The 258,561-nt window shown below is 40.2% G+C and overlaps 29 protein-coding genes, 6 long non-coding RNA genes and 21 other non-coding genes across 104 annotated transcripts; 35 read left to right on the forward strand and 21 right to left on the reverse strand.

Moving 5' to 3' along the window:
* The first annotated feature begins 7,958 nt into the window (after nucleotides 1-7,958).
* On the forward strand, nucleotides 7,959-19,258 carry LOC130700171 (calcium-activated chloride channel regulator 1-like). The gene is made up of 13 exons (XM_057522184.2): nucleotides 7,959-8,527; nucleotides 13,070-13,563; nucleotides 13,629-13,698; nucleotides 13,982-14,100; nucleotides 14,264-14,369; nucleotides 14,734-15,006; nucleotides 15,130-15,471; nucleotides 16,323-16,556; nucleotides 16,626-16,808; nucleotides 16,879-17,011; nucleotides 17,082-17,231; nucleotides 17,309-17,593; nucleotides 17,663-19,258. The coding sequence occupies exons 1-13, from the start codon at nucleotides 8,366-8,368 to the stop codon at nucleotides 18,742-18,744; spliced, it is 3,633 nt and encodes a 1,210-aa protein (XP_057378167.1). The 5' UTR covers nucleotides 7,959-8,365; the 3' UTR covers nucleotides 18,745-19,258.
* Nucleotides 19,259-19,921: 663 nt separating this feature from the next.
* On the forward strand, nucleotides 19,922-21,253 carry LOC132087717 (uncharacterized). The gene is made up of 3 exons (XM_057522237.2): nucleotides 19,922-20,051; nucleotides 20,131-20,197; nucleotides 20,380-21,253. The coding sequence occupies exons 1-3, from the start codon at nucleotides 20,031-20,033 to the stop codon at nucleotides 21,156-21,158; spliced, it is 867 nt and encodes a 288-aa protein (XP_057378220.2). The 5' UTR covers nucleotides 19,922-20,030; the 3' UTR covers nucleotides 21,159-21,253.
* Nucleotides 21,254-22,329: 1,076 nt separating this feature from the next.
* LOC130700198 (uncharacterized) lies at nucleotides 22,330-23,865 on the forward strand. Its single transcript, XM_057522235.2, has 3 exons — nucleotides 22,330-22,464; nucleotides 22,554-22,620; nucleotides 22,845-23,865. The coding sequence occupies exons 1-3, from the start codon at nucleotides 22,444-22,446 to the stop codon at nucleotides 23,723-23,725; spliced, it is 969 nt and encodes a 322-aa protein (XP_057378218.1). The 5' UTR covers nucleotides 22,330-22,443; the 3' UTR covers nucleotides 23,726-23,865.
* Nucleotides 23,866-24,108: 243 nt separating this feature from the next.
* LOC130700172 (uncharacterized) lies at nucleotides 24,109-28,394 on the forward strand. Of its 2 annotated transcripts, XM_059496513.1 has the most exons (16): nucleotides 24,151-24,205; nucleotides 24,629-24,929; nucleotides 25,022-25,150; nucleotides 25,216-25,404; nucleotides 25,470-25,721; nucleotides 25,789-25,974; nucleotides 26,050-26,220; nucleotides 26,287-26,526; nucleotides 26,583-26,774; nucleotides 27,023-27,139; nucleotides 27,198-27,257; nucleotides 27,316-27,465; nucleotides 27,522-27,581; nucleotides 27,645-27,767; nucleotides 27,830-28,010; nucleotides 28,084-28,394. In XM_059496513.1, exons 2-16 carry the CDS (start codon nucleotides 24,869-24,871, stop codon nucleotides 28,298-28,300), a joined length of 2,328 nt encoding a protein of 775 aa, XP_059352496.1. In that variant the 5' UTR covers nucleotides 24,151-24,205; nucleotides 24,629-24,868; the 3' UTR covers nucleotides 28,301-28,394. The 2 variants fall into 2 exon arrangements, with proteins under 2 accessions (XP_057378169.2, XP_059352496.1); XM_057522186.2 differs by lacking the exon at nucleotides 24,629-24,929 and having other exon boundaries at nucleotides 24,109-24,205.
* Nucleotides 24,405-24,477, forward strand: Trnat-agu (transfer RNA threonine (anticodon AGU)). The gene has a single exon. It is a non-coding gene; the product is annotated as a tRNA-Thr (tRNA).
* A 250-nt stretch (nucleotides 28,395-28,644) lies between the features above and the next one.
* Nucleotides 28,645-28,716, forward strand: Trnap-ugg (transfer RNA proline (anticodon UGG)). The gene has a single exon. It is a non-coding gene; the product is annotated as a tRNA-Pro (tRNA).
* An 89-nt stretch (nucleotides 28,717-28,805) lies between these two features.
* Nucleotides 28,806-28,877, forward strand: Trnap-ugg (transfer RNA proline (anticodon UGG)). The gene has a single exon. It is a non-coding gene; the product is annotated as a tRNA-Pro (tRNA).
* Nucleotides 28,878-28,971: 94 nt separating this feature from the next.
* Trnap-agg (transfer RNA proline (anticodon AGG)) lies at nucleotides 28,972-29,043 on the forward strand. The gene has a single exon. It is a non-coding gene; the product is annotated as a tRNA-Pro (tRNA).
* A 132-nt stretch (nucleotides 29,044-29,175) lies between these two features.
* Nucleotides 29,176-29,247, forward strand: Trnap-ugg (transfer RNA proline (anticodon UGG)). Its single transcript has one exon. It is a non-coding gene; the product is annotated as a tRNA-Pro (tRNA).
* A 70-nt stretch (nucleotides 29,248-29,317) lies between these two features.
* Trnap-agg (transfer RNA proline (anticodon AGG)) lies at nucleotides 29,318-29,389 on the forward strand. Its single transcript has one exon. It is a non-coding gene; the product is annotated as a tRNA-Pro (tRNA).
* Nucleotides 29,390-29,472: 83 nt separating this feature from the next.
* On the forward strand, nucleotides 29,473-29,544 carry Trnap-ugg (transfer RNA proline (anticodon UGG)). The gene has a single exon. It is a non-coding gene; the product is annotated as a tRNA-Pro (tRNA).
* A 69-nt stretch (nucleotides 29,545-29,613) lies between these two features.
* Trnap-agg (transfer RNA proline (anticodon AGG)) lies at nucleotides 29,614-29,685 on the forward strand. Its single transcript has one exon. It is a non-coding gene; the product is annotated as a tRNA-Pro (tRNA).
* Nucleotides 29,686-29,769: 84 nt separating this feature from the next.
* Nucleotides 29,770-29,841, forward strand: Trnap-ugg (transfer RNA proline (anticodon UGG)). The gene has a single exon. It is a non-coding gene; the product is annotated as a tRNA-Pro (tRNA).
* Nucleotides 29,842-29,934: 93 nt separating this feature from the next.
* Nucleotides 29,935-30,006, forward strand: Trnap-agg (transfer RNA proline (anticodon AGG)). Its single transcript has one exon. It is a non-coding gene; the product is annotated as a tRNA-Pro (tRNA).
* A 98-nt stretch (nucleotides 30,007-30,104) lies between these two features.
* Nucleotides 30,105-30,176, forward strand: Trnap-ugg (transfer RNA proline (anticodon UGG)). The gene has a single exon. It is a non-coding gene; the product is annotated as a tRNA-Pro (tRNA).
* Nucleotides 30,177-30,245: 69 nt separating this feature from the next.
* Trnap-ugg (transfer RNA proline (anticodon UGG)) lies at nucleotides 30,246-30,317 on the forward strand. The gene has a single exon. It is a non-coding gene; the product is annotated as a tRNA-Pro (tRNA).
* Nucleotides 30,318-30,401: 84 nt separating this feature from the next.
* On the forward strand, nucleotides 30,402-30,473 carry Trnap-ugg (transfer RNA proline (anticodon UGG)). Its single transcript has one exon. It is a non-coding gene; the product is annotated as a tRNA-Pro (tRNA).
* Nucleotides 30,474-30,741: 268 nt separating this feature from the next.
* Trnap-agg (transfer RNA proline (anticodon AGG)) lies at nucleotides 30,742-30,813 on the forward strand. Its single transcript has one exon. It is a non-coding gene; the product is annotated as a tRNA-Pro (tRNA).
* A 92-nt stretch (nucleotides 30,814-30,905) lies between these two features.
* Nucleotides 30,906-30,977, forward strand: Trnap-cgg (transfer RNA proline (anticodon CGG)). The gene has a single exon. It is a non-coding gene; the product is annotated as a tRNA-Pro (tRNA).
* A 268-nt stretch (nucleotides 30,978-31,245) lies between these two features.
* On the reverse strand, nucleotides 31,246-33,045 carry LOC130700184 (uncharacterized). The gene is made up of 5 exons (XM_057522203.2): nucleotides 32,939-33,045; nucleotides 32,685-32,857; nucleotides 32,430-32,620; nucleotides 31,769-32,359; nucleotides 31,246-31,705 (listed from the first exon to the last, which is right to left on the reverse strand). The coding sequence occupies exons 1-5, from the start codon at nucleotides 33,011-33,013 to the stop codon at nucleotides 31,356-31,358; spliced, it is 1,380 nt and encodes a 459-aa protein (XP_057378186.1). The 5' UTR covers nucleotides 33,014-33,045; the 3' UTR covers nucleotides 31,246-31,355.
* Nucleotides 33,046-33,295: 250 nt separating this feature from the next.
* Nucleotides 33,296-36,838, forward strand: LOC130700190 (uncharacterized). 3 transcript variants are annotated; one of them, XR_009003667.2, is made up of 7 exons: nucleotides 33,296-33,435; nucleotides 33,512-33,921; nucleotides 34,654-34,766; nucleotides 34,852-34,991; nucleotides 35,063-35,226; nucleotides 35,304-35,455; nucleotides 35,507-36,838. XR_009003667.2 is itself a non-coding variant. In XM_057522211.2 (6 exons), exons 3-6 carry the CDS (start codon nucleotides 34,917-34,919, stop codon nucleotides 36,281-36,283), a joined length of 1,158 nt encoding a protein of 385 aa, XP_057378194.1. In that variant the 5' UTR covers nucleotides 33,765-33,921; nucleotides 34,654-34,766; nucleotides 34,852-34,916; the 3' UTR covers nucleotides 36,284-36,838. The 3 variants fall into 3 exon arrangements, 2 of the variants coding, with proteins under 2 accessions (XP_057378194.1, XP_057378193.1); XM_057522211.2 differs by lacking the exon at nucleotides 33,296-33,435 and having other exon boundaries at nucleotides 33,765-33,921; nucleotides 35,517-36,838; XM_057522210.2 differs by lacking the exons at nucleotides 33,296-33,435; nucleotides 34,654-34,766 and having other exon boundaries at nucleotides 33,765-33,921; nucleotides 35,517-36,838.
* A 1,039-nt stretch (nucleotides 36,839-37,877) lies between these two features.
* LOC130700185 (uncharacterized) lies at nucleotides 37,878-39,836 on the forward strand. The gene is made up of 6 exons (XM_057522204.1): nucleotides 37,878-38,006; nucleotides 38,132-38,236; nucleotides 38,301-38,464; nucleotides 38,520-38,677; nucleotides 38,730-39,287; nucleotides 39,354-39,836. The coding sequence occupies exons 2-6, from the start codon at nucleotides 38,165-38,167 to the stop codon at nucleotides 39,722-39,724; spliced, it is 1,323 nt and encodes a 440-aa protein (XP_057378187.1). The 5' UTR covers nucleotides 37,878-38,006; nucleotides 38,132-38,164; the 3' UTR covers nucleotides 39,725-39,836.
* Nucleotides 39,837-42,649: 2,813 nt separating this feature from the next.
* Nucleotides 42,650-60,683, reverse strand: LOC130700201 (uncharacterized). 2 transcript variants are annotated; one of them, XM_059496514.1, is made up of 3 exons: nucleotides 60,599-60,683; nucleotides 60,010-60,544; nucleotides 42,650-42,664 (listed from the first exon to the last, which is right to left on the reverse strand). In XM_059496514.1, the coding sequence occupies exons 1-2, from the start codon at nucleotides 60,611-60,613 to the stop codon at nucleotides 60,029-60,031; spliced, it is 531 nt and encodes a 176-aa protein (XP_059352497.1). In that variant the 5' UTR covers nucleotides 60,614-60,683; the 3' UTR covers nucleotides 42,650-42,664; nucleotides 60,010-60,028. The 2 variants fall into 2 exon arrangements, with proteins under 2 accessions (XP_059352497.1, XP_057378223.1); XM_057522240.1 differs by lacking the exon at nucleotides 42,650-42,664 and having other exon boundaries at nucleotides 59,909-60,544.
* LOC130700206 (uncharacterized) lies at nucleotides 44,464-52,934 on the reverse strand. 22 transcript variants are annotated; one of them, XR_009003674.2, is made up of 21 exons: nucleotides 52,827-52,934; nucleotides 52,626-52,719; nucleotides 52,422-52,538; nucleotides 52,232-52,340; nucleotides 50,841-51,011; nucleotides 50,598-50,693; nucleotides 50,422-50,528; nucleotides 50,193-50,362; nucleotides 49,984-50,123; nucleotides 49,186-49,915; nucleotides 49,007-49,087; nucleotides 48,809-48,937; nucleotides 48,592-48,739; nucleotides 48,206-48,311; nucleotides 47,956-48,067; nucleotides 47,732-47,883; nucleotides 47,508-47,613; nucleotides 45,666-45,805; nucleotides 45,546-45,608; nucleotides 45,143-45,318; nucleotides 44,464-45,075 (listed from the first exon to the last, which is right to left on the reverse strand). It is a non-coding gene; the product is annotated as an uncharacterized LOC130700206 (long non-coding RNA). The 22 variants fall into 22 exon arrangements; XR_009421589.1 differs by having other exon boundaries at nucleotides 49,186-49,288; nucleotides 49,569-49,653; nucleotides 49,733-49,915; nucleotides 52,422-52,925; XR_009421590.1 differs by having other exon boundaries at nucleotides 49,186-49,288; nucleotides 49,560-49,653; nucleotides 49,733-49,915; nucleotides 52,422-52,925.
* Trnaa-ugc (transfer RNA alanine (anticodon UGC)) lies at nucleotides 53,354-53,425 on the reverse strand. Its single transcript has one exon. It is a non-coding gene; the product is annotated as a tRNA-Ala (tRNA).
* On the reverse strand, nucleotides 53,607-53,678 carry Trnaa-ugc (transfer RNA alanine (anticodon UGC)). Its single transcript has one exon. It is a non-coding gene; the product is annotated as a tRNA-Ala (tRNA).
* Nucleotides 53,823-55,535, forward strand: LOC130700197 (uncharacterized). Its single transcript, XM_057522234.1, has 5 exons — nucleotides 53,823-53,964; nucleotides 54,094-54,217; nucleotides 54,292-54,446; nucleotides 54,518-54,702; nucleotides 54,774-55,535. The coding sequence occupies exons 2-5, from the start codon at nucleotides 54,140-54,142 to the stop codon at nucleotides 55,337-55,339; spliced, it is 984 nt and encodes a 327-aa protein (XP_057378217.1). The 5' UTR covers nucleotides 53,823-53,964; nucleotides 54,094-54,139; the 3' UTR covers nucleotides 55,340-55,535.
* On the reverse strand, nucleotides 56,079-56,150 carry Trnaa-ugc (transfer RNA alanine (anticodon UGC)). Its single transcript has one exon. It is a non-coding gene; the product is annotated as a tRNA-Ala (tRNA).
* LOC130700175 (uncharacterized) lies at nucleotides 56,511-58,517 on the reverse strand. Its single transcript, XM_057522189.2, has 2 exons — nucleotides 58,460-58,517; nucleotides 56,511-58,396 (listed from the first exon to the last, which is right to left on the reverse strand). Exons 1-2 carry the CDS (start codon nucleotides 58,472-58,474, stop codon nucleotides 56,783-56,785), a joined length of 1,629 nt encoding a protein of 542 aa, XP_057378172.1. The 5' UTR covers nucleotides 58,475-58,517; the 3' UTR covers nucleotides 56,511-56,782.
* A 2,828-nt stretch (nucleotides 60,684-63,511) lies between the features above and the next one.
* LOC130700524 (collagen alpha-1(I) chain-like) lies at nucleotides 63,512-65,609 on the reverse strand. Its single transcript, XM_057522572.2, has 4 exons — nucleotides 65,579-65,609; nucleotides 65,069-65,291; nucleotides 64,185-65,008; nucleotides 63,512-64,111 (listed from the first exon to the last, which is right to left on the reverse strand). Exons 1-4 carry the CDS (start codon nucleotides 65,607-65,609, stop codon nucleotides 63,549-63,551), a joined length of 1,641 nt encoding a protein of 546 aa, XP_057378555.1. The 3' UTR covers nucleotides 63,512-63,548.
* Nucleotides 65,610-66,024: 415 nt separating this feature from the next.
* Nucleotides 66,025-66,104, reverse strand: Trnal-uag (transfer RNA leucine (anticodon UAG)). Its single transcript has one exon. It is a non-coding gene; the product is annotated as a tRNA-Leu (tRNA).
* A 1,021-nt stretch (nucleotides 66,105-67,125) lies between these two features.
* On the reverse strand, nucleotides 67,126-67,207 carry Trnal-aag (transfer RNA leucine (anticodon AAG)). Its single transcript has one exon. It is a non-coding gene; the product is annotated as a tRNA-Leu (tRNA).
* Nucleotides 67,208-67,606: 399 nt separating this feature from the next.
* On the reverse strand, nucleotides 67,607-67,688 carry Trnal-aag (transfer RNA leucine (anticodon AAG)). Its single transcript has one exon. It is a non-coding gene; the product is annotated as a tRNA-Leu (tRNA).
* Nucleotides 67,689-67,780: 92 nt separating this feature from the next.
* Nucleotides 67,781-68,607, reverse strand: LOC130700203 (histidine-rich protein PFHRP-II-like). The gene is made up of 2 exons (XM_057522241.2): nucleotides 68,466-68,607; nucleotides 67,781-68,401 (listed from the first exon to the last, which is right to left on the reverse strand). The coding sequence occupies exons 1-2, from the start codon at nucleotides 68,481-68,483 to the stop codon at nucleotides 68,075-68,077; spliced, it is 345 nt and encodes a 114-aa protein (XP_057378224.1). The 5' UTR covers nucleotides 68,484-68,607; the 3' UTR covers nucleotides 67,781-68,074.
* Nucleotides 68,608-69,490: 883 nt separating this feature from the next.
* Nucleotides 69,491-70,964, forward strand: LOC132088251 (uncharacterized). 2 transcript variants are annotated; one of them, XM_059496695.1, is made up of 2 exons: nucleotides 69,491-69,542; nucleotides 70,638-70,964. In XM_059496695.1, the coding sequence occupies exons 1-2, from the start codon at nucleotides 69,516-69,518 to the stop codon at nucleotides 70,920-70,922; spliced, it is 312 nt and encodes a 103-aa protein (XP_059352678.1). In that variant the 5' UTR covers nucleotides 69,491-69,515; the 3' UTR covers nucleotides 70,923-70,964. The 2 variants fall into 2 exon arrangements, 1 of the variants encoding a protein (XP_059352678.1); XR_009421638.1 differs by lacking the exon at nucleotides 69,491-69,542 and adding an exon at nucleotides 69,983-70,540.
* A 24-nt stretch (nucleotides 70,965-70,988) lies between these two features.
* Nucleotides 70,989-71,814, forward strand: LOC130700209 (uncharacterized). The gene is made up of 3 exons (XM_059496680.1): nucleotides 70,989-71,154; nucleotides 71,255-71,377; nucleotides 71,500-71,814. The coding sequence occupies exons 2-3, from the start codon at nucleotides 71,279-71,281 to the stop codon at nucleotides 71,812-71,814; spliced, it is 414 nt and encodes a 137-aa protein (XP_059352663.1). The 5' UTR covers nucleotides 70,989-71,154; nucleotides 71,255-71,278.
* Nucleotides 71,815-73,235: 1,421 nt separating this feature from the next.
* Nucleotides 73,236-81,078, forward strand: LOC130700523 (protein alan shepard-like). 4 transcript variants are annotated; one of them, XM_059496691.1, is made up of 7 exons: nucleotides 73,242-74,430; nucleotides 75,925-76,163; nucleotides 76,691-76,929; nucleotides 76,992-77,142; nucleotides 77,316-77,813; nucleotides 77,881-78,178; nucleotides 78,252-81,078. In XM_059496691.1, exons 2-7 carry the CDS (start codon nucleotides 76,032-76,034, stop codon nucleotides 78,257-78,259), a joined length of 1,326 nt encoding a protein of 441 aa, XP_059352674.1. In that variant the 5' UTR covers nucleotides 73,242-74,430; nucleotides 75,925-76,031; the 3' UTR covers nucleotides 78,260-81,078. The 4 variants fall into 4 exon arrangements, with proteins under 4 accessions (XP_059352675.1, XP_059352674.1, XP_059352673.1 ...); XM_059496690.1 differs by having other exon boundaries at nucleotides 73,243-74,430; nucleotides 78,249-81,078; XM_059496692.1 differs by lacking the exon at nucleotides 75,925-76,163 and having other exon boundaries at nucleotides 73,236-74,417; nucleotides 77,881-78,186; nucleotides 78,261-81,078.
* A 222-nt stretch (nucleotides 81,079-81,300) lies between these two features.
* Nucleotides 81,301-84,420, reverse strand: LOC130700173 (paraplegin-like). The gene is made up of 8 exons (XM_057522187.2): nucleotides 84,213-84,420; nucleotides 83,864-84,141; nucleotides 83,445-83,808; nucleotides 83,219-83,383; nucleotides 82,995-83,146; nucleotides 82,122-82,938; nucleotides 81,863-82,057; nucleotides 81,301-81,796 (listed from the first exon to the last, which is right to left on the reverse strand). The coding sequence occupies exons 1-8, from the start codon at nucleotides 84,375-84,377 to the stop codon at nucleotides 81,614-81,616; spliced, it is 2,319 nt and encodes a 772-aa protein (XP_057378170.1). The 5' UTR covers nucleotides 84,378-84,420; the 3' UTR covers nucleotides 81,301-81,613.
* Nucleotides 84,421-85,493: 1,073 nt separating this feature from the next.
* Nucleotides 85,494-87,803, forward strand: LOC130700183 (collagen alpha-1(I) chain-like). Its single transcript, XM_057522202.2, has 5 exons — nucleotides 85,494-85,648; nucleotides 85,797-86,009; nucleotides 86,073-86,245; nucleotides 86,307-87,106; nucleotides 87,168-87,803. The coding sequence occupies exons 2-5, from the start codon at nucleotides 85,995-85,997 to the stop codon at nucleotides 87,584-87,586; spliced, it is 1,407 nt and encodes a 468-aa protein (XP_057378185.1). The 5' UTR covers nucleotides 85,494-85,648; nucleotides 85,797-85,994; the 3' UTR covers nucleotides 87,587-87,803.
* A 331-nt stretch (nucleotides 87,804-88,134) lies between these two features.
* On the forward strand, nucleotides 88,135-90,753 carry LOC130700182 (collagen alpha-1(X) chain-like). Of its 2 annotated transcripts, none has more exons than XM_059496689.1 (7): nucleotides 88,135-88,233; nucleotides 88,307-88,400; nucleotides 88,460-88,800; nucleotides 88,956-89,011; nucleotides 89,070-89,236; nucleotides 89,309-90,099; nucleotides 90,158-90,753. In XM_059496689.1, the coding sequence occupies exons 4-7, from the start codon at nucleotides 89,000-89,002 to the stop codon at nucleotides 90,598-90,600; spliced, it is 1,413 nt and encodes a 470-aa protein (XP_059352672.1). In that variant the 5' UTR covers nucleotides 88,135-88,233; nucleotides 88,307-88,400; nucleotides 88,460-88,800; nucleotides 88,956-88,999; the 3' UTR covers nucleotides 90,601-90,753. The 2 variants fall into 2 exon arrangements, with proteins under 2 accessions (XP_059352672.1, XP_057378184.1); XM_057522201.2 differs by having other exon boundaries at nucleotides 88,624-88,800.
* Nucleotides 90,754-91,335: 582 nt separating this feature from the next.
* Nucleotides 91,336-94,855, forward strand: LOC130700174 (iron-sulfur clusters transporter ABCB7, mitochondrial-like). The gene is made up of 15 exons (XM_057522188.2): nucleotides 91,336-91,642; nucleotides 91,702-91,824; nucleotides 91,891-92,083; nucleotides 92,141-92,307; nucleotides 92,379-92,480; nucleotides 92,572-92,730; nucleotides 92,806-92,823; nucleotides 92,901-93,075; nucleotides 93,135-93,253; nucleotides 93,327-93,365; nucleotides 93,443-93,609; nucleotides 93,825-93,954; nucleotides 94,021-94,164; nucleotides 94,227-94,358; nucleotides 94,424-94,855. Exons 1-15 carry the CDS (start codon nucleotides 91,415-91,417, stop codon nucleotides 94,628-94,630), a joined length of 2,103 nt encoding a protein of 700 aa, XP_057378171.1. The 5' UTR covers nucleotides 91,336-91,414; the 3' UTR covers nucleotides 94,631-94,855.
* Nucleotides 94,856-95,878: 1,023 nt separating this feature from the next.
* Nucleotides 95,879-137,500, forward strand: LOC130700192 (band 7 protein AGAP004871-like). 10 transcript variants are annotated; one of them, XM_057522218.2, is made up of 9 exons: nucleotides 95,879-95,937; nucleotides 102,392-102,418; nucleotides 111,321-111,533; nucleotides 130,102-130,202; nucleotides 131,639-131,794; nucleotides 134,009-134,106; nucleotides 135,888-136,049; nucleotides 136,132-136,297; nucleotides 136,372-137,500. In XM_057522218.2, exons 3-9 carry the CDS (start codon nucleotides 111,338-111,340, stop codon nucleotides 136,498-136,500), a joined length of 1,008 nt encoding a protein of 335 aa, XP_057378201.1. In that variant the 5' UTR covers nucleotides 95,879-95,937; nucleotides 102,392-102,418; nucleotides 111,321-111,337; the 3' UTR covers nucleotides 136,501-137,500. The 10 variants fall into 10 exon arrangements, with proteins under 10 accessions (XP_057378201.1, XP_057378197.1, XP_057378196.1 ...); XM_057522214.1 differs by lacking the exons at nucleotides 95,879-95,937; nucleotides 134,009-134,106 and adding exons at nucleotides 99,929-100,010; nucleotides 132,778-132,875; XM_057522213.1 differs by lacking the exon at nucleotides 95,879-95,937 and adding an exon at nucleotides 99,929-100,010.
* A 4,062-nt stretch (nucleotides 137,501-141,562) lies between these two features.
* Nucleotides 141,563-142,186, reverse strand: LOC130700199 (uncharacterized). The gene is made up of 3 exons (XM_057522238.2): nucleotides 141,976-142,186; nucleotides 141,699-141,919; nucleotides 141,563-141,637 (listed from the first exon to the last, which is right to left on the reverse strand). Exons 1-3 carry the CDS (start codon nucleotides 142,067-142,069, stop codon nucleotides 141,563-141,565), a joined length of 390 nt encoding a protein of 129 aa, XP_057378221.2. The 5' UTR covers nucleotides 142,070-142,186.
* A 208-nt stretch (nucleotides 142,187-142,394) lies between these two features.
* On the reverse strand, nucleotides 142,395-143,939 carry LOC130700215 (uncharacterized). The gene is made up of 3 exons (XR_009003703.2): nucleotides 143,802-143,939; nucleotides 143,678-143,744; nucleotides 142,395-143,457 (listed from the first exon to the last, which is right to left on the reverse strand). It is a non-coding gene; the product is annotated as an uncharacterized LOC130700215 (long non-coding RNA).
* A 1,365-nt stretch (nucleotides 143,940-145,304) lies between these two features.
* LOC130700214 (uncharacterized) lies at nucleotides 145,305-146,866 on the reverse strand. 2 transcript variants are annotated; one of them, XR_009003700.2, is made up of 4 exons: nucleotides 146,637-146,866; nucleotides 146,312-146,532; nucleotides 146,149-146,240; nucleotides 145,305-146,081 (listed from the first exon to the last, which is right to left on the reverse strand). It is a non-coding gene; the product is annotated as an uncharacterized LOC130700214 (long non-coding RNA). The 2 variants fall into 2 exon arrangements; XR_009003699.2 differs by having other exon boundaries at nucleotides 145,305-146,240; nucleotides 146,637-146,853.
* Nucleotides 146,867-147,041: 175 nt separating this feature from the next.
* Nucleotides 147,042-148,935, reverse strand: LOC130700213 (uncharacterized). 2 transcript variants are annotated; one of them, XR_009003696.1, is made up of 6 exons: nucleotides 148,833-148,935; nucleotides 148,211-148,320; nucleotides 147,905-148,136; nucleotides 147,700-147,828; nucleotides 147,546-147,634; nucleotides 147,042-147,290 (listed from the first exon to the last, which is right to left on the reverse strand). It is a non-coding gene; the product is annotated as an uncharacterized LOC130700213 (long non-coding RNA). The 2 variants fall into 2 exon arrangements; XR_009003695.2 differs by lacking the exon at nucleotides 148,833-148,935 and adding an exon at nucleotides 148,392-148,486.
* A 5,804-nt stretch (nucleotides 148,936-154,739) lies between these two features.
* On the forward strand, nucleotides 154,740-184,799 carry LOC130700194 (mechanosensory protein 2-like). 8 transcript variants are annotated; one of them, XM_057522229.2, is made up of 8 exons: nucleotides 154,740-154,875; nucleotides 157,146-157,172; nucleotides 178,354-178,454; nucleotides 179,541-179,696; nucleotides 181,589-181,686; nucleotides 183,187-183,348; nucleotides 183,442-183,607; nucleotides 183,682-184,799. In XM_057522229.2, the coding sequence occupies exons 1-8, from the start codon at nucleotides 154,809-154,811 to the stop codon at nucleotides 183,805-183,807; spliced, it is 903 nt and encodes a 300-aa protein (XP_057378212.1). In that variant the 5' UTR covers nucleotides 154,740-154,808; the 3' UTR covers nucleotides 183,808-184,799. The 8 variants fall into 8 exon arrangements, with proteins under 8 accessions (XP_057378212.1, XP_057378213.1, XP_057378210.1 ...); XM_057522230.2 differs by having other exon boundaries at nucleotides 154,787-154,875; nucleotides 178,357-178,454; XM_057522227.2 differs by lacking the exons at nucleotides 154,740-154,875; nucleotides 157,146-157,172 and adding exons at nucleotides 158,283-158,413; nucleotides 164,479-164,667.
* Nucleotides 184,800-198,250: 13,451 nt separating this feature from the next.
* Nucleotides 198,251-236,043, forward strand: LOC130700521 (ras GTPase-activating protein raskol-like; the record flags this gene model as incomplete). Its single annotated transcript, XM_059496681.1, is given in 12 exon segments — nucleotides 198,251-199,298; nucleotides 203,973-204,121; nucleotides 205,014-205,058; nucleotides 205,443-205,677; nucleotides 227,491-227,642; nucleotides 228,685-228,782; nucleotides 231,436-231,690; nucleotides 231,827-232,078; nucleotides 232,081-232,245; nucleotides 232,337-232,485; nucleotides 232,559-234,402; nucleotides 234,486-236,043. Coding segments are annotated over 12 exon segments (4,950 nt in total), but the record flags the coding sequence as incomplete, so codon positions are not given.
* On the forward strand, nucleotides 213,945-217,925 carry LOC132088252 (uncharacterized). Its single transcript, XR_009421643.1, has 2 exons — nucleotides 213,945-214,278; nucleotides 217,887-217,925. It is a non-coding gene; the product is annotated as an uncharacterized LOC132088252 (long non-coding RNA).
* Nucleotides 236,044-236,243: 200 nt separating the features above from the next.
* LOC130700179 (b(0,+)-type amino acid transporter 1-like) lies at nucleotides 236,244-239,428 on the reverse strand. Its single transcript, XM_057522195.2, has 13 exons — nucleotides 239,324-239,428; nucleotides 238,870-238,955; nucleotides 238,657-238,718; nucleotides 238,055-238,102; nucleotides 237,747-237,980; nucleotides 237,564-237,689; nucleotides 237,400-237,499; nucleotides 237,289-237,333; nucleotides 237,112-237,235; nucleotides 236,945-237,048; nucleotides 236,775-236,871; nucleotides 236,560-236,709; nucleotides 236,244-236,484 (listed from the first exon to the last, which is right to left on the reverse strand). The coding sequence occupies exons 1-13, from the start codon at nucleotides 239,339-239,341 to the stop codon at nucleotides 236,251-236,253; spliced, it is 1,428 nt and encodes a 475-aa protein (XP_057378178.2). The 5' UTR covers nucleotides 239,342-239,428; the 3' UTR covers nucleotides 236,244-236,250.
* A 502-nt stretch (nucleotides 239,429-239,930) lies between these two features.
* LOC132087712 (b(0,+)-type amino acid transporter 1-like) lies at nucleotides 239,931-243,464 on the reverse strand. The gene is made up of 15 exons (XM_059496688.1): nucleotides 243,312-243,464; nucleotides 243,113-243,235; nucleotides 242,661-242,742; nucleotides 242,500-242,561; nucleotides 241,878-241,925; nucleotides 241,555-241,788; nucleotides 241,367-241,492; nucleotides 241,210-241,309; nucleotides 241,106-241,150; nucleotides 240,917-241,040; nucleotides 240,752-240,855; nucleotides 240,583-240,679; nucleotides 240,370-240,519; nucleotides 240,139-240,307; nucleotides 239,931-240,056 (listed from the first exon to the last, which is right to left on the reverse strand). The coding sequence occupies exons 1-15, from the start codon at nucleotides 243,364-243,366 to the stop codon at nucleotides 240,004-240,006; spliced, it is 1,572 nt and encodes a 523-aa protein (XP_059352671.1). The 5' UTR covers nucleotides 243,367-243,464; the 3' UTR covers nucleotides 239,931-240,003.
* A 39-nt stretch (nucleotides 243,465-243,503) lies between these two features.
* LOC130700208 (uncharacterized) lies at nucleotides 243,504-247,360 on the forward strand. The gene is made up of 8 exons (XR_009421639.1): nucleotides 243,504-243,623; nucleotides 244,616-245,521; nucleotides 245,640-245,844; nucleotides 245,935-246,071; nucleotides 246,191-246,319; nucleotides 246,436-246,571; nucleotides 246,660-246,989; nucleotides 247,289-247,360. It is a non-coding gene; the product is annotated as an uncharacterized LOC130700208 (long non-coding RNA).
* LOC130700177 (b(0,+)-type amino acid transporter 1-like) lies at nucleotides 243,725-247,998 on the reverse strand. Its single transcript, XM_059496687.1, has 15 exons — nucleotides 247,588-247,998; nucleotides 247,394-247,518; nucleotides 246,885-246,970; nucleotides 246,471-246,532; nucleotides 245,923-245,970; nucleotides 245,593-245,826; nucleotides 245,406-245,531; nucleotides 245,241-245,340; nucleotides 245,138-245,182; nucleotides 244,799-244,922; nucleotides 244,635-244,738; nucleotides 244,471-244,567; nucleotides 244,224-244,373; nucleotides 243,981-244,149; nucleotides 243,725-243,913 (listed from the first exon to the last, which is right to left on the reverse strand). The coding sequence occupies exons 1-15, from the start codon at nucleotides 247,631-247,633 to the stop codon at nucleotides 243,855-243,857; spliced, it is 1,575 nt and encodes a 524-aa protein (XP_059352670.1). The 5' UTR covers nucleotides 247,634-247,998; the 3' UTR covers nucleotides 243,725-243,854.
* Nucleotides 247,999-248,492: 494 nt separating this feature from the next.
* On the forward strand, nucleotides 248,493-250,469 carry LOC130700188 (PCI domain-containing protein 2-like). Its single transcript, XM_057522207.2, has 9 exons — nucleotides 248,493-248,650; nucleotides 248,731-248,772; nucleotides 248,851-248,972; nucleotides 249,032-249,298; nucleotides 249,361-249,578; nucleotides 249,644-249,744; nucleotides 249,819-250,018; nucleotides 250,083-250,180; nucleotides 250,253-250,469. The coding sequence occupies exons 1-9, from the start codon at nucleotides 248,615-248,617 to the stop codon at nucleotides 250,366-250,368; spliced, it is 1,200 nt and encodes a 399-aa protein (XP_057378190.1). The 5' UTR covers nucleotides 248,493-248,614; the 3' UTR covers nucleotides 250,369-250,469.
* A 103-nt stretch (nucleotides 250,470-250,572) lies between these two features.
* Nucleotides 250,573-252,785, reverse strand: LOC130700181 (threonine synthase-like 2). Its single transcript, XM_057522199.2, has 8 exons — nucleotides 252,581-252,785; nucleotides 252,326-252,484; nucleotides 252,092-252,264; nucleotides 251,851-252,034; nucleotides 251,568-251,786; nucleotides 251,322-251,470; nucleotides 250,995-251,263; nucleotides 250,573-250,908 (listed from the first exon to the last, which is right to left on the reverse strand). Exons 1-8 carry the CDS (start codon nucleotides 252,654-252,656, stop codon nucleotides 250,707-250,709), a joined length of 1,431 nt encoding a protein of 476 aa, XP_057378182.1. The 5' UTR covers nucleotides 252,657-252,785; the 3' UTR covers nucleotides 250,573-250,706.
* A 1,803-nt stretch (nucleotides 252,786-254,588) lies between these two features.
* Nucleotides 254,589-258,349, forward strand: LOC130700205 (wee1-like protein kinase). Its single transcript, XM_057522243.2, has 8 exons — nucleotides 254,589-255,290; nucleotides 255,380-255,491; nucleotides 256,192-256,306; nucleotides 256,425-256,552; nucleotides 256,628-256,835; nucleotides 256,902-257,216; nucleotides 257,282-257,549; nucleotides 257,617-258,349. Exons 1-8 carry the CDS (start codon nucleotides 254,888-254,890, stop codon nucleotides 257,778-257,780), a joined length of 1,713 nt encoding a protein of 570 aa, XP_057378226.1. The 5' UTR covers nucleotides 254,589-254,887; the 3' UTR covers nucleotides 257,781-258,349.
* Nucleotides 258,350-258,561: the final 212 nt, after the last annotated feature.

A 258,561-nucleotide genomic window follows, 5' to 3' on the forward strand; every position in this document is an offset into this window, starting at 1 on the left:
GCCGCAAAGATATACGCGATGATGTTTCAATCATCTGCGCAACACACCTGTGAAAGCAATCCACCCAATCACGGAAACTATGAAGCCATTCATGCAATAACTAATAATAACGAAATCATGATTTCTTTTCTTTTTTGTCGATATATGCAAATGAGCCATTCCAGAGCACGTCATCGCAAAAAGGAAAAAAAAATATATATTTTCTGAATAGATGCCGATCTAAAAATTCTTTCTTAGACAGTATAAAAACAGTTTGATGGAATTTCCAACATCATAATCTACACATTTTTTTTTTTTTAGAAATCTCCGAAAAGGATTTTGTAATGTTTGAATTGTTTCGAGTTTTATCTCCGTCCACGACATACGCAAAAGAAACATATTTCGTGGCCTCCTCAACATTTCCCAGCTAAAAGTCCTTAATGGACGCATTTCTTTTTTTTTTTTTCTTTTTTTGTGTGTATCGAAAACTCTTTTCCCTTTAATGATAATCTCCCGTTATATTTATACAATTTTCCAAAAAACATCGAATTCATTTCCAACTTTAAGTTGAAACGAATACATTTTAAATCATTGGTATATAGGGAGGGGGGGGGGAGAGAGATATTCATGAATCGAAATGAAGATGGATATCATTTTTTGTTTTGTTTTTAAACGTTTTTTCTCTTTTAAACGTTCAAACAGCAAAGAGGCGTGTTCATATAAATGCCCCTTTTTTTTTTTTTTTTTTGCTAGTCGGTATGTGTGTTCGGCCAGCTCCTGGCTCTTTAGACGAATTTCGGTGAGTGTCTGTGTGTGAGTGTGTGCACAGGTAAAAATAACAACACGGGCAGCTTAGAATAGGGACCCCCATTTTTTTTTTCGAGCTATTAGCATAAAATTTCTTTTCAGCTCACTTGTTTTCTTCTTCTTCTTTATTCAACTTCATTTTCTATTCAAAAACGAAAAAGACTCTCACTGAATTCTTGTTGACGTGGCGCGCGCGCTGCCCATCATCTCAATTGATCATTTTGTGCTGCCTCCATTTTTTTTTTTTTCCTCACCAACGCGATGAGGGACTGGCCCTGGAGCGAAGAGAAAACGTCTGAATTCTTTTTGGATTTTCAAAAAAATGTGCTCAATCAAGTAAAATCAGTTTTAAAAAATATTGCGATTGTTAACAATAAATATAAAGCTATTCATCAAATGGGGAAGTTTAATGACCTTTTTTTCTTTTTAACGATCACTGCGGATGCGGTGCGGATTAAATGCTCCAGGAATTTGAAGGGCAGTTTCAGGAAATTCATTTTCATGAAATTGGAGAACTCGTTTTTTTTTTTTTTTTCTTTTGTGGAGCTGCTTAACACACACAGAGCCTTTTACTAACGCGTATATCCATTGCACATACGTGAAAATCAACACCATCCGCACTGGCGCCCACCGGTCGCCCTCCCCCCTCTCCTTTGAGGTGTCGATTGAAATATTCCAGATTTTAAGGTTGTTTTTTTTTTTTCCTTTTTGAAACTTAAGATCAGGAAAAATGCCAATCATTTGCGGCCCTTCTTTTATTTCTATTTTAAAATTTTTTGGAAAGAATTTTTTATGTTTTTTTTTTCTTTTTTAGTATGGCGGATTGCGATTGGGAAATGGCGCCACATCTGCCGTGGATTTCAAAAAAGAAATGTTTGAAATCACGAGACGGACCTAAAAAAAAAAAATGTGTACTTTAACCGGTTTATTTATTCTCGTCATTATCGAACAAAAAAGTTCGTTGCCTTAAGAAACAAATAAAATTTGAATATCTCGGAGACGATTAGAAAACGCAAACGACACGCGCTCTGATGGAGGCATACACATTAACTTGCGCTAAATAGCTATCCGGTTATTCCATCCATTAATTCTTTCTTTTTTTTTTTTTTTTTTTGAAATTTAAAATACGAGTGTTTCACCATCATCTCACGACGACATCCTCGAATGTCTCCACAGCGATCCCAGCATTTCAAGGCAAGCCCAGTAGTGGGGGACGGTTTGCTATTGTTACAGTCACGAAGTCTTGTGTGTGTCTATTTAGCAACGTGCGCATGTGTAACACGCACGTCACCACAACGAGCCCTCAGCTGTGTGTGTGTGTGTGTCAATACTATATTTATATACGTTGGAAGAAGATGGGCCGTCATTTGTTATGTTTCTAAGTAGCTCCATCACCACCTGACCACGTACACGTACAGCCACTTGTCCTGTTCGACTTCATCAACGCCTCGGGTTAAATATGCGCACACCCCTCCGCGCAAAAGAAACAGGCTTTTGTGTGTGTGGGTTTTTCCTTTTCGAAATCTGTTGACTGACGATGGATAAATTCCGGCCGTCGTTAAAAATGAAACACGAAACCTTTGGGGTTTTTAAACAAAAAAAAAAAAAAAAAAAAAAAAATGCATATGGATTGTATTATTTTCACGTCGAAAACAAAAACCATGTGACATATTCGTTATGTGCGCGTTAATGTTCATTTCGGCTGTGTGTATAGGGGAAAGATAATAACGAGCCAGAGGAAATGACAATTGCCAGTCGAACGCATCGACTGCGTGAGAACTCGTCAGCATCTGATTTCCCGTTATTTTAGTTCACAATCATCTTAGGCATTCACGGGTGAGCAATCAAACGGGTGAAACAGTTTTCTTTTGATGTCTATAATTTCTTTAAAATAAAAAAAAAAAAAAAAAAAAGAAGCGTTTTATGTCACAGCTCGTTAAATAGACTCAGATATGTACCGTTCACAGATCGCAATAACAGTACGCACTGCATTGCAAGGAGACAAACTGTTATTCATTTAAATTGTCTTTTATTCCTCTAATATATATATTTTTTTAAAAACTGTGTCTCATTAGAAATACTGTATAATTCGCTCCAATTTCAGGACATTTAAAAAGAAAAAAAAGGCTGGTCATTATTGCGCCTTTTTGTGATGCAGTTCCAGACGCGCACACATGTAAATAACGTTCGTTTGGGACGGTCGTTAAAATGTGTAAAGAGAACCGTAATGAGCCTTTGGTCTCTTGTTTTTCCGTTTTCTTTTTATATACACATACGCACCATCGATTAAACGACTCGTTAAGGCTAATGACTCAACCGTAAAAAAAAAAAAAAAAAAAGACGTAAATGAAACGTTTTGGAAGTGAAAGGCTGTCGTCTTTCGAATGAAAAGCAATCAAAAAGACGATCGTTAAAAAAATATTCCCGCATTATATCGATGATTGAACGACAGCTGGTATATAACGTGTTAAACGATGTCCAATACGTCGGAAGTTGGACGGATGAAACGACAAATGCCATAAATATGAATAAGGAGGAGGTTTCTATTCAAGTTATTACAAAGTCATCAGACGTCAGTGGGTGATAAAGATATATATATATATTTTATATATTTTAGAAAAATAGCAGATTATTATTGTTAGTATTATTACTAAATTTCCAAATGTCTTTCTATACACGATTCGCGGCAATAAATTTTCAGAGTCGCTGCTCGCGTGACAGGATCCCCGAAAGGCTTTTGGAACTGTTCGAAAACTTTTCCAACAATCAAAACGTGTCCATCAAGAAATAGGCTCTAAACACCGCAATAATCCGATAGATTAGAGAAAGAGAGGGAGAGAGAGAGAGAGAATATATTTATACACATATAAAGAAAGAAGAGCCTCAAATCTGGTCGTAAATAACTTTGCTCTCTCTCTCCCCTCTAATATTACACACACAGACACACACACGTATAAATGTATAAGTTTAGCATATGTCTTGAAAAGAAATGCTGGCTGTTGTGGTAGACTTTCTAGCGCGCGCGTGAGCTCAATGAATTAAACATTTTCACAATGTATTAATAATGTACACACACACAGGGCGCACCGCGCTCGCCAAACGTGCGGAATGATGATTTCTCTCTTTCAAGACATTTCAACAGCCATTTTCTTTTATTTTTTTTTTTTTTCTCCTCGGATGTGTTTTATTTCTTTTTTTTTATATATTATTCAAAACCTTCTATTTTTTTTTTTCTATGTGTGTGCCGCTGTTTTTTTTTCTTTTCTTTTCTTTTGGGAGATGCCAAATGGGGCCTAATCATCTGGTAATTTGAATAATTTTCCCAACTGCTGCCGGGGGCTTTTCACCAAATGTGAGAAGAATTATCTCTTCATCATCGTCTTATATGGGGCTGGATGTTTCAAACTTGCTCTGCTATATAACCTAGAAAAAAAATAAAATATATGCGAAGGAATATACGTATATGTTGTGGATTATAAAGAAATCAAACCCGCCCAATGGCCACATTTCAATGACGTTGAAATCAGAAGGTCAATGTAATACATTAACAATCGTACTAAAAAAATTTCCAGTTTTTTTTTCTTATCATTTTTTTTTTCGAAAAATGATAATTATTTGAAATTTAAGCTTTCTTGTTTTTTTTAGGGGGCTAATTACAATCCATCAGAGTGATTCGATTCGCACAGTTAACTTGTTTACTCGCTGCGTTACGTGTTACTAATATATATATATATATATATATATATATATAGATCATCATTTTTCTAGTCGATTATATAAATGAAGAGCACCTTTAATGATATGCAATTTTTTATTCTATTTTTTTTTGTTTGCTGGGTATCATTTATGAAATTAAACTTTAATATGCACATTAAGATTACTTGTTTTTTTGTTTTAACTCTGGATGGACATCCGGGTGTTCAAACCACACGACACACACACACAAAGAAAAATACATTTAATTGTATTTTAACTAACCGATAGTTGATACGTTCCAGATGTCGGTATATACCGTACAGCCGACTACACGTGAACTTGATGAGAATGAAATGTGATATTTTTTTTTTTTTCTAAAGTAATGCGAAACTCTTTTTCTCAAACGCCCAGCAGTTCGTTCGACAGACGGCCTCAAATGTGGCGTGTCCGTACATTAACGAGCATAAATTGAACTAACTTCAGTTTCGTGTTGAAAAATAGAATGTTAAGCTTTTTAAAATAAAATCCTTACATTGGATGTGTGTTTAGCTTTTCTTTACATCCCGAAATTCAAATCACTCACAGCTTAGAGAGGTTAAAGAAATGCGGAACGTGCTCAACGTCCATCTGTGTCGGATTTGAAACTGCAATCCATTGCAATTCATCTTCACTTGTCCTCAATCAGTCTACGTACCTACGCCCATTTCCCAAGCTGCACATTATATGAAAACGTATTTGAAAAAAAAAACATTCCAAAGTTCAAAGGTCTTTATCATCGAATGGTTGTTTTTCTTTTCTAATTTAAATGGTGGATGTGTACATGGCGTGCGAAAACCTCATTCAATTCCCCGCATTCTCAATTTCTTATTTTTGATGGGAGGGAACGATGAAAAGGATGTTGAAGTTTTATGTCTATCACACACAACAAAAGCAGTCAGACCTTCCATGGACAATTTTTTTTTTTTTTTGGAACTCTTTTTGTTTTTGAATTCCGCAGGAAGTCGGATGACAGTGAAGGAAAGGACGTTTTTGTTTCATACTTTTCATTTCCGATCGGCTATTTTTCAGGGAGTGTCTCATTAAATTAATGGGAAATAAAAAAATAAAAATGCTGGAACACTTTTTTTTGTGAAGAGTCACTGAGTCGGAGAGAATGAGAAAAGTGATGACGTCATTGTAGAAAACATCGGCCAGGCCAATAGGATCTAATATTCCCAACACGTTACTATCTTTACTCCCCTAACGCCATTCTTATATATTTTTCTTACTTACAAAAAAAAACTATTGAAGGAAAAAAAAAAAAACATGGCGGATGTTAACAGAGCGCATCCGTGATGGTGCGCAAACGTAAAGCCTCTTTTATTGTTATCATTTTTTTTTTTTGTTTAGTTCATCCTTTGTCCGTGACTACTGGACCTGTAAGTTTCCAAGCGCATCCCTGAGTCTCGAAGAAAAAAAAAAAATGCAGGTAGACACACACACACATACACACACACCCGGTGTTCAAGTGCAACACTCTTTAGTTTGCCTACCAGTTGATATAATAGAACGAAGAGTCCCCACAGCATCGTATATCACGTGCAAAAGTCCCTTTTTTTTTTGCTTTGACTCTCAAAAGAACGTGGCCCTCTTTTGTGTTTTGAGAAAAATGGACGCTGGAAAAGAAATAAGTCCAGGTGGCTTCTTCTTCTCCCCAATAGGGCCATGCCCTTCCCTTTGTGGTGTGTGTGTGTGTGTGTGGGAAGGTCAAACGGAATATACATTTTGGCGATCCGTGCCCGCAAAAGGATCTCATTCTTAACGGTGTGCCTTTTGTTTAATTGACTTGTGTGTTCAAACAAAAAATTTTTTCTGGCTGTTTTGAATGGAAGACGGACCTCACAGCATCGATAATAAAACCATTGAAGGATATCGGTCAAAGACTTTCAACAGGGAATCGATATACCTGCACATCCCTATCCGTGAAATGTACACACACACAAGAGTTTTGGGTGGGCCAAAACTCTCAGAGAAATCAGGTAAGATTTGGCTTTTTCTTTTATGGTTTGGGCTGTGTGTGTGTGTACACACAAATGAAAAAAAAAAAAAAAAAAACGGCCAATAATCAAGTACAATGGACGTGTATAGAATTGGCCAGGTCAAAACATCCGTTCTTCCCAAACGTTTTCGAACCGACTTTGAGAAATTACAAGAGCGCAATGTTTTGGGTTTACTGGCGGTTTCAAAATACTTTGAATTTCGAACCTAGGCGTTAAAAAAAAATTAAAATTAAAAAAAAAAAATTGAATTAAAAAATACTTTACTGGAACACAACGGTAGGTGTTATATCTTACACAGTCGGATGTGCGCGATAATTCAATTAACTTTCGGGTGTCACCAACAATTTTTTGTTTTCTTCTCAACTGGATCCCCCGTCGATTGCGGATGAAATAACACGCAGGCGCGATATGGTAATCATAAAGAAGAAGAAGAGACACCTTGACTAATGATGACGCAACGTCGGCCCATCGACACCTTTTTGTACAATGTACCGAAACGAATGAAAGAAAAAAGAAACAGTTACCATGGCAACGTGAACGCCGTTGGGTCAATACGTTCCACGATTTATTTGGTAATATAAACAGTTGTCCAGCAGCCGTTTTTTTATTATTATATTCGTCAATTTTTTTTAAAAAAAAAATTGGACATTCGAATGATCAGCTGGAAGAATAAAGAAATCAAAGAATGGACGTGTATTTTTCGTGACAAATCAGCCAGCACGCGTGAAGTGTGGCGTGAATAACGGACTACCTACAAAAGCACAACAAACATAAGCGAAAGAATCGGTTGTTTTTTTTAGGACGTTGGGATAAAAGAAAACAAATAAAAGGGGGAAGGGCTTCGTCTGTTGAAAAAAATACAAAAAAAACGATTTGACCCGCGGTTGAACTCGGGAAATTATGAGGCAACTACCGCATCTCAACAAAACCCGCAATCATTAAAGACTGCGTGGAATGTCGTTTAACCGCAAAACGCGTATCTCGTTTCCAATCGTTGATTTCCAAAAAACGAAATGACCTTTACGTGTTTTGATCCGTTGACCAATTAAAAATCGGCAGGTGGTACCGTGTGCCTTTTACTTCCTTTTGTTCGCTGTTTGTTGCGGAAGTGACCGGAACTTGCACTCTCTCAGCTCAAGCGGAAATAATAACATTCTTCCTGGAACGCGTGTAGTGGTATGCAATAAGTCCTGGAACTATACGAGACAGGGGGGAAAGAGTACATAATATATTACATCTGAAAAAAAAAGAAAAAAAAATCCTCCCTCCCCCCCCCCCCCCCCCCCCAATTGCACTTTTTACGCTTGGGTTGTAGTATACGGCACGAATTTCGCTTGACGCCAGGAATACCAAAAATGGACACTAGGGTACGCTTACGTAGAACCAGACGGCAAGCGGGTGTTCTACAGTGTTCAGTGCCACGCTGCCGCCGTTTGAGTGAAGACGTATGACCACGTTGCCCTTTCTTTTCTCCAGTAACTCTCCACACGTCCAGTTTTTTTTTTTTTTTACCTGGAACCCCTCAGCTACTAGTGTTCTTATTTATTTTTTGAACTTGTTGTTTTTTTTTTGGTTGGTATAGTTACACGAGTGTATAAAATTACCCCCCAAAAAAGGAGGGAGAAAGGAATCGATTGGAAGTCCATCAAGTGCCCTGTTTAATACTCTGAAAAAAGAAAAGAACTACTTAACCTCTTTTGTTGAATGTCGTTATTTCGACTATTGCCAATCACTCGTTTTTTTTGCCACGTGTGAAAACTATAAATCGCGTGCAAAGTGCAAGTGCAAAGAGGCTTAAAGAAAAGGATTCGGTTTCTTAAAGTAAGAGATCGACACGTTTCGCAATGGCGTCCATCACGTGGTGCATCTTTAGTCTTTTGGGCGCGCTGACGACCACGTCGGCCATGCTGACTTTCCATCAAGGTGGATACAATCAACTGCAAGTGGCGCTCAATCCCCACACCCCTGCACCGGCCAATTGCTCTCAAATGTTCCACCATCTCGAGGTGAGTTTTTCTTTAAAAAAAAAAACAAAAACAAATTATTATTCCCACACACAAGTTTGAGTAGGATTTAAAAAAAAAAAAAAAAAGATTTCCATGTGGTTGACACAAAGCCCAAGTTTTTTGAGCCTTTCATCCACGAGATCGAAATCTTTTTTTTTTTTTTCTTGTGTCTTTTCCACACGAATTGATTGGGTTCTTAATCTTCAAAGAGATTATTCTTGCTAAAAAAATACTTCCTTCTCCGAGTGAAGAAATTATTTCCACCTGTCCGAATTTTGATGTTATCCCTCCCCATCTCCATCTCGTTTTTTTTTTTTTGCTGGGGCCCCCCCGTCAGTGCAAAACCGTAAGAGGAAAAAAAAAGAAAAGGTCCGGCGGTATGACCCCCTGCTGGAACGCACAACAACAAGTTTTTTTTTTTTTCTTTCTCTTTTGGCCGCTTGTGTTTTCGAACCGTTTTCCTCATTCGTTTTCTCTGCGTGCGCCAACAGAACAAAAAAAAACTACGCACCTTTTTGTTTTTCTCGATTCCCAAATATGCATGAAAAGCCTTATGATGCGAGATAACCGATATATATTTTTATATACATCTAGAAAAAAAAGAAAAGAAAATGCCAATTAGTTTTGATTTTCTCCCGATTTTGTTTTCCCCCCACTTGAACAATGTGGGTGTGTCGCTCGTAAGAAACAGGTCCACTCCATCATTTCCTTATTCCGCATTCGGACACTTGTAATCGTATATTCAAATTTCTGTATTTCCCTCTGTCGTCTGAGGAAGGGGGGGGGGGGAAATGTCGTAGGCTTTTAGATTAACATCTCACTAGAGAAAGGCTCGTTTGTATTCTGTAACGTTAACATTTTCATGTTTTTTTTTTTTTTCTTCAACATTCTTTTGTCGATGTATTTGATATCTCGGTTATGTTTGCCCCGAAAAAGGCCGCCCAATTACTAGAAATCTTCTATGCCCATCGAGTTTCTCTCAATTCTCTGAGACGTGGACTAATCGCGGCCCTCGAACTCCAGATGGGCCATCATCACGCCAAAACACTTTCAACGTTTTAATTTTTTAAAATGAGTTTGCGGCAGACGCTCTTGGAATAGAGCACCGCTCGTATGACATTTTGAGACCGTGAACTCATTTTGAATCCAATTCTGATTTATTTTCTTTAAAAAAAAAAAAGAAATAGTAGAAACATTGTTCTTGATTTATTTCGTTGCAGGCCCCCGAAGCAGAGCAACATCACGAAATCCCCCTATATATTTTTTATATGACCGTGAATTTCGGCGGGCATTATTCAAATTTCACTCGCGTTTCAAACACAAAATCCTTTAGGCCCTTTTTTTTTTTTTTTTTTTTTTTTTTTTGTTTGTTTTCTCTCTTTCCACATTGCCTTGCGAGCCCTTGGAAGATTACGTTCTCCCCCCTTTAGCTTCTTTTTAATACCTACCCTCATAACGCGCTTACCTTTCCTGAATAGGGAAATTCTTTGAACTCCTCCTGGGCACAGCAAAAGATGAAGCCTTTCTTAGGAACAAAGTTTTAAGTTTTATTTTTGAGGGATGATGATGATGATGATAGAATCTTGACCTCAAAGAGGCGGGGTAATTGGATGGCTATTTATTCTGGCACCCGTCTTATATATGCTATTTCTATGCCTCTTCGGTATAATGAGGCTGTAAGAGGGGGGGGGGCTTTTCTTTTTTTTTTTTTTTGTTACACCGCCTTTTTATTTTTGAAACATTCACGTTACACGACCGTGTCGTGGGGTCGTGTTCTATCAATGGCGTTCCATCATCGGGACTATTTTTTTTATTATTCTGTTTTGTTTCAGACGTAATGATTCAATTGTTGCGAGCCATCGATATTTTCTGAGGCTCCGTGTTGTATAATGCCTCGCAGCGATTATGATCCATACCCTTTTCTCTTTTTTTTTCCTTAAAAAAAAAAACATTATTTCGTGTTAATAACGTTGGTGAGAACGCGTAGACACGCCTCTTTGTGCTCTTTTTCAAGCCTATACAATTTTTTTGAAAAGAGATCATTATTTTTGCGATGGGTAATTAAACTCTTGAAAGGCTACCTGTTTGCTCCGGCTCTTGCATACCGCCAATTTTGATTTTTTTTTTTTTTCAAAGAAGAATAGCTAAAAATGTATTCTTTCTTGACGCCGTAAGAGGTAAAAATGGCCGTCTATTTATTTTACCTTTCTTTTGTGTTGGCTTTTAAATTCTTGTGTTTCTCGAGGAAAGAAAAGACGCGATGAAGAACGGCTTAATGCATTCTCTTTTATCTTAACTATCGATCATGACTTTTTTTTTTTTGTTCTTTACAGCCTGGCGTGTACGTACACTGTCCAGAGTAATATCCAGTACGTCTATCTTCTTTTTTTGAATAGAAAAAGAGAGGCTTTTCTTTTTACGACAGTGGCGCCTATTTTGAATGAGACGCCATGGAAAATGTATTTTATTAAAAGAAAACCCTTGTCTGCTTTGGGGTCGAGAGTTCCAGGATTTTTTAAAAAAGGGAATTAGACCGGAATATTAGCGCAGACTCTGAAAGGCAAAAAAAAACGGAGGTGGATAACAAAAAAAAAAATGAGAGGAAGTTCTATTTCACATCCGGCATTTTTGGGTGGGGTGAATTGATACAAAAGAGAAAATGTTTTCTACTATCAGACCGTTACGAACCCAAAAAAACATTGTTGTGGTGACATTTTCTCTCTTTATGTAGGCCTCTATCATCGAACGATTAAAAAAAAAGAAATTGTGTTTTAAATTTAAAAAAAAAAAAAAAAAAGAATTTTCGATGGAAAAAAAGACGGTCAAGTGTAACGAACCGAATGCGTTTTCCTTTTATATCGCCCCTCGAAGCCATCCTTATTTTTTTCCGATCTGCTCCACTGCATGTTGTGGGTAAAAGAAAACAAACAGCTCAAGACGGTCACGCTGATGCGTCCAACAGCTTTTTTTTTTTTCGTTCAATATCACCAGATGGTAATATCCAACAGTAGCAATCGTCTAAGAAAAGAAAACATGGTTCAAATCACGCGACTTCCTTGTTTAATATTTTTAAATAATAAACAAAGAATCTGATTACGAAAGAAATCACGTACGGAATTGTGTTTAATTCATATTTTCGAATGTGTGGACATGAACGCGGGGAGACGTTGGCGGGAATTTGATTTTAAAAAGCGCGTGAGCGCTGCACGATTCGTGTAACAACTGAATTTAAAACTCTGTAATTTTCATACAACACAATAAATCTAATCACCGACTACACAATATCATTAGATTTTTTTTTTTTATGAACCAGTCGCGCCGTGTTCTTTTCATTCGTTTCCGGCTGGCTGCATCAAATTCATATGGAAAGCCGTTAGGTTATTACAATAGGGCACACCGTTCGTGTGTTCCCTCATCCGAGTTTAATTTGCAATCTCCCCCGAACACAAGAGTTCCATACGACCGCAATTCGTGAAATCAACATGTCGAGGTGAATAGTCGATCTGCTTGGCTTGGCTCCTATAGGGCGTTGCCATAGCGATTGTAAAATATAAAAAAAATAAAATGCGTACTTCTATTATCCACCCCTCTCTCACGCTCACGTCAATAATAGACGACAGGTGCTGCCGGACAGCGTCGAATTTTTTTTTTTTTTTTCATTTTTATTTCCCTGTATTCAAACATGACTGGCCAAGCACATACGAGTTGTGGGCAACCGGAATTGCGCTTGACTCGTCACGTGACCAAGAAAAAAACAATGCGCGTCTCCAATAGCAACGCAAAACGAAGAGTTTCTGATGCCCAGTCATGTTTCTATGCGCTTGACTATGGCCTTCTAACGTATGGAAAATCAATTGAACTGCTAAAAATGCCCTTTTTCTTTTCTCTAATGGTTCCCCCCTTCTTTTTGTGCGGCCGAAAAACAGACGAGAGTTCATTAGCGTTTTTAACGAGAACAAGATGGAAGATGCTCCATCAACGCGGTCCGCCCTTAAGACCTAAAGCCCATATACCTGGGGTCTATTTGTACTGCGCGATGTTGATGCACAATTTCCCCCTTTTTCTTTAAAACACCTACCCCTCATCTGTTTTTTTTTTTTTTTTGCGAGATTTTTCCAACGGTCTGGACACAGGTAGCAACGAAGCCCGTCAGTCGGTTTTGGGTCTTGGAATATTAGCAGCCTTCACTCACTTTATGGTTTTGATGATTACTTAGCTTCTTTCTTTAAAACGTATAAAAACACATCAAAGGAAAAAAATGGTGGGTCTTTGTTTTTTAAAGGCCGTTTCGGCCATTGGTTGGGAAGAATTCGTCAGCTGGACTAAGTCCGTCTCTCGCCAGAGGACTAATTGGCCGACTGCAAATGGAGGCCATAAAAATGCGTTTGATTGCGCCCTTTTTTTTCGGGCCCGTTGATGAGTCGACATTTTCTCTCTTTTTCTAGGACATTACCGCCATTTTGATGTCTATAAAAAAATATAAAATAGCTCTTAAATATTTTCATCTAAAATAAAAATAAATGCTTTCTTCTTTTTTTAAAGATGGTCATCAGAGAATCATCGCGGCTGTTGCATCAAGCGACGGACGGACGTGCGTTCATCCGCACCGTTAGCGTCGTCGTGCCGACGGGGTGGGGCGTCGACGTCAGTTCGATGTGCGGCCGCAATGTCAGCCGCACCCGGTTGGAATCTTACGACGAGGCCGACGTCCGCGTCTCGGCTCTACCTCATCCGCTCTTCACAGGTGGCGCTGACGTCCTGTGGACTCAACAGTCGCGCGATTGCGGCCAACCTGGCGACTACATTTCAGCCGGACCGGATTTCTTTTTCAAACCGACGCCAACATTCGGCACTAACGTCTCCGACGTCTGGATCAGAGGGCGTCGCTTTCTGCGTGAATTCGCTAAATATCGATACGGAGTCTTTGATTTGAACGAACGCGTCGCTACGCAACACGACGGCCTCTTCCCCGATTTCTTCTGTCCGTCGGCCTCGTCGGCCAGCAACGCGACCGGCCGATCCATCCAAGCCAATCGGTAAATGAATGAAAATCCAATTCAATTTTTTAAATTGGAAAATTAATGAATTGAAAATCCAATAGATGGGGTTGCGATAATTCATCGAACGAGAATTGCATCAACGGCACTACCCAATCGCCTTCTTTCATGACGGTAAGTTCGTTAATGCAATGGCCGTCCCTTTCTTTCGTTTATGCCCGGCTGAATTTTTGTCGTTCAAAATAAAAGACAAGTTACATTTCCTCGTGATGAAAGAAGTGAATCAGCAACATTTCATGTTTTCTGTTCCGTAACGTTTTCTTTTTTCGAGGAAGAAACAAAAGAAGCGTCAGGCCGTTGCCCAAGTTCTTTACTGATTGTGTGGCGGGATATTTAAAAAGATGTAACCTTGAAATAATTTTTTTTTTTTTTTTTTTGTATTTTGTGTGGTTCACAGGCGACCGCTTTTTGCGACGCTTCGTCGCACGACGATATGGCGCCCACGCAGCACAACCTCCTCTGCCTCGGCCAGAGCGTCCGCGACGTCGTTTTCGCCCACCAGGACCTGAAAACAATGTAAGTAACTCGTTTTGCGCAAATGGTTATTGACTCAGACGTTTTTTTTTTTTTTTGGGGGGGGGGGGGATCATCGACATTTGAAATGTCAATCAGTGAAAATGTATTTTTTTTTTCGTGAAAATCGGATGATAATTACCGGGACTATTTGAATATCTTTCAGGAACGCTCCGATGTTTAACCGGCTCGAGACGATTTTCAACTATAAACAAGCTGCTCTGCCACGTTACGTTTTGGCCTTGGATAAAAGCTCCCCTATGGACGAACGAGTAAGTAGATAACAAAATGAAAACAAGTTCCTCTTTTTTCGATAATTTTTTGTTGTTTGTTGTTTTACACGTAAATCGTGTCTCTGTAAAAAAAAATTCATTTCCTGGGTTGCGTATTCCTTTGTGTGCGGGATGGCCAATTTTAATTCAAATCATTTTCGATCAGAAAACAAAAGATTGTTAACATTCTTTTATTGGTTCGTAGTACACACTGTTGCCAACTTTATGTATCAATGACTCATTTTCGGAGCCCAAAACCGGACACGTTTCCTTGTTGCTAGCCCCCCCCCCCCCCACAAAAAATCGTGAATTCTCTTTTGTTTCTTTATGTAAATGAGTTTTTCTTTCTTCACGAAATTTATAGGATCATTGGAAATATGTGAGGAGCGCCACGAGACGCCTGGTGCTGCACGATCTTGCAGACGAAACGGAATTGGGCATTTTGAGTTTCGCTGAGTCGGTCCAGATCCACACGGATGGCCAAAATGGGCCAATGGTTCGGCTCGGCAGTCCCGGAAGTCGTGAACAAGTGGCTTCGGCCATCCCCGTTTTCATCACGATGCCGTCGAGCGGCGCAACTGGAACTGGTTCCGTCCAGGAATCCTGTCTGACTTGCGCCTTGGCCGAAGCGATTGCTGTACGTAATCGAATTTCAATCGTCTTCATTAGAAAAATACAAACGAAACATGTCGTGACTTGCTGCGGCACAAATGGACACGTCATTCATGGAACGTTTTGCCATTTTTATTTTAAAATCCAGATGTTGGAACGCGGTGGCGCTTCTTCTGCTGGTGACGTCATCGTTCTGATTACGACTGGTTCGTCCAGTGCAGACCAGGTGCAAAGCGCTTTGGCCCTGGCCAGCCGCAAACAAGTCCGCGTGTCTGTTGTGGCTTTCGCTTACGTCCCGACACCTGGAACTCACCGGGCTGGAGCTTTGCGCAACCTCCAATCACTCGCCGAGGCTACCGGTGGACGTATGACGGCCGTGGCCAGCAAGGGAGTCGGTACCATGTCGCACATTTCCATGCTGATCGAGCTGGGCGATGCTCTCCTCACTACTCTCGAGTTCCATCAAGGCAGCGACAATGTTCCAACTCTGGTGAGTCTTCTCTTTTTCCATTGTTCATCCCTTTTATTTTATTTTATTTTTTTTATTATTCTTTCCCCCCTTTTTCTTTTCTTTTTTAAAGTTTGAAATTTACGATCGTTGATTGGCCATCGACGCCATCTACCGATGGCCCATCAGATAGTAATGCACGTCAGCACATTTTAGTGGGCGATAACTAGACGCAGTAAAATTCCAACAATTCGTCGCGTTTCTTTTTTTTTTATTAGAAATCTCCTTTAGAATAGACGGGAATCTAATTTGAATAAAAAAAGGGGGGCTGGGAAAGAAGCGGATGGCCATAGGGTCATAAAAAAAAGGAAAAGACTGGGCATTTGGAGAATTGTATTAGTTGAAGGGTTCGACAGATAACAACAAGATATATACGAGGGGATGAGTTTTTTTTTTTTTTTTGTATCTGTAGACCATTATTGAGTTCCCATTGTCTGGCGGTGAACCCGTTTGGTTCAAAAGAATGCGGTTTTTTTTGTGTGTGGAAAAAATACCAATCGAATAAAAAAAAATGGCTTGATTGAAAATGAAATAGTTTGGATAGAGATGTTACTTTCTACTCGCATTTGTGATGCGTGTTCACTTCCGTTTGGCAGATAACAATTGAAAAAATATTGCCCTTCGTGCTGCACGGAATGTCCGCTAAAATTCCCTTTCTTTTTTACAACGTTGCTTTAACTTTAATCCATTCCAAAAACACGCAATCTTCTCGTTGAAAAAAAAAAAAAAAATGGTCGATAACCATCTATGGAAATATTCAAAAGAAAAATCAATACGAATTTGATGTAGGCTGTTTTAATAAATATTTTCTTTTTTTAATCCGTGAAAAACAGGTGCACGAGCAAGAATTTGGCAGCGAATCGGCCAGCGGCTGGGTAAATGGAACGTTTTACATGGACCCGTCATTAGGCCGGGACACAGTCATGGCGGTCTACTTTTACTCCCGCGACTTTAACACGCACGTCGGAGATATCCGACTCGTCTCTCCGGATGGCGTCGAACACCGAGGTATCTCTGAAACGGCCATGGCCAGCTTGTACGTCACGCCATTGGAACCCATCGAAAAGGTAACGTTGCACATATTTTTTTTTAATTCTTTCAATTTTTAATTTTGACAATTGTTTTATCTTTAATAGTCTGGAGTGTGGCGCTATTCGTTCGATCGGCGATCGCAAAGTCATCAATCGCATTTTGTTAAAGTGACGTCCAAGCAAAAAATGAGGTCCAGCGCACAGCCGCAACTGCGCGGACCTTTGACAGCCAAACTCCGCATCATTCCACCGGCTGTCGGCGATGCTCCTTTCATCCTATTGGCCACGGTAGCCTTTTCCATCTTCCTCGAAAAAAATGGACATGTCGCTAATTTAATTATGTTTTTACAAATAAAAGGTTAAATCGGGTGAGTTTCCAGTATTGGACGCCAGAGTGCGAGCTATTATTCAATTTACTGGAACGCCTTCCAATCTCGATTCGACCAGCAATAACACCATGGTTGTTGATTTATTTGACAACGGCAACGCCGGTAAAATTTTAAAAACATGCTCAATTCATCTTAGGTCATTAAGATTTAATTAAAAATGATTTATACCCAGATCCTGATATTACCCGAGGCGATGGAGTGTATTCGCGCTATTTCGGCAAATACTTCCGCGGGGCGGGTACTTATTCCGTCACGTTATCCGTCGATGCCATGGACGGAAGAGCTTACACTATCCGCACGTCTCCGAGTTCCAAACAAATCGGTAATTTTTCGATTCATCACATTTTTACGTTTTCGCATATCTTTATTTTTAAACATTTTTCGTTTGATTCAAAATAGATGCCGTTGAATGCTGCGGAAGTGTCATTCGTGTTCCTCTGGAACGCCGTGAATTGACTGGAGCTTTCAGCCGGTTAGTTCCAGGTGGAATTATCAGTGCCGGAAGTAGCCAATTTGGAAGTTCTCCTTCTGCGACAACTAACGCCACCTTGGGGCAGATTGCGGAAGCGCTTGATATTCTCCCACCTTCGCGAGTCACTGATCTTCGAGTTCATGTTGAACCGACAACACAACGAATTACCTTCCAATGGACGGCCGTCGGTGATGATTTCGACATTGGCACCGGTAAATAATCCACATCTCAAACTCATTTAAATATAACTGAATAATTCATTTTGAAATTCTCCCTAATAGCCTACACGTACGAACTTCGTATGGCATCGAACAAAACTTGGCTGAAATCACAATCGACGTTCCAGCAAGCCGAAACTTTACCTGCGCCTACCCCTCGTTCCAGCGGAGACGCAATGGACCTGACTTTGATGGATTTCGATCGTTACGACCGCTGGTTCTACGCCGCCATCCGAGCTGTCGATCGTCGTGGTAACCGTGGCCGAATCTCCAACTTGGTCCAGCTTTGGATGCCAAGTCCGCCTACCACCACTACGACTCCCGCACCAGTTTGGCCTGCCACTTCCTTGTCTGTCAACGATGTTCCACCCCAGTGGTTCAATGGTGGCGGTTTGAGCACCGTTCACTGGGCTGCCATCGTCGCCGGTATTTGCGTTGCTTTGCTCATCCTCGTCTTGGCCGTCTACTTTGTCGTAGCGGCCAAGAGACGCAAGGACAAAGAACAAAACAGCAAATCAGGACCGCCCAAATTTGCCTATGTCCCAACGACCGTCAGCAGCACTTTGTACCCAACTCCAGAGACCAAGAGCGCCTCAACAACCGATTTGGCCATCCAGGACCAGAACAAAGAGATCCTTAGCCAATACCAGTCTGGAGCTGTCACCATCTACGATGGTCGAACTGTTCCAGTACATTGGAGTGCTTCTCAGCTGTTGCAAGAACACGAACGTCGTCACAGTCCGTGCGGACAGAACGAGCCTTCTGACCACTTTTCAGCGCCCAATGACTCTGCATTCATCAGTGGAAGCTATCACCTGAACTCTGGGAGTGCCATCTACGGTGGAATGATTCATCCTGACCAGCAGAACATCTACACGCAATCCTCCTCCTCGGCCACACCACCTTCGGCAGACTACCGACCTTATTCAGTAGATTACGAAGGTTCCTCATCCGTGGAGCAGGATGGCGGCTACGGCTATCCAACCGCTCACAATAACAACACCAAATCGCGTCCGCCCACGTTCCCAAAACCGACGTCGGTCATCGGCAACGGTACTGGTCGGCTGATGTCTCATCTGCCTCTTCACGGCTCTTTCACATCGTTGGCTTCCGAACGCAAGAAGCGCAACGTCACCCAAGTCTGAAATTTGTCTTTAAAAAAATAAAAACATGCCGATAAGCAAAAAAAAAGTTTCCGTTTATTGAACGGAAAGCTCTTTCTAGTCTACGGTCGTAACTTGACGTGACCACATTTTTTTTTTATGAACGACACGCGGATCTAATTATTAAACGTACGACAATATTTGGTGCTCCTTCAGGTGTTCTCGTGTAACTTGATCGCCTTTTTTCTTTAATTGAAAGATTTTTTGTGTACGTGTTTTTTTTTTACGATTCTCTTTTTTTTTTCAAATGTTGGAATTTGACGGTACCGACTATTGTACAGGACGTATTTGAAATGATTTTTTAAAGAAATGATTGATAACATTTGACTCTTTTCGATTTTGCCTCGTTTCAGATACGTGTATATCTGATGAGCAGTTTATTAAGTGCTATGTGAACATTGTCAAGTCACTGCTATTATGTATTATTCGTTATTTTTATGTAACGAACACAACTGTTTGCTTTTGTACGTTCAATACATTTTTTTTAGAAATGTTACATGGGGGTTTTTAGTCTATTCATTAACCTCCCCCCCCCCCTCGAAGAAAGGTAAATAAGCAAAGAAATCATTTACGTTTCATTGCAATTAACTTAAGTTGTTCTTTCTGTTTAGCCAACATTAAGGTTCTTTCCAGTAGAATAAAGGCCAATAAAGAAGCTAACATCTATAGTTTGAGGATCCCTTTAAGAAGCTACCAAGTCTATAACCACAAACCATAACGGAATTTTATTTCGTACGTTTTTTAAAGCGGAATAAGCGATACTGACGTACGTGCTTTCACGAAACAAAATGTCAGTCATGTAAATCGATAACAAAAAGAACATCGTACGTATGTGGTGCAATATGTGTTTTAAAAAACAGAAACGGAAAAGGAAAGCTTGAAGGCACAACTGCTGGACGAATTAGGCCGGCTAACAAGTGGCTTTCTCCTGGAAAATGGATAACTTTGAATGGGTCTGGAGGGCATTCCAGCGTAACAAGGGAAAGGGAGAAAATAGGGTGATTGCTCCGTCAGCTGGTGGGGTTCACAACGTTGATGTGGTCAGCTGACGCTAATGTATGGTCGATGGTTTTTATTTTCTTGTTCGACCACTGTCGGACAGATTCAGGTATCCTACTTATTGCAATGAAGATGTTGTCTTACTTTATTTTCTTTCTGTTCAGGTCTGTGCAAACCGATACCGCAACAGTTGGCAGAAACGGGTATAAAAACATCGATGCCGATGCTCCAGAAGACAGTTCACTTCCAGCTTTGCAAGAACAACAGTCATGGATACTAAAGCGCGATCTGTAAGTCAAAACATTTTGTATTTCTTCATTCTAACTTTAGATTTTGATGGAATTAACTCGACTTCTATCTTTATTTCAGGTTCTTTTCCTAGTGTGCCTCGTATTGGCCACTGTACAGGCAGAAACCAGCCGCGAAAAACGATCACGTGAGTATTGCATCTTATCTTTGAATTTCAAATTCATTCAAACTTGAAAAGTTCATTTAACTCGAAGAATTCCGTCATAGTCTGTGTTTAACCAAACTTAAACGTAATTCTGATGGAAGTTCTTGTGGTTTGAAATGAGTTGACTTTTAAAACTAATTCTACGACGCCATCTTCATTTACAGCGGATGGACACGGACATCACGATCATCACGACCACGATCACAGTCAGCCATCATCTTTGTACAACCCTCAACCGGCTGTTCCTTCCTTTGACTTTCCTAAGGGTCCCCCTGAATACGAAGCCCAAGCAGCACCCTACTTCAACTTTCCAGCTTCTGAATATAGCCCTCCTGCATACAGTCCTCCTGCATATAGTCCTCCTGCATATAGTCCTCCTGCTCCTGAATACAATCCACCTGCTCCCCAATACTCTCCACCTGCTCCTCAAACATATCCTGTTCAAACTTCACCGTCTTACGATCCTCCTGCGCCTCAGTATCCAGCTCCTGCTTACAGCGCTCCAGCTCCTTATACTCCATCTTATGAAGCCCCTCAACAGTCGTACGAAGCTCCTCAACAATCGTATGAAGCTCCACAAGAGGTGTATGAAGCCCCTCAACATTCCTATGGAGCCCCTAAAGCCAAGAAACCAAAGGGCAGTTATGGTGCTCCAAAAGCCACCAAAGCCCCAAAGGTGAAAGGACCTAAGGCTGGATATGGTGCCCCAAAGGCTACTAAGAAGCCCAAGTCCAGCTATGGACCTCCTCAGAAAGCTTACGGTGCCCCTCAACAGTCGTATGCAGCCCCAGCACCGTCTTACCAAGCTCCTGCCTACCAAGCCCCGGCTCCTGCCTACCAAGCCCCGGCTCCTGCCTACCAAGCTCCAGCTCCTGCTCCTGTGTACAGCCAACCGGCCTATTCTCCACATGCCCGCGTCCATCAAGAACTGTATGGTTACTAACTAAAATGTGATTTCACTGGCTGATTCACATACTATTATTGCTTTTTAACCCTTGAAGTCTTTTCCTACTCTATAGTATATCAAACATTGTCGTATATTGTTGTTATCCTTTTATTCGTTGAATACTTTCTTTGTGAAATCTATTGTAGTTATAAAGGAAAATCAATAAACAGGTTTTTGGTTCAATCTTTTTTTCAATTTTACAACGTTTTTATTTGTCTTTCTTGTAAACTTATACCTAAAGTAGATTTTCTGTTAAAGAATGCACGTCGTTTTGACAACGATTGCAAGATCACTGTCAAAGAGAAAGGCAGAACGGAAATGCCTGAAAATGATATACTCACAGGTATTTAGAAGTTAGATATTTTTATATTCATATAAAAAAATAAAGCAGACGAACAAACCTCAACCTGCAGGTGTACACGTGTAGCTTTTTCATCTGTGCCTCTATATTTAATTAAAGGAAAAAACGAACATGCTGGTCAACAACCAACTGAATAAAACGATAGGTTTATACCAACAGACTCATCATGACTAAATGGTGAGGCATTCAAAATAGATCCAAATAACAAGTAACCAGACGTTTCTTCTGTCCTTCACGATGTCTCTTTATCGTATAGTTCAATGGCTGTTCATCTCTACACTAGCTGATACATTACTGGTTGGGTAGTTATCAAACCCAATGATGACACTGTAATTGCTGGGTGAAGCCATGCTCGTCAATTAAATAGGTAAAAACAATTATATGAGTGTACATTTTGTAATCGTCTTTGGTACTAGAAAATAATGTAGGGCAGGTGGATGAATCAGGCCAGAGAAGAAGACAAACTTTTCCCTGCTGATGGGCATAAGTTTTAATGAGATGGGAACATTCTTGGCTTCCGATTGTAGAAACTAGGAGGAAAAAGAGAAATTTTGAATGAAAAATGTTTAAATTAGTAACCATATTGGGAAAATTAAAAAGGAAGGAGATTGATACAGGAACTTAATGATGCTGTAGCCCTTAATTGAATTTTTATAACCGACTAATTTATGCGTTAATGTGGTTGATGGTTTAATTCTCGCTTTTTCTCGACCGCTATCCAATATCTGACGGTGGACCTATTTTACTTATATGTGTAGTAGTGAAGATATTATGTTTCTTTTTCTGTTCCGGTTTCGTCCACCACAGCTACCGCTATACCGCAAAAGACGAGCTCTAGTATCGGGTATAAAAGCATCTACTTCGCCGTTCCAGAAGACACATCACTTCCTCGCTGTATTGAAAGAGCATCTTAGCTTCAGTATGGAATTCAAAGCCCGATCTGTGAGTAACAGTTGCATTGCAATTTCCATATGTCTATAATGGTTTAAAGAAATTAATTTAATATTTTATTTGCTGTCTTCCACATTCAGATTCTTCTGTTATTGTCTCTTATATTAGCAACTACCCTAGCTGAAACCAACCGCGAAAAACGATCACGTTAGTTTGACTTTTATTTTCTTTATAAAAAAAAACGAACAATATCACAAAATCAATTTTAAATGGTCAAACTAAGACAAAAGGTAAAACGAAACAGCGATAGCTTCAGTTTCTTGGCAGAAAACTAAAGCTTGTTTTAGGGAAATGCGTTACAGTAATTGAAACTCAGGCTTTCCCTAAAAACTAGCCTTCATATGTCACTAATTTCTTTATTTGATTTGTAGCCGATGGACATGGACACCACGGTCATCATGACCACAGTCACGATCACGGACACGACCACGGGCATGGCGCCCCAGTTCACAGTCCTGATGCAGGTGCAGGCTATGTCAGTCCAGTAGCGATTCCGTCTTACGATGCCAAACCAGAACCACAGTATTACGAACAGCCGTCTGCTCCATCTTACGATGCCCCTAAAGGCCCTCCAGAATACGAAGCCCAAGCCGCGCCTTACTTCAGTCCTTCAGCTTCTTCATACAGCCCTCCTGCCCCGCAACCTTATCAGGTTCATAGTTCACCTTCATACAATCCTCCTGCCCCCCAATATCCATCCCCGGCTCCATCTTACAGCCCCCCAGCTTACAGTGCCCCAGATCCTTATTACGAAACCCCTGCTCCGCAGTACACTCCTTCGGCTCCGCAATACAGTCCGTCTTACGAAGCCCCTCAACAGTCATACGAAGCCCCTCAACAGTCATACGAAGCCCCTCAACCATCGTACGAAGCCCCTCAACATTCTTACGGAGCCCCTAAAGCCAAGAAACCTAAGGGCAGCTATGGTGCTCCAAAAGCCACCAAAGCCCCAAAAGCTAAAGCACCCAAGGGTAGCTATGGTGCTCCAAAGGCCACGAAGAAACCCAAGTCCAGCTATGGACCTCCACAGAAAGCGTATGGTGCCCCCCAACAGTCATATGCAACCCCAACACCTTCTTACCAAGCTCCTGCTTACCAAGCCCCTACTTATCAAGCCCCTGCCTACCAGGCTCCTGCCTATCAAACCCCTGCCTACCAAGCCCCTGCTCCTGCTTATCAAGCCCCAGCTTATTCAGCTCCTGCTCCTGTGTACAGCCCACCGGCTTACTCTCCCCCGGTCTATGGCCGCTAACTATTTCGTGATTTCGCTGGCTGATTCACGTGTTTATTGTCTCCTTTTGGGCTTCTGCCACTTGATAGTATATTCATATCTTTTTCCTCCACTCAGTTAACTGAACGTGCACATTTTATAATTGTTCCGGATTCTGAAGTCTGAACTTTACTTCATGCGATGTACAATTACAACAATAAATTTCACAACACTAATTCACAAAAAAAGCGAAGATGAAAAGAGATGCTGTTTAGCAGAATCAGGAAGTACGCGTTTTGGCGGGCTTTTAGTCATAGTTCACAAACGTTCTTGATCGAGGCGAGTCGCAAGAGAGGTAGTGTTCCTGCAGCTTCTTTGCGATTCTCAATGCGGCATTGAGGTTCACGACGAATTTTCGAAATGCAAGAATGGAAGAGAATGTTTAATCAACAGATCACCTCCCGTAATGCTCCACACAGTTCGTCAAGATGGCTCAAAGCTGGTGCATGACCCATGCTTTAGGTAAAGTAAATTAAAGAAAGAGGTTGTCTGTTAATCATAAGCTATTATTGCTATATTTTTTCGTGTTAAGTTACGGCTAATTATGCTAGAAAATACTTAACTAAACAAGCTAGAAAACGTACTCAAAGCCGTTGGTTTTATGCTACATTCTTCATTTACATGAGCAGTATTAATAACAAAAAATCGTTTCAACCGTCAAGGTCTTATGGCTTAGATGGCAAAGCGCCTGCCTAGTAAGCAGGAGATCACGAGTTCGAGTCTCGTTGGGACCTTCGTTTTTATTTTTTTAAATAGTTTTTCCACATTTTTTTCTATTAAAGACATTTTTGAACAAAGGAAACGTGATACCATCTTTTATATTGAAAGAACACAGTGTAAATAGTATTACTGTAATCGAGGGCATTAAAATATTTGTATTTAGAGATAACGTGAGTCGTCGCTGCGGATAATAAATATCCTGAACGACTACAGTTACTTTCTTATCGTGAGTTCGTGAGGATGAGTGGATGATAAGTTTTCCACCCAATATCACCTTCACCTCAGGAGGTAGTTCAAAAATACAGCAGTTGCATATTGGATGCATTTTTCAAATTTCTCGTAGCGCTTAAAAACACTTGTTTCCGATCGTTTCTGGTGCTAAACAATTTTGTCAAATTAGGCCAGATGGTATTTATCCATTGTTTTATTTGGCTGATTCTTCTCTTCACATTAAATCAAGTGCAAAGTAAAACTATCCTATCTGTCATTGCATTACATATGTAATTGTGTACTTCATTACGGAGACTTGCACTATATTGTTAATTTTCTATTTTCTAGGTTACAATGTAGCGGCAATGGAGTGTCATGAAACGTCAATGAAACTTAAGACACATTGTCACCATTCTCAAGTGTCCGTCCCTTTTCCATTTACATGTGGCAATATACCAGTGAGCTACTGTCACGATGGTAGCGACATTTTTTTATTGATGTATAGGATCTAATGTTCATGTATATTCATTATTTAATTGCAGTGGAAAACTTGTTGGAACCCAACATTTCAACTAAAGTTTACCTGGATGGCCATCGAATTTTCGACAAACGTTTAAACGACGATTGTTGGAATGTCACCACAACTTACTTAAAGTCTGGACATTGGCAGATCGAATTGGGGAGAATAGAAAACGTTTATGCCGTTCTGATCCGATCGCTTGGCATATATAGTAAATGTTGTTCTACAACAAATATTTTTTTTATTGTTTCCTAATTAGTAATGGTTTATGATTAGGAAATGAATCCAATGGGTTTCAAGTTACCGTATCACGACGCTTGTCAACTAACCGATCAGAATCCATCAAATGCCACGATTTTGAGTACTTTGATGGATATCACACCTATCTCTGTTACCAATCCGAAGAGAAAGCTTTAACATCAAATTATCGACCAGGTTACGACGCAAAATTTGTGGATATCTTTGGTGACGTTTACATTGATGATTCATGCGATTTTTCAAACATCGTTAAAGTCTACTCTTACCCAAGTGATTTTTCAAACAAGTTTTGCTATAATTGCTATAAAATTTAATTTCCTGAATCTTTATATTAAAGTCAGAGTGTGTGGTATTCCAGAAACCCATCATAATCAATCCATTATGCAAAAAGCACACTATTACCTTGTAGGTCAAGAAGTGACCTACAAATGTTCTGATGATGCTCACATACTTATCGGAGATCCAATTCGAATTTGTCAGCATAATGGTTTATGGAGTGGGAAAACTCCTATCTGTGTCCAAGGTATATGCTGAACTCTTTTTTTTAAAATCTGTATTTGTTATTTGCATTAAACCAAAATCCTTGACTTGCAATTAGTTCACAATGTCCAACCACAGACTCGGTTCTTCCGCTTCATGGAAAACGCTGAATTTTATTGGCCGGCTAGAAGTCTTGCAAAAGCAACGCGCATCGACGAAAATGAAATGATCACCTATAGTTTCGAAACGGAATATTGCTTAAAATATATTCTATTGGAATATCATTCAGGTAAATTATTAGACACTGAAAACAATTCATGTGGGATTCAGGATTTACAGTCACTTACCGATTTAGAATTGTCCGAAAGAACAAACATATCACTTCATACGACTTCAATGGACGGATATCGGCACGTCTGGACAGCCAATGACACATTTGGTGTTTACGCCAATAAACAATATTTTCTACCTGGAAATAATCAATCTTTCATATGTTGCCTTAACGTGACATTTCAAAGACACCAAGATAAACCGTCACAAGGCATTTTAAAAAGATCTGAATTCGTGTATCACATTGAAGCAGCTGGTTACCACCGTAAGTAATTTAATTTACATAATCAGTATAAATAATGAATTGTTTGGAATTATTAGGTCGTAACGGTGATTGCCTGAAGCCCCATCTCTTTCCCAACGTGAAGTTTTCCATCGATCAAAACCACACAGTTGAGAATGGAGTGACTGTAAAACTGGAATGTAACAAAGGCTTTCGTCAAAGAAACGATGATCCGCCTGAAATTCAGTGCGATAATGGCTCATGGAAAGGGAACATTCCCATTTGTGACAGTAGGTTTCTATCTTATTGGTTTATAGTATATTGACATGGCTTTAGTTTATGAGATTTTACCTCTCCCGTCCTCCAACTTAGAAAAATTTCGTAAGCATATGCACAATTTGAACCCTTCCTCCGGGAAAAGGTATTAGAAACAAGACACCTTTTTTAAGTAGTATTCTCTAAGGGGAGTGGGTAGAAAAAGTCGCAGTATAAAATGACTGCTTGCCTGAATACGACATTTGCGTGTCTGTGCTCGTAGTTGAAAATTGTCCGCAACCCAATAGCCGTCGTCATTCTTCCTGGAAGTATATGGAAAACCAACATTTAAAGTATCATCGCGTAGAATATGAGTGCCACCCGGGATTTGAATTGCAAGGTAAGTCTATATTTATTTGAATACATGTGATGGATTGAATTGTCATCATTCGAAACAGGCCATAACATGTCTACGTGTAATAATGGCAGATGGACCACTCCACCACCGAAATGCAAAGGTATTTTCTCTTTTAACATGCAAAATTAAGTATAATTAAAATTCTTTTACTTTGTTAGTTACATTCTGCACGAATTTTGTGATCCCGTCCAACATGTTCTGCATGCAAAATCGTAGAAACGAGTTTTATGACGTAACAGGCAATGGGACATCGTTTCATCATGGTATAAGCCTCGTGTGTTATTGCCAACCTGGATTTCGCATCATAGGTAACCTTGGTTTCTTCACTTGTACAAAATTAGAGACTAAGGATTAATTTTCATAGGCAATCGTACGATTCATTGTAGCAACAAACAGTGGACAGCAGAACTTCCAAAATGCCAAGGTAAAAGCAAAGTCACTTTTATTATCCCAAGACATTTCGACTGCATAGAATCGTAAATTTTAGAAATATTATGCGAGAATCCACCATTTTCCATTAGAAGTGGTAGTAACCAGTCCTTCGTCAAGCAGCGTTATTGGAAAACTGGATCACACAACTTTTCTTGTCCCGAAAAAATGATCATAAAAGGTATTCACGAAGAGCAATGCATTACACTTGTGTGTTCTTTCTTCTGTACTTTTAAACATCAGGACAGCACAAAAGTACTTCAGCAGAGCTGACATGTCGAGATAATGGCGAATGGGAGGAAACTGAACTGTTTGAATGTGTTGAAGGTAATAATACCCTTGGCAATGCAGAAATTGCAGGTGTCGTTGTTGGAGTCGTTCTAGCAGTGGTACTAACTTCTGTCGCTTACGTGATTATCAAGAGGTAAGTTTCTTTAAAGATATTTTTCACAAACTTTGAACAATGTCATCTACCTCGTAACGATTTTCTTCCTTAGGTTCCGTAGAAAGGTGGAGGAAATAAGGAAGGTCAACGAGAGTAAACGAAATTTAACAATTGTTGAAGATGGTAACAACGCAAGTTACATTTCTTTTTCATGTGAGATGGATGATAACGTCAGTTTAGCTGGTGAGGAGGTTTCCAAGTTTCTCTATCCAACGTATGATTCACAATGCCCCGAATCAAGTGAAAGCGAAATAGATGTGATAACTTAATGGGAGGCCATTAAAGGAGTATTTTCGTACACCCTTAACTGTCTACCTCGTTTCAGTTGCAAAGTTATTACATTTACCAACATGTGTAATAGAACTTGTTTCGTTGTTTAGCGAGTAATTGGTTCGATTAGTGGCTTTTACATTAAATCTTTTTATTGGTTTTCAGGAAAGTGTAAAAACTAGCGGAAGTTGAAGAGAGATTGTCTTTGAAAACATGAGGGTACGAAAAAGGAATTTGTACCTGATCGTCGGTCAGGTGATCGTCTCCAAGTTGAAATTTCCGACGTGGGAAGTTTTGCGATACCATTTATGTTATAAAGGTAAAAAATAGAAATTATTTTAGCGGCTCGTTGGTCTAGGGGTATGATTCTCGCTTTGGGTGCGAGAGGTCCCGGGTTCAAATCCCGGACGAGCCCGTTGGTACAACTTCTATTTTAATTTTTTTTTGTACCGCAAAACCACCTGTTATCATCATCCTGTAACAGACTAATAGCTTAAAGGTATCGGCTCGTTGGTCTAGGGGTATGATTCTCGCTTTGGGTGCGAGAGGTCCCGGGTTCAAATCCCGGACGAGCCCAACTATAGGTAATTTATTCGATTTTTAAAATATTTTTACCTTGCCAATCCACTGTTATCCCGATCGTGTAATTTACTTCCAGCGGAAAAGTATCGGCTCGTTGGTCTAGGGGTATGATTCTCGCTTAGGGTGCGAGAGGTCCCGGGTTCAAATCCCGGACGAGCCCCGATGGTAATTTCTTTGTGTGAAAAACTTTTTTTTTTTTTTTTTTGGCGAATGCACCTGCCGTCCGTATTACTTGATTAACTACCTAAGAAATTCTATCGGCTCGTTGGTCTAGGGGTATGATTCTCGCTTTGGCTCGTTGGTCTAGGGGTATGATTCTCGCTTTGGGTGCGAGAGGTCCCGGGTTCAAATCCCGGACGAGCCCTTTTTATTGCTTTTCTGCCAATGTACCTGTAATCCAAATTCGTTGATTAACTACCTGAATATTTTCAACTGGCTCGTTGGTCTAGGGGTATGATTCTCGCTTAGGGTGCGAGAGGTCCCGGGTTCAAATCCCGGACGAGCCCGTCAAGTTAAGTCGTTTATTTTTAAAAATTTGTAAACCACCTGTTATCCGGTTTGTGTGGCTTATAACATGTAACTTTTCATCGGCTCGTTGGTCTAGGGGTATGATTCTCGCTTTGGGTGCGAGAGGTCCCGGGTTCAAATCCCGGACGAGCCCTTTTATTGCATTCCTGCCAATGTACCTGTAATCCAAATTCGTTGATTAACTACCTGAATATTTCCAACTGGCTCGTTGGTCTAGGGGTATGATTCTCGCTTAGGGTGCGAGAGGTCCCGGGTTCAAATCCCGGACGAGCCCTTCAAATTTAAGTCGTTTGTTTTTAAAAATTTGTAAACCACCTGTTATCCGGTTTGTGTGGTTTATAACATGTAACTTTTCATCGGCTCGTTGGTCTAGGGGTATGATTCTCGCTTTGGGTGCGAGAGGTCCCGGGTTCAAATCCCGGACGAGCCCTGATATATTAAATCCTTTTCTTATTCTGAATTTTTTACTTGCAAATCCACCTGTTACCCTCATCGTCTAACTTAAGCCCAAGAATATAACATCGGCTCGTTGGTCTAGGGGTATGATTCTCGCTTAGGGTGCGAGAGGTCCCGGGTTCAAATCCCGGACGAGCCCCGATGGTAATTTCTTTGTGTGAAAAACTTTTTTTTTTTTTTTTTGGCGAATGCACCTGCCGTCCGTATTACTTGATTAACTACCTGAGAAATTCTATCGGCTCGTTGGTCTAGGGGTATGATTCTCGCTTTGGGTGCGAGAGGTCCCGGGTTCAAATCCCGGACGAGCCCTTATACATCTTTTTTGCTAACCCATCTTTAATCCAATTTCGTTGATTAACTACCTGAGGCATGTTAACTGGCTCGTTGGTCTAGGGGTATGATTCTCGCTTTGGGTGCGAGAGGTCCCGGGTTCAATTCCCGGACGAGCCCGTGTTGTACAGAAATATTTTTTATTTAATTTGTAAATCCACCTGTTATGTGGCTCGCTCGATGGATTACCTGTAGCTTAATATGGGTTCGTTGGTCTAGGGGTAGGATTCTCGCTTTGGGTGCGAGAGGTCCCGGGTTCAAATCCCGGACGAGCCCTGTATTTCATATTTTGTCTTTCAAAGTTGTTTTTTTTTTTGTTTTGTTTTGTTCAAAACTACCTGTTTGTCTGCATTCGTTTATAATTACCTGACGAAATGCATCTGGTTCGTTTGTCTAGGGATAGGATCCCGCTTAGGGTTCGAGAAGTCCCGAATTCAAATCACAGACCATCCCCTATGTTCCTTTATTTGAGTAAAAAAATTCCTTCTTCAGCGAATTCACCTGCTAACCGTATTCCTTGATTAACTACCTGCAACATTTCATCGGCTCGTTGGTCTAGGGGTATGATTCTCGCTTAGGGTGCGAGAGGTCCCGGGTTCAAATCCCGGACGAGCCCTGAATTTATTTTTGTGTCTGAAAAATTTTGTTGTTTTAGGAAATCCACTTGCTATACGCGTTGGATGGATGACTACCTGGATTTTAACATCCGGCTCGTTGGTCTAGGGGTATGATTCTCGCTTCGGGTGCGAGAGGTCCCGCGTTCAAATCCCGGACGAGCCCTTCTTAATGGATAAGAATTTTTGCAACTAAACAGCATTTTTTTTTCGTCTTGCAAACGCTAAGTCGTTATCTACCAAGTTATATTGTAACGCCCAAACACACCAAGAAAAACAGAAGAGTAGCAGTTGTAAAGAGATCGTTCGCAACGTTTTTATTCACTGTGAATGACAATCAAAAACATCTATTTAGGAAGACACGATTTCCTTATTGATTCTCATTCAGTATAAACAAAAAAAAAAGACCTTAATAAATCAACAAGGTGAGTAGTCGGAACAAGTTACATGGTCTGAAAAAAATGCACTTATTTTTACAATACTATCTATGGCTTAACAATCCATCTAGGTACTTATACGTAACAAGACGTGAACAACGCAAAATTCATTCAAACTCACGCGGTCGTTTTACAAATAAGGCAACCCCGAAGCTGAATTCATCGTCTGCTGGACGTCTTCGCGATCGGTCAAAGAAACCGGAATCTTGAGATCCTCGACCAGTTTCACTTGAGGTAGGTGTCGATGACGAAATTTGGTGACCAAAAAGAGATCCGGTGAATGAGAGTATTGATGAATGAAGACCATTTTCGTATGAAATGCCGGAATTAGAAATTTGAGAATCATCGAAAAGGAAAGCCTGCGGTTCATTTGGTTCGCAGTCTTCTTGGCACTGGTCGGTTGAGCCGGAACAAGATGGCAAACTTGCAGATGTGTCAACAGGTACGTTTTCATTGGCTAAAAAAGTTAAAAATAATTAATCAATAGCTCAAAATGACTTATTAACAATCCAGGACATACCAAGCGACGCAACAGGTGCGACTGGAAGACGGTGCATTGAGAGTCGCACGTGACGATGAGCGTAGCTTTCACTTCCACTGGAATGTCTTCTCCTAGACTGAGTTGGTAGCATAGGGTCACTTCTACTCAGAGTCAATGGCCTATGAGATGCTGGATGACGAGCTATTAATTCCAGTGATTGACTTCTGACTAGTCCATTTTGAGTTTCCATTCGGGAGGTTAGTTCGGATGCATCTATCCGAAGGTCCAAAGTGGAATTGGGTTCCCAAAGTGAGGGAATGGTCTCAGTCGATTCGTTTCCATCATGGGATACCGGCTGAGATTCGAGCCTTTCAGGTCCACTAAGAATTTCGTTTTCTTCATCCATATCCGATGGATCCATCCGCAGGGGACGATGATAATGATTGATTGGCGTGGCTTGATTGGGGATATCTGACTCTACTATCACTACAGTGTGTATTTGTTCGGATGTACGGGCAATTCCGCAAACCTCTTCTGGTTCTTCATAAGGCGGTGGAAGGCGATCAACGAGTTTTCGGTTTTCGTCTTGTGTATTTCCATTGGTGGAATCAGTCGTCACTGTACGATGACCTGCAATCAGTTAGAACATTTTTATTATTGAATCTTGCTTGAAGAACAAAAAAATAAGTTGTTAACATACGTTTGCTGTAAACAAAACAACTGCCAGTAACGAAAATAATAGTGGAAATCACGATGAGTATCAATATGGCACCGGTAGATGTCTCTGGAGAGCCAGAAAGCACATCAACAGGTTCTTGATATTCCCGTTCTGTGGTTACAGGGTAACACTTGATAGAGTATCTTTGGCCCGTCAAATCTTCCGATTGATAACTGTTGTGCAAACAAAAGTTTAGTTAGTGCAAGTTTAAAGGGTTCTATTGTGTTAATTTCTTACCCAGGAAGGCACACGCCACAGTCAACTTCCATTTTGGCACAACCAGGCCGGCCGCTAGCAGTCAATGGCGGGCGACGATTGAACATTTGCTCACATGGAATGCAAGTTTCACACATTGAAAAGAGACAGTAAGAAGACTCTCCTGCATCTTGGCAGTCTGAATCTCTTTCACACTAAGTTATTAAATCAACAACAAACAATTAGAGAATCGAACAAGAAAAAGAAAAAGCAAGTCTGGTCTAGTAAATAACTACCTGCATGGCTGGGATCTCCATAGTCATGGCAACTGATATAAAAAAAAGAAGTGGAAATCCCTGTTTCACCATCATTCTACACGGCCAGGATGTACTGAAAGATTGGAACCGTATCACCTGGGAACAAAAGATAGCAACATTGGATTGAAGATTTAATTTAGTTCCACTTAAACATCTCCAACAAAAAAAGGAAACACTTTTGTTGGCGCGACTGAAGGTGATTGGCCCCCTTGCTGACCTCCAATCCGGAAGGGAAAAAGGGAAAGGTACGGGAAAACAAGTGAGTCATCGCTCAAAAATGTTTTGAGGACCCATTTTTCTACCTTTACGGTGGAAACGGATTGGCCTTCAGCCTCGAGGCATTTCAAATTCAGATGGTGCAATCATTTTCTCGTCTTCTATCCTCCATTCCAAAACACTCGAAATGACTTTGAGAGATAACGTCTAACGTTATCCGTCAACGAAATCCCTACGCAGGCAGCTTTATCAGAAAGAAGGTACAAATAACACTTTGCCTACCGATATTATGTTTGTGAATTTTAATCCTTTTTGAATTGGTAAAAATTATTCCAGGGGAGCGATGAGCAAGGCACTTGTGAACGGGAACAGGTTACTAGGCAAACTAACTGAGCAATCACAGGACGGTGGTCTGATATTTTGTTAAAAATACGTAGACACGTCCAGACACGTTGAGGTTCTCTCCTTTGAGGATGTAGACTCTTCCTCTCGGTTGCCGCTCCCTGTTTTTGATTATGCCCCGCCCTTTTCTACCAGTCGGACCATATGCATATAGAAGGAGGTCGCCGTCTTTACTTTTCTTTTCGGACTTGACCTGCAGTGTTGTGCAATGGAAAAACAAGACCAACCCTCTGCGGATGCACGTGGTTTTGTAGGGATATCCTACTGTCATCTCTGCATAGGAAACCGCCTGAAGGAATGGACGGCCTCCCTATAGAAAGTTCAATTGGAGATCACATATACAGGTATACAATTCAAAATATACCAGTAATGTAGAGGCCTAGTAGCCAGCGATGAGTCAGGGCAAGGATTTTCAGTAGCTCCTATTTTCACAAGAATCGTCGTGTTTATTCGAGAAATCTACTTACTGTTCTTTTAATCTTCTTAAGTGCAAATGGATGGAACAAATTTATTTTCAATAGTTGGCAGGCTTACGATCTTTCCTTTATCAATCAAAGGGGTTTTAAACGTCGCCTACAATTTCACAGATTTTTTTTCCCTCCAATTTTTTTGTTCAAAATAAAATAGATTATTGTATTTTATTTAAGGGTTAGCTGATAAGATAGCATATCCGTTCTTTTTTTTTTTTTTTTGGAAACGTAATGGGCACTACGCGTCTGTTGACACAATTTTGTTTTCGTAAGTTTTTTTGCAAGCTGTTGTTAATATTGTTTCGTTTGAAAAATGAAGATCAAGCACAACTTGTTAATCATTTTATTATGGTCCGTAACAACAGACCCATTGGACGCCTTCCGTTAGGTATTGCAAAGCAAAGTTTTTTGCGAATTTTGACTTGATAAAATCTTGTGAAATCTACTAGAAGAAACGGGAGCAGGTTAAGGTTAAAGAAGTTCTGTGTTTCGTTCTTTATTCATTAAAAATAGAATTGAAAAAACAGAACAAAAAAAATTATAATAATAAGCTGGGCTCTTGCCTAGACTTGCCCGTGTTGATATCATATTTTTCATTGTTATCAGTCTTATCAGTCCCTTTTGGAAATGGTGAAAAAAACGGAAATGGTGGGGCACATTCTTTTTTAAACGTTAATCGCAACAAGCGTCGAATCTGCTCGACGCAATTTAATTGGCAGGTACTATTAATTCTTTTTCGTCGCCATTCGTTTACTAGCCTTCTTTTTTGTAAGTTGTTGTTTATTATTTTTTCTTTATGAACAGGCTCGAAAAGTCTTCCTCGTCTGACTGCCCAGTTATTTTTTGGGGCTTATACTACATTGGAAAAAATGAAGATCAATCACGAGTTTTTAATCGTTTTGTTATGGTCCTTGGCAACAGACCGTTCGGACGCTTTCCGTCAGGTACTGCAAAGCGAAGTTTGTTGAGCGTTTTGTTTTGAAAGCATAACATTTTAATATTTGTTGGCGAACAGTGCGACAGTTATGGCGATTGCGGAGCCATTCACTATTGCCTACATTCGTACTGCGAACCATGTATTCCATGCAAAGATATGTTCAATCGTCAGCCAGCGCAATCAATAACTGGTAAGACTATTTGTGCTAAGCATGAAGATGATTGCGGACCTTGCCTACCGGGGTAAGTAACTGGATTCTCAATTATTATGTTATTATTGGACCATCGACGTCGCAAGTAGGCTGACACCTTTGTTACAGCTATCAAGCTGAAGATTTAGCTCAACAACGGCGAACGATGCGTTGCTTTCGTTTGCCCGAAACAGGCGATCCACTGCCGGGTTTAGTCCCATGTTTAGCTGTTATAATGACTATCCTGTTAGCAACGGTGATACTACGCTTCTGCGGCGCATGTATATCATTTTCTGATTAGTTTAACCTTCCAACTCAATAGCTGAAGACAGTTGCTTGTAGATATCAAAAGGAAATTTGCTGGTCGAAAGAAGATACCATCGGACGTCCACGATTCACTTCCAGCCACTGGAGCCGACGCGGAAGCATTGATTACAGATGGCCTACCTACGTACGAGGAAGCGGTTAACAATCTTCCGCAAGATTCGAATACTAATGTAAATAAAGATGTTTCCGTTACGGATGGCCAAGATAGGGATTGTGAGTTGAATGCCGAATCGGATTCAACAATAACAAATTCGTCTGTGGTAGAACCAGACATATCAACGCCTGTCATGTCCACCGATTCTGTTTCGAATCAACTGATGGGAATGGTTTTTCCGACTATTCGAATCTGCGACGAACACCCTCCCGTTGAAAGTGCAGCTTCGTCTAATGAAGCCCAAGTGAAGGACGCCGAAGTTTTACAACCGCGTCGTTCATCTTGTAACACTATTACCCATAAAGTGATTGTTAATCATCAAATACCTTCGTTGTCAGAGTCTGAGCTCAGTGTAGGAAACCAAGCGACCTGTGTTACGCCTCAGTCGTCATTTACAAGTTCACTGGGACCTGGGAGGATCGGAAATAAGATAGAAATAGCACCGCCAGCAACAAGTTTGACATTGGAAAGTTATCAACATCGCCATGGATCTACTGAAGATATCGAAGAGAAGACTCGACTGACGAGAGCAAAAAAGTATGTTTTACGTGCGATTAGCAAATTTAAACGGACGCATGTCAAATGGTTAGTAATCCGGTTTGCTGCGTGGAAATCCTACATCAACTAAAAACGAAGTGGGTAGTAGTTTGCCACAGTTATCCAGATAAATCTAGTTGAATTATAATAGCTGCCAATTTCAAATAGTTGAGATAATTAGCAAATTACGTTATCTAATATTCGCACGATGGATAGCAATGTGGCGTAGTATTCAAATGGAAATTATGACAAACAAGTTTAGATTTTTTAAAAATATCGCATTTTTTATAAATGGAAGTATGCTTTTTAGCTTGCCATTACAGTAAATACGATAATTTTTCTCCTTCCATATCTTCCTCACAGTTGGCTGTGTTCTCTTTCTACCATCATGTTGTACAGCAAAAGGCAACACCTCTTTACTCATGCAATTAACTCACGATGTAGCTTAATTCGAAACCCATCCCTTGAAGCTGCTGATGATTTGTTGTCCCTACAGTCTATGTACCATGCAAGTAAAAACACCTGGAGGCTGTATCCCTTTCCGATATTTGAAGTCACCTTTACAGGTATACTTACACTATATGCATTGGTCTGATTGCTGTAAGCAATGAGTCACGTGAAAATATATCCAATAGGGAAACAGTGAGTCATGTTTATTTAAGAAAGTTATTCCCTGCTAACTTTTAATCTTCTTTTTTCAGTAGAATGGAACTCCCAATAAACACCTTTGCAGCGCTAGGGTAGGGGATACAATGTCAAACGATATCTTACGACTAAGAACGTAAAAAAAGGAAAGCTTAAAAGAAATGAAAAAAAAAATGGACAAGTTTGGACTCGCCCTCTGCCCTTGCCATTGAATGTTAGGAGTTAATTAAGGTCTGCAGCTTATAAAAACGACGGGCAGTCGTTCTGGTCTCCTTAACAATCCGAGTCTTGAAGTGTGGGCGAAATCTGATACTTTGTAATCGTTTCATGTTTATAAACCCGTTACGAGTACGGATATTTGACTCTGCGTTCAAAACGGGATGGCATTTTTGGAATGCAAAAGAGAAAGTATGGATTGAAAGCTGATGGCGGAAATAGAGAAGGAAAGACATCGACAAGAAAAACAAAGTAGGGTTGCATCATCTGTCTGCAAGAGGATCGCTTCTTGTTGCATAACATTTCGTAAAACCGCGTTTACTAGTCAACAACTACGTTTTCAAGCTCATAATTGTGTTGTTTAGTAAAAACAAAAATTCTTTCAATCACAATCATCTCTGACAGGTAATATCAGCAAACGCGTAGGGTGATCTCACTTTATTCTGACGCATTTTTATTTTGTTTTATAACGCCACATTAATGCTGGTGATTCATAAGGTATGCTATACAAAGATTAAGCTATAACTAATTTTAGAAAAATTACCACTGTTTGTAAAAAACGAAATAGTTCAGCTTATCGTTGGCAAAGAAATTAGTTCCACAGAAAATTCTAGAAAAACGACTGCACAAATTGTCACAGTTCACTGACGTGTTCTTTAAAACAATACAAAAGTCAATAACCTTTTACCAAGAGAAAAAGACATTTGGATGATGAAATGTTAAAGAAAAGAAGAAAAAAAAAATATATTTCGTTATCTGTCGCGGAAGATGGCGTTAGCGTTCCATATATTTGCCACTTCGCTGGTTGGTGACCGACAGTCGTTCTCGAGCTTTGACAGAAAGTGGGCGTTTGTTCAGAGTTCTCTTCGTGAAAACTCAATTCCCAGTGACTTTCTCGTTAGGCAAAATAGTCCTAATTATTTTCATTTTTGTGATCTAAATGAACTCAAGAGGTGAGAATCACCAAATAAAAGCTATTCAACCCGCTTTTCTTTCTACGGCTGATTGCATCATCCGACCCTGTTAAGGGATTGCGTCACCGGCGTAACACGGGCATTTCTTTTTTCTTTACAATTAGGCACTTATCACGAAGTCTGTACGTCGTCTGAACATGGTGATCCAAATAGCTTGCCTCCTTCTTTTCTTTGTGTCCCTATTGAATTCTGCAGAGATCCTACGTGAGGTAAGAACTTTTCAAGATGATTTTGTTTTCTCTTCTGTAAGTGATTCTTTCCTTCTTCTTGCAGTGTGATACGGATATCGACTGTGGGTCAGGTTATTATTGTTTCCTGTCGTATTGTGAACGATGCATTCCCTGCCATACCCAATTCAATCGCCAGCCGGCGCGATCGTTGACCGGCCAACCTATTTGTGCCAAATACGAAGATGATTGTGGAGTTTGCCTACCAGGGTAAGAAACATAAAGAACTCTTTCTGAACTGAAAATTATAGTTGAGTAAATACAGATATCAAGCTAACGATTTAACTCATCAACGGCGATCGATGACATGCTTCCCACTAAACGAAACGGTCTCGACATCTACCGATTTTTGGTGGACGGGAATCGTATGGATAGCTTCTGTTCTTTTTTTGACAGTGGCTTTCATCGTCTGCTTCGTAAAATGTAAATGTTCCTTTTCTAGCTTATATTTCAAACTAATTGTAATGTATTATAGGTCGTCGTGTACCAGCTGTTTCCAACAACAAGGATCCCGGATTGCTGCCGTCTGCTCCGCCCCTCTACTCCCTATACGATGCAAAATTCACTGACGAAACGGATGGCCTAGTTGTGTCGGAACCTGTTAGATCCCCCGATCGGGTAGTTATACAAGAAAACCAAGGACTTTGCAATGAAGCTATCCCAGCCGGTTACTACGACATTTTCAACAATCGTCTACATGATTCGGATGTAGAACCGGAAGAAGGGGCTCCTGTTCCAATTCACGTAGCCGTTGATTCTGAAGTCGATGACGAATCTAATCAATCAACTGAGACTATTCCGTCACCTTGGGAACCGACATCTTCGATGTCGGACAATTCCAACAATTTCTTTAGAAGTCAATCGTTGGAAAGAGTGCCTCGACCGGCATCTACAAGTCAACTAGTCCGTTTGCCAAGCGATCCGGAGATCCTTTTGAGCAGAAGAAGAATAGCTTCTGCTGGTGAAAGCTATAGTCATCGTCACGTCCGCCTCAGCCAGTACCGATCGGAATCACAAACATTAAATCAAACAGGTACTTCAAATTTTGAATAGCATTTGTTGTACGATAGACCTATTCACTTTGTTCCCTTTGTTCCAGAACCGCCGAAGTCTATGGTAGACTGTGAATCCGAAGATGATTTAGGTCGTCGGGACTCTAGTTCGTCTGAAAGCTTTGAAGACGATCAAGAGCCAGATGCGCCGGAATCTTTCCTTGTGGTAAGCGACCATCCCAGTTTTCCATCCGTCATTCTGGATGTATCATGGCCTCGTCAGTCAAGAGCTCTGCAGAATGCCTCCCGTTTCCTTGGATCTGTTTTGAGTGAGCCTTCCAGTGATCAAGGTTCGCAGGATTCCGGATTTCAAGATCAATCTCGAAGACGTTCGAGAACTAAAGAAGATTTATTAGAAGACAACCGCATTGACCTTAGTGCAAAAAAACGGCGTAGAAACTGCTCAGAGAATGAATAACTTGAAATTTCTTGAAGTGCCATACACCTGTTAACTTTAACCGACGCCATAGTGAATCGTTTTCGTCCTCATATTTAAATATGGTGACAATCAACAGTTGCGGTCTTACGCTTTTAATTATGTTTGTCCTTTTATGAGAAAATATATTGATAAAGTGACAAAGGTGAAGGTAAAAGTGACGAGATCCTGATTGACTGATAACTGATTAAGATCATCGTGGCGTACTGCCAGAGCGCGATGCACAACCCCGCACATTTTGGAGTCCGGAACGCCAAGACGACTGATATTTACGAACTGGGGGAAACTTAACATTCGTGAATCGAATTGGGTGGTCAGGAGGTAATACCTAAATTATTAGAATTCTGTTATCAGATTGCGGTACAGGTTCTCTATGACCTACCTAAATAAATGATTAATTGTCAATGAAAGAATAGGTCGTCAAATGGCGTTACATATTTACCGTTTAATGTTACCGCGCGAAGAATGGACAATGAATTTTTATGGAATATGGACCTTCAAACTGTATAGCCATCTAGCGGTAAAATAGTACTTCTAATATTTGGTACAAAGGTGGCGCGCCAGTACGGTACAGCGCGATGCGTACAAACTTGTAAATGTCAAATGGTGTTATATAGTTAGACTGTACTGCGCGAGCAATGCACAATGTATTTCTAAGAAATATGGTCCGCCAAACAGTATAGCCGTCTAGCGGTATAAAAGTACTACCGAATAATTGACGCAATACTAGCGCGCCAGTACGCTACAGCGCTATCGCAGTGCAGCAGACAGTCGGGCTTTCTGCTGTATCGCAGGTAGGTTGAGAGAAGTCGGGCCTATTTTGTCGGGCTTATTTTTAAGCTAAACTTCTTGAATACCGGGAACTGTTGAGTGAAGTATTTGATTCCTTACCAATAGATGGCTACACTGTTTGGTGAGTCGTCTGCGGTATAAATTCTAGGTTTACCAGATGTAAGCTTGCAGGCAGCCTAGTTGTTATGCTGGTGTGTAATTGTATGGCAATCCGTTTTACCCCCCCCCCCCCCCCGCTCCCAAAAAAATGCGAGAAACAAAGAAGGTTTTTTGTCTATCGAAAAAGTATTTTTAATGCTATTATTGTGCATTCACAGAATTTTAGTGGGGGATCAAGTCAAGTCTGGAAGTGTTACAGGATGGAAGAGTGAGCCTACAGCTGAGAAAACACTGAAGGTGCATTACCATTAAGGTATGAGGTAAGATATAGAGTATGCAATAGCCATAGAGTATGCAAATTGTCTAATGAAAAGTACCATCTTGTGTGAATGAATCCTGTGTAACAGCAATCCCTTATAGTTCTGTCACAGCTAGAAGCCTCAAATAATTCTGCTTCTCTTGCTAAAGAACAACTTGTCCTTTACGTTCAGAGTGTTGGTGAAGCTGGGTACTTAAATGGCCCTAAAGATGTTTCACTTCGCTGGCGTTGCAGCGATGAACATCATACATGGACTCTTTAGGCATGAAAGGAATTTTCTTGAAAAATTTTTGAATATATGACGAAGTATTTCTCCTCCTTTTTGCCAACCATGTCTAATCTACAAAAAAAAATTTATCCAATAGGAAAGGATTTTCAGCATACTGGGAACACAACTATCAACAATGCAACATTCTACGGGTGTTATTTTATCATTCAAGAGCCTTATACAATGATTTTCATCTGCAATTTGTATGGCCTTTCCGAAGCTTCTGCCAGAAGTTGAATCTATGAGTCATGTAAGTCACATGAGCAACAATTGAGATGTTTAATGGTGTTGTTTTTCTTTTCTCAGTATAGGTTAATAGTAACATTGGATCTGAAAAGATTCTTGGTTGGGGCAAGACACTGAATAAATTGTAATGATTGGATGGATGACATGACATTTCTATACTTCATTCGGATTCCCGAGACGGTATTTTATATTTAAAAAATTGAAGTGCATATCTGGGCTCCCTTCCTTTCCGTAGCCCCGTTTCCCCTTGACTCGTAATAAGCCCGTAGGGGGTCATGCCCCTACTGTACGGTATATATAAAAACAACATATACCGAGGTTTGGAGGGCTCTGGCCGGAAAGGGGACGTGGGGTGCCGCTTCGTCCGATGATGTGTTCACGGAGGGTGACGTGGCTGCCCACAAATCCGAACTAAAGGTTAATCGCTCCTGTAAAAATGTTCCAAATCTTCAGCTCTTCTTCCGGCTTCTCTTAGCCAATCACCGGGTAATCTCCCCGGTGGGTCAACAAGGCAGTGTCTCCCCCTGCCTGGGTTGACGGCAACTTTTGAAAGGGCTATTGTGCCTTTTTAAAGTTGCAAAAATAATTCTAGTGTGCAGAGAATTGTCAATACATTTTTTTTTATAAAATATTTTTTGCAAAAATTTGTTTCTTTCTTTGTCTGTGTTTGCTATGTTCACACATTACATTTATCAATTTTTTTTTTATTTAGCTTGCTCACTTCACCTTTAATGTTTTTGCTACTATTGATGGTAATTATTGTTTCCATTGATTTATCGTATACTTGCATTAATATACTGGGATTCGAACTTCAGACATCTGACATAACAGACCAGCGCTCTTCCACTGAGCCATAAGGTACTATATATGTAATAATTCACATATGAAAGCATATGTACGTATGCAGTTTAAACAAGGTCTTTTAGGAAGAAATTAATAAGTTGTTAGCGTTGTAGTTGGCTTGGATGTAAAGCATTGGACTGGTGTGCCGATGGTCTAGGGTTCGATTCCCAAAACAGTTGACATATATGGAGATAAAAGTAAAAACAAAAATCAAGTGAAAATAAAGCATTTTATTGTCCCTCCATCCACCCTCAAATCCACCACTAACATTTACATTTTAAAATACAATACAAGACATACATACATACATAACTAACTAACAGGCTGGCTGCCACGCCACTAACAACTACACTATCTACGTCGCTATCAGAAAGATAGCGACCAAGGGGGACTGTCCGCTGACAAGTCCGGGCTGATGAAATGGTGGAGACCGTTGTGGAAACGCACATCCCGGGTCTCCACCACACATCGAGAAAAGGGAGTCCCTAAGGTGCGTTGCCTAATAAGCCTTACGGCCAATCTTGGGCAGAGGCAACTGCCCCACCTCATGGCAGATAGGCCATGAGGCAGAACAGCGCGGCCCGTCCCTATACAGCTTTAAAAAAATAGGGGATCAATATGGCGTGGCAGCCAGCATGTTAATTAGCACAACAAATTAAACACTACAAAATACAAAGATACCATAAAAAACAGGCGATGACGTGGCGACCAGGAGGCGACGGGCGGGGCGATGATGGCGCGATGGGCGAAGAGAAGACGTGGCGACGGGAGAGGCGAAGACGGGGCGACGGGCGAGGCGAAGACGGGGCGACGGGCGAGGCGAAGACGGGGCGACGGGCGAGGCGAAGACGGGGCGACGGGCGAGGCGAAGACGGGGCGACGGGCGAGGCGAAGACGGGGCGAGGCGAATACGGGGCGACGGGCGAGGCGAAGACGGGGCGAGGCGAAGACGGGGTGACGGGGAGGCAAAGATGGGGCGACGGGTGAGGCGAAGACGGACGGGGCGAAAAGCCTGGTGAAGAGGGCTGAATAATGTAAATGACAAATATGAAAAAAAAAATGTGTCACTACATGTGGAATATAAAATTATTGGTGTCATTATAACAGAGACAGTATTTTACCTACACCTGTTGTCTGAATACTGCAAAACCTGTAGTGCTCCTAATTTTGCTGTAGAAGGTAAAGGCTTGGCAGACCTGCGATAGGATATGAAATTTAAAGAAAGGCAACACTAGACAAGCCTCAAACTTAAGATACCAAAAGGGATTGGTTTTGATGTCCATGTCTACCTGTGTTGGTTAAGCGTTGGAAACCAAACAAAGAGGTACACAATCCATTTATCAGATTAAAATTGATTCTGATGGCTAGGCAAAGGGGTAGTTGAATTGGACAGTAGTGTGCTGATTCAAGGAATGCACATCGCTGGTGATCTTCTTCCAGGTTAGCATTCTTTCCATTATAAGTTTCACAAGCTAGATCTTGAAGTCAGAATCATGCCAAATGGTATACTAATTGCCACGTACAAGTTAAATACCTCTAAATTGAGCAACAGAGTAGCACGATGGAATGCTAACACCATAGTTTTTTAACAGAGCAATCTGTGACTGTTTGGAATTGGCATCTTGCATAGCTTACAAGATTGCCTGTTATGAAAAAAAAGATAACTATTTGGTGTGCTTCACTTCCTAAAACTAACACAGGGAGTAAAACACTTGATGTTAGTTTTATATAACTATCCACTCGATTATAACATTTTTAACAAAAAATTTCAAACACAGGTTTCAATGCTCACACCACTGTCACAGGTAAGCAAGACACCATTTTAGAAGCGCGCCAGCGACATCTAGTTTTTTTTGTTTACAACCAACATAAAAGCGAAACAAAAAGGATTTATGGAACAATTGTTTATTCAAAAACCAATATATTCCCATGAAAATACATGATTTGGAACGGAAATTTCAAAGAGCGTCAACTGCGCGTTTTTACAACCGAACTTGATCAACATCAAACTGTAGTTTTAGGATAAACTGATTTTACATGTTTTTGTTTAAAATGGTACTTTCCATCTCTTGGCAGCTGTTTGTCGTATGAATAGCCACACGCACGCACCAAATTGTTTTTGTGCCTCGCCGGTTAAAAAATGAAAATACGAAATTACAAGGTTAAAGAACGAAACGTATTACTAGGGAATCCAATGGTGGCCATATAATATGATTAAAAATCGCGAAACAGTAAATTTCAAATAAAAAATAACGATTCGGTATTGCGTATCCCTGTGTGCCCTTTGCGCTAATACCCATTTAACGACAAACATGACAAGAAAAGAAAAGAACGACATTAGTTTTTTGCGCCAGTCCCCACAATCAAACGGTTGAATGTAAGAAGTATGAAACACGCTGAAAATAGCACATAGAAAACAGCGGATTATCTATTTTCGCTGTAAAAGCTTTCCATGCGACATGCTGCCCAAAAGCGATTTTGAGAAATAAATGACGAGTGAGAAACAACACATTGCCTAATGACGAATGGTAATCAGCTAACAAGCGTTAGTTTTACCATTAACATGAATCATCGGCACCATCGAAATGACACGTTACATCGAATAAACACATTGTCTAAAGAAGAACGGTAATCGAGTAAATCCATCATTCAGTCTTACCATGAATGAGAATCATCGGCGCAACCAACCTTGATGCAGCGAAGACGCTTTGACAAATGTGAAAATACAACGGCAGTAGATGCAATGCAGATCAATATCTGGGATTGCTAGGGGAAGAAATTTCTGAAATGCTGATGAAGATCTTTTAAATGTGGTGCCCATTAAACGTATTACCTTTTGACAATCAATTTCCTTAGATCTAGGGCAAAATCAAAACATCTTCCAGCCCTTGTGAACCCACTACTTTGTGGCTGCTGGTGCATTTTTCACGGAAACTTCAACTTTGTTCATGTGTTGTAACTGCTGCAAGTACTAGCTGTAATTGTTCTGCTGTAATGGAAGTCCATCACCTGGACAGAAAAATTCAAATCAGAACAAAACAGTCTATTACTTATATTATAGAGGCCAAAACAAAGACAGATGTTTAATATGAAGACTACAATCTTAGTCTTTCGAAGACAACATAATTTATCCTTCTTAAAATTAATCAAATATTAGTATCATCAATTTAATCACAAGTCAGTAAGCACAGACTACTGTGGACAATTGGAAATTGAAAAACATAATACATGCCTACCAAGGTGAATCGAAATTCCGATTACATTCCTGACCCATGTACTAAACGACACTTATTGTTTTTCTGATAAAATTAAATCATGTCAAAACGTTAAATTGTTGTGCGTATTGTTTATATTACCTCTCATTAGCGTATCTTGAATAGCGCTGAAGTATGAGTAAATTTAATGCTGAAAATCGCCAAAACCACGATATCAAGAAGTGTAATCTACCGAGGAAGGCAGACAGCACCCTTCTCACTTTTAACTAATCTAGAAATGTCTGACAAAAATAAAAATTAAACGGATTGCCATATTGCCATACTAACTCACAAATTATTTCGGTAATTTGATACTGCCATCTAGTGTCAAAGATTTCGTCGAATTCCAAGCCAAGGAAATAATCACTAAATTTTGGTCTTCCGCCATCTAGGTGTCGAAAAAACAAACAAACTTGACAAAGCAGTCGGGCTCTGTTGCAACTTTCACTTCTAATAATTCAAATGCCATAAGGTTCACGTGTAAAAAATAGCAATTTTCGTAATCCTTGCCTCACTTAGTTAAAAATACATTATTTCGATTTGGAATCGAACGCTGATCACGAATATCAGCTTTGTTTTGACATTGGACTTAACAAAATGAAGAAAAACGAAAAAAATGACCGTGGGAAAATTGCCTCAAAAACCGTCAAAAATTGACCATCGTTGGAATTGCTTGAAAATGACTGAATATACTCAGAATCAAATGCTGATTCCGAGAAAATTAGTATTTTTTTCATAACATGAACCGTTTTGGAAATACATTGAATTGAAAAGCTTTGATGTGTCATGCTAGCGCTGTAGCGTACTGGCGCGCCAGTCATTACGTCGTATACTGAAATACGAATGCTGATTCCGAGAAAATTGCTATTTTTTTCATAACATCAACCGTATTGGGAATACACCGAATTGAAAAACGACCGGCGCGCCAGTACGCTACAGCGCTAGCATGACACATCAAAGCTTTTCAATTCGATGTATTTCCAAAACGGTTAACGTTAGGAAAGAAATAACATTTTGCTCAGAATCAACATTCAATTTTGAGTATATTCTGTCATTGTCAAGCAATTCCAACGATGATCAATTTTTGACGGTTTTTGAGGCAATTTTCCTACGGTCATTTTCTTCGAATTCTCCATTTTGTTAAGTCCAATGTCAAAACAAAGCCGATATTCGTGATCAGCGTTCAATATCGAATCGGATTAATGTAGTTTTAACTAAATTAAGCAAGGATTACGAAAATTGATATCTTTTACACGTGAACCTTATGGCATTTGAATGATTAGAAGTGAAAGTTGCTACAGACCTTACTCTAGCCTCGGACGGTCGCTGAAACCCAATGTAGAAAATCGAATATCGTACCAATAGGTGGCTATAGTGTTTGGGGGACCGTCTGCGGTAGAAATTCCTGATACAAAGTTGTACTCATTTTTTATTCGACGCTTGATACTGTTAAATAATAGTATTTGGTGCTAACATACTATTTGACGTAAAAGTGTTGGGGTTATGTTTTAGGGCATTTTTTCGCTATTACAGTCAGCACTTGAAACACCTGAAATAATTTGATAAAATTTTATATGTTAAACAGGAATAAACCCGTTAATACCTTAGTATTGAATAAAAACATCAGGAAAATAGTTATGTTAGTCGATTAGTTAAGATTGGCTATACGTTTATTATTGACAATGACGGCAAATAGGGGAAATCAACACAGATGCTGACAAAGAAAGAAAAACAACACACTTCTACATATTCATTATAACTGCGTTGCAGCAGATAGCGGAATTTTCGAGAAACGAAACTTCACTACAATCTAACGCAATTTCTCGCCTACATTCAAGCTTACTTGCAAAATGTAAAAAAAAAATTTAATAATGGATCATCCACTAAGCAAGCTTACCATCAAACTGAAATATTGTTTTTTTTATTAACGCCAATTAACGATACCTGTGCTTTTTGTAGTTGGAATAAATCTGTTCAACCAAAAACGTCAAGAATCCAAGTCCAGTACCGCCAGTGACGCAGATTGCCAAACTCAAACAAGTCCATTAAACTGCTTACATTTTGTCGGTGATAAACCAATTGGAAAAGAAATGAGAAAAAAACAAACAAAAAAGCTTATTTAAAATCAACATTTAACACTTTGGTTTGTTCTTTCAAGAATTACATACGCTGTGCTCATCGCCGATGTGTGAGAACTTCCTTTCTTGAAGAGGAATGAATAATATCCAGTTGATGCAGAAAGCGTTTTCGATGTCTTGAATCGGCATTTCTTTTCTTTTATATATTGTGAACCGACGAACGAATAGCCAAATGTTGAAAGCTAATGAAAAAGAAAATATAAACTCTTTAATGGATTCACGAGACATTGAAAGTGGATTATCAGTTTTCTTACAAACGGATACGCATATCGGCCAGTTTCCAACATCGCATTTAACTTCAAAGGATCGCCAATAATACGACCAGGCTTGCTCTCCAAGAATCTTATAAACACCAGAGGTCAAATCCTGTTAACAATCAAGGGAAACACAAAGCCTTGAATTTTCTTTTCACACAATTGTCCTTCATGAGACATATTAATTTGCAAGTCGATCCATGCACGCTCAAGGATTGTAATAATAGCAACATTTAAAAAATTATTTTACCAATATCTGTTCTCCCATCGACGTGTCATGCCTAAAAACTATTGAAATTCCTCTTCTTGCGGCCGAATCTTCGAGCAAGTTGATGGTCGGTTTCATTCAGCGTTTCCTAAGCAACAAAGTGACCATTTCAATATCAGAATTAACCAACGCCGTAGCTTAAAAACAGAACTTTCAGTCATGGTTCGAAACGACACGTAACTGAAAGCTTCACCATTGCACCCTACTGTTTGTTGAGAAAGTAAGCTTCAAGTGGCATTTGGCTTCAATAAAAAAAAATTTAAGAGCAAAAAACATGAATATCACCTTAATTTGTCATGATATTCACCATACAGATCATATGAAATCCAAATGAAGTAAAGATTTCTTTGCTGTGAAATATTGCTTACTTCTTTGTCTACATTGGGTTTGTTGTTTCATTCTGTATCTATTGTAGATGGGCTCGAAGCGTCCTTTACATTCCGTTGCGACATCCAACTAAAAAGAGTCATCACACTCACTACGACGAAAAACGCTTATAAGGATCAATAATCAAACCTGAAACAGATATAAATTCAGAAATACAATGAACGAAAAATTTATATGAAAAAAGGCATTCAATATCACCATTGGTTGAAATAGACAAACAAAAGCAAACAATTGGGTTTTGTTCTCCTGGTGTTGTCTAGCCTTCGGTCCATTGTTAAGTAGGAAGACTTTGCCAAGCCTTGCAAGATCCGAACCTTGCAAGATACCCTTACAGAATAAAAAAAATTTACACTTAGCATATTGGCTAAAAACTAATTCATAATACACTTCTCTTACTTTTTCATTATAAGTTGGCAAAACCAAACATTCCTGCCATATTTATCAGCAATGGTTTGATTAATTAGCACACAGGAGTACCTATGGAATAGGAAAGGTAGTTTTTGTGATTAAAAAAACCACAATTAATAAACAAACTACGATTAATCTATCAAATTAACAAATTAAGTTCAACCTACGAAAGTTCAATTTTGCTGCTAGCCATTCGATCAAGTAACAGTTTGATGCAGTTCAACTGTACATACCATTTGGTACTCGATGTAAAGTGTCACAAGATGAGTGCTAAATCGAAATAAATTACAATAATTAAAAAATTGTTCGCCTAAACAGAGGCTAAGGCCAAATCGCCGGTATGCTCAGGTATCTGGCACGTTTACCAGTGCCAATTTATTAAGACAATATCAATTACGTGAGCATTCAATTCGACACCTCTTGAATGCAAATTAAGTATTATATTGAACTACTGGCAAACCAAATTGTCAAATACCAGAGCATACTGGCGATGGGTGAGCGCCATTTCTGGATCAAGTTGTTTTGCAGCCGTTTCTATTACTGGGTATACTTTCATGGTTTTATAAGGAACGCTGACAAATCTTGATGTGGTCGTGGGCCAATCGATTTTCGGAACTTCGAACATCGGTGGATGCCTAACCTTTAACATGCGAATCTCCATAAGTTTGTGCCATCACCAGGCCTAAATTCAACTTTAAGTGTCACCTACAGCACCTAAGCTGTAGAATGTGTGAAATCTTTGCAGAATTTCAACCAATAAATCAACTGATGATGCTAGGCCTAGGCTTATCCTTTTCTGAGGGGGAACACACCACAGTTATGCTTCATTTTTGCAAAGGCCGCGAGTGTAGCAAGAATTCTTCAGTAATGCAGTCTCCTTCCACCTGATGAATAAACCTGTCAGGTAAATTAATAAATACATTAGCTTCTGTTGCTAATAAATTAGAAAATTTTTCCAGTTTTACAAATTCAAGCAGTAAAAGATGGCCAGAAGAAATACTAGTAGCTGGGTTATGAACCGACCAATCTTCATTGTATTTGAGCTGTGATCGAATCGGCACAGCCTTACTGCAATACCCTCTCCTGGCAGTCTTGGAACCCACTTCTGAAATTGAATTTTCTTAATGTAAATGAATGTTTCTATAATTCTGTATAACCTAATAAAATAAATTACGAATTTAGGTCCAGGTAAAAACTCCTTTAAATGCACATGGCGTTGGATGCAACTAAGTTTGTGGAATATCAGTTAACATTTTTCCAATATAGCATGCATGGACTGTCAGGGGAGGATCAGGTTCGTTTATTCTTTGAGTTTCCGAAAAAATTTTCTCAGCTCAATAGAACCTGACAACGAGATATGCATTACTTTAAGTATAAATGTTTTTCCATTTCAACAGAAGTACCCTCAAAACATACAATGAGAGTTGACTCATATAAACGTTTTCCACAGAACAGTCTAATGAATCGCCGCGATATTAGTCGCTCTGCCTTTTTTTCCTTTTAAATGGAGCTATAATAAGCAAAATTTAGTTTCTCAACCACGTGCTACTCACTTAGAGGCCGGCAAAGACAGACACACCTACTACTTTTTTTTTCCTATCGGGTTGTAGCTAAACAGCAAGCCAGAAAATTCTAAAAAACCTGCCAACTTAGCATATCAGGCGGCCTGATAGCGCTGTCCGATAGAAAATAGTTAGTTAGCAAACATACTTTTTTGACAATCAATTTCTAGTCACAAAACCTTTGAAACTTTGTATGGGTTAACTTCATAACGAAAACCTATCGTAAGACATTAAACGGTAAGCATGGATTAAAAACATACCTCAAGAAACAGAATCGGTAGACAATTTTGATGCTGGATCGTCCATTTTGACCACCATCCTCCATGTAAGGAAGACGACAGTGAATGATATGCCAAAGGAGTTGCTGATTTCTCCCCTAGATGTCAGCAGGATTTGGCGGACAACAGCGCTCTCTCGCGTTTTTTTCTGCTCTACGAATTCATATTAACAAAGTGCACATGAACATATAACAATAATAAAATGTAGAACAAGGGTCATACTGGGTATAAGTAAACTGATGTCGCTCGGTAGTTGATATCCAAGTGACAAAACGGTTTTTTCGTGAGCCACAACGAATTTTGTGTAAGAAAAATCGTTGCAATTACGTACCGGGGTGGATTTCGATCAAATTTATTTGATCAGTAAATAAAAAAAGATGGGTAGTGGCATATTGGGTCAAGAAGTTGGAGAAATCTGCGTTCACGCTAGAATTGCTGCTTCCACTTTTTACATGGGTGGTGGAACGTGAGGGTCAATGCGTGGGGAGCGAAAAAAATTGGCGTTAATAGAATTGATTGAAAGAAAGACGACGGCGGCGGAGATAGAAAATCAAAAGGGTCGGCAGTTGACGACCTATTCAGCGAATGAAGAATAAATTTTTTTTTTTTTAAGAAAAAGATAAAGTTTTTTTTTACTAGAGTGAAACGTTTCTTTTCGTTGCCAAAGAAAATGGAGTTAACTCTCTGGGCTGGTAACCAAACAAAACAAACAAGGAATTTAAAAAATGATGAAAACTCAAAAGGAAATAGTCTCTTATCAGACAAGATTTAGGGAATGAAAGGGAACTTGATTTTAATGAAAGACTTTTGACAAAGAACGTCGTCTATTTCTATGTACAGTTAGGAAAAAAAAAAGTAGAAGAAAAAGGATGTTTGCATAGAGCTGCAATGGGCAAAAATGTAAAGTTTTTGATTGTTTAATATGTGGCTTTGAGATCTTGCCTGCGCCAGCCTTTCTTTCCCTCCATTGTCTACATTTTGGTTTATACATTTGTCATTTTTGGAGTCTGAGAAAGACTCAATGGATCTCCGAATATCCGCGAGGTACAAATATTAGGTAAACGTGTAGTACGATCGTCAACGACATTGGCACTACAAAGGATATAAAAAAGAACTTGTGGCTGACGCGATTTCATAAAAACAAGTACCATTCTAGGTGCTTTATAGTAAAATAATAAATTTGAGGCAAATAATGAATAAAAAAGGATAAATATATAAAAATTTCGAGGAGAAAACAAGGGTTCCTACTTAGAAGTAAAAAAATTACAGAAAGGCTTGCTTACTGGATGAACATGCAAAAATTCCTAATTGGAACTCAATTGTTTCAGGGATTTCTAATCAGAAATGACTACTGGATTTCTAACAATACTTACTATTTCAGATATGTGCACTGGCAGTAATCCCTCTTCGATAGTTTCCCTTTGAGATGGGTGCATCTGTTTAAGAGGCTTCAGTTCTTAACAAAAGGAATTAAGAAGAAAGCTGGTGAGAATAGAACAAAAAAAAATACAATTGCCGAACTTTACATCAGATAATAATAGTGTGCACAGTAATATACATTACCTTTAAACTATAAATTATACTAGAAAATCTTTCAGGATCCAATAGGTGCTCATGTTCCCCATGTGGTTATTTCCAGTACTCACTTATTAAGTTTAAACATTTAGCTCATTCGTGGATCTCCAAATGAACCGGTATTAATTGTTTGATTAATTTTTCAAGATAAATTTCATTTATCTATATCATGGTTTAATAAGATACATTTACATTTTCAGACTGAAGATGATGCCACTTCTCTGCATCTACCAAAATTCCTTTCTAACTTGGCTTCCTTGGGTTTAACTTTTTTTTACCCGTCATTCTAATAAAACCAAGAATCAAGGGGTTAAACCAAAGATGGAAGACTTGGTTACAAAATTAAGTAACACTAAGTGAATAATGGAACAATTATGGTAGTATGGCCCTTACTTTGGCAGCCCAGCTTTATTGCAAGCAAAATTTAATGACCAGTGACCATGTAGTTTTTTTTGTAAGTCTTTCATATTAATTTCACACAATACGCATTACATACTGTACAATAAGTGTGCAATAGAACAAGGAAGATTTACAGATAATAACCAAGAAGCCTCTTCTTGCTGAATTTGTGCTACGCATCGCAGGAAATCACATTTGGGAAGAAGGATCATGGTGTACAACCACGCTTGTACACCATGCTAGGATGAGTCTATTAAATTCATTCGGAAAACTGTTATCTAATGTTAGATACCTGATAAACTAAAAAGTTGATGAAGCATGACTTCTTGAAATAAATAACCGATCGATAAGCAACTTTGAAAAAAGATGACGTAACACAACTAGCAGAATCAATTACTTAAAGTGGTGTGTGAGAAAATAACAAACAAACAGAAAATCGGGTGAAAAATTGCACCACAAGTTGTACAAGTAAACATATTTGTATAATTCAATTGTTCAATTGTATAATCAAACATACAAAATGGAGTGGCAGAGGATTGAACTCTGGGCTTCTCACATGCAAAGCGAGCACTCTACCACTGAGTTACCACCCCCACGATAAACGTCTCCCAGGAAAGACCCGGGTATTTTGTAATAAAAGCATATTGTGAATGTGGCTGTAGTAAAATTTAAATATAAATTACACTAGATAGTTTGAATACCAATACATGTTTTTGATATTTACACTAACTGATATTTCGATAGAATTAAGTCATGATGCAAAAAACCAAATTATGGAGTAGCAGAGGATTGAACTCTGGGCTTCTCACATGCAAAGCGAGCACTCTACCACTGAGTTACCACCCCCCATCAATTCTTCTTAATAATAATAACCGTCGGAAATAATAATAGCAGCCGATTTTGTTCGACAATTTGTCTCTTTATCTTATCAGTTTTCTCAAATGACTTAAATTAAAACGCTTATCGCTCATACAGCAGAAGTCAGTCACAGAAAAGCAACCTTGGCAAGCGAACGTGACTTTCATAGCTTTCTTGAAAAATTCGATAGAATTTCAGGAAAATCGGAGTTAATTGACTTGACTGACTATGTTCTATAATCCAAATATTTCACTAACAAGCTTCTTATTCAACGGTAAGCTATTTGATTCACATTAATGTTTGTCTCGATGGAGGGATGCGTCAAGCGACTCATCACAATTGCATCATTCGGCTCATTGCAATTGCATCAGCTTTAATTACGGTTTTTGCCTTTCTTCTTTAGCACCAATCATAATTGACTGCCAAAAATATTGTACAACTACTAAAGAATGATGAAGGCCATCCTATCGTTCCTTTTTGTTGCCTTCATGGCAACTGTATCTGGCTCTGCATACATCCATACCCGGGTAAGTTGTTGATCAAATTATTTATTATTTTTGTGTTTCTTTAAATGACTGCATTCAAATGCTATACCCTCCAGTGCAATACCGACTCGGATTGCTCGGAACAGTCTTATTGCTCTTCGGATATGTACTGCGACCCATGCATTAATTGCGAAGCAACGTTCAAACGTCAACCACTGGAATTGGCCAGCTGCGCCAGAGTCGATGAGGATTGTGGTAACTGCTTGACTGGGTAAATTCAATAATCCGTATAACGCTATAACATCAATTTCAGTTGATATATTTTATTAATTGGATTATCAGGTATCAAGCTGAAGAGTTGCATGGTCAGCGTCACAGCATGAAATGTTACAAACCTTCGGCCAAACCCATTTCGTCAGAGGAGCCCAGTTCAAATTTAGACAGTACCAACATTTTGACTATTTTCGGAGTTTCACTGTTAATAAGTTGCTTCTTGGCCATGGCACTGTTTGCTTACTTCTCCAAAAGTAAGAAACCCTTTGTTTTTAAATAGATTCTTCTACTGTGCCTATTTAAAAAGGGATAATTATTACGATAGGCATTAGACATCTGTTTGCGGGATCAAGAACAACCAGGACGGGAATCGAATTGGACAACAGAAATCTTCCGGCACCAGATTTGCCACAAGATCAAGCTAGAAGCCACGATGGTATTAACGAGACTGATCAACTGATTGATTCGATTCAGGCACCTAACGAATTGAACGTACAAGTTGAGGAAAATCATCTCAGCGGCGCCATTCCCATCGGCCCATTTCACACAGATGATGACACACTATCAGAAGCTATTCAACACACCGTTTCACTTATAGAAAACATTAATTATGGAAGCAATCAAGAAGCGAATGACGGTCCAAGAGAAATGCTAACTGCAATGAGTGAACTCAGCCCTCCGAACAATACATCGCAAACGCAGCCATTACCTGTAAATGACGAGCACATTATGGTGGTACCTATACCTGCTGAGACACCTGATTCTCGAGATCCAAATGATGAGCAACCCAGGGGAAGGCAACGGAATGAAACGGGCGAATCACTGGAATTCGTTTTGGCCGTGGGTATAAAACTCAATCGTCAAACAGAGTGCTGGACAAAGAACAGTTAATCGATTAGAAACAAATGTTAGGCCTATCTTGATTTCCAATCATGTTTTGTATTAATTGATTAATCATGTTCTTCTATCAAATGGAAACTAATTATTTTAATCCGCATTTACGTCTTTATTTTTTAGCAATTGCATTTAAGGGTCCTAGAAATAGAGAGCATTGCGTGTACGATACAAATGATTCAAACGTGTTAAATAAACGGAATGACGTTAAAGTTGCTGATAAGCCAGCAAGCTTGCCGTCTCATTCGTTATAGATAAAATTGTTTCGAAAGACTTATTAAGACGCATGTTGCAGCAGACACGACAAATTCATATTTCGTCACGAATATTTCACAAATTTCTTGCGCGACGTGTTTCGACATTTCGGAAGTCGGTTCGTTTCCGAGGTGTTAGGGCTTGTTCTAATCGTTTCAGAAGCAAAGGGCAGTGCCACTTTCTGTTTGTTAAGTTGGAAAAATTCAGTGCATCCGAACACAACCAAGATAACGTTCACCTTTCAAACAACAGGATGTCCAGTGCTACCTGCGAATGAATCTTCCTGTTTTAGGTGTCAACAAATAATCGTTTATCTTACATATTCCATAAAATATTTCTATCCTTCAACGGAAAAAGCATGGCGTGGTAAAAAATTTAATGTACGTTCAAGAAAAATGAGTCGCAAACATAAACCCATTGTCCATATGCCAATTGATTTTAATCACATAATAACAAAAAATAATTTTTTTCGAAGCCAAAATGGAGTGGCAGAGGATTGAACTCTGGGCTTCTCACATGCAAAGCGAGCACTCTACCACTGAGTTACCACCCCCGAAACGTATTTCAACAGGTAAGTTTCTAATCCAGGTGTTTGAGGCCGTGAGTAACAACTGACCTGTTGTTTTTAACAGAATCCTTTTTACGGTTTTTTATCACATGCTAGAAACACGGAACGTCTCGTCACATCTAAAATAGATATAATAATCGATCAACATACTTAAATCACAGTGTTGTTTTCTACACAATAATAATATATTTACGTATTTTTCGAAAAGAAATTTAAATGTCATAATATTGATTACTTGCTGCTGTATTGTTTTATTTTGTGAATTTTTTGCAGTCGCAATCTTGTTTCTTTCATTTGTCACTGAAAACCACTTCAGATTTGAATGTAATACGAAATACTGTTCGGTAAATGTTTGCTGATGTATATTTCTTTCTTATAACTATACAAGTACGACGAGAGCTCAGCGGTCGTCACTTTAGACGGAACGTTTCCCTTCATCCGATTGTCTACATTCGAAACGCTACACACGTACAATCTGTACAACACATGGTGGGTTGTCATGGTCATCTTTCAGAAAATGTTGGGATACGTAGTAAGTATAAAGCAAATATAAATTTTAGAACATGGAAAAGAAACGTAAGAATATCGTTGTAAAAATCTCATTTTCAGAACCAAATTTATGTTGAGCGATAAGGACGGCCAACATTGGCTGCCCAGTTGACTTGAAGAAGCACATTATCTCGAGTGTTGGATACCGGAGGAAAGCCCAGTTGTCTCGGTTTAGGTGAAGAGCCGAATGGGCGTGTAGGGAATCTGTTGTTTCCATACGAAGTGGCAAGAGTGGCACGAGGAGGTCCAGACGCCGGTGTAGGAGATGTCACCTGATATTTGGGCTGATTGATTTGAGCCTGTGCATTGGGGTAAGCACTTGAAATCGGGTTTGATTGGGCCTTAATTTTACCATAAACCGGGGATTGTTTAGGTGATTGTTGCTTCAATTGCTGGCCAGCAGGATAGGATTTCAATTGGGTTTTTGCTGGAACGTTCATATTGGCCATCACAGGTACCTGTGGTTCCACAGACGGCGGATGGTTAACTGAATAACTGGCTACTGGTTTTTTCGGAGACGTTACAGAATACGGGCTGACAGGATCCTGTGCCTTAACGGGAGCAACTGTAATGGGTGACGGTGGGAAAACAGTTGAAATAAACACTGCTTGAGGAGGCACATCAATTTCTGAAGATGCAGCAGGTGGCGATTGAGGTTCTTCTTGAGTGGGATGATTCGCTACAATGTTCGTAACAGGTTCTGCAACGATTTTGGTATCAACCTCAGGTTCATCCTCAACTGGAACAACTTCTACTGGATTTACAGAGGGATCTTCTAAATTCTGAATAGAGTGAGCTTCGTTTGAAATGGGGGCATCAGATGAAGGAACATCTACTGAATGATCTTCTGAAATCAGGGATGAATCAATAGAAGGATCTACCACGCTCTGATTGGGTGTATCTTCGTGCAAAACTGGTGCAATCACGTCTAACGGCTCGCTAAAAGGAACTTCGTTTGAGATTGGAACATCTTCATGCACAACTGGGGCAATGATGTTCAACGGTTCGCTAGAAGGAGTCTCGTCGTTGTGAATCAATTCAGGTTCGTTCGAGACTGGAACTGCTGTGGGATCGAATGGTAGATCTTCCAGCTTTTGAATGGGTTCAACTTCGCTTGAGAATACAACCAAGGGATCGAAAGAAGGCTCTTCTACCTTTTGGATAGGTTCTACCTCTTCAGAAATGGGTAGAAACAGAGAATGGATAGCGATCGGTAAATCTGTTGGAATCGCTGGAACATCATTCGAGTCTGAAGGTGCAGCTGGTGGCCACTGGCCTTCAAACGGAATGAAAGGATCGACTGCTATTTCGGGATTGGCAGAAGGATCCTCCAACTTCTCCACAGGCTCAACGTCTGACACTAAAACGGGGCCATTTTGATTATCTAAAAATGAAGGGGTTACGATTTCAAACGATTCCGGCCCACTGGAAATGAAAGGATTGATCTCTTCCTGAATGAAAGATGATTCAGTGGGACTCGTTTCCTGTTCCATTACTGCATCTTCGCTAAAAGATGTCCCAGTAGGTTCCACTTCCGTTTGATCTCCAAACTGCTGGTAGCCTCGTTCGGGATCGTTACGAGCAACACGTTGAATTGTTCCAGACGAACGTACTGGATGTGCTCTAGTCATCGACAGTTGAAGAATAACCAGGCATGCGATGATACCTTTGCTTTTTTTCAACTAATACAAATACGTGTTACGATGAAAGAATTTTAGAATAAAAAAATATAAATATTAACTTACATTCAGAAGACTCATGATGGTGAAGTGAAGGCACTGCTCAGTTAACAGACTAAAAGATGACTGACTTATTTGAGAAGATGGCCGAGGCTTATATAGTCCAGCAGTCTTCCTCCTTTTTCTAACTTTCCCATTAGGTGAAGAGCAGACATTTGGAGATGCCATTAAAGAAATGTAGCGATATAGTTTTGCGCTGGTAACATCGTTGGACGTCTAGCTGAACGACATGCCGCCAACGAAAGGGAAAACTCGAGTGATGCAATCGTTTCGCCCTGCAGCGGAAGTGCAAGCTGCGTCTTTTATTTTTGCGAATGCGATTTCTATTCTTCACCAGCTGACACAACTCATTTCTCTCCCCCAGTTTTACGAGAATAAAATATGAGGCTCGGAATTAGGTTTCTTCTCTTTGTACCATTTAAACTTAGCGCTTAAGGGAGAACTGTAACATAATAGCGGACTATATTGGTTCTTCCTCTAGGCTTCCATTTCTCCTCCCCCCCCTGGACGAAAGAAGAGATATTAACGTTTATCATTTGACGTCTTCTTCTTGGCGGTAAACTACACTTAAGTCTTACACAAGTGATTTTGGAAAATGCGAAAGTTAGCGAATAAATTAACATTTTCTCTTTCATTCAAATGTACACGTTTCTCTATGTAGCGCAAACGCTATTAACGTCATACTGGGACCTCTTTGTAACGTGTGGCCTTTGTTCAGTTTATTGCACATCAGTTTGATAACAGGCGGTTGTGGAATCTCTTGTCTGTTGATTTTTTAACAGTGGCAAAACGTACGTGATTAGAGTTCACACTAAACAAGAGTTACATGTTGTGAGTGGAACGGTATTCCCTTTGACTTTCACCTGTGTTTAGGTGAAAGCACGTTTGACGGAAAAATGTGTAATAGTTGTGTTAAAGGACCTTCGAACAATAAGATGAAACATCATGTCTTATCTGTTTAGGTTAGGCTTCTCTATGTTTGCTTTTCCCATCGTTAAACAAAATTGGTTAGCTGATAACAGGAAGTCTGAAACGAAACATGTAAAGGAGATTACAAGACCATTAGTTGAAACATAAAGGAAAAAGCGAAATTCGAATTCTCCAAGCAAAATTTCTCCTCTTTCCATTGGCTGGCGTTCGTCACGATCAACCGCGAGACATGTAAATAGCTTTTCCGTCGAGACGGTATTATGACAATGCGTTTTGCTCCGTGAAAATTTATGAACGGAGCAAAGTTCTGCATGTTTCACCATCCGAATATGACGACATATGATTTAAAAAAATATATATATTTTGTTATGGAAATTGGCAACTGAAATAACTAGATATGAGCATTAGCTATAGTTTCTTTGTTTATTGAAAGGTCTCATTGGAGATTACATTGATTCTCTATCATTTCAATTATAAAACATTTCTGCTTTATTGGAATTTAATAAAATCAGGAAAAGGAAGATATTTTTGATATTTGTTTATTGTTTCGTGTTACTATATGATGTTGGTATTACAAAAAGACGAAAGCTCAGCAATCGTCATCAGCCCATATTTAACAATTAAACGAGAGCTTTTTCATTTGCATTAAGCCAAAAGAAATTCATGAAATGAACCATGAGCTCGGCCAATTTTAGCTTCCCAATTCACTTGCTGACCCACATTTTCTCGTGTGTTTGATATCGGAGGGAAGCCAAGCTGCCTCAGTTTAGGTACGCCCAATCCAAACGGACGTTTGGAAGTGCTTACCTTTCCACCTCTAGAAGGATCAGCTGGAGGAGCGTAATGAGTAGCTGGACGATATTTAGGTTGATCTACGGATACAGGAGGATAAAACAAAAGAGCCTCTGGAGAAGAAGTCTCAACAGGGGCAGCTTCTGTTGCTACATAAGGATTCCTTCCTTCTTCTTGTACCGTAGGCAAGTCTCCAGTTGGTAACTCAGGTTCAACTGTAGTTGCTAAAAGATCTGCTACATCAGTCGTGTCTTGATAGTCTCGTATGAATCGTTGCTGCATCTTACGTCCTGATGCATTCACTTCAGAAGGGTCCGCACAAATGATTGGTAGAAGACATAACACAGCCAGCAAAACGATACGCTCCAACTAAGCAAATACATGTTGAATGAAAATACAATTGAATTTTGAAACAAAATTTACCTTTGGAATTATCATGATGAATTTTAATGCAGAGCAGCTAAGGAAGAGCAAGGTGCTAGACAAACAGCACAGACTGAATGGCTTAAGAGAGCGATCGACAGTGTTTATATATGTCTGCTTTCTAGACGTTTTCTTCTTTGGCGAGTTGTTGAAAAAAGCTCTCAACCATTGACCACAAATCATCTGCAAATAGCTTTAGTTGTTGCTTCCGTTATTGCCACCCGGAGACACCATTTTCCGTTCACCGGTAACATGCTGATGAAACTGGGACGTAGGCAAATTATTAATTGATCCGTTATCTGTGAAAAAAAGGGGGTAGACAAACAATTTGCATGAGACGATTTCTATTCTTCCCCAGCTGACGGAACTCATCTCTTTTTACGAGAAACTATTTTTAAATAACAGCAACCCAGTGGTTTGGAAACTTCGCACGGCATGCGAGTCCTCTTTTGTTTGCTCAATTCTCGATTTCTCCAACTGAAAACCAATATTGCTATTAAAATTAAGCGTTGAATGTCACCCAGTGTGTTAATGATCACCAAGATAGTGTAGCCTAAGATCGCATTAATGTTAAACAATTTCATATTCAGATTACACTTAGTTATCTCAGTTGGTAGAACGCGGGACTCCTGATGCATATTCTTTTGTGCCACGAGCTAATAGAGTAGAATATGACAATAAATTGCTTGATTCAAACTAGAATGCAAAGTTTCTACTCGTTAGGATTCAAATTTTATTGCACTGTCACCGCCAAGAAATTTGCTCTTCAAATGCTCCTCATCACCGGTGCTATAAAACGTCTCTTCATTTTTGTCACAGCTATTATAAATTACACGACCTACATGCCGGATGATAAGCAGCATCTCAAAACGATCTGGCATATCACATGGAGAAATAAGAACACGGAAAGAAATCAAACCACGGCTGCTGTATATATAAAGCTGACTGCTTTTTTTCCGTTTCAGTTAAGTCTACTGAACCAACTCGTCATGGATTCGCCTAAAGTAAGTTCCAAAAATCCTTGTTCATCTTGTTGCAGGAATTATCTTATATTTCACTTATACTAGTTGAAAAATAGCTTAGCTGTTTGTCTGTTTGCTATTCAACTGACAATCAGCTGCGGTTATCCAGTTCCTTCCTTATCTACGGATGGCATCGACTTCCAATATACCATCCACAATGTCACTGATACTGGAGGAAGTCCTCATGAAGGCGGAGCCACCAATGAATCCTTCCCTATGGATCAAAGCGCCTTCAACATCACCATATCGTCGAACGATCCTTCCTTCCTAACTTCCAATCAGACCGACGAGTTATTAACGACAGACATTCCGGATTTAGTCGAAATCACAACTCCATTTCCTATTAACGAGGAGGAAGTCACCATCCTCGAAGATCATCCTAGCAAATTAGAGGATCTATTTCTCGATTCTGATGCTGTCCCTATGCTGCCATCGACGGATGTCCCAGTCGATCTTCAATTTTTAGCATCAACTGAAGAATCTGTTACACCGTCCGTTCCACAAGATGTTTTAATGATGTCAGTTTCAACTTCTCCACCAGATTTATCTTTGACAAGTGCCCCTTTAGGTGAGCCAGAGCTCCGTGATTTGTCTAGCACCGACAAGATGTTACATGACCAAGAAGCAGTTTCCAAAATCGTGGGAAATTACGTGATCCCACCGGAAGACGTAAAATCATCTGGCTACATTCCAACAACTTCAACAGCTTCTCCGGACACTTTCGCACCTGATGTAGTGGCAAAGCATGTTCCCACCTTATCTACAAAGACATCCGTTGATGAAGCAATCCATTTACAAACGGCTATACGCAAACTAGTGGATATGAATCCTTTTCTATTGAATCCTTCGTGGCCAGCTGAAATGGGATTTCATTCCATTCCGGAGCAACATGTGACGCAATCGTTTGGCAACCAGCGTTCCATGTTTCACACGAAGCCTTACAGAAGAGTATTGCCAGAGTTCCAGTTAGATCCACCTTTGTATTCAGGTATGCGTCACAATGTTATGCGGCAGGTACATCCCGTCCAATATCGTCAGCCTGTTTCCCAAGGTCATCCACACGCTCTTTATTCTCATCATCATAACAATGCTATCCATCGTTCGTTTGAATCAGCAAATCCAAAGTCGAGGATGTTTGCCTTTCCGGGGATATCCAGCACACGCGAAAATTTTCGTTTTCGTGTCAATTGGATTGATGAAATAGCCCCGGCTGGTCCGGCTTAATTCGTTTGATTATCTTTAGCGTGAAATAACGCGACACTTTATTTTCTAACGAAAGCTGAGCTTACGTTTAATGTTAGATGAAGATGCTCTACTCTTTATGAAAGACAATACAAATGTACCGTATTCATTACACAAGATTACGGATGTCATTTGATTATCATAGTGTGGCAGGTGGTGAACGTTATACAGGAGAAACTATACATTTCCAACTTTCTAACGTAGTGCCACACAGTCATAGTTGTTACAGAAGAAATAAACATTAACCTACTCATCTCGAATTTTCATCTAATTGACCCTGGGGGCAATGAAGATGTGTTCATTTTCATATGCCACACAGATGGTCAGCAGTGATCACGAACGCTGATTATTCACGTCTTTATTATTCACGTGAGTTGTTTATTCTGCATGTCAAAGATTTCTCTTTTACGAGTGTTAAGTGTAAAACCGACTGTCTCTGCCCAAAGGCGGATGATGGCAAGCCAAACTAACGATCATATTCAATTCAAAACAGTCATTTAGTAAATCAATCATTGTATATTCAAAACCACATCAAGTGTTTCGCATCCACTAATTCATTGTTAGTGAATGAAAAGCCAATGCAGAATACAGCCATATAATTTGTTTTGTTTTCTGGTCAAGAGATTAAACGTAGAAATGAATCCTACGCACAAACTTTAACTTTCAGGTCCATATAAGTTTAAAATCTATCCTCGGTTGGCGTTGGCTACGTACGACTGGAACAAGTCCTGGTTGTCTCGAGCCGATTCTCCCGGCGCTTTGCTGGAATACTGTTGTGCCTGGGTCGGATAAGAAGTGGGTTCACCGTAAACTGGTGGGATAGGTCCAGGTGCTCCGGGTGGGAGAGGCCCAGGTGCTCCGATTGGAGTATCAATAGGAGCTCCGGGTCCTGGAGCTCCAATAGGTGGGGGAGCGCCAGGGCTTCCTTGAGGTCCAACTGGTCCTGGAGCACCAAGCAATCCTGGAGCGCCTGGATTACCTTGAGGACCTGTTGGTCCAGGGCTTCCCATCGGACCAGGGCTTCCTACAGGTCCGATAGGACCTGGAGCGCCAAGCAAGCCTGGTGCTCCGGGGTTACCTTGAGGTCCCATTTCTCCAACAGGACCCATCGGGCCTGGGCTGCCAGTCAGGCCTCGTACGCCGGGTTTGCCTTCAGGTCCTACAGGGCCTGGTGCACCAGGGAAACCAGGAGCTCCGGGGAAACCAATGAAACCGTCCTTTCCAGGTTTGCCTGGCTGTCCGGGTTGACCTAGACATAAAAAAACAAATGAGTAACGAAGCAGTTTAATAAAATTCAAATAAACTTTAAAGGTAAACACTACCGATAGGTCCGGGGGCGCCGTTAAGTCCATCTTTGCCTGGTGAGCCAATGGGGCCAGGTAAACCATCTTTTCCGGGAGCTCCGTTGAAGCCTGGTGGTCCGACCATTCCTTGGGGTCCCATTGGGCCTGGCTGCATGCTTGGAGCGCCATTGAGTCCGTCTTTGCCGGGCATTCCGTTGAATCCAGGACTTCCCATTTCGCCTTTAGGACCAGGAGCTCCGGGTAAACCATTTGTGCCGGGTCTTCCAACAGATCCGACTGGTCCAGCAGGGCCGACAGGGCCAACAGGTCCAGGTCCACCAGGGAAACCAGGCCATCCGTCTTTACCAGCAGGACCGGGAGGGCCGGGTGGACCAGGAATGGTTGAAGTTAAAGTTGGCCCTTGTTCTCCCTTTTCGCCTTTGGGTCCTGCAAATCCGGACATTCCATTAAGTCCATCTTTGCCAGGGGCTCCTGGGGCTCCGTTCAAACCAGGAGCGCCATTGTAACCAGGCTCTCCTTTAGCTCCATGGTAACCGTCTTTTCCAGGAGCTCCAGGAGCTCCATGGTATCCTGCTGCTCCTTTTTCTCCAGGTGCCCCAGGTGCGCCATCAAGACCCGGTGCTCCTTGTGGACCAGGAGCGCCATTCAATCCAGGTTTTCCAGTGTATCCGATCTCTCCTTTAGGTCCAGCTGGTCCTGGTGGCCCTGGTGGTCCTGGGGGTCCGACAATTGTCTGTGGTAGTTGATTGTAATCAGTTCCGTAACTGTCAACTCCCCGTCCCCCACCAGGAGGTCCGGGAGGACCAGGAGGGCCAGCAGGGCCTTTCAGCCATGGCAGTTTTCTATAATTAATTAAAAAACATTAAATGTCTGTTGTCTGGCAAGAAGATTTAAATACTTACTCCAGAAACTTATTCCATTCTTTTTGGACTTCTTCGATATTGGGGGGTCTTGTTCCGGCCGGATAGGCAGCGACATTGTTCCCGTACGAACTGATGATTGCCTGTGGGGCAGGTGCAACTACATAATTCGGTGCAGCAAATGCTGTGGCAGTCAGGAAAGGTATAATTACCTGGTTACGTAAAGAAAATTCAATCACATCCCCAAAATTTGCAATTGATAAAACTTTAACTTACTAAAGCCCTCATGGCGAAACTAAGCGTTTGTAAGTTAACTGCAAAACCCTATTTGCAAAGTAAACATATAAAAAACCAGCGTAGCAACAGAAATTTAAAAATAAATTAAAGTTAAAGATGATTGTATTACCTGTTGAGAGATGCTTGTGATTTCACTGGCAACTCAACACTGATTATTGTGAGCAGGACATCAGCCTTTTGTAGGCGTAGGCCAATAGGATAACCTAAATTCGCCTTTATGAGTTTGACACCATTTCTCGATGGAAAACCTTTCACCTTGTTGACCCTGTTCCTCCGTGTCCCACATTGACCTTCGACAACACGAAAGGTCTTGGCCGAGCACAGTGAAAGTGACGTGCTGCCCTGTGTCTAGTCCAACGGTAAATTTAAGGTACTGGGGAGCAAATAGGGTCAACAAGATGGAAATCTTCTTCCTTGCATGTTTACCTTTTGTTTCGTTAAAAAAAAAAAGAAACTGGAGATCTAATCGGATAATGTATGCACGGGGAGTACGTTACACTTCTTAAGGAGAAAAATAAAAACCCAGTTTCAATAATGGTTTAAGGGGGAAATCATTGCCTTGGGCAATCTGAATGTAAGAATAGATGCGCGCAAGTAATTTGCGAATTGACAGCATTTTGTCAGCAATTCTTATTGGTATTAAGCCGTTCTAACTTAAATATGTTTAATCAAGAAATGAATCATGAAAAACAAAATGCAAATGGCAGCGGTGGGATTCGAACCCACGCCATTTCTGACTGGTGCCTAAAACCAGCGCCTTAGACCACTCGGCCACGCTACCTTATTCATACGTTGGTTGTAACAGAACAAGGACCGTCTTATTAAAACTTAAGTGACATTTATTTTCCTAGGCCATATTTGATAAGTGACTGGATAAAAGTAGGAAGAAGAATCAGTAGTAGCACGTCTTGCTTCATAATCATGTCAAGTTTAATGTGTTCACGCTCATTCGTTTTCGCATAAGAAATGCAATAAAATTAACCTTGTTTTATCAGTGATTTTACGTATCGCATTTTATCGATCGTTATCAAGTGCCATTGTTAATCAACGTGAGCTTAGAATTTTTGTTTAAAACAATCCGATCAAAGTTTAATCATTCATATTCTGGAACTATTCATCTTACCATTAATATAATATTAAATGATGAGCCACGTTATGTACGTCACATGTTTCACTGAACTATCCAACCAGAACATTGAAACAGAAGTGAAAATTCCGAAACATTGGCTTGCTAGAGCAACAATGTTTTGCTTGACTAGTTTAGCATAAAGGAGGATGAAATTTAATCTTTCGAAAATGGCGTTAGGGATTTTGGGAGATGCAAATGTGTAGAGTTGCACAACATTTTCTCAAGTAATGCTGCTGGTTCTAGGTAGCTGACGACATAGATATGACCAAGTCAGTTCGATTACTGTTTCTATCCAACGGTACTAGGGGCGGGATAAAATTCCAAGAAATTGCATATAAGAACAACTGACTTGACGTCCTGGAGAAATTTATTAAAGCCCCTCACTCAAGACGCTGTTTATTGTTTTCGATTAGATGCTTACGTTCGTGTCTTTCGGATGTTAAAAAACAATTAAAAAGCATTTATTTCGTCAATTTTTAATATATCTCATATTGGATTATGCTGGCTTAAGTTGATGTCACAGTTCATTCAGACATACTTAGTTTTTATCTTATCACTACCGTGCTACATATCGCAAGCCTAGATTCACGAAGCTGTCTGCACTTCATTTTTGTCTAGGAAAATTACAAAATTCATTTATGGCTTTTCATCTGTAAATTATCCAAAAAGTTTTTGGCAGCGGCGAGATTCGAACTCGCGCCTCCGAAGAGACTGGTGCCTTAAACCAGCGCCTTAGACCGCTCGGCCACGCTACCGACGTCAACATATATGTAATGAATCACGAGAAAAGATGTTTTTATTAGATGGTTTCTGTTGCCTTAAAACAGGAAGGGTTTACAATATGCCACAATCATTGATTTTATCTCTTTCTCTTTATCGTTGGTTTGCATTTAGGAAACATGTAACTTGCGTTGACAAGTCTATGAGTGTCTTGAGAGAGGAAGCCACTTAGAAAAATACTAGTTATGCTACGGGTTTGCAGGAGAGATACAGAGACCAAGTTTTCTTGATTATTTACGCTTCCTGCGCTTCACAGGCAACCACAAAAGCTACTGTGGTTTCCAAATACTATAAAATAACGGTCAGTAAGCGCAATAATCTCCACAATAAATGAAAAAGTATTTTGTTGTGAAGGTTTTTGATTTAAAAGTTTCTGGCAGCGGCGAGATTCGAACTCGCGCCCCCGAAGAGACTGGTGCCTTAAACCAGCGCCTTAGACCGCTCGGCCACGCTACCTGTGCACTTGTGAGTAACTATTTTACTATATAAATCGAAGGACAATGAAAACATTTTTTTTCCCGATTATTATCATTAGAACTGATGGTATGCGTTATGGAGTTTTCAGATATTTATACTATTCATGAAAAATAACTGTAAATAAATTTTGCGGGCAAGAAATGTATGGATTAGCAAAAGGCACTGCATGGAGAATAGGTTTTACAGCAAGTCAAGTAGATATTGCATAGTGAGAAGGAAAATACTAGTTAAACAAGCAAAAAAAAAAATGTTGGTTATATACGAGAAGCAGTTGAATTAAAACGGTATTCGGATGACTAATATTGATTGTTATCTTATCTATGACTCAAAATTCGCTGAAAATTAATGGATGGCGAGTTTTGTAATCAGTGACGTTTGTGCGCCTTTGCGTTGTTGCCTTCGGCTCTGTGAGCTTTAGCCTTATTGTGGCCCTTATGGTGGGATGCCTTAGCGTGACCATGGGAATCCTTCTTGTGATCCTTATGATGGGATTCCTTCACGTGATCCTTATGGTGGTATTCCTTAGCGTGACCATGGGAATCCTTCTTGTGATCCTTATGATGTGATTCCTTAGCGTGACCATGGGACTTCTTCACGTGGGCGTGGCTCTTATCTACGTGAAGGGGTGCACCCTTTTTGCCATCATGTGGTACCGATGAGACCGTTGCGACCACAACGAGCAATGCAAATAACTGGTAAAAATAAAATGTGACAAAATTGAGATGAAAAAACAAATAAAAAAGGAAAATGGCTTACCAAAAACACAAGCTTCATTCTGTATGATCCGACTCCTTTGGTGTTCAACTGCCAAGTGTTTGCATTATTTGCATTATCAAGGGGTTTTTATATCGCCAATACGCGTGCAGCTAAGTAGAGATAAAGATTTTTTAAAAATAACTTCACACAGACACAAGTAAAAGACAAAGGCAATAAGCGTGAAATTAACAAGCTTTGAGTTGGTTTCCATTTCACAAAACCCGACAAACCGTCTCAAATCTCCTATAGCTCTGTCTTTGCAACACGAAGGAATGTTGAGTTGTTAAATTTATCTTTTTACCACAACGACTAGCAGGTTGACAATGAAAATAAAATTACCACGAGCCACCGAAAGATGAAAACGTTTCGGTACAATGCAACTGATTAAAGTCGACAACTTTCTGATTTGGCAATCGAAACACTTTCCAGCATTTTTTTTTGTGTGTGCATTCGTTGACCGTATGCTTACCTTGATAACATGCTTGTGAGCAGTTGTTTGTGGAGAAATAAAACAAACAATGACCATTAAAAAACAATCAACAGCCTCCATGACCTATTAATTATAACGATTAGAGGAGAAACAAGTATTTTTATGTGTCCAATCATACAAGATAACTGAGTTAACAATAAGAAATTAGAGCTGTACCAATTTTGATTTCGTTACGTAAAAAATTCTTTCGTAGTGCCATCTGCAGGTTTCGTTCTTTTTCGTCAGTACTGCCTCCATGTTGGACTTGAACGCCTCCGGAAACCTTGTGCTCGCTGGTAATCGCCAAATCAACAATTACTTATCTGTTAAAAGGAGGGACTCGTTGACTATATGAGCATTATCTATGATTCAGACTATACCTTAAATTTTTTTTTCCAGTTTTTGCTGAGACAAACAAGTTTTCGTCACAAATTTTCAAATACTAATTCAGGTTATTTCAATAGGAACAACAAGTCAACAATGGCTATCATTTAGGCGGGAATATGGCACCGTCGTTTCAGTGCCAGTTGCAGTAGCTAGTGGTTCGTGCTTGAGTAAGTTGTGCTCTTTGAACTACCTTAATGTATAGTTTTCTTATGTACATGGAGGTAAGCAATTCTCGATAGTCATTCAAATTGATTGCAATCCCACAAATTGAGTTGGGAAATGAGTGGCTGGCTGTGGTAATTTTGTGGGTTTATAGACTCTCTTGAGACTTTGTAACCGCAACGTGGCTTTGGTAATAGAACCCAAAGGCATAGTACTCGCATTCCATGCATTCATGTTGGTTTCGTGTTGATTCCTCATAGATATGGGGGTTTCGCAGCTTAATCTGTATTTGTATCTTATAATATCAAAGAAACACCCAAAGATAGTTAAAATAGCCGTAATTTCTGATGAAAATTTCTGTTTGGGCGCCTTTTTTCTGTCTTGCACCCGAACCATGTAGTGAATCATTTGGCTAGTAGATGTCGCTAGAATTAGTTTGTTGTTCTTTTTCCCCACCGCCACGAGTCGCCCGTCGCCCATCCCAGCACTTGCGACACACGTCGAATGTGTGCCTTGCATATCTAGCCCACACCACCATACACATACATTTGAGCCGTTTCCGCTGCTAAAAAAAGGAAAAACTAAGAAGGCTTTTTTTTTTATGAATAAGCCCTCCCTCAGTGCAGGACTTTGGTGGGCTAGATGACATTTTTTCTCACCCAAGAGTCTTCTTCCCGCACACACGCAGTAGAGTGTGGTGCACAGCTTTAGGGGAAAAAGAATTAAAAATATAAAGAAAAAAAAAACAAAAAATAAAGCCGCCAGTCAGCGGTTCTCTCTCTTGACTCTCTTTCTCCGTGTATTCGTTCCCACCCACTTGGCGTGTGTGTTGTGTTGTCCGAACTGTCAGTAGTGTATTCGGTGTCTTTTCATTTTAAAAACAAGACCAGCAAATTGTCGTGTCCCGTAGTTTCTGCCAATGTTGTCAACGTCTAGTGCCGATTCGATCAAAAACAAGAAGTGAAGTTTGCAGTCTTGTTCTAGAAAGCTGATACGCGTAGATAAAGCAAAGGCCATTTATCTGCTCTGAGTCAATGGGTTTGGCAGAAAGGGAGAAGTAAAAAGCAAAATAATTTTAACCAAATGCCATTATACTTTATTTGTGCTGACATTCTTTTTTAAACTTGTACCCTTATTGATTTTGGGCTTTCAAGGTCTCAGTCCGCAGTGCGTCTACTCAACAACAACCTAGTAGTGCCTGTGAGTCCCTTCAATTCCACGAGTGCCAGTCAACCAGCAAAGGCACATGGATTCTCTACACATCTCATCGTTGGTTGAATGGTGCTACACTGGTTGTTGTCCTGGTCAGCCTGATTCCTGTCGGTGTCTCTAATTGTGACTGCGATTTCCCTCTGGTACAAGTGCCTCAAGCATTGCGACACCTGCAGGTTGGGATTTGTGACAGCTTTGTCCACACCCAATTACTAGCTGTACAGTGACACGTGCGTGTGGGGCTTGTTTCCTCGTGCGTCGCCAGTTCGACGCCGATATAAAAAGAACACGAGGAGCATAGGTTCGTCGACCAGCTTGAGAGAAAATAAAAAAAGAAAAGAAGGGAATTTGAAAAGAGTATAGAAAAAGAAGAAGAGCCGGAAGAAGAAGAAGAACGCACATATACATACGTGGGATTTCCCACCGGGAGTGGACGTACGACGGGACTATGGCGTTTTGGTGAATCCCGACAAAGCATTAGACTCTCCTTTCCCTTTTCTTTTGTTTACGTTTTGGTTTCATCCTATCCACCGTTCCCTTCCCCTCCAAATCCCGTCAGTCATTTCGAGGCTCAAGAAACGTCATGAGTCAATCTGTCCAACTAGACGCCCATTCCATCGACACGCCCCGATCTGCAGTTGCCGAACCCTTATCCCTGGACACGTTACCCTCTTCGCTTTCGGTATAAACATACATATTTTTTGTTGTTATAATAAATGAAAATTATGCTGAGATGTGTTCTAATAGTAAGCAGACAAAAAGCTCGTCATCATCTTTGTTTTGATTATCATATTTTTCGAGCAGGAAGAAACATCTGACATGAGTTCATCCAACGCGGCGGCTACAGCAGCAGCTAGCAGTGAAAAAACGACCTCCAACCGTGTCGTCGTCCCGAGAACTACCTCCACTCTTACTTCTAGTACAGCTACAACAGCAGCAGGTGGTTCAAACTCGCATCTTCCATCAGCAGGCCACCAACAACACCGGACGGCCGTCAACCGCAGCAACACTTCCGGCGAAGGAGGTCTGGTCATGGTGGCTACTTCGCTGGCCGCTCCGTCCAGCAGGGCCAATAGTGCCGAACCCTTTAGCAATGTAAGAGAAAAAACAAAAAATTAACTTCTTCTTCTACTCTATCCTTTTCATTTTGGGTTTTTCTTTCGCCTAACCGGAAATCGTTACACACACACAACTCGATTGATGTGATGCAGGCAAACTCGTATCGAAAATCAGATTTCGTTATCAAGCTTAGAGGGCGAGCCCATCACGACTAGCGGGGTGGGATCCAGATGTGCGTGCTAAATTCAAAACTCGAGATTATCTATTCGTTTTTTTTTGTTGTTGTTTGGTTGTAGGGATTTCGACTCATCATAATGTGGGCTCATTATTATCCGTTAAACAGGTTTTTTATTTGTTTTTGTTTTTTTTTGTGTGTGTTTCTGGTGGAACATTCCTCTCTGCTCTTGTCGTTTGTGATTGAAATGGAATGTCAACGTTCCATTGTCATGGCCGATCTGCCAGGGTTTTCTCCGCGGGAAAAAAACAAACGAAACACGAAGATTTTGTCAACCGAGAAAACGGAGAATGGATGTGAAAAACATTTTTTTTTTCTTTGATTCATTAAACAACAACAACAACAAAAAAAACCTTTGGTAACCAAACGGGGAAAGGCCACACACGGAAGGCGAAGCAAAGGAGAAAGGCGAGTGTATGGGACGAATGTGAAGCAAAAAGGAGAATATAAAATAAAATAAAAGACGTAGGAAAAATAAAATTTAAAAAGAAATCGCCTGGAGCATTTTTCCGGTCCGTGATCTCTCTCTCTCTCTCTCTCTCTCTCTCTCTCTCCCGTTCGTTCAGTTTTGGGAACACAACAACACATGGAATGAAACGACGTGAACGAATAGATGGAAGAAGAAGAAGAAGAAAAAAACTGATTTTAATTTTTTTTTAGCTCATCCTATTCGCGTTTTGCTTCTTTATTGTTATTCCTGTGTTAAAGAGAAGAAAAAGAAAAAGAAAAAATAGAAGAAGAGAACACGATAATGGCGAAAAAATAACTCTTCATCACTCGACCGCGTCCAACCGCTCCGGGGCTCTTCAGGTCGCGTTCGATGTGCGGAGCTTTCGTGAAGCTATCAGCACGGAACAGCGTCTTGTTGTTAGTGCGTGTGTACGAATGTTAGACACATTCACATTCCCGGATTTGCATCCTTCTCTCCCCCCCCCCCCCCCTTTTTTTTTCCACACTCCATAGAATATCGATTTTTCTTTTCGCCCCTCCAATCTAAAATGGTGGTCTCGTTTTTTTTTCTTATCTTCCCGTGCGGGATCGGGAGGGGAGGGAGACAATGTGTGTAGTGTTTATACATAACGAATAATATATTCGTTGTTCCAAGGTCGCCAGAAACAACCCGAAGACGAAAAGGTTCGTAGTCGTAGGGCGTGAAATGTTTCGTTTTTCTACCGCTAGATGTCTTTAAGGTTGCTTACGCAGACCAGTTCCCTTCAAGTTCGTTCGTGAGTAGTACGGCGTATACTCTGCCCCTCTTCTCTTCGTCTAAAGGGTCGCCATTCGTGAGTTTGTCGTGAGTCCGGTCGTTGCTCACGCAGCAGCGCTCCCTTCTCACAACAGACGTACACATTGAACATTACAACAACGCGGCCATTTTGTTAGTCTCTCTCTCCGTCTCCAACACTCCAAACGCTTTCGGTTCACTCTCTCATTCCCGAAAACAGTTTCGACTTGAGAGATACGACAACAACAACAACATGACTTGACCGTGAGGAAGTAGTTCAGTGTTGTGTGTGTCGACTGCCCTCTATCTCCCTACTATCAGTGTGTGTCTGTATGGGTGTGTAGTGCGTGTCATTCAGTCGAAAATTCCAATCATCAACAACAACAGTGACATTTCTCCAGTGTTGTTTCAACATTTCTCACAGTTCTCTCTCTAGTTCTTCTCCCCCACACAGTTTTTCATAACTTTTTAGAGGAATTTCGTACGAAAAAACAACAAAAACATTGTCTTTGTTGTTGAATCAAAGTAGAAAAAATTGGAACGCTGCGTTCGTCTCAGCGCCATTTTCGCCAGCGCGGCAACCTCCTTTCCGTCTCTCTTTTTTTTTTTTTTTTATTTATTTTATTATTTTTTTTTTCATTCTCTACCCGATTCGTGAACACAGACAACGAGACCTCCCGTGTTAAGAGAGACAAATTTTAATCCAATCGAAGTTTTTTTTGTTTTTGAGGGTGGGAAACCTTTGAATTTTCACTGCGCGTTGTGTTTGTGTGCCTCCATTTTGAAATTCTACACGAGACTTTTGACGGAACAGATTTTTTTTTTCGGTGAGACAAGGTGAACGGTGTATCAGGAATTTATCGGACATTATCATAATAACCTGTTTTCTAGCCAAGAGGAATTGGCCTGAAAATTTTGAAAAGACAAACGAACGAAAAAAAACTGGTTCACGATGAACCACATCATCGGAGTGAACCGGAAATATAGTGAACAAAATTATTAGTGCGTGTTTTTTTTTTTGCCCCAACTGCACACATTCTTGAGGCCCCAGTTTTACCAGTTCTCGTTTTTTTTTCTTGTGTTAATCAACTTCTTCCACACGAGAAAAAATTTGAATATTTTCTCTTGTTGTGGGAGTTTTTAGCCCTTGACTGCCAAATCAAATAACAACAGCCCGGAGTCGTCATGGAAACTTCATACAGAGTAGGCCATTCTTGTCCAGTTTTTGTTTTGTTTGAATAACATTTTATCATCATAATATTATTACGACGTAAGAAAAAAAAAATGTTATTATTTTCGGGACTCACGCTAATTGGATCCCACCTTTCCAGTCGATCGGGATAATGTAATCTGACCTTGAGAGAAATCCTCCATCTTTGTTTTTGTAAAATTCAGAGCCTCCCCCAAAATAAATTTTTTTTTGAAATTATGCGATCAAAGTTAAGGTGGAAAGTTAATTCATTTAAAGGGGAGAATCGAAGCTACGTAGACAGGGGGGGGGTATGTGTTTGGTAGCCATTTTTTTTTTCTTTTGTCGTGTTGGTTCGTTCGTAGTCCTACACCATCGTCTGCGGTTGGTGAGGCCGACGTCACCACATCGCCAAGGTTACGGCGTCGTTGACGTCACGCGCCGAGCCAAAAGCGAATAAAGTTTTTCGTCTCTGGTATTCTGAACGCACTTTTCTTTCAAAGTCCCCTCCCCGCTTTTTTTTTGAATTTTCGGGAATAGTGAAAGAACAGTAGCTGCAATCGACTCCCGCCATCTTGACGCGGAGTATACAACCAAATAGAATCTCTTTTTGCCTGATTCTGGTGACGTCAATCCACCCACCCAAGTTCTTTTGATAAGGTGGGTGGGGGAAGGCGGGCTTGCGAGGCCTGTGGCTCTCACGCACGTGGAGAGCTGCGTGAATCCCCGCCTACTCATTCCGCCTCTTTAAGTTTCGGCCGATTGATCGAATCTTTTTTTCTTTTTTCCTAGTGCGTGTGTGTATACTTTTAAAGGAATCCCGCCAGGTGGTGTTTGCCGGTTTTGTTTGTTATCGTTTAACTTGCATTCGGATTTCGCTATGTTTAGCTTCCCCTCCCTCGAAAGGAAATTCAAAATGAATTCTTTCATTCAAATAAAAAATTTAATTACTTTTCACAGATTTGTTTTGCTATTGTACAAATCGATTAAAAATAAAAGAATGCGTTCAATTGGACGCCTGCACGATGAGGCAAATCGTGAATTGTTCATTTGAAGTAGCCCCTCTTTTTTTTTTTTATCTCAGAAGCTCCGATAAGTAACGCACAGACAAAACTCACGCTCCCACTCTCTCTTTACAGCGTGTTGTATTGATTTCTCTTAGCCTTCTCCTCTCTGATCACGGGAGAAAACTCCTCCCCACCCATTCCACCCATCATCGCTCACGTCTATTTCGGGACCAACCACCAACTAAAAAATAGTTTTTTTTTCCGCGTTCAAAACTCGTGGGAAGATTAGGATAGTATTTTTTATTTTAAATGTCAAGTTCCGTTTCATTTGTCGTCTGCTTACAATCCGTTCAGAGGGGGGGGGGGTTATTTCGTACTTAATGAGTTTGTTTTTAAATTTTGTATAGACGTAGGCATGGGGGAGAAAATAATCAAAATTGAAAAAGGAAGAATCGTATAAAAACATTAAAAACAATTGTTGTTGGAACCAAAATGTATACACAGGGCGGTGGAGGAGGCGGGAGTAGCAGTGGTGCGGCGCGGTCGGCCGGAGGAGGAGGCCGGGCAACTCGGACGAATACGACAGCTCAAACTACTCAAGGGGCCATCTATCGGGCATCGATGGCTGGTGGAAGTGGTAGTGGCGGAGTAGGAGGAGGAGGCAGTGGAGGATCTTCTCGGATTGCATCCCACGTTTCACCGCCTCATCTGGCCTCCTATCAAGCGTCAACCACTGGCTCCTTCCCTTACGGAGTGAGTTGCTATCCCCCTCCCCCCGATCTTTTTTTGTTTTCTTTAAAGAAACTCGGCCACCGGAAGTGATCTTTGATCAGTTAGGAAGAATGTTATCCGGAATCGTTAAAGCGGAGGGCTGTTTTTTTTTTTTTTTATCACATTGAAAAACAGACAACAGATGTCGTTTTCTGTTGGACATTCTTTTTTAGAAACGAGAGAGAGAGACCATCTGTCGTGTTAAAAGAAAATATGGATAACATCCACCTTGTGTAGTACGTACAGCCTGAGGCGGATTCCAGAGGGATGTGAGTTAGCAGCAGGTGGTTGCGCCATCCATCGAGCCGTGAATAGTTTGCTTACCCCGAATAGAAGAGTGTGTAGGAGGAATCGTTTAAATTCCAAAAAGTTTTTGCCCGCCTACACGTTTGATTTATGAGTTGGGCATTTTGGAAAGTGAATGAGGGGGGTGGACATTTTATTCATTCATTGAAGTCAAATGTCAAAGACAAAAACAAGAATGTATGTATCAAATTTCTATTTTCCAGGCCGGCGTGGGAGGATCCAACAACAGCAGCAACAGTAGCAGCAGCACGGGGACCGGCAGCCAAGGCTACAGCAGCTCGACGAGCGGAGCTGGCGGAAGTGCGGGAGGTGGTGCCAATTCGAGCCCAACGGCGGCCACCAGCACTACCAACAACAGCGATCAACTGTCGAGGACCAACCTCTACATCCGCGGTCTGACACCCAACACCACCGACAAGGATCTGGAGGAACTGTGTCGCAAGTATGTTCTGTCTTTTATCATTTCTTTCAAAATTGGAAAATAATTTTTTGTTATTTGACCAGATTCGGCACCATCATCTCGACCAAAGCCATTCTCGACAAGAATACCAACAAGTGCAAAGGTTACGGTTTCGTTGATTTCGAGTCGCCATCGGCGGCCGAGTCGGCCGTCAAAGCCCTGCAGCTTCAAGGCATTCAAGCGCAGATGGCGAAGGTAATCGTCAAAGTAATTACACCCTCTCTTTTTTTTGCATTTTTATACATTTTCATTAACCCTAGATCAGACCCAACATCTCTCAATGTTCTCTCTTTTATTTTCTTTCTCTTTTCTAAAAAAAAAATCAAACTTTGATTTCAAAAACAAAAACAAACAAAAAAACGAAACAGCAACAAGAACAAGATCCCACTAATTTGTACCTGGCCAACCTGCCGGCCCACATTACCGAACAGGACTTGCACGACATGCTTTACAAGTACGGAACTGTCATCTCGACTCGGGTGTTGCGTGACGGCGGAAGCCAGAGCCGAGGTGTCGGCTTCGCCCGGATGGAGTCCAGGGAGAAATGCGACGAAATTATCAGCATATTCAATGGCAAATTGCTGTCCGGCTCGACGCAGCCGTTGCTCGTCAAATTCGCCGACGGCGGCAACAAGAATAAGCGTCAGCACAAGACGCACGATCAACGCTGGCGCGACGCGGCCGACGGACCTGGCGGTCTATTGTCGGCTTATGACAGTCCGGTACATCCTAATGGATTGCCGGCCCTACTTTCTCACATGCAGCTTGGACGTAATTTCCCACACCAAATGTCGCCTTTCCCCATCGGGCCCAATGGTGCCCCATGGCTCGGACAATACATTGTCCAGCCGCCCATGCATCAGCAGGTTTGATCATTCGCAATGATTTTGATAGTTTTTCTTGCTTTTCATGGTCAACTTTCTTTTCAATTAGATGGAAATGCTGACGTCAGGGATGGACCCGTCGTTGCAATACATCCCGCAGTTGACCACCCACCTGTCCTCACTGCACGTTGGTAGTCCGGGCAATCCGTATGCGATGGGCCCAAGTGGTCACGGCCACGGGCATCATCACCACCATCACCACCACCATAGCGCTTATCAGGCAGCAGCACTTTACCAGGCCAGCCAACCGCAAGCGGCCGTCATGGGTCCCAACTCACTCTCTATGGCTCCTGAATCCGATCCCTCTGCTAGCGCCACCGCCTCTCCCGACGAGCCCTTCTCCTACGGTATTTTTGTTCTTCATTTTTTTTTTCGTTTTCATTAAACTTAATGGACATTACGGTTATATATTTTTAGGAGCCATGTGAGAGGTGATTTAAAACAAAACAAAAATGGATTTTTATTTTTGGACAGAAAAAAAAAGAAAAATACCAAAGGGAATTAAAATCAAGAAATTTGTGAAATGTCTGGCAGCAGCGGCGCTCTCTTTTTTTGGACGGTGTGTGAGCGTCGATGAATACGGTAAAGAAATCGGTGAGCTGTGTGGTGTTGTTTAACCTGGACCCATTTTTTTTTTCTCTTTGGGGAGGGGGGATTTTTTTTTTTTTTTTTTTTTTTTTAAGAATTTATGTTTTCAAAATGCGTTTCCTTTTTTGTTTTTGCGATAGGTTTTTTTTCCCTTTTTTTTGTTTTAGGTAGACATTCCACACAGACACACACACACACAAATGTGCTTTCCCCCTTGCGTAACCTTGTCGTCTACACCTCCCCTCATTTTTTTTTTCATGTAAATAAGGCGATGCAAAATCTGTTTTTCGTGGGGAAAACAAATTTTCCAGTCGTTTTGGAACCCGGTAGAATTTTTCTAATCATCATCGCTAACCTTCTATTTCGTAGAGGTACCTGTTTCCTTTCTCTCGTTCTCCTACTTCCCTCTATTAAACAAAAAAAAAAAACGGCTAAGGAAATAATTGGTGAATGAAGTGTTACCGGGAAAATGGGGGGGGGGACAACAAGCGATCCGTCGTGCAGAAGACAACAATTTTAGTTTATTGAGTCAGAAGATTTACACACAACAAATGGGGAAAATAACAAAAAAAAAAAAAAAAGAGAAAAGCGTCTGCCAGCCAATGATGTGCCTTTTTTAATGCCACTCCCCATACCTTCCTTACACACACACAATCCCGATCAAATCGCAAAAAAGGGGGAGACATTTTTTTTTTATTCCGTTTTTTTTTTTCTTTTTAATTAATAGTTTACGAAAAATCATGTTCCACTTTTTTGTCCTTGCAATTCGTGTAGGATTTCTGTGCTTTTTTTTGTGTTCCAAAACTTGGTATCAATTCCTGTTGAACCCGTCGATTTTTGTTTGTAGATTTGGCGTATTTGCTGGAACCAAAAAAAGGGGGGGAGGGATAAAGAATTTTTTTTTCACGAAACCCAAAAAAAAAAACTTTAAAAAAAGAAAAAAAAAACCTAAAAAAAAAAAATTACAATTTTTAATTTCTAATTATGTTAATGTGGGAAATCCTCCAGTTACTAAAAAAAAAAAATGTGGGGGACACAAAACAGCAAAGTTACCAAAAATATTAAAAAAGGCAAAAAAAAAAAAAATTTACCTGGAGCTGATAGAATTGATGGGACAATTTCCATTTTGAATCCCCCCCTCCCATTTTCTTTGCCTCCGTTTGTTCAATTTCCACAGCAGAAATGGAAACAAAACTCTGTTCTCGCTCGCGTTTGTTCATTTTTGTTTTTCCCTCATTTTTCTTTTTCAGGTGGTTTGTCAATTCCGTTAAAAAGGGGGAGGAGACTTGATTTTTGTGTCCATGATTTTTCAGAAAAAGGCGATTGTGTCGACGTACAGTTAGATTTTCAATGTTTTTATGCGGTGATTTTGAAAGGGATTGTCGTTCATCGTTCGACGATGAACAAATACGGATCGAAGGAATCGGAGCAAAAAGTACAAAAAAAGAGAAAGATTAGAGAGGGTAAAACACAAACCAACGTAACACTCCCCCCCCCCCCATTTTTTAACCCGACATAAAGGTGGCGTCATTATTTTCATTCAAAAAAAAAAAAATTATTTCATTCGGATTACAAACTACTCCCTTAATTATTTTTTTTTTTTGGGTTCAACACACACTGCCGTTATTTCATTTGTTTCTATTGCGTCATTTTTTCCTGAAATAGCCATTATTTCCAAACGATCTTTTTTTTTTTTAAAAAAAACTTATTTAAAGATGATGGTTATATAATTTTTTTTCCTCCTCACTTTCCTCCTACGTCACTTCCGCCACCTCTTTACACATACCTTCTTAAAAAAAAAAGCGGAAACAACAACAGAAAAATGTGTTTCATGCAAATGGGGAAAATCAGTAATTGTTTTTTTTTTTTTTTTTTTTTGAGGTTTCATCTGGTAAAAAAGTGCGTGAGCGCTGTATGCAATTTTAAATTGTGTCGCCTCCAAAAAAAAATGTTGACTTCGTTTCATTTCCTTTTCTAAATTAAGTTTGTCGTTATGAAAGAATGTTTGCACCACCTCGCTCCCTCCCTTCTGTTTTTGCTTTCTTGTTGTTGCTAATTGTTAAATTCGTTCTTTTTTTTTTTTTTTTACCTGGCAAGGAATTAGCGATCAAATTTCGCGCGGTTTTGTTATTTGTTTTGAAAAAAAAAGGAGAAGGATTTAAAACAAAAAAAAAATGGGGAATTTAAAAAAATTTGTGAAAAAAAAAATTGTTTGTTAAATTGTTTTGTTTCGTGAGTGGGTCTCTGATGACATCCTTCGGAATGAAAGATAATTTTTCGTAGAATTTTTTTTTTTTGTTTCTCGCCTTCACGCGGGAGTGAGAGGAAAGACGGGATGAAAGATGAGCAAAAAAAACAATTTCAAATTTTTTGATTTCACACGTGTTGTTGTTATTGTTGTTTTATTGTCCTCGAAGAAACGCTGCTGCCCGTGGGCAAGAAAATTCAGAGTTTTAAAAAAATAGAAATTAACAAAGTGCAGAAGAAAAGTGAAATCTTGTGCGTGTATGCGTGTGCCCCCTCCCACCACACCCTCCCGAAAGAAAAAAGAACGAACGTGTTTGTTGAAAATTGTTGAATTTTTGCCCCCCTCTCTTTGTTCACTTTCATTTCATTTTTGTCGATTGGGTATGGATAATTGAGATGGTTCGAAAAATTATTTTTAATTTCGTTTTTATTTTCTCCTGCAAAAAAAAAAAAAAAAAACATTGACAGATTTGTTTATTTCGTGACCTGCTGGACGTGTCTGTATGTGTTCATGACGCATGAAAGTGAAGAAAAAAGCAAATTCTGCTGGGTTGTGGAAAAACAAATGTGTGTCTGATTAAAAGAGAAAAAAACCAACAATTTTTTTAAAATCCTGTAACCAAAAGAACAAAAATTTCTTGTTTACCCCTTCAAATTATTTTTATTGACACATTTCCTAGAATGCAAAACCAGCACGGCGTAATTTCGAAGAGAACCTAACACAAGAAATTATTCACGACACGATGGAGGTAAAAAAGAATGAACGATATCTTTTTTATGAAGAACGTGACAACCTACTTTCCTCCTGGCTTTAACAGACCAAATGTATATAATCCACTTACATTTTTTTTTTTTTACAAGCCTTTCAGCAAACAAGTAATCCTCACCAGAAGGCAAGGATCAATACTGGTTTGTCTATGTCACCTTCTACAGTATGTAAAATAGAATCAAACGTCAGATGGTGGCGGTGGTGGCTGGGATCTTCCAGGTGGTATGCCAGCCTGTTCGCTAATCTCAGCTTCGAATTGCAATGGTTCGATAAACTGTTTCTGGCCGTGCGGAGGCGGTCCGATTAAAGCTTCGACGTCCTGGAAGTTGAGCGTTTCTTTGATCAGCAATTCTTCCGCCAACTGATGGATTTAAAAAAAAACTCTTGATGATCAACGAAAAGAAAAAACATTTGAATGGCATTTTACCTTCTCAAGCATTTGACGGTGCTGAATCAAGAGACCCTCTGTCCGTTTGTAAGCCCGGGCGATGATACTGCGAGCTTCATTATCCATCGTATTGGCCAGTCTTTTACTGTACGGCCGCCGGCCAAATTCCCTTGAATTGCGATCTTCTTCCGGAAAGGAAATGGGACCCAACGAACTCATTCCGTACGTTTTCACCTGTTTTTCAAAACATTTCCTGAATTAATTATTCTCATTGCAAATTTAACAATCTCATTTAAACCTGAGAGTAGGCCATTTTGGTAACTTTCTGAAGATCGTTTTGAGCTCCGGTTGTCACGCGGTTAAACGTAATGGATTCTGCCACACGGCCGCCCAAAGCCATGCACATCCGTTCGAAAAGCTCCTCGGTGGAGTAGAGCCGCTTGTCCGTCGGAGTGTATTGGGCGAAGCCGAGGGCCTGGCTCGTACGCGGGACAATGGTCACTTTCAATAGGGCATCCGTGTGCGGAAGCAGCCACCCGACTAGAGCGTGACCACATTCGTGATAGGCAACGATCCGCTTCTCCTTCGGAGCGATGACCGATGATCGTTTCTCCAAACCACCCACGACGCGTTCGATGGCGTATTCCAGATGGAAGGCTGTGACTATCTTGCCCAGGTCACGTGCGGCACGCAGAGCTGCTTCGTTGCAGACGCTGGCGATGTCAGCGCCACTGAATCCCGGAGTTAGAGACGCCATTCGCTTAGAATAAAACGCTGGACTTTTCTCCATCTTGATCGACTTCAAGTGATGCTCAAAGATCTCTTGGCGTTCTTCAAGTGTCGGTAGATCGATCATGATGTGACGATCGAAACGGCCAGGACGCAACAAGGCTTTGTCTAACACGTCAGCACGATTGGTTGATGCCAACATCAAGACACCTTCACGGGTTGCCATGCCGTCCATCTCCACTAGAAGCTGATTTAGTGTCTGTTCACTCTCGCCAGATGCCCCATCGAGTGAACCGCTGCCCTGTGAACGCTGGCGACCAATGGCGTCGATTTCATCAATGTAAACAATACAAGGGGCTCTCTTACGTGCCTCTTTAAACAAGTCACTAAACAAAAGCAATTAGGAGTAACAGTGAAAATTGTTTTAAATTTATCGAAATACCGAACACGGGCTGCCCCCAATCCACCAATCATTTCGATGAATTCTGATCCATTCATCGACAAAAATGGCACAGAAGCTTCAGTGGCTACAGCTTTTGCTAGTAACGTCTTTCCACAGCCAGGAGGACCCAATAACAAGGCTCCTTTAGGTACCTTGAAAGAAAAAAAAAAAAAAAAAGTGATGTTGAAGGCTTTTGAGAGTGAAATTCGAACAATGGTTCTTACTTTAGCGCCCAATTTTTTGTAGTGCTCGGGTCTTTTTAGGTAGTCCACGAACTCCATTACTTCGACTTTGACCTCTTTTAGACCAGCTACATCTGCGAAGCGAACTCCTTTACCTCCACCAGTTAGAGGATCCACTAGGGTGAATTTCGCTCGTGCCATTTGTGTCTGAATAGAGTGAAGATTGCAATTGTTAACACAGTTACTTAATAGTAACACAAATGCTTACAAAAGAGTCCATTGAAATGGGCGATTTGAAGCCTTTCATTCGCGAGAGAATAGAGATAACGATGGCAGCGGCGATTAAAGTGGTCAGCAGTCGGCCTGCTGTGTCGGCGTTTCGTTCGTAAATAATAGGAACTCCTTGACCAGCCGATATGCCTAATCGTTGTTCAGCTGCTCGTAATTTTTCTTCAAACTTGTTTGTGTCGATGATATTCATGTGGAAAGTTCGGTGGTCCATTCTACGACCTTTGATTACAGCTCCCTCGTGCAAAACGATCGTAACGATATCGACATCAGGACGCACAATGATTTCGGCGACTTCACCCTTAGCTAGCATGTGGTGAAGAAATTCTGTCCAAGAGACATACCTGGTAATTGTAATGATATTTAAAATGATTGAGAATCACTAACAGGATGATTTACCTCACTATCTCTGGTTGGTTTCCACCAGGAAACATTAGAGACACAATTGTGATAAGCATGTAACCAGTAAACATCCACAGCATTGCTTTTGCAAGCATGGATGGCACTTTTTTGTCATCATTATTCTGCTTGTCATCTGGTGGGTCTTTATTAGACTGCATACGGTGGGAAGAGGACGAAAATCCTCTTGTGTGACTTTGAATGCCATTGTGCCTAGGAAGTGATCTTTGTACAAGACGAAGAACAGCACAATATTCTTGTTTTATAACACAGAGATTCTAGACGAGCAAAAATATATTACTAAAAATAGAATGCTATACCAGTTCTTGATACATGGAAGTTTACATACCTTTCTGTTTAACCAAGTTTTATTTATACAGGATGAGCTCGCGAAACCATCTCGACGTAGGTACAAGAAAGAACGGCATTCACTCAAAGTGGCGTTATTTAAATTTCGGCCACATTTCTGAAAAAGGGATACTAGTCTTGATTTGTTTGATAATAATTGCGCCATTGTGGGTCAGAAAACAAAGCCCACATTTACGTAAGCCCAGCAGACGAATAACAGAGTTGTTGACATTTTTGGCAATGTTTCATCACAATTTGCATAATTAAATTGTTTGAAGAAAACTGTATAATGTACAATTTACATGAATTGAAAAAATGCGTTAACGTTTGTTTGAGTTTAATAATTAGCGTTTTTAGAAAGTTCTATCACATTTTCCGAAATGGCAACCTTACCATGCTGTTCCCTGGAGAGCACGGCATTCGAAGTGGGTTTTGGAAGCATGGTAAAGTGAGTAATATACGCATGGTCCTTCGAATTCGACAAAGTATGGTAATCAATCACTTAATATTGCTGCTTACTTCGTTGATTAAGAAGCTTTGGATGATACCTAACTATTACAATGTTTTTCTATAACTTATTTCATCGACAGAAATGCTGCTAAAGAAAGGGTAATTCCTCACGTTCACATGCCATTTTTTTTGCCTTATATGCCCAAATGCTGCAACCCGTTAGATGTGCAATTATGAAAGCATTTTCTGCTGATGTAAAGCTCTACTAAAGCTAAAATGCAACTGAAAAGAAGCAAAATTTCGATTTGGTAGCAAACAGCTTTTAAAACCTTTTACAAATGCATTTTTGTTTTAAATATGGAACAATGATCTGAGAATTGCTCGTCTAGAAATTTTTTAGAAAAACTGGCGGCAAAAATGCATTCCGATTTAGCTCTAGACGTTACCAATAAGGGAAAATTCAAGTCAAATGTGCATGCATGACTGATGCAGTAAGCTTATATATGAGTCAGTAGAACGTCCTTGGAAATGAATTGCACGTGTACTACGTTTTTGAAACGAAAAGACCCAAACATATATTTAGTCCACAAATAATATGCTTCACACAAAACCTATTAGGGATCTGAAGAGCAGTTGCTCAAATATTCCCCTGCCACGTACTCACTTCGTATGTTACATCGTATGATTCATTCCCCACAGGTTGATTTTAATTCTTTGTTTACCATTTCCATGCAACAAAAAGAAGACTAACTCAATCGTTTTCGGTTTCTTTTTCCTTCTCATTTAACGTTTCGCTTTACTTTTTTTTACCAGGTAATAACGGAGCACTTTCTATTCGTAATTGGAGAACAACTCTTCAAACATAGCCTGCAACTACAGTCCCATTCTGCAATAACCATTTGAATGCACTGGCATATGGCGAATGGGTTCAGATTTTTCGTATCTTCAGTATGGCCTCATTTTTGGCTGACGGACAGAGAGAGTCGGGTAAATAGCATGAAGGAATTTCTTTAGACTACAAAAATTAACGTAGCTCGAGGACGTGAATCTCTTTACACTGGCCTTGCATTTGTTAATTCACTAGCAAAAAAGTGAACTTATTGGTGACTGTTTTCATTTTCTTTTACCTTCACAGGGCAAGAAAATGTTTATAAGGCGGGTCGCCCTGGCTCTTTCTCATCAGCGTTGATCGTGCAGTGGCAAAGGAAGCATCAACCTGATAAGGCTTGCTGTCTTCAATTACCATCCTGTAAAATCCTAATTCATTCTGTTTATTTTATGTTTACAGAAGTTAAAAACTATAATAAGAATCAAGATCATTTAAACATCAGCCATGAAAACAGCTGTAGTAAGTTAACTTGTTGCTACTCATCTATCGCATTTACTTTTGATGATCTTCTCTGTCTAACAGGCTCTTTTGATAACTCTCGTCGTGGTGGCCAATGCTGCCCCGCAGTACCAAAGAGAGTACCCTAAACAAGGAGCTCCTTCCCTTTCGCAGGAGCAATGGGCATCTTTAAATCCTGTTCAATCTGAAAACAGTGATCGTGATGAGCTTGCGAAGCAGTGGGCTAGCTTCCTTGAGTAAAAGATAAATTGAGAAATTAAAATAATGAGATTAAACGCTAATGAATAAAATGTTTAGGTACCTTCCATGGCTGACAGGGCCTCCTGGACCTGTTGGACCTGCTGGACCACCAGGTTCCCCAGGTGGAGCTTCGAGCTATGACCAACCCCAATCTATTGCTGGACCTCCTGGTCCGCCAGGACCTGTTGGCCCACAAGGCGAGAAGGGAGACACAGGTGCACCAGGTGTCAATGGTGAACCTGGACCTCAAGGAAATCCCGGTGCTGATGGTGCTCCAGGTCCTCAAGGACCTACAGGGGAACCTGGCGCAGATGGAGCCTCTGGAACCGCTGGAGCCCCTGGTACTCCGGGACAAAAGGGCGAAGCTGGAGCTAATGGCGTAGATGGAGCTCCTGGAGCACCAGGAACCCCGGGTAAAGATGGGTATCCTGGAGCACAAGGTCCTCAAGGACCTAAAGGGGAAACTGGTGCCCCTGGGATCACACTTCCTTCTAAGATTCCTGGACCCGCCGGCCCTCCTGGATATCCTGGTAAAGATGGAGCTCCGGGAGCTGCTGGTGCTCCAGGAGGTGTTGGAACTGCCGGACCGCAGGGATTGCAAGGACCTGCTGGCAAAGATGGCGCTCCTGGTAGCCCTGGTAGTGTAGGCCCAAAAGGAGAGGCTGGAAACCCTGGTTATAATGGAGCTCCAGGAAAAGACGGACTTCCAGGCACTCCAAGCACACAACCTGGCCCCGTAGGACCACAAGGACCTGCTGGATCCCCAGGCCCCAATGGAGCTCCTGGAAAAGATGGTTCCCCTGGTCCAGCTGGCCCTCCAGGCAAAGATGGACTTGATGGCGTTCCAGGATCTCCAGGTTTTAATTATTTAAAAATTACTATTAACATAATATCACTGATAATATTTTCGAAATTCAGGTTTACAAGGAGAGCAAGGCAAACCTGGGAAGGATGGTTATCCTGGCCCAACTGGTGCTCCTGGTACGCCTGGAGATGTAGGACCTCAAGGTCTTCAAGGCCTACCAGGACCAGCTGGTGAAGCTGGCAAGACTGGCCCTGAAGGTCCAATTGGGCCCGTTGGTCCTGTTGGAAGTGAAGGAAAACCTGGTCCGGCAGGCGAGCCTGGAACGCCAGGTCCACAAGGACCCGTAGGACCTACTGGGCCGGCTGGAGCAGATGGTAAACCAGGCCAACCTGGAGTTACAGGACCCATGGGCCCTGCAGGTCCACCAGGACCTAGTGCAAGTCAAACCGTATACCCCAAACAGGAATATAAGAGCGCCGTTGTGCCTTATAGCATACCGGCTCCTAAAGACGATTGGTACAGCAGCAAGTAAATGTAAACAACTGCCTTTTTGCATTTACAGTCTGGACGGTACGAAATTGTGCAACAACATGATTTATTTAACGTGAAATAGCTATTCATCCATGCAAACAAAAATTGTAGGATGTCAAATTGCATACCTTTGTATTTTTGTAAAATGTTAATTATTTAGCATGTCAGTTGTATACTGTAAATCAATCAAAATGGAAAACATACTATACTGCATCAAAGCTTTGTGTTTTTATACCGAAGTTGAGGCGGGTTTCGTTCTTCTATGGACGTGTGAAAGAGAAATGAAGGAGATGACGTACATCTTTGATAGCTTTAAATAGTATGGTTTCTACTTTGATTGCATTTGATTTTATATCATTTGACAGCTAGTGTGACCTTCACGACTGCTTCCGGGCAAGACATTAGTCTTTTTCTTAGAAGCAAATCAAGAATTTTTGTATTTTGGTTTGCCTGCGGATCTGGAAAGGGAATGGTACGGTGAAGGATATAGATTTCTTCTTTTACCCTGATATTGCTAACCTTTCCTCCTTTTTTTTTACAGTATAAATGGCCAAGCCTTGGCACTTTCATTCAGTGCTCTACCAACTTCGAACCCACTAGGAACTCCGATTCTGAGGCAGTACCCTATAATTGTGTTGGACGGAATAGGTAGGTGGAAAATATTTAAATATTTGCTAAGTAATTTTAATTTAATGGTTTACTATTATTTTATATTTAACAGACGTTATTCTTTTTCAGCCATTAAAATGGTTACACGAGTACTTACGCCGATATTCGGTCTAGCAGATATGGGACTCAAAAATCCAGATTAGCAGGTATTATAACAGTAGCTCCAGGGAAAGTTTATCGCATGTTCTTTGTTCATTTAATACAGTAGTTTAACCGCCTTTTGGAATTCCCGACATCTAACAATGTACGAAATTTCAATAGAGAAAAGAGAAATGGTGTCAATTAACTTAAACTGGCGTCTACTGTTCTTTGGCTATCCTTACTGTGTCGCCCTTTTCTCCTCATAACTCAAAGTATTCTTTTATACAGCAATATGTGCGTTACGCTAGTTTGGGCCCTTTTTGCCCAGCTCTCATCTTCAGCGATGGATGACATAATTTCCACCTCCCACAAGTTTCCATCTAGCCGTTTAAATAGCCAGTCGTACGTGTTCATTGATCAGTGTGGAGCCTTTGGTTCAAGGAGAAACATCATTTAAAAGAAAAGGTATTAAGGAAAATTGAAGTTTTCTTATAATTTCCTTTTGTATGTCATTAAATTGGCTGCAGTGTCTAAATGTACTAGGAATCAAGTATTCACTTAGGCAAATATTAACTTAACTTTTTGAGGCAAGTTGGTTATAGTTCTATTTGTGATAACAGGTGTTGCTGTTTAAACCGAGAGTTGCATTTAGAGACTTAAAGCCATGAGGGCAACGGTAAAATATATCATTATGTCATAAAGTTGATATACACAATTTACTTTTCAATTACTAGGTAATTCTACTGTACATTGTTGTGACAACATATGCCGTTCCACAATATGGGTCTATCCCACAACAAGCGCCGCCGTCAAACTTCCATAGCAATTACGCGAACAATGGACCACCAGTGGGCAAACCTCAACTGGAAGAAATTCAAAGGCAATGGGCTAAGTTCATTGAGTAAGTTTTGGTCACGTCCGTTACTGTAATTCATCACGAATTAAGAATAACTGGCGCTTTAAATAATTGCAGGAAGCTGCCATGGCTACAAGGGCCTGCTGGTCCACCTGGCCCTCCAGGTGCACCTAGTGGGAATCAGCTTCAGCAGACAATAGTTGGCCCTCCTGGTCGTCCTGGAGCACCAGGACCTGCTGGACGGAAAGGAGAGAATGGCAATCCTGGAAATCCAGGATTTGCTGGAGCAACTGGACCACAAGGACCACAGGGTCTTGATGGTGCTCCTGGTAGACCTGGAAGGGCAGGTGAACGTGGAACAAATGGATTTCCTGGCGCTCCTGGAGGACCTGGTTTTCCTGGTGCTAAAGGGGCGGCTGGATCTAACGGGGGACCCGGTCTTATTGGACCTCCAGGAAATCCTGGAAAAGATGGTTTCAATGGGTTACCTGGGTTTCAAGGAGTTAAGGGAGAGCCGGGCCCACCTGGCATAACGTTGCCTTCAAATGTTCCTGGGCCTGCTGGCGCACCCGGTACTCCCGGGAAAGACGGATGGCCTGGTTTACCTGGTGGACCTGGACCTGCCGGACGCGTTGGGCATTCAGGACCCGTGGGATCTCCAGGAAGACCTGGAGGAAATGGATTTCCAGGAGGTCCTGGCCCGAAAGGTGAACCTGGGAATCCTGGTATCAATGGACAGCCTGGCAAAGATGGACTTAATGGCGCCCCAAGCACTAAGCCTGGCCCGGTGGGACCTCAAGGGCCTTTGGGTCCTCCAGGATTTAATGGCGTTCCTGGGAAAGATGGTTCTCCTGGCTTACCAGGCAATTCAGGCAAAGATGGACTCCCTGGCGCACCCGGTATCCCAGGTATTTGGAATTGGGTGAATAATTGGTTGCTGTTACGTGGTCCATTTTTTCATTTTAGGTGGGTCAGGTCCACCTGGTAAACCAGGCAAGGACGGCCTTAACGGAGCCCCAGGAGCGCCGGGCATTCCTGGTGGTGCTGGACCTGTAGGGTCGCAAGGCAAACCAGGTGCTTCTGGTTCTGCTGGTGGACAAGGAAGTCCTGGACCAGCTGGATCTGTTGGGAACCCTGGGCCCCAGGGTAGACCTGGTGCACCAGGTTTCCCAGGTAGCTCAGGTCCTCCAGGTTCTCAAGGAGAACAGGGACCTCAAGGAGCAGCTGGCCCTCAAGGAAGAGCTGGCACCCCTGGCGGTCCGGGACCTGCTGGCCCTCCAGGTTCTTCTGGGAATTTAGTTCAATCTCCAGCTTATAATTCACCTGGACAACAGCCTTCTTACCAAGCCACAGGTCATCAGTCCTCATCCCATTCATTTGGATCTTTGCAACCCGCATACGGTCGTTAGGATTCAGCGAAATTGAACTGAGTTGAAATTCGTAATTTTCAGTTTAAATTTACAAATTAAAATAAGGTATAAATTTGAGCATGATGAAAGTTTTGGCAGTTTAACATGCGCCATGATTGTTTTTCAATTTTTATTGTTTTTATTCTAATTGTGTTGGACATTTTTTCTATTGTTTTTCCTGTTCATATCAGAACTGGTTTTAGATTTCATATTTTAAGAAAAATATATAAAGGATGAAGAGAAACGGTATGAAACAAACGATTTCAACACGATGGGAAGAATTAAAGTGATCAACGTAAACGGCAATTCTGGTTTGGTTTGGACAGCATAGTACAGGACAGGGGACTGGCTGAAGTCACCATCATCGTTCAGGTGAAGATTGTGACAAAACGTTGCAATGCCTTTGTATCCACAGGAATTGAAATGACGGATTAGATTTAAAGGCATTTGGTTGTCATGGTAACCTGTTCCGTCCATAACCGATTTAATATATCGGATGTTCATTAGTTACAACAATCGTGATATTAACATGAATTTGAAAATAAAGATTTAATATGCATTTAATGAAGTTTAATAAAGCCGAGATTCATTTTGTACCGAACTTGCTGGGTGTTTGGGCGTTATAGTGCATCACACGGTCGTAATGAAAACCTAACATGCGCGGACTTGTTTTTTCTTCAGAATGGTCTGCTGATTCCCTGAAGTATGAATTGGGAATTGGCTAAGGCTTGTTTATGTTTATAAACCGAATGTTATCTCCACATAAAAATGCGTCCTTAATAAAGATACCTATTTTAAGTTGAAATTAGTTCTAATGGCATCGGTTCTCACTTTATCAGTTTTCCGAAGGCGGGTACTTCAAAAACCGTTCCTACAAACTTATTTTGTGACAAAAAACATTTTGCCTGCATGCCATTATGTGGAAATCTCCAGAGCAAACAAGTATCACAGGGACACTGTATGCAATCATGGTAGCAGAAAATATCTTCCCTACCTACATGATTCGAAGCTTTTGAATCCTTCACTAACACCGATCTGGAAGGTACATATATATAGAGTTAAGTTATTTGGCCTACTAACACAAATGCTTTGAAAACATAGGCTGGAATCCAATTGCAGTCTCATGGAAGTTCGTCCCATTCACATGAATTCATCGGTAACAATGTTGGGCCTGTTTCAGGTCCACAACTTGTGAAATACTTGTTCAGATACATTTGGCCTAAAGTATATGACAGAATTAATTGAACAAGAATTTTATAATTATTATTTCATCTTATATTTTGTTTCCAGGACAATTGGGAAATCAAACGCAGAGTTGTATTTGCTTCAGGACTGTTAGTTTCTGCTAAGTTACTAAATGTTGGTGTACCTTTCCTATTCAAACATGCTGTGGATCTGCTCAATACACATTTGGACTCCCCCTTGCACATGGGTGATCCTCAAGCCACTATCACAACAGCTGTGTTTACCGTTCTAGCTGCCTGTAAGTAAAATTATTCAAATTCAAGATATTCCCTATGACTTCTAAGTTTTATTATAGATGGTATAGCTCGTATCGGGGCCTCGGGCATGAACGAACTCCGCAACGCCGTGTTTGCAAAAGTATCGCAACATTCAGTACGACAAATAGCCAAAAATGTCTTCATGCATCTTCACAATTTAGACCTTAACTTTCATTTGAATCGCCAAACAGGTGCCCTTTCGAAGGTAGAAATAAAATTTTATATTAATGTAGGTATTTTTTTAAGGAAAGAGTTATTGTTAATTTCTTTTTAAAGGCTATCGATCGTGGCAGCCGAGGCATTAATTTTCTTCTAGCTGCCTTACTTTTTAATGTCGTGCCCACAATCTTCGAGGTATCGCTCGTAAGCACTATTTTGGTAAGTAGAAAATGAAGAATCAACTACAAAACTGAAAAATAATAATCACCAATGTTTAATTGCATCTTGTTTCTCTTTTTAACTTTTACAGGGAATGCGATGCGGTTGGGAATTTGCCACCATCACACTCAGTTGCATTGGTCTATATACTGGATATACTTTGGCAGTCACCCAGTGGCGAACACGTTTCAGAATTGCCATGAATCAAGCAGAGAATGAAGCAGGAAACAAGGCTATTGACTCACTGATCGTAAAACAATTCTCCGTTTAATTAAGGCTTTATGGAAACTAATGTTTTCTTGTTTTTACCCCTGTAATGGGCTAGAACTATGAAACTGTGAAGGTAAGCTTTTCTATCAACCTTTGGAAATCAGCAGATGTGTTCTGGATTTTCTTGTAATTCATTGCCCCGCTTTTCAGTATTTTAACAACGAAAAATTTGAAGCCGAAGAATATGACAAGTCACTGAAAAAATACGAAACTGCATCTTTGAAGACGAATTCAAGCCTCGCTTTGTTAAACTTTGGACAGCAAGCTATTTTCAGTGTTGCGCTGACGGCAGTGATGCTGCTATCCGCCAAGCAAATTGTCAATGGTACATTTATTGAATCTTAGTTATTTTGAATTTGTTTTTCACTTCGTCAATCATTATAGGACAAATGACAGTTGGAGATCTTGTTATGGTGAATGGTCTTCTTTTTCAACTATCTTTGCCATTGAATTTTCTTGGCTCTGTATACCGGGAAGTACGTCAAGCGGTAATTGACATGCAGGTTCGTATTTCATATTGTAATAAATTTACATACTGCTATTTACATTATAAATTGGCTACCGTTTTGAAATAAGGTTCTTTTTGCACTCCAAAACGTCAAATCTTCGATTCCTGTAAGTTAATTAAATTACTTGTAGTCGTAGAGATAGGATTCAAGTTATGTTTATACGTTCATTATTTGCTTTGTAAGGTCACGGCCGCATTACCTCCGTTGAAACTGGAAACTTTTAAAGAAGCCACAATCGAATTCCAAGACGTGCATTTTCACTATGGCGGGAACAAAGAAATTTTCAGTGGCTTAAACTTCACAGTGCCAGCCGGGAAGACGGTTGCCTTGGTTGGGGGATCAGGTTCTGGGTAATTTAATCAATCTTAGTAATGTTGTTTTCACACTAGAACACACTACCGATGATCAGTAAGAAACAAAATCTCTGCTCTTTTCAGCTTTTGTTTCGTACGTCTTTCTTCATCTCCTTTTTTTTTTTTTAACAAGATCGTTTTCCATTCTACTGTTAAAGCAATTTCCATACAATTAGTTTATCATCGTGATTAACCAGTTCATTGTTTGATAGGAAATCGACGCTTATAAGGCTTCTTTATCGTTTGTTTGAACCCCAAGAAGGAAAAATTTTAATTGGAGGACAAGATATCAGCGCTGTAAATGTTGACAGTCTTCGTCAATCAATTGCTATTGTTCCACAGGTATTATTTCATTTTTACTACCAAGGTTTTAAGGCTGCATTTCTTAGACTCATTTTTGATTAATAGGAACCTGTACTGTTTAACAACACAATATATTATAACTTGCAATATGGCAACTTTCAAAAAAGCGAAGAAGAGGTTCATGAAGCGGCGAAAATGGCAGGAATTCACGATTCAATCATGTCTTGGCCCAAACAGTACAACACATCGGTCTGCAAAGCTTCATTTACCAGCCTTAAACGTATCTGAATTTTGATTACTCTTGACAAAAGGTTGGGGAACGGGGGCTGAAACTGTCTGGTGGAGAGAAGCAGCGAGTTGCAATCGCTAGAGCAATATTGAAAACCTCGCCAATTCTGATATTCGATGAAGCCACATCGTCTTTAGATTCCGTAACCGAAAGTGTAAGTTTTTGAACAGTCAGACGTACTCAGACTCAGACTAACTGAATTATCTTCTTTATCATTAGAATATCATGGAAGCATTGAAAAAGGCTACAACCAATAGAACTTCAATCTGCATTGCTCATCGATTGACCACTGTGATTGATGCAGATGAAATTTTCGTGCTCCAAAGCGGACGTATAGTGGAGAGAGGGACACATCCCGAATTGCTTGCAACAGCTAATAGTGTGTATGCCAAACTATGGAATACCCAATTCAGAACCCATGGCTAAGCCAGACCTGAATTTGTGACCGGTCAACATATGCCTGACAGAAAGCTGTGAGTTAAAAAGCTTTGTTTTTAGACATAATTGTATAGGGCTTCAAGAATTATGAGAAGATAAGTCATAATGAAAAATGGGAAAACTATCAATGGGAAATTAAATTTCTTGACAAAATGGAGCCAGCAATCTAACACTATGCCAATTGTAAAAATAAAAAGATTGGTTCCCAAAAAATCATGAATTGGTATTACTCTTTTAGAGCTTGTTTAATGAGTAACGAAATTTCGTTTGGACGATGCAAATGTGTTCCATTTGATATCGATCTAGATTTGCTATACGAGTCATGATGACTAAAAATAGCCAAGAGGGAAAGCAGCGTACAAGGAGTGCACTTGGTTGCAGCATCTATATGGAGAAAACACAAATAATTCTACTTAATTTTTTATTTAAGAGTATTCTGATCGAAACACATTGAAAAATTTATGTAACTTACAATAATTTGGTTAGTGGTTGCCGAAGAAGACATTTGTTAAATCTCGTTCAAATAAATTAAATTGGCATAGTTATCTGGTTACTATTGCTTTTTCGAATTTAATGTCAAAATTTATAATGAAAATTACAAATTTAAAGAAAGAACTAATTGGAATTCTGACAACAAAGGAAGCAGACGATTGATATTGCCATAATTTGCATTTTTGTGATTCAGTTATTAGCACATTTCAGTTCGGTGCTTCAGTCGTTCAGTGCTTCTCTTTGTCGTGTGACGTCAGTGTGATGGAGGTCGGAGAAATCTTTCAAAGAATCTCCCCACATCGAAGAACGGTAATATAATAGTTACTAATTTCTTTTTTAGTAACTAAGTCCTTGATTGTGATAAAGATGATGAAATTTATTGGAAGAAATTATTTATCACAAAAGCTAGAGTGATTCCCTGATTCCCGCCAAAACTTGGCAAAAAATCTTTGTTCGACACACGTGGTGGTGACGTCACCAAGGGAAATCTCACTAAAAAAATTGTTTGCTGTGGAGCTTTTAGTTATTTTAACAGTTTTTTGTTTCAAAATAATTCAGTCTAGATACTTCTTGTAGTACAGTACAATTTTTAGCTGCATTTTAGAATTTACAGTTCAGTTGCACCACGACTCCCACACTTAAATAATGGCAGCATTTCTTAAGTGATATTCTCATGAAATAGTTTAGTCTGACTTTGAAGATTATATTTTAACTTTTCTTCATCTGTCTTATTTTAGATTCCAGTATCTACAAGACTTCAGAGATCAAGCTGAGCCAGAAGATTCCTCGCTCCACCATGCAATGTAAGATTGATAATCTTTCATTTAACTCAGCACCTTTTCCATGCACGAAATGCTCACTGCCATTCAGTTGTTGCTTGTGATGGGCAATTTCTTTATTACTGTACAGAATTCCACGCGTACAACATTCAATCAGGCTTCTTGAATTTCCATTTTGATGCAGACTCTCCCGGAGTCAACCGTTTTGTGGGGGAAAGCTTTGCTTGATTGTAGAGCTCATTTAATCAGGCAAATCAGTTAGTTAAGACCGTTGTGAAATCCCTTAAGGATCTTTTCGTGACGCATCAACACACTGCTTTCCCATCGTGAGCAAACATGCAGGTGTTCACATTTGTCAGTCACAGGGCATGTGAAGCACATTACACACTACAAGTGGTTTGTTGAATGAAATTGAACGATCCATCTGATCTGGATCGTTGAATTTTCAGTACCCCCATCATTCCGATTATGCAGAGCGTTTTGTTAGGCTTAAACTTGTCCCACCGTAAATCTTCTGTATGTAAACTGCATTTCCAAAGCGTCGACACATACACCAGAAGGGTCATAAAAAAAGGGCGATAAAATTTATAGTTGGCGTATGTTACTTTCAAAATGATAGGGTCTGCATTTACTGGAAGATTGTGTGACGTCAGCAATGTTTCTAAATGTAGACTTGAGACTCAGTTCCACTTTGCGAAACAATGGTAACGTCATGGAAACAAGAATCTTGTCTAAGTAAAACTACAAATATCGATGGTCGTATCAATGATGGATAAAGGTCTTGCATCTCCATGGGAATGGCAACTTCGTTGTGTTTTCGTACTACTGTATCGAACGGACTCCTTATTTTTGAGGGGAGGGGGGTGAAGTTTTGCGTTTCGTTCGAAATTGAAAGGGCATTGTCATAGTAACCAAACCTATAGGGAAGTTTTTGGACTATGATCAAAAGATTCAGACATGAAAAGATTTTCTAGCTTAAGGGTCAACATGCAGAAAACATCTGTCGTTGTCCGCCAAATTTTGACGTTTCAATACAGCCAATATGTTATGAACCGTTGAATGGCGAAAAAAAAAGAGGAAGAGATCCATTTCAATGATTACAATTTTCACTAAAGATTTCTCTTTTTTTTTTTTTTTTTTTTTTTTGAGGGGGAGGGGGTTCCTCCTTTGACTTGGACATGTTTTTTCACCCGTGACCGGACGAAGTAATCTCTTATCAGTATGAATAGTATAGACTTTGATAGACATTCGCTATCCATCGTTCTTGCCAATCGATGAGTTCGCAATTTTCCCGCGTGATTTTAACACGCGCGCCTTTCGCAGAATTTTTGTCATCTTTGGTCTCCAATTTTGTGTGCGTGTGTGTTAAACCGTAGGGAAACGTGAAACTTTAGTTGAAACCTGCACAAGGGAAATCAATAAAGTTTGTCTGCCTTGAAGTCTATCGCTGTAGGTGCAATGGAGCAAAGTTGCATCGTTGAAGGGTTTTCGCGTCATCTTTCTCCGATACGCTTAGCGCCACCTATTGCCGCTCGACTGACTTTTACCGTCTTTTATCTTCGTCCCCCCCCCCCCCACTTTCTTTTTCTTAAGAAACAGAAAAATTCACGAGTCTCTTTTTTTTTTTGATTAAAAATTTGATAATAAAATGGCCGAGAAAAAAAAATAAAATGTTTATAGGACAGCTGTTTCTTTGCGTTCTCGATCGATCAGATAGAAGACGGACTGAAAATGATGTGTGACAGATCGGGTTTCTTTCTTTAAAAAAAAAAAAAAAAAAAAAAAAAATGAAATAGATAAATAACAAATGGCGTACTGACTTTGGAAACAGTTTGGTGTGTGACCCGGGTCCCTTGGTAGATGGGGTATACCCGAACGGAGATTTATCGGTCCCGGGAAAGAGCCCCAGCAGAAGTGTGCGAGTGTCTATATATCAGATACGGTCATCGTCGCCTGTCTTATTGGGTCATAGGGGTCGTTATACAGTATAATGTAGTTATAAAGAACTAGAAATGCCTTTTCTTTTACCCGTTTCCGTTCATGTTGTCTTTTAAATTTTTATTATTACTTTTTTTTTTTCAAAGCATTGAAATGGTTTTTGTTTTAAAGTACCGGGCGACACGGTCACGTACGAGACAGATATACTGTGACACAACAACCGTCTCTTTGCTCCATCCATATTGCATGATCGAGTAGAACAGTAAAGGAATTTTTGAAACTTTTATTTTTTTTTTTTTTTTTGTCGTTCAAACATTAAAAAGGAAAATGCGCCGATTCTTTTCCTGTTTGTCTGCGCTCTTGCAGAGGCATTAAAGATTAAAGGTTTTTATTTTTTTTTTTTTTTTGCGTTGAAGCCTATACTTGCTAGTAGGCAGGATAGTCTGATGGGAAAAGAAGGTAATCGAGTTTTAAGGCCCCTGATGTTAAAGCGACGACGTCCGGTCCATGTAATCCCCCCCATTGCAGAGGAGAAAAAAAAAAAAGACGAGGTGCGCATAGCCAATGAACGAACCCCCCCCCCTCTCGCCTTTGCCTTCCAAAGAAAAACGAATAAAAAAATCAGCAAAGGGGAAACTGAGACAGATGCAATTAAAAAAAAAAATAGTAGAAAGCAAGAAAAAAGCAAGTGTATCAAAAAAAATATCATCAATGTGCTAATCTGTATCGATTTATTTCTTATTTTGTAATAGGGTTGGGCTATTTTATTTTTGCTTGTACATTTTTTTTTTGTGTTATTTTTTTTTTTTTTTATTTTTTCAATTCGAAATGTTGTCGTCGAGTCGAATGGACGATGATAGATGTAGATTGGCCGCATTCTTTGGCAACACGAACGATCTATGTCACATCACTTGCTCTTTTCTTATCTCTGGCTATTTTTGGCGTCGACCCCTGACAGATCCTGATTCGATCGGAAACGTGAAAAAATACGAACTTATCGATACAATGTGGCGTGAAAAAAAGATATCCTGCTGCGCCGCTAAATCCTATTGGACGTTATGCGAAACGAGAAAGAAAAGTTGGCATTTTTTGTTTAAACAGAAAAAAAAACGGTAAAAGTTTAATTTAAAAGTAACAGAAACAAAACAAAAGATCACAAAGATGTTATTTTCATTCTTGTATACGTGCGGTCCCTGACAAGCCGAGCGAACGATACAACATTCCCACGTTCCAACTCTTGTCTACATTTTTTTTTTTTTTGCGTGTAGTCGTCTGCGTGACGCTCTTCTTATCGTTGTGTGTGTTGAAAAGACAATGTTACATGGGGAAGGATCGGAAGAGAGAAAAAAAAAAAATGCAATTTTCTTTTTCTCTCTTTCTTTGACGCTTTTTAGTTGAGCTACTACCGGCGAAAATTTTCGCGTGAATGAAAGCATCCGCGTGAGTGTCTCAGTTGTTTCCTGGTGGCATTTTTCACGGTTAAGCAAGTCAACATTTTTGTTTTTTTCTTGTTGTCTTTCAACGGAGGGTTCTTACCTTATCCGTTGCCAGTCTTTTCATCATTGCCACTTGACAATTCTCTTTTTCTAAAAAAAAAAAAAAAAAAAAAAAAAAAAAAGGCCACAGACCCGGGCACGTTACGCGTTTCTTTCTTGTTTTTAATAGTGGCCTTCTGTTGGTATAAATTGGTTTCCTTCGTATTGATCCTTTTCCGCATTTGTGCGTAACACTGAACCTTTTTTTTTTTTTTGAAATAAAAAAAAACGTTAACTTTCGTTTAGTAGACAAGTGCCGTGTGGGCGGATCGTACGGGCCGTCGGGGTCTAAAGCGTCCAGTTGTTGGTAGGTCGTGCGGCTTATGAGTTGGGGGAAAAAAAAACAAAAAAACTAGGTGAATAAAAAAAAAGTGAGCGTTTAAAAAAGAAATTGCTGGGCCGTCGTCGGTGGCAGTCGACGACTGGACGTTCACGTTTCATGTGGCCAGCTCTGAGTGTTATCGCTAGTGTTTGAACCGTGTCGAATCAGATGGCCCGTTGAAGGTATTATTTTTTTTTTAAACGTGAAACGAAATTCGAAAATCAAAGTGAAGACTATGGCTACGAAACAAGATATGGCGGAACTCGATCGTTTGGAAACTGGTTCCAATTTCCCATCTTTAGGTAATTTTTGTTGTCTCTTTAGCTATGCGTGAAGACTGGAAGAGAGGACACTAAGTCAGTTTCGATAGCGAATTACACGCAGATGGTGGATGTTTTGAAATACGGACTGTTGTAAAAACGAGGATAATCGTTGTTTTATCTTGACCGTTTGATGTTTCTTTTTTTTTTTGCAGTGGGCAATTTTCTTGCTAGTTTCATTTACTTTTTTTTTTGTTGTTGTTGAAGTCCTTGAAGTTTCCTGTTTCACGCACCCCATCCATCATAGAGGACGTTCTGGTTCGTAGGCCAAGAAACAGAGGGAATTGGGGACGAGCTCTTTTTTTCTTTATTGAGGCCGGTGTACATTTTTTTTTAATGCAACAGAGACATCCGTCACGCTCAATGAAAATGAATTCTGTCCGTGTCGTTAACTTAGCAAATAAAAAACAAACGTTTAATGATTTTTTTTCCCCCCCCCGTTGTGCGGTTCAACTCGAAATGGCCACCTGGCACACGTCATGGCCATTCAATGTCCTTCTGCTCAATTTCGGTACAATACGGATTTCCTTCCAGTCCCTGTAACATGAAATAAAACATTTTTAAATGTTGTCTTGATTAAAAAAAAAAAAAATTTTAATTCATTTCAGACCGTTCGAAAAATGAAGTCCTTTGCCTTGTCCAAATGTAAGATGAGATTTGGGTTTGCAATATCATTTGAAATCAGAGCGTTTGGTTATTATACCGATGAATAGTTATCTCCATGGCGGATCCAATCTGATATTAGGGAAGGGAAGGGGGATGATGACTTGGCTAGAAACAAAAGACAGATAAAGAGATGTATCATATAAAAGGGGTTTTTTTTGGGGGGGGGGGGGGGGAAGTAAAAAAAAAAAAAAGTGGGGCGGAGGCAAAAGGAGTGAAAGGGAAGCTTGTCAATGCGGAATTCCTGATCATTCAGTTCCGTCTTTCGCCACGCTGGTCAAAGTGCCTTGTGACTATCGGGAGGGGAGGGATATTGGTTTCCGGAACTGGATAACTTTTTTTTTTTCTTTTTCTTTTTCGCTGTGTGCTCTACAACGACCTATTTTTAGTAACTCGCTTCTTCTTTCACGACCGCAAGGCCGTATAGCTTTTACATCTCCCTCGATTTATTTTTATTTTTCTTTTTATTTTGAGGGGTGGGTAGCCGAAGACGTCGATGGCACACGATCGTCTTTACTTTTGTAATGAAAGAAACAAAACATCTTGAACTCGTAGAAAATTGCGCGGGTTTGTTTTTGTAGAAAGAAGAAAATGCCCACGTCATCAGAGATGTTGAATATCTAGCAGCAGCAGCAGCACCGATAGATGATTACAATGATTTTCTTTGTGGGCCATTCAAAAAGGATTGTCTTCTATTTTTAGCCTTCCCCGATAACCGTTCATTTCGATTCATGTATTCATCGTGCGGTGGGCAAAGGGAACGGGCTTCCCGAACGACCTCGTTATCCAGTCTCCATCTTTGAGCTCATTGTCGATGAGTGTGAAAGAAAAAAAGAGGAATAAACAGAAGCCTCTGCTGTTGAGATCCGCTTCTATAGATATCGATCGAATTTCTTTTTTTCTTCTTTGTTGGGGGTAGTAAGTGCAATATGAGTAGAAAGAGAACGAACTCGCGGAATAGGAGCATCACCGTCGGTGGGGGGGGGGGGGGGGGGGTACCGACTGTCGGCAATCGCTTTTCGGCTTTCTGTTTGCCGGTCGTAATCGCCTTTCTTTTTTCTTGTGTCTCTGTTGCCTCTTCCTTTTGTTCAAAAACAAGCAGCCAGCAACTGCGCGAAGCTGATGAAAAGTCCTTTTTTTTTATTTTTTTATTTTCGCCTTATCAACGGGATTCATAGTACGGCTATTGTGTTTATCGATGAAAAGGACTTGTGTGTAGACATCGATCACATTCTTCTTTTTTTTTTTTGCTTCTCGGTTAGAAGTTGCCAGATGGATGTGGAGAGACACTCTTGATCGGATTACTAAACGATTGATAACGCAGCATATCGTCCACTCTTAACTCTTTACAGATTATGTATTATGTGTGATGATCCACTTCTTGATTTAACTCTCGTATTTGATCATCCGTTTAATAGCTGTTGAAATTAAATTATAAACGTTGAATTTGGATGTTCCAATCCAATTCATTGATTTTCACGCTGTATGTCCTTTTATTATTATTATTATTATTTTTTTTTTTTTTTTTTGCATTTGTTTATTTATTTATTTAGTTTTTATTAACCATTTTTCTTTTGCTCTTTTCTTTTTTTTTTTTTTTTTTTTTTTTTTTTTTTTTATGTTTCGATCCGGCGGCATTTTCTCTTTTGTTGGCGGTGCGATCTTTGCTTTGGTCCGGATCCTTTCTCTTCGCTCGACAGAAGCCGTCGGCTACAACATCAAGCGAGGTGAGTCACAATCTCGCACAATACTAATACACGTATATACTATATAACAATCGAAAAAGAAGAAGAATAAGTCTGCTCTTCTTGAATGTTTAAAGTGGCGTGAGAGAGTAGTAGTTCTTCCGCCGTTAGTGCGTTTCGACGAACAAAAGCAAGCGAAATCGTTAGGTTTTTTTTTTTTTTTTTTTTTTTTTTTTTTGACTACCAATGTCGGTCCTTAACCCACCACCTCATTATGCAGAGTGGAGTTGTGGTGGATTCTAAAGTAGCGCTTAAAAAAAAAAGGGGGGGGGGAATCTATTGCAATCTTTAGCAGTCGGCCAATGCTTGTACATCGTCCTAATTCTATGCGGGATTTTGCACAAGTCCATAAGTCATCCTCGACTTTGCGTAAAGTTTCAACGAAGAGATGATTTAAAAGTTTCTAACTCCCTCCCCCTCCCCCCCCTCCCCAAAAAAAAAAGGAAATGTGAATTGAAACGAACGAAAAGTGCAATGGAATTCAAGCGACCGTCGTTTTTTTTTTCTTAATCGAAGGGAACTCGGCAGTACGTGGCGGTCGAACTGCATCTACGTTCGCGGAAAGGAGCAGCGCAACGATAAAAAAAAAAAGAAAATGTTTTAAAGTTTTCTTTGAATAGCGTCTCAATTGCTGCAGATCTCGTTAGACATGATCAAGATTCGCTTTTCGTTGGCCTTTGTGTCTCTTCATTTTTCTTCATACTACCAGATTTGGTCCACCTCCATCCCTTTCTTGGTTGGACATGTCACCCCCAAAGAATCGGGTCACATTTTTGCCCCGATTCCTCTTCGGGTCGTACATTTGATTGAATTTCACTTTTTTTCTTTAAAAAAAAAAAAAATACCCCCCCCCCCCTCCCCCCTGTAAAGGGACATAACTCGTACCAGCAAACCAGATCGAGTACAATGCAATTTGCCGGAACGTTGAACCAGCGTGTTTTTTTTTGTTTTTTTTAAAAACCATTTACAGGGCGTCACGTAAATCAATAAAAGAAGAAAAAACATATTTGTAAACAGTTTAAGTCAATGGGCAAGAAAAAAAAAAATAAATAATAAGAATGTACACATGAAGGCGTTGCTATAGTGGTGTATCTGGTTTATGTGGACACGGTCTCCACCATATACGCTTGTCTGTTTGGATTCCCCCCTTTTTTTTCTTTTGGCCGTTTCTCCCTTTCTTTTTCTTTTTTTTTTGATACTGGAGAAAGGGCGGAGAGAGAGAGAGAGAAAGAGAGAGAGAGAGACGTCGGGGCGCCCATTAGAGTCTGTGCGCGCGGTCGCAGTGTGGTCACTTGTCCGCCGGTCTGGGCCTGAACGAGACCCATCGGATTCTCTCTCTCTTTCTCTCTTCATTTGTTGTTGTTTGACTTTCTCCGTGTGTTTTTGCTTTCGTCAAAGGGAAACAGTCAAATTATCGGTTTTTATTTAAAAAAATCTGGCCAAGGACGTGAGTGACGCCGGTGGGGGGTTAGAGGTGTGATTTGTTTTTCGTGTTTTTTTTGTGTGAACGATTTCAAGACTCTTGCCGCTACTGTGGAACGATAGCAGATAACTAAGGGGAAGATCGGAAGAATTTCTTTTTTTTTTTTTAAAGGAAACTCGGTGAGATTTCGAATTTTTCTTGTTCTTTTTTTTTTTTTTTTTGTGGTTTATCCTGTTCTTTTCGGTTTGTTTACCTTGAGCCTCCGCGTGTTGGATGGCGCTGACAGCACCTTGTCATCGTTCGCAACCTGATGAGTCCTCGATGCTTTTTTTTTTTTTGTTTGTTTGCTTTTTCCCCGTCTGTCGGGATTGTTGGCCCTGGGCTGCCATTTTCTCTCACGCACTTTGCCGTTTTTCACTTTTGTTTATTTCTTCTTACAAACTGTGAAGAAAAAAAAAAAGATAAACATCATATCTTGTTTCGCTTTGATGTCAATAGCTGCGAACCCAGTTTAGAAAGCCTTTTTCTATATGACGGCCCTTGTTGTTTGGGGGAAAGACTCGCATAGCTTTTCTTCTCCAGTCATCACCATGTCCGCGCTGCAATTTGTTTTACACGGATGTTGTTGAGTGCCGGCATTTTTTTTTTTTTTCTTTCGTTCATCCAAAGAGGAAGGGGCATAGCAAAAAAAAAAAAAAACGAACTTTATTTGCGTAGCAAGAAAAAAAAAAAAATCTGTCATTAAAAAAACAAAACAAAAGTTTTTCTTCTTGTGTCTATTCCAAATTGCATTAGCTACAACTTGAAAGATACACACACAAAAGAGAAGAGATACATCATTTGCTTCTTCGTTTTGCTCCCGAAAAAAAAAAAAAAAAAAAGAAAAGTCGTGACGGGGATAAACCGACGATAATGTAATTCGACTGGGTTAAGAAAGAAAGAAAAAAAAAAGATGGAATACTCTTTCTTTCACTAAAGTTAGCCCCTTCTAGCCGCAGACTGTATTATAATGCTTGCCTATGCTACTTTCCCTCTTTTTCTTTTTTTTTTTTTAACGGTTTGTCTGACGTTGCTGATGTCTCTTTTGTTTCCCTGTTGCCGCAACGCGACGCTATTTTATTATTATTTTTTTTTCGGGGCCAAAAAAAAAAAAAAAAAAAAAACCTTGACGGGCCGCTTGATGTAACAATGTGTCGACCCCAATAGACGCGGACAATCAGTCACTCTGCCTTTTTTGAATTCTTTTATCTTTGCTCTGCTTTTTAAAAGCAAACATCTTGTCGGTAGGCGTTTTGATTTTGAAAAAGAAAATGATTAGGAAAAAACTATATATATAGGATCTTGAGGTTGGCGTTCACGCGTGCAATTGTGTATAACTCCACCCCCCGAAAAAAAAAAAAAAGGCGAATGAAATGAAAGGTTGCGGGCGGAATTATTGATTGCTTTTTGGCCAGAGCGTCGACTCCTTTTTTTTTTTTTTTTTTTTTTTTTTTCTTTACCCCGAGCTCTTGATGTGACCAATTGGGACGTGTACAAAATCCTGTCGACGTGAGGTTTTCTCTGATAGCAGCTTTCGAAAGATCGTGACGTAAAGAGACGCGTTACCCTTACGGCCATGTGTATACGCAAACCTACGAAACAGCACCGACAAACAGACAAGCAAAAAAAAAAAAAAAAAAAAAAAAAAAAAAAAAAAAAAAAAAATGAAACAAACGTAATGGTTGTTTCATTTTATTTTTCGATGGACGTGTTTGGATGTAACGTAAGCAAATAGTTCCATGGCATTTAGTCAGTTTTTTTTTTTGCTTTGGTTCGATTACAATGTTTGGCGTGCTATCAAATTGATTAAACTGGAAGGGGATCAGCCATCAGGAGAAGAAGCCGATGACGAGGAATTTGACTGTTTCGTCCAATGTCTAATTGAATTGATTTTCATGTTGGTATTCGTAATTCAAGTCGTTAACGAGTGAGGGGAGGGAAACAAGCGTGACGATGCGATTGCGTCATTGTGTTCCGTCTGCATTCCTCCTTTATAATGGATCAATGTTTGTTTTGTTTTGTTTTTTTTTTTTTTTTTTTTTTTTTTTCGTTGAATTTTTGGTTTTGCGAACTGGAAAGATTCAAATTGACTTGACAAAGTACAGCAGTTGCGTCACAAAACTCTAGAAAAAAAAAAAAAATACAAAATAAAGACGTCAGTGGGGTGGGAGGTGTACGGATAGTGTACAGGATTAGCTTGATTGACGTGAGGTCCCATGTCATGTGTAACTCGAGGAGCGGAAAGAAGAAGCCGGCGAGGGGCTTATGCATCGTAAAGTGCCATCGTATCCGGGACGGCTCTCCCTCTTGCCAGTTTACACGCTCGACTAGTCGGCTTGTCTAGCTTCATCAACGATGATATGACGATGGCCGACATTAGGGGGGCAGGGCAGCAGAAAAAGTTGCTGTGTGTACATCGCGCGTATCTGAAATTTCGAACGGGTCGTAATTTCAACTTCACTTCAAAAATTATTATGGGACGAAAAATGAAACTCTGTGTACGTCGGCTGCGATGCGCATTGTCCATTTTTTGTGTGTGTTTGACGCTTGTAACGAAGCCCGCAGACGGTGATCTTGGCCACCGAAGTTGCATTTCGTATAAAGATGGCAGTTTACGATGCATGCGCCGCAATAGCCTGTCGCATTTCTATAGTCCATCCTCTTTTTTTTTTTTTGAACGCAATATCGCGAGTAGTAGTGTGCCTTTTTCCTGCCTCTTTCTTATCTTTCCGCTTTACTCTTTTTTTTTTCTTTCTTCTTTTGCGTAATAAAAATAGAAGAAAAAAAAAATAAATAAATAAGAGAGAGAGAATAAGAAAATGAGTTGATGGATCTACCCAGAATAGATCCGGAGCAACGACACAAGAAAATGTGGGAATATAAAAAAGAAAAAAAAAAAACGAGACATTGCCACAGTTAAGAGATGTGGCAGTCTCTCTCCTCGACATCGTCGACACAATTCGCTAGTCAGTCGAACGCAATGGGCGGAAATCGAAGAGAAAAAAAAAAAAAATAAAAATGCGATGGTGACGTCGTTGCCCATCCATCAATTTCAATTCCCTCTCCTTTTTTTTCTTATTCGGTTTTTTTTTTTCGTGTGTATTTATTCGTTTTTTTTTTGCCCCCTTCGTTCTTGATTGGGTGATTCCGGAACGTTCGATTTCTTCGGTCCTTTTTTTATTATTCTTTTCTAATTTCCGTTCTATTACGAATAGCGGAACATTTTCGAGTTGCTTTGACACCTTTCCTTCTCATTTCCTTTTTGTTTTGCAATTGTGTATTGAAGTTCCGACTTCTGTCACGGTCCCTCACTTAAAATGGGAAAGACAAACGTCCCGATGTGAAAAACATTAGGTGGTGAGGGAATTCAATCATCGCCGGCTGAGGGACAATGACCCCAATTTAACGCGCTATAATTATTTCCTCATCCGCCAACAGTCTCCTCGATTTACTGGACGCAATTTCGCCCTCCTTTTTTTTTTTTTTTTTTTTTTTTTTTATTACATTCCCATCGTCTTTTTTTTTTTTTTTTTCAAAATTAAAACATCTCAACGTTTTTCGTCCGGCAATCTCGGATAGGTGGCCAGCCGGATGGAACGCGTTCGCTTTCTTTTTCTGGCATTCGTCCTTTACCCATCGATGTCGTTAAAGTCACAATCGCTAACTATAAATCTCTTTAAGTTACCGCTTCTCTCCCCCTTCTCTTCGAAAGAACTTCAATTTCCTTCTTTTTTTTTTTTTTTTTTTTTTTTGGCAATCAAACAAAAATAGGTGCGGCTGGCAATGGTATATTTTCGATGGGTAGTTCCTTCCCCCGCCATTGATCGTACATCTTTTGCAATTTTTTTTTTTTTTTTTTTTTTTTGTGTGCAGATATTTCAATACTGTCGGCCGTTAAAGATTGTTGCTTTTATTTTGATAAAAAAAAAAATGGGATTCTCTTTCTTATATCATTTTTAATTTTTTTTTCCCATTTGTTTCTAACCGATAACGGCACGCGCGACGTGAAGAATCAGGAATTCTCTCGTAGCTCCCGGGGCCTTTGCATCAATCCAAGAGCGGGCCAGAGTTTGTTCTTCTCTCAGTGTGTGCATGTCTGTGTATGTGTGTGTCTATGCGACACATTAACATAACATATCAAGACTGATTTAAAAGATGTTTTTCGTAGGCACCCCACTGCTGCAAAGAATTTGCTACGCATTCGTGCGTGCCGCTCAATTTCGGGATACATTTTTCGTTTGTTTGTTTTTCTACACCGTGTGTCTACCATCTAGCGAACCTGTCGGCATAATTTCCTGTTAGTAAGAAAGAAGACAAAAAAGAAAAAAATGTGATTCTTTCCATTTTTCAAATCTTTTCTTTTTTTTTTTTTTTTTGATTGGCTTATTCAATTTCTCGCCGAGGTGGATGAAAGAAAGAGCATCGGGTGGGGGGGGGGGAGAAAGGCTGTTACAACCAATAACTTTGAGTGAATATTTATTTGTTTATTGTGTGGCATGGTGGAAAACAAAAGAAAACGAGTGAATGGTTGCTTGGCAACTGTTAGCGGCATAACATTATAGCCAAGGGTTGAAAGCGGGATGCTGCTGGTTATGTTACATAGCCCGGAGTAGTTTACTCCCGCAGCCGCTGGGGGGGTGGCGCTATAAAACCTAGAGCAAGAAAAATACGGGCACACTTGGCAGGGTACACAAGCTTCGATGTAAAAGAAAAAAAAAAAGAAAAAGGATAAACATCTCTCTGCTTCGTCAATCGCTTTTTATGTTTTGCCACAGAATCCGACAGAACGTCAAAGAAAGAAAATAGGGGGCCAACCACACTAAGTGTCTTCTTTCTCTCTCTTTTTTTTATATACGATTCACGATGCGGAGCTAGCAAATCGCTAACTTTGTAATCGAGTTGAAGACTTTTTTTTTTTGCTGTTAAGATCCTTGCCGCCTTGATCAACTTTTTCTTGTTTTTGCTGTCCGCAAAGGACGCAGAGAAAGGCTATCATCATCGACTTTCATTTTTTTTTTTTTTTTTTTTTTTTTTTTTTGGAGGGTCTGAAGTTGTTTTGAAGGCTTCGTGTTCTTGATAATCCTCTAGTGGGCCGGGCCGTGTCTGCCATCTGAGTAAAAGGAAAACGTGACTGTTGCGTGTTATTGTTGGGCCCCGCAGGAAGCGAAGCCGGAACATCCGCAGGGGGGCGGGAAAAAGAAAGGTGATGCTCGAAAATAGAAGAAGAAACAGTTCGTAATTGATGACGGTTTGAAACTTCTTCTTTCTTTTTTTTTTTTTTTTTTTTTTTTGTTAGGGCAGGGGGGAGGAGTCCGTCTGTTTGAGCTTGAAAGACAATGATACAGATGGACGGAAGTGAAATCATTTTGGAGTAGGAAGTGAAATGGCTCATTAATATTGAAGAATTTCTTTTGAAATGTTACGTTAAAGAAGATTATGTTGACAAATTGGATTGGCTTGCCATGCGCATTCCTCTTCGAAGAACGAAGTTGGATGAATCAAGATGAATTTTAATTTTCTCCCTCGCTCTATTTTTGTTGGGAAATTGGCTTAGGTAGTAGACGGAACTGGCCAATGTAATGAATTGCTTTAGCCTTTTTCTCTCTCTCTCTCTTTCTCTCGTTCAATGGCAACCCTGGGCGCACAAATCTGTCAAGAGCATTTTTTTTTTATCGCTTTTCCTAAAAGAAACAAAATCATTCTTTTCTTATTCGCTCTGTCCGCTCCTTTTGCCAGCCTTTTTGTGTGTGTGTGTGTGTGTGTGTGTGTGCGCGCTGTTATTTACATCCGTTTCGGTGACAGCTTTTCCCTTCTTGAATCGCCTAGGAAAAGAAGGAACAAGAAAGGATGTCCGCTCTTGCCGCTCTCGCTCGTGTATTTCTTTCTCATTACGAGGGCTGATTCTATAAAATGCTAAATTTTTGCTGTCAGTTCCCCCTTGCCAGTTTGCGGATGACAGCCAACTACAAATGCGGGACCGGAGCCTGTGTGGGGGTGGGGCTTTCTTGACTCTGAAAATTCATAGACTCGAGTAAATAGGATTTACATTACTGCCGCCGCATCGCCGACAATTTGAGGCTTTTTTTTTTTTTTTTTTTTTTTTTTTTCTCTCCTCTTCTTTTGGTTGGTTACGATTTCAATTTCTTTTCAGACGGCCCAAGTCTATCGATCTCAAACTCGTATCGTTTGCCGGACGTGCGTTGGTTGATCCGGAAGCACTGGCTATATTTCCTCTTTTGCATTGAACTTAATCGAAGCATTTGTTTAGTTTACTTTTCTGTTTTGCACTTGACTTTCATTCGGAAAGAAATGCTTTTGGTTAAAGCTTCCGGTTGTGCATATCACGACATCTAGCGGTCGGCGCTTGTACCACACCGAACATTTGCGGTATTATTGGTTTATTTTATTTTATTTTATTTTTTTTATTATTTATTTTTTTTTTTTTGCTGCGCTCCAATACAATGAAAGACTTAAATCTACTCGCCTATTGTACCATTGCAATCAAGAGCTGCGTAGCATCGGGGATAAGACAATAATCCGACTGTCTCGCTAGATAATGAGAAACAGTTGTTGATTAGGAGGCAAAGGTTGGAAGCGGATTCCGTGTAACGGGGCAGGAAGCCCCGAAAAGCCTCGAGCAGATTAGGAAGACAGACGCACGACAGCGGGAACAGAGGTCCAGGCCTTCAACATACCCCCACCCACCTCCCGACCCCTCCAACCATCCACCTCCTCTTTGTATGCTCGGGAACTTGATGGATTTGTTCCTAATTGATGTTGCGATACTGGCGGCGATTATGGGCGTACACATTTCCATTTGTGTTATGTCTGTGTACGGCGAAAGCGAAAGCTTGTTGGGACTTGAGGAACCACCCGGCTAATGTCGATGAATTGAGCAGATCGATCAGACATTTCCTTTGCCCGTTTTACCGACCGCAGACTTGTATACATCTTACGCTCCAATTGCAACGCGCATTTTCCCCGTTTTGCTTTTTTGTTTTTGTTTTTGTTTTTGTTTTTGTTTTGTTTGTTTGATATGGGGGAACATCGACGCGCAATCATTTGAAATTGGCGTTTTCTTGTTCTCCCTGCTTTTCAATTATTGCGCGCATTTTTTTGTTTGTTTTATGTGCCCAACCTTTTCATCATTCAATGACGTGAGCATGGCATGCGTTACACCATCATTTCGATTTGATTGTTTATTATTGGATGCCACGTCGGCTCTTGACTTCATTGCTGTGTTATCCCCTCCGATTTTGCTTTCTCGCTATTTGATCGATAACGTTCAATCGATGACCATCTGTTTGAAAAAAAAAAAAAAAAAAAAAAAAAATTATTACCATCTCTCTTGGTGTCCATTGCAACCCCTTCGGACACTATTAGGATTTTTTATTTTATTTTATTTTTTTTTTGTTTAAATAGCGAGAGGTGCGTCTGCGATGGGAGTCCAAACGGTAGAGGTGTCGTCGGCCAATCGGCCTGGCGCGGGAAGTTTGATGTCACCGGCGCCGCCAGCCACGGGCGTCGCTACCGGCACCAATGACGTGGAAAAGGGCACGACTGGCCAGAAGAGCGGCGATCAGTGGGGCAAAAACATGCAGAGGTGGCGCAACGATAACATTGACATTGGCAAAGGTTCGTAAGTTCCACAGTTTTTTTTTTTTTTCTTTTTTCTTTTTCTTTTTTTCTTTCTTCGTATCACACCATATATAAGTGAAGACAATCGAAGGGCCGGATGGTATATATTCGCAAGTTATTGTGTGTGTTTTCTTTTTGTGCTGACTGCGTATAGCCTTATGGGTCCCCCCTCTTTTTGACGTTGAATTATTTTTTTTTTCTTTCTACAAACGTAAGCTGTGTGCGCGTTTTGTTCAAACTTCGTAACAGCGCTGCAGCATTTTTTCGAGAGAGAGAAAGAGAGAGAGAGAGAGAGAAGGGAAATAACGTGAAAGAGAGGAAGAACTACGGGAAATCGCTTTGAATAGGAGCGCACGGTGCGTCACGAGTATTTTTATTTTTTTTTTTCGTGTGTGTGTGTGTGTGTGTGTGTCATCGATCCGTTACACACTTTGTTCGCTTTAGATTGCGCTTCTTCTTGAAATCAAATAAACTCTCGAGCTCCTCCGGCCCCGCTTTTTTTTTTTTTTTTTGGAGCCTCCAAGTAGCTCCGGCAATATGGAACAACTCTTCCTTTTTAGATTTTTGTTCTCTCTTTGTTTAAGGATCGGCCCCCCCCCCCCCCACCCCCCCGCTCGAAAATCCAGTCAACTATGGGATCAACCTCCCAATATATTTAAAATATGTCGCGTCATCTTTCTTCTAGGATTTTTCTTTTGTACGTCTTTAATATTCCGCAGGGTAGGGTGGCTCACGTCATTGACTGGCTTAAATCGATCCAGCGATGGCTGTTCGACTACTACTAACGCAAGCACCTTTTTCTTTTCTTTCTTTGTTTTTTTTTGTTGTTTTTTTTTTATGTATTAAAATATCATCACGTTGATGAAAAGGAACAACAACAACAACAACAACAAAAAATATTAACTTATGCTTTCTATCTTTTTGAAAATGAATCTCCTTTTGATTTGTTTGGGTTTGTTTGGGTTTGTTTGATTTCCGCTCTTGTATCTGTTTCGCACAGCTCTCCGGGGGGTATGAAAACAGTTTTGATTGCGATCGTCTCTACACACACACACACAAAAAAAAAATTGATGAGAAACGGATATGTTGGCTGTTCGTCTTCATCTCGAAAACAGCCAACGTTCTGTTAACTGGCTGTCTCAGATGCTATCAACGGCTAAAAAGGATTCGTGATGGATATGTTGTTTAAAACACCATATACGAGTTCATCTACTTTGCGTGCCTTTCGGACTTTCTTGAAAGCATTTCCGCTCTCCTATTTTGTTCTTGCCCTCCTTCTGAAAATGTTTTTTTTTTCTATGCTATTTTGTTTTTGGAAAGTGAAGTCTCTTACAAACGCAGCGTGACAGTTCCCCCCGTTTTGTATGGACATGGTTCGGCGAGTAGAAACGGGCCGTGATTGTGTGTACGGTGTAAGTCTGAGGCAAACACACATACCTTCCCTCTCTAACAAAGATGGGGTGGGCGGGCGAACGGGCGGTCGGGTGGTTGTTGTATATATACATGCGTGTGTGTCAGGAACATCAGGGATGCTTCTGAGAAGACGCCAGGGTGCACTTTGAAACGACGTATGGTAGTTGGAAGACAGCTTTAACAAAAAAATAAGAAAGAAAGCAAGTTTGCATTCTATACTCTGCGAGAGTAAGAGAGAGAGAGAGAGAGAGAGAAAGAGCGAACTCTTCTTTTTTGTCACGATCTCTCTCGGGATTGTTGTTGTTGTTGTTGTCAACGGCGATGGAAGAAGAGCTTTGTTGTTGTGTCAAAGGCATACCGTGTCTAGCGATGAATTGCCGACCGCGTTCAGACTTTTCTTTTTTTTTTTTTTTATTCAATCTTAGCTGTCCGGGGGGGGGGGCTATGGCGACTTTCATATAAATGTCTCCAGGAGAGAGAGAGAGAGAGAGAGAGAGAGGAAAAGAGAAAAGTTTGTGGGTGGTGGGTGGTGGGCGACGATGGTCGCGTGCGTATTTATATGACTGACTGGCCAAATGTCTTTTCCTATATCGAATCAATCTAATTCCATCATTTCGCTGCCAAATGGGAATAGAGCGACAGAAGCAATCTCCTCGTGTGTGTGTGTGTGTCTGCTATATAGAGATGCAACCAAGCGAAAGTAAATATCGCCTCGCTTTTCTTTTTTCTTTTTTCTATAAAGACGTGTCCTTCATCCAATCTCCAGCTCAACTGCCATTTTTTTTTTTTTTTTTTTTTATTTTATTTCTCGATCCATTTTTTTTTTTTTTTTTTTTTTTTACTGAAAACGAGTCGCAAGGAAAAAAGAAAATCATCGGCCGTTTGGGCCGCCGGTGATGTGTGTCATTTACCAGGTCGACTTGATCACGCAATGGCCGGGAGAGTCGGACTTCCTTTTTTTTTTTCCATGTTCCCTAATATGTTTTTTTTTTTTTTAGGGGGTTCTAGGATGGCAAAGGAGGACTTTGGGGAAGTGGGTAAAGGCTTCATCTTCCTTCTTCTTGCTCTTGCCTAGTCTTTTTTTTTTTTTTTTTTTTTTTTTTTTGCCTGCCCGTGTCCCGCTGTGTGCTCGATAACGTCAGCGAACAAGGGCCAGGAGTCGCGCACAGGCGCTCGTGATTCGCAGTCACAACTCAGTCGTCGTTGATATTAGACATCAACGTGGCACTCGGGTCCTGCAAATTATTATTCATCTTTTTTTTTTTTTTTCGCCTACGAATCGGTTGACGTTCTTCATTTGTTTTTTGTTAAAAAGTGCGACGCTTAATTTTTTTTTTTTTCTTGTGTGTGTGTGTGTTTCAAATTCAACTTTTGTGCGAGCGGTTTGATTTTTTTTTTTTTAATCTTTAAATACGAGCAGATTGGCAATGATGGCGAACTCGGGTTTGATAACACAGCGACGTGATTTACATTCGTGAGTGTTTAGAAAATTTTTTCTCCCTCTTCCCTCCGGCGAAAAAAAAAAAAGACTGTTGCGTAATCAAAGAGAGTGGACGTTTCCCGACTGATACCGAAAAAGAAATTTGAACGTTGCGATCGTTTGCTAATTTTGCGCGAGGACGAAAGGGGAAAAAAAAAAAAAAAAAAAAAAAAAAAAAAAAAAAAAAAAAAAAAAAATGGGACCCGTTGATCCGGAAGGTGGCGATACGAAAGCGATTGTGGCGGCCTCGCCACCGTCCGGTTCGTCTTCGCTTAACGTGGCGCCGGTGCCGCCGCCGCCGGTTGTTGTGCCGCCGACCGTCGATAGGCCACCGATGACGACGATTACCATAACGGGCGTGGATGGCACGCATCAAAACAACGGAGAGGCCGACGTTGCCATCCCCGTAGCGACTCCCGTTGCCGCTCACGCTCCGCCGAGCGGCTACTCTTCGGTCTACGTGAACAATCGGATGCACAACATTCAATTAGGAGGTAAGACATCCAAAACTGAGATGTCCCCCCTTCCTTTATCTTTTTGAAATGGAATGGATGAACGCGAAGGGTCTTGCGCACTACGGTTCTACCTGATTGGGCTGTTTGGGTATTAAAGGTGCGGGATTCTTAAATTATTTTTTTTTTCAGGGGGTGGCGAGTGGGGGAGGGTTTCCCCGTACGCAAAAAAAAAAACAAAAAAAAATGGGATCAGATAAAGGAAGAAGTGGCGCCGAATAATCTCGTGTGAATCGTAGATGTGCGGGGGTGCTGGAAGTTGCAATCTTATAGACGTCAGCGTTGCACGATCGCGGTGCTATCTAGATTTAATTAGACGATAGATCACGTCCCGAAGATAAATGCGTCGAACGACGAGAATTAAATAAATCAAATAAATAAATATATATATTAAAAAAAAAAAAAAAAAAAAAAAAAGGCCGAGCTATTGGGGCAACTATTTATTTTATTTATTCTCGGTTTCTTCTTCTCAATTATTTATTTATTTTTTTTTTTTTTCTTGTCGTTTCCTGATTTCGTTGCCAAGATTGGGATGACCGGCCACACAGAATCCTCGTTTGCTTTTAGAATCACGCAATTTTCCCTCTTCTTTTTTTTTTTTTTTTCAATTTTAAACGTGATTATTTTGAAATTGAAAATTACGGGAAAGTCCATCCCGAACGAAGGGGGGGGGGGAGATTTAATACATGTGTCATGAGGAGGCATCGAATTCGGTATTAGCTGTTTATTTTTGACCTAATATTAGAACTACTAGATGGCGTATCCCGAACCCCATCCGTCACCATAGACATCACCAACATAGACGCAAAAAGAAAAAGAAAAAAAAAATCCTCTTCAACATTTTCGGTTGGAGCTGTTTTTTTTTTTTTTTTTTTTTTTATTTCCTCTTTCTTTCTTTCCTTCCTTTTTTTTCCCCCCCTAACCAGATAGAGACCGCTGCGTCATGGCGTGTCAGTTTGATAGATTGCCCTTCGTCATATAAAGAAAAGAAAAAGAAGGGGTGGGCGGTTTTTTGGAATGGAGTTCACCTTATGTTGTTTTGATTTTTCGTTTGTTTGCTTGCTCAGTTTGTCTATTTTCTTGTATTTGTTTGCTGTTTTTTTTTTTTTTTTTCTGTCGTCCCCTTTTGAATTGCGTTGACTTGAAAAATAGCGGAACACCCGGAAGAAGGAAGGGGGAAAAAAAGGAAAGGGTTCGGGAAGGAAGGAACAAACACACACACACGCACGCACATGTACACATGCAATAGTTTTTCATCAATTGGTTTGGCCTTTTTGTTGATGTTTGGGCGAGTCAATCGAAGCAGCAGTGATCCGATGGCGAGAGAGCTGCTGAGGAAATGACGATAACAGCCTCTTCCTCAAAGGGGGACAACAACAATTGAGATAGCAAAGAGAGAAAAAAAAAAGGGGGGGGGGGATTGGCAACACCCGAAGTCCCGTTTGAATTGTCGTTTCCAACGGGCAGAGATGACGTCGTGTTCTTTTTTTTGTTTTGTTTTTTTTCCCTACGTGCCGTTAGATATCCGCTTTCATCTATCGTTTTTCTTTCCCGACATCATCAAACCAATCATCGAGTTTGACCGATAAATCGTGTCCAATGGAACGCAAAGGAGGGGGAGGGGGGGAGAAAGGCCAAACGGCGGAATTTTTTTCCCCCCTCCATCCGCACACACATCGTAGTATTTATTTATTTATTTATTTTTTTGTTTTTTGTTATCCGTTTTTGGGTGTGTGTGTGTGTGTGTTGGCGCCCACGTTCTAGAGCAATTTGGCTGTCCGGCCATCTTCGACGCGTGGTCGAACCTCCTCCCTAAAAAAAAGAAAAAAAAAAAAAAAAAAAAGAGAGAGAGAGAGAAAAATGAAGACAGTGTGATGGCACCGCCCAATTTATGTATTTTTTTGGCTGCCGCTTGTCTTTTTTTTTTTTTTTTTTTTTTTTGCGTCATCTTTCAGACTGCACGAATCAATCCGGAAGGAAGTTCCGTACAGCCCCTGTTTTGCAATTTTTTTTTTTTTTTTTTTTTTCAACCAAGAGAAAAAATGATTTTGCCTTGAATGCGTGCAGTGACGTGCTCCTGCCTCTTTCTTTCTTTCTTTTGTGGTCACTGCAATCAAAAACGATAATGTTATGATAGAAAAGCTCAATCAATAAAGGAAAAAGAAAAAAAAAAAATGGACGAACGATGTACGAGAGGGAGGCGTTGTGCTGGCGTTTGCCAAACGCGCAAGATGTCCCATCTCAAAAAAAAAAAAAAAAAAAAAAAAGAAGAATAGAAGGAACTAGTGTCTTTGACATGCTAACGATGATCGGGGGGGGGGGGGGGACTTCTTTCATTCCTCTTCAAACCCCGATTCTTTTTTTTGTTTTTTTTTTTTTCTTTGGGAATTAGTTTTCGTTTGCCCCACACGCAAAAACAAACAAACGGCATGGGGGTTAAGCGTCGCCAAAGGAATCGTAAAACATGTTGAAGTGGCTTCGAAACAAACCAAAAAGAATAAATGTTCGGAAGGGAATGAAGTTGAGAGACGTTAGGCCAAGAAAGAAAGAAAGAAAAAAAAAAAAAAAAAGAGATGACGTCTACGATGAAGATCGATCCCGACTTTTGGTCGAGTGTGCCCGAATCTCGTGCACAAACAAGTAGTCTAGGGGATTTGTAATGACCCTTCTGTTTGAAGTAGATTCTTCTTTGGCCAGATCCTTATTTTTATTTTTATTTTCTTTTTGTGTTGCTTGTGATCGCTGGAGCAATTGACCGTTCTCTTTGTTCCCACCCTTTTTTTTTTTGGGGGGGGGGGGAGGGGGGTGAATATCGAACGAGGCGGATGACAGGGTCAATTTATCTTGAACTCCTAAGGCTCTCTCTCTGTGTTTCGATCCTAGCGGCTATGTTTCTTGAAATATGCAAAGTAATCCACGTCGTCGTGGGAAAAAAAAAAGGGTAAAATCTATTTGAGCACGCTCCCGTTTTTTTTTCTTTTTCTTTTTCTCAACATCCCGCGGTTGATCTTCTCCTTTGGGTCCTATTTGTCTTGGAAATTGGTTTCATCGTGTATGTTCAGCAAAAAAAAAAAAGAAAAAAAAAGAAAAAGGGAGAGGAAAAGGATTTCCTTTTTCCACTTTGCTGCGTCGGAAGTGAAATGAAATTTTTAACCCTCACGTGTAGTCAAAAGCTGATTGATCAAACTTTTGTGCCTTGGTGGCAATTTGCATACGTCACAGAGTACCTCTGGAAGGCTCGTGTTTTCATTGTCGTATTTTTACAACACCCCTCATATAATTTTTGTTTCTAAAAAAAAAAAATGAATAATAATAACATTAATTCGTGTCCAAAGTCGGCCATTTTTTTTTCAACTCGAAATAGCGAGATATATTTGGAAATTTCATCTCATTTTGAATTTGAATTTTTCCCCGAACGTGCAAAACAATTTGCATTTGATCTGAAACAAGAAATCATAGGAATAGGAAGCTATCCGGCTTTTCATTATCGTCATAGCCTTTCCCCCCCCCCTCCCTCCATACACACACACACACACACACACACGAAAAAAAGAATTGAATAATGAAAGGGGATTATTGCGTGCGTTGCCTCTTTTGGCGGCGTGAGCAATTCGACCGTCTCAGCGCACGGGGGGGGGGGGTTCTGCTGTGGCGAAGTAATATTAAATTAACTTTTGTCAGCTCACTCAAGCCGATGCCGGAAACTCTTGGGCATCAACTGCTTACATAGTTGTAGCCGCTAGTTCCCTTATAATATTTTTTTTTTTTGTTTAACCGTGGGCCAATCTCTCCCATCGTGCAGCGCGCGAGGAGCTTTGACAAAAGTTTTGCGGAGAGAGAGCGAGAGACAGAGAGAGCAAGCGAACGCCGAATGAAGTCAAACCATTAGACCGGGGGGGCAGCTCGCGCTCGTGTCCTGCGGGTTGTATAATGCAAGTTGTTACAGACGATGATGACGCAGTCACGATCGATTGGCTAGTTCAAGGCTATCATTTGGATTCTCGTTCCCCCTCCTCGTCCCCCCCCCCCCCCCCCCAAGAAAAAAAAAAGAAGGCGCTTTATTCAATAGATATTACGATGGCAAAAAAAAAAAAAAAAAAAAAAAGCCGCTCGAGGTGAAATTGCTTTTTGACAAAGTGAAAGTCTGCTGCGTCGTACGGAACCGCATGAAATTCGTTGCAATGCGGACGTGTGTGATTGCGAGAGCGTGCGTGTTTTTACGACTCGTTCTTTTCTTTTTTTTTTTTTTTTTTCGGCCCACGGAGGAGGAGGAGGAGGAGGCGGAGTTCACGAAGCTTATGTTTCGTTATGGACATGCGCGCTTGCGCGAGCTTTTCGGCTTGATCTATTTTTTTTTTTTTTTTTTTTTTTTTTTTTTTCTTTTTCCTTATTTTATTTTATTTTATTTTTTTTTTTGGACTTACCCACGACGTTCTTTTGCTGTTTTGTTTCTTTTACTCTGGCGATGTCGACGTCCCAAATTCGAAACTGCACTGCGGGGGCTTGAAGTCGTGGACCTCTCGCCCAACCCCGCGTGTGTGCCACTTTCAATGCCTACCACCACCCGCTTCCCCGTACGATCCCGTCACACTCGCCGTCTTGGCTTCGACTCCCGAACAAGTTCCTTTTAGCGACTTGTTCTTTCAAGTCGACATCCCGCGCGTCCCGCGCTTCGAAAGCCGCGTGTTTCGTTTCATTCTTTTTTCCCCCATTCTTTTTTTTGTTTGTTTGTTTTTTTTTTTGTTTGTTTTTATCTTTCTTTTTGCTCGTTCACTTGTTTATTTTCCCCGTTTGGCGCGCTCCGTCTCTCTCGTGTTCCAGTGTGTCCTTCCTTTCGTCCGCCTCGACTTTTTTTGTTGCTTTTTTCTTTCATTGCCTCCATAGAGGGGACGGGGAACAGACGATCAGTGAAACTGTGTGTGCGGGCCATCGGCGTGAGTCGTGCAACATTGTGCGAACCTTACGGGTTAGTGTTGTTTTGTTGTTAGGGTTTAAAAAAAAAGCCAGTTACTCGAAAGACAACGGCCATCTGCTTATCGCTATATATATATATATATAAAAAAAAAGGTCGACTGGCACGACGGTACGCGCTGTCGTTTGCTTAAATTGGCGTGTTCCATTTCATTTGAGCGCCATGTGGAAAAGCGTGAAAGAAATGTGCCGCGAAAACGGATTGGCTTGTAAGTATTTGCATTCGTTTCGCAAGTTTGTTAGTCTTTGATAGAAGTGAAAATTGTTTTTTTTTGTTTTTTTTTTTTTGTTTTTGTTTTTTTGATCGGACAAACGATTTGAAAGTCATTCAAAGGGCGCGCAATTAAACGGAATGAATGCACCGACGCAAAGCTTTTCTCATCGGATTACTTAACACGGGACGCGTTGATCGTCGTCTTACATTTACGGGTTAAATGCGTGAAAAGCGTTCGATAACAAATCCCCCTGACTTTTAAACAGGGTTTTTTTTTTTTTTAAATTGATATAACGTACGGCTTCTTGCGGAATACAAGGGGGAAAACATGCGATTACAGAAAGGAAAAAAAAAAAAAAAAAAAAATAGGGAAAGGATGGAGATGATTGAGGAATGTGATTGATGGTTTTATAACGGCGTTTCTAATTGGAGAGGAGATATCTATCCAGTAAAGCAGCACACGGCCCGACATCACTTTCCCCTATTTTCGATATCAAATCTTCTTGTCCTATTTCTTAAAAAAAAAAAAAAAAAGATGATCTACGATTGGCCGGCTGTCTTCTTTAATGGAACCTCTACATTGGCCTTTTCGTTTCTTCTTCCTAGTTCTCCTTTTCATTTTTGACATTGGCCATGTTCTGCATCGTTGAATTCATTCAGATCGTTTTCCCGTTTTTTTTTTTTTTTGCAATCGATGGCCTTTATTCTTTTTGCTTACGAGCTGTTTTTTTTTTTTTTTTTTGCCGCATTATCCAGTTAATCTTATTCATCGTCAAGATTGAAACTGATTGACGTGTAGGGGTTTCGCATTTTACGCGTTTAACTGTGAGAACGTTGTAAAGAATTTCGCACCACGGCAAAATAAAAATGTCTATTTTTTTTTTAATGGGGATTTTTAAGTTCGTTAAGCGGATGGGGAACTGCGTGACCCGGGAATTATCGACCCCCCCCCCCCTCGGAATTTCCACGGGCCAAATTATAAAATTAAGGCACCTCGCCCAATTGTTATGGCCCTCATTTTGAATAGATTTTTTTTTTTTTTTTTTAAATTTTTTATTTTTTTTTTTTTTTTTTCTTCCGGATCTTGAAATGAAATTTATTTTTCAGCTGGGCCCCCATTATGTTGTCGCGTGCCGGCGTTCACTTTTGAATGCCGTGTCAACGATGGGCGCGGTAGTTGAGTGACGTGAAAACTTTGTGTCTTGTTGCGCTGGCAATTCACAGCGAAAAATGTCACATTCTAACGAAACATTTGCGCCTCTTTTAGTAACGAAGAAGAAGAAAGGAGAAGCGAAAAAAAAAAAAAAAAAAAAAATGATAAGGAGTTTCCTGGGCTATCCGCAATTGTGGGTTTGGTTGTCACGCACAACGTCCATCGGGCGTACACGTCGTGAGTAGTAGGCGGTAAGAAAAAGGGGGGAAATCAATTCGACAAAAGGTCTTTGCCCTTCGCTTTTTCTTTTTGTTCTCTGACAAAATCAAATCAAAGTTGAAGATAAAGGAAAACGTCTAGTGCTGGGGGAAGGATAACGGAATAATTGCATGTTATCCCGCGTGACGTCGATAACATATTAATACGATTCACGTTTGTCGTAGCACTGGCCATCTTGTCGTTATTCAGCGAACAGATAGGGACGAAGGGGGGGGGGGGTGAGGGGATGGACATGTTTGTTCGCATATCAAATGTCCCTTTTTCCTTGAAATGTTTTATTAAAAATGTAAAAAGTAGAAGAAAAGAGAGATGGTAGGATTTTTTTTTTTTTTTTTTTTTTTTTTTTGACGGACAGGATAACAGGAGAGGCGTTTTATTCCGACTGGATCGATGCTGTGTTACAACGGGAGGGGGGATTTGAATCAATTGGACGTGTAGTATGAAAACACGAAAGACGATCTTCTCTTTTGTGTATTTTTTATTTTATTTTTTCTCTCTCTCTCTCTCTCTCTCTCTCTCAGTTGTTTGTCTTGAAATAAGCTTCCTTTTTTTTTTTTGAGCTTCTTCTACCCTTGTCAGAAAAAAAAAAAAAAAAAAAAAAAGAAAGAAAAGAAACGTCATCTTTCGTCTTATTATTCGAACGAGAGACGAGACAACAAACTTCGTTTGCCTCCATTTCTCTCTTGCGATGCTGCACCGGCGGCTCAATTGAGCCCATCAGCTTTAGATGTTCTTCGTTCGTTCGCCTTGGGATTCTTTCCGGCACCTCTCGTCAAAGTTATCACGTCGTTAGTCCCTCTCCCTTACCCTTAGCCCATTTACCGCTGCCTATTCGCATAGACTATAAGAACATCATTTGGCAGCCAACTCACCGTTTTCACATCTACTTTATTTCGCTACCCACCCTCCCCATTTTTCCTTATTTTTTTTTTTTTTATCCTCCTCTGCCATCATCGTCGAACGACGCCCTTTTTTTTTTTTTTTTTTTTCGTGAAAATGTTCGCAGGAAACACGAATTCTTGTCTCCTTTTTTTTTTTTTTAAACATGGACTTGCCTAGTAAAGTCAGTAAAAAAAAAAAGAAAGAAAAGGGAACATAAAATGAGATAGTTATTAGGGGGCCTCTGTAAATTTGGATTTCATTAAAGCGTGTGCACATGTCTGTTATTGGACGATCACGCGGGCCCGAAAGGTGTCGAGGAAACACCAAAGTCCAACCCGTAAAAACTAATAAAGAGATCAGCTCTCGCATTATTTTTATTTTTTTTTTTTTTCCTTTGTTCTTTATCACGTGTGTGTGTGTGTGCTCACGAAAAAATGTATTTATAAAACAGAACCAATTGTCCGGCGGGTAGAAAGAGCTCCGGGATAAAAAAAAAAAAAAACACGTTACGTTTCATTCCCGCTACTGCTAACAAACGTGGCAAAATAGAGGCGAGACTTGCGTGAATGTTGGAACCATTCACATGTTTTTCTTTTCCTTTTTCGTGCGGTCAGCCAACTTTTATCATTTCTTAAACGAAAAAAAAAAAGAAGAAGAAACACATTGGTCATTACTTTCACGCTCGTGATTCCGTAGAGATCCTTATAGTCGTGCGTGCTCTTTATATGAAAAAAAAAAAAGAAAGAAATCTTGTCCAGCTGCCGTTCCGAACTTCGATCGGCCAATGATCAAATCCGCCCTTACTTTTTTTTTTTTTTTGCTCTCCTTCACCATAAAAAAAAAAAGCGACACGAAAGGGTAAAAAAAAAAAACAAAAAAAAAAAGAAATCAAAGAAATTGCGAGTATTTTCGAAATGATTTCCAAGTTGCATAACCTTTGCAGTGTCTGAGGCATCGTCACTTGTTTTGTTTGTTTTGTTTGTTTTTTTTTCACGTGAATACCATGAAAATCAAGCGGCTTTGACGGCAATCCGGCTTTATGGTTTAGCGGTTCATTAGTGTAGAAGCACAGCTCGTTGGGCGCGTCCTCTCATCGAGCAGTTGTGCGTTCCGTATAGTTAGTTTCGAAAACAAGTCAACTCGGAGAGAGAGAGAGAGAGAGAGAGAGGGGGGGGGTGATAGATTTCCGTCGTCGAGACGCACATGTGCACGTCATAGCAAGCAGAGTGTGTATATGTATATATATATATATATATCAATATACTCTCTGAGTTGATGGATGGCTAATTGCGAGTCCATTCAGCGGAGCGCGAGAACTTTCATTGGCTCGGCGCGCAGTCGCCTACGCGTCCCCTTTGTCTCTCTCGCTCGCTCTCATCTCCGCACACTAAAAGTTGTTCCTCTTCTCTTTGCCCTTTTGCATCCGGTGCGTAAGAGATATTCATGCGGAAAGGAGCTAGAAGTCCATTGCGTCCGTGTTTTAGAGTACGATGCGTTTTTTTTTTTTTTTTGTTTTTGTTTTTTAAAAAGCTATTTTACATAAAGGCAATCGCGGTGCCGAGTTTGATCCTAGCGCCTCCGCCTTTTTTTTTGTTTTTGTTTTATTTTGTTTTGTTTTTGTGTGTTGCGTCTGTTGAAGAGAAAGAGATGGTCACGACGTCTGGCGATCAGATAGCGAACCTGTACAACATCTTTGGCCGGAGCATTTGACGAATGTTGGCTGTTGTCAGGAAGAATAAGAAACAGAAAGGAAATGGGAAAAGCAAGTTGGCATTTGTCCTCGATGTCGACGACATCCTATCGAATCTTTCCCCCCCCCCTTTTTTTTCAGCACGTCAGTTGATTTAAAAAAAAAAAAAAAAAATCGTTTTTCTGCCATTTGCTTCTTTTAAAAATAGAAGAAGAAAAAAAAATAAAGGGGGGGGGGGGGAATGTGCTAGCACTCGATTGGCCTTCTAGATCGCCTTCCGATGTCTTTATCGGTTAACGGCAACTCGACGAAGCATTTGCATCTCTGGGCTATTTATATTGCAGCTGTTTTAACAACAACAAATATGAATAGGGGATGACACGTTGGAAGCGCATCTTGGGTTTCCTTTCAACACTTCCGCATTCGAAACCCGTTCGTTATCTATTGAAATTCGGGGGGATTCTTTTGTTTGAAAACATTTGACGCGTTTCGAATTGACAAGAGGCGACGAGAGTCTGGCGTCTTCTGTTTTGTGCGGGGAATTTGCCTCATTGAATATTCAAACAAAAAGCAAAATCTAATTCGATCAGGGGTTCGGGGGGTATGGCAAAGTTTTGGCTTGCGGATCACTTCGATAGTTCGATGGCCGTGTTCATTGGCTAGATTTGAAATGCGAAGGGGCCAACGGGTTTCATTGTTAACTCGGTTGACCGTAAGACTCTTACGGACAGCGTCTGTGTACCGAAAATGGAGGGGAGAGGAGGTTCAATTTAGCCGCGCCTTTGTTGCATTCGCAATCCGTTTTGGGCCACTTGTGTGTCTCTCTTTGAGTTCCCTTCACGTCACGTTCTCGAGTGATTGACGCGTGCCGTTGCTCTTTGTTTCTGGCTCCCCGTCTCTCCTTCGCCGAGTTGAGACTTTAATTGGGTTGCATCCGGAAGCCGGATTCGCGCACGCAACTTTTCAAAGGCAACACGGACAAGTTTTACACACAATGCATTTTGACTGGCATTTTTTTTTTTTTCTTTTTCTTTTCTTTCTCTCTCTCTCTCTCTCTCCTTTGGCCTTTCATTTCCATCCGTCGTATCTCATCATCCATCACTTCGCCCAAAGGCAAAAGCTTTTGTATTTTCCCACATTTTTTTTTTTTTTTTAGAGAGAGCGAATTCAAACACCAATTAAAATCCGTGCGTCTCAAAAGCCTCTTGTAATCAATTGAAGTAGAAGTTCCCTCACCCAACTTTCTTTTCGATTTAAAACTTTGATTGCTTTTTGTGTGTGTCTGTGTGTGTGTGTGTGTGTGTGTGTTTGGCGAAATGGAGCTTTGCTTTTTATCGTCGTTAACGTGGAGAGGAAATGTTTTGTTTTTAAAAGAGGAATTGAACACGCCGCAGGAACGTTTGTAATTCGCCAAACAAACATTTTGAATATTCCGCCCCCCAAAAGTAAAGAAAGAACGATGTAATTAAGCTTTTAAATCGCAAGGAGATGTAAGCCGAATGTGTACGCCGATTTACGGGACATGATGCAGCATGACAATGTTGCATTGCTCGTAGGGGGAAAAAAAAAAAAGAAAAGAAAAACTCGTAACCGAGAACTGTGTTATTGATGATGGCCGGATTTGGACGTTACACAGCCGTCTCTTCCTCTTGTCTTTGTATATTTTGCAGTCCGGATCTAAATCATTTGTTTCTCGCACTCTCATCTAGATTCTTTTCTTCTTTTTTCTTTTTTTTTTTTTTTTTGTGTGTGTTTTCTCTTCCTGTTTTTATTTGTCTGTTTCCTGGACGGCGCATGTTTTTACACAAATAGGAAGAATGGCATACGGCCACCACCCGCTAATGTGAACTTGCCCTTGCTCCCCATGTTGTTGTGTCTTCTTGTTTACTCGCTTTCGGGGTCGCTACAGAAACAAAAGGCCGCAAACTATCATCCGTCATCCGCACGCTCGTGCATCGTTGTTGGCATCACAGAAATTCGCTGAGCCATTCATCATCCGGCGGCGGGGGGGGGGGGGAGGAGGGGGGGAGGATTGGCGCAGTATCTCATCTCGAGGATCTCTTTCTTTCTTTCTTGGATTTCGCTTCGAAGCGTTTGCAATATTCTCTGCGGTTTACATTTCGCATGAAACCCGCCTGCCAAAAAAACTTCTCCATGTTAAGTAGTTTCCGGTCTGGCGTTTAGTTTTCATCCCGCCGATGATTAGGAGGCAGGAAACTGTGAACCACTCGGAAGACCGTAGCGAAAACTAAAGAAGCGTCCGATGTGTTTTTGTTTCTACTTCCAATGTTACACCACCACGTAAAAGACCATCTGCGTGATTTGTACGGTCGAGTGATGTGCGGTCGTTTCAATCATCCTGCCATCCGCGCATTTTGTCGTCGTCCATTAGCAATCAAACAAACGTCGTGGTTTGTTATGGACTGCCCCGTCTGACGAATAGTTTTTTTTGTTGTTTTTTTTTTTTTTTTAAAGCAAAAGAAGAAGGAAACAAACAAAAGAGCTTTAACTTGTTTGCAAAACGACAAACGCTGATGTTACAGCGATTTCATCAACGCTGATAGCACTCCCACCCATTTACCACATCATATTTTCTTTCCTTGAGAGCGTTGTGGAATCGATCATCTCCTACGGATATATCCGCCACTTGCGACGAGCCGGAATTGATTTTTTTTTTTGTTGTTGTTGTTGTTGTCTTCTTTTGCCCGTCTGTTCAACGTGCATCCGTACCACATCCATCAAAGATTTTTATGTTTCCTTTAAGCCTGTCGCTCTTTTTTTTTTTTTTTATTTAGTAGACTATAGTTGGACCTGATGATACGTTGGCAAACGGGTGAGAGAAGAAGAAAAAAAAAAAATAATGGATAGAAAAGTAAACATTGAATAGTTTTCGAAAGCTTGAGGCCGGAATACGTTGGCGAAGGGGGGGGGGGGACTTAGATGGATCAAGCATATAAAAGAAACACCCGGAAAGGAACGTGATGGCATTTAATAACGATAGTATATATATGTATTTATTTCTGACTTGACTCGAAACATCTTCCGGTCGGCAGAGCCAAATAAAACTCATCTGCATTTCATGAGATCCGTTGGCAAAGGCTCTTACGATTTCTAGCATTTGAAGTTTACACACATTTTTTTTTTTTAAAGGGGGAAAGGGCTGACGTAACAATCATCAATGGTCACCGTGTCTACTGGTTTAAAGGTCTCCCCTCCTTTTTCCCAAGCCGATCATTACGGGGTGGGACGGAGGCGGCGGCCATATCGAATGACTTTTAAGACTGGAAGCGCTTCCGCTAGGCAATCAGTGCTGTACGCGAAGAATAGATCACTCTGTATAGCCTTCTCTCTTTTATTTAATTTATTTTTTCTTCTTCTTCTTCTTCTTCTTCTTCTTTTGGTTTGTTGGATTGGGGAAACAAAAGAGGAAAAGAAACTGGGCCATGTCAATTTTAGCGCATTGTATGCGGCTGACTTGAGATGATGATGCTGACGTGTGAACTTTTCTTCTTTATCGTTGAGACATGTGTCTATATATGATGGCTATAATCATTATAGACGTGGCCGGAAAGGATAGAACGATGACGGCAGAAGATTGGCCTCACTATTCATTTCACGTCCGCCCATTTGATCACATCTTTTTTTTTTTTTTTTTTTTTTTTTTTCTTTCTTTCTTTCTTTTTTTTTCTTCTTTTTCTTTCTCTTTTTCCTACAGATGAATGATTTTTTTGTGTGTGTGTGTGTGTGTGTGTGTGTGTGTGTGTGTGTGTGTGTGTGTGTGTGTGTGTGTGTGTGTGTGTGTGTGTGTGTGTGTGTGTGTGTGTGTGTGTGTGTGTGTGTGTGTGTGTGTGACAAAGTCAACCTAAAAGAAGGCCAATTTCATATATATATATATATAAAAAAAAAAAAGAGGAGAGGTTTAACGTCTTCCGGATGAAGGTACGAGAGCACAATGGTGGCACACACAAAAGCGATTTGATTAGAGTATAACACGAGGGACAATTGAAAGCGAACGAAGCCGTTTTTTATCTTCCTCTATTTCTTTAAGTCAAGTTGTCACTCTTTGCTGGGCGCCCCTATTCTTTTATACATACTCTATAGTCTGCGCTAACCGGCACCCCCTACCCTTTATCCTCCCCTTCATCCTTTATAAATATGTAATTTATTTATGTATTTTTATTTTGCCTCTTTTTTTTTTTTTTCTCTCTATACATATCCTTTGCTACGTTCCTTTAGCTGCCATGATGAACTATACATTCAGAGCTGAGGTCGTTCCGCCCGCGCTGAAATAATGCAATCAAGCGAATAGCGCGCGTGCGTGCATTACACAAAAGGAACGCACTATAGAGTGGTCGGGATTTTCTTTTTTCTTTTTTTTTCCTCGCGTTTCTTCACTTATTTTGTGTGCGTGTGCGTATGTATACACAACTACACGTTTATGTAGTTAGCCCTTACGTGTATAAGATGCGTACAGCCGCTAGGGAGATGATGAGTTTGATGTGAATATGTAAGAAAGAAAAGAGCTTTTATGTAATAAGATTATAAAAAAAATAAAAAAAATAGGGAAAAGGAAACAGAGTGGGTCCGTTCCTCCTCGGGGGAAGAACCCGCAACATCAGCATCTCGTCGCTGATTGGTTGGGCCAAACGGAGTTTGCGATTTTTTATTTTTTATTTTTTTTTATTATTTGTTTTATTTCTTTATTTCATATTTTTGTGTGGGTTGTGCTTTCGCGCTTTTTTACCTTTCTTTTGAAGGCCTTTTTTTTTTTTTTTATCCGCTGCCGTTCGGGTTGATTACAGTCACCCTCATGAATCATGGAAGGCAAGCGAACGGCGTCTGTCCTTTTCGGCTGGTTCTCATAAATAAAATCTCTGTCAAGAAGCAAATTGTGAGTTGCGCTTGACAACGGCGCTAAGCGAAAGGGCAAACATAGAAACTTTAGATAGCGTTGGAAATCGGCGTGCAACATGGCACGTAGACCAACACAAAATGCAATTGGTAAAAAGCAGCAAAAAATGTGACTATTGTGTTGACAAGGCCGACAATCAAACGAAAGTTTTGATCGAATTCTTCAAACTCTCGGCAGATGATTGTCTTGATGGCGTTTCGTTTTCTTTTCTTTTCTTTCTTTTTTTTTTTAAATTCCCGATGTCCCGTAGATTTCGACTGGGAATGGATGCGTAACACGTCCCACGCTTTAGTGTACTATACTATAGGCGCGTCGGGCTTAACAGAAGCAAATGTTGCTTTGCAAGATGAACACAAAGAGGGAGAGAAGAAAAAAAAAAAGAAAAGGCGGAGAGAGAGTGCGTCGGGCACTGACAAAAGACGCCGCGAGGTGTCACAAATCGGAGATGGACGCAGCTCGTGAGCCCGCAGTTGGAGGGCAGACGGGAGCGAATAGAGTAGCGCTAGGGAAGGCGTGTCGATGGTCGCTAGCTCACAGTCGGGACATGTTCGCCTTGGAGTTGGCATCAGCGCCCATCAACTCGTCCTTTTCGGATCGTTTTGGCGGTGGCGGCGGCGGCAGCGGAGATGAGCCGGCCTCATCCATACCGCCCGAATTCAGGAGCAAGTACAGCACCTCCTTTGCTGATTACCCACAGCCTTTGTCCGACCCAGTCAGGACGAGGATCTGGGGCCCTCCTGTTGTTCGTGGCTCGGCAGGCAAGGCATTCAACAATTTGATTGATTAAGAATAACAAACCTTATTGAGAATGGGTCATTGTCGCCTTGTTTCTCTTTCCAATTGTTGTTATTGTTTTGATTTTCTCTGCTGCAAACTGCCTCCGACAGGTATCGCCTCCATCCCAATAAGAGCGATTGGCTTTGCTGCGGTTCGATTTTTGTTTCCTCATTAACGCGTAGCAATAAGACAAAATAAAGTAGTTTGGCATTCAAACGAAAAGGTAGATTGCCGATATCAAGTCATTCGTAATCTTATTTCTTTCATTTTCCTTTATAACAGCAGACCCTGGCGGCCCTGGCATCTGTGCATTCATCCTGACACTCTTCTCTTTCCTGCTAATTTTGGCCACTTTCCCGCTCTCGCTATGCTTCTCTGTCAAGGTAAGTCACCCCCCCCCCCCCTTTTTTTTTTTTTTCCTCAATTTGAGTGTCTTAGAGGGGGGGGGGAACCATTTCAATCAATCGGCTTAAATGGCGAATGGTTTCTTTATTTTTATTTATTTGTTAATTTATCTATTTTTTTTTTTTTCGATTTTCATTTCGCTTTTTAATTTATCGACGTTTCCTGTTTGGCACCGGTTCCCTAATACGGTTAAGTGCGTCATCATGCGCGATGTTTCGACACTGCGTTCCTCAATCCGTTTACAAACGCTTTCGTGATTATTAATGAACATATGCATCGTTAGTTTCTCCGGACAACTTCACTCATCTGAGAAAGGTTGAAACGGAACTTAACAAACTTTGAGATAGAAAGAAAGTTATCAAAAACTTTTCGCTATCCTCCCTGCCCTTAAAAAAAAAAAAATTAAATTTTCTAACTTTAATTCTCTGTTGAAGTGAGTTTCATTTTTACCCAATGCCTCCCTTTAAAAAAAAACAAAAAAACAAAAAAACAAAAACAAAAGGGAATATCAGTAAAATGTCCAACCGGAATAACGCAGTCAAAATGAAGATGCATTCATCCGCAGTGCAGACAAAAACACTTGAGGAATATTCAGGAGCTTTCTCTTCCTTTTTTCGTTGTTGTTGTTGTTGTTGTTGTTGTTCCCTACTCCTGTCACGTATTCTCCTGAGATAAACAGCATTATAGGAAAAGAGAAGAAGAAAAGAAGCCAGGTTTGTTGTTTAGCCGAGAGCGCATTATTAGCTCTGCTCTCAGTGCCTCTTCAGGCAATAAAGAGAATGGGCATGGGCGGTAGTAGCGGGAGGGGGGGGGGCCCAAGAGTCCCGAAGAGACAAACCGGCTACCTTCACTCGTGTGGCGTTTTGTTTCGTAACAACACGAAGAGCTCGATAGAGAATGGGAGACTATGGTATTGCGTCCTGAATAGAACGATGTAAGGGCTTTGACTTGGATCTTCAAAAAGCAAGGCATCTAAAAACGAGGGAGCAGGACGTTGGCCTTAATTGGAAAGTTGATGTTGGATGCGGTCCAGCCGGGAGCAGGGGCCCTTTTCATCCTATTTAAGCAAAAAGATTAGATTGTCGACAAAAAAGGCGAACAAGGTTTTAAATAATGGCAGCGCGCACAGCAGCAGCAGCAGCAGCCAACGTATACAAATGGACGTTGTCAATAGTAGCACATTAGTTATGCAAACTAAAGGAAAATTTTTCTCTTTCCCAATCTATTTAATCCATTGCCGTACCCGATGTCGGGGATCTTTGAATTTGTTTTATACACGTTAACTGAGTTGTGTATAAATCTTGAGTCCGTTTTTTTTTTTTTGTTTCTTAGATCGAATTATTTCACAGGGCGGGGAACTGCGCATTTTTTTTTTTAATGTTGTCTCTTTAATGTTCGTTGGTTTTTTCTATAGGTGGTACAAGAATACGAACGAGCTGTCATTTTCCGCTTGGGTCGTTTGCTCAAAGGAGGCGCCCGCGGTCCCGGTATCTTCTTTATCGTGCCCTGCATCGATACTTATCGTAAAATTGATCTTCGTACCGTCTCCTTCGATGTCCCACCGCAAGAGGTAAGCACATCGTTTTTCTCTTTTATTGTTGTGTTTGTCTTGTGTGTTTGTTTTTTTGTTTTTTTTCCTCTTGTGTGTCTATTTCTTTTCGTACTTTAAATGACGCGTTACCGTTCATTGTCCCTCTCCTTCATGGCCGTCTTCTTCGGTTTCAAAAGGAAATTGTTCCGTTATTATTTTTTTTTCCCGCGTTCCGTGAATTTTTTGGCGTCGATAAACGCGGGTAAACGTCGGAACGAGGATTTATTATAGTTCGGCGGATGGAATGGAGATATTCACATTCTCGTTATTGATTTTCTACCACGTTCAACAGATCCGCGTAGAATTTTCCCGTATTTGTTTCAATAGAATTTAATCATTCTTTTCTTTTTTTCAATTGTTCAAGAAAGGGATTTTTTTTTTTCAATCATTTTTCTTTCTAAGTTCCTGTTTTACGTCGAAGATTTTCTTTTTATTTATTTCGTGGCACTCTCGTTTTCAACTGATCTTTCAGATAAAAAAAAAAGAGAGGCATGTCAGAAATGATTTCGGGGAGCGAGGTGTACCCGAAGACTTCAGTTATTAATCATCTTTAAATCATTTATTATATTGTTGGCGTTTTTGGGTTCGATTCGTTTTATCATTTCCTTTAACATCTCCTACCACTGAGAAACCTTAATTAAATTAGCGTTTGTGTTTTTGGGGGCGTTTTTTTTTTCTTTCTTTTTACTTGAGTTTTTCGATCGTTTTTATCTTCCTGTTTTCGTTTTTAAATATTAGAGAGAGACATAACATAGTGAGAGATTGCACCAAACGAAAAGGGAGTGATGACATTTCGTCATTCAACATGCAATTCTATTTTCTAATATTTTTTTTTTTTTGGCTGGAAATAATGATTTAAGAGAAAGAAAAAAAAAAGAAAGCAAAAGGAGGGGACGAAGCGGGTGGAATCAAACGAGAAATATTAGAAACTTGCACACCGCCACCTTGTGTTATCAATGCAGGTCTTGTCGCGTGACTCGGTCACGGTGAGCGTAGACGCCGTAGTCTACTACCGCGTCAAAAACCCCATCATGGCCACCAACAACGTCGAGGACTACAGGTTAGCCCCAATTAAACACCCCCCCCCCCCAAAAAAAAAAAAAAAATAAATAAAATAAAATAAAATAAAATAAAATAAAAGCTAAATTTTGCAACACCAAAACACGAATAAAAACAAATAAAAATTCAATTGCCGTGTCTTAAAAAAAAAAAAAAAAAAAAAAAAAGAAAAGCAAAACTAATACGATAAATCCTTTGTAGATAAGCCTTTGTTTGATTTAAACACACCAACATTTGTGTTTCTACCTTCCTTTTAATTGATTTAAAACAAAAATTTTCGTTCAAAAACTGGAGTAGATTCTTGCACGAGTGTGGGAAGTTTTTTTGCTTGTTGAGGATTGCATCCCGATTTGCATGGATGAATATTTAAAGCTAAAACCTGCTTATTTTTTTATTTTATTTTGTTTACTTCCTTTATGGTTTGATTCATTTTTGATTTTTTTAATTTCGTTTTTCTTTCAGAACGGTGTCGTCATTCATTAAAAAAAAAAAAAAGAAGAGCTTGGCACAATGTTCAGTTTTCCCTTTTATTGACACTAAAGCTCGGCGAGAAAAAAAAAATTAATAAACCAAGCGAAGGAGGGGGAGGGTCGGGGGGGGGGGCGCAATTAAAGTCGTACCTGAAACGGTGGAGGCCAGCGCAGTTCTTTTTGTTCGTCTTTCGTGCTAATTCTCTACAGATATGCTAATAGGCCCGTTCGTTTGAATGCTAGGTGTGTTTGGTCACTATTATGTCTCTCCAAATCGAGCCGCCATCTTTTTTTTTTTGTTTATGTTTCCTTTTCCCAGAGATGACGGTACTTAAAACAAATGATTAATTAATCTAGCTACAATGTTTTTAGCGGACCGTGGCACAATGAAAAATGATTTGTCCCATGTCGGTCTTCGATCTTCATCCATTGGTTTATTTTTAAGTTCCGTTTTTATTTTTTCTTCTACACTTCCATTTCTATACAGAATTCATTTTAAGACACTTCTCCCGCCGAAAGCATTGGCACACGTTAGTCTCGAAATCCTAATCGGTTTCATCGTTTTCTTTGCCGTCTGGTTCACAGATGATTCCGAATTATTATTAGCCTACATCCAACACATCACCACATCTATGTTTGCATGATCCTTCTTTATATTGTCCAGATCTTGTCACGTGACTCCGTGACGGTGGCCGTCGACGCGGTCGTCTATTACCGCGTGCAAAATCCAACCATAGCCGTTTCCAATGTGGAAAATTTCAGGTAAAATTCATCAAAAAAAAAAAAAAAAAAATATCAACAAACAAACAAAAAAAAAAAAACGAAAACAAAAAGCGGCTTTAACGAATGTTGGAACACAACAAAAAGCCTAAAATCACTAACCCAAGTTCATGAACCATACATCAGTTGTACCACCGATAGAACACACATTTATTATTTTTGTTACAATTTTTTTTTTTCTCCAGCTTCTATTTGTCACATATTAGAACCCCTATTTATTTTTGAAAAAACGAAACATCTGCAATTTGCGTTATATTATTATTTATTTGTTTAATTTTCTTCTTGATATGATCACCCTTTTAGTGTGTTTTGGAATGTAGCTCGTCTGCTCTTTTCACTACCCCCACTCAGTAATTGGTTTCTTTCGTATTGCCCGGTCGGAGCAGCCATTTTTTTTTTCTTTTGAATATTGGTAAACACAATTTTGAAGTTCATGAAAAAAAAAAAAACTGCATTTGGTTCCAATGGAACGTTCCTTTCCGAACACGTGATCAGCTATTTTTGGTGTATTTTTTTAATAATTTCTTTTGCCAGCCTTGGTATAAAACCATAGGCAAATTTCGAATTCTCTTTTTGGTTATTTTTCATTTCCTTTTTTTTCTTAATTTTTGAGGAAGGATGTGAATCGATGAGTTCGTTAGTGTTAAGGGCCTATTAGCACGTACAATAACAGCAACAAACATTCTCGCAGTCGTTTTAATGAGAACGTAAGCTATACAAGTATTACACCCTCCCTTCTGCTCCCCTTTCAGAGCTGGCAAACATGCAATTCAATGATATCTACTTTTGTTTTATTTCCAATTTTGAATGACGAATCCTGTCGAGCTCATTGGGTTCTTCTGTTTATATGGTCTTTGTGTTAAAGTTATTAAATGTAATCATGTTTTCTTCAAATGAGTTTTATGGATTGCGATTATTATATTTTCTAAAGCAGGACGCTCCCACGTTACCTATTTGATTTTTTGACAGTAATCACCATTTTTTTTGCGAGTGTGTTTCTTAAGTTAAACAAAGACGGAAAAGTCCCTCTTTTGTTTTGTTTACATTTTCGCTCTCCATTATTTGTTGGTTAAATGGTTTTATTTGGCGTGAGAAAGAGAAAACCTCGCATGTCCTGTTCTCATCTTTATTATTCTATACTTCAACATTCGTTACAATATTCTATCCCGTTATCCATTTATTGTTTATATTGTGTTCTGAAATTCCATTCGTTGTTGTCAGAAGTCTTAGTATGATCTGCCTAAGGTCTAAGGTGGATGACTGAGATTGATACTTCCGCTAAAATTGGACCCGCTCGCTACAATTCAAACGTTTCTTCTTTACGTAGGCCGTATGAAAGAAGCTAGATGTCAAGTATCAATGTCAGTAACATCTTTGCAAAGACATACAACTCGATCACGATTCTTAAATGAAACCATTTTGCTGTTGAATGGATTCATTTGCACATCTCGTGTGGGTCATGTCACTTGCATAGCACAAGAACACACAAACACGACATTTACACGATTTTGCCTTTCCCTCATACACGATGCATGTTTGATTAGAATCCAGAGAGTCATACGGGTACCTAATTTCTTGTAAAGCCAAACTACGTAATTTCCTGTATTCCAAAATTTTTCTGTTTATTGCGTATACCGTTGCGACTCTCTTGGCTCTTCAATTGTAAAAAAAAAACCTTTTACCTTATCCCATTATTCCTATGTCATTCCTACGATCCCCCGCTATTCTATCAGTTTGCTAACTTTCCACTTGTACACCAACAGCCATTCGACCCGTTTGCTGGCGGCCACAACGCTACGTAACGTCTTGGGTACCAAGAACTTGGCCGAAATCCTGTCGGAACGCGAGACCATCTCGCACACTATGCAGAGCTCATTGGACGAGGCCACCGACCCTTGGGGTGTTAAAGTGGAACGCGTTGAAATGTAATTTCATTAGTTTTTTATTTTTTATTTTTATTTTTTCTTAAATGTGTGGTAGTTAACGATTAATGTGCCTTTTAAACAGTAAGGACGTTCGCTTGCCAGTGCAACTGCAACGAGCCATGGCTGCCGAAGCTGAGGCTGCCCGTGAAGCTCGTGCTAAAGTAATTGCTGCTGAGGGAGAACAAAAAGCCTCTCACGCTCTTAGGGAAGCCGCTGAGATTATCTCCGAATCTCCTGGCGCCCTTCAGGTAAATACTTAATGTTTAACGTGTAAAGAAAAGCGGATTCTTCTAAACCTATTTTGGTGTGTGTGCCCATGCAGTTGCGCTACCTCCAGACGCTCAACACCATCTCGGCCGAGAAGAACTCTACCATCATCTTCCCGTTGCCAATTGACATCCTCAAACATTTCTTAAAACCCGACAAGAAGGAGAAGAAAGAAATGAGGTAACTTGCGAGAAAAAATTAACGTCAACTAGCAAAGGAAGAGTCGGTCATTCAAACAACCGTTGAATCATTGTAAACAAACTCTGACAAACTGTTTATCATTATGGTGCTTCTAATTTTACGTATATTAATTCTGCTGGTCTCATGGTCGATGGGGAACACTTCTTCACAATTGCATTTCGAAGGTTGGACGAGTATGGGGCACCTTCTTTTGCCCCCATTCGTAGCTTTTGGACAATTCAACTAAACAAAAACATGTATTGGTAGACGCACTTTTATCTTCAAAACAATATGCATCAAACTCAATCCACACAGAAGAACAGAAAAACAAAACAAGCAGCACATCAACTGTATAATTTCTACGACAAAAAGACGACGAAGGTTTCATAATCGAACGCGGCCCATTTGCATTTTTTTCCACGTCATTGTTATTCTCTACCCCTATACTCTTTCTATAAGAACCCATCTAATAAGAGTTCTTAATTCTCTAGTCAAATTCGGTTTTCCCTTCATATTAGTCATTGGCTAATAATTGCGGCTGGCACGTATCGCCAGTTCGTTCACAAAACTGCTGTTACCGTTGAAACACTTCGATCTGGTTCAGAAATTAGCACGAATTAGTTGATTTTAAATATCATCGATAATGTTTGTTTTCTAGCTCCAGCAATGTCAAATATCCTTCTTCCCTTTCTCCCTCTCTTCTCCTTCGATCTTACGGTTCTCTTTAGTGTCATTCACATTGATTGCCCGTGTTAGGTTGTTATTCTGCCGTTACCTGGCTGATTGAGTGCTGGAATGGCGAATTTCAACGGGCGAGGCTGTTTGTATTTTATTTTATTTTTTTTCTTCATTTGTTTTTTTTTGTCACATAAATATGCCCATCACTTGTTGTTAATTTTTGCCAAATCTTTTGGCAAAAAGACGTCTTGTGATAACCTCCTATCTACCTTTAATTATAACATTCTTTTTCGTCCAAAGAAATATCAATATAAAAATCAAAGATCTGAACTTGTACTGCTACACCTCAAAACGTCAAGGTAATTACCTAACTTATAGTTATAACTTAATTTAATGGAACGTCAAAATTTAATATTCGCCTAAATGTAATATGTTAATCTTATATTCGTGAACCTCGTTCAATTTCTAACCTAAATCATACATGATTTGCTATATGCAGGTTCATTTAAAGTAAAAAAAAAACTTAACACTGATATTGGCCCGAGAATTCCCCAAATTTGTTGTCAAACAATGCAAATTTAGACTTTCTTGCCATGCAATGAAACTTAACCAATTACAATCCAAATTAATTAGGTGACGATCTCGAGGCGCTACGATGACTGGTATTTATGAACTGAGAGTAACTAAACATTCTTAAACCGAATTAGGGTGGTAAGGGGTAATACCTAAATTGTTAGAACATTGTTATCAGATGGCGATGCAGGTTCTCTATGAACTACCTGAATAAACGGTTAGCTAGTGCACAAAAATTGTACTTAACGTTCGTTACCGCGCGAGAAATGGACAATGAATTTCTATCAAATATGGCCCTCCAAACAGTATAGCCATCTAGCGGTACAGTAATACCACCGAGTACGTGACACAACGCTAGCACGCCAGAAGGCTACAGCACTAAAGCGATGCAGCACAAATTCGGTATATTTCAAAAACGATTAACTTAATGAAAAGAGAAGAATTTTCCCGAAATGAGCATTCTATTTGGGTATATTCTGAGTAAATGATTAACTAAAGAACAAAAATTGTCAATGAACGAGTCGGTCGTTAAATGGCGTTATATAGTGAAGAAGCACAAGTGAAGATTGTGCTGTACCGTACTAGTGCGCCAACTTCAGTTTGAGAAAGTCGGGCTTATTTTCAAGCACGGTCGTCAAATGGCGTTATATACTTAACGGTACTGCGCGAGGAATGCACAATGTATTTCTACTAAACATGGTCTGCCAAACAGTATAGCCATCTAGCGGTTTAAAACTACCACCGAATATTTGAAATAATGCTAGCGCGGCTGTATGCTACAGTGGTAGCGCGGTACAGCAGACAGTCGGGCTTTCTGCTGTATCGCAGGTAGGTTGAGAGAAGTCGGGCCTATTTTGTCGGGCTTATTTTGTCGGGCTTATTTTGAAGCTAAACTTCTTGAATACCGGGAACTGTTGAGTGAAGTAAAATTTGATTCCTTACCAATAGATGGCTACACTGTTTGGTGAGTCGTCTGCGGTATAAATTCTAGGTTTACCAGATGTAAGCTTGCAGCCTAGTTGTTATGCTGGTGTGTAATTGTATGGCAATCCGTTTTACCCCCCCCCCCCAAAAAAAAATGCGAGAAACAAAGAAGGTTTTTTTGTGTATCGAAAAAATATTTTTAATGCTATTATTTTGCATTCACAGAATTTTAGCGGGGGATCAAGTCAAGTCTGGAAGTGTTACAGGATGGAAGAGTGAGCCTACAGTTGAGAAAACACTGAACGTGCATTACCATTAAGGTATGAGGTAAAGTAATAGAGTATGCAAATTGTCTAATGAAAAGTACCATCTTGTGTGAATGAATCCTGTGTAACAGCAATCCCTTATAGTTCTGTCACAGCTAGAAGCCTCAAATAATTCTGCTTCTCTTGCTAAAGAACAACTTGTCCTTTACGTTCAGAGTGTTGGTGAAGCTGGGTACTTAAATGGCCCTAAAGATGTTTCACTTCGCTGGCATTGCAGCAATGAACATCATACATGGACTCTTTAGGTATGAAAGGAATTTTCTTGAAAATTTTTTGAATATATGACGAAGTATTTCTCCTCCTTTTTGCCAACCATGTCTAATCTACAAAAAAAAAATTTATCCAATAGGAAAGGATTTTCAGCATACTGGGAACACAACTAGTAACAATGCAACATTCTAGGGGTACTATTTTATCATTCAAGAGCCTTATACAATGATTTTCATCTGCAATTTGTATGGCCTTTCCGAAGCTTCTGCCAGAAGTTGAATCTATGAGTCATGTAAGTCACATGAGCAACAATTGAGATGTTTAATGGTGTTGTTTTTCTTTTCGCAGTATAGGTTAATAGTAACATTGGATCTGAAAAGATTCTTGGTTGGGGCAAGAAACTGAATAAATTGTAATGATTGGATGGATGACATGACATTTCTATACTTCATTCGGATTCCCGAGACGGTATTTTATATTTTAAAAATTGAAGTGCATATCTGGGCTCCCTTCCTTTCCGTAGCCCCGTTTCCCCTTGACTCGTAATAAGCCCGTAGGGGGTCATGCCCCTACTGTACGGTATATATAAAAATAACATATACCGAGGTTTGGAGGGCTCTGGCCGGAAAGGGGACGTGGAGGTCCGCTTAGTCCGATGATGTGTTCACGGAGGGCGACGTGGCTACCCACAAATCCGAACTAAAGGTTAATCGCTCCAGTAAAAATGTTCCATATCTTCGGCTCTTCTTCCGGCTTCTCTTAGCCAATCACCGGGTAATCTCCCCGGTGGGTCAACAAGGCAGTGTCTCCCCCTGCCTGGGTTGACGGCAACTTTTGAAAGGGCTATTGTGCCTTTTTAAAGTTGCAAAAATAATTCTAGTGTGCAGAGAATTGTCAATACATTTTTTTTTATAAAATATTTTTTGCAAAAAATTGTTTCTTTCTTTGTCTGTGTTTACAATGTTCACACATTACATTTATCAATTTTTTTTTATTTAGCTTGCTCACTTCACCTTTAATGTTTTTGCTTCTATTGATGGTAACTATTGTTTCCATTGATTTATCGTATCCTTGCTTTAATATACTGGGATTCGAACTTCAGACATCTGACATCACAGACCAGCGCTCTTCCACTGAGCCATAAGGTACTATACATATAGTAATTCACATATGAAAGCATATGTACGTATGCAGTTTAAACAAGGTCTTTTAGGAAGAAATTAATAAGTTGTTAGCGTTGTAGTTGGCTTGGTTGTAAAGCATTGGACTGGTGTGCCGATGGTCTGGGGTTCGATTCCCAAAACAGTTGACATATATGGAGGTAAAAGTAAAAACAAAAATCAAGTGAAAATAAAGCATTTTATTGTCCCTCCATCCACCCTCAAATCCACCACTAACATTTACATTTTAAAATACAATACAATACATACATACATACATAACTAACTAACAGGCTGGCTGCCACGCCACTAACAACTACACTATCTACGTCGCTATCAGAAAGATAGCGACCAAGGGGAACTGTCCGCTGACAAGTCCGGGCTGATGAAATGGTGGAGACCGTTGTGGAAACGCACATCCCGGGTCTCCACCACACATCGAGAAAAGGGAGTCCCTAAGGTGCGTTGCCTAATAAGCCTTACGGCCAATCTTGGGCAGAGGCAACTGCCCCACCTCATGGCAGATAGGCCATGAGGCAGAACAGCGCGGCCCGTCCCTATACAGCTTTAAAAAAAAGGGGATCAATATGGCGTGGCAGCCAGCATGTTAATTAGCACAACAAATTAAACACTACAAAATACAAAGATACCATAAAAAACAGGCGATGACGTGGCGACCACGAGGCGACGGGCGAGGCGATGATGGCGCGATGGGCGAAGAGAAGACGTGGCGACGGGAGAGGCGAAGACGGGGCGACGGGCGAGGCGAAGACGGGGCGACGGGCGAGGCGAAGACGGGGCGACGGGCGAGGCGAAGACGGGGCGACGGGCGAGGCGAAGACGGGGCGACGGGCGAGGCGAAGACGGGGCGACGGGCGAGGCGAAGACGGGGCGACGGGCGAGGCGAAGACGGGGCGACGGGCGAGGCGAAGACGGGGCGACGGGCGAAGCGAAGACGGGGCGACGGGCGAGGCGAAGACGGGGCGACGGGCGAGGCGAAGACGGGGCGACGGGCGAGGCGAAGACGGGGCGACGGGCGAGGCGAAGACGGGGCGACGGGCGAGGCGAAGACGGACGGGGCGAAAAGCCTGGTGAAGAGGGCTGAATAATGTAAATGACAAATATGAAAAAAAAAGTGTCACTACATGTGGAATATAAAATTATTGGTGTCATTATAACAGAGACGGTAATTTACCTACACCTGTTGTCTGAATACTGCAAAACCTGTAGTGCTCCTAATTTTGCTGTAGAAGGTAAAGGCTTGGCAGACCTGCGATAGGATATGAAATTTAAAGAAAGGCAACACTAGACAAGCCTCAAACTTAAGATACCAAAAGGGATCGGTTTTGATGTCCATGTCTACCTGTGTTGGTTAAGCGTTGGAAACCAAACAAAGAGGTACACAATCCATTTATCAGATTAAAATTGATTTTGATGGCTAGGCAAAGGGGTAGTTGAATTGGACAGTAGTGTGCTGATTCAAGGAATGCACATCGCTGGTGATCTTCTTCCAGGTTAGCATTCTTTCCATTATAAGTTTCACAAGCTAGATCTTGAAGTCAGAATCATGCCAAATGGTATACTAATTGCCACGTACAAGTTAAATACCTCTAAATTGAGCAACAGAGTAGCACGATGGAATGCTAACACCATAGTTTTTTAACAGAGCAATCTGTGACTGTTTGGAATTGGCATCTTGCATAGCTTACAAGATTGCCTGTTACGAAAAAAAAGATAACTATTTGGTGTGCTTCACTTCCTAAAACTAACACAGGGAGTAAAACACTTGATGTTAGTTTTATATAACTATCCACTCGATTATAACATTTTTAACAAAAAATTTCAAACACAGGTTTCAATGCTCACACCACTGTCACAGGTAAGCAAAACACCATTTTAGAAGCGAGCCAGCGACATCTAGTTTTTTTTGTTTACAACCAACATAAAAGCGAAACAAAAAGGATTTATGGAACAATTGTTTATTCAAAAACCAATATATTCCCATGAAAATACATGATTTGGAACGAAAATTTCAAAGAGCGTCAACTGCGTCTTTTTACAAGCGAACCTGGTCAACATCAAACTGTAGTTTTAAGATAAACTGATTTTACATGTTTTTGTTTAAAATGGTACTTTCCATCTCTTGCCAGCTGTTTGTCGTATGAATAGCCACACGCACGAACCAAGTTGTTTTTGTGCCTCGCCGGTTAAAAAATGAAAATACGAAATTACAAGGTTAAAGAAAGAAACGTATTACTAGGGAATCAAAGGGTGACCATATAATATGATTAAAAACCACGAAACAGTAATTTTCATATAAAAAATAACCATTCGGTATTGCGTATCCCTGTGTGCCCCTTGCGCTAATACCCATTTAACCACAAACATGAGAAGAAAAGAACGACATTATTTTTTTGCGCAAGTCCCCTCAATCAAACGGTTGAATGTAAGAAGTGTGAAACACGCTGAAAATAGCCCAGAGAGAACAGCGGATTATCTATTTTCCCTGTAAAAGCTTTCCATGCGACATGCTGCCCAAAAGCGATTTTGAGAAATAAATGACGCGTAAGAAACAACACATTGCCTAAGGACGAATGGTAATCAACTAAGAAGCGTTAGTTTTACCATTAACATGAATCATCGGCACCATCGAAATGACACGTTCCATCGAATAAACACATTGTCTAAAGAAGAACGGTAATCGAGTAAATCCATCATTCAGTCTTACCATGAACGAGACTCATCGGCGCAACCAACCTTGATGCAGCGAAGACGCTATGACAAACGTGAAAATACAACGGAAGTAGATGCAATGCAGATCAATATCTGGGATTGCTTAGGTGAAGAAATATCTGAAATGCTGGTGAAGATCTTTTAAACGTGGTGCCCATAAAACATATTACCTTTTGAAAAACTATTTCCTTAGATCTAGGGCAAAATCAAAACATCTGCCAGCCCTTGTGAACCCACTACTTTGTGGCTGCTGGTGCATTTTTCACGGAAACTTCAACTTTGTTCATGAGTTGTAACTGCTGCAAGTACTAGCTGTAATTGTTCTGCTGTAATGGAAGTCCATCAACATTAAGTAACCTGGAAAGAAAAATTCAAGTTGGAACAAAACAGTCTATTACTTATATTATAGAGGCCAAAACAAAGATGGATGTTTAATGTGAAGACTACAATCTTAGTCTTTCGAGGACAACATAATTCATCCTCCTCAAAATTAATCAAATGTTAGTATCAATTTATTCACAAGTCAGTAAGCACAGATTACTGTGGACAATTGGAAATTGAAAAACATAATACATACCTACCAAGGTGAATCGAAATTCCGATTACATTCCTGATCCATGTGATACACGACACTTCTAGTTTTTCTGATAAAATTAAATCATGTCAAAACGTTAAATTGTTGTGCATATTGTTTATATTACCTCTCATTAGCGTATCTTGAATAGCGTTGAAGTATGAGTAAATTTAATGCTGAAAATCGCAAAACCACGATGTCAAGAAGTATAATCTAGCGAGGAAGGCAAACAGGACCCTACTCGCGTTTAACAAATCTAGAAATGTCTGACAAAAATTAAAATTAAACGAATTGAAATATTGCCATACTAACTCACTAATTTTTTCGGTAATTTGGTACTGCCATCTAGTGTCAAAGATTTCGTTGAATTCCAAGCCAAGGAAATAATCACAAAATTTGGTCACGTTCCGCCATCTAGGTGTCGAGAAAACAAACAAACTTTACAAAGCAGTCGGGCTCTGTTGCAACTTTCACTTCTAATAATTCAAGTGCCATAAGGCTCACGTGTAAAAGATATCATTTTTCGTAATCCTTGCCTAATTTAGTTAAAAATACATTATTCCGATTTGGAATTGAACGCTGATCACGAATATCGGCTTTTCTTTGACATTGGGATTAACAAAATGGAGAAAAACGAAGAAAATGACCGTGGGAAAATTGCCTCAAAAACCGTAAAAAATTAATCATCGTTGGAATTGCTTGAAAATGACAGAATATACTGAAACTCAAATGCTGATTCCGAGAAAATTGCTATTTTTTTCATAACATCAACCGTTTTGGAAATACACCAAATTGAAAAATGACTGGCGCGCTACTACGCTACAGCGCTAGCGTGACACATCAAAGTTATTCAATTCGATGTATTTCCAAAACGGTTAATGTAATGAAAAAAATAACATTTTTCTCGGAATCAGCATTCAATTTTGAGTATATTCTGTCATTTTCAAGCAATTCCAACGATGGTCAATTTTTGACGGTTTTTGAGGCAATTTTCCCACGGTCATTTTTTTCGTTTTTCTCCATTTTGTTAAGTCCAGTGTCAAAACAAAGCCGATATTCGTGATCAGCGTTCAATTTCAAATCGGAATAATGTATTTTTAACTAAATTAAGCAAGGATTACGAAAATTGATATCTTTTACACGTGAACCTTATGGCAGTTGAATGATTAGAAGTGCAAGTTGCTGCAGCCCTTACTCTAGCCCAGGACGGTCGCTGAAACCCAATGTAGAAGATTGAATATCGTACCAATAGGTGGCTATAGTGTTTGGGGGACCGTCTGCGGTAGAAATTCCGGATACAAAGTTGCTACTCATTTTTTATTCGACGCTTGATTATGTTAAATACTAGTATTTGGTGCTAAAATACAATTTGACGTACTAATGTTGTGGATATGTTTTAGGGCATTTTCCCGCCATCAGTAAACACTTGAAACACTTAAATAATTTGATAAAAATTTTACATGTTAAACAGGAATAAACCCGTTGATACCTTGGTATTGAATAAAAAAGTCAGGAAAATAGTTATGTTTAACTATTAGTTAAGATTGACTTTACGTTTATTATGGACGATGACGACAGATAGGGGAATTCAACACAGATGCTGAAAAAGAAAGAAAAATAACACATTTCTGCATATTCATTATAACTTCGTTGCAGCAGATAGCGAAATTTTAAAGAAACGAAACTAAGCTTCACTACGATCTAACGCTACTTCTCGCCTACATTCAAGCTTACTTTCAAAATGTAAAAAAAAATTACTAATGGATCACCCACTAAGCAAGTTTACCATCAAACTGAAGTATTGTTTTTTTTAAATTAACGCCAACTACCGATGCCTGTGCTTTTTGTAGTTTGAATAAATCTGTTCAACCAAAAATGTCAAGAATCCAAGCCCAGTACCAATGCTTAGAATTTACAAGGCGCTTGTTAGGTCAGTGAGTTGGATCGGAACTTCGCGAGAGATTTTCTGTTAGTATTTGAAAGCGGAGCTGGTATCCGTTTGCCTGCATTTATATTGAACAGATTTGTTATTAGAACATTAAAGCAATATAGATATATACTAAATGGACAGATAAACTTTTCGATGAAGCGGAATTCATCTTCGGTAGTTTCTGTACATTACGTTACCAAATGCTACAGTGATGTAAAAGACAGCCGACAAGAAATCACAAGCGCTGTGTACCATCTTTCCGCGTGCGGCGTAAAAAGAGTACTGAAACAACACCGGCAATCCTTGAGCAATTCGTACAACTCGTATCCGTCAACGGTGCGATGCTCGTAAGTAAATTCGAAGAAGACTGCCTCGTATTAGACAACATTTTGCTGCAATCGAACAAAGTATCCGTTATTGATCGAAGCCACTTGAATCACAGTCGATTTCATTTGACACGGTAACACATACGCCTTCCTAATGTCGTTATAAAAAGCAGAAAATGGGTATATGTCAATACTATCAGTTGAGAGCAAACCATCACTTGAGCTTAGCGTAAATATCCTTCGTGACACGCTTCAGAAATTGACGGAACAATCAGATATCACCTTGATCCATTTAAGTGCACCGACTTGTCTACCACGAAAACAGAACCAAAATACAATTGTTTGTTGAGTTTTTAATTAAAAAGATGGACACTCATGTACCTTTCGACTGTTTCTGTAGTCAATCGATAAGATCGGTAATCATTCGATAAGATCGGACCCCGTGAGTTTGGGCAACGGATAAACAGGAACGCCGATTACTTTGAGCTCAAGAACACTGTGCTGGTTTAACGAAATGACGATCTCATCCGCATCGCTGACAATCAGATGCAGTCGTGGATTAACGTAGCCCTTTGCCAACATCCTTGATAGCCACAAGTGATCTACGGAATTAGAAAGCAACCAAACAAAGATACCATAATTCTGCAATTATTCACTTCTTCGAGGCAATTTCAATGTAGCTCTGCCTAACAGAATGGGCTCGTACCGACTGATTTCCGTTTTCAGATGGACACATTCACTTGCTGTAAACGTAAGAATCAAGTCTGCAAAACTCACACAAAACTAGCTAGAAGCCAGCTGAATGAGTTCGAGTCGCTCGCTTCTAGTTACTAACACGGACGTGTCCCAGTTTTTCACATCACCGCGGGACCAGTCGATCGTGTTCTGGCCAGACGGACGGTAGGGCAACGTAAACGACGAAGCGCGGCAGGCTCTCTTCTGACAAAGTGTCCACCTTATTATCGATCCTACGATAACGGGGTTCCTCATACTGAGAGAAGTACATGTGGTGTACGGGTATCCGATTTCCTCCTTGCATTGGGGAACACCCAAAACAATGCAAAACCACATGATAAAAGAACCAAATAAAGAAATGTTATACCGTATATTACCAAACATGGAAGCTCACGTAGCCGACGACGTTGTACATAATTTTCTTAAAGATCGGCAACAACCATGTCAGACGTTGCACCCATATTGCCAATGTCTGATATCGTTTTCTTCAGCAGCAAGTTTACAAGTCTTCGACGTAAACTTAATTAATAAAGGGTTTTAGAGCCCCATACCGAGGATGGTTGCAATCAGCTAGGCAGTGAAATTTCTATTTTCCGATCAAAGAAAAAAAAAATAACACCCTTTCCTGAAAAAAAAAAACAAACAAACGAGTATTTGCATGTGATTCATGAACAAATCAAAATGAAGGCCTTGCTCTATTAGGAATGGATCACATCAACAATAAAAATTTTCTCACAAAGAATAAGCATTTATAGGTTTTGATTAACTAGCTTCATACTTGTACAAATAGCTATGGCAAAATTAGTTTAATAGAAAAACATGGTAAAGCACCATTCATAACAGCTTAATAAGAATTTCTCAGAATAAACGCAGAACTTACCAAGAATCTGAATCCACCACAAGGCAACATCAAGTTTGGTTTTCCCTTAATGAGAAGTGGAAAAAAGATGAGCACGAACACCGTAAAAACTCCAAGAGAAATAAGATTAGCTGAAGTATCTCTTCTGATTTCCAACAAACACTTCCAGACTTACTAACTTGTTTACAAGATGGAATCTTCATGACTTGTTGATTATTTCGTATTACAATTTTTCCACTTATAAAAGAAGCAGTTGATTTTTCCAATTTAGCAGACATGGATCGCCACTAGAGGACAAGGTTAGCTTCATAGATTTTAAGAAAAATATGATTAGCTGATACATTTCTTAACGATATTAAAAAAAAAACTTTCAGACTTACTAGATCTGTTACTAGCGAAGGGATCTTCACAACTAAAATAACTGAACATTTCGTAATACAATATTTCTCCTTATAAGGAAGGTATTTGACGACAGTACCAGGATGTGCGGTTTTCTTTGTACTGTTTTTCAACAAATGAACATTGAAGCAAAGGATATAACTGGCGACTTCTTTTGAGTGCTGACAAATCTTGATGTGGTCGATTTTCAGAACTTCGAACATCGGTGGATGCCTAACTTTTAACATGCGAATCTCCACAAGTTTGTACCATAACTGGGCATAAATTCAACTTTAAGTGTCACCTACAGCACCTAAGCTGTTGAATGTGTGAAGTCTTCGGAGGATCACGAGTCACAGGAGGATCAGGTTAGTTTATTCTTCGAGTTTCCGAAAAATGTTTCTCATCTCAATAGAACCTGACAACGAGATATGCATTACTTAAAGTATAAATTTTTTTGATTTCAACAGAAGTAGCCTCAAAACATACAATGAGAATTGACTCATATAAACGTTTTCCACAGAACAGTCTAATTAATTGCCGCGATATTAATCGCTCTACCTTTTTTTTTTCATTTAAATGGAACTACAATAAGCAAAATTTAGTTTCAACCACGCGCTGCTCACTTAGCGGCCGGCAAAGACAGACTACTTTTCTATCGGGTTGTAGCTAAACAACAAGCCAGAAAATTCTAGAAAACCTGCCAACTTGCCAAACAAACAGAATTTAGCGCTTTTCCTTTCCTGTTACTGGTTTTTTACATTAAGAACCAAATCCCCTATTTTAACGCACCAAGACTATCAGAACAAACAAAATCCCTTTCTTTTCTTCCGCAATAATAACAACGGCAAAGTAGCTAGATGGACATCAGAGATAGCCCTGCAGCGGCGACGATTGCTTGACTCTTATTTGACAAAAAGGAAATCAAACCTTATGACTCAACGGCGTTGACGGGAACTGCCTCCCGGGGTTCGTTCAGGTTAGTATGACCATCACAGCTTGGTGCATACCTTTTGATTAGTCTCAATCAAATGCCAGCAACAACAAATCGCCATAACGAACATTTGTTTTCCATTGCCGGCTATGACATATTCTAGTGGAAACTGCGAGAAGAATGCAACCGTTTTTATTAGCCGGAACAAACCAATCAACTTACGAAAATAAATAGATGTCCCACAGATTATTATTACTTACTATTTTTTACGCTGCTGGTCAAAGATAATTCTTCGACTGCGGGTCTTCCGAAGCGTATTGTTTACGACCGTTTAACTGGCATCATGTAAATGCCCATCACAGTATCGCTTCAACAGCTGCTCCTTTTCGTTTTATTTAGAGAACCATACGCTTAAACAAGAAGAGGAAAGCAGATAAAAAACTGGCAAGCACCACACAACGATATCATAATAAAGAAAATCTGTAAGGAGCAGGTTGACAAAAACAAACTAGATGAAGCATCGGCTCCGCACCGTAAGAAAATGCATTAAAGGACGGGCTACAGCCTCCCCTAGTTTCCATAATATGATAAGATTAATGCATTATCAAAGCAAAACAGTTTCTACAGAAATTGAAAATTGGTAACAAAAAAGAACCCTAAGTGCTCGTGTCAACACACACAGCAAAATTATCTATCAATATTTCACTTATTTAAAGAATAAATCTTAAGCAAGTTAATTCTGCTGAACAGTTAAATGGTTCTAGTTCGATTGTGTTCCAGTAATCCAAGAAATTTACTGGGACACATTTGATCATCCACCGAGAAACTATAAGTACTAACTGAATTACCATCACATAACTAAGTTTGAAGACAATGGTAGTTAGGTACTAATACGTAGAATGAGCCCTACGACAAATGACACTGATAGGAAATCATGATTAGCTGCTTCTGAGGTGTTTCCCATTTTAAACTTTACCTATGATAGGGCATGGAACTATGTTCTATTCTAACTTATGAATAATTTCTTATGATATGAATATGCAGTAGGAAAATCTACTAATCATGTGCATGGCACGATAGTTGATGTATCAGTTGGTTTGGCGTGGCAGATCTGGTGACAGGAACCCTTTCACGCAAGTTTTTATTTACTTTTTCACTTCACATGCGAAAATTCTTATGATTATACACAAACAGAATAGATATATTTTTAAATGCATAAATGGACTTCAGAAACTTTGAAAATAATAATTACCTTATGTAACGAGGCGACACATTTAACCCGAACGTACGCCGTCAGAAGATGAAATGGAATGGAAGCTACCTAGCGACCGCCACCTGGTGAACGGATGTTGCCAGCGCCACCTAGTGTGCCATTTAATTACTTAAACGTCAAAAACACCGTGGGAATTTACCCTCAAAAACTTGCAACTTTGATCCAATTCCTAGAATGAATGCCGGATGACAAATAGCTGCTACGAATATTCAAATATAGTGTGGAAATTTGCTGTTTACGAAAGCAGATTTAATCACGTTGGGAACTGCGGTTATGCCCTGAAGTGCTTGTTGTTGACCGGACGGCACCTCGCATCAGCCCTAAACATATTGTTATCAGACTCGTGAGTGGAAAAAATCTTCCGCAAACGGGCAAACGAATACACACATACGTCAGTATCCGCGTTGAAGGGGAAAAAGCAGGCAAATCAGAAAGACTGCTAGAAAAGTAAACGATGATGGGAAAGGTCTTGAAAGCGTAAAAGGAATGGACAGGCCTTCTACTGGGGCTTTAAAAAAAACCATTTGCCAATGTAAGAAATCCTTAAAATCTGTAACGTTATAACTATTTGATGACTTGAAAAAGCTAAATGGCTTAGGGCTGTAAAAAAAAATCACCAGCCAATGGGTTGCAAGCAGCTATTAAAAGCAAAAATGAAAAGTGTGAAAGAGGAAAAGGATATGGCGGCCATGAATCAGGTCTATGTTCGTAATCAGACAAGCGTTTGAGCCATCGCCTTCGTCTAAAGCGAAACTTTTCGTAGCCAGCCATAGATGTCAATTAACAGTTTGCTGCTCTGAAAGGATCCGAACTTTCATTAGCATATCCAAGCAGCTATACTGAGCAGTTAATGTCTTTCTGAAGGCGCCTAGATCTTCGACCCTGATGTTGATTTACGTTTCGACGAATAACATATTCTAGGTTGTTTTAAAGAGAATCATTTTAACTTTATTATGATTCATGAAATCTTTCCTGATTGGTGGAGGCACTGTAAATAGAAAAACGATCGAGTAGAACAAACGTGATTTATGGCACATTGACGGCCAACTGGAAATCCTGAATGGCTCGTCATGAACGGGTGTCTTATTGCGCACCCTTTTTTTTAGTGCTCGCAGACATGCAGATGTGAGGATAGCAAAGCTGATAAAAAGACCATATTATACCCACAAATTATTTTTTTTTTTGTCAGATTGAACGAACAACTCATTTAATCCGCTTTGTTGGATCCAAATGCATTCAGTTTCCTGTCATCCCCATTACGCAAATGGCATCGCTGAACCGTAAAATCCCGCGAGAAGATTTCGCCGAGCCGCAAACGACCTTTGGTTGGTATTACGGATACCAACAAGTATATCGTAAAACAAGTACACAGAAGTTTATAGTGACGCATTTCAGTCAATAAGAAAGCACTTTACGTATTAAAGAGCTTGTAACTTTGACAGGCAAAATCTCCAAATGTAGCGAATCTGTCGTTGTTACTTGATAGCAAACGGTAGGTGCCATAGTAACGAACTTTACGTTTACGAAACGTCGCTAAAAATACAGGCTTGGCAAGACAGTTCACGCTCGTATCAGACGGTAAATCTCCATGGTGATGGTAATGGAGTTTCAACATCCAAACCAGTGACAGACAACTGTGTTATTCTCACAAAAGATGGAAGTTGGCCCCGTTCGGAGCTGAAGAAACAGAGCATCACCATAGCAACTGGCGAATCGCAAGTTCCATGCTGGTGGGATCAAGGATTTCGTATTCTGACCGACAGGTCAACAGCTACATCAGGCAATCGGCCAATCCTTGACCTTACATCGAATGCTGATCGTACTGCTATGAATTATTCAATAGCTAACAGATCAGAATCCATGATTACAACTTCGGTAAAGGCAAGATGCGTCTTACGTGGGAAGCTCGACGTCTCTACTGGAACACGGGGGCAACAGCCTGACGACGCTATAATCTTCTATCAGATTGCGAGCGCAAGTTAACGAGAAAAGATTACTGGCTTTGCCCTTGGCCGGCCTACTCCGTGGTCCATTTCCTAGCCCGCGATGGACATTTAACCCGCACTTCAAACGATGTCGCTTGAAACTCGTGATGGCCTTTTGTAAGTTTTTCACCAAACTGGCGGGGAAAACAATGAAGACTTATGCGAGTCGGCGAGCGAAACCTCCGCAGGGAAATCAATAGAGTTTGTCTCTATTGGACTGCAGACTCTATCGTAGATGCAGTGGACCGAAACTCGTATCATAGAGGTTTTCACGTCAGCTTGCCGATATAATACCCTTTAGTATCTATGGTAGAGTTCAATAATGTACCCTAGCACCTACTCCGCCCTGACTTATTTCTTTGTTCTCTTTTTATTCAATTGCTTTTTTTTACGCTAAAGAAAAGAATAGAATGGTAAGGCCCTTTTTGATTAAAACTTCGATAAAAAAAAAATAAAAGAATAAAAACTCTTCAGAACAGAATGTCTGTCTTGTCGATCATCGACTGAATTCCCTGTGTGACAGACGGACGTTTCAAATTCTTAAAAAACTCAACGTTAAAGAATTGCGAATAAATATAGATGGTCGAACAGTTTCCACTGTGTCGGACAAAAGGGGGACGGATGGGATAGCCTACTGAAAAGATTTATCGGTTCGCCTAAAGAGATTCCATCAAGAGCGTTCATGTCTATATATCAAAACGGCCGTCTTCGCCCGTCGCTATTGGTCAAAAGACCGATGTATAATTTCTTTTTTTTTTCCGCTACCGAAACCATAGATCTCCATTTTCCTATTTTACATGGCAAGCTCGTGACGGACTTATGATCAGAACAGGGTGGTAGCTGACTTCATGCGTATGGATAGATTGTAGCAGCAAACGATTTTCTTTTTTTCCTTCTCCTCTCTTCTCCATATTGTACGACGAAATAACAAAAGAGAAAGAAGAAAAGTAGGAAACGTTCTTTTTTTAAAAGAAAAAGAATTTATAAAAGCTCTTTTTATATTCGCCTGCAGAGCCATTAAACATTAAAGCCTTTACTTTTTACTCTCAAGTTTATCCGTAATGGTATAGGAGGGGTCTGATGGGAAAACGAGTTAATCGAGTTTTTTTGTTTTAAGGCTGCTTGATAGACTACGACGTCCGATCCAAATAATCCTGCAATGCAAGAGGCGTACAACGAGTCTCGCATAACCAATGAACGTCCGAACAGAACTAGCGCTAAAAAAAGAGACAGATGCGACTTGATGGCAGGCGTGATGGCCGACAGAGAAACAACTAAAATGTCATTACAGTGCGATTCATTTTCCATTTTGCAAGCCGATGCTCGTTATTGCCATCAAAATGTTTTATTTTTTCAATTTTTCGTTCGTTTATAGCGTTGTCGTCAAGCCCAATGGAGGACGATGAAACTAGCGAAGATGGATGAAGATTGGCTTTTGGATTCTTTGGCATGGCTTGTACGTTTCCCTCTTCTTTTTTTGGCTGTCCCTTGTCTCTCACGATGATTGCACGACCGCAATTCTCGGCTTATCTGTCGCTTATTTTTTACTCCCGACGTTTTTTTGGCTTCGAATTCGATGGCTTCAGATTTCAATTTGCTTGTTTTTTTCTTGTGTTGTGTTGTAATGTTGTGAGTGTAAGAAAATCAGATAACTTTCGTTGCGAAGAACTTCGAAAAAGAAGGTGGGGATACTAAAACTGGGTAAATCTATCGTATAAAAGGAAACAACAAAAAAAAAAGGGGGAGGAGGAAGAGTAGCAAGGATTTTATTTCCGTCCTGGTCGTCGTGCGGTTTCTGACAAGCCGCCGACCGAGCGCACGTTCTCTTGTTCCAACTTTTGTCTTTACACTTTCTTTTCTTTTCTTTTTTTTTTTCCTCCCCCATTTTTACATGGGCTACTGCTTGATGCTGCCCTAGCAGCGTATATAAAAAGACAACGTTGGAAAAGAGGAGATAGAAAAAAAGATGCAGGTTCGCTATCCGTTTTTAAAGGAGCTACAGGGGGAAGCTTCCGCGTGAGCGAAACGCCTCAAAAACCATCTGTGTATAGTTGCGTGTCTCGCGGTTCGTTTCCTGGCTGGCATTTGCCGCGGGACCGTGAAGCTGCCAACCAGCGAGGTTGCCTTACCGTTTTTTTTTGTGTGTGTTTTTACATTTTCAACGTTCAAGTTTTTTTTTTTTTTATCTTAGTCGCTGGGTCGAGGGCTATCACCATTGCCACTCGTTGTGACTTACTCAACGCAGACTACCTATTTTATAGAAGCAGCGTATACAATTCGTGGAATTGATTCAACGTATTTAAATTTTTTTTTTTCTATTTCTAAAGGATTAAATTGTTTTATTGTTTTCTAAATACAAGAAAAATCTGCTGCTGCTCTCGTCGACTGCAAACGTGAAAGTGGGGGCGGGTCGTGAGGCCGTCGGGCTAAAAGGCAGTTGAGTGCCGTGTCTTGAGGGAAAAGTGAAAGAAGGAAAAAAACAAAAGAAGATCAAGATCGTTTCAAAGTTGTTGGGCAACTGTGTTCTGCGTGGCAGTCGGCGACTGGATCTTCTCGTTTTCGTGCGTCTCTCGCATACCTCTGTCAGTGCAACGTTTCCCGAGATTGTGACCGTCGAAGTGGATTACGAAAATCGGATTGACATTCAAATGATCCGTCAAACGGGTTGTTGTGTCTAACGGTCGTCTGAAAAAACAAAGTGCTACTTACCCACAATGGCCACCAAACAAGAGATGGCCGAGCTCGATCAGATGGAAGCCGGATCCGATCATCCTTCTTTAGGTAAATCAAAATGTAAATGTCTCACGCATTGTTTTGTGTATTATTAGCCGTGCATCGAACAAATTTGTTAGCTACTGATTGCTTGAAAATACTTGGCAGTAATGTTTGGTCCCCTCCCCTTCTCTCCAGCGTTCTCAACGGGGCGTATCTTACCTCACCTCTTTTATGAAAAATTACTAACCTAAGGGCTCCATTTGACAAATTCCTACGCAATTTTGGCGAACAACTAATGGAGCCAAAATCCCCAGGCTGAGATTTTTTGTTCGTCTGTTTATCTTGGCCATCTTTCATCGGGTTTTCTTGCCACTTTTATTTTTTTTTTTTCTCTGTTGTTTCTCACGCAAACGACATTACGATTCATCCATCATTGCGGGCGGTCGTGAAGGAAAGCCTTGCTGGACAAAACCAGAAGGAGATTTTGGTGTGTGTGCTCTCTTGTTTTTGGCCGGTCTCTCTTTTTTTTTTTTTTACTTTCTTAATTGAGGTGTCTGTCACGCGCACTGAAACTCTGTAATGAGATCACCGATGTCGTTTGAACAAAACAAACACGACGCCCAATGTCTTCTGGATCCGGTCAGCTCAGCGTGACCAACTCCCCCCGTCGCTCGTTTGCTACTTAAACTGTGCGTGTCCGACACTTCCCTCCTTTCGCATTCCGCTTGATGGAGTGTGGAGGTTTATTTCGGTCATTCTTCTTCTCCACCTCCCACCGCTTAAAAAAAACAAAAACAATAAACTTGTTCTTGATTTAAATAGAATTTTCAACAAATAAAAGGGATAAGAAAAAAGAAAAATCAATTTTCTTTTCTTTCTGGTGGGTTGTACAATAAGTGTCCAATGTTCAGTGGTATGCGGCCTCGCTTACGATCTCGCCGGATTCAATCTACGGAAAGCGAGGGAGGTGACTTGTCTCGAAACAAAAGACTGTTAAAGAGAAATCATATAAAAGGGTTGGGAAAAGGGGGGGATGAAATAAAAGAACGGCAGGGATCCTTTGGTGCGGAATTCCTTATCATTTCAGTTCCGTCTTTCGCCACGCTGGTCAAAGTGCCTTGTGACTGCAGAGCTGGTGTGTCTGTGGTGGATATTGGTTTCCGGAACCCACAACTTTTGGCCACGTTATGTAACGACCCCTATTTTTAGTGGCTCGTCTTTCTTCGCCGCAGGCGTATACTGGAGGAACAAGATGGAAACCCAACATCAGTTTTCCCTTTCGCCGATAGTGACGGAATCATGGCGGAATGGAGCGGAAGGGATCCCCAGCTATTTCCCACTTGTCATCAAAATATTGAATGGGCTTGGACAAAATCGTGTAGCTTTGTCGTTTGCTAAAACGCTCGTCATCAGCGTGATTGACACGTGGCTACTGACAGAGACGTCGCAGATGATATCGCCATTGAGAAACTTGCGGATGATTTCTGTTTTACTAGCCATTCCAGCAATTCGGATATCCTCCTATTTTTAGCGCCCCACTGTTGATCGAAAATCGCTCATTGTGATTCATGTATTCAACACGAAAGAACGAAGAGGGAGGGCTTTACCGTTAACTGTATGGTTTGTACTTATGGCATCGTTATCTACCCTCCTTTCTGTAGATGATGAGACAGCGGAAAGAAGAATAAATAGAAGCCTCTTCTATTCAGACTTCTATGGATATTGATCGATTTTTTTTTTCTTGTGTGTAACTAGTACAACGATCAAAAGAAAGAAATAGAAAGGCGGTTGTATCTGACGTGATTCAAAAACATATGGTAATTTATCGCATGGTCTGCCGGCCTAGTTAAGAGTGCAGGATCATAATCCAGCAAGACCAGCCATTGAAGCTGATGAAAGTCTGCTTCTTTTTTCATCAATAACAATCACGGTCTTCTATTGTCTAACAATGAAGATACTCGTAGACATCGATCACAACTTTTTGGCTTAGAAAAGTTAGCAGATGTAACATCCCCCTTGAGCAGTTAAGTAACACAATGCACAGTTTCAGCATCGCTCTTCGATGTAACGCGTCCCGCCGCATCGATCCTATTTGATTGTTACATTAGCCGACTAGACGAAATTCTGAAACATTTTTTTTTTTTTCAATTTTCCCTTTTTTAATCTGTGCTATATAAAAGGCCTCTGAAGAGCGATTCATTGATTTTCACTCTTGGATTCTGTTATCCCTTTTTCTTATTTATCTTTTTCTTTCTTTACGGTTCGATCCGTCGGGCGATTTCCGTTTGGTGGCGCCGATTTTAATGCTGTGGGCCCGGATCCTCTTCGTTTCACAGAACCCGTCGGCTACAACATCAACCGAGGTGAGTCACACTTACAGCGCTGTAACAATTGAAAAAGAAGAACAAGACTCGCGTTAGCGAGCGCGAAAAAAAAAATGATGCAAGAGAGTAGTATTTCTTCCGCCGTTCATGCGTTAAGAACAAAGGAGTCGTTACGTTTTCTTTCTTTTTTGCTTGGGTATCGTCGCCACCCTTAGCCCCAAACACATCATTATGCAGAGTGAAATCATCCTTCTCTTTTTATTTTAAATGCTCTAACAGGCATTATAAGTAGATCTGGTGCGCCTTGTTGTTCAAGGTTGCAAACACGATGTAATGTTATTAAAAGACTTTTATGTTGCTGTAAGGAACCCTTGAGTTGTACGCAGAGATAAAGGTACAAAGGTACTATTCTTATGAAATGAGAAAAACAAATCTCAAAAAGGAGGGTAGTTGCAACGATTATTAGACACGCGCCTTTCCCCTACATTATTTTTGTTGCTGATTTTGCGGTCTTTTTAATATCCGGGGGTTTATTAGGTGCATCCCGCAAACGGATTTTCTAGTCGTATTTAGTTCAACTCAGTTTGACACACACACACACACACACAACAGAGAAGTAAGTTTCTTTTCTCTACGCACCCCTCGAAATCGTCTTCTTGACCGGAATCAGATCGAGCAAAATGCAATTTTCCGGATGTTGAGCAAGCGTTTTTCTTTCCTTTCTCGTGGCTTTTCTTTTGAAATCCGTCTTCACGCGTCAACTGTAATCGATAGAAAAAAAAGTATTTATTTGAAAATAATTTTGCGAGTAAAAAAAAAAGTAAATTTAAAAAGGTACACACAGAGAAAAGTGTCAATGGTGAAGAGGGTCCCGGGGTTTACGGTGGACACGATCCTTTTCACATTTGTGAGTTTCCTTCCTTTTCTTTTTCTTTTCTTTTGTTCTGTCCTTTTTCCCTTTCTGGCTTTACCATCTCCAGTAGAAAGGGCGGAGAGACGACGGGTCCCTATTAGTATAGAGTCTGTGCGCGCGGTCGCAGTCCAGTCACTCGTCCGCCGGTCTGGGTCTGAACGAGACCCATCGGTTTCACGCTCTCCATTTTTTGTTGTTGTTGTTTGGATTTCCATGTTTACTCTTTTGAATTGCCAAACGAAAATAAATTCGTTGTTCTATCAACTGTCGGGACGTGAGCTCTACACTAAAAACTGTGATTGTTCGGACTTAAAAATTGTCGCATAGTGAACGCTGATTTTAAGAATTTTCATAAGAAGCAAAACCGGTGAGATTTCGAATTTTTTTGGTTCTTTTTTATGTTTGTGCTTGCCGTTTGTGTTTGTTTACCTTGATCTCCCGCGTGTTGTACGGCGCTGACGCTTGTCATCATCGGCACCTGATGAGTTCTTGATAGTTGTTCTTTTGTTTCTTTTGTTTGGTTTTTCTTCTCATTCCGTTCTGATGTTGGACGAGAATGGGTGCCATCGTTTTCTGTTTGTAACGCGCACTCATTTTTCGTAGTTGATGTTTTTCCCTTTCACAAACTGTGAAAAAATCAAAAGCGCATTCTTTGCCACATAATGTATCGGGCCAACAACAGCAGCAATATGTTCCCTGACAAGCTGTTTACACACATTCTGCGCGGTTTTAGGGCGGGCAAAAAAAAACGAATTTTGCCAGACATAGGGGACCAATCATGGCAAACCTATTTTCACGGGAACTCGCAAACATTTGATAGTTCGATGATCAGGCAGGTATCCCAAGGATGGCTGGAGAAATCAAAGGAGCAAATCCTTCCCCGGATTATGTACAAACTGGAGGGCTGAGCTACCTTTATTCTAATCCAATGTTTTCTAAGATTACATGCATGGATTAAGCAGCCAGAAAATGGGGAAAAAAAATCACAGCAAAACTCGTTAAAAAGTTTCTCTCTCCTCCCCCCCCCCCCTTTTTTTTTTTTAGCCTTAAATTGTATTACGCATAATTTGAAAGATACCCAACAGGAATGGATACAGAGCTTCCTTAGCTGCTGGGAAGTCGTAGAGACGGCCAACGGTAATGTAATTCGGCGGACGGGTGGGGCTGAAAGATGAAATGCTTATTGTATAGGAGGGTTAGCAGATAGTGCTAACTCTGCTCTAGTGCTACGGCAGGCCGTGTACTATAGTGCTTGCCTAGGCTGTTTTTTTCGGTTTTCTGCGAAGCTGCTGATGCCTTCTTTTGTTTTCCCTCGCAACGCTTTTTCGAACCCTAAAGGCGCTTGAAGAAACAATGTGTCGACCCCAATAGACGCGGACAATCAGTCTCTTTCTCATCTTTGCTATTCCTTCTCAACAAAATACCCATCCCGAGTTTCTCTCTCTCCTTTTCGCAGGCGATAGACACCAAGCAAAAATAAAAAACAAAATAAAAATAATAAAAATAACAGGCAAAGACAACATAACAAAACGTAATGAGTGTGGTTATCCTGCTGGGCGTATATGAGTTGACGATGCAGAGATAATGTGGAGGCTAGCCTCCCTTTTCGCTCGTGTTTCCTTAGTTTCCGTTTGTGTCATGCTGTCTTTACTCTGTGGATTTTTTTTTTCTCTTTTCTCTTGCACGACTAGCCGATTATCATCTGGCGTTCCATCAAGTTTCCCAACCGTAGCCCGATAGTTAATCAGAAAAGAAAAAGGAGCAAAGGCAGCATTCGATGGCCATCTTCGAAATGAAATGTTTTTGTCCTAGAGAACTAAATTAATCCCCCCACCGAATCGGCCTGCCTTCTTCTCTGTGTGTTATAAGTCTGGGCATCGTTAACGAAAGGACGAACGATATCCTTTTTGCACGTTCAAAGACTTGCGAGTGGATTTGTCTCGATGATTTCTGGGCTTTCCTACAAAGTGTGCGAGTAGATATAAGAACAAAAGAGTGTTTTTGCGGAGGTGCTCTTACCAACAGGATTAGCCTGATTGACGGCAGAACCCATGTAACGTGAGAGCTAGCAGAAAAACAAAAGCAAACGGCAGTTATTTAATCCAGACGGGCTCTCCCTTCCGAGTTTACACGGCCGACTAGTCCGCTGTCTAGCCTCATCCACATGACGGTATGGTGAGAAGGACGTTCCAAGAAAAACTGTACAACGCATTGCGCATACATTACATCCGGATGCACCAGATTTTTGTTTGGCTGTTTGTTTTAATAAACATCCAGCTGGCATAGAGAAAAAAAAATGGGATGATAGTAACGATGTTCTCCAGTTGCTATTATTATTTACACACACACACACATGCCAAATAGACATTAAGTGAGAAAAAAAAAAAAAGCGGAACGTGTTTGTTTGTCGTACGGACACGGTGCGGATGTCCATCTATGTTTTCTTTACTTTGACGCGTGTAACCAACCCAAGGATCTTGTCGTCGATGCTGGGAAATCATATAAACATAACACTTTACGGCCCTCGTTTCTCCGCCATGGTCGCATTTCTTTATTTCCACCATTTTTTTTTTGTTTTTGCTTTGTTTTTATTGGATGGCAATATCCCGAGGAGTGCGGCCTCTTCTTGTCTCTCCTCTTGTCTTTCCGCATTTGTCCTTCTTAGATTTTTATGTGCTCTATTCATACATAAAAGAAAGAAAAGAAAAAAAAAAAAAAAAAAAAAGGAAAGGCGTAGGGCGAAAAGAGAGAAAAGAAATGGGGTTGATGGATCTGTCCGGAAGAAAACCGAAAATCACGAGAAAATGAAAGGAAAACATTGTGACAGAAGATGTCGAACATGGTAGGCGGAAATCAAAGAAGCGAAAATCCATCGATGACGTCATCTCCTATCCATCAGTTTCAGTCATTCTGTTTTTTTTTTTGTTTTTTTTCTATCTTCATCTTTTTATTTAAAATTAGGCCTTCAAAGAAAGTCAATTGTTGCATTTTATGTTTTCCTGTTTCCCATTAGAAAGGTTCAAACGGTTTCGCAATTGCGGTTTTGTTAAGATCTTATTTAGATGTAACTTACATTCATTAAATTAAAAACACCCATGGCGTACAATCCGGAATTAATTCGCTAGGCAATTCGCAACGGGTGACTTACGATGGCCCTTAACCTGACTGACTATTAGAGTCTGTCGCAATCTCCGTAAATGGCGTCTTGATTCGATTCCACTGTACCGCATTTCTACGTCATAACCATCACCTTTCGGGAGAGGGACGCAAGGCGACTGCGTTCATAGCCTTTTAAACGACTGCACATGGATAGAAGACGTCCGGATTTTTTTTTTTTTTTTTTTCTGGCTCCCTGGCATTGTTCCGCTCTCTTTGGTCACCGGTGCCATTAATGTCGAATCGCCCGCAATAAATCTCTTTACCTTCCCCTTCAAGAAGACGTTTGTCCCTTTTTTTTTATATATATATAGATATTACTTCTTCCGTTTTGGCATTGGCACAAAATAGGTGCGGCTGATGGCAATGAGCGCACAATCGTAGCATTGGGGTCGACCACATTCATCGTATCTACTTGACTTATTACTTATTCCCAGCATTCTCTCCCATCTCTGATTTTCTAGGTTTATTTTTTAAAAGGATCTTATTTATCAAACGGATCTTTCTTTCCCTACTGTTTTTTTTTTTTTTTTTTTTTTTGCTTATTCGAACCGATGCGATGCTCGAGCTGTGAGGTTGATGAGAATCGCAGGCTTCTTGTTTTTATTATTTATTTATTTTTTTTTTTTGCATCATTCAGTGCGAGTCGCAAGATATGGAAATGAAGGGGAGGATTTAGGGGCATCAAGCTCCCATGCAAAGCAATATATCTACACAGATATCAGACTGATTTAAGATGTTTGCCGACAGCCAGCAACTACCCACAGTTGTAGTACACGAGTTGATTGCGACGCAGTCGTGCGCAATGCAACTCGGTCCAATATTTGCCATCCGTCATGCAGTCGCATCCGGCGGCCCATGACGCTTTCCCAACGTCCTACAGAATGGAACAGCTATATACTGTACATCTATATATATATATTTTTCGTTTTAGAGGCCAAACATTCTAGAGTGGTTTATGCTTAGTTCGCCGATCAAGTAGGAGGCCTGAGGGATCAAAAAGAGCATGGGCAGCAGTCACTTTTTGCTGCCTCCAATATATTTTTACAGCCTTTTATTTGTGTAATTCTTTTTGCATCTGTATGCTGCGAGGAAGGAAATGGCTGTCATGGTAACGACTGCAGCATAACATTAGGCGAAGCCAGCGCTTGTTGAGATATTGCCCCTCTCTTGTCTAATGCTGTTTTACTCTCACAGAGGGCTGTCCCGAATGGTGTTTGTTTAGATTTTCAAAATGAAAATGGGTAAAGCCTTGAAAACAAGAGCTTTTGATGTTTTATTCATCGAGGCAAGGCGCTAAACAATAGCAAGCTGCAACTCAATTAGCAGCTTGTTTCTCTTTCTTTTGTATTCCCTGTCCAATGTTAGAGCTCATTACCGTGCGCGATCGAGTTCTAGGCCAAGGCTTTTCTTGACTTGGTTTGGTTGATTAACTTTTTCTTGCAAAGGCCTTTCATAATTGGTTTCATATCCCACACGTCTACTGTTGTTGAGGTTTGTGTTTCTGATCATCTCTAATCCTCTTGTGTGTGCTGTCGTGACCGCTGCATTTCCTTCCGGCCCGGAGAGAAATGCGGAACAAACGGATTATTGTTGCGGCCCCCAATTTAACAGCGGACAAGGTCAGGTCGCATTCGCCGCAATCGATTACCTTTTGGTGTGCGGATGCGTTTGGGCTTGAAGCTGAAGAACGATAGATGGCAGGACAATCTCGAAAGGAAGATATATATATATATATATCCAAGACAACAAAGATTGTTTCTCTTAAGGAACAAATATTTAACGTTGAGTTGTAAATGGCTTCAATGCAGCCGTGCTCATTTCCTGGAAAAGGAGTCTGAATTTTATGTTTCAATGTAAATTTCAAACTTTGCGGAATCGAGTTGTTGACGTAAGCGGATGGAGCTCTTTCCCTCGTGCCGTTGGCTGACAAAGACTGCCGAGAAATTTGTTATCGTCTCGCTGTGAAAACCGAAGTTAAAAAAAAAAAGTCGTCCGTTTCTCTTTGCATTGCCATTGTTTGCTTCCGGTTCCGGTCTTAGCGAGACGAACGACACAAGCGAGAAAAAAGGAAATGCGTCTCTGTGCATTTCTTTCTCATTACAGAGTCTGATTCTGTACGTTCTACATTTACTTGCAGCATACATCTTGCGTGTGCGGATGCCTGTCGTTGCAAATTCCGCAAAACGGCGCGCCTCTTGACAGGAAAAACTTCACAGACTCGAATGTATAGCATTCTATTATTCCACATCGTTGCCAAAGACGTTTCGTTCCATTCTAACGCCCTTTTTTTTTAGATTTAATTTCGTTTTTTTATCAAAAGATAATTTCAACCCAAATATCGATCTCACTGTGATCTCCTGTTTAACATGTAGATCGGTTTGTTATAGCTTCAACGTTCCATAACAATTTGCTTGTCAAACGCGTCTTACTTTTCGAACGGGCAGCATTATTGTTGCGTGTTTTCGTTGTGACATCTAACGATGAACGATGGTATCACGGCAAAAGCTAAGGTGTGACGTCTGAGGAAAACGTGAATTGAGTTTCGACGTACCAACAGGACACGCACACGCGAGCTGCGCAATCAAGAGTGGTGCGTTCGAGGAAAAGCAATAGTCTGACTGTCGTTGAAGATAAAAGAGAGAAAAACAGTTGTTGATTGCACAAAGCGTGAGCCGAACGCGGAGGCTTTTGTCTTCCTACAAGCGAAAAATCCGGAGGGGATTTCTAGAACAAAGGCACGCACTGCGGACGGAACAAGGCCGAAGGCTTTGAACCTTGATGGATTTCAGTTTAATTGACGTTGCGATGCTCTAACAATTACGATGTAACACATCTTTCCCCCCTCTTACTCTCCCTTGTTGAGAAGAAGATTATCGAAGCTTGCCCTTTTCAGTAATGTCGATAGATGGGGAAGATCGATGAAGATATCCATCCTGTTTTTTCTTTTTTATACCAATCTGAATGCTTTTTCTTCTACTTGGTTTGCTACTATTCTTCACTGTTAAGGAAGTCGCATAAATTGTCCCCGTTTGACATTGTCCACTTTTTTTTTTGTTCAGTAGACTATTCCATAAATTTTCATTCACAGTTCGCCATTCAGTTGAAAATTTTATTGCCTGTCAAGTGTGCCGATCGCATGCCTCCATTCGTTTCGCTTATTTATTATTCGAATGGTCACCATCGTTTGATTTGCACTTGTTGTTGATCTTTCGTGCAATCGTGGCTTTTATGTGTAAAACAAAAAAAAAAAACATGGCGGTGATATTTTCGTAGCGTCCAAGATGGGACTGCACACTGTGGAGGTATCGTCGGCCATTCGTCCAGGTAGTCTGATCCCGCTACCGCCTCCGCCGACGACAGGCACAGCTACCGCAGCTGACGTGGAGAAAGGCGCTACCAGCACCGATCAGTGGGGCAAAAACATGCAGAGGTGGCGCAACGATAACATTGACATTGGCAAAGGTTCGTAAGCTTGCAATTCTATGGGAAATATGATATTATTCCGGAGCGCAATGCTGGTAGTTCTAGAAGGAATAGCGCATAACTGAGTGAGACATTGTGCACACCGTTTGCGGCAGCCATCGATTTCCCTCCATTTTGAAATGTCTCCTTTCTACTTGTCTTGTCTATTTTAAATCGAATGAAATTCAATTATATACCTCCATCTACTTCTAACAGTTTCTTTTGCCGAGGTCTCCAAGCGCTGGAGAACTCTCTTTGTTTAAGGGATCTAGGGGGCTAGCGCAAGATCCACTGAACTATGGGATCAGCACTGGTATATTTTTAACAGAAAAAAAAAATGGTGCATCGTCTTCCTTCAGGGCCTTTCTCTTGTTGTTTCTCCTCATTTCCAGCGTTTTTGATATTCCAGCGGGGGCAAAAGCTCACGTCATTGACTAGCTCAAATCGATCCATCAATGGCCAGCCGATTACTACTAAAGGAAGCGCATTTTTAGTTTTGTTTTTAATATGTCAGTAAAAAAAAAAAAGGCACAAAGATAAAAAAAAAGAAAATACATGGACGATAAAAAAACGCAATTTCCCGTTTAGGAGTACAGGTTAATTATTTTTGAGGGTGGGTTTGCTGACTGCCTTTGTGTGGTTGTTGTTCTCTTTATCCGCCCAGTCCTCAGGGGAAGCATGAACGGTAGATTGGGACGTTTCTCAACTTCAAAAATAAAATGGGTTGTGGGTTTGACTATCAGTTGCCTTGTGTTAAAAACGGCATTCGTGATAGCTATATTTTAGAGTTGAATGCTTTTTTTTTTTTTTTTTTTTTTTCCTTCGTTATTACCCTTTATGTGTTTGACGCTGTTGTTGTTTGATGGAGGACTAACCAACCGGAGAAAGGTCCGATTGTATGGCCGGGCTGTCATCGTTGTGGAATGTCTCAATGTCTTGTGTTTATATGTGTCAACAAACTTCACGATGATTCCAAGAACGCCGTTTGTTCGAAAACGAGGTATGGCGTTCATCGAAATCCACCAAAAAAATATGTATGCATTCTATTCGAAAGCGCCAGTCCCCAATTTCTTGCCGATCGCTCATTTTCACTCCCGATGTTGTCACCCTGTGCGTTGATGGATCAAGACTGTTGCACTACAGAATTCGAGGTTTTAAATTTTTCTGCTATTTTTAATGCCATAGTCAACACGAATTACTATAAATGTACCAGACAGATTAGAAAGGCTTCTCCCCCATACTCATTTAAATGACTAGCAAATAAATGTCACGAATCGATCTAGTTCCCCTAACTAAATGGGAATAAAAATTACTTTCGAGCGTGTGTAAATGTCGTCCCTCGTTTGTTTGTTTTTTCGCTTTTTTTCCAAACACGTTGGAGAGGCAACAAATTCATCGGCCCGTTGATGATTTCTGTCATTATCAGGTTGAATTGATCACGCGATTGACAGGGCAACCTCAATCTATTTTTTTTTTCTTCCTTCCCGTTTTCTCCGTCTTCTTTTGCTTTGTTTTTTCTTGGGGAGGGTGAGCAAAGGCTTCATCTTCGAATCTTTTTCTTGTTTTTTTTTTTTTTTTTTTGTGTGTGTGTTACGGCTCGTCGTGCACGATAGCATCAGAGCGGGAGCCAAGAGTCGCGCACGGGCGCTGGCGATTCGCAGTCCCAACTCGGTCGTCGTTGATAGTAGACCAAAAATTCGAGCCCCGACGGCTAATCGGTTAACCGTTATTCAATTGTTTTATCTCGTTCAAACAAAAAAAAAAAACACCTGATAACGTTGAAGATTCACGAAGAAATTAAAACAATGACAAGTTCAGATCGGAGAAAAACGAGGCCTTTAATCTGAGTTTTCGTGAGTGTCTCTAAACTCCCCTTGTGAGATTGGATCGTGAACGCTTTCAACTGTTTCCCTCCCCCTGGGCTGGTTTTTCGAAAGGGACATCCGGGTTCATTTTAATAGGCCATTGAGAAAGGCTGTGGCGTTTGAAAATCGCGACATGGGACCGATTGATCCGGAAGGTGGCGATATGAAAGCGATCGTGGCGGGCTCTCCGTCGTCAGGTTCGTCTTCACTAAACATGACGTCACCGGTGGTTATTGTGCCGGTAATCGATGAGAGGCCAACGATGACAACCATTACCGTTACGGGTGTAGATGGAACACTTCAAAACAACGGAGAGGCCGCGTCCACTGCCCCAGTTCAAACTCCCAACGTTGCCTGCGCTCAGCCGAGTGGCTACTCGTCGGCGTACGTCACCAACAGGATGCACAACACTCAGTTAGGAGGTAAGACATCAAATCCATCGTGCGGATGCGAGGTTCTTGCGCATTACGATCCGTCAGTAGAATACAACGTTCCAGAATGAACACCCCAAATCGATGGGGTTTGAGATATCTGCGGTAGATACCGTTCTTCTTTACCTTGCCATCAAGATGTAAAACTTAATGTTAAAAAAAAAACTCGTTTCCCACTCGACAAAGGCGGCCGAAAGGCAACAAGAAAAAGTCGTGCTCACTATCTCTTTTTCTTTTTTTTTTTTTTGGGGGGGGGGGGAGAACGGAAGTTTGTTGTTTCCTCTCTCGCAATGCTGATGCGTCACGCGTGTCACTTTGATAGATTACCTTTTTGCGTTAGATGGGATTGCAAGCCCCAAGATCACCTTATGGTACATCTTCAACTTGTTTATTCGTTGTCTTGCCTTTCTTTTTTTTTTTTTCTCCGGGATTTTTCGGCTGACTTTGGAGTAACAGAAAGAGGCGACACAGACGCAGCAGCGATGGAAGCAATAGTTTTTCATCAATTGGGTTTGTTTTTGTTGTCAGCCAACTGAGGCGGCAGCCATGCGAGAGCGCTAACGGAATGACGATAAGAGAAAGACGGACGACAACAATTGAGATGGAAGACATTCGGGACTACGATTGGATCGTGTCGATTTCTAACCAACCGAGATGACGTGTTTGTTTTCTTAACCAGCTGTATCCTCTTTTCATTTCCCCCCGTTTTTTTTTTTTCTCGACGTTATTAGAACTTTTTAAAGTTAACCGATTCGCGTCTGATAGGAAATGAGAGGAAACGAACCAAACATTTGTTGAAGCGTTTTTCGTCTGGCCGGACAGCAATTTTGGCTGTGCGGGCGGTCTTCCATGGGCTGGGGCTTCGTCAGTTATTTATTTTTGGAAGGATGGTTCGTTTCTTTAAGAAAAAAGGAAGAAATGCTACTGTAATGCAGGCACGATTTATGCGCATTTTGCTTATGTGTTTAACTCTTCGGCTGTGTTTTAGACTGCACGGAAGCGGATCAGTCCGGAAGGAAATGCAGTATAACCTCCTTTTTTTTTTTGAGAAACCATGTTATCGTTTCTCTTTTGTCTTATTTCCCCTCAACTTGCATGCGCCTCCATTTTTTTTTTTTTTTTTTTTTTTTTTTTTTTGGAATGGAGGCAAATGGTTCACCAATAACCACAAGACCCGGCAAGAAAAAGGGGGAAATTAAAAGTGTTCCTTTCCGGCCGTTGTTCCGTACATTGACGCCGATAGAACCCAATATGGCACAACAGCCAAAAAACCCAGCAGACTAATGATATCTTTGACGAGAGATTCTTCATCAAAGGAAAACTCCAATCTTTTCAGAATTAGCTTAATCCCTTCCCCCACTAGCAAAATGGACGGAGTAAATCGCTAGCCAAGAAATCACGAATATTTTCGAGTGGTTCGAAAACGTGGGGAATGATATTGACGTCACTCGATGAAGACGGGCAGAGAAAGCGACGACGTGTATGGGAAGGATCGATTTTTGACTTAGGCGACGTACCCAAAAAAGGTCTGGCACACAAACAAGTAGTCTAAATAAGGATCTGTAATAACCCCCTACTGTTTGAAGTACCCCGTCATACCTTTGGGTTATGATCCTTCCGCTCGTTTCTACGCATTAAATTGAACGGAGCTCTTTGTTCCGGCAAGATCGAACCGGATGGGTGACAGAGTCAATTTTGTCTTGAACCTCCTGAAGCTCCTCCAACAGAACACGCCGTGTTTGTTGAAATATGCAAACATAGTGCCATCCTGCCGAAAAAAAAAGAAACAATTCTAGTGTGCACGCTCACGCAGCACCAGTCCTTCCAGGTTCATCCTTTTGGGTCCTACTTTGTTCCATGAGATCGATTGTCTAGACCAAGGGAAACAAAAAAAAAACCCCAAAGGGAACAGTGTTAGTAGTAGATTGAATTTCACGTGTGTTACCACTGCTGATTGATCCAACTCTACGTTCACGACAACCTGAGTGCGCAACTCCCATTTACGACCTTACACGTACACGTTTTAAAAACGTTAGCCAATAATTTGCATAGATTTCAAATAAATAAAATATTGCAGGCCCCCCACTAAAAAAAAAAAAAATGAAAATAACGAAGAGAATTATTGGGATACCGATTTGCGACCGGATGCTAGTATTAAATTCAATTTTTGTCAGCTCCGAGAACGTGAGGGTATGAGCACCCGGAACTGCAACAGAAATGCAGCCACTAGTTCGGGTGTAACCACGGGGCAATCTCTCCACCGCTGATGCGTGTCGACCTGCCCGACAAAAGTTTCGAAATGCGGACGTTCGAATGAAATGAGACCATTAGGGCGAGCTGCCGCATCCCGCGGGTTGTATATAATGCAAGTTGTTACCATCGCAGTCTCAATCGATAGGTTAGTTCGAGGCTATGATTTGATTCTTACTCGAACAACGCTTTATGCAAATAGTATACGAAAAGCAGCCGAGGTGGAATTGCATTTCATCAAAGTGAAAACTCCGTACGGTACGTACCGTATGAAAATTCGTGTGCAATGCAGAGACGTATGATTGCGAGAGCGTGCGTGTTTTCACGACTCGTTTTTCGTTATTTTTTTTTTAAGGAAGAGGCGGGACTTTTAAAGCTTATGTTCGTAATGGGCATGCGCGTTACACGAGCTTCGGTTTGGTCTATTTTGCTTTTCTTTTTATGTGTGTGTGTGTGTGTGTGTATTTTGTTTCTTCGCTATGTCGACGGCGGCGTCGACGTCCCAATTCGAAACGGCACTGCGGGGCTAAAGTCGTGGACCTCGCCCAGCCCCTGTGCCACCACCCGCTTCCCCATACGATCCCGTCACACTCGTTGTCTTGGCTTCGACTCCCGAACAAGTTCCTTTAGCGACTTGTTCTTTCAAGTCGACACCCCGCGCGTCCCGCGCTCAAAAGCCGCGTGTTTCGTTTCATTCTTTGCCCCCCCCCCCCCCTTCTTTTTTTTTTTTTTTTTCTTCTCTACGTTCATTTGTTTATTTTTCTCCGTTTGGCGCGCTCCGTCTTTCGCGTTCCAAACCTTTCCTCCTTTCGTTCTTCTTTCTTTCTTTTTTTTTTTTTTTTCATTACGTAAGTCGAGAGGGACGGGCGACAAACGATCAGTGAAAAACTGTGAGGCAGACTATTCGGAGGGGCGTTGTTTCGTTCGTGCCACATTGTGCGAAGCTTTCCTGTGGCGTTGACATCCAATTGTCGGCCTCGTTAAATTATCAGAGTTTTTTGTCTTCTCGTGTCATAAATTATCCTCCATATTTTCCAACTTAGGGCTCCTCAACCCTCCAAACTCTTTCCACCCTTGTCGTCCACCCTAATTTGCCACCCTAAAACCACGTTGCCAAAATTCGCTCTTCTTTTGTTTCTCGGCGCCTTTTTTTCGTTGCTACCCCCCCGGCTGATGATCAGTTAGTCTGACGAATCAGCCATAAAAGGGTGACGATTCTCCCTCTCTCAACTCAGTTTCATTTAAGTGGTCGATAGCAAATTATCGACATCTCATTTTGTACGCGCCATGTGGAAGAACGTCAAAGAAACGTGTCGTGAAAACGGGCTGGCTTGTAAGTATTGGTTTATCTTTGCAATTTTCAGTCGTCCCCTCTAAACTGATGGTGTTGGTTGTGTGTTATCTGTTAAACATTTGGGGGAAATCTAAAATTAAATGCGTTTTAAGGATAGGTCTCGTCTTCGATGTTTTGTTCTCGTTTCTTGCTGAATAGCGAAAGGTTTTTTTTTGTTTCTTTTTAAATGTTTTACTTCTTTTTAAAACTAAATGAAAATGACGAGGAAAGGAAAAAGGGAGACGATCGCAGAATGTGATTGATGGTTTTCTAATGGCGCTTTTAATTAGCAGAAGGGCAGCCAGTCATCACTTTCTCTTCGTTCGATATCAAAATACCCCCCTTTCTTTTTTTTTTTTCTTTTCTCTTTCTAAAAGATGATCTACGACCGGCCGGCTGTCGTCCTAATGGAACTCGCTTTTTCTTCTTTCCCATTCTTTCTCTTTAATTTTTACGGCGTGTTAATGGGCTTTTGGCTCTTTTGATTCTTTCTGATTATCGGCAAGCCGAAGCGTTTTCTGTGGGGTTCTTATCAGCCCATTGTCTAGTCGCCTATAAACGCGATTGTTTAGGCGTTTGAGCCCGGTAACTGATCACGTCGTCGAATAGCCAACTTTCGATTTGCATATACCCAATGAGTTTTTTAGTCAAGTGGAATTACTTTTGTTGAAAAGAATACAACCGATTGTTGTGCCGCATCGGCGCCAGAACAAAAACACGTAGGCCAACTTGTAATGCAGTTTCTAATGCCAGAATTTTTTATTTTTTATTTTTTTTTTCGAAAATGTCGTCTACGGAATTTGTAAATGTGTTTGAAAATGGGGCGTGTTTTTTTTTCGGTTGGGGGAGGGGGGGGTCGCATTCCATTGAATGTGGCATTGGTCGGAGGAGGTGAAGTGATGAAAACCTCGTTTTTGGCATCTTGCTGCTTTATTTTTTTTTTAATTGAAAAGAAAAAAAATCATTAATCCATGTGGGTGATTTAGAGTAAAGATAAAAAAGGGATTCCGTGTGTAGCCGCAATTATTAGTCACGCATGGGTGCGCTCTTGTCCCGGTGTAGGGGTACCGCACAAAAACAATCTAGTGGTGGGGGTGTATTGCTTTGCTTTCTTTTTCCAATGGGACCAAATCAAATCAAAGTTGGTATTCGTCGTCGGTAACCATGACGAATGATTTATCTTGTCCCCCGCTGTGATGTTGCCAATTGCGTATGACCCCGTCATGACCCGCCCTTACATCCGGCCGTTCTTGTCCATGCCAAAACCGTGAATAAACAAAAAGGGCTTGTCTTGAAATGAAGTGTCTCTTTGGTGAAGTAAAAGAAAACTGTGGGAAAAGTAAGGAGAAACATGGAACTTGTTTTTTTTCGATGAACACGACAACTGAGAGAAAGCCAATTTTGTTCCAAGATCGATTTTGTTATTGCACAAAAACATGAGAAAGATCTTTTCTTGGGGATATTTTTTTCTTTTAGCTCTATATCCTTGTCAAAAGAGAGAAACATCATTTTCGTCTTATTATTCGACGAGAGATGAGACAACAAACTTCGTTTGCCTCCATTTCTCTCTTGTGTGATGCTGCCGCCGGCTCAATTGAGCCTATCAGCTTTAGATGTTCTTCGTTCCGTCTTGGGATTCTTTTCCGGCACCTTTTCATCAAAGTTATTCACGTCGTTAGTCGCGCCCATTTTACCGCTGCAGGGAGAAAATCATTTGGCAGCGAAACTCACCGTCTTCGCATTAACTTTACTCCCCTTCTATATGCTTCCTCCGCCTTGACCATCATCATCAAACTCTATGACGCCTTTAGTCTCCTTCCTTCGGGCTTACTCAATTGCTTAACGAAACGAGCACCTCCTCCTCCGTGCTTATCTCCGTCCTTCACCTCCTGTTATTTTTCTTTTTCCTCCCCTTTTTATTTTTTTTTTCTTGTGCCCTTAATAATTTGGGAATAGGACGGTGCTATTAAGGGCGAATGAGAGCTCGGGAAACCTTAGTTTTCATTAAGAGAAAGCGTGAAGAAAATAATGTGCGCCATGTCTTGAGTCGAAGGTGTCGAACACGAGGCCAACGTAAACTAATAAAGAAATTCAGACTCCTTTCCACTTTCTTTGTTCTTTGCTCGTTTGGGATAAACGTGTGCCAGTGTATTTATAAAACAGACTCCCGTTTTTTTTTTTTTTTTTTTCGTCTAGTGGTAGATAGACCTTCTGGAACATTTTAGAGGTTTGTCCCCCTTCCCCTATCACTCGGCTAGTGTCTCATTCCCGGTCGGCAAACAAACGAAAGGCGCGTGAGTCGAGTGACGCTACTGAGTACAGCATGAAAGAAATAGGAGGACCATCAGAGGATACTGTCCCCTTTTCGTTCGTGAGTAGTGGCATATTTTTTATTTTTTTTCCCTAAAAGAATGGAGGGGGGGGGGACAATAGAACACGGTCATTACTTTGTTGGATACTTTCACGCTCACCGCTCGTGTTTGGGTTCCGTATCGGATCGCATTCGTGCGTGTTTTGTAAAGGCCATGTCCAGCGCAGCTGCTGTCGAGTGGGACATCAATTAAAGGCGCACCTAATTCATCCGTCCTTTTATTATTTGATAAAAAACGATCGGCGAGAGTTGAGAAAGACGCAAAATAAGGGAGTTGCTTAACCTTTGTTTTGAAATGGCCGTAGTGGCGTTGTTTGAATTCAACTGGACACTCTTGTCGCTAACCGTTTTTATGATTTCACGGTTCGTTAGTACGCAAACTTGGCTTTGCATTCATTAGTGAGTTCAGGACGTTCTGGTCGGTTACAAGTCGACTGCAGTGCCAGAGGGGGATTGGGTCGATACATTTGACGTATCCATCGTATAAAACTGGGAGAGCTATTTACATAGAAACAGTGGAATGATCCAGCGTCCCGTTCCTGGATAACGGCATGGCCACGACGTCTGGCGATCAGATGATGAACCTGGTCAGTTTTAAGGACAATTCTTACGAGAATCCTTTACGTCACGGCTATGAAAAAAAAAAGGGAAAATTATTAACAAAAAAAAAATGTTCAGAGGAAATGGACGAAAAAGAAAGAAGTGAAACGGGGTAAGATGGGAAAAGGAATTGGCATTTGTCCTCAGCCATTTTTTTTTTTCAATTTGAACATTCGTTGAGATGTGCGGATCTTCGTCCCCTATCTTTGGCTGTCATTGTCCTCTTTCAAATTGAATGAAAAAAAAAAAAGAAATGTGCACACACGTGCACACTCTGTTGGATGATGCTTTTTGAATCGTCTTCCGACGCTCTTTGATATTCCGATTTTTTTTTACCATCTTTATCGTTTTCTATCGTCTGCACTTGAAAAGGGACGCTTTACTATTTGAACGAGGGAAGAAGAAATCCTTTGATTCTATTGGAGCTTATTTTCTTGCCGAATGTGACGCGTCATCCGGCGCTGGAAGTGATCGATTTCATTCCCGTATACCCCAAGCGCACCGAATTCCAATAGAAGTCTGTTCGGACCTCTGAACTCCTTTTTCAATCCCATTTCCGTTTTCTCTTTTGAAAAGCAATTTCTGATACCCTTTCAGTATCCAATCAGATGACGCAAAGTGGGGAAAAAAAAAAAAGATATTTGCGTGATTATTAAGGCCGGGCCTGGATCAAACGGATAACATGCCAAAGAATCTACGGTTTGCCAAGGTTGTACTGTAATTAGAATCTTGTGATATTTCTTTTTTGGCGGTTCGTTTGAAATTTCTTTTTTTAAGATTCTTACGTCACTCGACGTGTGCGGAGTGACAGGCGGTCCGTTCCCGCTCACGCTAAGATTTTTAATCAGATCGGTACTAAGTCCCGCCGGGTTATTTTACATACGTCAGGAACACAAGTTTGACAGTTTGATTTCGAGCTATTTTCTTTTGCTTTTTGAAAAATTGTTTATGGACGGCGAGATGCCCGACACCTTGACGTCCATCCTGGTCCGTTAACTAAACGCTTTTATGTTGAAAAAGGGGGGATTTCTGGGAGTCGTTTCCATCATCAATATCCTCACGTCTGTTAAACGATAACGCTGATTTTGAACGGACAAAAAAAAAGAGGTAGTCTGGCAGTCACGGACGTGGCTGATCGGGACACGAAAACACGCCAATCTAAAGGCCAGGGGCTCGCATAATCAGTCTGCATGTCAAACGCTCAACTATGTTTATCAACTAAAATTTTTAACTTTGCCTTTCTTTCTACAGGAAAATAATTCTTTTAAAACATGAGACAAAATGTATTTTAAATCCCTAAAAAAAAAAGAATTGAAATTTGGTTGAGCTAAAAGTTTGCTTGATGACGTAGTAAAGCGTTGCCAAAACGATGGAGAAGCTTTTAAACTTTTCAATGTAGAAATTCACATGCAAAGCGGTCAGTTTGAACGCGTGTCAAAATCACGTCCGATTTGATTTGCCTGTGAAGCGATGCGCGTTTTTGGAACGCCAACAAAAAGTAGACGTTCCCGCTGGAAAAAGGGACGGACAAGTAACGGATTGGATGCACAGTTGACAATGGCGATCGTTGTCGGAAGTTTAGCGCACGACAGGGGGCGTTTGCCATAACGGAAGCAGACCTCGCGGAAATCAGTTTTGATTCCGATCTTTCAACATCGTCCCGTTTTTTTTCCAGTTCTATTTTGCTCGATATGCCACGTCCTTGTAAAATAAGAAAGGCAATGTCACACTGGTAGCTGCCAGTTAATGCACAAACCCTCGACATGTAGTTTGTCTTCTTGTTTACACGCCAACAAAGTCCTTTTCCGTACGACGAAAAGGCTTGTCATCCGCATGCGGGAAGCTGTGACATCCTCTCGACATCACGAATATCTGTTTCCTCTTTTTCTGTTCATAGCACACAGTTTACAGTTTTAATTCTCGTCGTTTTCTGTTTGTCCAGTAGTATTTTCTTTTAAAAAAATTCCCTTGTATGCGTCGCTTTGTGACGTGTGTTGTCCTGAGGGGACCATGCGGATGACCGGATGGGTCGTCTGCAACCGACTAGAAGATGACACAATCGTTTTATAGTCCGTGTAGATATAACAAACAAAAGAGTATCGGTTGTATTTGTTTACGGCCGTTTTCCCTACATCCATCGCCGTTTCAATCATGCCTGCCATCCGCGATGTTCCGCCGACGGATGGTAATCAAACAACGTCGTCATCTGTTTTGTTATTTACTTCCGCATGACAGCGAAACAACAAAGCCGGGGCCGAAATCATTTGAGTTTTTGGGGCAGCCGCTTTAAATTCCCCGGGCTTTTGATGCAATTCTAATCAATGGAATTGCGATCGTCATCAAAGTCGCCATCGTTTAAGGTAGACGAGTGGGAATTTTGTTTCCTACTTTATTTGCGACGGTTGGGTTAGCGGCGAGAGAGAACGGCATCCATCGTAGGCGGGATGTTATCGCTGATAAAATGTTACTTTTTTCTATTTGGAAAGGGATCGAGATCGAGGGGGAAGAAAAAGAAATCAATTCCGAAAAAGAGAACGTGATTGCATTTGCGTGAATTCATTTGCATTTCTTTTGGCTTGACGTGTAGGCCTATGGAAAGGTTGATTTTAAAAGTCTGCAGAAAATCTGAAGAAAATCAAATCAAGAAATAGCCTTTAAAACTGGCCACCGCATGTCCATTGGTTTAGTCCCCACGTTGATATCGTTAGCGACATCAATTGGCCTCGCGCACGAACTGTGCGTGTGACAATCACGCCGTTGTGGAGATCTTATTGTGAATTGCTGGCCGGAAACAAAAGAGTATTGGGTCCCATTTTTTTTTTCTTTTTTTTGCCCCCGCATTGTGCGTGAATGAAGGTGATGACGCTGACGCATGAACTTTTTCCTCCCTACGCCGGAAAGTGTGTCTTGGGTGATGGCTATAATCATCATAGATTTCGTTCACGAAAAGGAAGAATGCCCTTCGCTATTCAACGTCCGTTCCAATTTTATCAAATCTCTTTCTGGGCCCTTAGATGTGATTTTTTTTTTCTTTTTATTTTCGCTTGCTCAAAGTCAATCTAAAGTAGACCAATTTCACGAACAAATCAAAGGAGGTTTAGCGTGTGTGTGTGTGCGTGAAAGGTTCTTGTAACACAATGGAGGATAAAGGCAACGTGATTGGAGTATAACAAGCGTGAAAATTGAGTCGCCATTTGATCCCCAATTTTTTTTTTTATCGTTACTAAAACTTTTAGTCGCGTTGAATCCCCTTTTTTTTCTCTATAAATATTTAATTCATTTTTTTTTTCATCGACTTTGTTTTCGTTCTTTGGCACGGTGAACTACACACTCAGGGATGGGCTCGTTCGTTCCACCGCTGAAATAATGCAATCAAGCGAATAGCGCGCGTGCGTGATTTACACAAAAAGGTCGCATCGGCCGGGATTTTTCGGTCCCTATTCTTTGTGTGTACACACTAACTACGTAAACGTGTAGTTAGTATTATGTGTATAAGTATAGATGTATGCAGCCACTAGGGGGGGGGGGAGGGGCAGGATTTCAGCTTGATGTGAAAATGTAGAGAGGAAAGGCTTAGAAAGGGAAGCGGTGAGTTTCCTCTAGAATCGGAAAGATCTTGATTGCTTTTTGGCCAATGGCAGATGGAAATTTTTTTTCCCCCCCATTTTTTACTTTGCCTTTCTTGTTTTTTGTTTGTGTATTTTTTTTTTTTGGAAAGCCAATGCGGACTCGACGACCACCGCTGGTTAATCCGCTCATGCATCATGGATGCGGAATCAAAGCAAGTGGTCGCGTCCATCACCATCGCCTTTTAATAAATCGTAGTTAAAAGCAATCGAATTTTTTATTGAAAGCCGGGTGGCTGGAACAGGCGGGCTCAGGAATATGTGTTGGGTGTAAGCGAGTGAAGACGTGGAAAATATACGTGAAATTGCTTTGATTGCGATGGATGTAAGCGAAATGAGTTTAACTATCTGTTTAAATGAAAAGCGGTGCAGTTGACTCACTTTTCTCCAAATGTCCAAGCTTTAGTCATCGTATATATATATATAACATGTTAGGAGGAGTTTCCGTTGCATGCCCTATATATGAGGATGTCGGGGAAGTGGGTGGAAAAGCCGAAAGAGGAGAAGAAAAGGGAGGAAGAAAAAAATAAAAAAAAAAGGCGGAGAACGCAACGGACAGAAAAGACGCGTGCACTGACAAAAGACGCCGCGAGGTGTCACAAATCGGACGGCGACGCAGCCAGTGAGCTGCCGTAGAAGAGGAGACGCGATGGAACAGAGCGGCACTAGAGAGGGAGTGTCGAGCGTGTCGATGGTCGGTAGCTCTCAGTCGGGACATGTTCGCCCTAGAGTTGGCATCGGCGCCCGTCAACTCTTCGTCGTCCTTTTCGGATCGCTTTGGCGGCGGTGGCAACGGAGATGAGCCGGCCTCATCGATACCGCCCGAATTCAGGAGCAAGTACGGCACCGCCTTTGCCGATTACCCACAGCCTTTGTCCGATCCAGTTAGGACTAGGATCTGGGGCCCTCCTGTTGTTCGTGGCTCGGCAGGCAAGGCATTCAACAATTTTATTCATTAAGAATAACAAACGTTATTGAGAATGGGTCATCGTCGCATTGTTTCTCATTCCAATTGTTGTTATTGTTTTGATTTTGCTGCAAACTGCCTCCGTAAGGTATTGCCTCCATCCCAATAAGAGCGATTGGCTTTATTGCGGTTCGATTTGTTTCTCGTTAACACGTAGCAATAAGACAAATCAAGTAGTTTGGCATTAAACGAAAGGTACAATGTCATTCGTAATCTTATTTCTTTCATTTTCCTTTATAACAGCAGACCCTGGCGGCCCTGGCATCTGTGCATTCATCCTGACGCTTTTCTCTTTCCTGCTCATTTTGGCTACGTTCCCGCTCTCGCTATGCTTCTCCGTCAAGGTAAGCCTCACTTTTTTTTCAGTTTTAAACAATACTATATTTAAGAAGGGAAACCAGTTTAAGTAATCGGCTTAAATGTCACATGGTATTTCGATTTTTTTTTCTCTCTGTCTCTTTCTCAATTTATTCGGTGTTTTCTGTTTGGCAATCGTCCCTAATATCGTTAGTGCGTCATCGTGCGCGAGGCTTCAACACTCCATTACCGTTTCTCAATCCATTTACAACGCCTCCGTGATTATTAATGAATATATGCATCGCTTATTCTTGCGCGCATTTTTTATCTGCTTCCAATTCGAAATGATTTAGATGATTTAGACAGAACTCTGAAATTTAAATAATGATCTGAAAATTCCTCGAATTTAACGATCAATTTTGAGAGTAGATGCAACTTTGTCATTTCCCCCCGTATGCTACGTAGAAAAAACAAACAAACAAGAAGCTTATCAAGTAAAGGTGAAATTCACTGTTCGAACTACTTGAGGAATATTACGTAGATTTCTTTTCTCTTATCACGCATTTCTCTGGAAAGTAAATAAAAGGGGGGCGAAAAGGAACAGGTTTTAGTATAGATTTTCGGTCGAGAAGAGCTCTTGTCTTTAGTACTCCGTGAACAAGGATTTTCACGCTAGAGCAGTTGTGAGTAAATACAAGGCAGACAGCGGAGCACTCGCTTTATTGGTCGTTCCTTTTGTTTCGTAAATGCATAAAGAGGTGGAGAGGTAGGACACGTGAATAGCTCATTGAGTAAAGCGGGGCTTTGACTTGAAAAAAAAAATCGGTATCCAAACAAGGAACGGTGCTGCTGTTCTTAATTGGCAAGTTCCAGTGGGGGAGCTCATTTTATTTCTCTTCGCAGTAGATTAGACTGTCGACGAGCGAACAAGGTCTTTTAAAGTAATGAGCAGCACAAGCAGCTAGCAGACATAAATAGATGCACAGTTTAAATAGTAGGTTTATTATCGTACAAAGAAGGTTTTTAATCCCGACAAATGGTGAGCCCGCAGGGGAAAATAAAATAAACTGTAAGTGCCCTCTAGCAGTTGGAATTGGATCTATTAACAATGTATTTACAATTCACGCCGCTAGGTGGTGCAAGAATACGAAAGGGCCGTCATTTTCCGCCTGGGTCGCTTGCTCAAAGGCGGTGCCCGCGGTCCCGGTATCTTCTTTATCGTCCCGTGCATCGACACTTACCGCAAGGTTGATCTTCGTACCGTCTCCTTCGATGTCCCACCGCAAGAGGTAAGCAACCAGTCTTGTTATTTTCATGTCTTTCTTTTGGTTATTTCTAATTTGCGCTTCACCGACCATGTTCATCGTCGTTACGATCATCACGTTCTTCACCATTTCCTCTTCATTCAACAGTTTTATATTTATTGTTTTTTAAATTGTCGTTCAATTTGAGGGGGGGGGGGGGGGAGCTTTGTTCAGATCGATTGGGCGTGAAGAACATTCAGGTAATTCGTCGAATTGAAAGGGAAATGAAAGAGCTAATAGAATTTTGTCGAATTTCCAACGAAAAAAGACAGAAAGCAACAAATTAAATTTATTCCGACTAGAGGCAAGGCAAAAATAACTTTTATTTTATATAACATCATCTCATTAAACAATATCTTTATTTAATTACCCACCGGCTGAATATGGACCCAAGTTGGAATCTGTGCAATTTTAAACTAATCTCTTATTTATTTTTTTTTTTTTTCACTAACATATGCGTTTGACAATTAGAATTTTTTTTTTGTACTCTCCGTTTTTCATTTGTTTTCAATATTCTCGATTGGACGGGCATTTGGTTTGGTTTTTTGTTATTGGCCATAGGCTTAATGTTTTTATGACGTCATTCATCGTTCTAGTGCAGTATGTTGGGGGTGTATTATTATTTATTTGACTTTGATCAGTTTTCTCTTTTAATGTTTTTTTTTTATTTTCCGTATTAGTATAGAGACTGTGCGAATTATGACATAACGAATATTCACTTTACATGATTTTTATTTTTTTTTTAAGAATTAAGTGTTTTGTTTTTACACTGATCGTGGAAAAGAGCAACTGGGGGTTTAAAAGGAAAGACAATAGCGACCACAAGAAAAATTTAGACATTTGCAAACCGCCACCTTGTGTTATCAATGCAGGTCTTGTCGCGTGACTCGGTCACGGTGAGCGTAGACGCCGTAGTCTACTACCGCGTCAAAAACCCCATCATGGCCACCAACAACGTCGAGGACTACAGGTTAGCCCCATACACCTCCAAAAAAAAAAGCTAAATTTGCTACACCAAACAAAAAAAAAACACACACACGACTTTAAACAAACAAAACTTAAAAATTAATTTGCCACTTTTTAAACAATCCTTGTACGATAAAATCCTTCACTTAGCCAAGTATTTTTTTTAAAAACAGAACACTAATTTTTTTTTAAAACCGGAATGTTTTTTTTTTATTATTCCTAACCTTAAAAAGAAACAAATAACAAACTAACCAATCTTGCTTTGATGACACTAACGAACAACGAAATATCTTTGTAGATCTCGTGCACGAGTGTGTCGGATTTGTTAACGGAAAATAAGCATCGCATTATGCATGAATAGCGAAGCATGAGTATTTTAATGAATAATTTTAATGTGAGTAAAACACGTTTTGATTTTTAGCTTATTATACCATTCAGTTGCTAGTTTATGCGTCAAGGTCGAAGAGAAAGGATGAGGTCGAGGGGGTGGGATGTAAATCAAGTTAAAATTGATAACCCGCAATTTGTTCTTGGTTTAAATGGAGGCAATTTATTAGGTCCGATTTCATGTCGTAATGGGCCCGATAATTAAGGACTGCGGAGAAAATAAAGAAAGGCGTTTGAAATTAAGATCAAGATAACACACTTTCCCATCATCGTTCACGGATTGCCGTTTATTATTTTTTGTTCAATTATGTAGTACAATATTCCCTCCCAAAATTTGTGTAAATAGACATCCCCTGCCAAACGTCATTATCCCGAGAAATCACGATTCCCGTAAGACACTCCCGAAGCCGGTTGACCATTACAATCGTTGAGATTACAACGAACTACCAATTATGATTAGCCTGTGACCGACGACACACCACCTCATTCTTTGTTTGCATGTGATCCTTCTTTATATTGTCCAGATCTTGTCACGTGACTCCGTGACGGTGGCCGTCGACGCGGTCGTCTATTACCGCGTGCAAAATCCAACCATAGCCGTTTCCAATGTGGAAAATTTCAGGTAAAATTCATCAACTCCCAAAACAGCCAATAACTTAACAAAAAAAAGGGGATCGAATTCACCACAATTAGTCACACACAAACAACTAACCCATTTCATCATTTCAAGTGACACAATTAACCAAATTTCCCGCTTTGGATTTTTGATGCGTATCTGTAGGAGGAAATCTCCTCTTTCCTTTAAATCATCTTTCTTTTTTCTGTAATCTATACCCAATTGTTGTACGTTGAGTGCCGCTCAACCTTTCTACCATAATTATTTAGTAATGCGTCGCGCGTTAAAATCTTAACATTGAAAAATGAAAAAAAAAAGAGAAAGGGTTTCGTGATAGATAAATGAAAGTTTCGACATCACGTGATCAATTACCATTTAAGTGAATTTTTGAGGGAAAGGTGCTACACCTTGGTGTTTTTAAAATTAAGAGCGAAGTGGTTCGTCTATTTAAATATGTAAATTAGCTACTGTTTACAAACACCTGTGGGCACAGAAAAAATCGAGCAATTGCCCTCAAGCGGGATTTTGTTTTTGGCTACAAATCTCCATACACTTTAATCACGTTTCTTTTTGCTGTGTGTGTGGGAAGGGGGGGATTTACCGCCCATGGTTGAATCGCAAGTTTGCACTTTCGTAGAATCATGATAGGCATTGACATCTTTTAAGATAAACCCTATCTATTTATTTTCCCCAAACACTAAAAACACCTTTACATTCGAGTGCATTATTTAAACCTAAAAATACAAACAAAACCAAGCAGTTCCCTTTGATTTGTTGGTTGTATGGTCATCCTTCTTTTGCGCAAACAAAAATATCAAACCTCGCATGGTTTCTTCCTTATATGACTCTCTTGATATTCACTATTATGACACTATACTTATTATCCACTGTTTGGTTTGAATTTTCAAAAAAAAAAAAAATCTATCTCGTATTAGCCGCAAAAATTGAATTCGATTTACACTCGAAAAATTGATACTTTTGTTCCAAATGAAACGATTTACAAATTTGATTTTCAAAAAGAAATAATGGTCTAGCTTTCTTAAATTTCAAAGTATCAATCATATAGATTTAGTGTGCGTATATAAGTTCCATAGCCATTTAGTCGTGATTCATTTGATGCTTTCAATGAAACCATTTAAAACGAAATGGATTCATTTGTGCATATGGCGTGCGCCATTTTCACTCTCACGCGACACACAAATCTTTTTTTCTTCCATTCTTCTTTCTCTCTATACATAATGCATGTGTAACCTAATCCAGGGAGTCGTAATGGCGTCTCCATTTAAAGCCAGAAAAATGGCACACTTTTTTTTTGCCTCTTTCTTTTTACTAAATAATTCGTGCGCATTCCACCAAGACGACTCTCAACTTCAAGATGAAATCGAAAACCTTCCTAATATTTTCACCTTCTTTGGCGCCTGACCACCATCATCACCTTTAACAACCTCATCGTAATTTTCTGTATATTGTTTCAACTCTTTTTTTTATTGTTGTACATCAAAACAGCCATTCGACCCGTTTGCTGGCGGCCACAACGCTACGTAACGTCTTGGGTACCAAGAACTTGGCCGAAATCCTGTCGGAACGCGAGACCATCTCGCACACTATGCAGAGCTCATTGGACGAGGCCACCGACCCTTGGGGTGTTAAAGTCGAACGTGTCGAAATGTAACTCAAGCAATCATCCTTTTTTTTAACGGTTTATGAGGTGGTGGTGTCTTAACGACTTGCGTGAATGCCCTTTTTTTTTTTTTTTTACAGTAAGGACGTTCGTTTGCCGGTGCAGTTGCAGCGCGCCATGGCTGCCGAGGCCGAGGCTGCCCGTGAAGCCCGCGCCAAAGTCATCGCCGCCGAGGGAGAACAGAAAGCCTCTCGTGCTCTCAAGGAAGCCGCTGAAGTCATCGCCGAATCCCCGGCCGCCCTTCAGGTAAATGATTAACTTGTTAGTGTTTTTGGTGTAATTGAATAACGGACGAATTCTTTACCTGGGTTGCTGTTTAGCTACGCTATCTTCAAACGCTCAACACCATTTCAGCCGAGAAGAATTCAACCATCATATTTCCGTTGCCGATCGATATATTGAAGCATTTCATCAAACCTAGCAAGGTCGATAAATATGATTTGTGAGGAAAGCAGCCGTCACGTGATGGATAGCTTGGCAATCGACCTAACTTTTCGGTCGCAGTACGATGACCGCACACTGCCCACAACAAAAGAATCATTATAAAACGTAAATATGGAACAATAATGTTATCGTTATTTCAAAATGCCAGCAACTTTCAAAAGAGTTCATCGAAAACGGCACTGGCACGCCATAGAAGAATCTCAGTCATTCAGAGCCAACAATTGAACCAGACGACGAAAGGATTTTTATGATCCAAAATGGCGGCTCACCTGAATTCACCGCTGTCATTTCCTAAATTTTAAATCGGCATTTCAAAAAACTAAAAAATATTCTATCCCTCCACATGAACGATTTGTTTAGAAAAATTACTTTCGATTTTCTCTTTAGCTGATGAATGACCTTTTCTTTTATTTCGTTTGTTTGGAAAGAATACGACGTTGGCGTTTTGCCACGTCATCATCACACGTTATGTACAATTGAATTTCGTCCTACAGTAATTCTGTGTATTCGGCCGTGACACTAATTTAATCTCTACATGACATTATTAAGCAAAAGATAAGCACGAATTGGGTAGGATTACACCAACATCAATCCAAAGTCAATAATATTTGAAAAGAAAATCTGTCCATTCAGTCCAAAATCTCCTTTCATCTTTTTCTTGTTTCGCTTTTTGTGCTCGTATGATTGCTTTATCGGGTGCAGGGATTTTCATTATGTGTGTGTAAAAAAAGAAGAAAACCTTTCTCTGATTCCCAATCACGAGCGATATTTTGTCCCTTATCTTTTAATCATCCAATGGTCGAATGTGTACACAATGCTAGTCTCTCTGTTTGTTCTCTTTCATTTCTCATACCGTCAAAGAGAAAAAGGAAATCTCGAAGTTTGTCTTTTTCTTTTCTAAACATTTGTCTCAATCGTATTTATTATTATTACATCATCATTGTTATCTACTTATATCTCTGGTAAATACACAAGATTGCAACAATCAGAGAAATTATTTTAACGACACTCGCGTCGTTTTGTGTTCTTTTTCATTTTCGTTTTTCACAGCAGAGATTTCCAAGATGGCCGCCAGATGATTAGAAAACATCGAAAAGGATATTTTTCAAAATATAATAGTAGGAGGAGGAGAACGAAAAAGAGAAAGAATGTTCTGGAAGGGATGGGGAGAAGAAAGGTCTGCTTCGTTTCGTCGTCATAAAGAACAAAACTAAAAATGAACAAAAAATTGGACAATGGGTTACTCAATAAGCATAACTAATTACCATCTGAGATAATACTTGATGGCTCGCGTATGGAGCCTTTAAAAACATGTTAACGGTTATCGTGGGAGTGTGTGTTTTGACTCGACCACTTACAGAGTTTCGCCTTTCTAATCGAAATGACCTTCGATAGAGAGCCTCCATTTGCAAATGTCCGCCATCGAAAATCTTCAAAGAATTCGAAGAGACATTCCTTTTTTTTTTTGTTTTTTTTTTCCAATTTGTTATTTGGCGGTAGGTAAATTCACAATGTCTAATGTTTCTAACGTTTAGCTATTAACGAACGATGGCCAAAACTGGACCTTTCCAATCTTTTTCTCGTTGGATGTGTGTTATGATTATGAAAAACGTTGACAAACATTTTGGCGGCAGAACCAATCTGTCCATTGTGCCTTACGGCGCCATAGCCAAAACAGTATTGTCGTCAACCAGTTTTCTTTTTTTTTCTTTTTTTTCTTTTTTTGTCTTTTAAAAGAAATCTGTCAACTCTTATTTTCCACACAAGGAAAAATATTGTAAAAGTAAAAAATACCGTTTTATTTTATTACGTATTCGACTGAAAGATTTACAGTTGAATACAGTCTTGATTGAGTTGACGATCTTGCCTACGATGGCTGACTTCCGAATGAAAAAAAAGGGCGCCATAACAATTTCGCCACTTGGCAACGGCGCAGAATCGTGAATACAGGATATAAGGTGCATTCAGGCGCCCTTTTTCACTCTACACAATTTCTAATAGGATGGCGCGCGTTCACCCCCGCCAACTCAGTCTGTGTTCGGCCGTCGACCCGTGCGTGTCTGTGCTCGTTTCTCCAGTTTTTTCTTTCGAACCTCGTGTGTCTTGTGCTCTAACATGCATGTGTGTGCTCGTGTGGTTGGCTATCGCTAGTTGGGTATTTTGAAGAAAACGATAGACGTGAAACAAGATATTGGAAATTTGATAGTTCCCCCCCCCCATTTTTTTTTGAGGTTTTGGGGTAATTGAGAAAGTTCGATTTGGAGAAAACGTGTGAATATGGTCGTAAACCAATCGTTGACTAATGTGTGAGAATGACCATACACTGAATTGCAAGTGACACTGACTGTGCTAACTATTTTAAAGAGAACAAATTAACACACATTAAAATTGACTGGTGCTGTGTGGCGGGAATCTCATTTCGGAGAAAATCAAAATGGCCAACCATCTGTCTCCAAGGCCGAGTAATCGGATGCTGCTGACCAGAACAAAAAGGATCCCGCCATTCCCGTGCAGAGTTGAAGGATGGCTCAACATATGCGGTAAGTCCCTTAACAAAACCCACATTTTCTTGTCAACGAGAAACGCAGAACAAAGTCATTAGGACGTCCATCTTGTTTTTTCGTTACCGTTTCTGTTTGAGGGCAAAGTTGTTATTTAACTTGAACTACCTAAAGTTAGTTTCACTTAATCCAAGCGTTTTCGGAATTGCCAAGTGAATGTCCAGTCTGGGTATTCAGATGGCGTGGCAGCTCAAATTGCGTGTCTGATGACGTCCCATTAAGACGCGTGTCTGTAACGTGAGGCGGCGTTCATTCGAGAAAGGAATGTTTAACTACACCCTTTTTCTTATTTTATTCGGTATTTCTTAATTGATTTCCCCTCACGTGCTGATTGATTTTTCTTTTACCTGTGCGGCCATTTTGTTCAGCCCACATGTCATCGAGAACAAAAACTGAAAATGGGAAACGAGTTTTGCGGTTGAATGAATTCGTTTCCGTTAAATCGTGAAAGTCTTGTAGTCTTTTTTCCCCCCGTAGGCTAACAAAGAGGGGGGGGGGGGAACCTTGTTACGTGGAAAAGAAAATCGTTTTGTTTTTGTTATTTGAAACAAAAAGGAAATAGGGACCATTATCGATTAAAGCCTCTCATCGAAGTTTGACATGTAACCTTTTTGTTGACTTGATTGTCTATTTGTATATATTTTTCTTGTGTTTGTACCTTTTGAAAAAGATAGGTATTTCTTTTCTTTTTTTTTACGATCCACTAGACTACTCCACCCCTCTTTTAGTTGTCTAACGTTAAAGTATCTACAAAAGCCGTGATTTCCGGCCGGGGGTCCCTTTTTCTCATGTGACAGGGTTGACCTTTTTGATCTCTCACGGTGTGTGTTGCTCTTCTTGCACGTACGTGAAAAAAAAGGGCCAACGAACTTTTTTTTTTGTGGCGGTGAAAAAAACGGGCGCGGTTCGTGTGTGTGTGTGTCTATGATTTGGAGATGATGATGATGACGACTGTACAAGTCATCGACGTGTTCCGTGTGAAATTCTCAACGAGTTCACTGCGCTTATCATCACGCTGTCATTGATGTCATTTTTATTTTGACACACCGTGCGTGTGTGATCCAGTTTCCCTTTGTATTATGGTTGCCGAACCCCTTCTTTTTTTTTGAACCGTTGACTAATTCTGTGGTGGGGAGGGGATTTATTTGCATTTTGAAGAGGCTGGAAATTGTTGATTGCCAAAGTTCAATTCTACCAAAAACCTTTTGTGTGTTTGCTGTGTTATCGATTTTCGCCTTTGGGCGCCAACTTCAAAAAGAAGTCGAACTCGAAAAAAAAAGAAGAGATCGTCATCTCCCTCTTTAAAAAAACAGAATCCCTACGGCATCAGTACGAGTTGGATTCACCCAAGAGGCTTGCAGCAGAGTCGCTTGTTTAACTCTTCGCCCGTGACCGAAACTTTAATTAGATTGGCCTTGTGAACTACATGCAGACGGTCCCAAACGAGAGTTTTTTTTTTCTTCTTATGAAGATCAACAAACGGACTCCCTACATTTTCTTTCTCTGGGATTATTAGCGCATCCAGGGGGGGGGGGGGGGCGGTTGGACAAGAAGCTAACAAAAAAAAAATTATGCGTTTTTCTATTGTTTCGTGACGTTCCTATGGATACGCTAGTAGCTTGAAGGCTTTCTATAGTTTTTGATAACTTTGTCCCCCTTTAGAAATAACTAGGGCATTGCTGTACGTTTAAAACTTTGATTAACTTGACAAGCTGTTTGAATTTAAAGTTACCTGCCTAGATGTGGGTCATCATTTATTCAAAGATCTTCAGTTTGATGGGGAAAGAAAAAAGGAGGCCGCTCTTATTGTTCATATCCGCTGAGCGCGCGCACTCCGTCGCTGTCCATCCATTATGCATCGCAGCTACATCACTTTTCAGAGATGGATGGGGTTCTTCTTTTGCACTACTCTGTCCAATTTTTTTTTTTCTTTTTTGGAGACACCTATTGGGTGTGACTGTCAGGGGGGAGTGAGAGGCCCGAAGTCTACTATGGATCAATAATGGATTTTGGCGCAGGCTGCGCACGCTCTCAGCAGGGGGGAAAACTTCATTAAAGTTGATGGTAATTTTCTATTTTTTTTCTCGAATTCAACATTTGTTTTTTGTTGGGAGAATTCAATAACGTGGGGACGTATGGACCAGCTCCTTTCATCTCGTTCATGATTGCGTTAACGAAAGCAGGCGATCTATAGTCGATTGTCCCCGAGGCACTGAAAATTCAGTGCCATTTTTTTTTTTTTGGGGGGGGGGGGGGGCTTAGACTGGAATGAGATATGGGAAAAAAAAAGAAAGGGAATTCGAATATCACGTTTTACCGGCTATAGAAACAATACGGAATTTTTTTTGTTGGTTTGCTTTCACCCTCCCATTTTGTGACGACCTTAAAACTAGATTTTTTTCTTTCTAAATTCCCGCCGACCCGACCTAACCGTACAAACGACTTTTTGTTTTGCCTTTTTTTTTCTACACATTAAATTCTCTACCATTCGTTCTGGGAAAAAAGAGGCTGATGGATTGCCCCGAGTATAACAATCAAGAGGTGCTGAGTTTGGGTGGTACCTCCTTTCTTGTTTTTTTTTTGCATGTCAGGCGGGAGTGCATAAAAATTAAAAGTTCTTAAACACAATTTTTTTTTTTCGCAAAGAGTCGTCATCTCTTTTTTTTTTCCCCTCGAGTTCACGGGGAGAACGTTGAAGGACAAAAGAGGTACACACAAAAAATGGCAAGATGCTCACGAGTGTTTGCTGACTGCGTGTAATCCGTCAAAACGCTACTGAAGAAGCTGCTGATGCCATAGGGCAATTCGGCAATAAAAAAAATCGATACTTCTAATGCAATCTTCTGGTTTTCCATTTCTCTAAACCTGCAGTGAGGTGGGGGGGGATGTAGGTCATTTTTTTAGCGTGAAAAATGGGAGAAATCACGAATATATTGGTCGAACGGGCTACTTTGTTATTGTTTTTTTTTTTTTTACGTCGTCCACTGCGGCCAGCAGTGAAAATAAACCCTATTTTTCTCTTCTTATTTATTTATTTTTTTGAATTCATCAAAAGAAAATCCCGAGCTATTTTTATGCGCTACCAGAGGTATCATCATCTTCCTGGGGGTATAGGCGGTACTGCCTGAAGGGTCTTACCACAACAACATTCGATGTCGGTTCTTTTTTTTTTTTATTAAATGGGCATATCGCTTTTACTGTAGAGAAACTCCCCTTTCCAGCGAAATTGTTTTCCAACCAAAAATTTCATTTTTCAAAAAAAAAAAAAAAAAAATTATTGGTTTTAATCATTTTTTCTACCACCTCAAAAAATGTTGAGGCTTTGATGAGTGGTCACGACTGGTCCGGCTTGTTATTGCGGTCTTTGTGGTGGGAGAAAGCAAAAAAAAAAAAAAAAAAAAAAGACTGGAGAAAAAGATGAATATCCGCTTTCTCTTAGCCAACAACAACTTGAAAGCTGTTCCGTATGTCAGTTTCCTTCCGATTTCTGGCCAATTGTTTCCTCCCTTTCTGTGATCAATAACCCAACGCACACCCCACACTCTCGAACCGGTGAGACAGCGCCTACCGATAGAACAAAAAAAAATGGCCTTTTTTTTGTGTGTTAGGTGTCCATGGTAGCTTGATCGATCCACCTTTCCATCAACTCTTAATGCACTCAAGTTTACTCTGACCCACACTCCCCCCGCAGACCCAAGAGAATCCGTGTTTTCCCCCCCGATGACTCAAGAAAAAAAAAAGAAACTTGGCATTTTGTTGTATTTGTCTGGAAAGAAAACCGACATGTGTGTACATTGAACGCTAGACTACACACTTCACTTGTTTACGCTTCATCGATCTTTTCAGTTCTCTCATTTTTTTTTTTCTTCCCTTCTTTCGTTGTGTAACCGAAAGAAATGAGCTCGGACTGCTGGGGGTCTTGTAACGACCGAGAGGGGGCGCGATGGTTCATTGCTGATTGGTTTCATTAGACGATGAGGACGCGCAAATGTGCGCAAGATGACGTCCCATTAATCCCTTGTTATTGTCTATGGGGCCATTACGGGTAGGATACATTTCGGATGTTGCGTTAAACATTATTGGGATGAAAAAAAAAAATGGTTTGTTGTGTGCGCCACATGATGTGACTTTTTTTTTTTTTTTTTTAAGTTAAAGAAATAAAAGAGGATTTTTTTTTTGGGGGGGGGGATCTAATCCGCTTTCGGGGGCCGATTCGCATCTTATATCTGCTAAACAAACACGAAGAATAAAAGGCAGGGGGATTGTGGACGAGTGAGGGGGGAAAGGAAGCGGATGCGACAATGTCGGACTTCTTTTTTTTTATTTAGGATATAAAGAGAGGAGGGGGGAGATTTGCGGATGGTGTCCGTCTTTTAAGACCTGCTCTCCCTTGTCGGTGTAGGAAATCTCTCACGTTTGTGTGTGTGTGTGTTCGTCTTTATTATTCCGTCGTGTGTGTGGGGGGGAGGGTGTATTATCACGCTTCGATTGATTGCCTCTGTGATGTGTACGCAATCAGACATTTTATTCCAATCGATTTTGAGACTATCGATCTATAGGAATTGATTTCAGTAAATTTCACATGTTGGACAATTTTTAAAAAATAATTCCTCAAAATAAAATGAAAATTTTGTTGTTAAAAAAAAAGTGGAGAGGAGGTAAAAGATCTTTTAAGGAGATTTTTTTTTTGTTTGACACATTGTGAAATAGCCAGGTGTTTTTATGATGGAAAAGCCGGCAGTTTTTGAGTGTGTGTCGACTTTAAGTGGAAAACATTTTTACATGAAACTTTTTCTTTTTCCCTTTTTACGACGCAACGATAAAGTTGCAGGATTATAACTTTTTTCTCTTTCTCTCTCTCTCTTTCCTGATCCTTCGTTTGATGGTATCAAAAACCACAAAAGGACGGAGGGTGGGGGGTGTAGGATTGATCCTTTTCGTGTTTTCGGCTCGCTCATTAGTTACAACGACAATCGGCTTTGATTGCCGTACCTCGTAAAATCACCCCCTTTGTCGATCGATAACCTTTCTGTTGTGTTGACGTTGTGTTTAGTTCTTGTGTTGTGCCATTGACGTCATTATCCAGGGAATGTTGGAACTTTCAATGGTCTACTTTATTCCGGATTTTGTTGTTTTCAAACAAGAAAAAAAAAAAGAGAGAGAGACGTTTTTGTTACAAGCCGGAAATGTAATTTTTATCTTTTTTTTTTTTTAGGACAATTATCTTGTCTTATTTTTGTTTGTTTCCTCGTGAGAAAATTCGACTTTTCCTTCCTCTTTTTTTTTTTTGCTTTTCCTTCAAATTTTATTCAAATTTTTTCTTTTTGGATTTCCCGCATTAGACGTCGCGTGCGTGTTTATCTCAAAGCACACACTAAAAATCTTTTTTCTCCCTTTTTTTTTTTTTTTTTTTTTTTTTTTTTTTATGCGGTTGTTATACATTTATATCTCCCCGCCAACCCTACATGCCGACATGTAGGGGTCGTGCGCGTTCATAGCTCCCGCGGTTCAGTACATACGGTCGTCTTATGATTATGCGTACGAACGGCTAAGGGGTTGAAAATTTATCATTCCCGTCGTGGTAAGGGTTTCCGATCGTGACGCTAAGATACAAACGTTAAGTCCCATGTAAAAAAAATATCGTGTATCTCATGTCCAAAGACATGGCCGTATTTCTTACGCGGGCCAGTTGTCAGACATTTTTATTTTTGAACAGTGGCTATGTAGCCAGCTGATTTGTTGAAGAATGTGCACCTCTTTTTGACGAACGCTGTCGTGCAATCATGGGCGTGGTATAAGCGATTTGAAATAGCAAAGAAAATGAATGAATTGAATAACGACTCCATCTTGATGTATTTTTTTTTTTGTGTGTGTGTGTGCGGATCATTTGAAGATAAAACAGGAGAGATTTTTGTTATTTATTTTGTCGAATTTTGTTTTGAAATTGAGGTCAAACCTGCCGGGCTACAACGGCTATAGTTGCCATTAGCGTGATTGAATTCCAGACCCACATTTTCTTTTTTTTTCATAAAAAAAAGAGTCCATTTTCTATGATGTTTTCATATATTTGGAGATGGTAGACAAACAAGACGTGGGCTGTGGTACGCCGTTTTATCTCGGCTCTAATTATTTGCTTATCTTTATGTTTTTGCTCGTTCTAATGAGGTCAGAAAGCAAACAAAAAGGGGTAGAACGAGTCAATGGCTTCTTCTTCGATGAGTCTATTTCGTGAATAACTCGTATGCAAATCTCGCCGCGGCCTTCCAATTCCATTCGTTTTTTTTTAATGCAAAGTGTGAGGTTGATGTTGGCCGACGAGCTACTGGTTTATTATACCGACATAATATTTCTTTTTTCCATTAAGAAAGAAATTTCATTTCTCCAGTGTTTTTTTTTTTTTACGTTTGGTATGCGGTTTATTTTCTAACGGCATTTTCTCTTATGATTTTCTGTTTTCTTCTACACGCCCGTGGGCAGATTCTTTAAACTTCGTTTTATCGACTTCAATATCTTCATTGAAAAAAAAAGAGGAAGGCGCACAAGGATCGTGACTTTTTATATTTTGTTATTCATAATATTAGACTATCCATTCCATACGAACAATGAAATTGTTCTCTCCCCCTTTTTTAAAACCTTTCTTTCGTTCAATCTCTTTTGTCGTTTCGATGGATTGAAGGAGAAATGTGACGCGCCTTGCGCTCCAAACTGTGGATCGTCTTAAAAGATAACAAGAAGAAAAAAAAAAAGACCCCCAAAAAAATTGTGACAATTTTGACGGAAACAAAGCCACGAAAAAAAGGGAGGACGTTATCTCACTTCCGCACGACAGGGCGTCCCCAGGGTTGGAAAATTGAATGTTGTGAATGATACGATAGGTATTTATAAACGAGTACGTGTCATATATATATTTCTCTTTCTTTTCTTTCTCTGGCAATAACGGTGGAAAAGCCACACATCTTTTGTACGTAGAACGTTTGGTATGTTCAGACGCTTTTCATATGTATTATATCAAACTTGACCCCTTTTTTTTTTTTAACGAAAAAGAAAAAGAAAAACAGAACACAAAAAAGCTGCAGGGGTTGTGGGAACCAAGCACACGCTCACTCACGGGTCAGATCGGGTAATTACCTGTTTTTTTTTTTGTTTTTTTTTTTCTTTCCCCCTTCTTGATTTCACGCCGGGAATGCTTTACTTGTACGCCTTTGCACACACACATACACGCACTTTAAAACATTTTTTTATTTGGGGAGGGGGAAAAAAAGTACGCACGGCAGGGGGGGTTAGACGCGCGTGCCCTTTTCCTCCCATTTCTTCTTTTTTTTTTTTTTTTTTTTTTTTTAAGAAGCGCGCGTATTTAAATAGCCATCAGAAAAAGGAATCTTTTTTAACGGTTTTGATGGTGTTTTAGTACAAACTGTTACGATGGTGCAGAACCAAGTGGAAATCGGTAACGATACGTGTTTCCTGGTATTAACGATTTCGAAGTAAACACTTTTGAGAAGGAATGGCGGAGGCAAAACGGGTAAAAAAAAAACAACAACAACCTGTTATTATTATTCGTGGTATTGTGGAATTTTTTTTGGTGCTTAGTAGCTCTCGTGTCGTTCTTTCTTTTTTTGTGGGTAACGATATTCACTATTATTATTACTGATCGTGGTGGTAAGTTTCAAACGGCCGGAGATAACTGAAAACGTGGTACTAAAACAAGTGTCATTGAAAATCAAACGAGCCGTGAACAGTAATTTTTTTTTTTTTTTTTTTTTGCTTCGCGGTGTTGCGCTTGCAAACGATTCCCTCTTTGCGTCACGGTTATTATTTTTACCAAGCCGAAGAAGAAGAAAGAAAGGAAAGCCGATTGAGGGGAGGAGGGCGGGAGAAATCAAATTTAGCGCTCGCCATACGACATCTAGCGGTCTTTTCTTGTACTAAAATGTTCTTGGTGGTGCGATTAGGTATTGGTAGATGGCGTGGGTGCCGTTCTTAGACAACAACAAGAATAATGACACCAGGTGTGAGCCAACATGGTTGGACATACAACAACAACAGAAAAAAGAAAGAATGAAATAGGAGGTGAGGGGGGGGGGAATGGCAAGATTGCTTTTCACCCACCCGGTGTGAAACGAGTGTTGTTGTAATCATCCACTAGTTGTATGTTTTGGCTACGCGTCTCTTTATATTTTGTCTGGACTTTTTTTTTTTTTTTTTTTTTTCCCTCTCTCTCTTTCCTTCTAGAAGGACCTCTCTTTTTTTCTTTTAAATTTCTTGAAGAGTGAACGCGCTCAGCGCAACAAACTCTAGGAAGGTTGAACCGTTAGATTGGCTCTAGTGAACCACCACCGGCCATCCTTTTGGGTATCCTTTTTTGCTTCGCATTTTGAAAAAATAAAAAGCACCGCACTTTGTTGGTTTGCCCGGGTGAAGCGGACGAGGTGCATAGCCTCATCCTTCTTTTTCCATCGAACCTTGTCGAGCTAGTCGAAAGGACTTTGAACCGTTTTTTTTTTTCTTTCTTTTTTTTTTTTTTTTAGTTTCTTATTTTTCTGTCTTCACTACACAATTCCCCCCCGCCTGTCTGTCTTTAATTCTTTTTGTACTTGCTCGTCTTGGCTTAGCGCCACATTAACGGCATTCACCCACATCGATGTGTGTGTGTATTTGCGGTGTCGGGTTCACTGCCAAAATTGGATGGAAAAAGACACGCAAAAAGATACTGAAAGAATCTCATTGATCCCATGACTAAGTCTCTTTCTCTATTTCTTCTCAAACAAATAAATAGCCACCGTGATTCGCCACCGTGTGGCCATTCCAAACGATTGGGGTTTTTGTTTGAATGCAGAAGAAGAAAAAAAAAGAGAAGCAAAATCATTAACGGTGAGGTCCCCTCTTTTTTTTTCCGTTTGTTCATTTGCGTCAACATCCAGCTGCGACGCCTGGCATGAGAAGAAAGACGAGATGATGTTTTTTCTTAAAAGAACAAAAATTATGCGGCAGTTTTTTTTTTCTTTCTCTCTTTTAGTTTGATGGTATTTGAAGAAAAAAAAGGGGGGGGGGGGAATTCTTTGTCGCTGGTGTTATGATGCAGCCAGCCTTCCTTATCGAGCGAATAAAAATTCGTCTTGCGGATAAGTATCCCAAACATGGCATTTTTCAATAAATCTCTGGAGGAAGAATTTAATTGAGTAGAAAGTTTGTTTGACCCAAACAAAGACGTTTCTGGGACGGTCGGAGGGGGGAAGTATGAAGCAACAGCCGGATCAATCGTAAAAGAAGGAGCAGGTTGTGATTCTCTCTCTGTGTGTGTGTGTGTGTGTGTGCCCGCATTTTTTTCTAATACGCCATTCAAAAATATTCCGTTAGAAATTTTTTTTTTTTTTTTTTTTTTTTTTTTTGCATAAAGAAAAGGCGGATTTTTTTTTTTCCCTACACTGATGATGTTATGGAACAACTTAGAGCCAGCAATCTGTCAGCTGCTTTTTCGATTTTGCTAGTAAATTGTCTTTTCAAAAATTTTTGTTTTGTTTGGCTTTGTTCTCATTGAATTCCAATTATATTTCGAGAACAGCAGCCCAGAAGCTTTTGACCGTAGACTACCTTAAATGGCTACACACGCAATGAGTTAACTTCCAATTACGCACCGTTGGCTTCCCCATCTAACTGCCTGTTTTTTTTTTGTTTTCTTTCTTTTTTTTTTCCCCAACTTGCGTTGTTGAACTTTTGATAGTGTCGCCGTAAAGCAAAAAAAAAAAAAAAAAAAAAAAAAAAAACGAATTTATTTTTGCTTAGTTAAATAAATGGCTAAGTAATGAAGAATGATGGGAATTAAGTTTGGAGTGGAAAGTCGTGCTCGTGTCGCCATCGTAACGACCCCGTTACCAAAAATAAATTTTCGTTTGCCTAATTTTTGCGGTGTTGCGTTTCTCGGATGATTTGAAATGAATATTCATGCCGTACTCCTCTCCCCCCCCCCCCTGCTGTTCATCTTTTTTTGTTTGTTGCTATACGCATTTTTTTTTTCCCGCACGTGATTTGTGAGATGGAATCTCTTTATTCTTTCATAAATTGGAGAGGGTTGGGGGACACTCCCAAAACGATTGCAATATATCCTGACAATTTTCGAGTGGGACACACATTGAATGAAAGGGAAAAGCGTAGTGTTTTCTTTTCTTTTGAAATACTTGGAATTTATCAATTTTTTTCATGTTGTTTTTCTTTTCTTGATAATTTCTCCTAGTGAACCGGATGTCCTTTTAATGTTTTTTCTTTCCAGAAAAAAAAAGCGAAACAAAAACGATTTGTAAATTGTTTTCACGAAAGCGGCCAACCCGGTTGTAGACTACACCCTCCTCCCCCCCCCCAAAAAAAAGAGTTTTGAAATACCAAGAATTTGCATACCATTAAGAACGATTTTTGATTATCCCCTTTAAAAACGCTATTCCTGAAAAACGATTCAAAATGGAACAGGGCTCTTATCCTGTTTACCTCTCCTCCTCCCCATCTCTTGGCACTGTAAAAATGTATATAATAAGACGGTAACAAAACAACAATCGTTTTTCCTAATAATATCAGACTATTATGATGGAACAGGTTAGCAGCAAAATGGGTGGAGCTTGCGTCGCTCTTCTTTTTTTTTTTTTTTTTTTTGTAATCACGGAAACGTTTTGTGTGTATCTAGTTTGTATGTGTGGCACTAGTAACTCATGTTACTATACCGCCAGTGCGGAAGATCATTTTCATCTTCTTTTTCGAAACAACCCATTGCTAGAGGCGATTTATCTATTTTATTTTATTTTATTTTACTTTTTTTTTTTCAAAAAAGGCATCGAGTTGAAAGAAAAAAGATTCTTTTTACTTTTATTTTATTTTTTTGAAACGGAATGTCGGCAGGCTCCAACACACAGAACACAAAACACTAGCGAATGCCGAAGGACTTACCACATTTCACAGTCCCCGCCCACTTGTGTGTACCTGCCGGCGTTCGGGAGAGAACGTGCTGCTACACTCACCTTCTCTCTCTCTCTCTCTCTCTCTCTCTCTCTCTTTTTTTTTCTTGCGTTGTGAGTGCGTACGTCCCAGCACAGCGTTTTTTGCCTTGTTTCATCATTTAGTCTCGCTCCTGGTGTCGTGACGGTCGTGACTCTAGAATCGCTCCTCCTCCTCCTCTTTTATTGATTATTTTCCCTTTCCGTTCAATTTTCTTTCTGCGAATTGAACGTGATCGACTCTTCATCCGGATAATTATAGTGTCAATCCTCTTAATAACAACCTGACATCGCTGTGTGTGTGAGTGTGTGTGTGCGTATGTGTGTGTGCGTGTTATTAAACGTTTCGTGGAGGTTTATCGCCGTATTGAGGACGACGATGATTCTATCAAACTCTCGGACATCCCGCGTGTTTTTTTCTTCTTTTCAAACCTTGAAACGTCCCAATCAAAAACACTAGGAGTGAAGGGAATCTTTTTTTTTTTTTTTTTTTTTTTTTTTTTTTTTTTTTTGCAATCTCAATTGTGAGACGAAAAGAAGAAAAAAATTAGTTTGCGACGACCTGCCAGGCACAGTGTACTCCTTTTCGTTTGCCTTTCTTGACGTTTGTCGTGACCAAATACAGCACTGGACGGGGAGACTCGAAAAGAACAGTGTTTGATGCCGTCCTTTTGTGGGAGAAGAGACTTCCATGTTGTCGCTATAGATGGACTCTAGATTTTGGAAAATCTTTCTCTCGTTTTTTATTCTTTCGTCGTTCTACAAGCGTTTCGCTGCTTTCGAATTCAGTGGCGAGAAGTCTTGGAAATTTGTGAACAAGAAGGTTTTGGGAAAAGGGGGGGGGGACGTGATTAGTTTAATCAAGTGCCTTTTTGGTGCGGGGAGCTTTGGCTGGGAGATGAATAAGAATGGCGGCGGCGACGACGGACGCCCGGCACGAATTCGTCACTGCTAGCCTCGGTTTGGTGCACCTGCGATCCGTTCCGGTGGTGAAAAATGAAGCTGGCGGCCAAGACGGATATGGCAAAGTGTCCAGCAGCAGGAGGAAAAGGAAGCCGCGCTGCTATCGCGCCCTCTCCGGCGTCAGTTTTCAGAACTCTGTCGATGTCGTTGGCGATGCCGCGAGCTGCGCAGCCGGAACGAACAGAAGCAACCGAAGCAATAACAGTTACGACGAGACCTATTGCTGGGAAATGGATCGCGATCAATCGTCTTATTGCTGGACGGATCAGCAGCGAATAGCTCCCGGTCCGGCCACGACATCGACGTCTCCGGCCGGCACGGTGCGCGTCACGTTTGTCCACCGAACGGTGACGGACTATTCGAATCGAGTGGCCACCTCTGACGAAGATGAAGAAGCTTTACAAGTGGAGGGAGAAGAAGAAGAAGAAGAAGAAGAAGATTCGGCCGATGAAGATTACGATCAATCGTCTGCTTCGGTCAGCGTGACCGGCAGCTATCACCACCACCATCATCATCAGGCCGCCACCACAATGGCAACGTCGCAGCAGGTGGATGCTGGCGATGCGGACGGTCAAGAGCACATTTACGACACTCCATGTTCGGCTGAAGAGCTTTACCATTCTGACCTGTTGTCTGATTCGGATTTGTCCGGCCTGGATTTATCCATATTCGAGCCAGGCAGTAGTCCAACAACGGCCATTGGTGGTCGTGATGAAAAGCGGGGATGCATGGCTAGCGCCGGTGCGGGTCAGCTAACGGACAAGAAAGGCAGAAAGGCTTTCATCTACCGACCCCCGCGGCCTCAACGGCATCTCAGTCGCGGGAAAACGTTCCGCGAACGGCTGGCCAAACCCCTCCAGAAATTCTTTCACGTTCCAGCACCGCCCGCCGTCGATTACGACGAGTGCGACCACCAATCGGGACGTAATAGTTCGGCCGATACAACACCACCGACAATCGTTACCGACCTCGATACAGAACTATCAGCAGGTACACACGAAAACGAAAGAAAGAAAGAAAGAAAAAAAAACAAAACAATTTGATTGTTGTTATTTACAACAGCAACTACCACAACGATACGCTACGCACCCACAAAATGTTCGATTTTCAAATCGAACTTTAGGCAAACGAACAAATAGATTTTGTTTTTCCTTTAAAAAAAAAAAAAAGAAAAAAAAAAAAAAATAACACTGTTCCAGGTGTAACGTTGGGACAGTTATAGGAACTCGGGCTTCATTTCCTTATTGGATTTTCGTTGTATAACGTCGCATACCTTTTTACTTCATGCGTTTCTAATTCGCTTGATTGAGAGAAACACGTTTTTGTTTGTGAAATGTCGCTGTAAATCTTGCAGGTTGTGCCGTTAGTTTCAACCTTGGGTTTCTATACTAGGCTTTTTTTTTTTCTTTCTATATATCGTGGAACGAATGGGGAAAAATAAGAAATGATTAATTTGTTTTATTACGTTTTATCAGAACGGAACGACTTAACAGGATCAAAAATGATGACACTGTCGTTCGTCACTTCGGTTCCGTTGGTTTTTTTTTTTTGTTTTTGTTTGTTTGGTTTCGAGTATACGGTTTCGGCCTCTGTGCGTGTGTGTATGGTTGTGTACACTCCTTGCGGTATTCCCCTCTGTATAGAAAGTATCGTAAAGATAATCACTCTTGTACTTGTGTCAAAGCTGTCAGCTATCATTACCAGCCGTAAAAAAAAAAAAGAGGGAGAGGGGGAGAGAACAAAGAAATAACAGCAAAACGTTTTAACTGTTTGAATAATTTATTTTTCTCATCACAGCAGTTCGATCAAAATTTCCCGTCATTTTTATGTTGGGTTTTTCGTATTGAATTTCCATCACGTTGAATCGATCCGCTTGTCTGCTTTTGTATTTTTTTCTTTTTTTTTTTAAATCGAAATTAATTCACGCATTTGGCAATCATGGACGACATACCGGGACTACCGCTTCAGGTCGTCGTTGCTAATAAAAAAATGTACAGGTGCGCCGATGATGGCTTTTCGCTGTTCTTTCTCTCTCTCCCGAAGATTGTTGTTCAAATTTTTACGATTATTGAACGAACGGAGCTTTAGGGCGTTCTCGCGAATCTGCCGTGCCTTTTAACACGTTATACCCCACTAGCGAAATTCAAATGACGACTCACCTGTGTCGCGATAACGGACGTTTTTCAAATCGGTCAGGTCAACTTATTTCTTTCTTTCTTTCTTTCGTTTTTCTTTTTTTTTTTTAAAGAAAATTCAAACAGACATCGCACACAGACGTGTGTTACGTCAATTCTTTTTTCTGACCATTTTCAGTTTTCGGGTTATAGGTCTGTGTGATAGAGTGAAAGTTTTTTTTTTTTTTATACATCCCCCCCGCATTTCCATAAAGAAAATATCGTCACTCCTTTTCAGACTACATGATACTTTTCTTTCCTTTCTTTCTTTTTCCCATCATCAAGCAGCAGCTCATGATGATCCAGGTCAACTGGTCACACAATACATTTTGGGTTGCCAGCTAAAGTCGAGAGAGTTTACCTTCGTCTTCCTTCTTTTTTTTTTTTTTTTTTTCTTGGGCGATTGTAGCGAAAATAGAAGGGGCTGCGCTGACACTGCATAAATTTCGACGCACGGACTAGATTTTTTTGTTGAATTTTTTTTTTTTTTTTTTTTTTAAGAATCTTTTCATTCGACGTGTTTATTCATTTTGGCTGTCATTACATTTTTTTTTTCTTGGGGGGAATCTTTTATGAAATCGAATGATGAGAAAATGAAAGTGCGGGTTGGTTATTAAATAAGGCAATCAAAAGCTTTTCGATTATCTATAGAAAGAAAATTTTATTCACTTAATCCAACTTGTTGGACACGTTGCTGTTATCCGATGCGGGATGCTGGTCAATTGTTTAGTTTGGAAAGTTATTTTTTTTCTGGTCATCTTATCGTCTTGTTGTTGGAAACAACATTTCTGAAACAAATGTTACATTAGCAAAGAATGAATAGAATTTTTAGAAAAATTTTAAAGAAAATGAGATTAAAATTATCTTTTTTTTTTTTTTTTTTTTTTTGAATATTTTTGTCCTTTTTTTTTCCATGAGAACATTCTCACGCGTGATTTGCCCGTCGGGTTATATGCTGCCGGTTGTGCAATTTCAAAAGAAAGAAAAAAAAAAGATAAAAGGATGACTGTATAGAAGTAAATGCCGCTCGCATTAGAATCTAAATACGCGCCATTTTGTGTGCTGTGTCTAGTGCCCCGTTTGGGTTTTGTTCGAAACGAAATGCTTCAGGAGATGTAGGGACAGACCTTCAATACCACACCCTGGCGTGAGTGAAGCGTTGGCGGTTTTTTTTTTTCTTTTTCTTTTCGGTTCACACGTTTTCAAACATTAGGCTCACTAATTTATCGACAAAAGCAGCAAAACGCAACGATAATGCGAAAGACGGTTTGACATTTTTTATTCCTTTCATTTTTCGTGATTTTGATGGGGGTCGTTCGTGAAAAAAAAAAATGTCAAGCGCAAAGTAAAATAAGGTCGACGAAGATAACCTTCACTTTACCTGCATGTTCGGCTTAGGTAAAATGGATTTGGAAAAAACGTTTTTCCAAAAAAATTTGAATTTTTGCTTTGTTGATCTGGCCTTTTCGTGTGCTGCCAAAAGCCCTTTGAATGATGACGTTTTCTGGTTGCAAAAAAAAAAAGAAGACCCCGGTCAAATATTATACAACAATCCCGTTAGTTGGCGTGTGTCCACACTCACACACGCATCCAATTGTTAAAAAAAAAAAAACAAAAAAAAAAAACGAAAACATTTTTTTAAAATTCTTTTTCTTATACAACTACGCGCATGATGGATTAGTTTCTACATTTGTACTGTTTACATACGAAAACAAAGGAGCTTGTAACTTGCTCCGGAAATGGATAGCTGGACATGTCCGGTTTATTTTTTTATTTTTGGGCATAATCAAAGCTCCTTTTTTTTATTCTAAAAAAAAAAAAAACTGTTACACGTAATCCGTCACCTAGTTACAAAAACGTACGATCCACTCCATTTTTTATGACTCTATACACATGTAACTGTATCTGGACGTGGGAGACGTCAACTCATCCGTGATCTCTATTGCTACACATCCACCCGGATTTTCTCATAGCCCGGCCGTGTAAAAAACCCAGTTGAGTGCACGTCGTCAAAGGCGTCGGTTCTGCCCGATGTGAATCTAGAATTGAGTGTGCTACACATTTTTGTTTTTATTGTTGTCATTCCGTGCTAGAAAAAGCAAGTGTCGCTCATAAATTATTCAGCCATTAATTGTTCGAAACATCCGTTAGATTCAGGCCCCCCCCCCCCCCACAGCTTCATGAATGAATGCGTGGCCGTCTTATTGCGATACGTGATTTTAGTTTAATAAAACGAAAGATTCGTTCGGATCAAGTGGAGAAGAAGTGATGATGATGATATGTCATAGCGGCCATTTGTTGGCTGCCAAATTCCGCCATTGGGTGGCCACTACCAGAAGCAAATACTATGAAGGTAAAAATGTTCACCATCATGCGGATGTGCTACTCTTCTTCTTCTTTCCTTTTTGTATATTCAATGGGAAAATGTCCGTTTCTTTTTATTATTTGACGTGTTGTCAACATTGAATAGAGACGAACCGACATTTTCTTTTTATGGGATGATCGTTCCAAACGCTTTTATCGCGTCGAGCAACAAAAGATTCTTCCTTTTTTTTTTTTTTATTCGTCCACCTGTTGTGAGAGAAGTCACCGTTTTTTTGCTCGGTTAGATTAAGGATTTTGATTTCATTCCGCCTTTCTCCCCGAAGAATGGGTTCCTCACACAGCGAATGGATGCGCCGTGAGCTTTGCACACTGAGAAAGAATTAAACATTTTCTTTTTTTTTTGCTATCAACATAAATTTGTCTGTCTACCTGGAAAAAAAAAAAAGCGGCAATGGATGTCTGACTGGGTTACCTGGATCCATCCTTTCTGGTCGTAATAAGAAAAATTAATAAGTCCTAGTTGTGGCATCCTTTTGTGTAAAGATTGTGTCGCGTCTAAAGAAGGTAAAAAAAAAAAAAAAAAGAAAAAAAGAGAAAGAAACAGACCGTAAACCAACCGCCAGTCTACCACCTCACGAAAGGAAGAAAACAAAAATAAGTCGGTCACGCCCAATTTCGCGTGAGCTGTCTGTTGATGGACATTGGTGAGTTTCACCTTTTTCGCATTGGGCACACACACGTAGAGGGCAAACGCATTCCATTGTTGTTGTTTTTTTTTTATCGAAACGATAAATCTTCATCCCGACGAGAAAAACAACAAACAATTTTTTTAATATGCAAAAAGCGGACGATTGTGTAAGAAACTTGGATTTATTTCTTCTTGTATTTTTTATTCTTTTTAATTTGATTGTTTGCTCATTTTTTTTTTTTTTTGTGGAGGATTCTCGTCTTATCTCATCGACATTTTTAGTCTTTTTTTTTTTTTTTTTTCCAACTTGTTTCGTCGCATTCCGACGATTTCTTACAAATTTAAAATCCAACAAGAGTTGAGGAAATCGTTGTAATGCAACAGGTCAAACGTGGTCAATGAATTAACGTGCATTTGTATTATCCGTTTCGAAAATTTCACTCATTTTGTTCTGTTCTCTTATTGTTTGCGTTACAGATAAGGAAGTGGCGCTTGGTCATCATCCCAGCAACAAGTTGACGACCAAGAATGGCGACAAAGCACCGCTGGTTTCATGGGAGCCGTATTTCTGTGTCCTACTCCAAGACGAACAGACCTTTACGGCCTACCGCAGCGAAGAAATGGCTGTAAGTTTCCATTTTATTTTTGAATTGTTTTCTTCCCCCTCTCCTTTCCTCCCTCCACGAAAAATCAGTTTATTATCACGGTTTACATGTAGAAGAACATCATTTCACTTGATTCTGAGTTTGAAAGACAAGGTAAAAAAAACAAAAAACAAAACAAAACAAACTGGCAGAGGTGATGCTCGTTAGTGTCTCGAATTTCCCTGCCGCTTTCAACGTTCCCTTCGGTGATATTTGCCAAGAAGGAAGAACAAACAAGTGTCCAGTTTATTCTTTTTCAAATTTTAAAACATTGTATGTGTGTGTATATAAAACAGTCACAACCTGTGAGACTACCTTTTTTTTTTTCAGCCTTGAACAGTCCTTGTATAGAATTTAAAATTATTGAAGTTCGTTTTCTTTTTTATTTTCCTTATAGTTGGCAAGTCTCTAGTGTTCTTTCCGATGTTTGTCTACTGACGATAACGTTGAAGCCATTTCGTGTTGATTTAAAAACCCCTTTCCGAATAGGCCATGAACAAAAAGGACATCAGGTTTCTTTCATTCTCTTCTTGTCATTGGGGTTTTCTTTTATAGACGCCAGCAGGTGCACCAAAGTTTACGACATTAAATGAGTGAAAGTCACACGTAAAAAGTAAAAAAAAAAAATGAGACGCGCTGCCTTATAATGAACGTGGGCTGAAAGGAAAAAAAAAAATGTCGTGATCTGAGAAAGTATTTGAACTTTAATGACAAAAGCGAATGATTGGTAAATGAAACAGGAAATTTCGATGTTAAATGGATCGACTTTCTTTGCTTTCGTTTTCAGTCGGAAATGATTGAAACTTTTACCCTTTTGATTTGAAAGAACAAACCAACAAATTCTTTTCTATTTTAAACGAAAAACCTACTACAGGTCTGTCCAGGTTTCGTAATAAAACGCTCAGAGAAACGCCCTCAGGTAAATCGTGTGTCTTTCTTCTTTTTTCTCTTTTCTTCTTCTTCTTTCCCGAATGTCCATTAGCATGCCCCTGCTCTCCTCCGCTTTTATTATTTGATTTTTCAAAACGAAATGTGGACGTGTTTTATTTTCGTATTTTTCTGCTTCACCCGAACTCTGAAAAGGAAATTTGAATATTTGTTTGACTTGATAATTATGGCATTTTCATTGGTTCGTCGTTAACTCTGCACGCGCAAAAAAAAATATCGACATAGCTTAATCTACATGTTTTTGTTTTTATTTTTTATTTTTTTTTTTTTTTTCCCTGCCATTTTTGGTTGTATTTTGACGCACACGACATCGGCTTTTCTGGGCGTGGTTCCACTCCGATGATGGCAAAACAAGGTGGGAGATATGGTCTTCTCTGATACGCCTCGAGTTCGTCTGGATAGCGGCGGGCGTCAATTTCGACGCCGTTGGGGATACGACGGTTCGGCCGCCGGATGCGGCGGAGGCGCGGGCCCCGGAAGTCTGAACGGAGGCGCCGGTCACTTGGAAGACATCGAAGAAGACGGCGACGATATCAGCGACACCTATTCGCTGCGCGATGAAACTCTATACAACTCGATTCTCCACGAAGGTGAGTCCAAAAATTGAAATATTTCAACACTTTGACACGTCATTCCGCTTCATTTGCGTACGGAAAAATAAGGAAAAAAAAAATTCTTTTGGTGCTTTTGGGACATTATAGTTTCTCGATAGCGCGCTAGGGGTGTCAAAGAGAACTCCCAAGGTCTCCAGGAAGAAGCCAAAAGTTCATTGTATTGTTTAAAAAAGACGCCACACCTGTTTTTTGTTTTGTTTTTTTCTTCGGGAAAATTCTTGTCAACAAGACCATTTTTCTTTTTTCTTTTTTTTAAAAAGGTTGTCTTGATAACAATAGTGCGTACGTGTTTTGTTTTTTTGTGTGTGTGGCACTGGCAAACGCGGGAGAATGGGGTGCGGGTGTCAAACCTTTACATCATGGCAGATCCCATTGTCTTCAGTTTTTTTACTTCTTCTTCCCGTTTCCCCCCCTTTTTTTTTTGTTTTGCTTTTCTGAAGGAATTAAAACAAATCGAAAAGAAAGAAATGGAGAAACCTTTAAAGTAGGTTATTTTTACGTTTGGAAAAGAAAAGGTTGTCAGGGAACACGTTTTTTTTTAAACCGTCGTAACGGCATGACCCGGAAAAAAAAAAACATAGAATAATTACCTTCGTTTTGATTTTTTTTTTTTTTTTTTTTTTTTTGTGTGAAAAATTAATTTTCGGTAGCGACTCGGGAGGTTGAACAGTGTCGTCGACCTGCGAAAAAGAAAAGGCATCTTTTCATTCGTATTTTTTTTTTAAATCTATTTAAAAACATTGTGGGACCCCGTTAAAATGGAAACGGACGAAGATCGAAAACAGTTGAATTTTTTTTTTTTTTTTTTTGATAAAAGAGGGCGGCTATTTAGTCATCCGTTTTACGAATAGAAATAAAAAAAAAAAAAAAAACAAAACAAAAAAACAAAAGTTATTGTCGAAAGTTTGCTAGTTAACCTCGAGTCTTATTATTCTTTCAACTGTTAACTGCTTTATTTTGCCATTTCTATTGCAACGGGTTCTTTCGAGGAACAAATTTAAGCGGGGTCCCCATTGTTCGATTTTCTTTCTTTTTTTCAATTTTCACGCCTCTTTTATTGTTGTTTCAGCGAGAACAAAAAAATACTCGTCATTCTTCTTCGGTAATAAATAGCGAGACGCTTCTGTGCGAACCAATTTGAACAAAAAGAAATCCGTGATTTCTTTCTGCTTGTTGTTTTTTTTTTTTGTGTGTGTGTTTTTTGCCCAATGTGACAAGACTCCACCGATTGTGAACGAGTTTTGTGCTCTTTATTTTTTAAACGCAGAGAGAGAGAGAGAGAGAGAGAGAGAGAGAGAGCATTAGCATTCACGTTCAGTTAATCAAACAATGGAGGACTCTCTCTCTCTCTCTCTCTCTCTCTTCATTTCTCCTTAATGGTCAGCGACCTCGTCCTTGGCAACAGACGAGGTCGTCAACGAACATATCCTTTTGGTTTTTCGGAGACATTTCCGATATCTTATTTCTCTTTTTGTAACTCATTTTGCCATAACTTGTTTGTTACGCAACGTCTTTTACCATTACAAAGTGTATCGCTAGTGACCGTGAAATGACGGACCCATCGGCATTTTGAAAATGATGCCCTTTGGCTATTTGAAAAAAGCAAACACGCAGGCAATTCTTTATTTTTGGTAGACCTTTGCGTTTGCATTTTTTTTTTTTTTCTTGTGTGTGTGTGTGTGCTTTGCAATGGTTTCCAACTTGTTTGCTCCGTGTCATCGGACGCGGGGAACTCTATGGTCCTTTTTTAAAAATACATTTTGGTTGTTTTTACAAAAGGAAAGAAAGGGGAGATAGAAGAGGAAGTTTTAGGTTATTACGTCAGCAAAAAAAAAAAAATGTTAAACGAACTCGTCGAACTCGTCATCGCGTCCATTTTTCAAAAGCGCACACAAATCTTCCAACACGGAAAATAAAAAGGAAATGACGGAAAATATATATATATATCGATGTTTTTCTCGGTCTGTTTTGAGGTCGAAGGTTGAAAAAAGGAAAGTTTTATTTATTTATTTAATTTTTAAATTTCAAAACGCTCTCACGCGGGAAGAAACACGTCCAAATTTATTGATTTGACTACGTAAGACAAACATCAAAAATTTGTAATCAAATTATGCGACTGATACTTTGCCTACCTGACTCGCTTCAGTTGACTTTCTCGCATACAAAAAGAAGAAGAAAAAAAAAAAACGCATTTCGTGATGGATTGCATACACGAAATTTGACTTAGCAGCCAGTTTTTATGAAGGACCTTTTCCCGATTTCTCTCTCTGCGTTTTCTTGTTGCTAACGATGCAGGAAAAAAAACAAAACAAAAGAAACAAGTGGGAAAAGATACAATAATAATAATTAACAACATTTTTTTTTTTGTTTGACGAGATTGAATGTGATTGTTTATGACGCTACCACTTTCGTTTCTTTTTTTTTTTTTTTTTTTTTTTTATATATTAGAAGAATTTCTTTTTTCTTTCTTGTTTTTGTTTTCCTTCACTTTTCGTCTGTGGCCGTGATTGGGCGCTTGCGTCGTGCCTCCCGTCCCGCACAGCCCGAAAATACACATCGACTAATACCGCACCATCTACTCCCCCGCACGCCCTTTTTCTTTTTTTTTTTTTTCTTCCTTTTTACTACCCACATATCCACCCGCGTGAACGATACCTTTTTCCTCCCTTCTCGTTCGTTCGGTTGATTTCGTGATTTGAAGGGAATAATTTTTTTGGGTTTTTTTTTTTTTAATCCCGACATTCCGTCAGCGGTCGTCCTTCGGTTCGGTTCTTGTTCGCAGTGGTTAACCTTTTTTTTTTTTTGTGCTTTCAACGTGTCGATCGTCATTTTTTATTTTAAATTGTGGAATGTGGTTTTTAGCGACAGAATGTTTCTAAATGTTTTTCGGCATTTTGATCGTTTGATCGTGACCAAAAAATTGCGCACGTCCCAACATATTTGCGTATCGACAACGAGGACAAGTCAAGGCTTTTTTCGTCATTGAGAAAGTGTGACTGAAAATAACGCGGCGAATTGAAGTGACAAGGTTTCTGTGTTGATTATTAATTTAAACAAGAAATAAGAAAAAAGGTCGTGCGTTTCTTTTGTCGTTATGTCGCACAGCCGCATGTGGAATTCGATCGTGAGGCGTAGGAGTAAACCCAACGAAACGGCGATTCGTAAGTTTTTTTTGTGTGTGTTGCCTTCAAGGAAAAAACAACAACAACAGAAAAAAAAAAGAGAGAAAGAGAGAGAGAGAGAGAGAGACACTCTATCGCCTATTTATACGCGACAGGGACAGGCTGGAACATTCCGCCAGCCGCTCCCGTTGTGTGTTTAAATATCTCTCTCTCTCTCTCTCTCTCTCTCTCTCTCTCCCTTTTTGTTTTCTGTTTTAAACATTAAAACACGAAAAACAAAAGACGGCGCGTTCTGTAGACAACGTAAACTTAACTATGCAGCGGCGCTAGCGGGGGCATGCCCGCGCATTGCTCACGCTACGCTAATGAGATTATACAACACATTTTCTGTGGGGTGGCGGCCGGCAGGGGATGGATATGTTTTCACGCTAAATGGCTTTGAAAATTTGTTGGATACCTTATCGCCGTCTTTTGTTTGGGTTTTTTGTTTTCTTTGTTGTTGTTCTTGTCGTACGCGTATCAGAATTTTGTGGTCAAAACAAATGAATAACGTCCGATTTTTTTTTTTTTTTTTTGCGCATTTTTTTTATCGCGCTTCTTTTGATTGCGGTCGCTGATTGAATTGGGTACATGTCGGATGCTGGTTTTTTTTTCTTTTCTTTTCTGTGCGTCCTTCGTGAAACACGAAAACAAAAAAAAAAAATGTAGTTGCTGTTGAGGATGCGAATACGACGACATCACCGCCAACTTCTCCGGACAAGCTTCCGGTCTGCGTTGTTTTAGGTTCCTCGCCGGAAAGAGCCGCGGTTCGATTGCGCCACACTTTCAGTTTCGGGCTGACGGATCGCAGCAAGTTGCGGTCGAGTGGTGGGAGCCCCACTTCTGGCTCGGATGTATTGGCAATCAAGAATTCCACCCACACGCTCAGTCCGGAAAACGCACGGAAGCGGTTCTCGGTCGGCAGTAGCGGCAAGAGGACCAGTGCAACATCAAAACCCGCCTCTCCCACCGACATTGAAGAAGAAGCGTTCGAATTGCCCGCCATAATTACAACGACACCTAGCGGTGAATCGAAATACGACTGTGCGCACATAAACGACCGAGTTGCTGAGCCTGCCGCTAGATGTCGCGCAATTCAAGAAGACACGGATTCTCTCCAATCAGGTCAGAATATATCAACGGAAAACATTCCCCAACAAGAACAAACATGTACCGAAATGGAAGAAGGTTCTTCCCGCATTTTATGTGTGTCGTATTTTTTTTTTTTTTGGTTGAAACAATCAGGGCGACCGTCATCAAAGATCAGTGTGTCTACGGTTTTGGTGATAGGACATCAAAAAAAAAAAAAAAAGAGAATACGGCCATTGTCGACTCGCCTTCCAGAATGCGAATGAGCTCGACCTCCTGTTTTATTTTTATTTTCTTCTAAGGTTTTCTTTTTTTTCCCGAAAATCACGATATTAGACCATAAAGTGGCAGTCTGATCACGTACAAAATCCTTCACGCATTTGTGCATTATATCCACTTGAAATATATTATTTATTCAACCGGGGGGGGGGGGGCGTTGAATAAAAATGTTTCTACTCCAATAAGATATCGTCCATTTCAAATTTTTTTTTTTTCCTCCCTTGTTTCTAAATCCCCCCTCCTCCCCCCCCCCCCCCCTCAAACAAAATGGAAAGCGATTTATAATAGGTTCACGTTTTTGTGCGTGTGTTGTCATCGGATGCCAAGAAAACGCTAACGATGTTGCCGCTTTTATGGGCGGGAGAGTGTCTCTTTCGAAAGCGACGCGCGCGCACACAAGTCGCTTGATTTTTATTTTTTCTTGTTTTTGTTTTTAATTCGAAAGTCTTCCATTACGCGAAGGTTACGCTGCTGCTCCGGGTCGATTCTTTTTTTTTTTTTTTTTTTTTTAAGACGTTTGCATCGAAAAAAGGGAAATGCTTAAAAGGCAAAAGAGCGCAACCGAGTGGACGAAAATGAAACAAAAACAAAAAAAAAAAGGCAGCCCATTTTTATTTAGCGAAAAAAAAAAAAAAATAAAAATAAGAGAAGCAAAAAGAAAATAACAGAATCTCCTAAACGGTCTCAAGGTTTTAGTCGTCGTCCAGGTGAAAGTGTCGAGTCGACGTCGATTAGATGCTCGTTTTTGTTGGTTGGACGCACGGCGACAAAAGTCGGCGACGGCTTTTTTTGTTGGCTGATTGTCACCGATTTCTCTTTTCAATCTTTGAAGTTTATTATTTTGCTTCATTGTTGTTACCTACGCAACGCAAAATCTATTCGTGAATAATTTTGCGTTTTTTTTTTTTTTTTTTTTTTTAGTTTTTTTTTACAATGACATTTTCGATTTGGCCGTGAACGAATTCACTAAAAACTCGGAATAAAATGAAGTTCATTATTTATTTTTTTTTTTTTTTTAAGATAACAATAAAAAAAAAATCTCTCTTAACGATGGGTCCCGTCGTTTTCACGGTTTTCCCGCCTTTCATTGATTGGCTTGGAATGTTGTTTGAACGTGTCTTTAAAAAAAAAAAAAAAAGCTGAATTTTTTTTTTTATAGATGATTTTCACGTCGTTTTTTTTTTTTTCTTCTTCTTTTGAATATATTAACACACCCGTCTACACACGATGTGATGGAGTTGTTTTATTTTTAAATTTTTATAACCACCCCTAAACCCCTGGAGGGGCCGTTATTTGAAACACCTTTGTGTATTCTTGTTGTACCCTTTCCCCCCCCCCCTTTTTTTTTTTAATCTTTAAATTTTTACGATTCAGCGTGAAATGTTTCGTCCTCCCGGAATTCTGACACTGTCGCCACACAAAGACAACATCCTTGACCGTAATCGTACAAATTTGTATTCTTATTTCTTTTCTTTTTTTTTTTTTTCGTCCCATTCTTTTGGAGGTTGGACCAGACGAAACTATCGTTAAACTATCGTCAACTAAATTGAATTACTTAATCTCCCCCTGCCCCCTTTTTGTTGTGTGTGTGTTCCTTCTCGAATTTCGAATGCGTATAGCTCGCGTTCTTCCAGATGCCCAATTACGATAGGGGGGGGGGGGGCAGAGAGAATTTCCTTTAAACGTACAACATGAAGAACGAAAAGAAAATAATGTTTTGAATTAGAAAGTTGTTTATCTTTATAACCGACATTGGATGCTGTTAGTCTTGCTCTTCCTCTCTCTCTCTCTCTCATCCCTCCCCCCTTTGCTTTCAAAAAAACTCTCATCAAGTACATTTGAAGAAAAGCAGCTGGCATCATCTAGCACTTGTGTCCGTCCTCCTTTAATAACGCGTTAAAAAGAATAAAAGAAATAGGAAACTGTCTTCTTCTTTTTTATCTTTCTTGATGCGCGGCGATTTCCTGTCCACTCATTCAGGAAACCCCCTTTTTTTTTCTTGTATGTGTAGGCCCATCACAACACACACACACATAGTCTCTGTTGTCCATTAACAATCCTACCACTCTATTTCGCTGAGCTTCCGGCGAAAAGACGGCGCGTTTCTTTTTGCTTAAGAAAAAAGTAGGCACGTCTCCTTTTTTTCTTTTTCTTTTTTTTTTTTTTTTTTTGAATGCGAAACGAATTGAAGAAAAAAAACATAATCCCCACTTGCTTGAAGATGGCCGCACGGCGTTTGTGTGTATATAAATCCGTTTCTATACGAACGCCTCTGCGCCTGTGAGAGACGTGTATAATTGGCCCACATTCCGCGTCACGGGCCAATTGTGCCGACTCTTTTTATCTCATCAGATTTTCGGATAGTGCGGCTGTTGACGGATATTTTTTGGAAAAAAAAAAAAAAAAAAATCCTTATGCTCTTTTGTGGGGAAGGAAGGAAGTGTTTTGAATTTTTCCCGCGTTATCGTCGTCATGGAAATATGATCGAAAAGAGAAATTGTACACCGTGAACTTGGGGCCGAAACATTTCACGTCGCTCAACTTCTTATTTTTGGGTTGACTCTCAGAATTTTATGCGCGTCTTCCGGTAAAGAAAGAGAGAGAGAGTCAGAGAGAGAGAAAGTGACGACTTGGAAAAGAAAAAGAAAATACCACGTAATTAGACCAAAGCAAACCCCCCCCCCCCCCCCACTTTTTCTTTATATATATATATATATAGGGGTTGACGCAATTCCCGCACTTTTATTCCGTTCCAATTAAACGTGACCTGCTGCTCGGTCATCCAACCGTAAGACTTTCTCTCTCACTTTTTATTAGAGAAGCACTTGAAACATTTTGTTTCTAAATTTTTTTTTTGTCCACCATATCTTAGCCTTTTGTCACAATCAGCGTTGCCATTTTTTGTTTCCCCCCCAAAAAAAAATTTCACCATGACGTCCGAAGAAAAAAAAAAAAAACAACAGAAATTTACGATCGATTCTATAGCCGTTGTTCACTATACGGTGCCTCGTAAACAAACGATGCTTGGCTAAACCCAGTGAGTATCCCTGATTGCCGTGTATGCAGTACCGTTTTATTTATTTTATTTTATTTTTTTCATACTTGGCCATTGTTGCTATAAAAGAATAAGAAAGAGATTTTTTTTTTTTTTTTATTTCAACAAAACCGCCGTGTCAATACGAGTTTAGAAAACCAAACGAAAGATCCATAACGAAAAAAAAAAGAAAAAAAAGGGTGCGCATGACGGTTTGAAATTGCTGTTTTTCCCGCGTGACTATTCGAAAAACGATTTGATGTTTACATTTGAAATTAGCGATTGAACTCGAGTGAAAGTTTAAAAACAAAAAAAAAAACTGATTAAAGAGGGACCATCTTGAGCCTTGATGTCCCTATTTTTTGAAATTTTTTTTTTTTTTTTTTTTTTTTTTTTTTTTTTTTTTGCTGTCCGCTTTTCCATCATCATCATTTCGAGATGGAACTGGTAGAAAGAAAAAAAAAGGAGGAGAGTAGCTGGAAAATAAAAAAAAGGAAGATGTCTGCCCCTCCCGTCCCTCTCCTTTTTGCCCTTGCTGTAGAGAATATAGTTAGCATTACATAGATATATACCGCTATTTAGTAGAGCGCGCGCGGACGAGCAGCTGAAAACGAAGCTCCAGTGGGCACTGGACCAAGACACTGGCAGCCCCTTTCTCAGTTGCTCGCCAACCGCCAACGTCGTGTGACGTCGCTGTTGTCGTCTCCCGTTTCAAATTTTATTTTTATTTTCTCGTTGTGCGTTTTTTTTTTTTTGGTTTTTACGTGTCGGATGTGTGTTTGCGTGGTTCTCTGTATTAGGAAGTATCCGTGTGTGTCCAAGCAAAAGAAAATGACATTGCGCCAACTGTTGAATCGTGCGTGAATTCGAGGACGGGATTTAAAAAAAAAAAACAAAAAAAACAACTAAACGAAATGTTGTAATTGAAAAACAGCGGCGCAGATGAAAAGAGTGAAAGTATTACGAGGTGCTATTTCTCCCATCATTGCCATCAAAAACACGTGAAAAAAAAATGTAACATTCTATATTTAATTATTTTTAAAATATCAAAATGCGTTACAGTTTTTTTTGTTTTTTTTTCCCCAAAGTCTCATAACATAATAGCCGTTTTCGGAAAATGTTTATGTTAAGCGATTGAGCCGTTTTCTTTTTTCGCACCGGTTTGATTCCATTCCACTTATTTTTCCCACACGATTTTTTCTTTGGCTTTTTTTGTTTTTTCGTGTAAAATAAAATATTGCGGCTGCTGATTGGAGAGGGAACTTGAAAAAAAAAAAAATTTAGTTTAGGGAGGGGGATCTGGTTGAAGAGGATCACCCAAGTTCAAGAGCCACTTCAACTATTGAGTCGGCTTCAATAGCCAAGTATCTTTTTTTTTTTTTGAAAAGAAAAAAAGAAAAAAAGACAGGGCTAATGGGATAGTATTTAACTCGAATAAATACAAACTGATTACAATGTGACCTTGTGGGGTATGTGTGTGTGTGTGCGCGCGTACCCCTCATCATTTTTCGGTGGGTCATCGTCGATTGTAATCTTATTCGGCTAACTAAGTCGACGACAAGTGTGCGCGTGTATCTGGCCTGATTTTCGACATGGACAAACAATGCGGGTCATGGTGGTGTAGCTGGGCGTTCGTGATTACCGTTACATTTGATTTCCATCCCGAAACTGAGTCGCTATTCGGGAGCGACGTATTTTTCCATCTTATATAAAGCAAAGGACAAGTGCAAAACTCGTCTTTTATGTATCCCCTTCTTTCTTTTTTGTTTTTTTTTTTTTTTTTTTTTTTTTGTTTTCCAAAAATCAAACAACAAGTGTCACATTTTGGAATTGAAACCAGTTTTTTTTTTTGTTATTTCTTAAATTCTCGTCGCACCAAAGCGATTCAAACGGTATTGTTGAATAATAAAAAAAACGCCGTTGTTTTTATTCTCCAACAAAACACAGAGGGAAAAACAAGGAAACAGAGCGAGTCTGTTTTGTACAAAAGAAAAAAAAAAAAAGGGACGTTGATGTTTGTAGGAAAGCAATTGCCGGTTCGATATGGATAAAAAAAAAAAGGAAGGGGCTTAGGAAGTGGATAGGATTCTTCTTCTTCTTTTTTTTTTTTTTTTTTTTTCGTACACACAGCTGCGTAAGTTTTCTTCTCTTGGAAGAGGGTCCAATCCATGATTAGCTCCAGGAACGGTACCAGATGATTACGAATGCAGACGGTTCGTATTAACTTAAGTAGTTTGAGCGAACAGCTAGTCCCTCTCGTTGGGCTTTTTTCTTTTTTTTTTTTTTCTTTTTATTCACATTTTTTTTTTTTTTTTTTTTGTACTTTCTTGACTCGTGCCCGTAAGCTTTTTTGATATTTCTCAATTTCGTTTTCTCTTAAATTGAAGAGGAAAAACGAAATTTTTTCCGACAGATATGTTGAAACGTAAACTCATCGGCTAACACAGACACACACAAAAAGGGAAACTTTTAATGTTTTTTTTTTGTGTGTGTGTGTTTGTTATTGTTAGGATAAAAGGACGCAGGCAGATGTACAACCGCTTCCTTTCCCTTTTTTGGGCGTGGGGGGAGGGGGGGGGGGAGAATAGGAAGGACATGTGCACACATATAGAAACAGAGGGCTCTTCATTATACCAGATAATCGCAATATACCGGTGTGCAGGAGTTATAAATGTATTATTTCTCTTCGTATCCAGGCCAAACCTCCACCCCCCCCCCCCAACCCCTCTCCACCTCAGGTTTTTATAGGAGAGAACTTTTGTGAACGAAAGGCGGACGCGCGGAGGGATGAGAGGGTGGGCTGAACCTTTTTTTTTTTTCTTCTCGAGTTAGCATTTCCGGCCGTCTGGGTCCGGATGAAAGGGGCCCCCGGTAAATAAAAATAAAATAAAAGATACACGTTTGCAACGGAGCGCGCGTGCTATGGAAACGAAAAATGGGGACTGGTGTATTATCAACTTCTGGTGTATATATATATATATATATATATATACATTTTGTTGTATTATCGTCGCTCTTTTAGAGTTAGACTGTGGCAAAATGGGCATAATGATTCCGGCCTTGAGGCTATTTAAATCACTGAAGATTGCACGACTGGGAAAACACATAACTTCCGCACGCACATTTCGAAGGGAGGGAGAAGGGGGGGGGGGGAGCCGTTGCGTGTTTCAGTCACGAAATGGATCGATTTAATATGGGTACCACAGTTGGTTGGTTATGACTTTCAAAGCAATTCTTTTGTTGCTTTTTTTGTTTTTTTTTTTATTTTAAAAAATCGAGTTTTGAATCAAGGCGAAAGGGGCAGGGCCGTGTCGAGGCTATTTAACGACTATAACAATTAGACAGGAAAATGTAACGACCCTAAATTGTATTTAACAGGATGAACGGGACGAACAGGAAATGTGTCGAATTCTCTCTGACTTGCCTTTCTGGTGGTTAGGTTGAAAAAGAAATGGGGTCTGCACCTTACCCCACACTGATCGCCATCTTTGAATACGAGGGGAAATAAGGTCCAAATTAGCGCCGGCACGTTCCGTCTTTTTTTTTTTTTTCTCATTAAAAGCATTTGCACGTCGGTTGCATGAACTTCTTTTCGAATGCTATTTCCACCCCGTTGAGGATAAGAGGCCTCGATTTCCAAGTGTCCTCTTTCCGTCTGTGTGACATCAAAGAGAGAAAGGGCCAATCGAATCACGACATCCGTTGTAAAGAACCCCGAGTTACACATCTCCACAAAGGCGAAACGAAGGGAAATTTTTAAAGAAAAAAGAAAAAAAAAAAAAAAAAAAAAAAAGACGAATTTCATTTTGAATTTTTTTTTTCTTTTCTTTTAGAACTTGAAAAAAAAAAAAAAAATCAAGTGATCAAACAGATGTTTCTCATGTCGACCTCGATCTTCTGTATGTACTCTTCATCTTCAATGTGGGGTGTTATTTTCCCTTACAGGATGCGTTGATGAAGAGTTATGATTTTTTTTTTTTTCAAATCTCCCGCTGTTAGTAGAAGGACCTCGCACGCGTGATTAACCAACAGATACACGCATACATACACCATGTACAGTATTTTTTTTGCTTTGTTTTGTTTTTTTCCATCTTGTTGTTATTCAAAGCCACCACCCAGCCGTCTGCCCTCCTGCTACTAAAAACAATCAGCCAGCGTGTAGACACGAGTAGGCGCAGGCAAATGATTCAGAACATCTGCCCAGGCATTTTTAGGCTGATGTTGTTTCGCTCGTTAAGTCTCTTCACTCGGCGTTAACTACTAAACAGCAGCTGGTTGACCTGCTTCTTTTTCCTTTTTTTTTTTTTTTTCGTAATCAATATGAACGCTGTTTACATCGAAACGTAGACAACGTTCACGATAAGGGATGCGGTACATTAGCGAACGACATTTTTGTTGTTGAATGGAATCAAACAAGTCGAAAAAAAAAAATCGAACGCTGTCCTAAATAATATTATTACGTGATATTATTTAGTGCGTGTTTTCCTGGTTTATTTTTATATGATTTTGAGACTTGAGACTCGGCCAAGATTCTCTAGAAATAATAAACCCCGTTACATGTGTATTGTTTTCTCAACAAAAAAAACAAAAAAAAATCTTTGTTATTCTCTGATATCCAACAGATGCTCGCAGCTTTAAACTGAAAATTTGTCGGAAATTCGGAAAAAGAGCGCACGCGCGCGCGTCCTTTTTTTTTTTTTTTTTTTTTTTTTTTTAATTTTTCTCCATAAAGATTGAGGCTATACAACAAATAGCCATCAATTGCAACTGTGTGTGGACCGTGACGTTAGAAAGTTCTGTGGTGCCTGCAAACGAAAAAAAACAAATTTAGTTTTCGTAAACAGTTTGTATTTCTGAAAAGACACTCAACAATTTTTGCACACCGTAACAAATGGCCGTGCGTCTGGACAGTCCCTCAGGCTCGGTCTCTTACCGAAGACCATCGACCAAAATGCAGACCAATAATGGATGGTCTACTTTGGGACGATCGACGTCTCGCCAATTGCAACAGACGCCGGCGATCAACAACAAAACGATGACGTTGAGACGTCATCGAAGCCGGAGCCGCAGCGCCGCGTTGCATTGCCTTTCCGTGCCCGAATTATCGTCGGACGAGGAGGAAGAAGAAGGCGAAAGAAAAGAGGAAGCCGAAGAAGAAGAAGAAGAAGGAGAAGCAGACGATTGTTACTGCTACGCTGATTGGCATCAGCAGGAGTCGTACCAGCCGGCTTTGGTGGTCTGGACTCCCGGATTGAATCATCCTTCCAGCACGCCCATCAAAACGGCCACACTGCGCTCCGCCCTGCGCTCATCCATCACCAACAACGGTGACTAATCACATATGATTCACACACACAAAAACATTCCACCTTTGATCAATTCGACTGTTTATTTTGTTTCTTTTCACTTGAAATTTAACGTCCACTTTGATCGCGTATGATAAGCCCGAAGCCGTGATAATGTCGGCAATGAAGCCGTTGAAGAAAAACGATTGTTTTTTTTTTTTTTTTTTTTTTTTTAAATCCCGTCCTGATTGTGAAATGCGTCAAAAGAGATTATTGCAATGTCGTGAGATGGATTGACAGACTAGGGGGGGGGGGGGGGGGGGGGAGGTTTGAAATTTCTTGTTGGCGCGAGTTTTTTTGTTTGTTTTTTTTTTTTTTGGCTGAAAGCGAAAACATTTTGTTTGAACGAAAACTTGCGGCAGTCTCGCCGCTTCTTGTCCTTGATATCAAATGACATTCACGTGCACGGCGCGTGTGGTTAATAGATTTTACATGTCATTTGTTTTGTTTCGTTGTTCTAGTGGTCACAAGAGAGGTGTCTTCCAATCTACCTAAAGGAAATGGCATTGAGGTTTTTTTTTTTCTATCTGTCCTCTAATGTTCGCACGACTTCACTTTGCCAAGTGACTAATAGCCACACACACACACACATTAAAATTAAACAACAATTTCCTCGGGTTTTCGGGAGAGGTATTTAGGTAAAAAGCCCTTCAATTGCGGTCTTTTGGAGGAAAGGCTATTGATAAATGATCACATTTGTTGTATCGAAAAATTAAGAAAAAAAAAAATGCCGTTTGATTCAGTTGCTATTTAAATGCCGAGACAATTCACCTAACGCCAAAAGTTTTCTCTGCGTTCAAGCGAATCATAAGAGCGTGTCGGTTTCCTTACGATTCACGGCCGAGTGCGCGTTCGTGGGTACTAGGCCGTGAGAGATTACTCCCCTCTAGTATTTTTTTTTTTTTCTTTTTCGTGCTGTATATTATTCTGTGCAAGTCCGTCCGTGTGTGTGTGTGTGTGTGTAGCTCGTCCTCCCCCTCTATATCAACAAAAATCAACAACTTCTTTCTACTTAGTCGGTGTTAAGTGTTTGTTAAGGACGGACTTGCTGCGCAAAGCTGAAAACAACTACCGATATTATTTAGTTTTTTTTTTTTTTAAAGGTAAATACAAAAAAAAAAGAGAGAAAAAGATATTTCCCAGCTTGTGCCAAGACGTCAAGGGCCAGGAGCGAAAAAAAAAAAATAAAATCCTTAAAGTTCTATTTCGAGTTACGCGTGTATGTGTGTGTGGGGGGAAACTTGCTGGTGTAAAGTGTCGGCTCACGAAAGTCTTTCCTTCTGCGCTTCTGTGAATGTATAAATATATATTTATAGTGTATAGAGATGCGCCAGTAGCAGTTCAAACGTCTTATTTTCAAGCTTTTTTTTTTCTCTCTCTCTCTCTGTCTGTGTCTTTATTTTGAACCAAGCTGCCAACAGATGCTTGCCGGTTTCTTGGAGAAACGACGCATCCCATTTTTTTTTTTTTTATTTCTGTTTTTTAATGCAAACAATTTTTGAGTCGTAAAAAAAAAAAAAAAAGACATGTTTTTTACACGACATTAACTTAAACCGAATTTCTCCGATTGCGTCCACAACACGGCACAGCTGTAATGGCTATATTTTTGTTTATGCGAGCGCGCTCCCCTCTTTTGCGAAAGACAATTTTATTTTTTTTTTGTGTTATTGGGTCGTTTTTCGTGTTAAACGTCTCGACTCTTCCGCCCATTCGTTTTCTTCTATACCAATTTCGTGGCCGAATGGATGGGTTGATCCCTTCCCCTACGGCCGCATCTATAAAAGATTCATATTGTACATCTCACGAATTGGAAGTCATTTTGCATCTGGGGGGGGGGGGAGGAGGACGTACAATTTCTTTTATGGGTTAAATGTGACTCATTTTTGTCCCTCCCCCTACCGTTGCGGGATTGAGGGGGGGGGGGGGGTTTGTACTGAAAATTTGAACGGCCATAAGTTATTCGGGATAATTGGACTGTCGGGCTTAAAGAAACTGTATTTGCCCTATCTGTGGTTCATTCGAACTTATTTTTTAAAAATTAATTTTAAATGATTTAAAGTTAATTTGTTTTACATGTTTGCGCAATTGATTTTCTTTTTCAAATTTAAATAAGGGGAAAAAAAGGGTGGGACGGAAGGAGCTTTAGATTTATGATGTTTTCCTCCTTTCTACCTGCGCGGTAGGTTTTTTTAAGAGAAGCGAAATGTCATTGGCCTAATGCATTTCTCTATTCAAAAGTCAACCTGTAACGCACGTTTAGCCGAATGTTTTTATTCGAAAAACAGTCACAAACTGTTTATTTATTCCCGCAAAGAAGGTGATAAATTGAAATTTTCAGGGCCCCTTGTGTCCGTGCAATCCGATACATATTTCTCCTACTCCCGTCCAACATGTTTTACGATGATGATTGTCAGTTTTAAAAGCAGGAAAGAACCTTTTCTTTTATTTCTTAAAAAAGCCTAATCTCTCCCTAAGGCGTACCATGAAAGAGAAGGAAGTGTCAGCTATACCGTTAGGGTTTTTTGTTATAGATGTATCTCTTTTAAGTTTCTTTATTGCCACGTTCTACATATAGCACTATGCCGTTTCCAACTCAAATATGAAAAAAAAAAGAAAGGAAAGAATGTTTCCCTTTCTTTTTTATTTTTCGGGTTGGATCATTAGGGATATACGTTAGCATATCCGGTTTCCTTTTTTTTTTTTTTTCGGTACGTTGTACTTAATTCGAGTTGGTCGAGATGCGGTTACGTTTTACGGAACGAAAAAGAATCACGGCGGTTGCGGTTGAGAGAAGCGGAAGTGGCGAAAGTGCTGCCATCCTCATCGTGTGTGGATACCACACCCTACTTTTTTGGGTTTTTTTTTTTTTATACCTACGGTTAGGAAAAAGAATTATTATTATTATGTTTTTTTTTTCCGGTGTTGTTTGAGATTTTGATGAGCTCCGAGTTTGAATAATTTGACAGGCCTCGCGCCGAACCGCAAATGACTGCTCCTTCAAGGCGCTCGTATAGCACTCTATCGTGCGCGCGTTCATGTTTCACGCTTAATGATGGACTTTTTTTGTGGGCTCGGCGATGGGTGGCGGTAGTGGCTTTATTGTTCCGACCGATCCAATCGTTGGTTTCCCCTCTTGTCTTGTGTTCTAAAGAGCGAAAAAATTAAAAAAAAAAAAAAAAAAAAAAAAAAACAAACAGGAAAATTCTTCGTAGGTTCGTTGTCGGTAGGCGGAGTTAAGACACCGTATTTGGCGCGAGTGACCTCGATCTTGTGACTAATTGGTTATGGTTAGTTGCAGCACTGGTCAAGCATTGGAGAAAGAAAAAAAAAACAAGAAGTAAAAATAACAATAAAGGTGAAAAGGCCAACCAGTGTACACGTCGGCGATGTCGATTAACGGGTTGTTGCTGTTTTACCTTTGAAAATAAGAGATCCTGTTGAAACTGCCATCTAGCGACTGCAATTGACATTTTTTGTTTTGTTTTTTTTCCCTGGGCGCGTCTTTTTGTCACAACCCGTATTTGAGCGGGAAAAACCGGTTGACACGAAAATAGCCTTAGGGCACGCACATTTCACATACTAAGTGAAGAGAGAACCATCGCCGCCATTGCCGCCGCTTTTTTCGCCTCTACCCACCGTTTGTTCTGTCGTGTCTTTTTTCAAAAAAAAAAAAAAAAAAAAAAAAAGAAAGAAAGAAAGACGAGAAAATAAAAACGAAAAAGACGTGGGGGGATGTTAAAAGGTTTTTCACAGTCAGTGAGAAGAGAGAGGGGGAGATGAAGAGAGAGAGAGGGGTTCCAGTGTGTCAGGACGACCGGTTCCACTCCTTCAACAAACAACATCCCTGGCACAAAATTTTTTTTTTTTTTTTTTAAAGAAAAAGATGGAAGGGGCGTGTAGTGTTGTGCGTAGGTAAACAGAAAATAAAAAAAAATGTATAAAATCTTCCATCTTGATAATCATTTTTTAAGGCACCTTTTTAGTAGTGAAGAGATCGTCCATGAAGTCAGACCTTCCTTGTTTTTTTTTCCCCCCACATCTTTTTGTGTGTGTTATTCCCTCCACGCACAAAAAAGACGAAACATATAACCCACATCTTATTAGGACGTATCTAGGCAAGAACAGACGGCCCCAAACTGTACTTTCTTTACAACCATCGATTTTTTCGGGTAGCCTAGTGCATTGTTATTGTTTCTTTTTTTTTCCCCCTTGTAGTGTGACGAAGAAGAAGGGGACGTGTTGATTTAGTACACAACAGTTTGAGGTTTTTCTCAGAGAAAAGGGAGCCTCCAGAGGGAGAGAGAAAAAAAAAAAAAAAAAAAGAGCCCCACACACATGTTGAACCGGTGGAGGTGGGGGGTAGTCGGTAGTCGTCCGTTGGTGCCATCAGTCTGTGTCATGTTCTACCAGTGGTCAGTCGTTGTGTCGTTGGTCTCTTCGATGTTTCTGTTGGATAGCCATTTGCCTGTTCAGTTTGGATAACTGAAAGTTTTCGTGTTTTATTTTTTTTTTTTTTTTAATCTCGTTTCCATGGATACCAAGTGAACTTTAGCAAACAACAAGGAAAGAACCGAGTCACACGCGACAGATTTTCCGATCGAGGTGACCAATTTGGAGGGAGGAAAGGAACAAACAAAGATGGCGGAGAGCAATAGCCCGCAGCAGCAGTACGCTAAATCGCGTTTGTCGCGCATGAGAAATGTTCGTGCTAATGCAGCCGGAATGCTTAGACGAGCACCTAGTTTTTTACCTGAATCGTCTAATAGTCACACCAACGGAGTTGGTCACGTTGCGCGCAATTCGGTTGGTCGTGTCGGTGGTGCAACCAAATTGAAACGCAGTAATTCATCCTCGTCCACGTTCTACGTTCAATTGCCTTCGACAGAGCGAAAACATTCGAGTGCCTATTTTAATCGATTCGACGCTCGTTCTTCGTGTCATGCCCAGCAGCGGATTGAAGGAGAATCTGGCCATGATTCAGACACATCCGGATGCGAGTCAGGTACAGAATAGCAGACGACGTTTTGAAAGGGAGACACCATTTTGTTAAGCGTTCTTTTCGAATCTGGTTGGTCCAACCCTCAACCGGTTTCTTTTTCTTTTTTTCAAACCAAAACAACAAATTTAACTTTAATTTGATTTGAATCTTTGATCGATGCACGTGTAGGATTGGGGGTGAGGTTGGTGCTAATCAGTTTTTCTCTGCCCATACACATTTATTTTCCCTTTCTTGTTTGTCCTTAGAATTGAAAATTGGTTGGGTAGAGAAAGACTGGTGCTTGCCTGTTATCTTTTATTTATTTATTTTTTTCTTTTTCAATAGGGAAACTAATCTCTTCACCCTCTCTCTCTCTCTTGTGCACCCACCTGTCAGCTGTTTTTTGGTTTTGGTGGGATAACAGCTCGCCAACACCCTCCAAAGAAAGATCCCTTCTCCTCTATTCTAGTTTTCTATACCTGTAACAGAGAGTTTTCGAAGAACTAATGAGCCAAGTGTGGGCACCAAAGAGGGGATGGTGTTATTTTTCTCTTACAGAATAGAGAGGAGGATTTACTATTACGAAAAAAAAAAAAAAACCCTTTAGGTATTATGCATCCCCCCTAAATAAAATACGAGGAAAAAAAGAAATCAGACCCACATCAAATGACATAATTTTTTTTTTCTTTGAAAAAAAAAAATGGTGTGGCCCTGATTTTTTTTTTCTTCGCACTACGGTCATTGCATTCCGGAGCCATAAGTATAGAGTACCTATTATACAGTAGTAGTTTTTTTTTTTTTTTTTTACAACACACACACACACACACACAAAAAAAAGGTAACCGTAACGTTACGGCCCTGTGGGGAACAAGAAGATGATTCGCGGTTTTCCTTTTTCTACGTTTCTTTTAATTCTATTTTTCCTGATGCGGCTCACAAATTTTTTTCAATGTTCTTTCTTTTCTTTCTTTTTTTCCGAGGCCGACTGAGTATACCCAAGCAAAGCCTATTATCTTATCTAGGCCCTTTTTTTCTTCTTCGGTTTACATCACAGGAATGTTCACGATCTCCGGATGAAATCATCCGTTTAATTCCATTGCATATACAACAACGAAAAAAAAAAAATAATAATAATAAAGAAGTACCGATAGAGTACACTCCTTGTAAATGAGGATGTTGAACCATTCAGGATGTTGTTGGTAGAACCTCTACAAACGAAAAAGAAAAACAACCCCAGGTGGTGACACAAACACACGAACTTCGCATTGTTTTTGTCTTCCTTCTTCTTTTGCTTTCTGCCGGGCGTCGGCCCCCAAGCGGGCGTTATTGCGGCACGACTTGCCAGAGCTTGTGTAGGATGCAGACTATTTATCCATTATTATATTGCAAGAACACAAGAGCCTCCTTTTGGGCTGTGTTAAACACGAATCGACTCCGGTCATGTGAGAAGCTAGGAAAAAATCGCCTCCAGGTGAGTCAGCCCAACCCATTGGGTTGTGTTGGGTGCCTTTCGGGAGGCTTTTGGCCGGGCCGCTCCTTTCGATATCGCTAGACAGTTGGCATCGATGCTGAGATCGTAACAGTCGCTTCTATTTTTTCTTCTTCAAAGAAATGTGTTGTGGTTGTCGTTCTTGGTGGTGTGTCTAGTGTTTCAAAACGAGACTCTCATCCCGCCAAAAGCAATCCATCATTCACGCCACTAACAACAAAAGCAAGAAACAAAACATTGATAACACATTTGTGATCAAATCCTCTCCTCTCTTTTTTTTTTTTTTTTTTTTTTTGAATGGAATTCGTTTTGGTGATGTTTCGTGACTGGACACTATGCGTTCCCATTGGACATTGCGCAGTAAGTAGGCGAAATCAGAGTGAAACTAGACGCTAACCTTCGACTCTTTCAATAGCAACGCCTGTAAAGAAAAACGGGTTATGTTTGTGAATTACGTTGATTGATTTTTTTTTTTTTCTTGCCAAAATGTCTGATTTGAGGACGGAAAATTTGTTTCGTGTTGTTGTTTGACGTACGGACAGGTTCTTATCTATTTCGAAAAACGGATAAAGAAGAAAAAAAAAAAAGGTCACAAGAAAAATCAAAAACGAACGATTTTTTTTTTTTTTTTTCGGGAATGCGCGACGGTTAGAGACCCCGTAGGGCCCGTGTAACTGTAGATCGTCTTTTTTTTTTCATCCCCTCCCCCGTATACGTGTCTAGTAACAATTTCTCCGTGTTATTTTTTTTTTATATAGAATTTTTTTTCTTGAAAATAAAATGGATTTATTTTTTAAAAGAAAACACGATTAGGGAGAGATAAGTCGTTTATTCGACGCTAACAATAGGTCGATCAATTTTTTTTTTATCCCGCTACAATTTCCCGTGCCCACAGTCAACCCTCCCGCTGTGTCCCGTCTGTTACTCTTTTTTTTTTTTCTTTTCGTCTACAAATATTTAAATTTTCGAGTGAAGTTTTTTCTTTCTACGGGATTTTTCATTTGATCCACTTCAACAACGAAATTCCATCATCCATCTCTCCGCAACAGATTATCCCGCAAAGTATCGGCCGACACACACGTGAGGTCAACCTACTTTCTCTATCCGACAAAAACAAAAACAAAAAAAAAAAAGCTGAAACCCCCTTTTTTTTTTTTTTTTTGAATAACAACGAAAATGCGTTTCTTGTAGTGTTTACCTTTTTTTTTTCTTTCCCCTCCGTATCTTTAAGGGTTGAACAAAATGTTTAGATTTATGCATAGGCACACACGCATTTATATGTATCCAGCAGCTGGAGAAAGAAAATGGCTATTAAAATCCTTCGGAAAAGAAACAAAAAAAAACAACAAAAAACAAGAACCGTTGGAACGTTCAACGGGCCTTGGCTTCTTTGCGATAAATTATTTCGAGACGTGCGGGATGTAGCGGCGCTTGTTCTTCGGGACTTGGAAGAGGCGGAGAGTCGACCCTGAAGCTGCGTCGTTACCTTCTTTTCATCTTTGTTTAACATCTTCGTATATTTTTTTTTCTTTTCTTTTTTTTTTTTAACTATTCCGAAAGAAACGCGGACAGAATAACAGAGTTAGAGAAAAAAAAAAAATAATTTTGTTCGAAATAGGTTTTTTTTTTTTTTTTTTCTTGGGATTGAAACCCCCAACGAGCAGGTTCTATCTGGTTCCCTTTCATTAACTCTGATGAGTATGCGAATGTAAAAACAAAGATCAACTGGTGTTCCCTCCTCTCTCTCTCTCTCTCTCTCTCTCCAGCATTTCGTTCGTTTTTGTTTTGATTTTTTTGATTCAATAATGACCCGGTCATTATCTTTTATATGCACTTCTTTACCTGTCTCATTTTCATGGCAACAATGAGTAATAACGTTGCCGCCCTTTTTTTTTTTTTTTTTAAATAATATTTCTTATCAAAATCGAGCGGACTGATTTGAAAGAAAATAGTGTTGGACATTTTTCTTTTCTCGACGAGTCGTTTGAAGTAAAGAAAAATGGAATGTACATCTTGTTATCAGCCAATTCTTTTGTTACTCCGAAAACATGCGCGATATGGTCCCCCTCCATTTTCGCATGATTGCCCGTTCTTTTCTTTTCTTTTTTTTTTTGTTTTGTTTCCAAACATATTTTTGCCGATTGATGGATATCTATGTTGACCGATAACAGAAGCGGCCCGATAGCAACTGATAATTCCTTTCTTCATTCAAAAAAGAATAAGAGTCATCTGGCACTAGAGGGGGGTCTATTGCCCATCATTTTTAACGGCAATTGGCGATTGTTTGATGAAGAATGGGGGGGGGGTCCTTTTTAAATAACTTCCCTTCAAAAAAAAAAAAAAATGTAGATGTTTTACGATCATTATTATATATATGTGTATTTATGATTCTGTTTTTTGTTACTCTTTAACAGATACATCGTACGAAAAGGCTTGCGGAGAACGTCGCGGGAGCGCTCCAGTGACGCCCGTCTTGCCGACGGCCAATCCGGCCAATAACGCGAGCAGCCACGGGTTCGGCCCACGTAACAGCATGGATTCTTCCTCGACTCCATCACGCTTTGCTGTAAGTTTAAAAAAAAAAAAAAATTCCACTAAATAATCACACCCAAAGTTCGTTTAAGAATATCTAAGGTACCCCCCCCCCCCTCTTTTTTTTTTTATGTATTCTTAAATCGTGTGGGCTAAAAAAAAAAAAAAACAAATTGTCGATAATCGGTCGTCGAAGACAATCGTGACTCGTTAGGTTTGAAATCACAATAAAAACCGCACACAATACGCGCGCACTATAAACATTGCCTTGTGCTTGGGATTTTCGTGTGTTCCCTTTCGTAACACGGGACATTTACGTACGTACGGTGTTTCAATCTTCATTGTAAAAAGACAAAACGAACGGGGTTTTTTTTTCTCAGAAGAATTTCTTTTCCTTCTCAGTGACCACTCCCTCTACGTAGGCATCCTACACGAACGTCATCCACCACATCCCGTTTTGCGTAACCTTCTTTTTTTCTCTAACAAATAGAAGTTTATTCGCTGCTTGTACATTCTCGGTTAGTCGTACGTGGGCCATAATCGCAGACGAGTTGTTGGTTGATTTGTTTTCTGTGTCTTTATCTTTTTATCTTGTTAAGTTTTGTTTATTCTTTTGTTATCTATCTTCATGACATATACGCTCCATTTTGTGCTTTTGTCTTCTGCGTAGTGTCGAAACGAAAAGAAAAATTGAGCGTAGTAGCCGTTGGAGTGTCACGATTCGCATTGCTTCTTCCTCTTCGTTTGAGTGGCACACCCTCCCCCGTGTGCGTAGGTGGGCGTAGGTGTGCTAAAGGGAAGGGGGTAAAAAACAAAAACAAATTTTGAATTCAAACTAAGCATGAAAAAGAATTGGCTTCACGTCGCAGTTGAAGATCCATTAAGACGAGCAGCGAGTGCAGCTCTTTTTGCCCCTCCTCGCAGATTCGTTGGAGAACCTTCTCCAATTGAAATCCATGGTCTAAATTTATAATTTAAAAACCCATATATATTTTTTTTTTTTCGTTTGCTTCCGGCGAAAAAAAAACAACAACAAAAAGTTAACGTTTTTTTTTTGTTTGTTTGTTTGTTTACAGAATTTCTTTTCGAAGCGATCGTTCAAGTCGAACCCATTGAAACGCACGAAAAGCGTCACCAAACTGGAACGAAAACGGGCCGTTCTCGACGTCAATCCGTAAGTGGCTTTGCACGATACTATACAAAAACAACAACAAAACAATAAAAAGGAAGTGGATTATTATTTGTTTTTATAAACAACTGGCCAATCAAAACAGTACTATTACCGAAATCCAATACTAATTAAATCGAGTGGTAGCGATAGTACCTTTTTTTTAAAAAAATAAAAAAGATCATAACAACAATCGGAATGTTATGATTCATGAGCGGAGCCGGGGGGGGGAGAGAAAAGCTCGGCAAAGTTTGGAGGACCCTCTTCCGGAGTTAAATAAACGATCGTGATCGATGATGGCTGAAAGTTTTTGCATGCGTCAACAGTTTCGATTTCGTTGGCCATCGACTGAATCAATAAAAAAAACGAACCCACCACATCGTTTAGATGGTCAGTTTTGTCCTGCAAATCGAGATAAAAAAAACTTCGGTCCTTTTTTTTTTTTTTTATCGTTCACGACAACGTCATTTGCATTTTTCGCCGTTTCCGCAATGTATCACGATTTTTTTTTTTTCGCGGAATTTTACTCCCCGCTAGATCGAGCTGCTATGCGCAGTAGCAGATCGATGGTTTCGCTTCATCCCTTTTATCAATTAGCTTATCTAGCGTTAATTTCGAAAGTTGCATAGGCAGCCCCAGTTGGTAGGGAAAACTTCGTTTTTCTCTATATCCCCCCCCCCCTCCTCCCCAACGTTTGACGTCTGTCGTCTAATTAAAAGAAAACAAGCCCCCACTTTTTTTTTTTTTTTTTTTTTAAGAAAGACCTTCGTTACCAACCAAAAAGAATGGATAAAAATAATTCGATATCGCATCTGCCTTTTTCTTTTCCAAGATTAGTTTGACTGATACTGAAGTTCTTCCGTTCTTATTTACCCTGCTCCTGTTTGTCCCTCTGTTGGGGGTTGTCATAGTGGGCGGGTCCCGTCTCAACCTTTCAGTCGATGTCGAGCAGTCACAGCGAACAGAGTCGTGTCCTCTCAATTTGGCCCCGAGTGTTTGTTTTTGAAAAGAACATGCCACTACCGTGTAAAAGTGACATCATTTTATTGCGTGTGTCACACCTAGCAATCAGCTGACATCGTCATCATCAAGTGGTTTACTTTTTTTTTTTTTTTTCCTATTCGAACTGGAACAGACAGCGGTTTGTTTGGGAATTTCCTTAGCCCATTGAAAATAACAATCCGATGACTTAGACACAAGTGTGAGCCGGGAATTTTCCAAACGTTCGTGTATTTACGCGTGACGCATCTTGTGAGTGGGGTGGGGGGGGGGATAAACAAGATTCGGTCCTATGTGTTAGTCGTCCACACCTGCCGTGACTCTCTGTGTGTACTTTATTTTTATTTTTATTTTTTTTTTTTAATTCTATCCTTGTGCGCTATATAAAAGAAACAAGTGGCCATTACGATCTCAGGGACAGGGGGTGGAAAAAAATCGGCAGTGCGCAGGCATTTATCGCTAGTCGAACATGACGGCGCTAGGTCGGCTGTACCGTCGTCTGCGTGCGCGCTTACGCAATTCCAAAAGTATATTTCGCTGGCCGTGCCATCAGAAAAGGTACATAACATCACCCGTAGTCTCCTTTCTGTTTTGTTTTGTACGATCCATCATCCCCAAGTCTCTCTTTTATTTGTTCAAACTGGGCACACACACACACACAAATAAAAAGGGTGGGATGATGAATCCTTGCCCCGTTTGATTTGCTCTTTCCTACCCCCACTATCGAAGATCCTTTGAGCTGCGCCAAGAAAAAGCTTTTTGCCTCTCGCCATTTCAGATGATTGTTATTATTGAACACAACACAGAAAGAGAGAATCGCATAGATGATGGAAAAAGAAAGAAAATAGGGGGGGGGGGGGAGGCTAACGTCATCAGTGTGTAGCGGTAATTGTTGGAGTCTTTCTCCAGAGAGTGGTTTCAGTTGATTCAATCACACCCCAGAGGTTGCAAGGTTTGATTTTCTTTTTTTTTTCTTTTTATTCAGCCTCCCCCACCCTCCCATCATCTCACATGACTTTTATTTTGCCCCGAAGGTCTGCACGAAACGTTACGAGACTTTGACACTTAAACGAAAACAAAAAGATTGGATAGCAAATTCGCTCAAAAGATTAAAAAAAAAGAAAAAGGGAGACGTCGGGATTTTATGTCGTACGTAACAAATGTTTTCCCCTATTTTCAATGCAGTTCTATCAGATAGGACGATCGGGTTACACACACCTGCGTTTCCGCCCCCTTCCTAATTCGCTATTCAAGGACTCGTTCGGGACAGTTGGTGTATGGACGTTTCGAGTTTGCGAGGACACCCAGACTTAATGGATTTCCTCCCCCCCTCTCGCGTCCTCTCCACTCCCCCATCGTCGTGTGTGTGTGTGTGTCTGTGTCTGACGAAAACGGAATGCGAGCCGTGAGCGAAAACTGACCAACTAATTAACGCATTAGTTTAATTGCCCCTCGTGTGTTCTTTTGGTGTTTGACGATGGGGGAAGGTTGGACACGTGGGCGGAATTACTGTCGTTGTTGGTTGACGCATTATTTGACATGAAACATAAAGTGCTAACTCATTTAACAGTTGTGGGGTAGTTAGAACAAAGTTTGAAATAGATTACATGTTTTCATTTTTCTTTCTCTTTTTTTTTTTTTTTAAATGATTTGAAAACAGAGTGGGTTTGTCACGACTGAGGACGTCACGCTCACACGAGTCGTTGCTGTGCGGGCCTGGCGGTATCGGTGGCTCGTCACCCCAGAACGCTGTCCAGACGGTGGATCTGTCATCGTCCGAATCGGGTGATATCGGCGTCAAGCAGCTCCACCAGTCCGTGCTCGGCGAGGAACATTGCCTGCAAATCACAAGGCCATCCGGCAACGTCTACATCGCCTGCTCCAACGCTGAGGAGCGTGATCGATGGCGCAATTGGTACAACTATTTTATGAGACGCTATTTATATATATTCTCCTACAGCGCCACCACCTTTTATAGCTACGAATGAAATGAACTTTCGTGTGTGTGTCTTTCTCTCATATGCAAATGTATTTTTGTTTATTTCTTGCAGTTTAAAGAAGACGATTCAACCTGTTCAGGAACACGTTCGAAGGACTGACAATTCACTCAAGATCTGGATTCTAGAAGCCAAGGGAGTTGCCAACAAGAAATGGTATGCATTGAATGAAGTTGAATCATTTTTTTTTGGGGGGGGGGGGGGGGGGGGGGGGGGGGGGGGGGGGGGGGGGGGGGGGGGGGGGGGGGGGGGGGGGGGGGGGGGGGGGGGGGGGGGGGGGGGGGGGGGGGGGGGGGGGGGGGGCTGGCCGAAGTGATCGGCGGCATCGTCGAACACGCAGCTGACAGAGATTGCGAAGTCGATCCGTTGAAGGTCACATCGCCGGCCATGCTGGCCAAACAGCAGGCTCATTTGCGTGCCGTTGTCGAATCGTCATGGAGGTGCATCCTCAATTCCACTCCTTACTTCCCTGCGTAAGTTTTTTTTGTACTAAAAATAAAAAATCAAATGACCGATGGTTCCCTAACATTTGACGTTCGGAAATATATAAAAATACAAAAACAGGGAATTGCAAGAGTGTTTCTATACTTACCGCCAACGTTTGGCCGGATTTGGCCGTGAAGAAGTCGCCGATCATCTCATTTCTGCATCAATCTTCTTACGTTTCCTTTGCCCGGCCATTCTTTCGCCTAGCTTGTTCGGCATCACGCGAGGTGCATCTTAAAGTGTTGAAACTTTGAAGGAAAACGCTCATTCGTTTGTTTTGTTTGTTTTTTTTCGAAACAGAATATCCGAGCGATAAAGCTGCCCGCAACTTGACGCTAATCGCTAAAACCCTGCAGACGTTGGCAAACTTTACACGTTTCCAGGGTAAAGAGAACTTTATGGAATTCATGAACGATTTCTTGGAGAAGGAAGCGTCGACAATGAAGCAGTACCTGAAGGAGATCTCCAGCCCCCTTTCCAAAGATCAGTGCTATTCAAAGTTCGACGATTATATCGACGTTTGCAAGAACCTCAGCATCTTGCACACGCTCCTCACCGAGAGTTTGTCCAAAGTGGCGCCGCTGAGTCAGCGAATGGAGCGGCTCCAGCGCATCCTCGACGGTATTTCGTCCCATTTGTCTCAGCCCGTTACCAGCATGCCGCCGTATTCTCGCCAGACGAGTATGCCCGTCCCTTCGGCCAGCGTCGTTACGGTCAACGGACATCGTAATTGCAACAAGATGGTTGACGTGGAACGGCCTGGATTTCAGAGCCTGCAGCGCAACGTTTTCCGTTTCAATGACCCGACTGTCACGTCGGTGACGGTGTCCGGCAGTGCCAGCACCAACGGCCACCATTCGCAGCATTCTGGAGCCGATGGAAGCACGTCGCCGAAGGCTTCAACCCTTCCGCGAAATGCACATCTCATGACGCCACCTGTCACCACGGGCATGAACGGCAATCTGTCTGCACCCGGACGTAGGACGGCCATTGATTTGACGACGAGCGATGATTACGTCATGTTCAGCGCGCTCAACCAATCGGCCGACCAATCTGGAGGGCCTTCGAGTGCCCTGAATACGCAGCAGCAGCAGCAACAACAGCGTCAGACGAACGGCCACTACGTCAGCACTGGCGCCACCTCTTTCAATGTCAAAAACGGGTCGGCCAAGTACGAACGGGTCCTGGGGCTTGGTCCCAACAAGCAAGCCGTCGCCGCCGCCTCGGCCAATGCTAATCTAGACGAGTTTATCGATTCACTTCAGTACGTGGACGAGAGCCCGGATGGCCATTCCGGCGGAGAGGGAGACAATAACACTCAGGGTAGTCAAGTGTCCATTTCGCAGCTGTCCACTGTGGCCAGCTCTGGTTATCAGAGCTTCGCCTACAGTCAGAGCTCCAGTCCGGTTGATCCAACCATCAGCAACGGACAGGATCCAGCGTCCAACAATATGAACGGGCACAGGTCGACGTCAAGTGGCAGTTTCCGCAAGGCCAGCGCCGCGTCCCCGACGATCACGACGGCCAACAACAACGTTAACGAACACTCGGCCGCCATCGCCTTCACCAACCCCGTCTACAATTTGAGGAATAAACCCACCACTCCGCAGCCCCGAGGCTATTCGTCCGCTTACGGCTACGACATGAATCGGACGCCCAGCTGCGAGGACGTCCACCAGACGGTAATGAATGCACCCCGGGTCACGCTCATTTCGAATGGGGGCGGATGCGGTAGCAGCCCCAACAATAACAGCCTCAGCAGTGGGACGATGTCTCGAACGAGGATCTCCAGTTCTTCGTCGGATTCGACTTCGTGTCTGACTACGCCCCCGCACGAGAGGCGCTTGTTTATATCGACGGCCCCTCGCACCAACCCGCGATGCATTTACCCTTCGCCCGTCCCTGCGCAGCATCAAGTGTCGCCCGTCGAGGGCAATAACGGCGGCGACTACGTGGCCATCCGTCGTAAAGGCCGCAAATCCAGCGTCACCAGTACGCAAAATTCACGAAGCCGCATCTACGATTCATCTTCATCCGATAGCGATTACGATCAATTGCCGTCGAACAGGTTCCGCGATCGTAACGTGAAACGAGGCTCTAGGATCGCCTTGGATCGATTCTCCAATCCCAAATCTCTAGACGAGGTATTTCGTTTTGTTTTTAAATAAAAATGATTTTCTTGATTTAAAACCTTCCTTTTTCTTTTTTTTTAAATTTTTGTTTGCAGTACGAGAAAGAGATAATGGATTTACGCAACGCGATGGAATCTCTGCAGTCTCGTCTGAGCCGAGCTGAACAGCTGTATTTGCAAGGAGCCATGCAGGCGGCCCTGGCCGTGAAGGAACGCGAGCTAGAAGAGAAGCGTCGCGATAACGAATCGCGTTCTAGTTTATCTTCGTCGAGGTATACACCGTCGCCGATAATGGAAGGCCAAGCGTTGGACGAAGTTAAGGACAACGGTCAGCTAAAATCGATGATTACGCGACTCGTTTCGCTCGAGGAGGAACTTCACCGCGAGAAACGCAAAATGGCCGACAAGCAGAAAGTGATTGAGGCTCAGGTGCAGACCATCCAAGCGCTGGATGCGGCCAACAATCGCCTGCTCTCGGCCCTGGCCCAGCTGCGCAATTACCAACCGATCGAAGCGACGGATGAGGATGAACGGAACCTCATGTCCTTTGCCCGCAATTCCTTGCCTGAGCCCGACTACGGCGGATCAGGGTCCTTGTCTTTGGCAAGACGGATACTGGCCGACCTGGGCGAAGTTCAGAGCAGTTCTTGTTGATCGAGAACATTAACAAACTGTTCAACGTTTTTTTTTTTTCTTTCCTTTCGTATTAATATCACTATTTATAGATATCAAAGAAAAAAAAAACAACAAAAATTACCCTATATATATTCATCAGGTTTTTTTTTTTTTGAAATATTGATTTCATTCTGTTTGCATGTTTATTTCTCGCTTTAATTTGACGTTTTATTAATGTCCAGCTCCATTCGAAGTGTGAATCAGTTCATATATCGATTGGAAAGCGGTGACGTATAAAGAAATTAACATGTTGATGAAACCATGGCTCCACTATCATGTTAGTTTGCATATGGAACGCGAACGTTTCAGTTTACCAAAGACGGTGAATGCCCTAGTTCAAACATATTCTCGTGACCCTTTCTTTCACCCGCCCCACAAACCTCGTTTATCTTTTTTTATTTTATCGTACACTCGGTAGAGTTGCAATCTTTATGTGTTGTGTTTGTTGGACACAATCTCTATTCAATCTCTTTATACGCAACGCTTGATCACTCGCCATGTATCAAAAAACAAAATTACGACAGTTAAATTTCCTCTCTTCTTCTGTCTTCTTTTTTTTTTCAAATGTGTATGTGTTTCCTCTCCTTTTTTTTTGTGTTAATTCAGAAAACTTTAAACCCAATAATTTACACAGAATCCCATTCGAAAAAAAAAAGAATTTTCCTGAAACTGGTCTATCCAGGATTTACATTCGCTGTTTGTGTTTCGTGTATATGTGTTTGTGACAGTATGTTTGTACAAAATGTCATGTGAAACTTGAATGACCGAAGATAATTATTTGCGATCCACATCGAAATAATTATCTTCGTGTTTCTCAATTCACGTGACCCTCCGGTATATAGTTATCTTTTCACATTCGATATAAATAATATAGCATTTAATCGTTTTGATGGATAACAGGAAAAAAAAAAACATTGTGTGTTGTATAATCTTATGAATACGATATGGAAAACCTAAATAAAATACTGCGTTCAATATACCACAAGAAAGGTGTCTCGGCTTGTTTTGCATACACGCAGCTTAATTGGATTTCAAGGTAATGGCGGTGAAAACTTTAAACTTTTCATTGTAAATTAACATTTATTTTTTCTCGTTTCAGTGAGATGTCGTCGGAGCCACGAGGAGAAGTTTCTGCATCCAAATGGTGAACGAGTCTGGTGGAAGGCAAATTTAAAAGGAAAGTTATTCAAAACCCAAAAGCCGGAAAGTGTTGCAACAAATGGTGAGTCATGATAACAAGATAAATCTCACCCATTCCCGGAACTCTTTTCTTGTAATAGACGAAAGGCACGTAGAATATAAGGCCAGCCAGAATGAATAGAAGGACGTAAAAGTATTGCACTTGCGGGGCCGCCGCGATGGGCGCAACGACTAGAATAGCTGATACCACCATCACGATAATTGGGATGATAATGGGCACCTGAATTTTTTTTGTTTTTAGTGAGAATCGATTAACAAAAATCAAGTAGAAAAAAAGGGAATTTTCAATACGCACCTTAATGGGTCTGTGTTCGTCTTTTTTGGTGAATCTCATGACTATGAGGGCTACCATAGCAGCGCAATAAAAAATGGAAATGGCGAAACCGAAGAAATCAATTAGCGTCCCGATATCTCCCGGAATAATCATTAGTATTCCTAGTAGACTCTTAAAAACAAAATAATCGTCTTTCAAATCCGAATGGTTAGCTATTGAATTATGGAGGTACTAACGGTCAACAGAGTCGGGGCAACAGGTGTCTTCTTTTCAATGTGAATGTAAGATAGGAAATCGGGAGATTGACCTTCCCTTCCAACTACGTGAGAAACCCTTTAGAGTAAAAAAAAAAAATACTCGAATCGTTAAACATTTCAGAAGCCAAATTGCGTGTGATGTCATATACCTTCCTGCAGCAAATAAGGTTCCGTTGGTTGTACCGATAACCGACACAACCACTCCGAGTGGGATCAGGAAACTAGCAGACCCCAAAACTACATTTCCCCAGTCCTAACGTTCAAATATTTTTTTGAAATTGAAAGGGTTTCGATTTAGAATGCTGTGCCCACTCACCACAGCCACTACGTCGGAAGAGATGATTTGTTCTTGCGTTAAAACAGTCAAGTACGAAACGTTGATGAGCACGTAACAGATTGTTGTTAAGGGAATAGCGATTATAATGGCCAACGGTAAATTCCTGAATTAAAATTCCAACATGATTTGCTTCATTAGGATTTTTCATTGACGTACCTGTAGGGATCCTTTAATTCTTCCGTGATGAAATTTAAATTGTTCCTTGGAACAAGCGAAAGAATTAATGACTTATTGTCTGCGTCATTAATTGTTTCCCGTTTTACTTACCATCCGCTGTAAGCCCAAAGCCCACCATAAAATGCCGTGGCTATTTGACCAAACGAAGACGCTGATCCTTCGAATCCAATTTCCAAATTTTCCGTGTATCCTACGACATTATTTATGCTCATTCCGCATAACGAGGCTGTTTAAATTTAATGAGATAATCGTACCTAGTCCGAGATAGTACAATCCACCGCCGATTATGATAGCGATGGCTGTCAGCTTTCCCACCGTGAAAACGTTTTGCACGCTCGTTGCAGCCGATACGGAATAACAATTGACGAAAGTAATGAGACCTAAAGATAATTTGCCAGGGAAATTTTAAATTTGTGGGCATAATAATATCTTTTTACCTATGCAAATGGTGGCCAAGAGGCGATCAATCACGTACGACAGATAAACGTCGGGGCAAAAATTGATCGCCGTGAGGATTGGAGAAATGAAATACTTGGCAAACGAAAGGGACAGGATCGCAACTGACGAAGGGTTGATCAAGAAAACGGTGACCCATGCAAAGATAAATGCTAATATTGGACCGAAGAATTTGTGCATATTTCCGAAAGCTTCCAGAAAATAGATATACTCTCCTATTTTTTTTTTTTTAGAACCCGCATTAAATTGACTTGAAGCGATTAACGTGACGTGCTTAAACACAACTCACCGCCGGATTTAGGTATCAAAGTTCCAATCTCGCAGTAAGATAGGGCACCTAAAAAAGCACACAAAAAAAACTTGTTTCATCTGCCACAAGATAAAATTATGATTCAGTTGTAGTTTTCTTTATTGTTTGAATTTTCTTCGGGTTGATGGGGTTCTTTACTGACGTCATTCCTGTCACACAAGACAATCTAAAGCCAGCGCCTAGTGATGTCATGAGCCCAAAATCTTGTTACAAGTTAAATCTGCATATCCGTAGGTGATCTCGGACGTTCCTTTATTTTCGTTAACGATTACGCAAGCTCGTTTCGGTAATATTATGCAAATTACGATAGAGGCCATAATGGCGTTGAAACTTCCCCCAGAAATTGCGACAAAAGAGAAAATGTAGAAATTATGGGAACATAAATATTCCAACCCACATCCGTCATCTTTTTTTTACGCTTATCAGACAATCGAGGATTATAAATCCACGAGTTTACCACGTACATTTTTATATGACCGTCGTACTTTGGAATCAATTTCAACCTCTAGGTTTTGGATGTACCAATTTCAAATAAAGACTGAACAGTTTTGTTTGTCTTTTTTTTTTCAAATGAAATTTACCCAGTAAAGAGTAGAGGCCACAGGCTGCCCAGAGGACGAGACATAAACCAGGAGATCCGGCACTGCGTAAAACAATATTGGAAATGATTTATTCAAAATTTTTCTCAACTTCCTTGTTAATGGGCTGCTAGTTTTTTTGTTTTTTTTTGCCCAGTCAATTTATGGCGAGCTATTTGAACTTTGTGGGCCGTTAGCCAAAATAAAAACGCATACTTTGCCAGAAGGCTCCCCGCTGATACGAAGATGCCCGAACCGATCATCGTTCCCACGATCAGCGTAACGCCACTAAACAGTCCAACCTCGGAAAACATGCTGTGTTATTTATCAATGTTTTTATTAAACTAAAATTTCTATTATTACGTCATTAAATGGTACTATTCACACACATAGAAGCCAAACGGGAGTTGAACGACACAACGCTTAAACGATGTTGGGAGTGGTTAAGCAAATTCTTGTTGGTGGTACATTCATTAACTCGATTTAGGCTATTTTAGTTTGGCAAGAAAATGAGTGGATGCGCTATCGTCCGGCTAAACCCATCGTCATTGTTTTGATAACCTACAGATAGTGTTGCATCCATTTTTGGACCCACATAGCACAGCGTAGATGTCATTTTCACGTGTCACGCATCTAATATGTAAAAGGAAAACGAGAACACATGGTTTACCTGTCGTTTTAGCCGCATGTCATCGTTGTCACTATGGCTGTTAACACTTTTAGTTGAGCTATTGTCATCGTTTTTTGCTAATGCCGATTGACTAGTTTTGTTTGTATCGTCTGCTAGGCCCGTGAGCAGAAAGATTTCATTTAAATATATTTTTAATCCGACTGTGAAAAGAAATTAAACAGTAACAAACCGTGAGACGAACGCTGTCTTGCAACCAAATCATTTTCTGGCACCCGGTTTAGAGTCATCGTTTAATTTTTTTAAAACTCGACGTTGAACAGGACAAAATAATTGTGTGTTTACTTAGGATAGAGTAGCACGTTACAGTGAGTTTTCAATTGAGTTTATGGCTAGTTTTATTCGACCATAAAGGAACAGCGTCAATGAAGAACTAGATGGGACTTTAAAAAAGATTGGGTACTCATAGGTGTATTGAAGGCTGGCCTTTAATCGTTTTCAAATACTTTGTGGATAATCTGCTGTGCCAACGATATCAGTATTATGTACTGTATGCCCGGCTCGGTTGTAAATCGCTCACGAACATCTCACTTTTCAATCACCGAAATAAAGGTACGCAATTCGCCTCAACCACTATTGAAATTCAATATACGTTTGAAAATTGTATTCCATATTAATGGTTGTTAGTTCGCTTCAGGGTATCAGATGCTTTCTATTTCCAATTAGGTAGTTGGAGCTACCTTTAGAGTTTTCTGAAGAAACACAGTGAACGACGCTGGACAAACAAAACAAAATCATTACACGTCATGAAATAATGCGATAAACCACGAAAGAGTACGACAGCTACGTGTTCTTACCTATTCTAGGTACTGTCTTCTTGTAATAGACGAAAGGTACGTAGAATATCAGTCCGGCGAGGATGAAAAGAAGAGCATAAAAATACTGAACTTGTGGCGCTGCTACGATTGGCGCAACTATTAGAACAGCTGAGACTACCATCACGATAATTGGGATGATGATGGGTACCTGAATGATTACGTAAATAATTGATCTCCAACATCACTGAAATTGCTAATCAAACATGATGCCTTAATGGGTCTGTGCTCGTCTTTTTTCGTGAATCGCATTACAATCAGCGCCACCATAGCAGCACAGTAAAAGAGGGAAATAGTAAATCCAAAGAAATCAATCAACGATGCGATATCTCCTGGTATGATCATCAATATCGCTAATAAACTCTGAAATAAAATTAACAAGCGTTGTTTTACCAATCGTGATTGAAAATGTTTTTGCAAACTTACGGTTAATAAAATTGGAGCGATGGGTGTTTTCTTTTCTATATGTATGTAAGATAGAAAATCAGGAGCGTGACCTTCTCTCCCGGCTACGTGTGAAATCCTTGGAAATTAAGAAACAGAACAAAAATTAATAAAAAAAGGCAATAGTGTTTCAAGTTCGTGATGGTTTTACCTTCCTGAGGTGAAGACCGTTCCATTCGTTGCACCAAATATTGACATTACTACTCCAAGAGGTATGAGGAAACTGGCAGGACCCAACACTTTAATGCCCCAGTCCTTGAGCATTCGAAGTCATTCGAAATTGTTTTTCAAGTTTAAAAAATCGTGTTCAACTCACCACAGCAACCGCGTCTGAAATAATAATTTCTTGTGGCGTTAGAACCGTTAAATATGAAACGTTAATCGATACATAAAGTATGGTTGTCAACGGGAGAGCGATTGTGATGGCCAACGGTAGATTCCTCCACACAATTTTAGAAACAATAATGTTAGCGAAATGTGTTTACTGTCTCGTGAATTGTCGTACCTGTATGGGTTTTTTATTTCTTCTGTTATGTAATTCAAATTGTTCCTTGAAATTAATAAAATATTAAAATGTCATTAATCTATTGTAGCTGGAATTTCATTTACCATCCGCTGTAAGCCCAAAGGCCGCCGTAGAATGCGGTTGCTATTTGGCCGAATGACGTAGCTGAACCTTCAAAACCATTTTCTAGGTTCTCAGTGTATCCTGAAAAAGTTTAATGGCATAATACTGTTTCGCTACCTTGAATTGGTAATACGATACCTAAAGCGAGGTAGTACAATCCTCCACCAATAATGATGGCGATTGCAGTTAATTTTGCAATGGTAAAGACATTTTGAACCCGTGTTGCAGCCGTCACGGAATAGCAATTAACGAAAGCAATGATACCTATAAATAATTATATTGGTTGAAACGTGAAAAACGCATAATACTTAAATATCGATTATTACCTATGCATATGGCGGCCACCAGTCGATTGAGTACGTAGGACAAGTAAGGGTCGGTGCAAAAGTCAATTGCAGCGAGGATTGGAGTGACGAAATATTCTGCAAATGACAGTGCCAGAATAGCTACCGATGAAGGGCTCAAAAGAAACACAGAAACCCAAGCATAGATGAAGGCTAGCATCGGCCCAAAAAATTTGTTTAAGGGCCCAAAAGCTTCGAGGAAGTAAATGTATTCACCTACGTTGCGTAATCGAATATTATGCTTAAATGTTGAACTTATGTAATATGCAAAATTTATTGGTAAATATTCGAAAACAATAACTCACCACCGGATTTAGGTATTAAAGTTCCAATCTCACAATAGGCTATGGCGCCTGAAGAAAGTAGAAAAACAAAACATCAATTCAACGTCTGGCAACTCCAAAGATTTTCTACGAGTTTCGAAAGGGAAAGGTAGGGGAACAAAATGGTTTTCACTCTCAACCTTTGCCACCATTTTCATCGTTTCAACGTCGGCCAGCCAACAATTTAGTTCTATTATTCAACAGTGAGGTAAGATACTTTATTCTGTTTTTTTTTTCCTCGTTTTACGTATTTTCGATAGTTTCTTTTGAGCTGGGTTTCGTGTAAAACAAGTTAGACCCCCCTCCCCCCACAAAAGTATGGCGCATGTTGCAGCACTGAGTAGAATGACGTCATCAGCCCAACATGAAATGAGCTTTTTAACGTAAATCGCAGATACTGTAGCTTTTGATCTTTTATTTTGCAACTTTTGGTTTTTGTCTACCAGAGCCCTAAAGGCATAATTGTTTAAAATTGTTCTGGAAATGTGGATTAGCCTAGAATTTAGCGTCAGCTGACTGAGATTTTCTTTCCCACTATGTAACGTTTGAACATTGGAAACAGCCAATGCCGTTTGTAATTTAGTTTTTTCGCTGATGACCTTACCTAGTAATGAGTAGACGCCACAGACACCCCATAATATGAGGCATAAACCAGGAGACCCTGCACTGAGCAAGTGAAAAAAAAGGAAAGCATTAGAACAACGTTCTTTGTTTTGTGCATTTGTTTGTTGTTTTTTTTTTGCGACGAAAACAAAATGCTTGTACCTTGCAAGGAGATACCCTGGTGACACAAAAATACCTGAGCCGATTATATTTCCAATCACGAGAGCAACCCCACTAAACAAGCCTATCTGAAATCAGATGTTAATTTATTTAAATTGAAGGTGAAATCCAGGGCTAAACATTTTTTTTAAATTTTAAACTTAGGTTACGTGAATCGTTCGAAAATGGCTAACTAAAATATGAATTCTGTTCTAATCATTTGAACGTAGAGAAATGTCTGCTATCAGGGCTAGTCCAATCAAATCCTCCTCAAGTGATAATTAATAGATTGTGGTTAGTATCCCTATCCATACAGACTACCAAAGGGCAAGGACGAATGCTTTTTTTAGTTTATCTTTTTGTCAGTCAATGCACAATCTGTTAATTTATTAGCATTTTGATTTTTACTGAATGGTATAAATTACACTGCGAAATTTAATAACTTCTAATGAAACCCACCTTTCGCTTCATCCGCATTTCGTCCTTGTCTTTTGAAAAATCACGGTTCACGCTATCGATGCTTTTTATCCCGCCAGTCCCATCGTTTTTTTGCAATGACGAATCTTGCGTAATCCTTTCTTTTAATCGCCAAGTTTTGTGGGGAAAAAAGTTAATTGCATTTACTAATTTTTAAATATATTTAAGAGTTGAAACCTTCAGATGTGCGTTGGCAAATGGAATCAGTTCCCGCACTTTCACCCACGGTCATTTTAAAACCAAATAATTACAAAAACACGATGTGGTTTAAATTAGAAATAGACCAAATTTATTTGAAACCGCGCCCGTTGAAACAATCCCCACTTGCTATGTGAATACGTTCCACTTAAATCAATCGCACATCCGCATGTTTCGACCTTAACCCGACACTCTCGTAGAAAGAACTGAATCAAAAAGCAGAAACAAAAGGAGACGTGCACGGCTTTACAATCGTATCAGTCTACCTGTAAAATCAACGCTCCACATAGAGTACATATCAATAATATCAGTCGACACACGCATAGAAAACTTCTCTTACCCTTCAATTGTGCCTTCTTCGTTACCATTTTGGGATCATAAAATTACTAGAGTTGAATTTAGAACTCCCGTTATATTCTAGATTTACGCTCTTAAGAAAGTCAAAACCCACAGAAAATTGCTTTGTGATCAAATCCTGAATTTGAACGGGGGAAAATCCGAGTTTATTGTTTCATTTTGGTTTTAGTGGACTGTTGTCGGAGCGATCTGTAGAGTTTTCTGGCAGACAATAGTAAAAGACTCTGTATGGGAAACAAAAAAATGAATTTAACTATTTTAAATTAAGCAATGATAAAAAATAAGTTATACTCATTCCCGGCACTTGTATCTTATAATAGACAAATGGTACGTAAAAAATAAGTCCAGCCAGAATGAAAAGCAGGGCGTAAAAGTATTGCACTTGAGGGGCAGCCGCTATGGGCCCGATGACTAGGTAAGCTGAAATCACCATAACAATTATGGGGATGACTATAGGCACCTGAAGGTATTAAGAAATGATTAGTAACAGGACGCTTGACAGCGAAACAATACAACAGAGATCATGAGGTCTACCTTGATCGGTCTGTGCTCGTTTTTCTTCGTGAATCGCATTACTATTAGAGCTACCATCGCAGCGCAGTAAAAGATGGACGCCGTAAAACCGAAAAAATCTATCAATGTCGCAATGTCTCCCGGGATAATCATGAGTATTCCCAACAGGCTCTAAAGATTAACGCGTGATTAGTTAAAGCTGGAATTATGGGAGAATTAAGTTGCACAGTAATCGTGTTTGTATTTTGCCAATGGTTCTAGTTCTTACGTTTAATAAAATCGGGGCCACAGGTGTCTTCTTCTCAATATGAATATAAGATAAGAAATCGGGAGCGTGACCCTCTCTACCAGCTACATGTGAAATTCTGTAATTATTTTAGAATGAATAAAACAATTACTGAATTTTTATTTAGGTTTTCCCTGTGAGCTTACCTTCCAGCGGTAAACATGGAACCATTGGCTGTACCGAAAACTGACATAACAACTCCGAGGGGTATCAAGAAACTCGCGGCACCCAACACTTCGATACCCCAGTCCTAAAAGGGTTTACATATTATGGCGAACTGCATTCATCTAGATTGCCAGGTTTAACTCACCACTGCAACCGCGTTGGAGGAAATAATCTCTTCTTGTGTCAAAACAGTTAAGTATGAGACGTTGATTAGCACGTAGCAAACGGTTGTCAGCGGCAGAGCAATTATAATGGCCAACGGCAAATTCCTTGAGGAAATGCAACAAACACAAAATTGTTTTTCCTTTACGTTAAGCTTCCTCATACCTGGTCTTAATAGCATGTACCCAGAACTTCATAAGGCCCTTTACATCCCCTTGTGACCCCAATTCCAAAGAAGCTATGACCCACCAGAAATGACTCATCCAAAAATACTGACCTAATTTTGAAGCACTAGAGATCTGAACTATGCGCATGAACGTACCTGTATGGATTTTGTAGTTCTTCCGTTATGAAATTTAAATTATTCCTTTAAAGAAAAACAAAATTAACTCAAATTCAAAACCGTAATTATTCGAGCTTCTCACCATCCATCGTAAGCCCAAAGACCGCCATAAAAGGCCGTAGCTATTTGTCCAAACGAAGTAGCCGATCCTTCAAATCCAATTTCTAAATTTTCCGTGTAACCTGTATGATCATTCATCAGGATAATTCCAATTGATTTGTCGCATTTCACTTTTTTGTTTTTATACCTAATCCTAGGTAGTACAATCCTCCACCAATAATAATGGCGATTGCGGTCAATTTCGCGACCGTGAAAATGTTCTGAACGCGTGTCGCCGCCGTGACAGAATAACAGTTGATAAAGGTAATTATACCTGTCAGTAAAGCAAATATTCTTGTTAGATTAAACCTATTGTTTTTGGTACCGTAACTCACCAATGCATAATGCTGCGAGTAATCGATTGATAACGTACGACAAATAGGTATCAGGGCAAAAGTCTATCGCCGTGAGGATTGGTGAGCTAAAATATTTGGCGAACGAAAGTGACAGAATAGCCAGAGAAGATGGTTTTAGTAAGAAAACCACTGTCCAAGCAAAGATGAAGGCTAATATTGGACCAAAGAATTTGTGTGTGTGTCCAAAAGCCTCCAGAAAATAAATATACTCTCCTGTTTAACGAGAAAAAGGTAACGGTTTAGATTTACACACAAGTTGAAATATTTAAAAAGCTTAAAATTTTGCCATGTTGCTTCAGGAAATCTTACCGCCCGATTTAGGTATCAGCGTTCCAATCTCACAGTAAGAAATGGCACCTAAGAAAAAGTTAATAGATTCATAAATCACGTTCTGCACAATGCCCACTTAAAGTTTCTACCCAAAAATCAAACGTATTTGCCGGTAACAACAACAGAAAGTGAGTTGGAGAAAGTTGAAACTTTGTCAAATCACTTTTGTTTAGCACGGCTATCTGCGATGACCCTATTTCGCATACCAATCTCCATTTTTTAATCTCACTTTTTTTTTGGCAAATAGCATGTCACGGTGGGCGAATATGTCCAAAGTGGCCATGCTTGAAAAGTGTTACGCAGATCAAACTTTCGCTAAAATTCAACAGTACGTCTAAGGGATAGATATCTATCATTCCATCTCGTCTCCTTGGAGGTATGGGTCAATCACTCAAAAATTTAAAAGTAAAAGTTACGAATATGTGCGTTCTGTTCTCGAGGCTCAATTTTTCAGTTTTAATGCCGTAACGAATTGTTCCATGAAATTTTTAGGGCAAGGACATAGATCGAATTCAAGATGGACTCACCTAGTAAAGAGTAGAGACCACAGACAGCCCACAGGACGAGACATAAACCAGGAGATCCGGCACTGAATAGGACAGAAGAATCGAAGGATAAAAAAAATATGGTAAAAATGGCTCAAGAGAAAAGAAGACAAATTATTATACTATAGTTGTCTGGCTATCAGTTTTTAATATTTTTTTCTACCATCTTAGTGCGGCAAACCTCCGGAAATAAGAAGGCCTTCCTAATGTGAATTCATTTTTTTTTTAAAAGACAGTTAATCGATAACCTCTTCTTCCCGATTCGGCTTCCTTTGTAGTAATACTATCTACTCATATTTTTTTTTTTCGTCTCAGTTTATCCTCTGCTCGAGATTCCTTGATTGCCTGAAAATTTCCATTTAAAAAATAAGGAAGGGGGGAAAAAATGTTTCTTACTTCCCAAGAAGATTTCCTGGCGATACGAAGATACCGGACCCGATCATTGTTCCCACGACGAGGGCAACTCCACTGAAAAGTCCCACCTGAAATCATGCTGTGCTGGTTAATCACTATTGTTTTTTCGAATTAACCAAAAACAACTACACGGCTGTCCAAAAAAAAAAATGACAACCACACAAAGACCGAAGTACAGTAGCATTAAAAAAAAACAAGTCGTAGATCCAATTTAGGTATTTTGAAAACTATGAAAACTCTTGGGAGTCATCGGAAAATGTTTAGCAAATTCATTAGATCGGCTCAGTTTTTTAGACGTGGGAAAAAAACATTTACATTATCTGGAGAGACCTCCGATCAGACTCTTTCAACTGATAATATTTACATAAACTGTAATATCACTTTAGGTTTTAAAGGAGACGAAACACTGTCTTTTATCTGTTCACGTGACAATCACAAGCGTTAATCAGCAAAAACAGGTATTTAGTAAAATAAAAAAAACAATAACTTACACGTCGATTCATCTGTAATTCATCTTTCTTGCTATACAGATGATCGCTTGAGCTTTTAATGCTAACGATCGAACCACGTCCTTCGTCTTTTGAGGATGGTAGTGGATGATTGTCATTCGTGTCCTCTAATTTCCCGTGTAATGAAAAGAAATTAGATCGGACTTGATGACATGCTTTTCAATGTAAAAAAAAACCTTGAGATGAGCGTTGACGAACTGAATCACTCTCCGAGGTAGACATGGTGATGCAAACAGCTGTGTTCACAATTTAGAATAGAACGATTTAACGAAAAATACTTGCGCCAACTGATAACAAATGATTTTCTTCTCTTATTTGTTTAGGTGTTGCAATAATTGACTAACTGTCAAAAGCGGACCACTGGGATTCGTTGTCGACCAAAAGCGAACGCTTCGAAAGAAGAACTAATATAAAAGGTCGAAGAAAATATGGGAAGTGCAAAGGCAACAGAAGTGAAACACAGATATTTCGGCTCAAGTCTTAAAGTAGAGCTGATTATTATTGACCATTCCCTGTCAGTGGGTGAAGCTGTATCTTCTTACAGGATTACCGTCGTGTGTGTACAGTGTGGAAACCCGCTGCGCAGCTAAGCTATGTACTCAAGTTCTAAACCATTTTTGACATGTTTGTTCGCCTCATACTTCTGTGAAAGGTATAGATCATCTTAGTTTAGACTGGCGCCACGCTTTTTAATTAGTCTGCCCAGGAGGTGGTTGATCGCTGTTTTCACTTAAAACCCCATACAATGCCTTTTTGTATCATTGGAATTTCGACCAAACTTCGTACTTTTATTTTGAATGCTTACATTTTCGTTGTATACGAAATGCACTTTATCCTTTGTCAATTGTTGTAAATAATTATCCCAGTAACTTGCGTGTATATTCTGTAAATTTATGTCATGCCACGTCCGCCGCTCATTTAAAATCATTTTTGGTTTACTTTACGTTTACTTATGCTGCCAATCGTAACGCACAAGAACAACTATCGTGAATTTTACGTAACTTACCAATGATTATGTAGTGTTGACCACTAGATGACTCGAGATATAGCAGACGAAAATCTCTAAGAAATTCGAAAGCGTTCGCGTTTCGCGATAAAAGTTTTTCCCTAAAGTTTCGATTTTAATTTTTTTGTAGCGTTTTCTTGCAACAAATGTCTGATATCTAAGGGTTGGAAAGAAATAAAAAAATAAAGCGTTCTAAAATGGCTACCATGAATATAAATCAGTATTTACGCGAGGTAAAATCGCTTCACTAACGTTTAGTCTTTGTTTTTTGTATGACTTTCAAGCTAATATCTTTAAACATTTATGCTTTCAGATACAATCCTCGTGGGAATCTAGAAGTGGAACAGAAGTTTCGGTAAGGAAATTTATTTAAAAGTGTTATGCAATTTAAGTTTTGCAGTTGAATATTCATTCATAATATAACCAACCATAGGAACTTCTGTCATTCAATCACCCTCATGTCATGAGCGCAAAACTTACAGCTGAAGGATTTGAGAAGTCTGTTGAACGACTTGTAGAATCCCCCCTCGATGAGCTTGTTATTCTGCACCTCAGGTTACAGTTGATCCTTTCTTAATTTATATATTATGTTAAATGTTAACATTGTTGATTAGGTGTTTAAACTGTGTTAATCAGCAAAAATACTTAGAAGCGTATTCAGAACAAAGTGCTCTGGTACAGGCTTTTACAAAGCTGTTCCAAACACAGAAAGAAGACAATTGGGCACTGTTTATAATGTATGCAATAAGTTTAGATTTACGTATGTTTGCCATCAAAGCAGACAAAGAGTTGACTAAAAAAGGGGCAGATAAACCCGGACAGACACTTGAAAAAGCTGCGGAATGTCTTATGGGACTTTTTAGAGTGTGTGCTGCAGATAAGTGAGTCATTACAGTTTGTTGCATTTCCCAACACAATGATGCTAATATTTCTTCAATTACAGTCGTTCTTCTGATGAAGACACGAAGCGCTGGGGAATGCTGTATTTAGTCAACCAATTGTTTAAAATCTACTTCAGAATAAACAAATTGCATCTATGCAAGGCACTTATCCGAGCAATTGATGCATCTCAGTTCAAGGACCACTTTTCGCTTAGCCAACAAGTCACTTATCGATATTACGTTGGAAGGAAGGCCATATTTGAAAGTGATTTCAAAAGCGGTGAGCACACCGATCCATTGTGAGAAATATGAATTTCTAAATTCTGTCTTATTTTTTACATCTAGCTGAAAAATTCTTAACCTACGCGTTTGAGCGGTGCCATAAGGAATGCCGCAATAACAAACGATTAATTTTAATCTACCTTATTCCCGTCAAAATGCTGTTGGTACGATTTTAAATTCTGGTTTACATAACTTCGGAGCGAAGATAACGTCTAAAATTGTGCTTCTAAATTAACAGGGGCACCTTCCAACACCCCATTTACTGAGGAAGTATGACCTCCTTCAGTTCAGTGAAGTAGTTCAGTCTGTGAGAGAGGGAAATCTCCGGAGACTTAACGATGCGCTTCTTCAACATGACGCATTCTTTATCCGCTGTGGTGTATATCTAATTCTTGAAAAATTAAAGGTCACAACCTACAGAAACTTATTCAAAAAAGTGTAAGCTAGTTCTGAAATTGTAAACATAAGGAAGATGACATTTTATTTCCATTTGCAATGTTAGAACGTTGCTGATGAAAACTCATCAGATCCCAATTGAAGCCTATTTGGAGGCTTTAAGGTTCATGGGAGTAGAAGACATCGACTTGGACGAGACACAATGTGTGAAAATTATTCAAATTTTAATAATTTTATATTTCTAGACAATTAAATGTTTGTATTTTTGTGATGTAGGCATCATCGCGAACCTCATCTTTGAGAACAAAATTAAGGGATATATTTCCAATAGCCATAACAAGTTGGTAATCAGCAAGCAGAATCCTTTTCCACCATTGGCTGCAATAATGTGAGGCTGATCTCTTGGGAGGTACCCTTCTCCGCCTGTGTACCGAATCGCCTGTTTTTGGGAATTCCCAAAACAAAAACAAAAAAATACATTTCATATTAAGTGATTCAAACTGGGGGAGAGCATGGTTTCTCGAGGAATTAATAGCTGATCAACAATTTTCAGCGAATTAATACTGGCGTTCGCAATGTGGGTATCATCATCATCGCAGTGTTCAGAACATGTATTGTCCTTAGGCACGAAACAGTGCTACATTTGCATGGGTTTCCACCACCCGTTTAATGACACACAAAATTAATCTTTGGCAAGTATTAACCTTTTGTATGTTGGTATACAATAGCTTTATATCGTAAGGATGATGCTTTTTAATTGGCTTGTCCAATCTTGTCCTCGTAGGAAGGTGTGCCGGGGCAAGGAAATTTCAGTTTCTAGTTTTAACCTGTTCACTCTGTGGTGTGTTGACAGGCCCAATCCTGCCGCTTCACAGGCCTCTGGGAATTTCGCTGGGGAAGCTGTGGCAAGACAAACGAGTACCTGTTTTTCGCTGAAAAATAATGAAATAGACCGGAAGGAGCTCATTAACCGCATCAAGGTACGAGAAGAAAGCAAAAAACAAAAAGGAAAACTTACTGGTGTTTTACATTGAAGCAATAGGAAACTGCTGTTGCAGTGTGAGGACAAACAACATAGTTGTATTGGCTGTAACAGAGTTGCATAGCTTGCACAATGTCTGTATCACTTACTGATACCGTGGCAGCAATGACTTCGTGTATGGCAGAAAGCATGTCTGTTGAAAGTTTGACTTTCCCACTTTGCTCAAAATCTTGCATAATATTTTTCACCGCCATGGAATCACCATGAGTTGCAAAGTACAATACCCGCTCAATGTTGTAAGGAGCCTAATTTAAATAACAAGGATAAATTTCCCCATAAAACAACAGCAAGATCGCTGGTTACCTGAATATCCATAGCTGGTGCTAAAGATGCAGCTACAGTGGACGATGGACTGTAATCTCCTTTTTGAAACGAACGTGCCAAAATATCATTAGAATTCACTGAAGCGACAAGCTTGATAGGAAAGCCCATTTCATGTGCAAGGAATCCAGCTAAGAAAAAAAATGAAATTTGGTAAGGTATTGTTAAATACTTTTTTTTATAGTTTTTTAGGGGAAAAGAAAAGGGGTAAAAAGAAACTAATTCTACCAGCCAAATTCCCTGCCGCTCCAGTTGGTACTACGATACATATCTTATCACCAATGTTGGGACAGCACTGGAGGTATATGTAAACATAGTGAGCAGCTTGAAGGAGAATTCGGCCCCATTGTATGCTGTTGAAAGAGCCCAGACTGTGCGCCGCTGAGAAGTTTTCATCTTGAAAACATTCTTTGATGGGTTCGTCCAACTGATCTGAATTTCCCTCGACTTAAACAATGGCAGAAAAAAAATGGAAATCCAGATTAATATTTATTTAGGTTTCTTTTGTTACCAGAACAAATATGTACGTTTAAAGCTTTCACAGTCAGCATTTGAAGTTCTTGAATTTTTGATACCCGATTCAACGGATACAGAAGGACTAGGTTGACCCTATCAAGATTGGCGACACTGTGAGCTGCAGCGGGACCGGTGTCACCAGATGTCCCTACCAGAATTGTAACACGTTTTTCCTTGCCCTAATCAGTTTGCTGTTTAAGTTTTAGTGTGTGTTATGTGTTCTGATGGAAGTTTACCCTTTTTTTCAGGAAGATTTCTAAAAGCTTTGCAAGCACAGCTAAAGACAAATCTTTAAATGCCAGAGTTGGCCCATGAAACAGTTCGGCAATGTACATACTGTCATCTAACTTTTCAAGGTGTATGACCTTGTCAGGAAATTCAAAATCTTCAAAAGCTGAGGTAACAACTCCTGTATTATAAAAGTGTTATATGTCATGCACAAAAACCCTTAAAAAATAATTTAGAATCACCTTCAATTTCATTTTCTGTTAGCTCATCTTCTGAGGTAAACAGTCTAAGGATTTTTTTCGCAACATCAGGGTATTTGAGGTTTTTCCAAGAATTAAGTTGATCTTTTGTTATTTGTGGAATATAGTCACATACATAAAGACCTCCATCTTTGGCATAACCTTAAAAATAGAAAAAAAATATGTCCAATGACTTTGCATAAAGACAATTGTTGATTTCAAGAATGTTTTTTTTAAATGATTTGGAGAAACCTCTACCTGGTGAGAATAGAACATCTTCAAACGATTGAAGATCGACGTTACCGTTTGACGACCTAGTACTTCGGTATTTCATCTTCTTCTTTAGATTGACGTGCACAAGGTTAGGTTGAGAAACATTTCTAGTGCCCAGTCACCAGACCAACTTTTGATGTGGCATACATAAATATAATCTTATCTCTGATGCCATAAGTTTCATGATGATACTCCCCGAAACAAAATTAAAATGCATAGCAACTGTGTTCATATCTTTCATGCAGCTGCACTAATCCATTCTCCATGCCACCGACTGACGCTTTTCTATGCAACAAAATAGTAAAGAAAAGATATAATGAAGGGTAGCAGAAATAAATTTTTGGTAGTTATGGTAAACAGTATTGGTATATTCTAATTTTGTGGGCAGGAGAATTTAGCGGTCATCATGTAATGATCACGCATTGATCACGCTTGGAAGAGTGCTAGAAGACGAAAACTTCGTACTAGCAGACCTCTCAAAAGATGTCGGTAGTAAGTGTCTGTTGTTTTGGTCTCATTGCGTAATTGCCATGTAAGTACTAAAAGAACACAAAGTTAAATAAAAAAAAGGAGAGTTTTAGCAGAATATTGTATTTAAAAAACAGTTATTGTTTTAGACGCACTGCTGCACAGCCAAGGTTATTTGATATTTCAAGGCTAAAAGACAACCATAACGTTTTTCTCAGTTAAAAATAACCGGTAAGGTTTCAAAGTTGAATAGAGATTGTTGACGAAGCACGTGTTGTCAGTCACTCAGTTGTGCTTGTGCGTCCAAAGTGCAAAATGGTGCTTTAGAGAAATGGCGAGACAATAGTGTTTAGCATGTAGGATTGTTGACGGCTTTTGTGTGTGAACTTTTCCAGCCATTTTGTTAGTTTTCAATTGCAAAGGAAAAGAAAACGGCAACTGTACAAAAAGTACCAAAATGATGGCCGTGAAAAAAATGTTGTTGTGAACTGAAGTCAATTCAAGTGGAAATAGCCGTTGGATGAAAACTGGGGGAAAGCACGCGAAAAAAGGGCTGAAAGGGTGAACGAAAACGTACGACTACCCCTTTGGCCTTTGCGATTCGTGTTTGAAAACCTTTAAATGTTATTTGCGAAACCGTATAATACCACACGACAACCCCAACTGTTCACACAGGTATACGAAACAGTTAGGCTTTTTTAGTGAGCGATGGATTATACGGTCATGGAAGGACTGTTTCCATAGTTCACTTGCACGTATGAAGCGATAAAAAACCAATATGGATTACTGGTAATGTTTAAAAGTGGAAGAATAATGTTCCTTCTGCAATTAGGTCTCTTGGTGTGTGTGTGAATGATCGTCCACTTGAATAGGCTCGATTAACTAATCCATCAGGCATAACAAGGTAGTTCAACTAGGTCAACGGTTTTGCTCACACATAATACTACCCTTTTCTCGCCATAACCCTTGTTTCTTTGTTAGAACGAGTTCTTCCCCAAACCTGCTACTATATGAAGTTTGTTTACTTCTTTCGTACACCTCAGGTAAACCGTAAAAATGTCTGTCACCCTCGATGGATCACAATCGTTAAATCTTTTCTAGAAGCAAGGTGCGTTGTCCTTGTTGCATAGAACCCCTTTAAACTCTCAAGGTTGTTCAACCGTTAGTCCACACATACAGTATAATTAATTTTATTAATTCCGTTTATAACACATCTCGATTCAAATTTGCTTCAGTACAAATATATGATATTATTTAACACTACTCCTAATATTAACACCTTTTATTCCAGTGGGTAACCTGGATGTTTACGGTATCAGATAATAAAACAATTTATTAAACCCTAAAATAAAATTGTTGAATTTCAATATATTAAAATCTTTGTTACACTTAACAATTCATATCAGTAAAACAAAGTAAAAGCGATGCGTTAATTTGAAATTTTTTTTTTATTAACCGAATAGATAGTCAGATATGAAACTTATAACTGCTGTTCTGTTCATAGGGGGACGTTGGGGGAATTTGAATTTGATGCGCGCTGCGGCCATATTGTGACGCAGTCCGTTTTTGGCGGGTGAATTTTTTCAGCATCGCCGCCAGCACTCCCACCACAGCCGCCATGACAGTTGGATAAAAGCCAAAACAACGTGGTCATTTTTGAAAGCTCCACACAACTGTCGGACCAGTGTTCAGATCAAGTCGAACAGTCTCGTTGTATCTTCTGACAATTTGTCCATTAGAACTTTAACTTATTTAGTTTAAAGAAGTGAAAACAAACTATATTGCATTGTGTCATTTAAAAGTTTGCTTGTTCAAAGCGTTATTATGGATCGCGATATCGAAATGGAAGAGAACAATTGCCGCATCGCACAGCGGCTGGAATTCCCATTGAGTGACGAAGAAGATTTGCATGAAGCATCCACGGGTACCAACCGAACTTCAAGTAACTCGTCGTCGGACCGTCTAGATTCATCTGGAAGTGATGAAGGCCTTGGAATGACCATTCGGATAACCAGTCCTAGAAAGCCAAGGTTTATTCGTTCCAGAGCTCGAGAACCAATGTCACCTCCATATAGTGGTGTTCGAGCTCTGAGGTTGTTTGATTCCCCAGCAACTCCCAAGACACTCCTTGAAAATAGTTCTGCCATTGTAACTCCAGTTTTAGCTACACCTGCACCCCGAAACAGAATGAGGACATTATTCACCATGAGTTCTACAAAATCATCTGGTATGCATTGGACACTTCCACGATATTCTATATCCTAATATCTTTGACTTTTTTGTTTATTATATCTTATTACATATTTTTCCTACTAGACAAAAAAGATAACGTGAATACTCCACCTGCCGCTAATGTTAATCCATTTACACCAACTGGAATGCTATTGACTAGCAAAAAGAGAACCAGATCTAAGCGAAGTCTCAATGGGTATGTTATTTTCTCTCTTTGTGAAGCTCTAATAACTATTTTTAACTGTGAATGAGTTTTATTTGTTTTGATGGCAATATTTGATGGAATATCTGTAACATGTTGCACATATAGAAGCCCTTGTATAGTAACAGATAGCGTTAGCAATATATGGTGATGCGTTCGTGGGATGACTCATATGCCCCAACCGGTTTATCAGTAGTTCAGTAATTATTGTGATAGCCCGTAAGCGCTAGTTTGAATTTTCCTGTTGTGCAAAGTCTGAAAGTAAAAGAAACGAATCCGGTTTCCCTGAATTTCATAGAATCCGTAATATATACATGTAGGTGAACCTTTCCATTTCTCCCAATCAGTCAAGGACGCATAACATTTTGCAAGGTTGATTTCTCTCGTTATGCATTGCGATCGATTTTTCTCCCCTTTTTGTGCATATTTAAAAGAAATCTAAAGCAAAACGCCAAGCCTTGATTTGAGGGGGGCAGGTTAAGAGGGGAAAGTGGTCAATTTTGTGCAACACGATATGCTTATGGTGATGACAATAGGGAATTGTTCCCGGTATTTTTTTTAAGCCTTTTGTATTAGTGTAGAAAGGGTGGAAAATAAGCCTCCCTTTCAATTATTCTATTCTCTCGAATGCAAGCGGGAAAAAAATAGGGTTGGAAGAAAAAGAATGTATTTAATAATCTGTTTGCTATGACAGGTCGTTAGTGAATTCCTTTGACGAAGAGGTCCATGAAGCAAGCGATGAATCAGACGAGGAGATGCCCCCGAAAAGGATTGCTCTGCATCAAACCAGTGTCCCCAGATACCATAAGGTACAATATAATGCGCGAAGGGATATGGACATGCAACCCTCTTTGTGTTTTTTTTTTTTTTTTTGTGATATTGAACTATAGGATCTAACCTTCTTTTTTACTTAAAAAAAAAAAACAGGAATTCCACGAGATTTGCTTGATCGGTAAAGGAGAATTCGGGTCAGTGCACAAATGCCTTAACAGGCTCGATGGATGTACCTATGCTGTTAAAAAGAGTTTGATGCCAGTAGCTGGATCCCCCAATGAGTAAGTCTGAAGAGGAACTCGTTTCAGGCATACATGTGATTACTAACCTTGGTTTGCTTTTCTATTTTTTTTTAGGCGGTCTGCTCTTAACGAAGTATGGGCTCACGCAGTCCTAGGCCAACACCCGCATGTTGTTCGCTATTATTCGGCCTGGGCTGAGAATGGTCATATGATCATTCAGAACGAATTCTGCAATTCTGGTACTTTGGAAGAGTTGATACGTACCAATCAGCTAAACAATGTCACAGTCAATGAACCACAGTTAAAATCCACGTTGTTGCAGGTTAGTTACGATCTGCAAGAATGACGTAATTATATGTTCCATTTTTAACGTCCTGCTATTTATTAGATTGCAGAAGGATTGCATTACATCCACTCAAAGCAGTTGGCTCATATGGATATTAAGCCGGGTAACATTTTTATCTGCCGAGAGGGTAGTGACGATTGCTCGGTTCATCACGACAGCGACGATGGTTTTGACGAACTTGATGACGATTACGGTTCAGTGACTTATAAAATCGGCGATTTGGGCCACGTGACGTCGGTTGTCCAGCCTATCGTCGAAGAAGGCGATTGCCGATATTTACCCGTTGAAATTTTGCAAGAAAGTTACGAGCATCTGACCAAAGCGGACATCTTTTCTCTTGGCCTCACAATCTACGAGGTAAATCAGTTACCCGAGTATATCCTTATTTGTTTATTTATTATTTCTTTGTACGCTTTTATTAGATGGCTGGTGGCGCTCCATTACCCAAGAATGGTGACGAGTGGCATGCGATTCGCCAAGGTCGTTTGCCTTACAATGGCCGATATTCTATGGAGCTACACAATCTTTTGGAGTTGATGATTCACCCCGACCCGACGATGAGGCCGTCGACTCAAGTGTTGACACAGCACCCTGTTTTAGGCCCCAATGGTGCCAAGTCTAAGGATCAACTCAGCCGGGAACTGAATGCGGAACGGCTAAAGAATCGTCAGCTTTCCGAGAAACTTCAAGGCATGTCATTTTATTGTCAACATTTGAAATTACGATTAAATATTAATATTCGAAATTGTATTCGCAGAAGCTGCTCGTCATATTCAAAGTTTAATGCCTCTATCAAGGTTTTCTCTTGAAGAGGTGCCAGCCCCAAAAATGCCCAAACTCCAAAAGAACGACGCTTGCACGACAAGACGATTGTTATTGGGGCGCAAAATGAACAGAAGTCTTAGTAATGCAGATTTCTAAAAAGAAAAGTAGAAAGTTAAAGAATGAGGAGGAAAGAAAAACTTATAACGACTTCTACACATACATATTTCGCTATGGCGAAAAAGCCGTACGTTTATCCGTTGGAAAAAATTTCAATCGTCATTTTCATTTTTAAGAGATTTTTTAAATATCAAAATTTGAATGTTGAAAATAGAGAACAAAAAATACTAGCCTTTTTAAGCCCCTCCCCCCATCCCTTGCACGAGAAAAGGAAAGTTGGATATAGAAGTGCCTTGTGTGTTGAATTGGTTCATGCTGTGATTTGCTTGTCGTTAAACAGAATTCTATATTTCTTATATGATCCCTAATTGGGACTATCCCACCTTTTTTCGCTATAGCGTTGCTAAAAAGTATGGGAATCTTTTCACATTTCATTCCGGGTTTTTTTTTGTGTTCGCGCGTTTTTTTCTCGATAACTCCCTCCCACACCCTTTTCTTCGGGTATGTGTTAATTTTTTTCCCTTCCACGCCGTCAACCATGTTTCGTGTCAACTGTATTGTAAAAAAAAACAGGGAAGTTTTATTACACGACTTATTATTGTCTGGAACCTTAAACAATTATTCGCATGCCGATTTGAACAGGGTTGTCAAAACCGGGGGAACTTCTGAATCAATCATTTGGTTGGATAAGTCGATTTGCAATTGGGATTGGATCCCTGAGTGAAACTCGATGGGATTGGGGCAAAAAATGTTACATCCCGAAAGCCTTATTAAATATGCTTGAATGGCCATGTGATCTTTTATTTTAATGACTATATCA

This window comes from Daphnia carinata, chromosome 8 (genome assembly GCF_022539665.2).
Source record: "Daphnia carinata strain CSIRO-1 chromosome 8, CSIRO_AGI_Dcar_HiC_V3, whole genome shotgun sequence".
Lineage (NCBI taxonomy): Eukaryota > Metazoa > Arthropoda > Branchiopoda > Diplostraca > Daphniidae > Daphnia > Daphnia carinata.

Coding starts and splice junctions, on each gene's coding strand:
- LOC130700171 (XM_057522184.2), top strand. CDS start 8,366: ATGGCGTCCATCACGTGGTGCATCTTTAGTCTTTTGGGCGCGCTGACG. Junction 13,699..13,981: donor AATCGCCTTCTTTCATGACG/GTAAGTTCGTTA, acceptor TGTGGTTCACAG/GCGACCGCTTTTTGCGACGC. Junction 14,101..14,263: donor CACCAGGACCTGAAAACAAT/GTAAGTAACTCG, acceptor AATATCTTTCAG/GAACGCTCCGATGTTTAACC.
- LOC132087717 (XM_057522237.2), top strand. CDS start 20,031: ATGGATACTAAAGCGCGATCT. Junction 20,052..20,130: donor TGGATACTAAAGCGCGATCT/GTAAGTCAAAAC, acceptor TCTTTATTTCAG/GTTCTTTTCCTAGTGTGCCT. Junction 20,198..20,379: donor CAGCCGCGAAAAACGATCAC/GTGAGTATTGCA, acceptor CTTCATTTACAG/CGGATGGACACGGACATCAC.
- LOC130700198 (XM_057522235.2), top strand. CDS start 22,444: ATGGAATTCAAAGCCCGATCT. Junction 22,465..22,553: donor TGGAATTCAAAGCCCGATCT/GTGAGTAACAGT, acceptor TTCCACATTCAG/ATTCTTCTGTTATTGTCTCT. Junction 22,621..22,844: donor CAACCGCGAAAAACGATCAC/GTTAGTTTGACT, acceptor TTTGATTTGTAG/CCGATGGACATGGACACCAC.
- LOC130700172 (XM_059496513.1), top strand. CDS start 24,869: ATGGTATTTATCCATTGTTTTATTTGGCTGATTCTTCTCTTCACATTA. Junction 27,768..27,829: donor CGAAAAAATGATCATAAAAG/GTATTCACGAAG, acceptor TTTAAACATCAG/GACAGCACAAAAGTACTTCA. Junction 28,011..28,083: donor GCTTACGTGATTATCAAGAG/GTAAGTTTCTTT, acceptor TTTCTTCCTTAG/GTTCCGTAGAAAGGTGGAGG.
- LOC130700184 (XM_057522203.2), bottom strand. CDS start 33,013: ATGATGGTGAAACAGGGATTTCCACTTCTTTTTTTTATATCAGTTGCC. Junction 32,858..32,938: donor TGGAGATCCCAGCCATGCAG/GTAGTTATTTAC, acceptor TTAATAACTTAG/TGTGAAAGAGATTCAGACTG. Junction 32,621..32,684: donor TGTGGCGTGTGCCTTCCTGG/GTAAGAAATTAA, acceptor TTTGCACAACAG/TTATCAATCGGAAGATTTGA.
- LOC130700190 (XM_057522211.2), top strand. CDS start 34,917: ATGAAGATCAATCACGAGTTTTTAATCGTTTTGTTATGGTCCTTGGCA. Junction 34,992..35,062: donor GTTCGGACGCTTTCCGTCAG/GTACTGCAAAGC, acceptor GTTGGCGAACAG/TGCGACAGTTATGGCGATTG. Junction 35,227..35,303: donor TGCGGACCTTGCCTACCGGG/GTAAGTAACTGG, acceptor CCTTTGTTACAG/CTATCAAGCTGAAGATTTAG.
- LOC130700185 (XM_057522204.1), top strand. CDS start 38,165: ATGGTGATCCAAATAGCTTGCCTCCTTCTTTTCTTTGTGTCCCTATTG. Junction 38,237..38,300: donor CTGCAGAGATCCTACGTGAG/GTAAGAACTTTT, acceptor TTCTTCTTGCAG/TGTGATACGGATATCGACTG. Junction 39,288..39,353: donor ACAAACATTAAATCAAACAG/GTACTTCAAATT, acceptor CCTTTGTTCCAG/AACCGCCGAAGTCTATGGTA.
- LOC130700197 (XM_057522234.1), top strand. CDS start 54,140: ATGATGAAGGCCATCCTATCGTTCCTTTTTGTTGCCTTCATGGCAACT. Junction 54,218..54,291: donor CTGCATACATCCATACCCGG/GTAAGTTGTTGA, acceptor TATACCCTCCAG/TGCAATACCGACTCGGATTG. Junction 54,447..54,517: donor TGTGGTAACTGCTTGACTGG/GTAAATTCAATA, acceptor TTGGATTATCAG/GTATCAAGCTGAAGAGTTGC.
- LOC130700524 (XM_057522572.2), bottom strand. CDS start 65,609: ATGTGGGACACGGAGGAACAGGGTCAACAAG. Junction 65,292..65,578: donor GGAGGAACAGGGTCAACAAG/GTGAAAGGTTTT, acceptor AGTAAGTTAAAG/TTTTATCAATTGCAAATTTT. Junction 64,112..64,184: donor CGGCGCCCCCGGACCTATCG/GTAGTGTTTACC, acceptor TTTTATGTCTAG/GTCAACCCGGACAGCCAGGC.
- LOC132088251 (XM_059496695.1), top strand. CDS start 69,516: ATGTATAGTTTTCTTATGTACATGGAG. Junction 69,543..70,637: donor GTTTTCTTATGTACATGGAG/GTAAGCAATTCT, acceptor TGGGCTTTCAAG/GTCTCAGTCCGCAGTGCGTC.
- LOC130700209 (XM_059496680.1), top strand. CDS start 71,279: ATGAGTCAATCTGTCCAACTAGACGCCCATTCCATCGACACGCCCCGA. Junction 71,378..71,499: donor CGTTACCCTCTTCGCTTTCG/GTATAAACATAC, acceptor TTTTTCGAGCAG/GAAGAAACATCTGACATGAG.
- LOC130700523 (XM_057522571.2), top strand. CDS start 76,032: ATGGCTGGTGGAAGTGGTAGTGGCGGAGTAGGAGGAGGAGGCAGTGGA. Junction 76,164..76,690: donor CTGGCTCCTTCCCTTACGGA/GTGAGTTGCTAT, acceptor TCTATTTTCCAG/GCCGGCGTGGGAGGATCCAA. Junction 77,143..77,315: donor TTCAAGCGCAGATGGCGAAG/GTAATCGTCAAA, acceptor AAAACGAAACAG/CAACAAGAACAAGATCCCAC.
- LOC130700173 (XM_057522187.2), bottom strand. CDS start 84,377: ATGGCGCAATTATTATCAAACAAATCAAGACTAGTATCCCTTTTTCAG. Junction 84,142..84,212: donor AAACTTGGTTAAACAGAAAG/GTATGTAAACTT, acceptor TTGCTCGTCTAG/AATCTCTGTGTTATAAAACA. Junction 83,147..83,218: donor ACAAAAAATTGGGCGCTAAA/GTAAGAACCATT, acceptor TTTTCTTTCAAG/GTACCTAAAGGAGCCTTGTT.
- LOC130700183 (XM_057522202.2), top strand. Junction 86,246..86,306: donor CAGTGGGCTAGCTTCCTTGA/GTAAAAGATAAA, acceptor TAAAATGTTTAG/GTACCTTCCATGGCTGACAG. Junction 87,107..87,167: donor TGGCGTTCCAGGATCTCCAG/GTTTTAATTATT, acceptor TTCGAAATTCAG/GTTTACAAGGAGAGCAAGGC.
- LOC130700182 (XM_059496689.1), top strand. Junction 89,237..89,308: donor CAATGGGCTAAGTTCATTGA/GTAAGTTTTGGT, acceptor AAATAATTGCAG/GAAGCTGCCATGGCTACAAG. Junction 90,100..90,157: donor TGGCGCACCCGGTATCCCAG/GTATTTGGAATT, acceptor TTTTCATTTTAG/GTGGGTCAGGTCCACCTGGT.
- LOC130700174 (XM_057522188.2), top strand. CDS start 91,415: ATGGCATCGGTTCTCACTTTATCAGTTTTCCGAAGGCGGGTACTTCAA. Junction 91,825..91,890: donor TCAGATACATTTGGCCTAAA/GTATATGACAGA, acceptor TTTTGTTTCCAG/GACAATTGGGAAATCAAACG. Junction 92,084..92,140: donor GTTTACCGTTCTAGCTGCCT/GTAAGTAAAATT, acceptor GTTTTATTATAG/ATGGTATAGCTCGTATCGGG.
- LOC130700192 (XM_057522214.1), top strand. CDS start 99,944: ATGGCTACGAAACAAGATATGGCGGAACTCGATCGTTTGGAAACTGGT. Junction 100,011..102,391: donor TTCCAATTTCCCATCTTTAG/GTAATTTTTGTT, acceptor TTCGCTCGACAG/AAGCCGTCGGCTACAACATC. Junction 136,298..136,371: donor AATCTCCTGGCGCCCTTCAG/GTAAATACTTAA, acceptor GTGCCCATGCAG/TTGCGCTACCTCCAGACGCT.
- LOC130700199 (XM_057522238.2), bottom strand. CDS start 142,069: ATGCAAGATGCCAATTCCAAACAGTCACAGATTGCTCTGTTAAAAAAC. Junction 141,920..141,975: donor CTCTGTTGCTCAATTTAGAG/GTATTTAACTTG, acceptor TCTGACTTCAAG/ATCTAGCTTGTGAAACTTAT. Junction 141,638..141,698: donor ATCAAAACCGATCCCTTTTG/GTATCTTAAGTT, acceptor ATCCTATCGCAG/GTCTGCCAAGCCTTTACCTT.
- LOC130700194 (XM_057522223.2), top strand. CDS start 166,666: ATGGGACCGATTGATCCGGAAGGTGGCGATATGAAAGCGATCGTGGCG. Junction 179,697..181,588: donor TCGATGTCCCACCGCAAGAG/GTAAGCAACCAG, acceptor TATATTGTCCAG/ATCTTGTCACGTGACTCCGT. Junction 181,687..183,186: donor TCCAATGTGGAAAATTTCAG/GTAAAATTCATC, acceptor ACATCAAAACAG/CCATTCGACCCGTTTGCTGG.
- LOC130700179 (XM_057522195.2), bottom strand. Junction 237,334..237,399: donor CTTTGGGCTTACAGCGGATG/GTAAGTAAAACG, acceptor GCTTGTTCCAAG/GAACAATTTAAATTTCATCA. Junction 236,710..236,774: donor TTGCCCCGACTCTGTTGACC/GTTAGTACCTCC, acceptor TTTGTTTTTAAG/AGTCTACTAGGAATACTAAT.
- LOC132087712 (XM_059496688.1), bottom strand. CDS start 243,366: ATGACCGTGGGTGAAAGTGCGGGAACTGATTCCATTTGCCAACGCACA. Junction 241,789..241,877: donor TTTAATACCTAAATCCGGTG/GTGAGTTATTGT, acceptor TACGCAACGTAG/GTGAATACATTTACTTCCTC. Junction 240,680..240,751: donor ACGGTCTTCACCTCAGGAAG/GTAAAACCATCA, acceptor TTAATTTCCAAG/GATTTCACACGTAGCCGGGA.
- LOC130700177 (XM_059496687.1), bottom strand. CDS start 247,633: ATGTCTACCTCGGAGAGTGATTCAGTTCGTCAACGCTCATCTCAAG. Junction 244,374..244,470: donor TGGCCCCGATTTTATTAAAC/GTAAGAACTAGA, acceptor GTTAATCTTTAG/AGCCTGTTGGGAATACTCAT. Junction 244,150..244,223: donor ACGAGCACAGACCGATCAAG/GTAGACCTCATG, acceptor TAATACCTTCAG/GTGCCTATAGTCATCCCCAT.
- LOC130700188 (XM_057522207.2), top strand. CDS start 248,615: ATGGCTACCATGAATATAAATCAGTATTTACGCGAG. Junction 248,773..248,850: donor GAAGTGGAACAGAAGTTTCG/GTAAGGAAATTT, acceptor AACCAACCATAG/GAACTTCTGTCATTCAATCA. Junction 249,745..249,818: donor TTCCCGTCAAAATGCTGTTG/GTACGATTTTAA, acceptor CTAAATTAACAG/GGGCACCTTCCAACACCCCA.
- LOC130700181 (XM_057522199.2), bottom strand. CDS start 252,656: ATGAAATACCGAAGTACTAGGTCGTCAAACGGTAACGTCGATCTTCAA. Junction 252,035..252,091: donor AAATCTTCCTGAAAAAAAGG/GTAAACTTCCAT, acceptor CAAACTGATTAG/GGCAAGGAAAAACGTGTTAC. Junction 251,471..251,567: donor AGCGGCAGGGAATTTGGCTG/GTAGAATTAGTT, acceptor TTTTTTTCTTAG/CTGGATTCCTTGCACATGAA.
- LOC130700205 (XM_057522243.2), top strand. CDS start 254,888: ATGGATCGCGATATCGAAATGGAAGAGAACAATTGCCGCATCGCACAG. Junction 256,307..256,424: donor GTGTCCCCAGATACCATAAG/GTACAATATAAT, acceptor AAAAAAAAACAG/GAATTCCACGAGATTTGCTT. Junction 257,217..257,281: donor TTGGCCTCACAATCTACGAG/GTAAATCAGTTA, acceptor CGCTTTTATTAG/ATGGCTGGTGGCGCTCCATT.